The 229,331-nt window shown below is 36.9% G+C and overlaps 12 protein-coding genes and 5 non-coding genes across 31 annotated transcripts; 12 read left to right on the plus strand and 5 right to left on the minus strand.

Moving 5' to 3' along the window:
- Positions 1–790: 790 nt before the first annotated feature.
- On the plus strand, positions 791–2,645 carry snapc5 (small nuclear RNA activating complex, polypeptide 5). The gene is made up of 4 exons (XM_044124464.1): positions 791–967; positions 1,230–1,351; positions 1,427–1,507; positions 2,053–2,645. Exons 2-4 carry the CDS (start codon positions 1,262–1,264, stop codon positions 2,239–2,241), a joined length of 360 nt encoding a protein of 119 aa, XP_043980399.1. The 5' UTR covers positions 791–967; positions 1,230–1,261; the 3' UTR covers positions 2,242–2,645.
- An 808-nt stretch (positions 2,646–3,453) lies between these two features.
- Positions 3,454–9,661, plus strand: lctlb (lactase-like b). 4 transcript variants are annotated; one of them, XR_006371302.1, is made up of 16 exons: positions 3,454–3,507; positions 4,135–4,295; positions 4,374–4,534; positions 4,633–4,720; positions 5,720–5,829; positions 5,912–6,040; positions 6,151–6,246; positions 6,320–6,374; positions 6,450–6,611; positions 6,683–6,960; positions 7,050–7,176; positions 7,250–7,449; positions 8,240–8,303; positions 8,564–8,637; positions 9,303–9,347; positions 9,509–9,574. XR_006371302.1 is itself a non-coding variant. In XM_044124458.1 (15 exons), the coding sequence occupies exons 2-15, from the start codon at positions 4,169–4,171 to the stop codon at positions 9,622–9,624; spliced, it is 1,758 nt and encodes a 585-aa protein (XP_043980393.1). In that variant the 5' UTR covers positions 3,454–3,507; positions 4,135–4,168; the 3' UTR covers positions 9,625–9,661. The 4 variants fall into 4 exon arrangements, 3 of the variants coding, with proteins under 3 accessions (XP_043980393.1, XP_043980394.1, XP_043980392.1); XM_044124458.1 differs by lacking the exon at positions 8,564–8,637 and having other exon boundaries at positions 9,509–9,661; XM_044124459.1 differs by lacking the exon at positions 9,303–9,347 and having other exon boundaries at positions 9,509–9,572.
- Positions 9,653–16,791, minus strand: zwilch (zwilch kinetochore protein). Its single transcript, XM_044124461.1, has 18 exons — positions 16,592–16,791; positions 16,379–16,421; positions 16,191–16,283; positions 15,246–15,385; positions 14,978–15,168; positions 13,842–13,921; positions 13,613–13,768; positions 13,426–13,497; positions 13,034–13,127; positions 12,898–12,950; positions 12,712–12,814; positions 12,522–12,601; positions 12,270–12,426; positions 12,084–12,112; positions 11,833–11,969; positions 11,643–11,738; positions 11,128–11,243; positions 9,653–10,138 (listed from the first exon to the last, which is right to left on the minus strand). Exons 1-18 carry the CDS (start codon positions 16,639–16,641, stop codon positions 10,050–10,052), a joined length of 1,779 nt encoding a protein of 592 aa, XP_043980396.1. The 5' UTR covers positions 16,642–16,791; the 3' UTR covers positions 9,653–10,049.
- A 402-nt stretch (positions 16,792–17,193) lies between these two features.
- On the plus strand, positions 17,194–21,718 carry rpl4 (ribosomal protein L4). Its single transcript, XM_044123716.1, has 10 exons — positions 17,194–17,286; positions 18,053–18,224; positions 18,734–18,840; positions 19,055–19,193; positions 19,454–19,578; positions 19,972–20,101; positions 20,306–20,462; positions 21,137–21,220; positions 21,393–21,513; positions 21,600–21,718. The coding sequence occupies exons 1-10, from the start codon at positions 17,284–17,286 to the stop codon at positions 21,666–21,668; spliced, it is 1,107 nt and encodes a 368-aa protein (XP_043979651.1). The 5' UTR covers positions 17,194–17,283; the 3' UTR covers positions 21,669–21,718.
- On the plus strand, positions 18,899–18,997 carry LOC122836378. Its single transcript, XR_006371523.1, has one exon. It is a non-coding gene; the product is annotated as a small nucleolar RNA SNORD16 (small nucleolar RNA).
- On the plus strand, positions 19,282–19,381 carry LOC122836376. The gene has a single exon (XR_006371521.1). It is a non-coding gene; the product is annotated as a small nucleolar RNA SNORD16 (small nucleolar RNA).
- LOC122836375 lies at positions 20,984–21,054 on the plus strand. Its single transcript, XR_006371520.1, has one exon. It is a non-coding gene; the product is annotated as a small nucleolar RNA SNORD18 (small nucleolar RNA).
- On the plus strand, positions 21,258–21,325 carry LOC122836374. Its single transcript, XR_006371519.1, has one exon. It is a non-coding gene; the product is annotated as a small nucleolar RNA SNORD18 (small nucleolar RNA).
- Positions 21,719–21,726: 8 nt separating the features above from the next.
- On the minus strand, positions 21,727–32,227 carry map2k1 (mitogen-activated protein kinase kinase 1). The gene is made up of 11 exons (XM_044123715.1): positions 31,938–32,227; positions 27,417–27,627; positions 25,695–25,841; positions 25,504–25,581; positions 25,300–25,351; positions 24,264–24,388; positions 23,884–24,088; positions 23,726–23,790; positions 23,584–23,642; positions 23,427–23,472; positions 21,727–23,337 (listed from the first exon to the last, which is right to left on the minus strand). Exons 1-11 carry the CDS (start codon positions 32,018–32,020, stop codon positions 23,224–23,226), a joined length of 1,185 nt encoding a protein of 394 aa, XP_043979650.1. The 5' UTR covers positions 32,021–32,227; the 3' UTR covers positions 21,727–23,223.
- Positions 32,228–50,630: 18,403 nt separating this feature from the next.
- On the plus strand, positions 50,631–160,520 carry megf11 (multiple EGF-like-domains 11). 7 transcript variants are annotated; one of them, XM_044123718.1, is made up of 27 exons: positions 50,631–50,778; positions 72,318–72,463; positions 77,255–77,369; positions 79,670–79,771; positions 80,199–80,299; positions 87,828–87,920; positions 88,076–88,096; positions 119,815–120,061; positions 120,157–120,277; positions 120,834–120,970; positions 122,255–122,467; positions 123,760–123,934; positions 130,472–130,592; positions 136,722–136,885; positions 137,002–137,104; positions 141,248–141,394; positions 143,573–143,707; positions 146,391–146,519; positions 147,777–147,905; positions 148,538–148,666; positions 148,786–148,914; positions 149,009–149,245; positions 150,305–150,474; positions 150,569–150,632; positions 153,597–153,641; positions 154,273–154,479; positions 155,607–160,520. In XM_044123718.1, exons 2-27 carry the CDS (start codon positions 72,403–72,405, stop codon positions 155,780–155,782), a joined length of 3,471 nt encoding a protein of 1,156 aa, XP_043979653.1. In that variant the 5' UTR covers positions 50,631–50,778; positions 72,318–72,402; the 3' UTR covers positions 155,783–160,520. The 7 variants fall into 7 exon arrangements, with proteins under 7 accessions (XP_043979653.1, XP_043979654.1, XP_043979658.1 ...); XM_044123719.1 differs by having other exon boundaries at positions 149,012–149,245; positions 155,607–160,472; XM_044123723.1 differs by lacking the exon at positions 147,777–147,905 and having other exon boundaries at positions 155,607–160,472.
- Positions 160,521–162,736: 2,216 nt separating this feature from the next.
- Positions 162,737–162,808, plus strand: trnaq-cug. Its single transcript has one exon. It is a non-coding gene; the product is annotated as a tRNA-Gln (tRNA).
- Positions 162,809–165,282: 2,474 nt separating this feature from the next.
- dennd4a (DENN/MADD domain containing 4A) lies at positions 165,283–191,646 on the plus strand. Of its 2 annotated transcripts, XM_044123725.1 has the most exons (30): positions 165,283–165,495; positions 170,392–170,723; positions 170,850–171,096; positions 171,760–171,829; positions 171,925–172,094; positions 172,882–173,120; positions 173,229–173,295; positions 173,441–173,499; positions 173,597–173,741; positions 174,471–174,646; positions 174,961–175,061; positions 176,115–176,333; positions 176,896–177,041; positions 177,428–177,448; positions 178,611–178,744; positions 178,947–179,079; positions 179,194–179,400; positions 179,505–179,633; positions 179,745–179,889; positions 181,801–181,923; positions 182,636–182,746; positions 184,433–185,166; positions 185,252–185,471; positions 187,068–187,159; positions 187,252–187,427; positions 187,554–187,941; positions 188,773–188,890; positions 189,131–189,293; positions 189,396–189,460; positions 189,964–191,646. In XM_044123725.1, the coding sequence occupies exons 2-30, from the start codon at positions 170,413–170,415 to the stop codon at positions 190,098–190,100; spliced, it is 5,046 nt and encodes a 1,681-aa protein (XP_043979660.1). In that variant the 5' UTR covers positions 165,283–165,495; positions 170,392–170,412; the 3' UTR covers positions 190,101–191,646. The 2 variants fall into 2 exon arrangements, with proteins under 2 accessions (XP_043979660.1, XP_043979661.1); XM_044123726.1 differs by lacking the exon at positions 177,428–177,448 and having other exon boundaries at positions 189,964–191,640.
- Positions 191,647–193,246: 1,600 nt separating this feature from the next.
- Positions 193,247–199,380, minus strand: LOC122835030 (sodium/potassium/calcium exchanger 1-like). Of its 2 annotated transcripts, XM_044123729.1 has the most exons (10): positions 199,136–199,380; positions 197,631–198,861; positions 196,106–196,165; positions 195,712–195,820; positions 195,129–195,209; positions 194,712–194,800; positions 194,280–194,534; positions 194,098–194,187; positions 193,808–193,974; positions 193,247–193,713 (listed from the first exon to the last, which is right to left on the minus strand). In XM_044123729.1, exons 2-10 carry the CDS (start codon positions 198,702–198,704, stop codon positions 193,464–193,466), a joined length of 2,175 nt encoding a protein of 724 aa, XP_043979664.1. In that variant the 5' UTR covers positions 198,705–198,861; positions 199,136–199,380; the 3' UTR covers positions 193,247–193,463. The 2 variants fall into 2 exon arrangements, with proteins under 2 accessions (XP_043979664.1, XP_043979665.1); XM_044123730.1 differs by lacking the exon at positions 195,129–195,209.
- A 483-nt stretch (positions 199,381–199,863) lies between these two features.
- Positions 199,864–205,568, minus strand: LOC122835031 (sodium/potassium/calcium exchanger 1-like). 3 transcript variants are annotated; one of them, XM_044123733.1, is made up of 6 exons: positions 205,443–205,568; positions 203,489–204,520; positions 201,917–202,153; positions 201,740–201,829; positions 201,446–201,603; positions 199,864–201,342 (listed from the first exon to the last, which is right to left on the minus strand). In XM_044123733.1, exons 2-6 carry the CDS (start codon positions 204,389–204,391, stop codon positions 201,099–201,101), a joined length of 1,632 nt encoding a protein of 543 aa, XP_043979668.1. In that variant the 5' UTR covers positions 204,392–204,520; positions 205,443–205,568; the 3' UTR covers positions 199,864–201,098. The 3 variants fall into 3 exon arrangements, with proteins under 3 accessions (XP_043979668.1, XP_043979666.1, XP_043979667.1); XM_044123731.1 differs by having other exon boundaries at positions 205,233–205,568; XM_044123732.1 differs by having other exon boundaries at positions 205,413–205,562.
- A 339-nt stretch (positions 205,569–205,907) lies between these two features.
- On the plus strand, positions 205,908–211,071 carry ints14 (integrator complex subunit 14). 2 transcript variants are annotated; one of them, XM_044123734.1, is made up of 12 exons: positions 205,908–206,201; positions 206,275–206,520; positions 206,602–206,709; positions 207,356–207,511; positions 207,810–207,928; positions 208,027–208,169; positions 208,259–208,351; positions 208,462–208,606; positions 208,716–208,849; positions 209,108–209,226; positions 209,474–209,539; positions 209,633–211,071. In XM_044123734.1, exons 2-12 carry the CDS (start codon positions 206,299–206,301, stop codon positions 209,864–209,866), a joined length of 1,539 nt encoding a protein of 512 aa, XP_043979669.1. In that variant the 5' UTR covers positions 205,908–206,201; positions 206,275–206,298; the 3' UTR covers positions 209,867–211,071. The 2 variants fall into 2 exon arrangements, with proteins under 2 accessions (XP_043979669.1, XP_043979670.1); XM_044123735.1 differs by lacking the exon at positions 209,633–211,071 and having other exon boundaries at positions 205,910–206,520; positions 209,088–209,226; positions 209,474–209,540.
- hacd3 (3-hydroxyacyl-CoA dehydratase 3) lies at positions 210,028–214,028 on the minus strand. The gene is made up of 11 exons (XM_044123736.1): positions 213,832–214,028; positions 213,083–213,125; positions 212,905–212,978; positions 212,613–212,777; positions 212,371–212,416; positions 212,138–212,248; positions 211,921–212,048; positions 211,718–211,830; positions 211,012–211,118; positions 210,799–210,930; positions 210,028–210,709 (listed from the first exon to the last, which is right to left on the minus strand). The coding sequence occupies exons 1-11, from the start codon at positions 213,907–213,909 to the stop codon at positions 210,633–210,635; spliced, it is 1,074 nt and encodes a 357-aa protein (XP_043979671.1). The 5' UTR covers positions 213,910–214,028; the 3' UTR covers positions 210,028–210,632.
- Positions 214,029–214,095: 67 nt separating this feature from the next.
- ppcdc (phosphopantothenoylcysteine decarboxylase) lies at positions 214,096–219,833 on the plus strand. Its single transcript, XM_044123738.1, has 5 exons — positions 214,096–214,307; positions 214,922–215,017; positions 215,452–215,580; positions 215,692–215,860; positions 219,395–219,833. The coding sequence occupies exons 1-5, from the start codon at positions 214,164–214,166 to the stop codon at positions 219,481–219,483; spliced, it is 627 nt and encodes a 208-aa protein (XP_043979673.1). The 5' UTR covers positions 214,096–214,163; the 3' UTR covers positions 219,484–219,833.
- Positions 219,834–229,331: the final 9,498 nt, after the last annotated feature.

Below are 229,331 nucleotides of genomic sequence, written 5' to 3' on the forward strand. Positions count from 1 at the left end.
TGTCATGAGTATTATTTTGATAACATTATTTAGTAGAGAAAATCTATTTTTGTTATTTACCATTCTTTAGGATTGAAAAATGGATGAATTACATGAAGGCATTGCAATTTAGGGGTCTGCTACGGATTGAATTAAAACAATTACCAAAAACTTGCCACAAGATGTCGCCAAATTGGATTCTTCGCTACTGTTAGAGTCCAATTTGGACTGTTGGTCGTATTCTTTGCGGTAAAGTTGACGAATGGATCTTCTGTTAAACTGACTTCAGTTAATTAAAAATGAACCTAAAAAGTTATATATATATATATATATATATATATATATATATATATATATATATATATATATATATATATATATATATATATATATGTGTGGGTGCGTGTGTGTGTGTGTCGGTGTGTGGTTGTTATATATGTTGATTATTTAGCTATTATTATTATTATTATTATTATTATTATTATTATTATTATTATTATTATTATTATTATTATTATTATATTATTATAGACCCTCAGCTAATGTTTTGATGGCTATAATCATTCCAAATTTATGTTTTTGTCTGCCTCTATCTGAGTGCATGCCATATGAACAATTTAAAAGCCAAATGAAGAAAGAAAAATATTTTTAAAACATTAATATTTAAAATGCCTAATCTATGCGAAAACAAAAATAAATAAATAAATATTTAATTTGTAACCCCAACGAGAGCCTAAATTTTTAAAGCATATAAAAGAAGAGGGGAATTTCTACATTTTCCGTCACCGCTGCAAAGCACCTTTTGTCCCGGAAATGACGACTGTTTGACAACAGGAACCACCAAACTTTAGCCTGTTAGCCTGTAGTAGCATAACAACCCCGATTCGTTAGAAATAAAGAAAATCTCCGACGCATTACAATAATAATAATTACTGAGATAATTATCTTTAGATTCTGGTATGAAGCTTTAGGCAGTTTGTATAAAGAGGTAAGGCTGTTTTAAACTTATCCTGGTTTACGAATGGGGCAGTAAACAGAGCTATATTAATGAACCGCTATAATACAAAATTGACTTCAGTTGCTGCCAATACCGATAAAAACAGAGTATATATATATGGTATTTTTCTTTTGGAAAGCATTATACATAGAAATAAAAAGAAAAAAAAGATCTTAAATATTTTATTTTGACCACGAGGAGCAAATACTTTCTCAGTAAATAATAAATAATGTTCCCCTGTTTGATCTTTCAGTGTTGAGGAATGGTCTGACTGCAGCAGCAAACATGCACAGCCGTTTGCAGGAGCTGAAGAAGGAAGAGGAGACTCTCCTCAAAATCAAAGTCATGCTACAAGACCAGCTGAACCGCCTGAAGGTGATTGTGAGTTCATAAATATACAGATATTTGTGCACATATTCGTGTTTCACATGTGGTTTGCACATATTTTAGTTTGAAGAAGGAGCCTTGAAGTCTATTATCAGCGCTCAAACAGAAGAAGGAGCTTCACATGACCCCACGCCAGAAAATGAGGTAAAATTAACATAAAATTATTCAAATTAGGGCATGAAATGGCTACATGTTCTGACATTTTTAATAATGTGTACTTATTTTAAGTTTATATTACCTCATTAAAAGGAGATATTCAATCACTTTGAATGAATCAAGTGGAAAATAGATTATTTTGCAGTCCATCTAATTAACTTTATAATGTACCTTTCTTCCAGTATTATAGCAATATTTACCACTTTTAGTTAGTTTTGAGTGAATAATTTCAGTCTGTGGATGATTGAACAAAATACTTAGATGTAATTTAAATTAAAAGCTGTTTTTATTAGTAATAAAATAATTGATATAGATTTTATTTAGAGGTGAATGTCTAGGGTTTTTGCTATAAACTTTGAAAACTTAACGTTCTTTCTTTCTACTCTGTGTTGCTTTATCCCATTCTGAAATAAATAAAAAGCTTAGATTTTGGTACAAACATGTGAGGTCTCGAACATACAAACAATTTTGGAAGGAATTTTCTTGCTTTGTTTTTGCCTCTGACTGAAATTAAGCTTATTCTTATTTTTTAGGTCCAGATTAATCTTGACGATGAGACCGAAATCAATCGAACCAAACTCTTGCTGAATAGTGCAGAGGATTATGACATGGAGGAAGAAGACGAAGATGATGAAGACGAGGAAAATGAATATGATGAAGAGGATGATGACAATGAGTTTGAATTTGTGCCTGAAGCAGAAGAGGAGGAGGATGATTACTAAGAATTATGGGTTGTGTGTGTGTTTGGCCACTTAACAAGAACACCTTTAGTTGTATTATTAGTTGGTAGGTTTAATTTATTCAGATGGAGTAACCGTTACATTGTAATAGTCAGTGGTGCTAGCAGTGCCCATTTCTAGCCTAATTTAGAGCTACATTTCTCCCTGTCATTTAACTTAAAGTTTGTGAGAAATGTGTTACTGACATGCTATAAGACAGTATCATTAGGTGCTTACTGAGTAGCTTTTTAGGCATTTTTTGGTGAAGTATTCACTTGAAAATCCAAAATCCTGGTTGTTATGCGTGTCGTGAAGTGTTATGGCTGGGCCATAAAAGAGAATAAAATGTATGTGTTGTTATAAAAGAAATGAGAATTATAAGCACAAAAATAAATGTTTTGCTTTGTTTATTTTGTGTCTGATTTCAATATTGTTCACTTGTAATTATAATGAAACATGTTTTACTTGACGCTGGTATATTGTAGATGCATTTTAGTATATTAGAATATGATTGGAAAATGAATTTTTGTGATTCCAATTTTTAAAATGCATAAGTACAAGCATTAATTTAATCAAAATTAACAAAGAAGTGCCTGAAATATTTAACTCTGTATGTAATAAATCTTTTTCATTTCTTCAGGTGAATTACTAAAGGTAACTTTTTGATTACATTGACATATATATATACAGATTCAGTGATATGCTTTGTATTGTCACAAATGTTCCTTGCACCATCATACTGCTAAGGTGGCATATCACTTGATTCAAATTTTCCACAGAAGTCATTTGTCACCAGCTGGTGGCCGGAGTCATGCCCAGTTATGTCTAATTTAGCTAATTTGCCAAGAATCATAATGTATGTGCTGTATTCAACTTAACAATTTGAAATTAATTTAAAATCTGGTAAAACACAACTGTTGTTCATGTAACCACAAATGAATTTGGGTACAAATTGAGGACTTCGTAAGCTGATGTATATCCCTTGTCCTCATTTGACTCAGACAAATGGGGAATGCAGTGCAAACACTTTCAACTGAATAAACCATTCAGCATTTTCTAAACAGGTAAAACAATACATTGAGTCTCACAATGCTGCGAGCGTTCACACCGCCTGCAGGGAACAGCTCTGGAGAAGAGTGGTGCCACACCAGGCAGGGGGGACATTAGATGGGTCCAGTTTTCTACATCTTCTGCTGCTTTGGGGGAGTTCTCATTCCCAAACAAATTTTTGCAGGCCTCCAGTCAATGCAGTCTTCATAGGACTTACAGGTAAAAAGGCAAAGATGGTTTGGAGTTGTAACATTTGGGAAAGATGTAAAGTTGTAAAAGACCATGCATAAATTGAATAATGGATATCTATTGCTAAAGCAAAAAAATTAAAAGGATATCTGATTCATTATATTAGGCTATATTTATAATTTGATATTTCAAGTGTTATTTTCACTTTAATTTTAAATGTTGGCAGGTTTTTAAAAGTGGCATTTCACTCCATCTAAATACCATGAAACACAATAATGTTCATATTATTTTGCGCGGAAACATCCTTGCATTGTCATGTGATTGTTGATTGTAAATGTATCCACCTCTCAAACATTAGCTTTGCTTACAGAGGTGAAACCACAGTTTGTATAGGATCTGTCTGCCTCAGCACGATGAGCTCACACTCCATTGAGTTTGAAAGGAGGCATTTGGCTTTGCATTAGGGGACCGAGACCCCCCACAGACCATCACACTGGATGCTTCTAGACTGCTTGATGACTCTATGGACTTTCAAATTTGTCCCTGATACAAATATCCTTCATTTTCAAGAAAGTGTGTATTGGTTGTGAGGTGTTTGTCTTTTCATATGATTAAATGTGGTTACTGAATGGGGTCTCATCCCTCCTCATATATCAGGGAAGATCTCATCAGTTCGTGCTGCAGGAGAACCATGCAGCCCCGCTGTGGCGACAGTGTGTGCCATGTGCTTATGTTGGTGCTGTGTCTGTCTGCGGCTGAGGACTTCGACTGGACAAAGAACAACCACGGCTCCTTCTATTATGGCACTTTTCCAACTGGTATTCACTTATTTTCTGCAAAGTCCGTTGTTCATTTTGCCAAACATGACCAAGCTGATCGATTGTTGCGTTTGTTAGGATTTTCATGGGGTGCCGGAGGTTCAGCCTATCAAACAGAAGGAGCCTGGGACAAAGATGGAAAAGGACTGAGCATCTGGGATGTGTTCAGTCACAAAAAGGGCAAAATCCAACAAAATGACACGGGGGATTCCTCCTGTGAAAGCTACTACAAAATCAAGGTGAGGATTCAGAAAGACTTCAGAAATGCAGGAGCTTGTGTTGTGTGAAGGCATAAGTCAATCTAAATATCTCATTGCACTGCATGTATTTTGTTCAGGATGATATTTCTCTGATGAAGGAGATAAGGCTGAACCACTATCGCTTCTCTATCTCATGGCCAAGAATTATTCCCACTGGTGCAAAGTGTAAGTAGCGCCTTACAAAAAAAAATCATGCCTTTGGATTTTTTTTTAATTGACATGTTACAACCACAAAAAAAAAATAGATAAATACATTTTTTAGGGAATTTATTTAATAGACCAAAACAAAGTAACAAATAATCTTGAAGCAAAAGGAAAAGCATATATGATTTTCATGATAATTCACAAATACATTTATTGTAAGTTTGGTGTGCATTTCCAACCAACTCGCTTTGATAACCACTAAATAGTAAATGTGCTATGTATGTGTGACTGAATAGTAATACATCTATTTGGTGAAGGTTGTAAAACTATATTCAAACTTTTGAACATCTCAGAGAGCACAGATCAATTTATTGTTGAAAATTAAAAGTGTAAAACCAATGTAAACCTACAAAATCCAAGCCATTAACATAAAATTATCCTTCTCGCTAAACATACAGCCAGAGAGATACAATATAATGTTGGTATTTAAAACAATTGTGTATTAGAATGTGTTTGACCTAAATCCAATTGAGAATCTGCGATAAGGGCTGAAAATGGATGCTATTTTGCAAAATAAAATGGACAAAACTTTCAGTCTCTTAATGTACAACACTGTTAAAGACAGACCTCAAAAGCTCTAAATTAGGCTAGAAATGGGCACTGCTGGCACCACTGACTATTACAATGTAACGGTTACTCCATCTGAATAAATTAATAAGTCCTGTCAAGTCTCTAACTGTATCAAAAATGTGTTTTGACTCAGGAAAGTTGAATAAAAGTGCCTGTCACAATTTCTTAGATTTTTTTTGTAGAAAAATATATTGAAACATGCAGTACATTTTCCCCCCTTCACAATTATGTACTTTTTTCTGTTAGTCTATTGAATTTAATCCCAATAAAACACATTAAATGATATACAAACATTTGGGAACATTTCAGGTGATCAAAGCTTTCTATCTAGCGTTTTTAACGTTTTGTGTAAAGAGTTATCCTTGCTCTAAACTTCAACACTATTTGCAGCTGACCATGTAAACGGAAAAGGAATACAGTACTATGATGAACTAATTGACCACCTGCTGGAGAACCATATCACTCCCATTGTTACACTATATCACTGGGATCTGCCTCAGGTTGGTGCCTTTAATGCCAACCACCTCGACTTTTAATTTTGATGTGCCTCCAAACTATGAATTGTATCGTTTCCTCTTTTAGGTTTTACAAGAGAAATATGGTGGATGGCAAAACATAAGTATGGTCAATCATTTCAATGACTTCGCCAACCTTTGTTTTGAAAAATTTGGTGACAGAGTGAAGCACTGGATCACTTTCAACAATCCATGGGTGTGTTTGGAATATTGTTTTTTTTTTAAGTTTGCAACAGGATTGCTTTACTCACTCCCGTTGAATAAGGCAATTAAGTAGATGTCTTTCTACTTAACATCCACTTACAGTCTGTGGCTGTTGAAGGTTATGAGACAGGTGAGCACGCTCCTGGGCTGAAGCTGAGAGGAACCGGGGCTTATAGAGCTGCACATCACATCATAAAGGTATTAAGATGCTGCTTCCATCACTCAAACCAAGCTAACAGTTTAAACTTAAATTTGATCTTTTTTCATGCAGGCACATGCCAAAGTTTGGCACACTTATGATACACAGTGGAGGGGGAAACAAAAAGGTAAACAAGGTTGAAAAGTAACATTCAACCTGCAGTGGGTTTTTAAATCCTGAGAACAGTTCTGCATGTCTGCAGGTCTGGTGGGCATCTCTTTGTCGGGGGACTGGGGTGAGCCGGTGGATATCAGCAACCAGAAAGACATTGAAGCAGCAGAGAGATATGTACAGTTCTATCTGGGCTGGTTTGCCACACCCATCTTCCATGGAGACTACCCTCAAGTAATGAAAGACTTTGTCGGTGAGTTACGGAGTAAAAAGTTAATCTTGCCGAAATGACTGAAGAGATGCCTAATCAACACTGGTGTGCAGGAAGGAAGAGTGTGCAGCAGGGACTTGGGACATCTCGACTGCCTGCGTTTTCTTCACAAGAGAAGAGCTACATAAAGGGGACGTGTGACTTCCTTGGCATCGGCCATTTCACCACCCGGTACATCACCCAGAGGAATGATCCAACAGGCCGTAGCAGCAACAGCTACTTCACAGACCGTGACCTGGCTGAGCTGGTGGACCCGCGGTGGCCTGATCCTGGGTCAGAATGGCTCTACTCTGTGCCATGGGGTTTCAGACGTTTGCTGAATTTTGTCAAGGTACAGAGTGGAGATGTTTTTATTTGCGCTGAATCTTATCTGACTGGCTTCGTTCAAAGCCAAGCTGTGCTGTTTTCTTCCTTCCACAGACTCAGTATGGGAACCCAATGATTTACGTGACTGAGAATGGAGTTTCTGAGAAGATGATGTGCACAGAGCTGTGTGATGAATGGAGAATACAATATTATAAAGACTACATCAATGAGATGCTGAAAGGTGAGTGATTCTAAAAATAATTAAAAATTGAAACAGATTAATTGTTATTTAATCATGTTTCTTTGTCACTCAGCTATAAGAGATGGAGTCAATGTAAAGGGCTACACTGCATGGTCTTTGCTGGACAAGTTTGAGTGGGACGAAGGCTACTCTGAGAGATTTGGCTTGTACTATGTGGACTTCAGGAACAAAAACAAACCTCGATATCCAAAAGCTTCTGTGCAGTTTTACAAACGGATCATCAGCTCCAATGGATTTCCAAATCAAAGAGAGGTGAGAGATTTATCATTTTAAATTCTTAGATATAGGGGTTTAGTTCTTTATGTTGAATTGGGGGGTTATGCAGTTTGATATACACACCAAAGGTTGAATTCTTAGCTTTTGACAGGATTTTTTAAAAAGGCCTATTGCTAGACAGGGTCAACTGCATGTTTAGGTACAGCTGTAAGTGGCTCATTAGACAATGGAGAGAAACATAAAAATGTCAGCATATAACCATTAACATTTTCATAAGTACAATAACAGCTGTAATATCAATTTTAAAATTTTGATTTCCATTTTAATCACTGAATAAAATATTTAGGTAGAATCTAAAACAATATATCTTGTGGACAGAAATATAAAAGAATAACTGCAGTCAGGATCATCATCAGTATGTCCACAATTTAAAAAAAAGTATAAAGTCATAGTCTTATGATTATATTTGATTTACATGATCAAGTCTTTTAAAAATCTATTTTAAGATGCTTTATTTTTTAATTTGTTACATTTGGTGCTATGTTTCTGCTCTTAGATAATAAACATAAAAATGTAGTTTCTATTCTGGAACCACTAAGTTTATAGAAAACACGCGGTGAAAGAAGATAATACATCAGCTTCTTGTGAAAGAGAACCACTTCTTAGTGGAATGTGATCCACTATTATTCCATCAAGTACCAATGCAGCGCATGATGGCCAGTTCATGATGAAGTTTAGAACTTCAAGTAACATTTGGAAATTGTGTTCAGCTCAAGTCTGTCTATCTATCTATCTATCTTTTTTTTTTTTTTTTTTATATTCACAGGTTGAAAACTGGAGGAGGAAGGCTGTTGAGATGTGTTCTTCCAGCAACCAGCTCCTAGCAGCAGGTTAGTTAATCTTTGGTTTCTGTGACAACTTTGTCTGTGACAAAAGATTAACAACTAGCTGGGGTAAACAAATAAAGATTTGGAAATAAAATTGGTTATTTGTTAACTATGACAGGCAGAAGTTATTACAATTTGACATGAATTTGAATTCCGAGCACATATCAACGATTACTTTAAAAAAATATATCAAAAATGCTAAAACCCAGTTCTCAGAATTTCTTGCAGAATATTTGAGATATCTTCTTTGTTTGCCCTTCCAGCTAGAAGAAAATCCAAGGAACATGCTGAGATGCCAAAGGTTTGGCCAGTGCATGATGAAGTTTAGAACTTCAGGGTACATACTTTTTAAATTTCACTCATATCTCTGTCGTTGATTTTTGACTGAGTTGTGTAAAAACTAACATTGAGGCCTCTGCTGCTTAACGAGTAGCTTTAAAACAAGCTTCTGTCTTGCATATATAATGCAAACTTGTTCTGTTTTGTTTGTGCATAAAGAGTATTTCAGCAAGCAGTACAACTTCCTTATCCAAATAATATATTTCAAATTATAAGACCTGAATTTAGACACAACTGACTGATGTCTTTACTTTTACTCAAGACATATACATTGATGTGAAAAATGCTTGGTTGGCGATTTATTTTGAGTTTGCTTTGAATCAGAATTCCTTTTATCATCATTGTGCAAAAAAGAAAGCAAAATGATCATCCCTCTTTATCCCCAAACTTTACAAAAATTTTGCATTAGTTTTATACCAGATGCTCCACTTTTGTCTCTCTCTGATATTAAAGCTTGTTTGCTTTAAAACATTTAAGTGGGGCAAAGAAAAGCAAAAACAGAGAAAATCAATTAGGGTTCAAGTACTTGCTAACAGCCTTAGACATACTTTCAGTGGATTAAAGTTGCACCTTTCTGAAATACTCCAACCAGCAGCTGCATGCAGTCCTCAAAGGGTTAAAATGTCGTTAATCACCTTTAAGTACTTTCTCTTCTTTCATTAGAGGAACAGCGGAGTACTGCTGCCAATATTCTAAGACTTATACATGGTAAGAAATCCCTCATGCTCACAGTTAATCAGATACAGTGTAATTCTGTGTAGGCGAGAAATATTAACCCTTTGAGTGCTGTGCTTGAGCGTTTACACTAGTTTTCTAAGCCATGTCTGGCTATGCGACAAGGTGATAATGAGCATAAATGTGTTTTGCAGACCCGCTGACCAGCCACATGGAGATGGTGACTGAGATTGTCGTCCCCACAGTGTGCACACTCTCCATTTTGATCAGCGCCGTTTTGCTCATGTTTCTGCTGCGAAGAAGGAACTAGGAAGAGTTTAAAATTACGAACATGCTCATGCCACTTTACTGCTTTATTTCTTTATTCATTTTTGTGTGGATACGAGTACATTTATGAGCTGACTTTAAATTGAAATGCTAACTTTATTCATTTGATGTGAATTCAGTGTTTGCTGAGAGAAATTAAACACTGCTTGAGCAGTTAATGTAGAACCTAGAAGCAGAGATTCTGGTAAATGCATCTACAACATGCTATATTTTCCTGTTGTATCAGAAGGCTGCTGCAAAATATCCTCCTTTGTGCTTTTATCAATATTAAACTTTGTTCAACAGATGGCCTCTTCTAAACCCTTAAACAGTCCACATTGAAAAACTGACATCTCTAGTCTAAAAAAACCCAAAAATACATAAAAACATATTAGTAGCTAATGATGATATTAAATACAAATAGTACATTTACGCAAAGCTGTTGAAGCTGCAGCACATCGTAGTAGAAAAGAAGGCAGGCTCCTCAATGTCCCCATTTACAGTTTCATTTGGGAAATCTATAAAACACAATTAAAAAGAAGAATAGATTTTACCGGAGTGTTACAGTAGATAAAAGTGTACATACTGTTGCAGTAAGAAGTTTTCAGTTGTTCATCATGACCAGCCATAACCTGCTCTTGCCTGGTTGGTGCCTTAGATGAGGTTATGGTTTGCAGTCCCCAAAGTTACATGCATGTTATTCAGGCTTTAAAATGTAGAAATATGTCAGGTAGAAAACTTGAATAAAGGTTGATGGTTGCATTCTATGTTCCCTATCTAGTCTACATTTACCATCAAATATATTTTTCACAACTTTTAGCATAATAGTAAAAAGTGTGTAAAATGATTTTTTTGGTTGTATAAAATATATTCCTTTTGAGAAGATCAAACAAAGAATAATGTGAAATCCGTGAAGCTACAATACAGTTTTGTTTTTTTTCCCCCCCTTTTTCTCTTCAAAACTGTTCAAAAGGTTTAGCCATTTTATTGGAACAATCAAAATTGACTTTTGGAGCATCCATGTGTGGAAAAATGTGGCAAATGTTTCCTCTGTCCAGGACAGATGTGGATGAAATTTACCTGTAGCTGAGCAGCATAAGCAAAACATACAAATACAGCAGACAGACTAGGTGTGTTCAACACACCAAATTATTTAGTGGAGGTTATGGATATGTAAAAGTGGTTGAACTACATTTATAGTGACACAGCAGCTGCAGTATTTACTCTAACACTTTTAAGCACGTTTGTTTTTTATTGAAGCCAACCTACAAAAATCAGACCACGAAGATAAAACACAAACAGAGCTGCACTCTGTTTTTGTTTGTGCATATTATGCGTAAACTGCACCAAATAAGCACAAATAACCTGACAATAACAGGGATGTTTCAATGAATTCCATCATTTAATCTAAATCATCTCCAAATTAATGGGATTTTTGTCCATGATGAGTGTATATAAATACCTGTCCAGCACTGCAGATATACATTGAGAGGTACATATAAATCACCTGTTTCAAAGATGACATGATCAACCAGTGGCTTGTCACTGAGCTGTAAGGACGTCCGCACCTCACGAACACCTTGACCACTGGATATCTCAACTCCCCAAACTATGGGATGCTCCCTGAGGAAAACATGCACCTAATCAGAAGTAGGACAAAACTGAACAAAATGTGATTCTAAAATTTTGACTCATGGGAATGAATATATAAGTATAAATATATTAAAAATTAATACTATTTGTAAAAGTTCTGCAATAAAGAAGTAATTTTGCTTTAATCCAACCATTTGTGACTGTAACATAAAATTATAGTAAAAATGCATTGATGTTTGAGGTTGTAAGGAAAAAGATTAGAGGAATCAATAGTTTTGATTCCTCTAATCCTTTAACTTTAAAAATTAATCAATCCGAGTATAGGTCAGGTTAGATTGCAAAAATTATATCAAACAAACCCGTTAAAACATGAGAGAATATCGCAAATTATTTTGTCTTAACATTCAGCAAATAGGTTGAAATCCTTACTTTTGGTAGAAATGGCTTATCAAGGCTGGTTTGATCTGGAGCTTGAATTCATGTTCCTCATCGTATGTCGATGTTTTGTAGTGATTCAGACATGATCTGTAAGGGGGAAAAAATATGAGATTGCTTTTCCTATTAACAAAATGTGCGTTTTTCCTGCTCGTAAGCCAAGAGAAAAAGCAAAGGGGTTTACTGTGTGAGGACAAATTGCCGGTCGTAAGGCAAACCCAAGAATGTGCCGCAGGTCACTATTATTTCCAGCAGGTGGTGCAGTTTTCTGAGTCTGATCACTTGCTCTTGCACATCAACCTCAGTGCTCAGGTAGTAGTACTGTCGAGTATAATTTATTACTATTAGGAAACAAATTTGCTTTCTTAAAACTGTATGAACACAATGTAGACACACTGTCCAGATATGGACTGAAAAAATATTTACTGAACTTACCAGGTGGTTTAAAGTTGTCAATTCTTCACCTGATTTAAAAAAAACAACTAAAGATTAGAGCTTTGTTTTGCAATCCTTGTGAAACATGGTTTATTGGGAGGCTTTATTTAAATCACTAATTACTAAAAATAAACCTCACATTATGTTTTACAAAAGAAATTCACAGGAAAGGTCAAAAAAGCTTACCAATCAAGTAGTTAATGTAGTCTTTTCTCATTTTGTCTAGTCCCACCTCCAGTAGCATGATGACTGGCGTGATGCCTGTAAGAGACACGTGGTCAATCTGCTGGTGGTAAGACTGAAGGATCAGTTTGCTGAGGGAGCTGCTGCTGTCTCTGTGAATCTGGAGGCACAAGAAAAGAAACACAATCTTACAACAAAAAAATCTTGGTCGCATTTGAGAGTATATTAGTTGGCCAGAGTAACGTCACTTCATACCCAGGGCTTGATGTCACCGTATCGTAGAGCTTCAATAACCAGCTTCAGACAGTCGCCAATGTCCTGGTATGAAGTCACACCTGTGAAGCAAAAAAAAAAAAAAAAGAAAGAAAGAAATGGTAGCCAAGGTGATGTTATAGATGGATCCCAGTGTTTTTTACGATTTATAAATACAATATGTAAATAGTACTTTTTCTCATCCGGACCCAAAGCTGCTCTGCAAAATCCAAATCTCCTCTTTCCAAGAAGGAGTTGAAAATGGAAGGATCCGCCTCCTGCTTCGGCTTTGGGGTCTTTAACAAAAGATGAAAACATAGTAACTGTTTCACTTCACTTCTTGTATCCAATAAACAGAATTCTGTTTCAATTATTATACCTCAACTGTTTTGGCAGCTTGATCCTGAAGTGTTTTTGCCATGTTCCTAAGCTCTGCAAGCAGAAAAGAAAGAAACATCAACATGACAGCCTTTCCTGTTCACTTAATTTATTAATTTTTTTCTTGGTGAATTTACCTTCGAGATAGACCTTTGTCAGGTTTACAGCCGATGTGCTCTCCAGAGGTTCCGTCCATTCAGTCTCACCTGTTTTCAAACCATTTGCTAGAGTCTGAAACAGCAGGAAACATACCAATTTATTATTTTAACTTTCATTGTCAAGGCAGATTTATTTGGAAAGCCCCAATCATACACAGATAAATCCAGAATACTTTACAGTAAAATATAAAGTCATGGTATCTTGTAATATTCATACAAATTTAGTGGCTAAAGCGTAGAACCTTGAAGAAACCTACATTTGATCGTTGTTCTCTGTTACAGAGTACAGCATGTCTTAAATAAGACCTAAAGTAATTTTTCACAGTCACAGACAGCCAGTATCAGGATCGAAAATAAAATTAAATACAAACCTGAAGAAACTCTAGCTCCCTGTACATCTCAAACATGGGACTTCTCATGTCTCCGCAAACAACTTTGATGTTCTTCAAAGCAAACAGAAACATTAAACAATGTAAAAATCACAAAGCATTCCATTTTTAATATCTGACTAGTTTACAGTTTTTAAAAATATACAAAATGTGGTTGAATGCAGCTTACAAGAGTAGCTGTAGAGGACAGAGGAGGGATCTCAAGAATACTCTCCACATGACTCCACTTGAAGTCCACTGTCACGCTGCTCTGTGACTCGATTGTGGTGTTTTCCACAACGGTGGACCCAAACAAACTGAACCTGGCACTACCTTTAATCCCCATCTATAAATATTGAAAGATTGAGTAAACAACTTATCGCTCATGCAGTAAATTGAAAGGAAACACACCCACTTACAGAGGAGGAATGATGTCTGTTCTTATGCATTTGTTTCAGTTCATCCAAGGTTGCAAGAGATTTTTTTTCCACCGTTGGACCTAAAGACAAACTGTACATCAAAAACAAAGACAAAGCTTGTACAGAACATAGATTGCAGCACCAAAGTATTTGCCCCATTGCACATTTCCCCTTCATTGAACTCAGATCATTATTAAACAAATAACAGCAGATTCAGATAGCCTACAAATACAAAATACAGTTTTCAAGTGATTTTATTATGGTAGATCAGACAAAAAGACTACAAAAAGCTTTCCAAAACAACCATGCCCATTTTCCTTTGAAAATGCAAAATTCACCTCCCTAGATGTTTTACCAACAGGAATGGCCTGGTTAAGGTTATGCTACCAGCATTTATTTCTAAATATTTTCATTAACATATAGGAGATCATCAAGATGATTTTTTTTAGCAAATCACTGATTTTAACAGAAGCAATTGAGGCCTGCACTGCTTCAATGTTAGACTTCTTTTGTGATCTTTGGTTTGTGAATGGCTCTTGAAATAATTTTGATAGATTGGCCACTCCTAGGAATTGTTTATAATGTTTTTTGCTTCTAATGTGGACAATGCCATTCTGTGGAGTGACTTCGTAACAATGCCACACATATAGAAGAAGTCGATGACCTGTTCTCAATTTCTTGTAGAATGTAACATATGTTGCTTTTTGACATGTAGCCTACTTCATGTCTTTTGACAGATTCTATTTAAGAGATACATGATTCTATCCATCCATCCAGCTATCCATCCATTTTCTTACACCCTTGACCCTAGCGGGGTCGGGAGGTGCTGGTGCCTATCTCCAGCTAACATTCCGGGTGAGAGGCGGGGTACACCCTGGACAGGTCGCCAGTCTGTCGCAAGGCAACACAGAGACATACAGGACACACAACCATACACACTCACACTTAGGGTGAATTTAGAGAGACCAATTTACCTAACAGTCATGCTTTTGGACTGTGGGAGGAAGCCAGAATTACTTGATTCTAAAGCTTTGGTTATAATCAGGCCTGAGTGTGGAAAGGAAAATTGAACGCATGGGGAATTTGCAGTTCATTAATGACTTAGCAAGGGAGAAATATATTTTCAGAGGTTTTACCTTTGCAGGTAATACAATACAATTTGACCCCAGCTACTTTATTTGATACACAGACTGGTTCTGCACCAAACCAGGCTGTTCCTGCAGGATCACTCATGTCGCATCGCACCCAGAGAGGGTGTAAGATGGGGTTATTGTCCACAGTGGACACACCAGGGTTTTGAGATAATGTGTACAAAGACAGCAACTGTCTACAGAAAAAGAAAAGAAAATTATTAGAGACACATCTTTGTTTAGATGAAATGGTAAAAGTTTTACTAGTGTTTACCTTCCTTTCATGACTGTAAGGGGCTGTGGTCCTTGCTCTGGTTGGAGAACATCACAACTATCTTCAGCATCACCATTATCAGCTGAACAGTTCGATGTCTCAGGGTTTAGCTCATCACATAGCCCAAGTATTTTTGGTACCTAGCAAAAGTGAAAAGATCCTGCAGTGATCAGCAAAAACTGAGGACAAACTCTCAATCATTTATTAATTTCTATTCAAGCATAGCTCTATGTAAATTTAAAAGTGGCAAAATTATTTCACCGACCGCCAGGCTTCATCTGTCAAATCATATTTATGGCCCAGCAAAAATGTATTCCTAGATTAGTAAATAAACATTCTGATCAACTTAGAAAAGAGTTGAACATAAATTGCAAAAATGCTTTAGTTAGATTTATTTTAAAGGAATTGTTCATCAATGGTCAAAATTGCAAAGCCAAGGATTTGACCAAAAACAATCTTATCTTAACATAAGATAACTAACCTCTCAATAAATATACTCAAACAAAATGGTTATTTCTTCAAACACGTATAGAAAAATTTTGCCACTGCAAAAAAAGATTATTTTATGCAAATATGTTTGCATAAAACTTCTCAAGGCAAGGCAAGACAACTTTATATAGCACCTTTCAGCCAAAGACAATTCAAAGTGCTTGCACAAGAAAATAAAAACAACAAAAAACTTCTCAAGGTCCTTGCTTTCTGTTAGGTTATTCCTTACCTCATGCTTAGTCTTGTTTAGCACATTACTTTTTTTTTTTTTGCCTATTATTGCTTGTTTTTCATTGTGTACTTGAGTAAAATACTTCATGTTACTCTTGCCGTGTATACAAATCACTTGATAAATGAATACAGGTTGATTGATGGAAAACATACATTTGAAACCACAAATATAAGTATTTTTCAAATACGTTTATTAAATTTCTTTTATTGTAAAAGTAAACTTACAGCTTTTTCACAGACAAAGATTGTTTGGTCGGCAAAGTACAAATTCCCCGCAGTAACTTTGTCTCCGTTCATCTTTGTAATGTGAATATCCTCCTTAAAGACAAAGATATAGAGACATTAAAGCCAACAAAAATATAAAAATCACAGTTTGTCCAGGTATAAAACGCAATTACTTTAAATGCAAGTACCTCATATGTGCACGAATTACTACTTTGGTCATCCTGGAGGCATCTTGGACGAGCATAAAACCAAAAGCATAGCACAACGTAAGTTGAACTATACAAATACACTCAGAAAGTGAAGGCTTCTCCTCGCATCGAACGTTTTACAGCTAAATGTAGCTTGGCGTTTCTCGCTAAATGGTAAATGAATATAAATTAAAATGTTTACATAAAACTCACCGAAGAAGTGTGGAGAACTCTTCTGCTCTAGATACCACTTTTGAGCCCATCACAAAAATGTGAATCAGGGTTACAGGGCAAAATATGTGGCTAGAGCAGCAGAAAACAAGCTGATAGAATCAACATTTACTAATAGTAGAATCCTGTTTGCATTTGACAACCGCGCGCTCAGTCGAAAAGTGACGACATGAGTTCACAGGTCATCGGCCACGTCATAGCAATGAAAGTAAGAAAAGAGAAATAGTTGGTCTCTGGACTTTGCAGTTCTCTTTTTCACATACACACACAGTATATAAATATATATATATATTTGTTTGTTTTATATTATTTTTATTTGAGAGAAATTGAAGAGTAAAGTAGTTCGACACTTCCGTTTACGCTGCAAGACATTGCGCCAACATTGTGTAAAGAAATTAGTCCCTACTTCAAGAAAAAAAACAACCTTTCCTTGATGATTGTTGTGTAATTTAACATATATAGTAACTTTAATATGTTTTTATGTAGTATTTATACTTTCATCGGGTATCCTAAAATAGTTAAAACCCAGCAGTAGCCGAAATTGTTTTAGCGGAAGTCTTGTGCTCATAGGCGGAGGCATATATAATCAGGGTTGAGTTACCAACTTCCTTTTTACTGTGGCCGCCATACCGTGAGGAGCGTGGTTCCCGGCGAGCCGAAAAAATCTATCGAAAATGGTGAGAAATCATTAATATGTTACAATATATATGGTGCAGAACATGTGTATTTCTAGCATGTTTTACATATTTTGCTAACTGTTTGGCACTTTGTCTGGTAAAGAAGCTAATATTTACATAAATCTGATCGCAGAATTGAATGCTAGTCACTAGGAAGCTAACACGAGGAGCCATTTTGGACGACTGCTTATTCCGACTTACACGTGTTGTCTGTTGCAGCAGCTATTGTATTAAACTGACGTTGCTGTTGGTGACTATTATTTGAGTTTGTCTTAGTAGTTGCTAACTACATACAATCTTAATAGTCCTTAGTGCATGTTCAAAGTAACTCAGGATTTTACGATGTCACGTGAACAATTTGCTTAAGTATCATCCAATGTCAGTAAGATAACTTAATTCAGTATAATTCACATTAACTAACATTTTCTACAGCTATGTCAAAATAAATAGGTTAATGTGAAGTGGCATAAACCCATTCACTATGACTTAACCACGCTAAAATGTGTGTTTAAGTGTGTGAAAAGCTCAAACCCAAGTTAGCAATCAACAATTAGCCTAAGTAATTAATTCACTTCTAACACTACTATATCCTGCCAGAAGTTCAAGGTCGTTAGTATTCCACTTTGTATTTTCAACGCAACACCACTAATGAAGAACATTGTAGCATGAAACAGAATATTAACTTAATTTGAATATTTTTTTAAAAGCTAAATTTAAAACACTTGTTTAATTTTATGTGTGATCTGATGTGTTTTTACATTCTCAGGCCTGTGCCAGACCCCTCATCTCGGTGTATTCCGACAAAGGAGAATCATCAGGCAAAAATGTAGTCATGCCTGCTGTCTTCAGGGCCCCCATTCGCCCTGATGTTGTGAATTTTGTGCACACCAACATGCGCAAAAACAACCGCCAGCCATATGCGGTCAGCGAGCTGGCAGGTGAGCCATCATACAATTGATGTTCAGTTTTTGCCCAGTGAGTTGCTTCTGTTGGATGACGTTAATTTGTACCCACATTTGATACATATACATATTTTTTGTTTGCATTCACATGTAAATTTTTTACTTTTGCAATTTCATGTCCGTTTTACTATTTCTGAATAATTTTGCTGATGATTATAAAAACTCAAATTTAAGCAACATCTTTTATCACTAATTTGTTGTGACCATTTTGCATTGGTTACTAGACTGCTTTTGATTTGGACCTTTGGAAACATGACAACATTCTCCTGTTAGTGGATTATATTTATTATACCAAACTGAGTAGAAAATAGAAATTACTTTAAAATTGCAAGTTGACAAAGCAGGTACAAAACCTGTGTTCAAATTCAATCAAAACGTCAAAACAATTCTTTTGTTAAACGATAGTTATGAATCTCAGAGTTGGGCTAGTTTTCACCATAAAGTGCTTCCATAATTTGTAACTGTGTTTATATTGAATCTTTCAGGCCACCAGACAAGTGCAGAGTCCTGGGGAACAGGAAGAGCTGTGGCCCGTATCCCTCGTGTGAGAGGTGGTGGTACTCACCGCTCTGGCCAGGGAGCTTTTGGAAACGTATCCTTGTTTTGAGCTCATTTGTTGTTTTCATACCTTTAACAGCTAAATTGGGACTTGCTGTGATGGTGTAATTTGCGTCTGACTCTGTGGCCAGTGACGGTATGCCTGCTGTCATATACTGGCACAGATGACTGGTGAACTTTGAGTCTGAGCAGGTATTAGACAGGTTAATATTTACTTTATTGGTGGATGATTCTTGACTTGGATCTAGATGTGTCGTGGTGGTCGCATGTTTGCCCCCACTAAAACCTGGCGCCGCTGGCACCGCAGGATCAACACACCCCAGAAACGCTATGCCATCTGCTCTGCCCTGGCTGCTTCTGCCATTCCTGCACTTGTGATGTCCAAGGGTAAGTCTCCCAAAAGTAAAAAATGTCCAGAGGAGTAACAGCTTTATTTTTTTAGCTAGGTCAGATTGTCTTTGCTGAACAGTTACCTTGCTATGATGGTGTAATTTGCGTCTGATCTTGTGAATGGTGACAGTGGCCTGCTGTCATTAAGCCATCACAGGGTATTGATGAATGATAAACTCTGAGCAAGTTCAGGTGTTAGTCTGCCCAGCAGTTGTTACTTATATGTCCTTCAATTACATAAAACCTTTGATGATCAGGTCATCGTATTGAGGAAATCCCCGAGGTCCCACTGGTGGTTGAAGACAAAGTTGAGGGCTACAAGAAGACCAAGGAGGCCGTGCTACTGCTGAAGAAGCTTAAAGCCTGGAACGATATCAAGAAGGTACATGTAAAATCTGAAATTCAAAAAATGCATTTTTCTGTCAGTTGGAGGTCTGTAGATTTTTGGATGTCCTTAGAATGTGAAAATACAGTGATAGAGTTATTAAAGAGCTGAGTTAATGCTACAAATGTTTCTCCTTGATTAATTGTTTTGTAGTAGTAAGTACAAATTTCACAAAATATTAGCACTAATACACATTAGAGAATGTGTTACTAGTTCATGTGACATTAAGCCAAAGGTTTATGATTACATGCAGTATTTCAATATTTTAAAATAGATATTTTATACTTGTTTTTATGACTAAGAAGATGTTTTTTTTTTTTTTTTTTTTTTTTTTTTTTACATGTTTTTAGCTTGTGTATTTTTCTTAATTACCATAAATGTTCTTTGTAGGTCTACGCCTCTCAGCGCATGCGTGCTGGTAAGGGCAAGATGAGGAACCGCAGGCGTATCCAGCGCAAAGGTCCGTGTATCGTCTACAACCAAGACGCTGGTTTAACCAAAGCCTTCAGGAATATTCCAGGTGAGTTTTACTGCATTTACCATAGAGACTTACCAGATTCACCTATTCCACAGGTTTAAATAAAAGTAGTTAGCAGTGGTGATGAAATACTCTTTATGAATCTCTGTATTATGACTATAAATTCATTTGGAATATCAATCCTAATCCTGAGAACCATCCACTTTTGAAAATAAATGTTCTTATTCCCCCCTTTGTTATTTCTAGGCATCACTCTGCAGGATGTGAACCAGCTGAACCTTCTGAGGCTCGCTCCTGGTGGTCACGTCGGACGGTTCTGCATCTGGACCGAAAGTGCTTTCCGCAAGCTGGATGAGCTGTACGGCACCTGGCGTAAACCAGCCTCTCTGAAGATTGACTACAAGTGAGTGTTTAAAAAAAACCCATCAATACAGGTGCATATCCGTAATAGAGAATTATTTGAAAAGTTTTTCAGTGATTTCATTCAAAAAGTTAAAAACTCCTACACAATGAGTTCAATTAATTTTGATGACTGACAGCTAAACAAAATCCCAAATTCAGTTTGTAAAGTTTAATTTTACAAGGCTAAAGACTTCCTCATAAGAAATTATGGCCTACACAGTGATGTTGACCTGACTCCTGTCCAGTAAATGGTCTTTATCTTTCTTTAAGCTACAAATGTACAATACATGAGCTTACATCAGTAGGTTGACATTTCTGAATTAAACATTTATTAGTTTAATGCAAAGAATGATTTTCTGAAAAAACAGTTTGGGTTTTCATTACCACTAACCTAGAATAATCAAGAATGGCCAACTGACCACATTTTACAGAATTCGCTTTTTGAATTTAATTTCTGAAATTAACTTTTCTATATTCTAGTTTAGTGGTGTGCACCTGTACAGCAGTATATGTTCTCATGTATCTCAGTGATGAGCTTCCACTTCATGGTCCGTGTTTTTGAACTCTGTGATATTTGCTGAAGTTCTGAGTTGGTTCAAAATGAAATTTGTCCATCAGATGTGGTGTTTTTTTTTTTTTTTGTTGGTTTTAATTATTGGTGCTTCTTGCTTTCAGGCTCCCAATGCACAAGATGACAAACACAGATCTGAGCAGGATTTTGAAGAGTGAGGAGATCCAGAAAGCACTTCGTGCACCTAAGTATGTACTTTGTAGTTTTTTGTTTGTAACCTTGTTTTGGCTATGATGATCTCCCACTTCTGGTCCGTGTTTCTGACCCCTGATTATTTTGGAAGTCCTGAGCATATCAAAAAATTACAAATTCTTTGTTGCATTTATAAGTCAAATTAACCATTTACTACTCCCGTTGCAGTAAGAAGATCAAACGCAGAGTGCTGAAGAAGAATCCTCTGAAGAATTTGAAGATAATGCTCAAACTGAACCCTTACGCCAAGACAGCAAGACGTCATGCCATCCTGAAGCACGACCCTGCTGTAAGTATCTAGTGGTTTAAAATCTTCTGGAGATGGGAGGAATATTACAAACCAAATGAGGTTGACTGATTATCTTGTTTTCACAGATCAAGGCTAAGATGCTGAAACCCAAGAAGAGGCCTGCAAAGAAGGCCCCTGCTAAACCCAAGGCATAAATCTACACAGACTGGAGTTCAGTAAAATAAATCAGTTGTTTCAAATATGAGTCAGAAGTATTATTTAAACTATTTAATTCACAAGATACATATCACAAAAGCCAACAAAGCTGTGTGGAGTGGATGAAGGGCAAGGGATGCACAATAAATCATGACATCAGCATTAAGAGTTTTCAAAATACACAGGTTGGCCAAGATTCTTTCATGACTTTCTCTGAGAAATGATTGTCTATGCATACAGAAGTAGGATGTGACCCTTTAACCCTGGTGCAACTGACAATAGACCTTGAAACATTCCTTCAGATAAAAAGGCTTAATCATACCAATTCAGCACATTACGTGAGCAGAACGGTTGTGTTGTATATGATTGAGGAGGAATGTCAAGCGCTGAGGTTTAGCAGCAGTATTTTTACATGGCTGTATTGTTACAAAAAGATGGCTTTTCAATCAGGTCTCTTAAGATGACCTAAACAGCTGTCTAGTACACAATTTATTTCTGTATGCAAGTTTGTACAGTGGATTTACAGGTACATCTCAAAATGTTACAAATGCTTATTTCAGCAATTAAAGTGAAACTTGATACATTATACATAATATATTTTAAGTTTGTAGAAAATAAATCATTGGACTATAAAGGGACTGAATTTCTGAAGTTACCAGCTATTCAAAGTGCCAGTTCAAAGCACATTCATAAAAAGTGAAAGTCTTGTGGGAGATTGACAAGGTGTGGACTGCAGCTGGAGTCACAAGCCTCCACACAGATGGAATAAAAAGGACTGAATTCAAAAGTCAGGTCTTTAGAGGGAAGTAAAGTTTGCATTTCATTTGGAGATCAGTCAGGAGGAGCAACTTCAATTTCAGCAGTCTAATTGGTACTACCTTAACAACTCTGCCCAAAAAATGTAGATTTTTACTTGCATTGGAAAACCTAGAAGTGGAACAGGAAGCAGCTGCTCTACAGTTCCAAGGTCATCTCAGCCATCAACCAGGAACATTTCTGAACGACTTCATGATTCCGTCTGCTGATGAGCTTAAAAGCAGGACTAATATCTGCTATAATGACCATGGTCTCACTGTGTTTGACTGCTCAGCAAACTAACCAGAACTAAACCATACAGAGAATCTGTAGAGCATTGAGAGACATCAAACCAAACGATGCAAATGATCTGAAAATCGCTATTAAAGTAACCTGGATTCCATAAACACCTCTTCAGAGCCGCATATGAAAAGCTCTTCAAGTGTTGAGTGCATACTGAATGGTGCATAGACATGCTCTTGTCTTATATTCAGTTTTTTGATAAACATAATTTTGGGTTCTTATCAGCTGTAATCCATAAACATCAGACTTAAGTGTTTAAACATGTTCCTCTGTGTAATGAGTCTAAGTTTCACTTCATGACTTAAATAATGGAAATTAACCTTTCATAACTTCTGAATTTATTGAGATGCACCTGTAAGATTAACACATTGCTTACTTTGGAAACACTTAGCAATAATAAAAAGCAACCAAAACGTCTTTTTGATTGGTCTGGTTATGGCTCTGCAGTCGACAGTCTCACATGCTGGTGCCATGGGTGGGTGTCGCAGGCTGACTGAGTCCAATGGTGCTGCAGAGCCAGCCGGCGAAGTCCACCTCTTCTGCCTCGGATTGTTTGATAAAAGGATGCACCTGAAAGTGGAACGTGCAAAAAATAATGGAAATTAACTTTTTCATAATTTCTGAATTCATTGACATGCATAATCTCGGGTTGTACTTACCATCAGCTGCTTTAAGTCTGCTCTCTCTGCAGGATTCTTAATCAGGCTGCAACAAAAGGGAAAGAAAATCATGCTTTTCAGCAGAGCTGTTCAGTGATGTCAAGTGTGTTGCTTTTCATAGCAGAAAGTGTAAAATAAAAAAGGATTTCTTATATACCATTTATTCACAAACTCCTGGAATTCAGCGCTAAATATTGCAGGGAGCTTTGGTGGGGGCTAAAGATGAAAGTAAAACAAATTAAGATTTATGAATGGGTAGGACATAAACATACAACACTAAATACGGCAGACATACTCACCTCATTAACTATGTAATCGAGTAGCTCAAATATAGCCATTGGTGGTCTACTGTTTGGTCCACATGCTAAGCAGGAAAATAAATGAATGGATGAAGATTAACGTCAACAGTGAAGGACATTCCAAGACTCTTTAGGAGCTGCTGCCGTGTTACACTTACAGCTGCCTGTACGTCCAGGGGGGCACGGTTTTGGGGACTCGCTGGAGGCTGCCTCCCCTTCCACTGGAAATCCAAAGATCTGCTCCAGTTCCTTGGAATCAGGTGGAGGGATAGGGAAGCGTCCGATGGCCATTTCCACCAAAGACAGACCCATACTCCAGATGTCTGACTGAACAGAGTAATGTGTTCCCTGCAGACGCTCTGGCTGCACAACGCGCATCAGATTTAATCAGTTATTTGAGATTAGTGAGTACATATTCATTTAGGAATATGTTCTGGTGGAGCAATATACACACACATATATATATATCTATAGATAGATATTTATATCTATCTATCTATCTCTCTCTCTCTCTCTACTATTTGTGTGCAGAACTCACCGACATGTAAGAGCGAGTTCCCACAAAGGAGTTGGCCATTGAGTCTATGAGCTGTCCGCTCACACCAAAGTCACACAGCTTGATCTCACCGCGGGAATTCACCAGGATGTTAGAAGGCTTGACATCTGAGAGAACCATCCATAGTACATATTGATCAATCGCAAAGAATAGGCAGCCCCAGAATAAACTTGTGCAGGATGATTTTTAATTGATAACTAATCTAAAAATCTGCATGGAATGCTGTTTTGTTTTGTAATTTGCGCTTCCTCAGAGTTTAACTTTACTCAGTTCCCTGTGATCGGTCCATAACAATCATGCTGTTTACAAGATCAAAGATAATTATATCATTACTGCATGTTAAATTTGGGACAAAGAGGACTAATTAAAAATACAAATAATACAAGTTAAAACCCTCAGGTTTAGACAAGCCATATATAAACCATAGCATGGTTTCCCTCACCCTTCAGTTGAGATTATGTACTTTATGCATTCTGAGTAAAGAATCATTTTTATCCCCAGGATTTCTACAGAGTCTAAAAGTTAGGAATTTGATCCAATCATTTTCCAGATAGGGAAAAAGAAAATAGCAAATGGAAAAATTGTTTTTCCAATTTTCTGAACTATCTCACTGTCTATCAATCTATCCATTTGTCCTCACATCCTCTTTGTTTGTTTCCATCCATCCATAAATTATAAACCGTTGTATTTACTTTATAACTTAACTTCAGAAATTTGAATATGGCGTCGGATTCCACAAAATAGTGACTTTTTCTCTCTTCAAGATCAGCGCCTTTGATCATTGAATATATACACCACCACGTTTCTCACTTTTTTCCAAAAATAGAATGAGATAGTTTTTTCTTCTAGTTTTTTCTAAGAAGAAAAACTAGAAAGAATAACTGGCACAATTTATTAAAAAAATTTTCTGGTATAAAATTCAAAAGAGATGTTAGGTTTCAAAACGCAATTTAAAAAAAATCTGAATTTTCCAACATACATTGCCTTTGTAAGACTTTGTTCAGGAATCAAAACAAACCTCTATGCATGATCTTGTGCTTCTCACGCAGGTAGGAAAGACCTTTGATGACCTGTGAGATACATTTTGGACTGTCAGCGCACTTACAAATTATTTAGTGTTGCAATATAAATCTTCTTTTTGGTTCAGAGTAATCAGAGGAAAACAGTTTTTCATAGACTTAAAATGGATCAAATTGGTGGGAGAGGTGTTGGAGCTACCCACAGCAATGCTGACTTTGCCAAGAATCTCCTCTGGGATTTTGCCTGCTTTCTTCAGTGACTGGTCTAGAGAGCCACCATCCTGAAGCCACAAAGAAAGAGAAAAAAAAAAGGAGGCTATTCATTTGAGATAGAGAGTTCAACAGTTTTAAAGGTTGAGATAAATGTGCAGAGCAGTCTGTGGAAAAAATGTACCATGTGCTCCATGCAGATGCTGATTTCTCCATCGCTGTAAAACGCACCATAGAAGCCCACTATGTACGGAGAGTTACACTCATGTAGCACCTGCAGCTCCCGGATAATCTGGTTCCTGATGGCTGGCTTAATCTCCAGGTGGATCAGCTGGAACAGAGGGCACAATTTTGGTTAGATGTAAAAAAAAAATGCATTACAGAACTTCTTTTTGATATTTGGGTGCTATATTTGTCTCAATTTCCGTCTTTACCTCACAAAGCCTTGTATTTTTTTTTCCGGACACTTAATGTTGTGCAAAAAGTAGCTTCTAGTACAGTGGCTGGCAAAAGACTCCATCACTCTTGAGTTTTTCTCAAATTTTGTGAAATTGCAACCTCAAATCTAAGTGCATATTATTTAACAGACCAAAATAGAGCATGATGGTTAAGTGAATGACATTCATGGTTTTTTCTTATTTCCAAGGAAACACTTGAAATGTGCATTGAGCATTCATTTTAATTCTCTTTCCTCTGACAACCCAAATAAAATTCAGTATAACTTCATTGGTAACTATCCACACTCAGGTAAATGCAGGTGTTTTGTGAATGTCTCAGAATTTTGATCGGGAACATTAGTGAACAAACTCTATAAAGGGACAAGCCAAAAACTACATCAAATAGGTCTGGCTTTGGTCCTAAAACCACATCAAAATGTTTGAAAGGCAGGCCCAATTTATTCAAAGATTAAAGAGCGTTAATCAGAGAAGCGGCCAAAAAGGCCATTATAATTCTGGAGAAGCTGAAGACCCACTATTCAATTCTGAAAAACTGTTTATGGAACAAATATTAATAAAATGTCTAATAATAAGTGTTTATCTAACAGTGTCAAAAATAAACATGCAGCCAAAGCTATACTATTGATCAAAGTATATTTAAGCATTAGAACAGGGTAAAAGTTGTTGCGTACACAACCTCTCCAGCCAATCTCAGTTTGAGCTATTTAGCAAAAATCACAGTCTTTTCAGAGCTGCTAGATATAGAGACCAAAAAATGGCATCAAAAGGTGGATCTATAAAGTACTGGCTACGTTTTTTTATCTATAAAAACATGTTAAAGCATGTATCATCTCCTTTTAGTTCTCAGTTATGCACTACTTTGTGTTACAATGACAAAACATTAAAAGGTTTGAGAGGTATGGATACTTTAGTGAAGTACTGTGTGCATGAGGAACCCATCCCACAAGAGGAGCTGGAGAAAACAAGCACTGTTCTTATGCAATAGGCCAGAAAAGTGTTTGCTTCCACACAATGCCCAAGGACACGCAGCAGAAGACGACGCTAAGAGAGAAATCATGTGCTCTGCTTTTTTTTTGGAGTGAAAACATCAGCTTCAAGCAATGGAAACTCAATTTTAGAAGATTTAAAAGATTTAATAGTTACGTTGAAATAAATAAATATTATTTTTTACACATACACTGATATCTTACAGGGTATCTAACCAGAATACACATAGAATGAAAGTTTCCCTACCATAATATGATAATAATAACTTTCTTTGTGATAAAAAAGAAAATCACTAGTAGTGTATTCTAATCCATGTTTTTGTTAACTCATTCTGAATGTGCTGAGTTGCTATAAAAGAAGAAACCTGGAGAGTTTTTTTTCTTTTTTTGGCACATTTCTTGGAAATTAAGTTCAGTGTTCAAGCAAGCAGCCTTTTCACTGACACTACACACGCAGCTCACCTTCCTGGCCATAATCAGACCGGATGGTCGATGTGAGACCTTAAAAACGACGCCTCCGTTGCCTGCGCCGAGCTCGCAGATCTTCTCAAAGTCATCATCCTTCAGCTCTCCCACTTTCTGCTTCTGTGTCAGGAAGGCCTCCAAGCGTTTTCGTTGCTGCTCATCCAACTCAAGCTCCTCCAGCTTTTTCTGCAAAGCCTCCAAGTTTGTTCTAAAAAAAAAAAAAAAAAACAGAAGAAAAAACCCCCATAAAATCACATGTTTGCATAATCTGTGATTTCCTCCTCCAATAAAAACACTTAAATGCCTTTAGGGATGGAACAAAGTGTCTTTAATGATCTAATTAAAATGAGGGCATTTTAACTCTAATGACCTTTCTAATATCTTACAAAAGAATTCCTACCCTTTTAACTATTTGTCTTCTGCAGCCACAATGACATTAAGAGGGGTGTTTTCACTTTCTCTAAATGAAGCCTTTTCCTTGTCACATGTAAGATCCAGCAAAAAATTAACGTCCTTTAAGCATCATGCTGCAATCACCATGTTTCACACACAGTGAGAATGGCGTGTCCACGGTGGGTATACAGTGTTAAGTTTTGCTTAAAGGACAAAAAGTTGGTTACAGGTTTAGTGGTCTATTACATAAAACCCCAATAATGCAATGCAAATTTTAAGAGATAAAATTTACAGATCACCCTATTTTGTAGATTTTTTTGTTTTTAAAAATAAAAACAAGCAGAATGATACATTTTCAACCTCAACAAAAGCAGAAATCACCTCTAGCCTGGTCATTTGCACAGACAAAGCTCCCAATCTGCATGAAATAAGACTGAAGTAGAGACGGGACGCTTTTCATTAAGCTCAGTGATGATGAACTCTCTTCTTTCTTTTTTTTTTGCACTAAGTAAATCATGAGTCGCTGGAGAGCAGCTGGCGGAGAGAAGCACAGGCTCCTCTCCACTCAGCCCCATGCAAAACAGAGAGGGTTAAGAGCTTTTATTTTTTGATAGTAGAACTGCATATCCATGGAGACAAGGTGCTGTGTTTCAGCTGGATGTGGGTGGTGTGGGCGTTTGTTCGTTTCACAAGAGCTGGAGGTGGAGGAGGCGGGGAGACACTGAGAACAGTACCAGCCAGAAACACACTCCATTCAAGATGTGCAGTGTACCCCCCACCTTCAGGTTCAGGCGGAAGCTGGCTTTAGTTTGCAATCCACACAATATCCAAGGACATCCAGCAGAACATTAAGCTAAGGAGAAAAATGTTTCTGTAAGTTGTCTCAAAAAATTGTGTAGATAAGATGACATGCCTTTTTATTCCTGCTTAGAGAAGGTACACCTGTTGGACAAAGTTACATACACACTTGGGTACAATGTTTACATTCACATCTGGTTTGCCTAAACTCTTCTTCAGAGAGAAATGATTACACAGCCTAAAAGATTTTTGGTGGTAAACATTTTTAGATTTTTTTTTTTCTGATATCCAGATGGACAGAATTATTCACACAGTCGTTCACACACTTTTGGCAGACATTAGCAAGCTTCTTGCAAATTCTGGGAGAATTTGACCTCTTGATTAGAACTGGTTCATTCTGAGGCACAAAATAGGCTTTAAAGCATAGTTCACGAATGTTCAACCCATTCCAAATCCAGTTCTGATGTTTTGGCATTTTCGTCTTGCTTAAACAACTGTTTTGAACATTTCGGTAATGATTTGAGGACAACTCAAAAATGTATGACTGGCAGAAAAACAGACCCTCAGCATTATTATGCCACCATCATACTTGACAGCTTGCACAATGTTCTTATGTCTAAAAGCATCCATTTGACTCCTCTGGACATTATTCTTGTTCTGCGATTAAATATCTTAATCTCAATTGACCATAAAACATTTTACTTATTTTATCAGGGCAAACCACCACAATGCAGTCGCAGCATTGTCCAGTTTATGATGGACTTGCTATCATCTCTCCTGGTTTAATATTACATTCTTGGCTTAAACATAAAGTGGGTCTCTGAGTGTGCTGCAGCAGGAACCGGCAGCCATTTCACACTGTGAAAGCTTCTGGCCGACTATAATATGGGCAATCCTTTTCTTCACCAGGCTGTAATGGTCTGGTTTCTGGGAAGCAGCTCATCATTAAATTAAGCCTATTTACCACCATTATATTTGCTGTCTGGTGTCAGCAACCGGTTCCCTGTGGAGCTCCAAATAATCCACAGCAATGTGCTTATGTTTTGAAATGCATGTTTTTAAACAATGACACATTCAAAACAGTAGTTATTACAACCTCAATTCCGATGCTACGAATAGATACTATATATTATATACTGCATTTCTATAAAAAGAGATGCAGTAAAGAACTTTTAGACATGGGAAAAGTAATTTTCTGTAGTTTAAATACACAGATTTTAACCATCATAATATTCTAACTATTTTTTTTCTTTACAACTAGGAAGTTAACCTGCAGAGACAAAAACCAGGTGGTAAAGCCAAATTGAATACTACATGAAGTTATTAAATAGTAAATTATTTGCCCCAACAATTTTTTAAAGTCCTGTTAACAGCAGACATCTGATTTTCATTTCCAACACATCTATTGCTATTGGCAAGGTTGCACGTAAAGAGAGACCTAATTTTATGCCGAAAAGTTTCTCAAATTTTGTTTCAAGGAAAATTTAAAGATTCTCTGCAGTGGTGTGGTTTCTATTCACTAAAAAATGACAGACAATAGAGCAGCATAGAATTTAGTTTTTAAAGAACTGAAGGGAAAAACTGATAATTTTTTACATTTGTATTTGGGGATTTGATGTGTCACAAGTTGCACAAGAATCAAATTGATCAGCTGGTATTAGTAAAGACTAAAGCAGCCAAGCGATTATTGATAGATTTCGACAGATATTTTAAAGTTGAAGTTTGTACTGTGTGATAGAGTCCTATTATGAATGAAGAGATTCCACACTTTCAAGGTTCCTCTTCAGGGTTTATTGCCCTTCATCCTGTTGCAGCTTGTCCACAGTAGCAGGAATGTTAGCCTCTCACCAAACACCATATTATTATCAGCAGGTTCTAACAATGACAAGCTAAAGCTCATATGCAGCAATATACGTATACATTTCTGTCTCCAGAAGTTTTATCTAATGATAAAAGTATAACATATTTTGTCCTGGATGACATGTTGCAGAAGCAGCCTCACAGTAGTAAACATGTTACATAATATTCATCTCAGTTCATAGCAGCACTGAAACAAGCTTTTCCTCATGCGATAAAGCTGGGCTTTGTGTCACAACAGTTTTATTTCTTCGTTATTATGACTAGCCAAAAGGTGGTGGGAAACAGGTGCAGAGACTAAAACTATAAACACATTTTATTTAGCATACTGCTTTTGCTGCACAGCCCTGTCAAATGGTTCTGGAGAGCTCTGGTTTACATACAGTGGTGATTATATTGGGAATAAATGGTAAACAACATATTTTTAACTGTTTTTTCCCCCAATTAAAGTATGAACAAAGTAGAACAAAAGTCACATTCAAAGTGTTTTTCTAATCTTCTCTTCATAACAGTGCTGATAAGTCAGGGCTCTAACAGTTCTACCTATAAAATAATTGTTTTTGCTGTCATTGTGCTATGGAAACAGAAGTGGCATAAGTAGTATTGGTAGCATTAGTTTTTACTTCATTGTTTACTTACATTGTCTAATGCATGATGCTAATGATGATATTACTATTTTATTATTATTAATTTATTATTTTTAATTTTATGTAGCATATTTTAACTTTACATGTAAACTATTTATATACTACCAATAAAATTTTCTAAAATGATTGGCAACAAATTTATAAAACACGTAATTTATTGAGATCCTATACAGATGAATAAAATCTTGTTTTTTCTTTTTACAAATACCTGTTAAAGCTTAATTGTGCACTAACTCAAGGCACATATTTTCAACAAATACCCATGTAAATGGAAATAAATTCAGGCAACATTTATATAATTTGGGTCAGATGAAGGTTGGAAATCAATTTCTTTGATTCTCTTGTACCTTTACTTTGTTTTATTTGTTTTGTTACAAATTCAGATAAAAAGAGACAATTTATTGAAAACTCTAACAAAAACTTTTAAAAATATATTAGTTTTATACCTTTTAAATTAATAGTGATTGTGATTCAACTCATTTAATGCTAGGTTTTACAATTAAACAGATAACAAACGTGTAAAATTGATCAATAGGTGCAACTAAAGACAGACACCAGATTTGAAGACTGTATGACCATTTTACAAAAGCGTTCTGAAAATACTTTTGCTAGGCTTTTTAAAATATTAAAACATAACAATTGATAATTACAGGAAGCGCAGCATAGATCAATAAAATCAGATTGAAGCACATTCGCCTGGAGCAGAGTCTCAGGTTGGAGTTTATACGCACACACGCGAAATTCCCTGCTGTCATCAATGTTCCATAATTAGGTCATAGCTAAGAATCTGAATACGAGTAGTAGATTATTGATGGACACTCACTCTGAGGCTCCTGTTCCGTTGATAGTGTTTCCATCAGGAATCGGGTTCAGCTGGATCGGTTCAGGCTTCTTTCTTTTCTGCATGTTAGGGACAAGAATCAAGCGGGTCGGGAACAGATACAGAGAATCAGAGACAGGAGCAACAAAAAGAGATGTGGATGGAATCAAAGTGGATATCCCGGGGTGGAAAAATCACTGCTGTTTTAAGCTGCAGGGGCAAAGCAGCTGATGGTGGTGGATAAACGTCACGACAATATTTACACTGTTCTTCCGGACAGCATGGTAGAGCTAAGTGCAGCGCTCCCTCTGCTGGTTGTGTCTGTAACTGACATCATGTCACTGAATTCAGAGCAGAGATTCTCTCCAATATAAATCATTCCAACTTTTACTTTATTTCTAGTTACATCATTAATCATACAATTGTTCACATAAAAAAGAAATTAAGAATAGTTTTGGATCAGATGCTTTTCCTCTATTCTGTTTTAGAAATATTGATATCTATCTATCTATCTTGTGAGCACAAAGTCATAATCACCTTACCCATGTTTCCTCAGTGTCCCCTCAAATGATTTGCAGAAGTTAATCATAAAATGGCCATTGAAGAAATCGTTAAAAGGTAATTAAAGCTTTAAAAACATGGAGATACATACAGTAGTATTTTTCAGTCACTTCACTTATGTTACATAATAACTTGATTTTGTTTTATTTTGAGGTAAGTAAATTAAAACCATCTTTGAAGTGAAGAATTAAAAGCATTTCTAAAGGTGAAGTTTGAAGATTATTATTACTTTTCTTTTTTTTACATTTCTTACCATCCTCTTCAGACTTGATAATGGCATAATAAAACATGAGTCCTTTTTCAGCCTTGTTTGTCTTAGTTTAGCTTTTAATTATAGTTCTGGCTATGTTTAACTATCTTCTTGTATCTTCTTCTTGTATTTCCCTATTATGGAAGATTCACAGTTCATATATCATACTTGAACTGAATGATCACTTGCCATATGTATGTTGTAGATCATACATGTTAAAGCTAGAATATTCAAGTTGTACTTCCAAAACTATATGATATGTGTAGTGTGTCTGCCTGCTTGTTTGAGCGAGTGCACTGTTAACATTAACTTAGCAAACGCTGTGGAAATAAAACTAAAAATTAGTCAGACATTTTTAATTCAGGGTCTTTGATCTTCATGATAATTTTAATTATCCTAAGATGTGAATAATAATCAGGCACCTGGCCTCTTCAGCGTTCTTCATGCTGACATGTAGCTCATTATTTCAACAACTATGCCTAGGGTAGTTTTCCTTTTTCTAGCTGTTAGCACACAATGCAGAAAATTACCAAAACCTTAGAAGAAATCTAGCTCAATTCAAACAAAAGTTAATCTAACCAGGCATATGAAGATATCTTATTGTATGAAACTTGTGTGCACACATCTGAAATCCACTTACGATGTTGCGTGTCACTGATGTCTGATTAAGACGCAATAGCTCATGAATAAAGAAAAAAGGGGTCAGCGTGGCAAATACCCTGAGAAAAATGTTCAGAAATGACATTCAGACTATATTTCCATTTTTTTATTGCTTCCACATTGCGCTAAAATGTTTCCATTTCTTACATTCAACTGACTGGACTGTGGGTTCACTTAACATTTTAAAGTCATTTTACAATTTTATGTCATCATCACTCTTACAGGCAGCTGGTGAAAAATCCTGGACATCCTCTGCTTCTGTTTTATTTATTGCAGTTCAAAATCTTTATGCATTAAGAATCTGATTTCATCCACTGCAATATTCCCTCCCTTTTAATACTTTCCTTCAGATACATTTTTGATCTCTTTGTTCGGGGAAGCTCAGAGATGAGCAAAACGATCACTAAGCAGCAGATTAAAAACAAGAACGGACTAAAGTGCAAAATACACCCAAAATCAAGGAACTCAAAACCAAATAGACAACAGAATCTAAATCTTCACAACCTGATTGAGGATAGTACTCAGTTGATGCTATCTGAGGTAATAAACTGGCTCAGGTTGGGGCTGCAGATTCAATTCATTCTTGATCTTTCCGCTAAGGGAGTTTGGGAGATTGTGTTTTTTTTAAGAGACATCAAATATAACTTTATGTATCTCTCAGACTGCAGTGTCCTAAACTGCAGAACAGAAAACAGATAAAATGGGCCACGAAAGAAGAGCTGAGTGGGACAGATACAGTGTTATAGATGGCTGTGATAATTAATTGGTAATCAATCAGAATCAACCAGCCAACCACATGGAGACAGACAACAAATGAAGGGTAAGCAAGGAATGATGCACACAGTACTCCAGATTTGGAAATATTTTTAATTGTTATTAAAATAATCCACACACCAAGACAATCTTCAAACCTCTTTTTAATGAAAAAGTGTAATTAGTTGTCAGAAACATAAACATTCAGGGTATTTTACCCCTAAATAAATCTAATTTTGAATCAACTGCCTTCAGAAATCACTCTAAAACAGAACAAGAGACATTCCTCATGTGTCTATTTATTCTTAGTATAAATACATCTTTTCTCTGCAAGTTTTAAAGATTGTTGTCGAGAAATTTTAAATAACATTACAATATAAAACAAAATGCAAAAGTGTAAGACACCTGTAAGCCTAACAAGATAATGGACATCCAACAGAATTGACTATTAAGTAGAGCATTAATCAGAGAAGCACCTTTATTCATGAAATCCACACTAATGGTCTTTAGACAATAATAGTGAGAACAAACATTTGTTGCTATAAGGAGTTGTGCTTGCTGTTTGCCGCAATGTATACGCAAAGACAAAGTAAACATTTGATAAAAATTGTTTTAGGCAGATGACAGAGAATTTTAATAGATTTGCTTCCTCTCAAAATGCAACATTTGAAGGGAAAATTGTTCCTTCGCCTTATTCTACTCACTGCCCACAAGTTATAACATTGTGATGGTAAGAACATATTATGGGGAGGCATTTTTTTTTTAAAGGAACAAATAAGCTGGTCAATTGATTGTAGGATGAAAGGGTGCTTCAGGATAACTCAGCCAGAGTTTATCAAATTGTTTAGATGAAAAGCATATGAATGTTTTAGGAGGATCCAGTCGAAGTCCAGGACCTAAAACCTGGATTTTGACTTATCAACAGATTGTGATAAGACTTGAAAATCAATGTATGCTCACCACTAGGTCTGACTAAGCTTGAGCTACTTTCCAAAGAAGGATTCTAAACATTTCAGTCATTAAATGTACAATGCTGGCAGGCTAATGCCACAAAACACTTACAGTTACAAAGATGGTGAGATTCAAGAGGACAGAATATCTGTAAAACGTAAATTAAACACAGCAATTTTTTTTAAAACCTTAAATGTATCAGTGCATCATTTTTGAAAGGCATAGCACAACCACAACATAATCTTGTCTTATATTCAACTCAGGGTTCAGCAACTTGCTTGGGCCTTTGCTTTTAATCCTCCCTGATTATGTGAAAAGACCCTTGGTTCTTAACATTGGTGATGCAGGTTCAAACTCAAAGATGATGTAGGGAGGAATCAATGCCCTTGAAACACACTTCTAACAAAACTGTTTCATATTTAAGATATAATAGGCACTTGACCAGTGATTAAACGAGCAGAATGCAGATATACAGGATCTTCTGCAAATGTTTAAAGTCTGCCATGTCTGCTCTTAATAATCTAATCCTTTGGGCTGCAGCTGCATTGTGCTAGTCATAATAATTGTATACCCTAATTAATTACCTAAGTTATGGCACAAAGTTAACTGAGCAAAATTAATGTCTATAAAAATTAAAACCTTGTTCATAAATCACCATACAGGGTCTCACCTTAAAAGAAAAAATATAAATATAAATTTATTTTTAATCAAACAGGGTGACTTTTTTTTTTTTTTTTAAAGATCTGAAGCTGTTGGTAGAGACTCATTAAAACAACCTACCAGAAGAAAGAAAGACTACATTAAGATGAAGTGGGCATAATTGCTTCAACCATTTGCCAGCAGTGGAGAAATGAAACACAGACTCCTCTGAAAAGTATCATCCTTAAGGAGTGATGTGTTAGCTGTCAGTCTAAGTCCACCATGCAGATTAGATATCTGGCTGAAATCGAGAACAGCTGTCATTTTTACAATCTGCTCTGCAGTCTCGACAGATTCCTCCTGACAGACACAAGGCCAGAGAACCGTGCCTGGTTTACTGAAAGCATCTTGGCGCCAAAATCATCTTTTTCTTCATGAACTAGGACTGACAGAAGGGAAGATTGGTTGTGTCCTATCACCAGCATGTGGACAAGGACCTTGTAAGTTGCAAAACTTGACTTTTTTGACCTCCCAGCGTGAAAAAGCCATGACTGTGGTCTGTGGATTAACTTTCTGAGCAAGGACTGAGAACATAAGAATAGCTTGCAGACGAGAAACTTGAAGATGAGAAACAAATTCAGTTTAAGAAAATGCAGCTCTCTTTTTTTCTAAGTTTTTCTGTAAACAACTATGTGCAAACTATATTGCCCGACACACTTTAAGTATTTGCTGACAATTACATCGATTCTTGCTGTGATTAGAAAATTATTTGAGATTTTAGGTGGAGTCAGGAACTGGTTCTTGACCAAAAAGTATGGCATGAAATTTTAGGGTTTTAGTGTTTCATTTGAGACCTTTTTTTTCTAGAGGGGAAGGATGAAAAAAAAAAAAAATCCCAGCTCCAATAAATTTTAAAAACAACACTGTGTGCTTAGGTTTGTCTTCAGTGCCAGCTTTCTCTAATTCACACAGGGTCAAAAATATGCATAAAGTTCAAATGTATTGGCCTATTTTGGGTTAATTGACTTCTAATAAGTTTCAGAGGACTACTGCACACTTTTTGTAGCCATCAACAATGTCTTGGCATAACCTTGGCAGGGTATTTGAGCACTCTTTCTATTAGAAAGGATAGAATTAATTTAAAGTGGTTGACTTCCTGGCACACACCTGACTTTTTAACATAGTTTCTAACTTTTAACCGGAACTGAGGTCATGGCTTTGAGGTCACCATTAAAAAAATGCGATTGCACACCTTCATAAACTATAAATGGTCAATGAAGTCGAGGCCATTTTGGGAAACTTATTAGTCAGCTTTTTTTATGCCAAAACTCTTTTTAATTTGTACTTAGGAAACTAAACAGCCAAGACTTTGTATAAAGTGGGTGGAAAAATGAAAATAGACGATTCCCTTCAATGTCTTTGTCTCCATCTAAAATTATAACCTATATGGGTAAAACTTAAGTGTTCCAACATTGATCCCAGACAAGTATTAGAAATGCTTTTGGAGTGATTAAAGGAGGCCTCCATTAACCATGATGAATGGCCCTGACCTCAACCCTATGGGCATGTTGGAGATTATGTTTAAGGCTAGGCCTGTACCAAAAAACTAACTGGTTTAAAATTTCAGATGAGTTATGCCACAACCATGTTGAGGGCTACAAATAGTGCGTGGCTTCTCTGGAACATACTAGTGGACACTTAGCCAGTTATTAGTATTTGTAAACGTGCATATTTTAATGGATAATTTTGATATGGTTACAAGATCAAAACTTATATGAAATTCTACCCCTAACCAGCATTAAATAGGAGAAAACTCATCTTGTGTCGTGCAATCAGAAACAGATCGTAGAAAAGAGAAACAGCATTTCTCAATCTTTATTTATAGGTCCCTTTTTGTTAGTTTCTAATCATAAAAAATAAGACATCTCTGTTTATACTGTGTTTTATGTTTTCAATGGTTTGTGTGGTCTGTAATAAATCAATTTTACATTTGAAAGAAGAGCGTAATTGAAATAAATTGAACAAAGTTTGATTTATATGTGAAATGACCTGAGATGGTACTTGTTGTGAATAAATGTTATATAAACTAAATTGAATTAAGCATTGCATCTGCATGCTTTTCCTGTGCACTGCCAGTTCCTTCAGAATTGACTCTGGAAGCAAAAAAAAAAACAAAACATTGAGAAAAGGCTCACACAGCTTGCTTTCAGGACAATGTTCAATTACCAGCAGCTAACATTTCTCACTTCTACCCTATGTCTTTATCCTTCACTTAGTGGAGTGTTGTTTTCAGTTTCTTTCTCAATTAAGGCACCAAAGACAAATGGAAAAGCTTTTATCAGAAAATATATAATTGTCAAGTCTATAACTTGGCAGCCTAAGACCCATAAATCTCTCTCTTAGAACATAATGCTCCCCAGGACAGAATACTGTAAAAATAAATCTCCAAAGCTTGGTGCATGTCATTGGGGAAAAAACTGCTTCTTCAAGCTCACCTGGGTGTTGCTCTTAACCCTATTCTTCCAATCATAGAAGGGATCATAAAGAGGAGTGAATAGATAAGAGAAGCATAATTATAATTAAACAAATAATAATGGACCACAAGGAATACACATGTACTAAAAAACCTGAGAACAAACTGGTCTAAATTAAAATAGAAGAAGGCTGGTAAAATCCAAACAAAGAATAACTTAAGGGGGGTATTATGTGTTATGTGAAATTTTTGAGCTTTAAATCATGGTATGTTATTCACTCATCATCATATACCTGGAGTGTTTATTTGATTCTTTCATGCATTTTTGAGAAGTCCTTGAATCTTCTGTGGCAGCCATTCAGGGGGGCTTAAGTGCTTGGTCTCACCAAGCATAGCCTATTTCCACAAAGCTCCTCTTTTGTGTAGCAATATCCAGTCAAGCTTCCACTTCACAAAGCATCTCTACCCCAGCCCTCCCCCACTTAGCTCCTCCAGACTAGCAGCAGCAGCAATTAGCAAACACATGGTAGGGCTGTAAGTCTGCTGAGCTTATCAAACTACTTCTTAGTTCAAAGCTCCTAAGAACAGTTGTAAATGGCCTAAAGACCAATCATTGTATATACAATATTTTTATAGCAACTGAAGGTAACATAGTTACTTGACTATGCTATATCATCTGAATAAATACATAATAGCACCCCTTTAAGGCAAGACATAGGGGGAAAATGATCAATAAACCCAGGAAAACCCAAGAAACAACCGTATTAGGTGTTACCTAATGCTTAGGTAACACCTAAACATTAAGACCTGTTTGAAGAGGTCTTAACAGCTCTTTAACAATAAGAGCCCATTTGCTCTTTCTTTCAGCTGCTGTTGCTCCTTGAGAATACCAGCAACAAGACATAAAAGGCTCAGAAACACTCATGAAAGATGTACAGTCGAGCTGGAAAACCAGAATGCACTACTTCTTGTCTGATGTGTTGGATTTGTTGCTTCATCTGCCACTACTTTGTTTGGGGAGCTGGGGATCTGTGGTCAGGGATTACAGCAGGCCACAAAAGCAGCTTCTGAAGTAGCAGATAACAGCAGCCAGCTGCGCCGACAGAGAAGAAGAAAAGCCAGTAGTTGGAGACCCAAACATTTAAATTTGTCAGAGGCACAAATTCAACCATCGTAAGGGACTCCCATACAATGGTATGGGGATTTACTCATTCACTGTCATATAAATCTAAGTTTGTGATTATTATTTTGGAGCTTCTTACAGTTTTAAAGGGCTTCTCCACAGTCAAACAAGTGTGGATTTAATGTTTAAGTGCCTGATGCTGTTTTTCTTTTATTAAATTCACTAACTGGTTTGTGTCCTCTGCACATACGGGCCTAAACTGTTTACTGCTTTAGCGATTATAAAAACAAGTGCATATCTTTATAAAGCTTCCTGTTATGCACAATTGACATAAGGAAATTAAATATAAAAACAACTAACTTATAGTAGTGATTTAGTTCTTTCCATAGTTTTGGAAAATCATATGGCAAACAAAACACAATGTTGTTATGCCAATAGCGGGTGGTGGAAGGTGGAGCTGTGCCCTTCTGTTTCAGTGAGATAACTCAATAAGAAAAGACAGAAATAAAAACAAGTTTTGGGCAGATATAGTTCATCTGGAACAGGGCCAACAGCAGTGCACTAAGGAATGCATGCACTGAATGTGGTTGAAAACACATTCTGATAAGATGTGAAAAAAACAAAAATTGAACACTCATATGTATGTGGCCAGAATAAAGAACCCTGTAAATACCAGACATCCTGTTTTAGTGCTGGTGATAGAAAAAGTTTGGGTTAAACGTTAAGGGCAACAGCCTGAAATTTGTGCAGCATTAACCAAAGGCAATGGTTATGCACGGCTAGAAATTTACAAAGTGAATTTACTCATATTTTAGGCTTTTGGGCACATTTTGCCTGTACGTTTTTATATTTGTTCTCTTACTTACTTAATCTCATGCTGCTCTGACAATGTTCCAAAACAAATTACATCTTGTGACACTATTGAATATATGTTTTGTGTTTTACAACATGTAAAACTATGAATCACTTTAAGTGAAAAATGTTCTGATTTCTATGCATCTATGCAAACTAGGGAGAATTTTTAGGGTGTGTTAGAAAAATTATACAACATGAGTTATGCAACTTAGAGACAGCATATATTCTCCAGATATGCACCCCAACCAAGGAATTTATGCAAATGCCACTCAAACATTGCAGCAATGACTCAATAAAAACATTACTATACTCATTTCACTCTATTGCATATCTGCTTTGCGCTTCAGTGGTATGGGAAAATACAATGCCTTAGGTAAGTAATATTTCATAATCTTCTTCCTACACCTTTGACCCTGTAACTCACACAATTTCATCGTGAGGTTGTCACTCATTCTTTGAACTTTTGGAAAAATTCTACAAAGTGAACATTGCAGCTCTCACACCTTATGCATTATGTACCATTAATAGAAAATCAAAGCAAGCATGATTCAAATATTGCAGCAATAACCCAATAAAAATATTGCTTATTATTAACACTGGTGCTGCTTCATGTGTTTCTTTACTCAAAATGCTTTAAACTGAAACTAATACGGACATCACAAAATTATTTCTGATTAATTCAAATAATAATAATCTGACCACTTTCAAGGAGTCATAAAGAATTGGCTTGTTGGACAGTGAAAGAAAAAAAAAGAAATGAGATGACAATGTCAAGGCAAAAGTAAATTGATGGGTATTTTTCCTATATACCTAAATAAAAGAACTACAGACAACGTATATGAATTTTATGACAAAGCTTTTGCAAAAGGAGAAGTCTCCGAAGCAGCGTCTCCAAGCTGTTTTTCAGAGAGTTCTGATTTCCTTTTACGCGAGCTCCTGTTTTATTGTCAAAGAAAAACAGTCAAAACAGTCAAAGGCAGAGGTCGAAAAGAACAGAGGTTGTAAACGTAGCCTAATCAACATGTAACCTAATCAACTAGAAAACTACTCAACTGCTCACATGAAGATAAACAGACATCCTGACCTCCACGTCCAGAAAATACACACAAGGAAGAGAACACTTTAATTAGACTGAATTTCACCTAAAGTAAAACAAAATGATAATTCAAAATTCTCTAACATTCCCCTTTTTATCATTTTACGACATGCGTAAACCTTATGCAAAAGCCAAGTATAGAAAAGAAAAAAAGGAAAAGAAGGAAAAGAAAACAATAAATGCAAGATTTTTTTTTTCTAACCTAAACAGAAAATACAATGAACAAATGAAATATAAAGTAATAAATGAAAAATAAAAGAAACAGCAAAAATCAAATGCAGTTTTTCTTTCATCCAAAACACCACTTGTTTTCACATTTTCGGTGTAGGAGTCATTCAGCAAATGAAATCATCTGTTTATTGATTACAGAAATTCATCATTTTTCAGAAAATCATCTGAAACTTGGAACAAGTCATCTTCAGTCGACTCATAAGATGCCTTTGTCAGTTGATAATTGATAACAGTTGTGTCAATTGTTTTGGACACCATTTTACGTAGGCAAGGAAAAATGCAACCCGTAAAAAGACAGAACAAAACTAACACAACTAGAACAGGCGTCATGAGTTTTAACAGCAAGGTCCACCATGGTCCAGAAGTAAGCCATGAAAACAAATCGAAAGAGGGTGAACCGCTTGTTCCACTCTCCACATACTGTTTTAAATCTTCCAGCTCGTATAGAGCATCAGAAATAGTTCCTCCAGTTCCTGTTTCGTCAGGCACATAAGTACAGCACGTTGGGCCAATGATTTTACAGACCCCTCCTTGAGGGGCAGTGAGGAAGTCCAAGACAACACGATTTTGCATAACCATGTTTCTCAGTTCAGCCAGTTCTTTCATGGTGCCATTGGCCAGCTGGTATGTGATGTTGATTAGTCGCAGTAATCCGTACCTGTTTATCTCAACGTGGTCCCCATTTTTTGACCTCTGACGTAACTGTTCGTTTGGAGCGGGTGTGTAGATCATTCTGTGCTTTCCTGATGAATGCAATCGGGTTGATCAAAGGAACCACAGCACACAGTCCTCCCCAATTTTTCGGCAAGAACATGTATGCTTCATTTCCACATATGAAGTACCAGTCTGCCAACATTCGGGCGCCATAATCTCCTGGCACTATGGCGCTACACAGTGTTGTCTCCTGTCTCCTCTTTGTTTTATGCGTGATGTTGAAACTCCTCTCCTGAAGCAAGTTGTCACAGTCTGGGTTGTCCTTCCAGACTTTGCAGCGTGGAGTCGTCTCTTGACCCCTGCATGCTGTGCAGGTGATGAAATCCTGTGTCGGTTCGCAGTAGGTGTAAACTCTGTTACACAAATTCCAGGGCACCGTCCCTAGAACAACATGTCCATTATTATAAACACAGTTCCCTAGAGATCCTGGTTTAGCTCCTGCTAACGAAATGATCTCTGGTATTTTCCATACAGTTTGTTGAGATGACGAAAAAGGAAGTACATCATCTGCAAGTGAACAATTTAAAGATTGAAATAGGCTTTGCACAGCCTCTCCCATCCGGAGGTCAACTGAATAGTCCTCCTCACGTGGTCTGTCTCCTCTTAGGGGTGGGATACGCCGTGGTCTGGTGCTTAGAACGTAGAGACACATCTGTTTGTCGTCAGTAATGTTACCTGGTCGTAGACCTGAGTTATGTATGGAAACCGGCATCTGCGCACACACGTAGCAGTTCACAGCATGTCCCTCATAAGCGGTTCTATTCATCAGTTTCCACCACAGTCATGCGGATGAAACTGGAGGGAGGTTGTGTCTGCTCTTCTCCTTATCCTATTGAGAGTGAGACCACTCCCTCTGCAAAACAGTTGACATGCTGCAGTCACAACACATTAGAGGATCCACCTGGCATGTGGAGACCCCATTGCTGCTCAGAATACAGAGATGTCAGGACCCCCAGCCTAGCAGAGTGAGGATCTGTTGAATTCTTCTGCTGACCTTGAGACGAACTGTCCTAAACGACAGAACCCCTTTGTAAATCAGACTTCCCCGTCACTCTGATTTAGGGGTCTAACACTCTCTGTACCTTACAGTGACTGAGATGAATCCATGTGGGTCTTTCAGCAATCGTTACAGCTTGTTGGTGTGGTCATCAGCACCTGGAACGGTCCTTCCCACCGTGGACTCGCCCAGTTCTTTCGTTTGATGACCTTTATGTAGACCCAATCACCTTGCTCGATTGGAGTGGCCTCCTGTACAGGAAGAGAATCAGAAGGCAGTAAACTTGCACTGGACACAAAATCCATATGCATAGTTTGAAATGGATAAGATGGTTTCGGGAACTTGAAATGGATAAGATGGTTTCGGGAACCTGCCTCGTTTTGGCCTTATGTTTCCCTGAGAATTATATTTCACACAAACTGGACATGCAGTACAAAAATTTTTTAAGTAAGAATTTAAACCATATGTTGTGAAATGCTGTTGTATTATGGTTTCCATCCCCCCTGTTGACACATGGCATTGCCCGTGTGTCACAATTGCTGCAGCTTTAAATAAAGATTTAGGAAGGACTGGTTTGTTATCGACTTCAAAAATGTTCTCATCATTAATTTTCGCACCCTTAGTTATCCACATTTGTTTTTCAACCTTTGGTGCGTTATCCTGCATGTCTTTTAGCACTGCTTTGTCTATCATTTGTTGTTCTCCTTCAGTCTGTGCTGAGAAAGCTCCTTTCCCATGCTTCCCTGCTGCAGCTTCTTTATAAATTTGATTATCATCAATCAAACAAACCTAGACTAAAGGTTTTAAACTTTAGTCTAGAAAATATTGCTCTTATTCACAATCATCAGTTTGGAGTAACCAATTACTTAAAATCAAAGTTTCTTTCAACCTTGTATTTTAAAACAGCTGGCAATTTATTATTATTAAATTTACGGAAACTTCAAGAAATGTTCAATATGTGTTAACATTTTTAATGTGTTAATAATTATCTTTAGTTGTCAGGATCCTGTTTTAGGTATCGTACACATTTTAAAAGAGCTATCTCAGACATGTGGTAGAATCCAGCAACTTCCTGTTGCTGGAACACTTCACCTATGCAGATTCATTCATAGAATAAAATTCTAAATTAACTGTTCAAATTTAAATCCAACAAATACTTTATGGTATATTAACACTTCAGTATTAGTTATTTTCAATGCTTAAAGAGATTTAATGTAATTCCAAAAAGCATGTATTACCAGGATATTTCTTTAAAAAGAAAAAAAAAACTTTTGCAAATAATTTTTTGGCTTAGACTCTTTCATGATTTTTAGTTGGTGTAATTTAGTGGCACAAGTTTTTGTTCGTTCCTTGCTGAACTTTTAGTGATTGCAGTTTTCCCTTCAGGTTTCCCAACCTGTGGCTCGTGGACCCTAAGAGGATCCTTAGCAATGGTCCTGCTGCAGGACTCAGAGTTAACAGGGACAAACTGAGAGAATTTGTCTAATATTGAACATAAAAGCCTCCAAGACTTTCTTTTCTGGCTAGATAATATGTGAAAAGGGTTAGTAAGAAAGCAAGTTTTCATTGCAATAGCAGTGTATAACAGCTGTGTGTGTGATACACTTATCTTTTGATGTCTCCTTTCTGTCTCATTTCTCCCTCCTCCTCTTGGTTCTGGCGTCGCTGGGGTGCAATCCTCCCTCCCCCTTTAACTCACTCTGCAGTTTCTGGTGTTGGATCTTGAGTTGTCCAGACTGTCCCTCTGTCAATGTCCAAACATTTCACAAATGAAACAAGCATCGAATAGTTCAGTTTGTTGTCTTCGTCTCTGAAGCACATTATCTTTTCCTTCTCCACGCTGATATCAGGGAGTAGATCAGCGGAGATTGTAAGAGTTCAGTTGCATTTTAGTGTCTGGATGTGATGGAACTCTTCTTTGTCTTCTTGATTGCTGTCAGAAGCTGGTGATGAGGGAGGGACTTCATTTGATCCATTGCAAGACAGCTTCGAGTTGAGGTCAGAGGTCAGACGCACCGCAGCGAGGCTCAGACAAAGGAAAAGGAAAGAAGCAAATAGGAGTCAATGAGGGTTTATCTTTCTTTTGTGTTTTTATTTCTAAATATCTCATGTATATCTTTTCTCTCTTTTGATTTTATAGTTTTAGCCACTTATTACCGAACATTATTTATATTTTAGAATTCTAAATCATTTAGAACACCTATAAACATGAAACATGTTTAACCTGTAATCTCTTTATATTCTTTGCCATGTTAGATTTTAAAATGTAGAATGTAAGTTAATTTAATTAACTTAGTTTGAGTGAACATCTTATCAGAGACCAGTGAATTACTTTAAGTTTGTTGATCCTTAATGCTGAAGCTGTGAAGCCAGCGAGCAGCCCTCCTCTCATTTTGGAATTTAAGCGAGATATGAGGCTGGATAAAGTCCAGGTCGGTACCAAACTCTGATCGCTGACCCTCCAGACATACAGCCAAAGGATCATAGCACCAAGTTGGTGTTTTAACCTTTTGTAGTTATGCTACCCAGTAATCTATGCAGTATAAAACATTGTTCTCTGAGAAGAAATGTTTTTCCCTTTTTTTTATTGTTTCATTTAATTTCTCATCAAGTTGTTTTTGCACCTGTCAAAATTCATTTACACTTAAACTTCCCTCTATAGGAAAGTCATAACTCCTTTTCAAATCGTAGACGAAAGTTGTCCACATCTTCACCACCTTTTTGTTTAATTCCTGACAGATGACTATAATTTGCCCTTTTACGAAATCCTACTGTTTTATATTAGATAAAATACCAAGTGGTATTTATACCTCCAATCACACACAATCCTTCACAGCAACATGAATTGTAACACAAACAGAAACACAAAACAATTAGTCAGATTTGTAGTCAGTCAAAATTTAATCAGTCTCCAATTTTCAGTCTGTCCTCATAATCATTTTCTTTTCTCCAATTATTTATCATATTTTACTGAAGCTTCAGGAATTTTCCAATTTTTTTATTTATTTTTTTATTTTTTATTTGTCATGTTATAATTTAATTAATTTTAAACTCTAGTCTTCAGGAACCTGTTTTAAATAACTTGTGCACATTTAAAAAGAGATATCTCAAATTTATATTAGGATCTAGCAATAACCAATAATTTCCTGTTGTCTGGTACCAGTTTTTAACCTAGCGCTTATTTCAGACCTACACACCATGTGTTTAACTTTCAACACGCCATCTATACCGTACTTCCTCTTCCATTTAGTCAGGTACATTACGTTTCCTGGCTCCATCTGACACATAAACTTTCCATCCCTTTAAGCCTTTTTCTCCTTCATGTGTGCTTTTTTATACTTTCCCATTATTTAAATCACTTGCAATTTTAGCTTGAAAATTTTGGTATTTTGTGCTTTCTCAGAGAAAGTGCTGTAAATCAGCGCTCAGTGCCTTCTGAAAAACAGGCTTCTACTTGGAGCCTAGCTTCCAAGCGGTTTTTCACTTTGGATCCTAATTCCGAAGGCAGAGAGTTTTACTCCCAGAGAGAGAAACACCATTCACTCCTTCATACACACACATCAACAAAGCAGCAGACAAAAACACCAATATCAACACAGCAATAACAAAACAGTATTACAACTTCCTATCTACGCGAGGACTTACTCTTAAAGAGTGTCCTGTAAATAAGGAGGCTCTAAAAGCCGTTCCTTTTGCCTTTAGTTGAAACTCAGTCAACTGGGACTCTAACCCTTTTTATAACTTCTTTAGTCAAGTTGGTATTTGACAAGGACTCAAACCTTCATTTAGTCAAGTTGGTATTTGACAAGGACTCAAACCTTCATTTAGTCAAACTAAAAGTTGACAAGGACTCAAACCTTCATTTAGTCAAATTGATATTTGACAAGGACTCAAACCTATTACGGAATTTAAGCTTCTAGCAGGACTCCGACATCCTTTTGTTACGGAACTTAAGCGACTGTATCTCGCAGGACTCCGCCGTCCTTTTGTTTTAAAATTCACCTACGTTTCTGTAGTTGTCTGGTCGGATCTCGTCACTCCGCCGTTGGCAGACAAAGTCGGACATGCGTCGCTGGCCCAGCAAAGAATTTGCTTCCTGGGTCCTTCTTTCCAGGTCCAGTTGACTTCTGGCCGTGCACGGATTCAGCGCGTCTTCCTCTGCCTGGCAGCGGGGGAGGAGAGATCCCGGGTTTCGGCACCAAAAAATGATGGGTATTTTTTCTATATACCTAAATAAAAGAACTACAGACAACGTATATGAATTTTATGACAAAGCTTTTGCAAAAGGAGAAGTCTCCGAAGCAGCGTCTCCAAGCTGTTTTTCAGAGAGTTCTGATTTCCTTTTACGCGAGCTCCTGTTTTATTGTCAAAGAAAAACAGTCAAAACAGTCAAAGGGGCAGAGGTCGTAAAAAGAACAGAGGTTGTAAACGTGTAGCCTAATCAACATGTAACCTAATCAACTAGAAAACTACTCAACTGCTCACATGAAGATAAACAGACATCCTGACCTCCACGTCAGAAAATACACACAAGGAAGAGAACACTTTAATTAGACTGAATTTCACCTAAAGTCAAAACAAAATGATAATTCCGAAAATTCTCTAACATAAATCACGCTCTTTTAATGCTACACCTTTGATACCAGTAAACATACACTATTAATAGAAGCACATCCAGAATGAGATATAATAAAAAAATGTGAAAGGTCTTGATGTTCCAAGAAATCAGCTTATTTTTTTATGCTTGGAGCTATGTAACATGAGATTTTCATTGACATCATCTGATGATGTGAACACTTGGGGCACGTTGTATGGTTGCAGAAGTCTCCAAGACAACTTAGTCAGGCAGTCATTAGATATCTTGGAAGAGGAGGTCAAAAAACAGATATGAAGCCTAGGTGCAAATTCAAATTGGAAGCCTCTTTAACCCCATCCAATCGGTGCATCGTCGCTGACCTATCAATGCGGAACCAAGCCACGTCACGTCCAATCATCAACTGAGACCCAGTTGATAAGGACCTCCAACCATGGCATCTTCCGCTTTCCAGCTGCGCTCAACCCTCCTCCACCACTTCTCCACCTCGGCTCTCCAAGCTCTACAGGCTCTCATCATCCACCGACCTCCACCACCAGTGTTGGGCCCCGGGCGGATGACCTTCCTAACCAGCATCGGGAATGCTCATCTGAGCTAATTGCAATTCACAGCTCGATGTCCTCAGCTGGGGCCCGAGCGCCAAAGATCTTTTAATTTTTGTGTATGTCAATAAACCTCCTAATCGCTGCTTTTTCTCCATCTGAGTCTCTCCAGATTGAACTGACACTTTACCATTATTTTGAATTAGTGGCGCTTCTATTTTTAGAACTATGAACTAGCCAACTTTGCTTTCAAGGTTGAAACGACAATCTTGGGGTCATTTAATAGTGTTCTGTTTGGGGGTGAATTGAAAAAAAATTGAAATTGGAAGGAAAGAATAAATTATCAAAACTTTTATTTAAAGAGACTGTTCGTTTTTTTAATCAGGTTCATCACCCTGAGGTAGTGAGTTTTAAAAATTTAATGATAAGCCCTTATGGTAAACATTATTGGAATCGTGCTTAGTCTTGATCATTGGTGTATTTTGCATCTATACTAACTAAACCTTTTGTTCTTATTTGATCTTGCGCTGTTCAGTTCCACAGGGGTAGTGTATCAAAACATGTTTAGATGCACATGCAAAGACACATTTTTAACTACTAAGGCAAAAAGACAATTAAGAATGTGTTGTTTTTTTGATATTACAGCTGGCTGCATGATAGTTCAGTGTCTTGGTCTGGGATCTTTCTGTATGAAGTCTGGATGTCCTTCCAATGGATGGATGGATGGATGGATGGATGGAAGGGTGGAAGTTAATGGGTACTGTGCCTCCTGAGGTACAGATTAAAACATATTTGCGCATGTGTTTAGTGTTTACTGTTATTCTTTTATAAGATGTTTTTTAAGTATCTACTGTTATTGTATGATCTGGAACTGCTTGCTGGGTCACTCACCAACCTCAGTTGGCATTAAATATCAATGCAAAAGCATAAATCCTGCTGAGGGTAATCATTCATGAGGAAAATCGATATGGGAATCTTGTCATCCCATCCAGATTACAAGGCATGATGTTGCTCTACTCCATGTACAGAAGGACAGATGGACAGACAGAGACATCTAATAACTTTGTCTTTACACTTTAACATACCTGTCGCATGCAGAGAAGTGTCAGTACATGTGAACGATTTTATGCTGCTTGATCTTTAATTCAGGGTTCACAGAGAACCTGAAGTGTGCATTCTTGTGGAAATATATAGCTTTTAATTATAATCATTTAGTCTTTCCAGGCAATTTGCCTACCTTTACACCATATAATTTTGAATATTTTAGTCATGTATGAAAAGAACATAAATTATCTTTGATGGATACAAAAAAAAGACCAAGTATCTAATAATATACAGGTTGTAGAGTATACACTTTTAGACTTTAAACTTTTTTAAACCATTTTCCAATGTTCACTATAAACTGATATTTTAGGGGATATTAAATATTAGCCATTCAATTATTTCTATCTAATTTTGCAATTTATTTTCTATATGTAATGCTTAGTATATCAATTGTGTAACGAGATAATGTTTTGGGAGGCTTGCTTGCAATCTTAGATTCCGAATCATGTCATTTGCAATGACTGCCACATCTTAATTATGGTTGTTTAACTTTCCAACTTGTTATTGAGGTATATTCTTACATTTTAAACTTAATCACAAACCAATAAGTATTTCCAGTTTCAAACCAAACTGTTAAAATCATCTTTTTAGAGTATTAATTGTTAGTCACTAAAAGTATACATTTTAAGTATGCATATTCATTTCTGACTGTTTTATTCTAAAAGTATTTGCTATTAATTAGAATTCACCTTTAGATATGGTTCACTGTAAAGGCCATCTCGGTTGGTGTCCAGCAGAGATTGGCAAGGCTGATATTTATATGGGGTGTATTATGAATTAACATGTCAACTTAGTAAATATTAAAAGTCGATGTCATGCGACTTGTGAAAGACAGATTTTCAATGTTGGAGCAAGGAAGTTCGCCTTTAACTGGATGAAATGGCTTTCACTTGTGTTCTACTCAGACATATAAAGCCTGTCAAAGTGAAATGTAAGCAGATCCGTACACCAACTAGTTTCAGTTTGTTTTATCAGTCTCGTTGGTGTTACCGGACAGGACAGGACAGTGGGTGTTTGTGGAGGTGTGGGGTTGATGGATGGAGGTGGATGTTGGGGGTAGCATCCGCACCTATGACGTCAGCAGAGTTTAAAGTGGGCCGCGCTTCCCCCCGTGGAGAGGAGAGAGAGCTGGGAGGAGGAGGCGGAGGCGCTCACTCACACCTGACTTCTGCTCAGTTTGAACTCCACAAACTACCTGCGCTCCCACTTTCGGCATATGGAGCTCCGTGTCGGGCAGTGGAGGCACTAATTTCTACTGTTCTGTGGGGCGACAACTACAGTTTCAGGTTTCTCGAACGACGGTGAGTTTAAATGCCTTTTTGTCCCAAAAGCGGGCTTGAATAAGTCAAAAAGAGGAGACTGATGATGTGTGGCAGTCCCATCATTGCCAGCGTGTGACAAACATCGCTCAGATGAATCTGTTTAAATTTTTTTGTCGTTTGGTCGATGTCACGTATAAACTTGCGGTGCAGTCTTTTTTGGCGCTGCTGCTGGTTTAGCTTTCTATTTGATTAGACTGTTGGCGAGTCTATCCCTTGAAATGTGTTTTCTCTGCCAGAGGAAAAGGCTGTATCATCCCAGAGAGTCCTAAAAATCTATTGCAGCGTGCTCGCCGATGTGATGTTTTCATTTGTTTCTCAGTCATCTCTGCCACGAAAAGTATTAGTTTGAAGATATGTTTGTGGTATATAAAAGCTGAATTGGAGCCCCTGGAGACTAACGTGTCTGAAATGTGTTGCAGAGTGAATAATTAATCCAAGCTGCTTTAATGTTATCTTTTTGTGTGCTTTCCGGATTTCTGAGAAGTTTTGTGAATCTGGTTGATTCTTAAATTTGCATTTTCTACCACGTATTGAATGTTTAAATGGACATTTCCCTATGTCAATTTCATTTATAAATCTTGATTAAATAAATGCTTTATTTTCTAAGACTTACAGGATAAGCCGTGATTTTGGATTTTAAAAATTAGACATGCTATGTCATTTCTGAGCCACTAGATGACAATAGAGTTCAAGCTGAAGCAGCTGATTAAACTTGCATTAGTCTCCAACGAGCAGACATGCACCACTGTGTGATAATGAAATCATTACAGCGGCTGAGTCCCTCTGTGGGAAAAAATAAACAGCCCAAGATGGCCCTTTGTAAAATCTATGCTTTTTTTCCCTTCTTTAAACCAAATCCCAGCTAAATGCAAACAACACACATAAACACACACACCCAAGCAATCAGAATCACTGCTGTAGATAGTGTTGTTTGGCACTCTTTGAGCTGCATATATTACAGCACATGCTCTGCATGGACTCTCTGCATTATAGCAATTTGTCATGAAGTCATTCATCGCTAATGCTTCTCGGCATTACAGCCATGCAGGTTTCATTTTGACCCTGAGAGTGACGCTTTGCATGTGCATTGGTGTAATGTTTGTTGTTGTAAAAAACACTGTTTTAAATAATGTGCTTTAAATAAATAGGTAGATTTCTAACTACACTGGATAAACATTCCTAGTCTTTAATGATTTATTGTTTGGTCTCCCTCATCCTCACCCTTCCCACATAAATAGGCAAACAAAAACATCCACAGAAATCCAAATAAATAATTCACATTATCGAAACTAATGTTTAACTTTTAAATATTGTTTGCCTTTGTATTAAGATGTTAGATGAGCAATCCCATTGTCACAACAGTTTCAAATCAATTATTAAAGTAATTTAAATTCTTACATTTTTGTGCTCTCTTGCTTGTTGCATGGTTTTTCAGTTCAGTACTTTCAGAGCCAATTACTGTGGAACATCAATCATCTCCTAATTTTTGTGAAGTTTTTATTTAATAAAGTACTTATTTTCCTGTTTTTTTTTTTTACCCCTCATAAACAATCCTGACATTATGCTTATCAAAATTTGTGTTTCAGTAAACTTATTTTCCACAGTACCTAATTAAAAACTAACAAGGCAATGCATGTTCTTATTCTCTTGAAATTTCATCTGAAAAATTGTCACACCACCAAACTCTTTTTTTACTCTTTCCTTTGAGAGCAGTGTCGGATTAGTGTGATAATGAATAAAATAATTTCCATCGTGCTCAATTAACTTTTTATTTTTACACTTTTTAAAGTTTCACCAGTATTAAAAAAATGAGAACCAAATTAACATGACCAGATTTTCCTTGAATTGTTGGATTATTTATAATGAAGGTCTATTCTGGAACCTCAGACAGCCTTTCATTCAGTCTGCCGGGGCACAGCGTGCATTTGGTCACACTGTAAAGTAACTTGCAGCTTTAAACCCATCCCCTCAGGAAAAGTGACTTTTCATTAAATCTTATGATTTGCAGGTTGTTGCTATAAACCGCCTGGTGGTCCTTTGAGGTTGAAACTGTGATTTCAAACATCTTTTTTTTGTTGTTTTTCCCCTCATCGATGGTGAAAGCAAATTGATACTCAGTTCAGCTTCAGCGGTTTCAGCTCTCTCAGGAGAGAGCCAAGGACAAAATTTGCCATTGAGACATGAATTATGACATTATTTAATGAGAAGTGAGCACACACCTCTGTCTTACTTTTTTAAGCTATTCCAAACGAATGGATCCTACAAGAGTGCAAAGGTTGCTCATGAATTTTATGAAGATTTGCGTGTGAATGCGTGTGTGTGTGCGTGTGTGTGTATGTTTTACTGTCTAGTAAAGCCTTTCAGCTGGAAATCCCTATGTTTGGCTTAATCAATATGTTTAATTAGTGCTGATTAATGAAAGAGCGAGCCTGTAAAAGGCTGACAGCTTTTTTACTTCACCAGAACATCTTCTAATGAAAAACATTGAAAATTGCTTTCCATGGTGTGGGGATTGGATCCTTCACATTCATGTGGTAATTTAGAGATGAAAACTGTGAAAACGGTTCACAATTTTAGATTTCTGTTTGACACAAACAAGACAGTATTTTCCTTCTTTTTTTTAATACATGCAATTCATGTTTGATCAGCACCTAATTCAGGCAGAAGCTCAGTAATCTTTTCATCTCTTACGTATTAAAGGATTTGAAAACACTTGCCAGCACCTCGTATATGTTTAAAAATATTGTCTCCTTTAAGCCTGCTTTGCCCCCAGCAATTTCTCCTACAGAGAGCTCCCAGAATGACTTTGACATTTTATAATTTTTATTATTAGAATGGAGTTAAATTTTTTTTTTTTTGCAAGGGCAAATCTGAACAAGTAATTTCAGCAGTGTAGTAAGACATGTCAATGGATTTGAATATAATTGAAAAGTTGATATATATCAGTAATTTATTTCAAAATGTTATCACATATTGAATTGGTTTTTTATAAACTGATATTTTTCAGATATCTGTAAATTTTGTTATAATTATGCTTTACAATTAATGAAACCCAATAATTTGGTTTCTTGAAAAAAAAAAGAAGTATTATCAAAAAGTACATGCATGTACTATAACATTATATGCACAGTAGAGTATTCATCAGGGTACCTTTTGCATTAATTACTGCATCAATGCAGCGCAGCATGGAGATTAAAAGAACCAGGTTCTTTATTCCAGCTCATCTGCATTGTCTGCTCTGTTGTCTCATCTTTTCTTAACTCCATAAATTCTCTTTGGGATTTAGGTAAATCAGGCTGGTATATCCACCCATCAACTACTATGACTATAAAAGCATTGGTACTGTTATAGGTGTGAAAAGGAGCTAGGTCCCGATGAAGAAGAAGAAAATGCAATCAGCAACTCCATAAGAGTTTGAGCAGATGGAAACATGAACAGCTCTCCTCTCTTCCTTCAGACTCTGGGTTTTTCCTGCCGGTTATGCACCTTTAATACCACATGTTTTTTTTCCACTCAACTTTCTATTAATGAAAGTTGTGTGCATTGATAGAACACTATGTTCACAACCAGCTTCTGACCTTTTATGTTTTTACCCTGTCAAGTCAGCAGTCTCCCATGTGACAGTGTTGGCCATTAGGGCTACAGCACAACAAATCTGTGTTGAAAATCCCCTTTTCTTGCTATTATGCAGTATTCTAATATTCTGAGGAAATGCATTCTGAGTTTTTATCAACTGAAGCCATCACATGATCACAATGAATAGGAATAAAATCTTGAAATATATTACTTTAGATGAAAAATCACTGTAAAATAAGTTTCACTGCTTCAGCCAAAATTACCAAAGTAACCTATCAATGACCTTCTAATGTATTATGACACACCTGAAAATATGAAATTGATTTTCCAGGTTACATGTGAACACCTCAATAGACTGTAATATTTCAGAGTGGTTACTTCTAGTTTGGTGTGTTTTGAACACTGTACCGTTCTCTGTCAGATTTTCTCAAAAGTAACAGCGAGAATGACCTTTATTCTGCAAATGAAGCTGTTTTTGCTCAGCAGTGACTGATAGATCTTATTATTTCAGCAAAAGTACTATGAGCATTCAGCAAATACCCTGGAGCCATAGCAACTACATTAACAAAAGTTAATGAAATATTCGGAGGCAGGAGTCAGACTTTTCTTTAGTTCTGAAAGCCGTGGCATTTACATTTTGAACTGTAGAGAGGGAATGAAAACAATATATAGTACTGCATGCACCTGCATCTCATCTGTCCTGTATATGTAGACAAATTTATGCATCGCCTGAGGGGTGTAGGGTTTTTTTGACCGGAAAACCAGCAAACGTTTGTAACAAACAAATTTTTTGAATTAGCACAAATTTTCCTTTGAGTGTTGATCATCAAAGCAAAGTCATGGTTGTGCATGTTTTGCATCACAACATAGCTGAATGAATGCAAAGTGATGCTAAATTTTAAAAGCCACACGGTTTTGCTCCTTAAAACAGCTTAGCTGGCTGGCATTGAAAACAACACACACAAAAAGAAGAAAAACAAGACGTTTGCAATTTAGATTCTGCTTCAATTGCTGTCCCAGAGGTCTGGCTATGTCTGCATCTGATTATGCTTGCATGCATTTAATTAATAATTTGACAATGCGTGGCATTGATGCTGGTCAGCCAACACTCTGCAGAGGAATAGATTGCCTGAGCTTGATATCCAGCCATGGTCTCTTAGCGAGGCACAGAAATGATGAGCTCAGGCAGATTTCAGATACTGAAGATGCAGCGGGGAGCTACGTTAATCCCCCACCACCCTCCCTCAGGTGCAGCCCAGGACAGGAGCGCCACGGACTGCAGCCCGCCATGAACACCCGGGTGATCCCTGATTAATGCACTGATCAGTTCTTTTCTGGTTTGTTTTAATGACAAGCACGTCCCCTGTGGGAGTTTGATGACTTTTTGCTAATACTGCTGATGCATGTGCTTACCCATGCCACTTTCCTCATCCCTGTCTTCAGAAAAGACCCCTGCCAGAGCACCTGAGTATTCTAACATTTATAGGATGTTGGTAGCAGTGCAAGGAGATGGGAACAACGCATATTCTCCTGGAAACACAGGATGAACTGAGGAAATGAGCTGTGATAAGATCTCAGCATGCTGTGATGTGTTGTGCTTTGTTGATAAGGCTATTATTCAACATTGTGCCTTGGACAGCAAAGTCCCATTTTCCATATCGGTTATATGTTTTTCGCTTATAGTTTACTCCCTGCCTCGGCTTTGGATATGAGCTTTAACTACTAATTAGTGTGGAGTCTAAAAATGATTTGATCAATTATTCAAACATCACAGAGACTATTGCTAATCTTCTTTTCTGAGTACTGAGGTTACTAAGAAGAAGCAGAGAATTGAAATGTGGTCCTGTCAGAAACATGTTGAAATTTAATATTTAATGCTAACTTGACAGCATCAAGAAGGTACTGAGAGGCTCTAAGAGCATTTTGAGACATTGAGAAAATGACTCAAAATGAATCTGATTCACTTTTAAAAGTTTTTTAGAAATGAAAAGGCAATAATTTATTAGTCAGATTATAGAAAGGGCTTTTTTTTCTTTGAGCTAATGTGAAAACCTTCAAGATGTCAAACTTAAAATATGGAAAATTAGTACAGGACACACCAAAGTCTTTTTCAGAAAAAAAAAATACCTCAGTGGCTAGACTGACAATAAATTCACACCAGGTGACAGCCCAAATAATCTACACCCAAACTAAAATAAAAACGCATGTAACAAATGCGTTTGTAAATTAAATTTCATGTACCGGTAACAAGGTGGAATGCCACAGGGAATAAATATTGAACAGGCATGCTTCATATATTTTCAGTATTTCAAAGATAAACCTTTTTTGTTTAATTGCCAGCTGTGTTTAAAACACAGATCTGTTAAAATGTTCTGAGCATCATCTGTTTGTGACATTTATGACAAATAAATCGACGTAGATATTTGAAATGTGTTGTGTGCAAAGACAAAATCCAATGCAGTTTTGAAGATTTTTTATAAAACTAACAATAGAAACATGATTGTTAACAAACTGACTTGATTTTCTTTTGTCTATGACTTGACTTAAGTCTCCAGTTCACAAATTGCTATGAAAGTTGTCAGTGCAGATGTAGACCGCATCTCAGTGGGCTGACAGATATGATAATAATCATTCACATGTCGTATTGAATAGTTATTTTGCAGCCTGATGATCATCATCCTGACACATCTAGATGGGAAAGTATTGTGGTCTTGTCACATTTGGCTCTGAATGTGTGATAGACGATTAAGGTTGACAAATGATTCACTGTGCTCAACTGTCCATTAATATTATGAGGCCCATTAGAAGGTGATACTTGCCTCTGGCAGCTTTCACAGATTGACTTAACTACAGGATTTTATTTTATGCTTCCTGATGTTGTGGATATTTTCTATGAAATTTGTTTTAGACATGGAATGCATGGAAAGCCATGCCCTTTTCTCAGCTGGTTCTTTAATCAATATGTGACATTCACCGTACCGGTGTTTCATCTTAGCCACATGCTGTGTTTCTACAGCTTTCCAAAAGCCCAAGATGCATCTCCTCTCAACTTCCCTGATCAGCTACAGCAGAAAAACTTGGACCATTTCCAGCATCTGCTGATGGATCTTTGTTCTATCAGCGTTGCGATTCAAGCTCTCTACCATAAAGCTCCCGTACCTGTTCAGCATTGGTTACCTTGCTTGTGATCAATGGCCAGCAGTCAGAAAACTGAATAGAGCACAGATTGAACCACAGCTGGGATTTGGATGCTGAAGAACAGCCCTCTCAACAGGAGTGACTCATGAATAATACACCAGCTTAGTGGAGCGTCCCATCTCTTCTTGCGCCTTGCAGGTGATGCTTTCACACTCAAACCTGCACAAAAAGGTTAAGTTTTGGGGCACAAATAAGAGGCATCTTCAGCTCCAGCATCAGGCACTTCTGCTGGCCACAGCTATATGAAAACTGAGAGAAAAGAGGCTTAGAATGTTGAGAAAGGCTTTCAGAATGCAAGAAGGCTGTACAGAATTCTAAGGATATTTTCATCCAAACTGAATTATTCAGAATTAAAATTAGCAACTGAAGTTGATTACAGGTCCCATAGTATATAAGACCAGTTAAATATAATGAAATAAAATTTATATAACAATTTATATGTAATTAATGAGATTATATTTTATAGCCAGAAAAGCAAAAAATAAGTCACACCAACACTTTTCAGTGATGGATAGGAAACTCAATCGCATTTTTCTAAACTTTTTGATCTTTGGGTTTCTACAACTGAAATTTTCCTTAAATGAGATATGATGCCTATTGCTGGAAACGGAAAATTGTTGGCTTTTTAAAAGGTATTTCTGACAAAATAATGTCATTAGTGGTAGAGATCAAGGGCACAGTTTGTTTCCAGAAATATTGTGCTATGTAAGGAGAGTGGGTGAGATTTGTGAAAATGAGGAGAGTAGACCTCTTCTCATTCGATAAAAGTATTTTGTTTGAAATATTGCTTGCACTAGGATAATGAAACAAGGGAGTTAGGAATAGTAGCCAAGTCAAGCCTTAGCTCCAAAAGATAGTGCTGGTCTGGCAAAGGAGATCAGCTCCAGATCATATATACCCATCATGGTGTGGGTACACAGAAATAGATCAGTGAGCTTTACCTCTGTCTAAACCTCACTGATCTTTAGACAGTGAAGTTTAATATTTAATGCTAATTTGACAGCATCAAGAAGGTACTGAGAGACTCTAAGAGCATTTGGAGCATTTTTGTAACCAGAAAAGCAAAAAATAAGTCACACCAACCTTTTTCAGTGATGGATAAGAAACTCTATCACATTTTTCTAAAATGTGATTGAGAAAAATTTATCACATTTACATAGAGAAAAATGGCAATCAATGGTCGGTTGTAGCTGGTTACATTTATTCTTCCCACTCCTGATTGCAATGCTGGTGCAGGCACCCCTTCGTATCATTCTCCTAAAATATGACAGTTTCATTCCACTAAAGAGTAATTGTGTTTTATCTGAAACAGTCAGTAAAGTGAAAATGGACAAAAAACTTCTCAATGTCAGTTAACTCGACTTTACATATTGCACATGTTGCTCAACCTACATTCATCCTAAGATATGTGTCACCTGAAGGACACTCTCAGGAGCTCCTTCTGAAGTTTCTACCAAGTGAAAGTCATGCAATAGAAGTTTTATGTGTATCTCTAGAGCAAAAGGATTTTTTTTTGCTAGTTAGGTTATTCCTTTTAAACGTTTAATTTTAATAAGTAGTTTTACAAGCAAAGACTGAATTTTGGTTTTGATTATCTTATTTCCACTTGCAAATAACTTTTTGTGCATATATGTGTTCAAAAGACTTTTCTGTGTTCTGTACTAGTGTTACACTTTATACTATTGCTTTTTTCTAGTTTTGGAAACTTCAAAATGATGCAAGTTGTCATCATGTTATACACAACATAATCATAATTTTTACTTACATCCCCCAAAATGTTTTTTTTTTGTGAACAGGGCCCATAAATTAGCTGTAGTCCAGGAGCCCACATCCTCCTAAATACGACACTGGTAACATTATCTCTGTTTTGTGACTTCTGGCTGTGTTCTGTGCTTTATTGTCCTCCCTTTCTTTCATGCTTTTTACATATTTCTTGACTTTAGACATTGTAGTAATTATAACCATTGTAAGCTAAAAGCCTGAACACAATTGTAACATGACATAATCTATTAAAGAAAAAAGATTAAGTGCCTTGTAGGAGGCAAGATAATCGTCAACCTCTACAAGATGAGCAGGTAATTGGAAGATGAACTAAGATACCATGTTGTCATTTCAAGGGATGTCAGTTGAAGTGAATTATTCAGGTTTTATTTAAAGAACTAGAAATTCTTATAATATATTTGTTAAAATGTGGTGTTGCACAAAAATGCCTAGGAAAAAAAGAGCTAAGAAATAGTCCAGCAAAAAAGATAGTTATGCTGAACCAACTGGAGAAGGTTACAAACTACCCAAAAGACAACAATCTAACAATCTCTGAGCCTCCATTGTTTTCATTACATTCTTACTTTGTAGGCAATATTAAGTTGTACATCATAAAAATGTATGTAATTTTATCAGCGATTATCTATAACATCTTAATTATAAAATAAATTATTGGATTCACTGAAAATACGGATACTTCTGTATCCATCAGCCTGGGCATTACAACATGCATTTAAATTTTTTTTAATGCATTAAATCTAAGTAGATGTGTTTTGTTCAAGTGGATTCAAGGACATTTGAAAGGTTGAGCTGGCAACAGAAAAGAAAAAAATAAGTGCATTCATCTTTGATGCAAATCCAGTTGATGGAGCTCTCCTTTCACTAAACTGAGATCACCTGGTTGCATCATTAATGCAGCAGGAGCATAATTTCGGATTTAATAATCATGATGGCAGGTCATTCCACTTGCAGTCATTGACTAGTGAACCAGAAGGTTAATGTGCTACACGAGCAGTGGGCGTACACTACTGATCTAAAGAGGGGTGTAGGAGATGTAGCTTTCACACAGACACAAAAAGTTCATTTAAAATGACTATTTTTGGACATGAAATCTCTCCTTCATGAAAACACATCCGACTTGTGAGACGTTCCAAAGGCTCTCCTTTTATACCAAGAATAAGAAATGAAGTTTATTCTGCATTTTTCAGTCTATCCAGCTGTGTCAAGTTGAAGTTTTATTTGTAGTGCCTAAAGTTTTCTCTTTATGCTATCTCCTTTATCAAATAAAAGCTTAAATGCTATATTTTTGTGGCAAAGTATTTAGTATTAAGTATCTGATTTATAGATGTGCCATATTTTCTTCAATGATTGGTCGTTACAAATCTTTAGCATCAGATCTAAATTAATTCCTTTGCAGAATGATGCCTGTTTGTTTATAGTACAACAGCTGTTTAGTTTTTTTTCTGGCTTTGAAGCTTAATCCCACCAGTCCAGTCCATAAAAGAGTATTTGAAATAAAATAGTGTACTAATTTGACCTTTAAAATTTGTATAAATATGTATTATTTTTTTATTTTGGCACTAATTCATTATTCAACATCTCCTGTGTGTCTTGTCACAATGTTTATGGTTTGTTTGTTGACGCTTTACAAGGGCCCAAATGCTATTTTGTTGACAAATATTACTGAAGTTTCCTATAGCCCTGTGTTGCATTACAAATAGGATTGCAAATTGAAACATTACAGTTTTCTCTATTTTTGATAGAAACTATTGAAACATTACCAGATAAGGTTTTCAGTTTGAGCTTCTCTGTGTGAAAATGTTTCTGAGCCAATTTAAGGTACTTTGTTCAAAACATAAAATCCATCCCACAAAAAGAACTGTGATTTGATTTTTTATTAGTTACGAATTTTAATCTGTACCCAGTTCAGCATGCTTGTTGTATGATAATCTTAATTTTTTACTTTCTTGAAAAAACCTTTTAGTAATTGTCTAACAATCATAGGTCCAACAGAAGTTGAGTGTTGTAATTAAACTGACAAATTTTACAATTTCCATTTAAAAAAAAAAAAAAAAATTGAAACAATTGTTGGCAGAAAACTTTCTCCTCTCTGAAAGACAATCATCTGTAGATTTAATTGGGACAGACAAAGAGCATCTAACAAAGAACACTTTCAAGGTATTGAGTAAATGAATGGGAATGCATACAGTCATCCAAAAAAGGGGGCAATACATAATCCTTAGAAATAACTCTACATGGAATAGAAACATCCTTTGATGTACCAGCTGCAAAGTGACAGGCAGAACTGTAGCACACAGATTTACAGAAAGGTAAAAAATAAGAACAAAAGAGTGTACATCAAGTGCAGATTTAAAACATGAGAAAATAAGACTGCACTGTTTTTTAATGTGGCATACTCAGTTTAACAAAATGCACAATTGTGTAAGGTCATTAAAAATAAGTAAATGTACATATTTGTGCATAGAAAAACAATGGGAGTGTTAGTTTTGAGTTTTATTTGGTTTATGTTGGTCTGTTTCTTTGTTCACTCTTGTTTCTATTTCACTTTAGTGCAGTCCTTGCAAGTGTTTCTAGTTATGTTTATTTCTGATATTATTCCTTGTTACTCTAGTTTATCATGTTTTTTAGGTCCAGTTGTTCTTTAGTGTTAGAGTCATTTCCTAATCCCTTGTGTACACTCGCTTGCCCCCTCTGCCACTTTCTCTCTCTCACTCCCTAATGTGAGCGTTAACTGCAATCAGTTAACTAGTCAGCCCAGGGCCATTGTTTCAGCATTCAACTGACCTCTTTCTCAGTCACTCCTTGCTGGTTCCTCCTGTTACTTCCTGTCTATCCCGTATTCTCCTGGATATACTTGTTGTTTTTTTCTTGTTTTTGTTATTTTTTGTTCTGCACTGGGCCCCTGTGATTTTTGTAACTTTGTATTTTCTTGATTTTCATGAAATCCTCAAATATACTTGACACGCCTACCTGTATATGGACCCACTACAACCTCCACATATCATGACAGGCAAACTATTTACAATAAATGAATAAACTATGCAAATAACATATGCACCTTCGCATGTTGAATGGACAAAATATTCACAAAATTACACATATACTTGCTTGAAATGTATACTGATAAACCAAAATAACAATTATTATAAGAATGTGCAGCCAACTATAAAGAATCTTTTTCCACCTCGACTCAGATAGTTCTTTATGCCTCACCAGATTTTCACAAAACCTTGAATAAAAAGATCTCCACTTTTATCCAATTATCTTATTCTAAAAAGGGGGTACAGGAAGAATTTATGTGCTCATTTCCAAATCAACTTAGTAATACTGAGTTCTCCCACCTCAGGTCCACTGGAAAACTGGATGCACTTTCTGATTATTGGGCTCTATGCCAGCAGGCAAGATAGCAGCGCAGCTCTTTAACTCTCTTTTTCTCTCTGAGAAAGAAGTCTCACCCTGTCATCTTCGCAATTGGACTGGGTTGCTCCGAGGAATGAGAGGAGGCAACAGTTGTCTGTCCAACCGACTGTGATGTTTGGATGAATGAGTCTTCTGGATCCTAGTCAGCACAATGCCTCAATAAAATTGCTGATAAATAAAAGTTACTTGCCTGGTTGATAAGAAAACACACATTCCTTAGGCTGAATACATAGCGCTGGTGTGATCCAGTGCTAAGAGGGGCTGAAGAGGGGTGAATCTGCCAAACCACTTGTGGTTTGCATGTCAAGTAAGTGTAGCAAAGAGTCCAGTCACAGGGCATAAGGCTTAAACATCAGACTAGAAGGTAATATAGTATTAAATTGAACTCTTTCTGTAATGCACAAAGACCCCTCTCACAGAGTTTTTCTTACCTTTGTCCATATATGATAGCGTCCTGTGGAGGAGGAGGGCTACGGCATTCTGAATCTGCTTGGCCAGCATACAAACTGTAACAAGTCCGGGTTAGTGGACAGTTTGGATGTGATGATAAATGTTTTGATCCATCTTTCAAAACATTTAATAATCATGGATTTGAGGACTATGAACCTATAAGTCAGTATAATCATTCAAATTGGTAAGGTGGAGTTTTTTCCTCCCGACTCACACCATGAAAGAAAGGGCTGAGTTCATAAGCTAAAAAGGCATCGGCATCTCCTGGGTGATGTGTGTTAAATTCTAACTAAATAGACTGTTGGTTATGGACTTTATTGGTATAAACTAGAATGATTTATAATAGATATTTAAAATACAGAACAGTCAAGTTTTCCCTTTTTCTGAGCAACAATGTGGTGACAGTGGAAAGGCAAAACATTATTTTCATACAATTCAGTGCTAAAGACCAAGGCAGGACATCTTTGGATAGTGACCATGACCGCTTTGGTCCCTACGTCATGACACAAGTCATACCACAGAGCTCTATAAAACAGCAGATTTAGACGCATTGCCACTTACTATGTAAAGTTTCTGCATCTCAGCAATGAATTACCCATGAATCAATTCTGCACAGAAATCCTAGCAGAATGAATTTTATGTGCTCCTCTAAGATGGATAGAAAAGCAGACAGCGTGTGTAAAATAAATTAATGTCTACCCAAGTTTTGGAGAAAATTGTGTTGAGCTAGTGTATGATTCTGGTTATTATTAATGCAAGGTGTAAAAGTCAGTATCTGTGCTGCTACATTTGTGCATCAGAGCATGGACGACTTCCGTAATGGTGAAAGAAATTACTATTTATATAGAGGTGTAAATAAGAATTTTGAAGTGACACGGTCTCATCAAAACATCTTTTACACAGATTCCTTTGTGTTTAGGCACATCAATTTGTCAACACATTCTGCATGACTTACAACATGCTGGCTTTTCAAATGCAGGTAACTACAACTCAACAAACAGTATATTTAACTGCAGAAAATGTAGTAATTATGGTTAGTTGGTACTGACTTAATGTAGTATGATTTTTATCTGTAAAGACAAATATTTTAATCACAATTATAGTTTCATATTGATTAATTGACTGGGACACATCTGAGACATACATGTTAAAATGTACAACAAAATCATACTCATTTAAATGTACACAGCTACTGATATCTATATGAAAAAGGTAATTTATCTCATGAAAATACTTAATTGGTAAGGCTGTTTCAATTAAGTTATGGATCTTTTTGTTATAAAAGCAATGAAACATGACTTTGTATATTGTAATTTAATTATGACAAAGTACCAAAACTGTGAATTTTATTGTTCTTAAATGTAGGAAAAGAGTACTTGTGTTGTCTTTGTTGTTTGTTGTAGTGTTATGAATGATCTTTATTGCTCAATTCTAAAATGTAGTTACTGATAACCTTTGTAAGCATTGCCCATTACTTCCACACAGTAGTTTAAAAATAGCAAAATCAATGCAGAATACAGAATTTGAACTCATTCATGGTTCAGAACATAGTAAGGCTGTTTCAGTACTAAAATATTTGTCACACATTTATTTTTCATGTGCTTTATATGAGGCTTCAAGCTTACTTTATTGCTAATAATAAACACAATACTTTTTATACCTATATACTCAATCAGCCTTGTATTTTTGTCAGATAATTTTTATTCATTTGATTTTTTTATCAATAAGATTTTTCATTGACCAATTTCTAAATGTGGTTTCTTCTCTAACTCTTGTGAGCCACTCGGAACTGAACATTTTAATGTCATCTGTTAACAGGAATGATCTTGGTATTTTCCATGGCTTGAAGACAACATAGTTGAAACTAGACATTTACATACATTGAAAAATTTAATTTTCACTGCCTGACATCCTAAGTTTCTTCTGTTCAGTGTAAGGTGATATTAGCAAAATTATTTATATTTACTAAATGCCAGAATATTTTTGAGAAAGTTTTTAACACGTTATTTAAACATAACACTTCACGTACATTAAGGGAGCATTCACACCAGGAATGCTCCTCTTTGGTCCTCTTTAATGAAACGTTTGCACTTTAAAGGTGTGAATGCACAATCAAACTCTGCTGGAGATCAAAAAGTTAACTCTGGTCCATTGAATGCATATGTGAATACGAAATGGATTGGCCACAGGAGGGTTAAGTATGACCAAAACAAACTATTCTGAGAAATGATTTGTGTTCTTTTACCAACGACAAAAGAGAAATCCTAGAACTCTAAAGATCTAATCCCACTCTATTTTTGTTTATTTCATGAAAAAGGAAGTTGTGCTCATGTCTTTTTCAGAGGTTTCCATGTTGTTTCCTCCAGTTGTTCTTGGTGCAGCACCACCATAGTTGAGGGGAAGTTAAAGGGTTGATGATGATTGATGATGTCCTTACTCTGTAAGCTTCTGATAAGTTAATTCACAACATGTCAGTTAAATGCAGGCACAGCTGTGAATGTATTCTAAGGCACCTCAAACATACCTCTTCCTTCTGTGACAACAAAAAAATCTAAACAAATTAGGCAAAGCATCTCTCAGAGAATTATGGGCCTCCTAAAGTCTTGTTTATTTTTTAGTACAATTTTCAGATTGTGGAGGGTGCCACATTCATTAGCTCAAATAATGTAAATGTAAATACTATGTGCAGACATGATACTGCTCAAAAAGGAAATTAATGTGTTTTGTGTATTTGCACTGAACAAAAGTCCTTGTGAAGTTGCTGGCTGAAATGCATCATTAGCCACAGTTGCTAAAAAAAACCCCACTAAAAAAGGAAGAAACCATGATTTCAAAAACACTGTAAAGTTTGTAATGCACTCAGTGACAAAGACTTAAAATTCTAGAGACATGTATTATGTTCTAATAAAAGTAAAATTCAACTGTCTGGCCATAATTATAATAGTTATATTTAAAGGAATAGAAGGAGGAAATTAGTAAACTTGAGAACACCATTCCAACTGTGAAGTACACAAGTGGGAATATTATGTTCTTAGGGTGTTTTACTACAGGAGGGACTGAGACATATAACAAAATAGACAGACCTATGAGGAAAGGACATTATGCATTAAAGAAATATTTTAGGGAGGTTAGAGCTTAAGTGCCACAGAGTCTTCAAAATAGACAACACCCCAAGCATACCCTCAAGTTAGTTACAAATTTGCTAAAAGGCAATAACATTTTTTTATTGAAGGGTTCATCACCAGGTACTGGCCTCAGTCCCAATTCAAAATTCCAGGAACTACTGTGAAAACAGATTCCCAAAATATATGACCAAAGTCATGCAGTTTAAAAAGCAGTTCAACCAAATTTTAAGGAAATATTGACTTCTGAAGATGAAGTATTAAAAATATCTATATCATTAACTATTCTGGTATTTAGACTGGACCTTAAGAATAAAAAATTTTACAGGTAAGTGTAAACATCTAGTTTCAACTGTACATATGAAAGAAATGGTTTGGACCCAAAATTCACCTCTGAGGAACACCAGAAGCAATCTCAAAGCATAACAAATCATGCTTCTGTAGTTTCACAAGTTTTCCTCGTTTACTTGAACAACTCGCCACTCGTTGATTTCCCCCAACCTTACATTCAAGATCTGTGTATTTCTTGGACTCAGTGCAGACTTATTCAATACATGTTTTTCAAAGTTTGACTTGAAGTCCCTTGAGATCTCAAAGCATGGTCTGTAAAAATGGCAAAGTGCATCCACGTGCAGTGGCTTTTCTCTTCCATTCATCCCTAGACTCCCTTTCGCTTCACACACTGCTTACCCTGCGACATTTGGGACGGGTTTCTCACTGCTTGGCTTCTCACATCTTGGACAGTGACACAAAATAAATGAAGACATGCAGAAGACACAAGGTTCAGAGTTGGAAGGGCTTGGTGGCTGAGGTGTGAAACTACTGGAGTGTAAAATTGCCCTGGCAGCCGTGCTGTTGTTTCAGCATTTCATCTTGAGCTGCTCAGCTTGACTTTCCTTGCACTGTTCAGAGCCCTGTATACGTCTTTTTCATTTGTTTTCCCATCCACACCTTACTTCTATTGAGTTTGACCTCAGGTCTGTAGGAGCTGTGTTACTCTGCAATAACTATGCAGTCTGGTAAATATCCTTGGTTCTCCACTGAAGATCATCGTGGTGGGAGAGAGCAGAAGGTTCAACAGGCTAATATTCACATATTAATGTGTTCAGTGATGTCCAACTGTTCTTCAGCAGTTCTCATTACTCGCAATCAGTCACAGGCTGGATAATTGTTTGAGTGGGGAGAGAAATCCTTGCTGGTCCATGTAAGAGCCCGAGTGGTGCTTCCTCCTGGTGGCAGCAGGAGGCCACAGCCAGGATGCAGAGAGAGGACAGATGTAGCACAGAGGATATTACAACACATTTGACAGTCAAAGTGATGCCTGGGGTTGGTTATTAAAGGCATGAGGCAAACACAGTGAATAATCTGAATAGTAGCCAGAGCAAAGTGACATCAAGCACCCTGTTATTTTGGTTCATTAAATGGTTTTGTATCGCTAATTAGCTTTCTTATGAGAAATGTTGGCCAAAAGCTAGTAATTGGTGACATTGTTGTGACTGTAGATTTTGTGCCTGGTATGTAAGGAATCCAAATATAATTAATTAGAAATCAGTATGCTAGTGCTTGATGGTGTAAAAAAACTAAAGAAGAGCAAAGTTGCAATGTGCTCTGTTCTATTATCTATATTTGATGATTGTGTTTACTCACATTAGTTTCACATTTTCTGTTCTTTCTTTGAACAGCTTCAGAACAGATGGCTGCCTAGCTTCACTGCATTCCTCCCTTGAGTGACTTATTCTCCATTCATAAAGCTAACGTTAGACAAGTGAAGTTTTTCTGAAGTCCAACCACAGACATTTTCTCAACATTGTCTGTGGTTTGAAAGTGGGAGGATTCCTGCCTGGGTGTTTGTACAAGACAGAAAGCCCATGTGTCAAGAGTAAAGGAAACAAAAGAGGCATAAGCACGTCCTTCCAGTAGGCTGTATCTGTTGTTGGCCTGCCCCCGCATTAAGGCAAGGTTATTCTGATGAAAGATGGTGTTGAGATTAGTGAGCCCTGCCCGAACGCGTGGACGTCCGGCGTGCTGTGCCGTGTGATTTATGAGAGTCGTGATATCAGAAGTCGCCACATGAATAAACCATGTAGGCAGAATTAAGCTCCTGTTAAACGACGCACAGCATTTTCTCAGGTGCCTTAACAACCACACAGGAATCAAAGTCATGGAAGGGCTGCAGCTCTGGGCTGATGCCCTGGAGCAGCTGGTTTTGAAACAAGTTCCTGATTTATGTGCACATTCACTCATAATATGGCCCATAAATTTAGCATTCTCAGCTTATTTTTCTTATGTTTATGTATATTTTAAAGTATATGCTTAAATGTGACATCATTTGACATTATATAATTAATATAGTCAGTTATATTCAAGACACATTCTGAAATATGCCAAACATGATAAATCAATTCTACTTAATGATTTGTTTCACCTCAGGACTTCTGTATTAGTAATATACAGAGAGTAAAAACAGGATTTCACTTATGTTTGCCTTCTTATTTATCTGATAAACCCAGCATAGAAATTCTGAGATAATATATAGTGCACATTTGTGTCTCTGCTAAGAATTAACACAAGTGCTATTCAGTTGTTACAGTGGTAACCACTATCATAACTTAACCTCATGTTGTGATATGCAGACTCTATGTATGCACTCATGAAGACTTATCTTGGCATGCTGAATGCATGAATTTCCTCCAGTTTAAGGGAGTCAATTTAATTTCTGATGAATTCAGCTAATAAAAATTACCAGTCACACAGCATTCAACTTTTATGTCTAATGTTTGTTTGTTATAATTACTTCTGTTGGTGCTAGTGTCACTCAAAAATGTTCCTCAATTGATTAAAAATTAACCCATCTATAAATTTCAGGTGGTAGGGTTGTGTAATTAATCAAATTAACCATTTAATTTCCCCCCACTACGGCACCCATAAACCATGTATAGAACAATAAACTTTTATGTTCAGATGCACAAGTACATGGAAAAATAAATAAATAAATAGATCAAAATATAGTTATGTCACAGCAAAAGTAACTCACCATGCTTTCTTTCTAATTTGCATGCACAGCAATATGCCATGATTGCCTTATATATTTTACAGATGTGACAGGACTTGATTTTTCACAAAAAGTGCTTTGTTTGTTCTCATTTAGGTGTTTGCAAAATATGTTTCTTAATGTGCTATCCTTCTTTCATTAGTTCCATATAATAATGTTTTTTTCCTCAAAAAAGAAAAATGTAACAAACAAAAACGTTTTTCTAAGGTCAAGGTGGTGTGAAAAAGAAATAGCAACAAATAATGTTTCATCTACATATTGCAAAGATTATAATGTTTAAGTCGATAGAAACACTCAAGTCTAAGCACCATTCCCCACAAATGCAATTTGGAAAGCAGTGACTGGCATTTATTTTTAGTTCTGTTTCTTTTTGTGTCCTTCTGGCCTTGAAACACATCAGACATTCAGGTATGTGTCTGAAACCAGGGAAACCAGTGTCTCTGACGCACCACACCATGGCCTCTCTAATGAGGCCTGACTCTTAATGACTCAAAGCCACCAGCAAGAGACAATGATGGCCAGCAGTGGGGTTTATCTCATTGGCAGTCTGTGCAGTGTAGTAACATTGCTAACCTTTAGATCACCCCATATTAGGATGCAGGAGAATCCCTCCGTAGTGATTACAAAACGGATTGAGTAGCTTCAAGATGTCTCATAAAAGTTGTATATGAGTGCTCAGCTTGAATGTAAAGGTGGGATAATAGGCTGTTTGTGCACAGACATGTCACACAGTGCAGCCTAACTCTGATCAGAAATTCTCTCATGGTTCTTCAGACAGGATTGCAATGCAAAGTGAGGTTTCTGTTGACTGGTTTTGATTATGTTGAGGGAAATTAACATAAGCAAGACCAAAGTCAGGCATTTTGACAAACAGAGCTATAAGATGGGGCTGGAAAGTAGCTCAAATCCAAAGATGTGACGCGAGCTTTCTCATGCTGTCGTTCCTGCTGTGCATCATTCATGCAACAGTGCTGGAACTGGTCAGCCAGGGGACAAGGTGGTTAATTGCCTTGCACTTCAATAAGTCACAGACTGAAGACATATGGCTTTAATCATTCAGATGTCTCTGCTGATAGGCAGTTCAGGGGTTAAAGGTGATTCTGCCTCATCTGAGTTAATGTTCCTCCAGGTAGGTGTCCGATGTAGAAAGTGAATGCAAGCGTCAAGATTCAGAAATTTTTGTCCTCACACACACCTGCACTACATCGTACATAAACCTCGACTCTGTATTCTGCATCTGGTACATGTTCCTCAATAACCTGAAAGATGTTGCTATTTCAGCTGTTTGTCAGCTGGAACAGATGCATCTGCTCATCGATTGAGAGGGTTTCATAGTCTCAGTAATCAAAGCGGTGACAAACAGGAGAGAAACACATTCAGGGTGAATACAGTCTCTGGGGAACAATTTGTTCGGTGTAAACTGAACATGTTTGAAGTTAAAACATAAAGATGCTGTTTTCAGGGATTTCTTCTCGTGTGGGGGAAGGAGGGAAGCCTCAAGTGATGAGTGTCATATCGATTCAGCTTCTCTGTCTCGCACTATACTTTGTTCCCTGTTTTTGTATGAGAAATCAACAATTTCTAAAAGTTACTTAGACACAATGTCACGTCATAAATAAAAGATGTGATTTGTCTTTTGAAAGAGATGCTTAAATGTTAAAATCCACATTAAGGAAAAAGGCAGGTGGATTCAGGTATAACAGAATATCAAGGAGTTTCTTGTCCTTGACATTCAGGTTGTCACAGACTGTGACCAGCTCTTATAGCGTAACATTTGGCAACAAAAATGACCCAGTATATTTCAGTAAAGGTCCTGAATGCTAATTATAATTTGATATTAAAAGAGAAAGGAAATAAACTGCAGGTTTTATATGCCCAAAAAGTGTTTGTTTGACAGGGAGCACTTTCAATTCATTATGTTAGTTGATTGGTTATAGCTTGCAGGCTAATTGTGTTAAAATTTTACTTTAACATTGACATTTTTGAGCTCAAAGTTGATGAAACTAATGGAAATGTCCCAAAAATTGGAAGTTCAGGTGGGAACAATGGTTGTATTCTTTAACCCTCCAAATCCTTCATGATGACCTTGTATCAAACCAATATGCTGACTGCTGAAGTTAATATTGTAGTGTTTCAGTATTACTTTGAAATAAATTTAAAGATGTACCCCCAACAAATGCACAGATTTATCAGATTACTAAAGTAATATTTATAAATTGCCTAATTTGTCGCTATATGTGAGTGAAATTCAATTAATTAGTAGCTGTCTTAGTAAATCAGCTAATACATCTGATTGACTACATTTGACAATTATTTGTCTGCCCTCATGGCCCCAGAAGTAGTTCATATACAAAATAAATCATTTTGAATAATTTTCACAGCAAGGAACAAAACAATTAATTGTTGTTCTTTTGTATTCATGATGATTCACAGCTAATAAAAGGGAGAACAATGTCAAAGCTGTGCCATCTGAGATAACCACAGCAATGTTCTCTATGTGCCTCCATTTTCATTGTAATAACACTTACCAAAGCTTTGTTACTGAGTGCAGATAATGTGATCTCGTCATATTGTTGACAAGCCACTTGTAGTGTGTGAAGTGTGAAGTTCATTTTATCAGTCGCTCTTGAGCTTATGTAGTTTATTATTTTTTTTATTTCAGGATTAACCTTGTGTGTGCCTGCGTGTGTGTGTGTGTGCGTGTCTGTGTGGATAGCATGTAGGTGGGAGGTATGAAAGCTGCGTGGTTGGATGTGAAGACCCGTGCTATAAACTGGCCTTTCACTTTGTGAACTATTTACCTGTTGATCCCATGAGAAATTCCTAACATTGTGTGAATGCATGTGTTTGAGCGCAGGCAAAGAAGCAAGTGTCTTGAGCGTGTCATCATGAGCTCATTATTTTTTTCTGTTCTGTAGATCAGCAACCTGTCATCACCTCTCCGCTCAAGTCTGTGTGCAGCAGCACTTCTGTACCTTCGTGCTCTCAGAATCACTTGAAAGCATGCTTCGGATGCTTCGGCAGCCGTACAAAAGCATCAAGGGACCACAGGCTGTAAGATTAGGTGAGCTTAAGGCCACACGCCTCTGGCTATTGGATCTGTCTCTGTCTGTTACTTTAGGCACACACTGGTACCTTAATTTGTTGGCACTTATCACAATAGCAACTTCTCAATTTACCCTGGCACATTTTTAAAAAAACCAATCCCATCCTCTCTTGGCTTTACTCACTAGGCTCATAATAGGGAGAGCACCAAGGTTTGAAAAATGTGGCAAGTTATGAAGTAATCTACTTGTCCGGAGTCATTTAGAGGCATGACTCAGGTTGGCTGGTCTAATCAGGGAAATTCTAAAAGCTTTCCAGTCCATCAAGCAGTGGTATTTAATTGAATTCTTTCACAGAAAAGACCTGAATATGAGTGCAGTCATGGTCTGTAATGTGTATATGTTTTTATCAATCATCCTTGTAAGGAAAGGAACGTGAATATAACCTGTGCTCGTTCAGATTAACTGCTACTTAGAGGAAGTGAAGGTCCAATTGATTTTCTTTCACATGTGAGTGAGCTACATGTGGCTTTCAATTCAAGGGTTTTAGCAGAACTTGTGAGAGCCTGTGCAATTAAACAGAGTCTCTCAAAAATCATTGAACACATCTGAAAGACACTGATGCACCTGCAACAGTGTCAGAACGCCATTCAGCCATTAACAAATAAAACATGCTCTGTCTCATGCATTTTCTCTCCTCTGTAATTATATGCAAGGGTGAAATCCATCATTGTCATCTGATTGTATACACACTGCTCTTGCTTTCTTTATGCATCTTAGGAGAAAAATCCTGCTGAGCTCTGCAGGCGTTTCTCAAACACAACACATGCACGATATTGAAGGTCTTAATGAAGGTGATGAACACTGCAGCTAATGCTAAATATGTATAAATCCTTTTAGAAAGTACTATCAGGAAAATTTCCACAAGCGTTATAGCTATCAAGACTGAGAAGAGAAATGGTTTACATGGACATCCCCTTTTCTTCCTTGGATTTTATGAAGAGATACATCAATCAGAGATATGGAACGCTGAAATAAACAAGTTAGAGAGTCTCACCTCAGAGTGCTGGCCAACATGGCTGGTGTGAATTGTTTAAAACAAAACAATGGGTATGCCTTTTTTTGACACAGAATCCTGTAGGTGAACAACAAAACAAATGCAGAATGAAAGTGTTTTTACTTTAGTTTTATCTTTTTTGACTTTTGTATTTATTTTATTTATCCAACCTTTATTTCAACAGGAAAATCCCATTGAAATAAAGAAATTATGTTGCTCAAGAATCCTAGCCAAGACTTGCAGTTACACACAGGTTACAGAACATTCATAACAAAAACAGAAAAAAACTAACCCTTTTAAACACCTCACTTACAAAAAATAGCTAGCCATCTCTTCTAATTGTAACAGCAACCACACTGAAGGGCATCGTTGTTAGCACACTATGGTATGTGTAGATTTATTTCATTTGCTGGTTGTATGTATTTTATATATTTTAGTGTTTGGACTACACTTAGTTTTCAGAAACTTTTTTCTTTTGGATTAATGTGAATTTACTATACAGCAACATAAAGTCTACAATGTTTGTGTTTTTTAACAAGGAGTGTTACATTTGAGTAATTTCAGAACCTGGGAAGGTAAGCTCATTTATCTTGCTTTCCTTTTGCGTAACGAGAGGGTTAGGCTGAAATTTAAAGTATTTTTGTAGCTAATCACAATTACTCTCAACAGAGTAAAACATTTTGTATAGCCATTCAAACTCAGTTTTTATCTTAGAATGTACTTGCATCCTTATCAGAGGTACGCTCGCTGATAGAAAGAACTGCTCATTTTATAAAATCCTGTATGGAGCTGGCCCCAGTTTCTCAGCGGTTAACTGACTGAAACAAAGCCTGATTGCAACACTGCCCTTGCAGACATATTCAATAAGTACTTATCAGAAATTGATTATTCATCTTATGCTGCTCTTCTTACTCTGATGTTCCCACCATTCTTCGACAGTTGTTGTCAGTCAGAAGGCCACATGTTCTGTTGCTTTACAATCCAATCTTTGCAGTCCCACTAGTCTGTTACTTATATGCAGACGTGTTTTCTTGAGGTGACATAGCTGTTTTAATCTCAATATCTCCTGCTGTTTTCTTATTTTCTATGCTCTTACTTTCACTACTGAGACTTAGCAAAAATATTTAAGAGACTTCTGCTTTACAATGTCTTCTCAGTAGATGAAACAGATAAGCCCATCAGGTCATTCAGGTTATATTTAGGTGTGAGTCTCTGTTCTCAAAGTTTTTAGCCTTTACAGGCAAAACAAAACTCTTGGTATAGATGATACATTTTTAGACAAACAAATGGAAGAGAGAGAGGATGCAATTGACAGAGGGCAAATACATCAGCACACCACATAGTGTTGTACTGATGTGTTGAAGTGATGTTGGCTTCAACACTGGCTGTGCCCTTCAGTGTTGCTGGTAAGAATAAGAAGCAAATCACTGTATCATTTTGGGTGACTAACAAAATAAAACAGCATATGTTGCATTACTTTTCCGACAAAAGACTTTGTTTAATGAAGCATATTGATGACTTCATATGAAGTTCAAAATAATTTAAGTCTTTCTACTTTTCTGTTTTCATCTTGTAAGTCTCTGGCTGATGGACCCTGCCGAGAAAACAAAATTTATGGCTTCCACTGGATTGTGGCTTGTCATTTACACTATGGCCCTGTCTGAATTTGTGCTCAGCTTTATTGTCTATATTCAATGTTTAGTCCATATCACCCTCCACCAAAAAATGTCAACTAACCAACTAGGTTTTAACTCCTCTTAGTCTCAAAAACTATTCTCTGGGACACCTGGACTTACTTGGTCCATTTTGCCACCCATGCTAACTATAAATAGCTTTTAGAATTGAAATTATTTTCCCAATAACTTTAAACTTTAAACCAATAACTGTGGAAAATTACCTGCTTGGAAGTCTCTGGAAGAGCAGCCAGACGACTTGCTCTTTTACTGTGAACAAGTAGAAGCAAAGTTAAATTAATTAATTAACCAGCTTTGATTAATTAAATTTTTCAGAAATATCCTTGCACTTATCCAAAAAAATCAAGTAGCTAAGCACATGCTTTGAGACTGCTATACATCACTTCAAGATTGTCAAGTGCCTCAATTTTATTATTATTATTATTTTTTTCTTTTTTTTTAACAACAGACAACAGTGGAAACACAATTTCACAGAAGCACAAAATGATGTGGGTGATGTGGAGAGTTGAAAAAAAAATAATCTTGTTATGACATAAAGTTTACACACCACCACCGGCATTTTAGGAGGCCAATGGCGTATGCCACAGTGTGAATACCGACACAGGTGTGCACCTCTCCTGCTCTCCGGAAACACATTTAAGTATTGTGAAATCTTTTGTTTTAATTGAAAGTTTCTCATTTATAGTTATGGTTCTTCAAAACATATATCAGACTGCGTTTTTGAATGCTTATGGTAATCTGCATTTAAAGTTTGACATGTAATCAAAGGCCTGTGGGAATCATGGAGCAGTTTCAATCAGAATCCCACCTCACCATCTGTGTCTTCAGTCAGAGACTTCTGCATATTTGCCATTATACAGACTGCTATAGGATATCCTTTCCGCCCACAGCCATCACAATTCTTTGAATAACCTTGAATTAATATCAGTTATGACAACATTTATTTTCTCTTTGAGATCAATAAAGTAGTCTTAAATTTGTATTGAATATAAATTTCCCGGAATTTCCAAAACAAAGGATGGTGTGCATGAGTCCGAGTTGTCATGTGGAACCACACATTTTCAAGTTTGTGTTTTATAAATCACAGCCTTTGTGTGGAAAGGTACTTATGTAAGTTTGCTGCACCGTTTTGTGTGTCCATCAGCTTTATAAATGAGACCCCTGGTCCTCTTTATAATCCACTTCCACATACTTCAAGATTTATTAAGCAACCACTGCATTTCCATCATATGGCTTAGGAACCTTTCTGCAGTCAATACAAAGAAATGCTTGTGAAGAACAGATGTGAATTAATAATGGAAATATAATATGCAATATATTTTTTGTATATTAGTTCTATGTAGCAATACTTAATTTTGCAAATGAAAACCCACTACCATATCTCTGTGCCACATACACATAAAGGGGATGTTTGTTTGTTGCAAATGTAAATTGTATCCTGTGAAATTGAGATTCCCCAGAAAATAGCTACATGAATTGAAAAACCTACTGCAACATCTTGTTTTATGCAGGTTGATTTATTACATGAGTTTAAATAATTTTTAGTTTTAATCTTGATATCTTGTTTAAAACAACTTGCAATATCTATTGTTCAGAGCTCTTCTTCATTTTTGTTGGTATTATGCCAATATAATGATTATTTTCATGTATTTATTTATTTTGTTGCAATGGTATCAGTTTTAATCGTTGTTGTTACTGTGTTGACTGTGTAATGTGTGATAGGAAGCCACGGCAAACATTTTACCTCAGCCTCATAAATAGTGTGTACTGGGTCATGTACTTCAAAATTTTGTACAAAGTCTTACCATGACCGAAGCTACTTTTCACTGAATCATGTCCAGATTTTTCCTCAAGTCATTCTGATTTTTCTAGCACTTAAAATATGAGCTTGCATAGGCATATAAAACAAGCGAAGTGAAAACTATTACCAAAATTAAAGGTATTCACATTTTCAAAACTACCATGTTGTAAGTGGGTCTATGTACATTTGCGGTATAGTCTCAGTTTAAGAGTTGATCTCTAAATCAATATTATGTTTTTCTTTTCTTTTTTCCTCTCAGAGAGTAGGATGGGGTCATCGGTTGTCCGTCTGGCTTGGTTCCTCGTTCTAAGCTTCAGCACAAGTGCATTAAGTCTCAACCCTGATGACCCCAATGTCTGCAGCCACTGGGAGAGGTGAGAATAGTTCTCTTGTCACCAACGTACTCTGTTAGTTTGCTGAAATCTAAGAGTTAGAATGGACCTTTCAATTTACTATACATCCTTCAATCTAAGTCCGTACAGCAGTATTGACCTCACACAGCTGAAGACAGGGATGGGAAGAGTTTAAAGCATCAAATGAAATATGCAGACGGATTGATCAGTGTAAATTCATCCCAATCAATCATGACAGCCAAAGTGCCTGAATAATAATGAGCTGTGCTGGGCAGTGTCACTTATGAGAAATAAGCAGCAATAATTTCTGTCCTTAAGGCGCAGGGTGGAACGAAAACCTGGAAGATGTATTATTGGGATGATTGCCCGACCAAGGTGAGGGTACTTAGGCATTGTGGTTCCACCTTGTTGGCATGAGAATGAATTTCCTAAGTGGGCTTTGTCTGTGGCTTTAAGGTCCTCCAATATCCTCAGGCATCTTTTGCAAACATCATAAAAATTGACTTTCTTTGCATATCAAAGTCATTACTCTACTTTCAATTTGGATGTCTCAGGTTCTGTGTTCAAACAAGGATCAAATGCAGCTATTACTTTCACTTTGACTGTAACAAAGTTTGTAAGAATAAATAATTTATTCAGATTAAACATAGAAAGCATCAAAGTAAAAAAGAAATCTTATAAAAAGAAACATAAGACATAAAAATATTAGATTTAAATACTACGTATTTTTCGGACTATAAGCCGCTACTTTTTTCCGCTTTGAACCATGCGGTTTATAGCCCGGTGCGGCTTTTCTGTGGATTTTTCTTCAACCACCAGGAGGCTCTGTAGCGGGAAGTGAATCATTGGAAGTCAAAATTGGAAATCAAAGAAGAAAGTGCTAATTTTAATTTGCTAGCAGCTAGCAGCAGGCAACGGAGAAATGTTTTCAAATTCATACCTTCTCATCATGGAAACCACAAGAAGAAGTTCATATGATGCCGCTTTTAAGTTGAAGGTTAACGATCTGGCAGTACAAATAAATAGCTCGGCGTGAACGAATCCATGGTTCGGCGTTGGAGACGCCAAATCCTTCAGATTTATTTAGGACGCAGTGGAAAACCTAGAGCGGCGGAAATACCAGCGGCTTGTAGCCCGGTGCTGCTTATATATGTCCGTTTCCAGTTTTGTTTTTTTAATTGTAGATGCGACTTAAAGTAAGATTCGCTCTATAGTCCGGACAATATCCGGATTTGAGGTAAATTTTTATTAGTTTACTTTCTCTCCTTATTGGCTTGTATATCTACTTCACTATAAACCTTTCTAGTCTCCACTGTTTTTCTTTGGACAGTCTAAACATCTCAATTTCTTCTCAGCTCTTTTCACTGAGTAGGCCACTTCTTCCACTGGCGTAGGCACCCCTCTATCTGAAGAGTCCTGCTTTAACAATTGAAGACAATAAATAATTATTGAATTTGACAGCTAAATAATTATATGTTGTGTAAAGAAGTGTGCTGTTCAATTTTGAATACATATAGAGAATCTTAATAGTTTACTGCACTAACATCTGAAAAAAATTGTTTTGACAAATGTACTTGTTTTTTTAATTAATTGCAACAAACTACATTTGAGTTCATTTATTTGCTTCACAATTTAGATTTTTACCAAAAAACCTTTGAAGCACATTAAATGGCTAATTTTGTTAACTTTGAATGCAACAGTTGACATTTGAATAAATACTTTCAGTTTTTTACAGCAAGATTCAACAAGGCATTTTGATATTCTAATCATGATTTCAATATTGCCTTTTCAATATTGATTTAATTGTGATATTCTTTTTCCCATAATCAAGCAGCCATATTTTGTATATATTTATGAAGTTTTGCAAACGCCATTCTGAATCTTGTGAAGCAACAATACAAACTGCTACCCCTTTATGTTGGCCTAGGCAGAGAAATTTCAGAAGGCTGTTTACAAAGCCACAGTTGCCATGTTTTTCTCACCCATATTTGGACCCCCAGTCTTCAACATTATTATGTATGTTAGGTTATTTACTGATTACTAACCAACTGCAGAAATAAATGTTCATCTGTTTATCTTATTGATGGACTGCCATACTGCCCAGGGTACATGTCTCTTAAATAGTAACTGTCAGGTTAGGCTGTAGACATACATGACCTTGCTTAAGACAAACTGGCTTGATAATTAAATGGATTTTCCCTTAGTAATAGCTACACATTCAACTGCAGTTTTTCTTTACTAGTGTAAAATTTCTTTAAAAATTTATGCTACTACACAGTAAAATCCTTTGTGTCACAACTGTCTTTACGTTTGTCTTTCAGCTATGCAGTGACTGTCCAGGAGTCCTACGCTCATCCATTTGACCAGATCTATTACACAAGATGCACAGACATCCTAAACTGGTTTAAATGCACCAGGCATAGGTAAGTTTAGACAATAAAAGTTTATTATTTCTGAGTTCCTGTAGCTCTATTATACCAAAAATTAGAACCAAGTCTAAAAAAGCTAAAATGAATGTTTGTGTTCAGGTGTCTGGCTGAGAAAAGGTCAGATACCTTAGGTGGTAATCATCCTGTTTTGAAGATGTTGCTCTGTTTCAAATGCTCCATAGTGGGATTCTAAAAGTGCAAAAGGCAGCCTCTCCTTGTGAACACTGGCTTGTATGTAGAAAACATAATTCCTATAATTCAGACCTGTCCTCAGCTTAATATTTTTCTTTGTTTTTCCCTATTATTTTTGCCATATATGAGAAAATATCAAGTTACGTTTACCTTCTATATGTTTCCTGACCTTCAGGTAGGGGACTTTTTTCAGTATCACGCAGCTGTCTCTGTGTGTCTAATTTTCCAGGATCAGCTATAAGACGGCTTACCGGCGGGGAGTAAGGACCATGTATAGGCGCCGCTCACAGTGTTGCCCTGGTTACTTTGAAAGCGGAGACTTGTGTGTCCGTGAGTGTCTTTATTTTCTGACTCCTTTGTCCTTCTTATGACATTTCATGTTACATTTTATACCTCCTTAGAGAAAGAGTAAATATTAGAACTGATGGTGACTGCTAGTGGTGGGCAGATAAAACCTACCAGACCACTGCTTCCTTCTACTTCTGTTAAGCATGCTATAAGATTTCATTTCCCAATAATGCAAAATAATTTATTTGAAATGATCAAGTTTGATGTGATTTAGCATAGTTCTTAAAGATTGCACATTGTTTCATAACCTCCCACTGCCAAATGCTTTACTGTATGAGCAAGTGCATTTTAATTGAGGTTGTTTAACAATGACAAAAATTAACGACCCAAGACGTAGCTGGTTAGAAGCCGGAGAGGTATAGCTCCCAATATTAAATTGCCGCAAAATTTAATAACTTGAGAAGAGTTAAGAGTATAGCAGCATCCTGATAACAATCCTTCTCTGTCATTTTTATGACTTCATTATTGGTCATTGAGTTCTATTTCTACTCTCTCACATCAAACTGAATCTCTTTGCATGCAAGTCAAATAAAGACAGAAGACGTTGCAGTTGCCTCTGAGAGTTATGTTTTTGATATCCTTGCCTCACCTTATGTTTTATTCTCTTAAGATAAGTTGAGAATTAGAATTACTCTAATACTTTCCTACATCTTTTGCAGCTTGAGGGGCTTTCTGGTACAATGACTGCAGCCATGTGGGTTTGCTCTTTGACCACAGCTGAGCTTGTCCTTGTCAAGGCTTTAACCGCCTCAGGGTAGCAGGTTCTCAGGAAGGCAGCCAGCAGAGAATGCAAGCGGGTGTGATTATATGGTGGTCTTACGGAGTGAGGTGCAGACTGATCAATAATGCATTCATTAGGCATTTAAGTGACAGCACAGGCATTTGTTTATTAATGGGCTTTTCAGGGTGTTAAACACGGGAATCTGCAAACTAAGATTGCGCATCTAGAATTGGCCCCACTCTTTACAGGTTTCACTTACATATTATAGCTGCATGAATACTTACCCCTTTAATCCAATGAGGTGGAATGGGGAAATAGATTTGATAGAGGTCAGGAGAGCAGGTTTGCTTTCTGCTACCTTTGCAAAATAGTCCCTTTTAATCCTTCCTCACTTGCAACCAGGATTAAATTACTTGTTTTCCTTAGGCAGTGATATCACAAGAAATTATTGGGTACCTTTGCCTTGGAATGAAACAAAACTCTTTGTTTATTTTCTCAGTCTGAATCCAATATTCTAGGTATCCCCTGCCCCTATCTGGACTCAGGGTTTTTGTCCAAACTTTGCACTTGCATAGAGGCTCTTTCACCCATTCCCTCCGTCATTAAGCCCTAGCCCTCAGTTATTTCCTTCAAAGGTAGAGTGCATTCATATTATAATGTAGGGTGAGATCCAAAGTGGCTGTGCTATATAGCTCCTTAAATGAAAATTTTTCTGAATGATGAAAAACAATCAAACTTGCCTTAAAACAAACATGAATGTTGTTTTCCACTGCAAATGTCAATGTTTGATGTATTTTGGTAGTCTAACAAGAACATAATAGCTTACAGTGATGATATGTTTGAAAATATTACACGTTATATTCTTTAACAAGTAATAAATACTTATCTGCAAATTAAAGAATAACCCCTAAAAAAACATTAAAACAATTAATTCAGAAATAAATATATGTTTTATTTCTTTTCCATAAAAATATTAGTGTCACAACCATGGAAATATTCTATTCTATTCTATTCTATTCTATTCTATTCTATTCTATTCTATTCTATTCTATTCTATTCTATTCTATTCTATTCTATTCTATTCTGGTGTATTGTCTTTTGTACATTTGTATTGTTGTGTATTAATTTTTTAGTTATTACATAAATTAAACTGGCAGTAACTATGCTAAATATTTAAAATGTTATCCATACCTATTATTAAAAGTTTTGTTTCTTGTTTGTTTTTTTTTTTCACAAATATTAATCTCGTCTTTTAGATTTAGACTTTAACTGGTGAAAGTCCAGTCTCATGCTTTGTCAAAGAGAATGCAATATATCTTATGTGTTTTTCTGGTGAATAGACCTAATATTCTACTCAACACATATTAAAATAGGCTAAGGAAGTGTTCAGTGTTCTGACAATATGGCATCATATTATTCAGGAAGGAGAAGCTGGTGTGTCTCTGAAATGAACAGGTTCTCTCCCAAAATATCTTCATCAATGCCAGAAGAAAAGCAAAAGATCTTGTACAGTTACTGCAAAGCTGTAAGGAGAGTAGCACTATCCACAATGAAACAAGTTCTGTACTGGGATGGACTGAAAATTTAGTCAAAGAGAAAGAAAGCAGAGCTGCTATGTGTGAGCAAGGCCGCCAAAAAACTACCTGACTTACACAAAGTCTTTCAGACAGAATGGGCCAGATTTATCTCAAACTATTTTGAGAAGCTTATGGAAGGACTCCCAAAATGTTTCACCCAAGTCGGAGAATTCAGAGGCAGCTCTACTGTTTACCAAGGAAATTTGTGTAAACTCCCAAGTTTGAAAAAATGCTTTTAAAAACAATCTAAAAATTTTGTTTGATCATTCTGGCATTTTGAAAATTATTTAAAATATAACTGAGTTACAGCTGAGATAAAAGAAGAAAAAAATATTCTGATTTAATGTCAGACAGTGAGAATAAAATAATTGTCTTTTTAAAAATAGTTTATGTAGATCTATTTCCAGCTTTAAACTGGTTTCAATTGAAAAGAATCCCTACCATTTTATTGTTACGTAAAGCACTAGTAACACCATCAGCAACAGTGTCAATGTGTAAAACAGAGTTAGGTGTAAAAAAGGAAAAGGACAAAATCAGGTGCACTGTTTACATATATATTTTTTTGTTTAGCCTTTCTCTCTTTATCAAGTTTGTTTCACTAAAGCTAATAAGCTTAAGTATTGTTTCTATTAATCCTGCCTGTCATTTTTTCCTTTATGGTCATATGATGTAACATCAGTATTCCCATTAGCTTCAACAAGGTGCATCTAAATTAATCTGGGGATGTTGAGACCACCAAAATGACTACACAAACACACAGAATCAACACATTATCATTAAAGATGTTCATCTTCTTTAGTCTGCTGTTTTGCATTATTCCATCATTTTTGGAAGGATTGTTTAATTTTCTTAAGGCTCCTTCAGAGCAAAATGAACCTTGATCTGCATCTCTTTAATTAGAACTCTTAAGTTTCCAGCGAGAGGTCTTTATCATTTCTTTGACCTTTGATCTGTTGCAAGTCATTACCTTAATATGTTACCAGCATATGAAGAGAATGTGAAGAACTAATTTCCCTTCTAATAAGTATGATTATTACAGTTGTGCATGAAGAAGTGAGAAGAGCTTGCTAATGACAAGAGCTTATAATATCTTCAGAGGCTTTGCGGAGTTTCTTGTCCCTATTTTTACAAGGCATTAAGTCCAGATGACTCCTGCATGACTCTTCCCTGTCCATTGCTGAAACATAATTTTTAAATGACTTTGTCTGTGGAGCGAGTTGAGTTTAAAATAGTTAGTTGATGAGTTGAAAGGTCATTAGATTCTCATCAGAAAACTGATTCTGTGCATTAAATTACTTTTTCATTTTGCATTTGTTGCTTTTCATTCACACGGTAGGGCATCTACTTACAGAAAAGAAGGTGACAACCCCCCAAGCCCCAGAAATATATTTTAATGTATTTAATTAAAAAGCAAAGAAAAACAATGTTCTTTCAAAGATCTTAAACACAGAAATCTATTGGGGTTTTTCTCATGGACTGCAGCAAAAACACAAACAGGCAGAGACTGACAGGATCCTATTATATAAGACATTGCAATAAGTTATAGGTAGACTAGGAAAAAGATATTAAATTTAATAACATTGCATTGCAATCACCAATTAGCCCCATTGTTCCTTGTTCTGATAACAACTCTGCATAATGAGTTAGATTAGCCTTTTATCTAGATGAAAGACTCAATTTTCCAACAGATTCCTTAGACATGAGTTAGGCAGGGTGATTCATGAATTTCAATTAAAATGAAAGACCTACCTTCTACTTTATTATGCCTTCCCTTCAGTACACCGGTTCAGATCTCAAGAGAAGGGTGCGCTTTATCCTCTCTCCCCTAGTCAAAAAACTTCATTTCCATATTTCTTTTTTTCTCTGGGATGTGACACATTTGCATGTCCCTGTTCTCGCTGATCAGAATTTGCTGATTGAAACTAAATGAAATCAACTCATCATGGTGACATTGAATTTGTCTCCTCTTCCCTTTGAATACTCTGCAGGCCGTGGACTCATTGATTACAGGTAGTCGATCTCGCCACTTTCGTCAGCAGAAATGTTGTAGCTCTTCCTCCTTTTCTTCTTGCTGGCTAAATCTAATTAGACAGTTTTCTGCTAGACTACTGATGCTCAGAAATCTGCCCTGAATTATCTTCCCATCTCTGGTTTAGCTTTTTTTTCTTCTTTTTTTTTATTGCCACGGTGGCATTTCTGCGATTACTCGTGCTTGGTGGGTGTTTCAGATGTGCTCGTCGTTCCTCTACCCTGCTGTCGGTGGTGGATCTGAATTGAAGCCTGATTGAGTGGTGTTCTATAGCTCCTTCACTGACCTTTCAGTGAAGGAGCTATAGCCTGGGTGTCATAATTTCACACACAAGAAGCTATATTACTTCCAGCAATTTTGACCAAAGCACAGCAGAAAAAACCTGAGAAGAAAACAAGCAGAAGTTCCAGGGAGTGTTAGATGAGGTCTGATCAGTTAAGGGGACAGGCTGTCTGCTCTGCTGCCCTTGGATTGTGTATCATCCCTCCACAGGCCATGTTAGTGGACCGCTGATTCCCATCAGGCAGGGGTTCTCTCTTGTCGTATTTGCCTGCTCGTCTCCTTCCCCAGATAAGAGCCAGCTTCTCTTAACCCTGCTGGCCAGATGACCTTGGCTGCCACAGATTTATTCATGCTAAGTACTTATTTTGTGATATTATTCCTTTTTGGTTTGAAATGCAGTGCCACAAAAACAGAAGAAAAAGGGAAAAGAAAGAACAAAGAAAAACAACTCATATAGGTTCCTTTTTGTATCTACCCTAAAGAAAAGAAAACCATCCAGTTGGTGAAAGCACTTCCAGGAATACTAATGCCTACCTGATCAATCTGGTGTGTAGCTCAATATAAATGATCAAGAAAACTGCAGACTTAGTAAACACTGCGGTCTACTTGCAACATTAAAGCTTTACTATATGACAGAGCATTAGAGGTGATTTACAGCTTGTTCTTTTGTAGCTCAGCCTGCTGATAGCAACATGTTCTGGAAAGTGACACTTTCTGTCACTTGTGAGTCAAATTAATATGCCAACTAAGAAAAACAAGTCACGTATTTGATGAACTTGAATATAAATATGCTGGTATATCACAAGTATACTGACTTTAAGGACATTAAAGGTATTTTATCATGTTGGGTTTTATGTTTTTCTAACATTCAATTGTAAATGGAAATATAAAACATACAGCTTAAATGATTTTTCAAAAAATATTAACTGTCAAGATTTTCTCTTATTTTTCTTGTGTCAAAATTATATACAGATTCAAATACATATCTTGGCTACTATTTACATTTGGAAAAATATCTCCTTAGCAGCTTTAACATCATTATTTTTTGTTTTTTACATCTCTTCTCAAAAATGGTAGAGTTCATTTAAATCTTCTGGTTTGATGCCTTTGACCTGTCTTTTAAATACATATTTTAAAGTTTGTTTGGATTTCTTCCTTCTCTCTCTTTGAGTTTAAATAAGTTGGTGTAAAAAGAATAGATTTCATTTTTCTTGTAGGTCATCTAATGTGTCTAAAATGCACATGTGTTTTTAATTCAGTTTTGTGATATGTCCTTCCCTGGAACCTCCTGCCTCCAGTGAGATCTGTTCTGAGTCAGAGAAAGGACAGAAGCACACAGAACAAAAATCTTATAACCAGCCAATTCGGAGCAAGTTGGACCACCTTGCACCTTGCATTTAGTTGTGATGAAGGCTTTTGTGCATTGCAAGCCTTTTTTTTGCCTTTGCTAATTTTTGTGTGCATCTCTGGCAAGTTTCTCAAGTATTTCTTCTTCAACATTACTCTGTGAAATACCCTTTTCTTCTTATCTAATGTGATGATCCAAAGCGAAACCACCAAAGCTTCCATCAACCTTGAGCAGATAAGCAAACTGCTGCCTCTTTGCCAAAGGATAGCCTCTGGGTCAGTCCAAACAGTTGTGCTGAGATTTCCCATCTCAGTAGAGAAACAGGATAGTGAAAACAGAACATGAACAGACCCAATCAGGCTCACGGAGAATTCAGACTATAATATCTGGACCTCATGTATTCTGCTTCCACCGTCAGCTGAGAAACCGAGGTGTCAAGGTGTCTTTAACTTTAAATTCTTGCTTTGTTTTCTTTATGCCCAAACTTTTTCATTTCAAATTACTGTTAGAATTGATAACATTGTTGTAATATTATCAAGAAAAAACAGCATAGCACTTAACAGATGATGCTTAGATTTAAGTTGGTTGTTTTAGAGTGCCGTCATGTGTTGGTGTAACATATTATCAGGCCTCAGTGACTTAATAGCCTAATAAGCAAATAAGGAAGATTGTCTCTGTTCTTGAGACTGTTCTGGAGCCCCAGGAGCTGATTAGGCAAAAAAGGGACGTTTCATATTATCATGAACACAAGAACGAGACAATCTTGATCATCCGTTTCACAAGATAGAAATCCTACAGCAGTGTCCCCAGTCAGAGGTTTCACATCTGCTGCAGCACAAACTGCTACATAAGATCTTTTTCACCCACAAACATCACCATATATATTACTTTTTCAAAGAAACCTTAATTACAGTTCCCACATAAAAGTTTCCTTTTGGGATTAATAGATACATTTTGTATTGAATTGAATTAAACTGAAATTAAGATATTTCTTTAAAGTCCAGAGAGAGGCAAAGAAAACCTTTAACATCCAAGCTTAGAAAAACAGCTTAGATAATATTACATTCAGTATAAATGTCAGAATTTGTGTGATTTATTGTGGTTATTGTTTTTAAAATCCCTTTTACTTGAAGTATTTGTAAATTGACAGTAGTATGAATATCATGTTTAGTTACAAATTAAACCTAGAATCCCCTTGCTTCTTTTTCATCTATAATAAAACTCCTTCTCAGGAAAAGGTAGTGATTCATCCTTCAACATTAATTGTTGATACATTTTTGACAGATTATGAAAGCACTTAAGAATTTGAACGAGTTGATTGTTGACACATTTATTAAAAATGCGATGTCAAGTACTGGAAATACATGGCAATCATAAGGGCCTAAATTAAGATTTATATCAGAGATGGAGACGTTAAGTCTCTAATTTTACTGGATATTTTGCTTGAGATCCTGAGATGCATTTTAAGTAATGCTGTTTAGATTTACCTACATGTTTGTATGCATTAATTCACTTATAAGTTGTACTGATGGGGAAATATCTTTGTGTCTCAGCTCTGTGTACAGAGGAGTGCATGCACGGTCGCTGCGTCTCTCCTGATACATGCCAGTGTGAGCCTGGATGGGGTGGTCTGGACTGCTCCAGTGGTGAGTTCGCTTTCCCTCTAAACCTACAATTAGGCCCTTAGACACATTTGTTCCTAAATTACTCTCAGAGCCAGTAGGTCCATAAGACTTTGCTGTGAATCTGTTTTGCGTCCGTCTATCTCAAAGCTGCTCAGCTTTGTATCCTCTCTTCTTAGCAAGCACAGCCAATGGAACAGGTAAGTCACAATGAATTCATTCTCATTTGCTGGAAGTGGAAGTGATTTGTCTGATGAATCTAGCGAATGAATGGATGGTTGCACCTCTCTTGTGTCTACCTGACTTTCTGTTTTGGTCTTAATCATGATTAGACCAATGCCTGTGACTTGTTCAGATGATGGATCAGGGCCAAGCGGAAACAAGCCATTATGCTGGCCTCTCTGTTTACTGGGCCTATACCTCGGCTACTGAAGCCTGATGGGAGGGTGGAATTGGGCAATCAGCTAAATGCTAGAGCAAAATCTATATTCTCCTTTCTCAAATTTATGTTTGAATAAAAACAGGAATATCTTATTTTTCACAACCATGACCCAGTAACCACTTTCTGCACCAACATTTTTGATCTTTAATTCAAAACATAAACAGTTTACGCACCCCAGACCCTTACCCTCACTCTGGTGTTGAACAGCCACTGCCTATTGCTTATTTGGAAATGAGTAATAGCAGATAAAATCATATCAGTAGTGCAACTGTATAGATCTATGAGTTTTCATTACCAAGAGAGCCATTCACTGATTAGCAGCTGTGTGTAAATCAGCCACTCTTCGTGTTGCCTCAGCCTGCTGCAGGTAGATTCATGGTCGTCCATGACAACCCTGAGCTGTTTGCTGCTGCTTCCTCTTACAGGCTGGTGAGGGTCCAGCAAGGAGGATTTGAGGGTTTAGGGCCCTCGGGGGACTCTAGTCCCACTCTTGGTTAGTTACGAGTGCAACCATGTGTGTTTTTTTTCCCCCCTCAGTCTTCCAGGTGCTTATCTGATCCACCTTGTTAAAACAGACTTGTTGATTAAGACAGAGGCATTATTCATAACTTCATATTTCCATACCAGGCATGATTCCAGACTTTTTCATTTATGAGCCTTCATCTGCAGAAATTAAGAATGCGTGCCAATTCTTAAATTAAATCTGCCCTCCTTTTTCCTTTATGTAAATGGTTCAGCGTGCTTTCTTGTCTGTCACTGTAACTGTAAATTATATTTTCCACCAAGCACAGATAGGGTGCTATATATATATATATATATATATATATATATATATATATATATATATGTATGTAATAAAGTCAGCGCTAATAAAGATGATTATTTATTTAGTATTTGAACGACCTGAAAAGCAAAGGTCAACAACACAAAATCGATCCTGTGGTTTTTTTGGCTCTTTATTTCATCACTATTCTGTTTGAGTTCTTTTGTTTGTTCTGGCTTAAAGTGAAGCAGAGTGAAGGATGTGCTGGTCACATGACGGAGGTTGTGTGAATGATGTGAGAAAAAAGTGTGTCGCCCAGTGCTTGGAGATGAAGAGCCGCCGTGGGATGCTCTGCGGCCTAAAGCTGAAGTGACAGGCTTTCAGCAAGTGATCTGGAACTGGATCAAAGGCTTGGGCTGAGTTTCTGGTGCAGCACCCACCAGCAAGGAGTTTTCTATGTGGGTCAGGTGGTGAAAAATAAAGAATTGGTGGACAGTAGGAACAGAAGCAGAAGGAGATCAGGTGGGAAAGATTCAGTTAATTGTTTTTGGTAAAGAAGATTTTGCTTCTTGTTTTTGGGTTTTTTCTTTTTCCACCTGCTAGTGTCCACCCACAGTATCCAGAAAACACTTCATCCTTTTCTTCTGCCTTGAGGGATAGGCCTACTGAGACCTGATTTACCCTGTGACCTGCCTGGACCCCGAGGTGTCTCTGCTTCAATTCTGATACATAAAGCAGCTAAACAGGATGTAGACTTCTGTTTGAAGATGCAGTCTTGCTCTACATCTGTTAGTGTGAATTTGGAGCATTCAGATTTGCGTTTTCTCCAAAGACTGATGAATGATTAATTGTTGCTGTTGGGTATTTTGATAACTCTAATTCCTGTGTGTTGTGGTTGTGGAATGAGCTTTTGAACATTTTTTTCTAATGTCTTGAATCTACTTTTATTTTTTGCCTTCATTTAGATGCATAAAAAGAGTGCTATATACTGTATACAATTTTTTTTTTTTTTGCAAAAGCATTCATATGCCTTGAATCTTTTACATTTGTTCATGTTTCAACCACAACGTTTAATGCATTTCACTGGGGTTTTATGTGAAAGACCAGCACAAAGTAGTCTACAGTAGTGAAGTGGAAGAAAATGAAAACATGCTTAGTAAAGGTATTTTTCATAGACATAATTTTTTTCTTATTTGAAAAGTTTAGCATCCTTTTATGTTCAATGCCCTTTATGTTGAATCCTCACGAATAAGCCCCTGTCCAAACAATTGTCCTCAGAAGACACCTATTTATGATCTAATTCACCAATGTCTAATTTAATGATACTATAAATAAATGTTATAAAATTACCATCTATCTTTGAAAATCTCTTGGAGCACTATTCAATTCATCATCCAAAATAGGAAAGAGTATGACTGAAAACGTTCCAAGACATTAGAATCTGTTGACAGATACAAGCCTTGAGATCAAATCTGAACTTTCTGGTTTGCATACAAATCGGCATGCTGTAGAAAACCAATACTGCACATTAACCTGGAAACACCATTCCCTTCAGGAAACACAGTGGGGGGGATCATGCTTTGAGGATGCTTTTCTCCCACAGGGACCGGGAAACTGATCAGAGAAAAGTCAGTCAAGTTCAGACTTAAATCTAAATGAGTATCTGTGCCAAGACTAGAAAACTGATGTTCACAGATGCTGTCCATCTAATCAGACTGAGTTGTTTTACAAAGGATACTGGGCAAATCTACAATCTCTAAACTGGTAGAAACATGCCTAAACTTGCAGCAGAAAGTATACAGCAGAAAGTACAGTGAAAAAGCGGTTTTATTTCAGTTCACAACTATGAACTTTTGTTGTATTAGTGTATTGCATAAAATCCGATAAAATACACTGTAACTTGTGGTTGTGACACCCTGAAATACTAAACATTTCAAAGGATATAAATGCTTTTATGCCTATGATGTCTGTTCATGTGTTTGTCTTCATGTGCTTGATGTTTCTTACCTGTTTGCCTTCTCTTTCTGTATTAAATAGCAATGTTTTTCTCTATCATTGTGTTTACATTGTTTTGGATGTTGCTTTTTTTCCCTTATATTTTGTAATAGGATTTTTACCATGTAAAAAATGGATGAAAAACAATTTAAACCCATTAGACCGGGAATGGCAGCAATTTTAGCGCAAGCTCTTCGGTTAAATGGAGCTCTGCTTATGAAAGTGAGCAGTGTGTCTTTAGTAATTTTAGTCTGCTGACGTGTAGTGGATGGATTTGAGAACCAAGTCATATTATTGGATGTCTGCAGCAAAAGCAGTATGGGCTGGTGTGAAAAGAACTACTCAGAATGAGTGTGAAATCCAATCTTTGTATGATATTATGAGTTTATTGAATGAAAACTATATGAACTTTCTTCACAGACCCTGTGAGTGTCTGTAGTTTAAAAGACATTTTTTTTTTTTTTTTTTGCAGCTGCAGAGAAATAACTTGGTCCCTTTTTGCTTTCATTGCAGGCTTCTTTTCAGCCCTTAGAGATTCAATACTGCCGATGAGTGTGTTTCACAAGGTCACTTTATACCACAGTAATTACAGTTTTCAAATAAAGAGAGTGATAAAGATAGATGTTGCATACACAAGGCATATTTAGCCTTGTGCACACAAGGCTAAATGTGCCTGTCTATATTTCAACCAAGTGCCATCACTTGAAAAAATAAAGATCTAAATATCGTGTCTCCATCACAAAACAACATGTTCCCAAGGCACAGAGATGACAAATGTTCATAAATATGGAGCATGTAGTGCTTCATTCTTTACGCTGATTTCTCTTGCATCTATTGAAGTAGAAATGTTTGGAGAATTTATAATAATCAATAATGTGAAGATAATCACCTGAAAAGCCTCTGGAAGACTTGAGATTTGTAAACCACAAAGCATCCCTGGTGCTCTTAAAATAAATCTATCACACTTAATAGTCAGAGCTATTGTGTTTGGTCGGCCACGGTGCATGTGGTAACATATTCCTGCTCAATGTATTCAGCCACAGCCACTGTTGTGTGTGCTGTACATGTGATTAACTGATAAATGTGGCTCATGAATGCATTTTTATGGGCTATTGCACAAGGTGGGATGCTACATTCTTCTTGCTTTATGTTAATTAAAAAGCTAATTTTTCAATTTTAAGGCTGCAATAAACATTTGTTTTGTTAGATGTGGAGTTGCAATGATATTGGTGGAGGTCAGTCAGTAATGCAAGGCTATATTTGAAGCTACATTTATTCTCTTTGAACTGGTTTATATAGTGCCATCTTACAGCCTTAAACAATGCATATTATTGGGCTGATCTTGTAATACGGCATCACAAAATAGCTCACGCTTAATTGGACAATGACTGTGGGGTTGGGGTTCTGCAAAAGATCAATTGTGAAGTGGAAGAAAAATAATATAAGGTTCACAAATACATTTTTGGGGGGCAAAATAAAAATCTATATAATCCCCATTAATATGTCACCCCTAATAATATTCAGTATATTTTAACCAATTTCTTAAAGAATCAGCTGATTAGTAAATACAATCCACATGCAGGTACAAAGACTTGGATGTAGACAATTAATCAGGGACACAGCCAAGAAGCCCAAGCTAAGTCTGGAGGACCTGCAAATAATCACAACTTAGGTAGCAGAATGTGCTGCCAAGACAACAAATTGACTTCATACAGTGATAAAAAGAAAGCCATTGCTTGAAAATGGAAATAAATCACTAAACAATATCATGAACACCAAGGAACACAGCAGACAGAGTGGTCAGAGTTTAAAGTAAAAGCAAGGTTAGGTCATGAAACAATTTCCCAAGATTCCCTAAATTCAATTATATTAAAGCCCTTAATTACTTACTACAATTACATTCACAGTTAACTCTTAGAAGATCCTAACAAAATACAGTGAAGGAGAAATGTCATTGTTTCAAATACAGTGAAGGAGAAATGCCATTGTTTTTCTTGAGAGATTGCTGTGATTGAGTTGCCGCATGACTTTTTTTTGGCATGTTTTTTTTTTTTTTTTTTTCTTTTACATAGCTTTAATTTGTGTGACTGACTTGGCCAGCTCTCTTTTGTAAAATAAATATCTTATATCAATGGTACTTTATGGTGAAGTGGATTGAAAATGAATATCCTGTCCTGGTATTGGGTAATAGGCTCAATTGTCTCAATTTAAACCCAATTTAACCTGTGGCAAGACTTGACAATGGATGTTCATCAGAACTTGACTGAGTTTTACCTATTTTGCAAAGAAAAAATGGGCAAAAGTTGCAGACACGCAAAGTTTGTAGAGACATATTACAAAGAACCTCTAGCTATAATTTCAGTGAAAAGTGGTTCTGCAAAGAATGGATTCAGGCCGACTAAATACATATGTCTGTTTTACTTAAATAGAAAAGAAAGAAATCTAAAACATTTAATCCTTTCACAATGATGTGGCACTTTGATAGATTTATCACAATAAATTCTACTAAGACTCATTGCAGTTTGTGGCTGCAACATGACAAAATGTGAAAAAATTAAAGTAGTATGAATATTGTTTTCAAGGCACGTTATCTGACATTGTTCAGTTGATGTAGCTTCAGTGAATTAATATGAAAGGGTAATCAACCTGAAATGGCAATGTAAAGCTTGATTTTGGCTTAAAAAACTTCCCTTATGAAGCTTCACCAAAGTTATTCACACATTACTCTCAAGATTCATCTGAGCCAGATGCTTCCTCTCCAATTCCACTGCTGTAGGACATTGACATGCACTGCTGTCAAACTCCCAAAGTCTAAATCAGCATAGGTTGTGACAGAGACGCACACAGATATACTCTTACTTGACACATTAGTCTAAATGTCACTTAACTTTGCTCTCAGAACGTCTCTCTTCATCAATCTAACCGACAGACGAATACAGTGTTTATGTGAGTGTTTTTCTTTTTTTTTTTTTAGACATAGCCTTCTTAGGGAAAAAAGAAAAGTGAGCCTCCATCAGCTGTTGAAAAGGAAGTCTACATCGATTGCATTTCTGGTTATATAAGCACGTAAAGAGACACTTTGGGGAGAACTATGAATACTCTAAGTTTATCATTCTGAATGGGTTCCTTGCTGCTTGTAGCAGTCAATGCCAACTGCCTCGTTCATTTTGGTAGATCAAAGTATCCAGGCAATGGTATTTCTCTCAAGGGGGGAGGGAATGGACAAATCTATAGCTGCTGTTGCCTTTGTGTATGCCTCTGTTTGGGTGTATGGGTGTGTGTACTCCACTGACATGCTTTTGTCTGTCTGAGTATACTGCATCGGGCTTTCGAGGAGTGCAATTTTTTATTTTTTTTAATTGTACACTACAAAGTTAAGGCATATTAAATTATTCCATGTATTAATAAATCACAATACAAACTGTATCAGTGGTCACAAGTCAATGTTTCCTTTAGTCTACATAAATTTAAATGCAGTTGCTCATTGGATAGACCATTTGAAGTGGTGAGTTTTTCTTATAACTTAATCTAGAAGAATCCTCTCCGACTAGCGGTGTTAAAATCCACTTGCGTCTTCAAACTTTTTCACACCAGACATATATCTTATTTTTGCCTTTTGATGTCAGAGAAGTTATTCAATGCTATAATGTCTTTTATTTTGCATGATGCATATTTTTCTTGCCAAGAAAAAATTATTTAAGACTGAATTATAATTTTTTTATGACAGTGGTAAGAATTTGTCTTGTAATTGGTGGGTTGCTGGTTTGAGCCCACGCTTCATCTCTCTGTCGTTGTACCCTTGGACAACACACTTAACTCGCCTTGCCAATTGGTGGTGGTTAGAAGCCCAGTGGCAGCCTCACTTCTGTCACATTGCTGCAGCTGCAGCCCAGTAGCTTGCCACCATCAGTGTGTGAATGAATGAATGTTGTGAGAAGCACTTCGGGATCCTCTGAACTTGATAAAGCGCAATACAGGTACAGGCCATTTACCATTCCTACCATCTTTGAAAAATGAGGGGAATGGCAAAATTATTTTGTCTTATTTAAGATGTAAAACTTGCTATTTCATGCATGTGATTTTACCTACATTTGTTTTGCAAAGGACCATTTGTTTACAAGTGTAAAAGTCTGGTCTGGAATTTGCCAACAGGACACATAATTTAAACTTATTTCAAATTGGGAATTTCACTAGTCTGGAGCCAGTGTAAGTCAAAATCATTTCATCTCACTGTTTGCTTTTCAAAAACAACATCTTCTGTTAAGCAGAGTAGATTGAACAAAGTGGATGTCATGACTGTGCTTCTGTCAGTTTAAAGTTTCATGATCTGCCTCAGCCTGTCAGTCTGATCATTCTTTGCAGCTCTCATAGTGACTGATGAGTGGTGTAAATCACCATGCCGAGACTTCAGCTGACTGATATTGAGTCTATCAGATAAAATAAAACATACACACTGAAGATGACAGCCGTCTTAACCGCTGATGACACACACTCATGCACCCACACCAGTGTCCATAATATATTTAATACTGTTTGATAAAAATGATTTTTCCTGACAATCACAATCCTAATGGGGTTTTTGTCTGAGAATGACATGCATCATATGTCTCTATAATATTTTCTGTGCATATGGGCCTTGTTGGCAAAATATGCAGACTGACTTTGCTTGGCTCTAAAAAATTTTTTGCAGCATCCCATTAAACAGGATTTATTATTCTTCAAGAACTCACTGCTCCATTACCTTTGAGAGACTGCTTAAAAAAAAGCATGTGGCTTTTTGTGTGAGGTCATGTACATATATGTTGTTTTTACATAAAATACCTGCACTGAAAACTGGTGGATCTCACTGCATATTGTGATTATGTTCATAAGACAAAAAATACAGAGCTGCTGGTCATTATCACTGTGTTTCTTATTATTAGCCTGTGTGAGGAAGTTATGGACTCCTGGAACAGGCTTCAGAGAGCCTTCTTAGATGGCTTGATTTAATAAGGACATTAAAAAGCCTTATCTTATGTCCTTAAGAGAAGGTCAGTGTGTCTAAAATAGCTGAAATGCTATGATAACAGTTTAAAGAGATAAGCTATCGCCTGAATACTAATGTAGAACAAAGCTGTTTCCACAGTCTGTAAGTCATGCTTGATTTGTGCTCCACTGCAGTATTTATAAAGTTTATTTCTAGCGATTCTTTTGATTTTCCGAAGTAATTCATATAGATGGCCTTTTCACACTTGAGTGTATTTTAGCCACAGTTAAATACATTAACAGAGCAGCTTGTAAAACTACTTCAAAATGTTTTAGAAACTTTACTTTTAATATTTGTTATTGTGAAATTTCTAAGACCAAAGTGCTAAATCTACTTTTCCAACAAGTCATCCAGCTAGTATTTAATTTTTCTATGTTTTGAGTTAGATTTAGTAAGCCGAAACCATTTGATTATATTTAGGCAATTGCCACATGGAATAGGATTTTTAACCCATTATTGGTCGTCTTCTCTTCCCAACTGATTATGTAACAGCAGCTATTGTATGTGTAAAATACACAAACATGACACATTTACAAAAACCCAACTCATTCGCACACATCTATCATTTCTCAGCCTGAATAAGATCATTTTAAACAATATTTATTAAAAAATTAAACATGGATAGTCAAAAATGAACCAGTTTTAGAATACAAATAATGTTTTAAATATCAAGCAGTAAAAAATGTGAATCCTAAATATTTGTTTGTTCACTGAGCCACAGCTGCATAATACAAGCAAAAGAAAAAAAAAAAAGAAGGCATATTTAATCAGCTGTATTTCATGCACTCTGCTTCCTTTTTAGGAGATTGTCCTGTTTTTTTGTTTTTTTTTTTCTGGTTAATTTGTTATCTTTTCTCTTTTTCTGGTGGAGGTTTCCTTTCCGTCCCAATTTCCCACAAAGGTCTGTATGCAATGTTGAAGCTAAAGATGGGCATTGTTTTTTAATACAGCACTTGTATCAGCTAAGATTACTAATTTGTTAAAATGAGGCATGGAATGAAAAGCTATTTTTTAGATTAATCTTTCAGCTGCATTTCCTATTACTTTATTAATTTAATTTATTTCCACCCATCCAAAATAAAAAAAAATGTTTCTTGCCACAAACATAAAATGCTAGACTTTTAAAACTCCCTAAATTTATTTCCAATGTGGTAAGACTGAACAAGTAACAATCACAAACAGGAGTGATTTAACATAGTAGTTCAACTCCAAAGGCAAACAGATTTGTTTTCTATAACACACTCAAATATCAACTGCATTTATTAGCTGTGTGTGTTCTGAGAATTGATTCAATTAGATTTAAAAATTGGATGTAAAAAATGTAGTACAATGACATCCTGTCTCTGCAAGCGGTACACAGTTAAAAAATGATGTTTTTTATGTTTGTTTTTTATTTATTTTGTGTGTTTGTGTCATCATCAATACCCGAGATTGCTCATGAATTATGAATGGTGGCTGTGTTCCATATCAAAATCTAACCAACTCTTTAAATACTCCAAAACTCTAGACTTTTTGTCTTTTAAAATCTTAAACTTTCTAAGCCTGGCACATAAAACAAATACACATCGAGACATGCTGCACATCTTTATCCAAACCATTAGGCATGGGAAGGTACTCACATTCAACACAAGTAAAGTTAAATTGTTTATATTCTCAGAAATGTCAGGCTTAATTTGATATTAATTTTTTTTGTATGGTATTACTTTTATTTAGAATTTAACTTTTTCCTTTGTGAGTTTTAAAATTTATTTTATTTTTTTGCAACTTTACCAGTGCTCACATTCTGCATTGATATTCTGCTGATTTAGCACCTTTCTTGTCAAGTGTGACATGAGGTTTATTTTATGTTTAAAATATATAATGAAGTTGTATAAAAGAACCATTTGTTCATATCTGGCCTAAGATGCATTCTCAGTTTTCTTTAAATGAAATCAAGCATAGCTAAATCAGAGAATAAGGATCATGTTGGTTTATTGTTATAAATATTATCATTATTATTGGTGTGGTTATTATTATTGATATTAACAATATTTCTGCAATTACTTCCATTGAAATAGCAATGGTTTTCAGCCAACGCTGAAATCTCCTAAGGGTAGTGTTCAAGAACTACACACAAATTTGGACTTTTGGCTGGTTCTGCCCTAAGGAGGTAAAAATAATATAAAGAAAAGGAAAATGTAAAACAAATTGTTGAGCACAAGAATGGTTCAGTATCTTTCCTCAGGACATGTGGAGACACGAAAGAGCTGAAAATTGAAACACAAGACTTCAGATGTTCAAGGATCTGTCCTGAAAGAATGTCATCCAATTAATTGTTTAAAACACTAACTGTTTTTTTTTACTGTAAAGTTTATACATTCTTTCTGGTACACATCTTTGTCCTAGTGTAATTGTTCAACATTTAAACACATTACATTAAAACTCCATGGTTGAGTGTTGTATAGCTAAAATTTGCATAAGAAAATCCTCAGGTTGCAGTGTTTTCCTGTTGTTACCAAAGCATAAACTTTGGAAAATGATTGCCTAGAAAATAAGAGACACACTGCCATTACCCCCACTGGGGTAATTATAATTTAAAAGTATAGCAGAAACAAAAGTGGCAAGCGTATTAGCAGCAGATTTCAGGCTAGACAAGTAGCTAACACAACCTTGTTAGAGAGTTGTGCTACAATAAGCAAGATTGGAAGAAGTGACAATATTCTGCATCATTAACACATTTACTTGAAACTTAGTTGGTGGACGTTTATGCTGTATTTTTGACTTATTGTGTATTTTTGTTTGATTTGCTTAATAATTTGAAACAACCTATTATTTTAGTGGATAGCAACTTTACTAGCTTCGACTGTCAAGGGTTTACTTAACAATTTTTCTAAAAATGAAGTTTGTTGAAAAAAGCTTATTTATAAATTATTGTTTTAAAAGCATGAAACCACTGATTTTAAACAGTGGCTGTGTTTTTTAATTCTCCATGTTGAGATAGGTTGCAACTAATTATATTGACTTGTGTAATGTTTTCATTAACACTTATTCTTTAAAGTATTTATGTAATCATATATTTATTTGGATGAAGAGTGTAAACTAAGGTGCTTTGTCATATCTGGACAGTGAATGTATCCTTTCCATAATGTCACCATCAGGTTTTGTTCTATCAATATTTTCCTGACCATCTTGGGCTGAAAGTCCAAGAAAAGGTACACAATACAACAGCGCTCCAATTGGTCTAATAGTTATTAGAAGAAGATAGGCTGGACTACTTTGTCATTAGAGACACTAAAAGCATTTTGTTATTAGGAAGCGAATCATCACTGAGTGGCACTTTTTAAATTCTGAAGCAGTGGTGTGTGTGTATATGTGCAGTATGCATTGCATCTCTGAGTACAGTGTTCATACAGTGGTCCTTTTAATACTTCCAGCTAAATATGCCATAGCCTGTCATAGAAGGTTTGATAGCATCATCTGCATCCAAAAGTTACTGTCTAAGCTTCATTTGTTTGAAGCACATGTCCTTTTCTGCCTTTGAACAAAAATAAACGATTGTGAGAGAGTCATTATAAATCAAATCAAGAACAGTAAAATATTGTTTTTCTTTGTGAATTTCAAATTAAATACCGTCTCGCTGGAAAGAAATTCTCCACGTAGATATTAAAATCCTTCCCATGTACTATTATGTTTGTTAAAAGTCTTAGGTAATAATACCTTTGAACCTTGAAATTATGATAATTTTTTTAAAAAACAGTCTCCTGAGGGTGCCCTTTAGTTAAGGATCACCACCTCAGTTTGGGGGTTGTGTTGCAGTGTCCTTGGTCTGCTTTGGGAAAGGGAGCATATTAGCAGTCTTTCTTAGATCCTCTTGTGCACCTGCAATCTCCTGATGTTTAACCCTGGACTTCATTGGAGTGTTGCAGTGATTACAAGCCGTCCTCAGGGACATCGATTGTCCTGCTCCTCCCAGGCAAGCCCCACACAATGCTGACGAATGAACTCGTGGCCCTGCCAAGTCCAATTAACTGTCAGTGCCGCATCGACGAGCTCCTCTGTTTGTTGAGAGTGAAGAAAAACAAACTTTTAATCAAATTTGCCTCCAGGCCCTGGGGTATTTGGGGTTGTAGTTTGCATTCTACTTTGTTCTGCCTTGCCTGCAGTCATGCCACCCTCTCAGAAGGTTATATTGCATGATGTTTGAGTAAGATACTCGGGTTTTCTTCACCTTACTTACTTTTACTGCAGCCCTTTGTCATCACAGTTTGTGACTGGTATAACTTATAGAGTGTGCACGTTTGTAAAGTAAAAGCATTAATTCTACGATGATGGAATGGAACAAATCATGTAATTATTTTATAAAGTCACAGACCTCTGCAAATAATTACAATAAGCTGTTGTAGAATGAGATTGCCGCAGTGTATTTTCAGAAACAGTGCACCCCAGCCTTGTTAGTGAATTGATGTAAGCAGACTTGACTAGTTTATTTAGAAAAGCCAAAGTTTCGATTTCTCAGAGTACTTTCGACATTAACATTTACACATATGCCCACAGCTAATTCCACCGGACTTGAGATAAACAACGCTCCTCATCTCTGATTAGAGTAACACAGCCATTGAAAGCCATGAAAGTCAATTAAAATGGTGACTTTTGCCACACAGGAAAAAGAAAAGGACAAAACACAAAGACATGATTGCATATCTGACCAATAGTAAGTGGAAGACAGAGATATAGCTAAAGATCTAAACACTGACAAAAAAAGGCATCTGGATGATAAGGACCAAAGGAAGTTTTAGTGCAAATGTAATCGTTGGAGGACAGAGAGATTAATTTTTAAAGATTCAATCTGTATCCTGAAGAACATGATCACAAATTAATTATAAAGGTGAAATAAAAACAGAAAAAAAGTCTGTGTCTTCACTTAATTTAAAATTAAATGTGAGCAGGATGGCAAACCTGTACAAGTTTATTATGTCCTGTGGCATGCGCTTCATTAATACCTTTCAATTGAATTTTGATGGATGAAAGACAGAAAATGCTGACATACTGATTCAGGCACTTTCGTCCTCAAAGCAATGAGTACCCCCTGAGAAATTGGATTTGCATGAAAACGTGACACAGTGTGATTTTTACAGCCTTACACTTTAAACATGGGCACCTATTATGATTCTAGGTCTCACTCCCATTTTAGTTTGCAGGCATCGGGTAGCATGAATGACAAAATTGCCCTCCACAACAGAACAAAAAGAGGGTTAAGGTCTGTGGATCAATATCAGTAGTCCTTTCACTGACTCTTAAATAAGGTTTTTAAAGGATTCCCTCCACCACCACCATCACCCCCCTTTGTTTGTCCTCTTTAATCAAAAGTGACCGATGTTTAAATCTGTCTAATTTTAGATATTTTAAAAGTTAATGTCGTGTGACTGAAATGACAAATTCATGACCTCTGCTGACCCTGCTTTTCTAAAATTGATTCATGTCTTAGCTGCCTCTTAAATATAAGCCCAGCATCTCTCTCTGCCTTTCTCCCACTTGCTCACCCACAATCCACCCTAAGTTGCTGTTGTATACTTTCTACTCCACTTTGACTTTGAAAATCGGGGAGAATAATTCATGTGCCTCGCGAGTTTCAGAGACTGGGATAATAACTCTGCTCTCGGAGCCAGCACTTCATTTGAGAAGAACTCCTGGATTTCCGCTTTTCTTCTCTGCTTCATGCCCATCTTTTTTTTTTTGGCAGGGGGAGAAATCTCCCAGTGGTCTGTATTGTCCTGGAGAGATGATGAAAAACAAAACCTCTTAATCTACAGTTTTTCCCGTGTTAATCAAAGGCTGCAAGAGATGTTTTCTAGTTTCTGTCCCTTCACATTGCACCAGCGTTTTATCCACCCAGAGCTGCTACTTTTTTTCCCGCCTGAATATAATGCAATATGTGGGTTACTTCAGTTTTTTTTGCAAAATTGGAATATTTCACAGGATCCAGTGCTAAAATGTAGATCATGCTCCCTTCCCCCTCGTTAATATAAGCCTGAATATTTGAAAATAATCAGCACAAAACTTCAAATGAAAAACCAATTGCAGTACTTTGATAGGACTTCCAAAGTTAGTGAAAGTAACAGAAAAACCTGCAAACAAGTGAAGTAACAAATAAGGCCTCAGGCACAAACGTCTTTTAAAGGGGTGGTTTGTATGCAAGTTGGGCTCTCTGAGATTTTCTGAGGGAATGAGGTGGTGGGGTGGTTTAAATCAACTCATCACTGTTATTCCGATGAGTTTTCTTGTCACAGTGGGACTGTAACACCAAAATAATAGTGTTAGGAATGACTAACATTGTGCCCTGAGCTGGGTTACAGATGGCAAGTCGACGAGACAAACCGGCTGTGTGACTGAAGACAAAGACATACTGGGAACACTGAGGGGCTGTGCACCATTGATGCCCATTGATTCTCTTCAATAACCTACACTGGATGGGTCATGCTGAAGGCACAGAAGATCAATGGGCTTTAGCCAAATATCTGCTTCCTCAGAGGTGTTGATTCTTGAAAACAGAAGAAAAGCAGGGTGGCCCATCAAGGAGCTGTGGTCAGCTGACACATCCCCCTAATAAGGGTTGTTGTAATCAAAAATAATAGTTATATTTTCTGCCAGACATCTCAAATTATAGATTTTTTTGTCACACACACATTTTATATACAACACTATTCCACAACCATCAATCTTTGGTTATGCCCATGTAAATGATCAAAGACTTCTTTTTAAAAAATGTGAATAAAACTGATGGTCTAAAAATTTTTTCAAAACTTATTGGCATCCATAAGTATTAACATTTTTTAGGTTTGATTTGTTTCAAGGTGATAAAATTCTGTTTTGGAAGAAGCAATATTTTGCAATAGTAACCCTCCAGTTTTTTAATACTTTTTGCAAATTTAAACTTTTTAAACCAACCATGTATTAGTTAAAATCAGTCAGAGGAACATTCTGAACATGCGCTGAACAACTAATGAATTTTCTTTATTCAGCTCATAGTCTACTATTAAGTAAGAGCAAGTAAATAAAAGATGCATCTTCTATTTTATCATGTTTTGTGTGTATTATCCATCAGTTTTTTGGCATTAGTTGTGGTCAGGCAGGTAGAAACTCTCCCAAAGATTAATGGCTTCATAATGGGCATTTGCATAATGTGAGTTCATTAAAAAGCAATTATCCTCATGTTTCAGTGTGCATACGGGTTTCTATATTGTTGGGATTAATTTAGTGGGCCCACTGATTGGCTTTCTTCAAGCTAAATCATGTTTTAGTGTTTACATAGAGGGACGTATCCATCTGCTATAACATCTTAAATACACAAAATCCCAGGTTTGCTGTAAGAACTGACAAGCACTGTTTTGCATACACAACACACCGAGGGAAATGTCAAGGGTATAAGCAAGAAATAACAACAACGTCCACTGCATTTTACTCATGCAACTGTCGGTCAATAGGTTCTGGTGATTTGGCTCCAGCTTCTGTAGTTTCATTGCATGCACAGCTTAATAGAATAATCAAACTGACATATCAGCAAACAAGTTGCTCAATGCTGCGTTTCAAGCATCGTTTTTTCCACAGCAGAAGTGCTGTGTAGGAATCTGAACAAATGGAGAAAGAAATTAAAAATTAGTAAGTACATTGACAATATGTTATGTTTAAATTCCTGTTGGGGATTATTCTATTTGTAAAATATCACAGAAATCTCTTTTTAGCTTTGTTTTTTTTTTTCTCAAAGAGATTTACAGCATTCTTTTTACAGGAGATGTGTCCCTATTTTATATAGTTTGTTTTACTTTTAATACAAATATATTTCATTTTTTCTGAATTTCACTTTCTTAGAGCATTTTTAAATGGCTAGGTCCTTTTCTTTCTCAACATAGGTCAGTATTATTTTTTGCAAGTCTCACTTTCAATCCTGAATAGCTTGACTATACTGTACTGAGAAACAATAAAAACAGGGCCTTGTCATTATTTTACTTTTTCAGAACTTAGGCGACAAGAAACTGTAGTTTTAAACATATAGAGTACCCCTTAATCCATCTTTGTAATAAAATCTAAATGAAAAAAATAAGGCATGACTGCTAACAAACAAACAAATAGCTACTCATTGAAACTTACATGAGAAACCAATCTTATCTTATATGTCAGCATGTGCATAATTAACAACAATCACCCTGCTGTTGCTATCTTAGCAACACTTTTGCAATATTTAGCACAAATAAATGATATCTTCCAAATTTGGAATCAGCAGGTCAGGCATTTTAAAGATTGCTGATCGGCCAGAAACCCCTATTTTCTTTTAAGAATTGCTGTGGTCAATGTAATGACCACTATTACAAATAAAACATATTTAACAGTTATTGAGAAAGCTCTTCCTTGAATATATAATTATTCAACAGAACAGTCCTAGAAAAAAACAATCTTGAGCTTCTTTTGTATTTTTGCATCTTTACTTGTTTGAATAGGGAAATTGCTCTTGCTGATTGTCGCAGGAGAGTAACGGCTGAGTTTAGTCACATTTTCTTAAACACGCACAAGCTTAGCAAGCGATGTGGGTTTTGCACTTGACCTGCACATTGTTGCAGTATTCTCCGATAATGAGCCCTCATAGAGTGCCTGCTCTGCAAGAGAACCTTCCAAGTTTGTCGTCTGGGTTGAGTGTAAGGTGGTGGGTAAGATCCGCACTGAAATACAAAAAATCTGAGGTGCACGACCAGGCACCCCAGCAGCACACAAAGCCAACACACAGAGGCACGAACAGCATGACTGGCAAGCGCACCTTTGAACACAAGTCAATGTGTTAACTATATACCTAACTTTTACAGAAATGTGAAAGTAGTGATATGCAGGGACAGAAAAAGCTCATGACAATGCTTATTACATTGAGTCCAATAAAATGAATTGAATAGGAACAGTGGCAGTTAGCACGTGCATGATCTTGGGGAGAGCGAACTGGAAGAGGGGCGTGGACAATGGTAGGGGAAACACTATATGTTCCGTCAGTGGACAATGGAAGTATACAAATTCACAAAAAGGTAAAAAAAACAAACCCTAAATAATATGACACCAAAAATAAGAAATAAAGAATATAGAAAAGTTTACAACACAATAACAAATACTATACAGTTAAAAATGGTATTCTCAGATTCAAAGTAATGTGTAACTGAGCAATTGTAATTGCATCTGGTTTCCTCCCATTACGTGTTGTGATTTCTTACACATTCTGCTGCATGTTGGCATGCAAGACGTAACCGACAGCATCCGGTTTAGGATTTTCAAAATAAAAGCTCCTCCAGACTCAATACATAGAACGGACATACTTAATTATTTCTTGCGCGGCCCGGTACCAATTTGTCCACGGACCTTGGGGACCACTGATATAAGGGACACTAGAGCCCACAGAAGACCTCCTGGAGGGGTAAAAACAAACAAACAAAAAAACAACTACCGATACACAGATAGCTGGGTCTAGATTATACAATTTTTAAAAAAAGCCAAAAATCTTTTTGTTTATCTTTTTAAACGAGCAGTATTCCATAACATAGATAAAAATCTAAATTCTATCAAAAAAAGCAATTTACAGCTGTCTCAGAATAGAGTCTGAATCTGAATCAACTTTATCTGTTAGGTTTGTGCACATAATACATAGCAAGCAAGAATTTTGACTTTGATTCTACTTTGTTCCCAATAAAGACAGAATATAGAATATACATAGCTTTTAGAATAGGCTATCTATAATTTTGAATTAGAACAACATCAAAACACCAAAAATATATTTCCTTTCTTTGTATGTATACAGGCAGTGTTTTTACAAAAGAGGAAAATAAGGTTGAGTATTGAAGTGTTCATGTCTTTGTAAGTTTGTTCAAGGTCAGTTGTTGGGCATTTCGTGCTGCTAAAGGAAGCATTTTTTTACATTCCAACCAAACCAAAGAGCTCAAGGACCAAGTGGTTACTCAAGGAAATATCTTGTTCCCTTGTAAACTCTCTTCTAATGGTAATAACATACAAAATATGGTTAATTTACAATAAACTAAATTTTTTTTTCTTCAAGAATAAAGTTTATTTTACATCTTAAGACGAATGTACTTGTATCTATGTCATAATAACTTATGGTTTGTAATGTTTGTTGACCCCAGGGGGAAATTTATCATTTAAGTCAAATACAACTATAGGTAGAGAATATTGTGTTTATTATCTTGATTCCTTGTTGTCATTTCAGGTAAAAGTACCTTAATTCTTTACATCTACATCAACGCTTTCATTGAGAATCATTTTCTAAATAAACATGTTTATTTATTGGCACAATTCTGTAATATTTGTAAGCACCTTAACGGGTCACATGTCTATGCAACATAACAAACTACTTGCTTTTAAATTTGTAACAGATTTTTATCATTGATCAATGGGTTATTTGACTAAATTAATGAATTAAAATGTATTTTAGAAAAAAATATTTGTCATCTATCAGAATTTTGTTAAATGTTCTGATGCCACACAGAGCATCAGTGAACATCTGTGAAGCAGTTTTTTCTTTCCTCTGAAAAATAAATTACTATTTAAATCAGACAGTAATTATTTGAACCTCTGCATTTTCCTTTTTTTTGAACGCCTTACTTCTAATTATGTGGGAGTGACAAAAAAAAATTAAGTGTAAAATTGTTAGGGACCAAATACAACTACTATGTTATTATATAACAATAATCAGTGCATACCTGTGTAAGTGATAAGTGTTTGTAATTTGTGCATAATGGTCAGTTTTGTGAGACTCATTGCATTTAAAGCTTCCCTGTTGTGACACTAAATGTGCAACACAGCAGGGTTTGCCCTTACAGCTGCAGGCTATTATGTTGTTTGTATAGCTCAGCATGCTGTGCTGATGATTTTTGTGGTTTGAGAGTGCACCATCACAACCTGCTTTTGTAGCCTACTATTATCTCTATGGCTCAACACTGGGCATAGCTATCTAAGGTTGGATAAATTTGAAAAAAATAAAATAAAAAAGCTGAAAACCTCTGAAACATTAGCCTAATTTTAGCAGTTACAGACTCAAAATCAATCTATTTTCATATAGAGGTGTTAGTAAATAGAGTCGGATTGTGTCTGTGCTGCAGAATAACCACAGATGTAACCACAGATGTAACCACATGTTGAGCCATAGAGTTATCTCTATGGCTCAACACTGGGCATAGCTATCTAAGGTTGGATAAATTTGAAAAAAATAAAATAAAAAAGCTGAAAACCTCTGAAACATTAGCCTAATTTTAGCAGTTACAGACTCAAAATCAATCTATTTTCATATAGAGGTGTTAGTAAATAGAGTCGGATTGTGTCTGTGCTGCAGAATAACCACAGATGTAACCACATAAGTCATAAAAAGTTGCACTAATTGCTACCATGTATATACATTTAACAGCTGAAACTTTCTCTTTTTTAGGACCGCTTCTGCAAATTAAGTCTAGTAAAAAAAAAAAAAATGTAAAAAATCTCCATTTGATTTTACTGATGATGGAAAACACACCTGAAGCTCTTAGGATTGGGACACACAATCTCATCTTGAGTTCATATTTGTCTTTGTTTCACTCAATGTTATTCTGAATTCCCACCTTTATTTAATCAAAAATTTATGAAAGTGTGTCCTCAGTAGATACTTATAAACCAGAGAAATAAAGCTTTGCTCTCTGCTGAGCACACACAAACATTTTGCGAGTTGGGATTTTCAAAGAAACTACATGCAATCACCGTTGGGTTCCAGTTTCCCCAAAACAGAAAAACATTGCAACAAACAAATCTGTTAGAGTGAAAAATGAACAAAAAATGCATCCTTTAGCTAACGTCCTAAATTGGAGAGCGGTTTTTGTGATGGAGGGACCTTCACGAGCTGCGACGCAGTCCTATAGTAAAGTCTGTGCCAACATATAACACACATGCATACACACACCTGCAATAAAAACATATGCACATAGGCCTGTCACGATAACAAATTTTGCTGAGTGATTAATTGTCTCAAAAAGTTTTTGCGATAAACGATAATATTGTTTGAAGACCTTTTTACACTGATTTAATGGAAATGATGTAATAATGCATGCAATTTCCTGCCAAAGGTAGATACACTTTATTTTCAAAAGAACACTTAACACTGGAACTGATAAAATTAACAAAATAACCAAAAATAAAAATAAAATGGGTTCTCAGTCTCCACTAACAAAAATGTACTTGAATAAAAACACCAAAGTGGAAATAAATACTGCATTCAACCAAAAGAGTGCAGATTATGAAGTTCGTATATTGCCCTTCAGTAATCATTAGATTTAAACAGAGTAGATGGGCACATCGACTACCTGATGCAATAGTTCACACTACGATCATCCTGTAGTGTGTGGTGCGTTGCAATAGATCGTTGTTGCCACTCCGATCTAAATCAGGGGTTTTCCTCGACTGGGAGTGTTAACGCAGCCTGTTGAATGTGACAGGTAGCCAATAAGAAAGCGCGGGTTACAGAGGGGAATCCCAAACAGCTGACAGGCGCAACCCGAAGTCCAGCGGACATTGGAGATGATATGTGGCAACAAAATTAATGTTTATAAAACATTTCGTGCAAAGAATATTAAAATAACGAGGGGAGAATTTGGAGCAAAATTGCTAAGCAGTTGATGAACCCTGTAACTTTTCAGCTGTTCTTCGTTAGACATAAATAGTTTATAATGATTTTCATTCAGTCAGGACGTTACGCTGTCACTAGAACCACATGTGTTGCAGGTAGATTGTAGTAAAGCATTAATTAATACCTGGTTTTAAAATGAGTTAACTGGACTTGTAGCCATTATTTTGTGCCCATTGTTGGACACCACAAGGCACGATCAAACCCGATCGAACCGTTAATACCTAGGATTTCTGTCGGCTAATGTGTGGTTTCACGTTTTGAAAATGGGCCAACAATCGGCCGACAACTCTAAGATCATGTAGTGTGCGCTGGACATTACACTAAGTATATGAGGAAGGGAGGGTCAGTAGAGAGCACCGGAGTTAAGCCTTTTTTCATTCAGTGTCATCAACAGAAAGAGAAAAAGGCCGGAAGAGATGAAAAAGCCGATAATTAAAATGACGTCGATAGCTTAAATTTATCTTGGGATTAATTGATTTATCATTTATCGCGACAGGCCTATACGCACATTCGACGTAATTTACTTTTTGGTCTCTGCACAAACTGGCGCAGTTCATCATGGGTGCACAGTCGGTGTTCCTGCCTCAGTTGTCATAGGCATCCTAGCTCCTAATTTTCAGTGTCAAACATTTTCCTGGTTCAGATATTCAAGCAAAGATATTTTCACATCAAAGCATGCCAGGAGGAAGTCACATGATGGCGTAATGACGTCATCACAACGTTGTATAAATTGAGTGTTTCCTGTCCACATTTTATATATTTATATACCATAGCACCCTAAACGTGCCCACCAGATATCAAAGAAAATTTTAGCTACAACGACAATATTGGTTGAATAATTGCTAAAACAAAAAGGCCAATTGTGGTTTAATTTTGATGTCTCCAAAATAAAATACCAATTTTGTGATATTACAGCTAAGTGTGAATACGTAGTACTAAGAAACTATCTTCTCAAAAAAATCCTCACACAAACCTTATTTTTAGGAAATTAATTAAGAACAAGTTCACAATGCCAAGCAGAAAAAAAAAAAATATATATATATAATTTTTCAAAAATATTGAGAAAACAGCAATGGGCTACTACATTAGGCTTGTTTCTTAACCATAGTTTTGTAATTAATTATCTGATACATTTTGGAACTGTATGCACTTTGTATAAAACTTTTTTGATTTTATACAATGTTGGACCGGGTCGCTCTTGAAAATAAGAATTAGGTTTTTCAATGACATTTACCATGTATATATGAAAGGTCAAGTAAAAAGGAAACTAACCACCTTTGACACTTATTGATTGTTATTTGTAGCCAAAACAAACCTTTTGTTACACAACTGAAATTAGCTAACAGAGTTTTCTTTAACATTATCCACAATAAAAAGTGTACACTCTATACAGTAAGCTGATCAGATTTCTCAGTGCACTTCCAATCACAATGACTGTTTTTACTTAAGTTTGAGATGCATATTGTTATGCTTGTTCTTGGATCACCTATGCATGTTTGGGTATATGAGCTCCCACCACAGCTCTGATTCCTTTTTATTGCTTTTGTCTTGTGGCACACAGAGCAAGGGTTTTGTTTTCCGCAGGACAGGGTGAAGGGTAAATAATTAATTGGAAGGAGCAGTGGGCTGTGTAACAATTTGCTGATCCAGAGAATTTCATGAGCCGTGTGAGGTTCTCTTGAACAACTGACTGGTTTATACCGCTCTGAGGCAAAGAATCTTTTTTCCAGCCTGCCGGCATTCCTGCTCAGCGCGACTAACTTTATTAAAAAAGCGAGGGACGCCCTTTTAAGTATGTTCAATTTTAAGTGCTTGTTTGGAATGCTGCACAAGATGACCCAGGCTCTGTATGTCTTGATCAACCACTGGAGCTGTTAACCCTGTTAGGGCTGTCCTGTAGAGGGATCTAGCTGGCACCTGCTGCACTTTTATTGATTCAAGCTAACATCCTTAGTAGAACACAGACAAATTATCAGATCCTTGTCTGGATAAACCACTGAGCAGGAGCTTTTAATCAGTAATGCATAGTTCTAAAAGGATTACATTGGTCTCTCATTAGTTTTGAGTCTCCAAATAAGCAGCCGTCAAATGCTGTTAGTTTTCAGCCATCTGCATGGTGGTGTAAAGAGTGAGCACATGGAAAAGAAGCTAAGTGAACATAGTGTTGCTGTGTTGTTTTGTTAGCTTGATGCTCTGCTCTTCTCCCCCCGGGGAAATATGAACACACAGAGCCTTGGTCGGCTAAGATGAATTAGGGCAGGACAGAAGACACGCCCAACAACAGACGCTGTAGCAGGTTGTTATTCCATTTCACCAGAATGACCCACATGACTATTGGCAGCGGGGCTTTTTTTTCCACAGCATGTTTAGAATCCTGTTTGTCAAACTATTGTGAATGCATCTTTAAGTTTTAACTTGCTGTTCTGAGGACTAATAAATAACTGTTTTTCAGACGTCAGCAGAACAAAAAGGGGACGGTGGCTTTTCTCCTCACTTATTGGCAGCTTTTACAGCCTCAGAATTTAACAATACTGGGAGACATCTATCACTAAGTGCAAACTCCTCACTTTACACAACAATCATCTCCTTCTCTCTAGACCCTGAATAAGACCTGTCTGCTTTTCACTCTCTTTCTCTGCATCATTGAGTCAGGAAGGTGGTATGAATAGCTTAATGTGAGTCAGTCTTTTATTGAATAACTCCAGTGTTAGAAAAACAGAGCAGTGGGTAGTTTTGTGTCAGTTAAATTGCAGGAAAATTGTTTCAGTTCTGTTTAAGAAAAAGCTTTTAATAAAAAAAAAAGAACAGTGTCAAAAGGAAACATGTGTCTTTATAATGCTCTCTTAGGTAGTGATTTGTTGGTACCGTGTCTAGCCATAAAAATTTATGTGTAGTAGGAAAAAATCACCAGAAAATTTGTGTTTTCAATTGCCAATCGCAAAAGTTAAATGTTGTTTGGTGAGACTCCATGCAGTTGCTACAAGATGTATTAGTTCATGTGGGGTCCACAATTCCAGCTGATCAAAAAGCATAATCAGTGCTGAATTGTTTTACTACATTAGACTAATGAGACACACCTGATTTCATTAGATTTTCATTGATTGTTCATTTTTATAATGATATTTTATGTAGATGTATGGCTTTTTCTTCTATTGATTCCAAGTCATGTGACCAAAAAACGTCAAATTCTAAATTGTGTTGCAAGTTGAAACTCAAACACAAGCCAGGGAACTAGAGTGCAGAATGTAATATTTTGTTTTGGATGTTTAAAGAGACCATACCAAAAAAATTTACTTGGGTAATTTTTTTTACAAATTCAAAAAATACAAAACTCCTTATTAATATAAAATTCTTAGCCATTTTATTTTACAAGATTGCAAATGTATCATCATCCTTCTGGAAGGTGAATCTCTCCCCAAGTTTCAAGGCTTTTACAGCCTCTAAAGGCTTTTTGTTATTTTTTTTTCTTTCTGAGATTCCACTCTATTTAGTCATTAATCTTCCCCTCTCCTCTGACCAGCTGCCATATTAAAAATAGGTGCCCAAATGAAGTGTTTCTGTGTACTATACAATTTCATCTTGAAATTTGTTGGCACGATGTCCCGTCATGACGCTTGATTTCAAAATGACTGTATATAACAGGAAAAGGAGAAAAAAATAGAAATTAGAGGTGCAAAGTGCAAATCAGTTTGTACTTACAGAACTGGAACTTACGGTTGGATTCTTCTCATAGGGAAATGAAGGAATTTAATCAAGACAGCGAGACATTCTACTTTTCTGTGCTATGAGCTCTACTAAAGTAAGTGTGGAGGAATGGGTTCTCAGGCATTCTGTCTTCTCTTTCGTTAAGTCATCTCTCAAATGTCTGCAGACTGCGTTATGTGACAGTGACTCAGGCCACAGGGAGTGATGTTGGGCTGTATGCCAAATTTTTCTGCTCCAGTAATGTCGATTTTCTTTTCCCTGTTAGAGATGTGAAAGTAGCAAGCAGCTGTCACTACCAGCAACCTCAAGTGACCAGCATTTATACTAAATGTGATTGGGTTGTAATTGAAGTTTTCTTTTGTCTTGAATTCAGCTGTATAAATTGGAGCACAAAACTCAGCATGGGGAGAAAAGTTCTCTGTTTAAAGAGATTGACTTGCATACAAATTTTCAGTTTAGCCTTGCAAAGATTATGGCAGCTCTCTGCAGTGGAGACTTATGGAGAACTGCGGTGAACATAGAAGCCAAGTTCAGGAAGTCAGCTGCTGAAAGCTCTGTGGTTTTAATCCTGTTGCAGCCAGCCACTGATTATGCAGACACTTGAGTACACTTCAAAGCTCAGCTACCACCATGATGGCTCTCTCAGCCGGTTCTTTGGAAGTTTCAACCTGCCTGTAGCCCTCATCATGATCTGTTTTGTTACACCCGAGGGGATTTTGGCCCTCCTTCTTGGGATTGGACCTTTTTCTCTGTGTGCGAGGTTATCTACGTTTTGACTGTTATCAACACCAATAGTCCAGGTTGTAAGGTGTGTGTTTTCTCTAGTGAGGTACACTGACCCAGGTCAGACCACTTAATGGGATGGATTGCAACTTCTCGGGATTCAGACATGAGTGGGATTTCCTGCCCACACACCTCAAACCCACAGGGGTCCCCATCACTGTACACAATTTAGGTGTACCCTCTAGAAAGCGAAGCCTTTATGCTAGATGTTTCCTCCCTTTGCTTTCTCTCTCTGCGTTTCTGCCTGCAGCTCATCATGAACTCTGACTCCTTAATCACAGTTAAATGCTGTCAGAGCTGGGAAGAGAGAGACTGCCAGCTAAAGTTGGAGAACCTTTGCTTAGTTGAGCGGCAGTGAGATAATGGGTTTTGCTGGGAGTGTGCTTAGGCCGTTAGCTGTAAACTAAAGAAGGTTTAAGGCTCAAACTGGTAATGTTGTTTAGGCTTCAAAGGATTAAAAATCAAGACTTTTGTTCTATGCAGTTCCCTATGAAAGCATGCATCCCTCATGAATCTTTTCACAAACTTTATTGTCTTTTTTGTTTTGTCTGTTTTGGTGGTGGTAGGGTTGTGTAATAGACCACCACAAAGTTGTGCATTTCTGTGAAGTTGAAGACTCTTTTTTTGAATTTGAACTTACCAATCTTAAGTAGTAAGCCACATTTAGCTGATTATAGCTTCAAGTCTTTGGGTGTCTCTACCAGTTTTGCACTTACGGGCACTGATATGCCCATTTTCCTTTGTAAAATAGCTTTAGCTCAGTAAATATGTCCTTTTCTGAAAAGAATAGGAGGACAAATAGGTCTGAAACTACACTAGGTCTGAAAAATATTAGGAGCTAAAACATTGACGTTGTTGTCCTTAAGCCACTTTACTCATATTTTCATTCATATATTTCTGGCCATTCTCATTTCATCCAACTCCAATCCTTTAGATCTCACTCTACACCGGCTGATTCTGTCATGAAATGTTGTGGTGGAAGCGGTGAGGGAAACGCAGCAGACCCAGATGAGATGTATGATGGAAGTTTAATGACGAGAATAGGCTCAAAATAAATTTCAAAAGTCCAAAAATCTGGCAGCACAGTTGAGCGGAAATCAAGGGCTCCGTACTGGCTACACAAATGGACAAGAACACATAGAGAGCTTCCACAGGACGACAACAAACGACTGCTTAGACAAGGACCCGAAAAAGACGCAGAGACACAGGTGACATTCAATACACAGGAGGTAATCAGGGAACAAGAAACACCTGGGAATAATCAACGGGAGGACAGGACAACACAGAGACTCTGAAACACAGAAAACTCAAAATAAATACACAGAGAACTCAAATCAACACAGAGAAAAACTCAAATCCTCACAGATTCAGGTGTTCATGATCTCTCTGTTCTTCCTCTTCTATCTACCGCCCTGTTCCCTCTGTCCATCTCAGCACCATGAGAGAGCAGAACCTTTTCTCACTCTGCTCCCCAACTAAGGAACTCTCTACCTCCCAGATATCTGTGATATTGAGTCTATTCTTTCAAAATGCAACTCAAGACCTGTTAAAGTTAGTGTTTTTATTCTAATCTCATTTGTAAATGTCATTGTTTTTTCTTTTTCTACATCTGTGTTTATTTTTTATCAAATTCTTGATTTGTGTTTTTTTTTTCTTGTAGTGTCCTTTGGTGTCTAAAGACACTAATGAATAAAATGCATAATTAAAAAATGCATTATTTATAACCACTTTGGCTGTTTGCTCAGGGTTATTGACCATTTGGATAACCAATCTGCATCCAATTTCTTGGCTGATGTCTATAGACGTTGCTTTGGCAAGGCACAGCATATTTCTTGCACTTTTATACAGCACTCTATATTTCATTTGTACAGCGTCATATATTTCTTGTGCTTATTTTGTAGCTACTGTATATTTCACTTTTTCAGACTGTATATTTCACAGAAGCATAATTCTTTTCTCACTATACCATCTATTTTCTGAAGAGTACCAATTCCAAATGCAACAAAACAACCCCACAACATGATACTGCCACCCCAATACTTCAACATTTAGAATGGCACAAGCATCCACATTTTGGACCAGAATACATTCATTTCTTAAAAACAAAATTTGTCTCCAGAGCTGTTCCCAACATTTCTTTATTTGAATTTCAGTTTATTCTATAAGGGACAATGCATATTAATCATCATGAGTACATTAAGACAACCATGTAAATTTGCCGGTTTCAAGGGCCACGATGGTTAGTTTTTATCTGTCCACCAGCAGGTTAATGATAAATTAAAAGACAATTGATACACATGTAACATATCAATTATAAGAAATGGTTTATAGTAGAACAAGTTGGCATTTATAAGTAGCATTTCACACCCATCAAAACAAACATAAGGCATTTGTTAATTCAGATATATTAATTTAACACCTAAACTGTCACCCGAAATGTTAGTCAGCGTATTATCCACGGGTGTCCTCATGACAGCGAAGGGCTTTTAAAACATGAATGACCAAAAAAGATTTTCAGATATTTTGCAATCCCCTCTACTAGCTGGTCTTGTGGTTATATTTGACTGTAATTGAGAATAGTTTAAAGGTGGTGGGCCCACTCAATGAAGCACTTTGTATGTAAGTGTAATATCTGAATAGGTGATAATATTATCTCAACTCAGAAATTTCTACTTACTTAATATTTTACAATGATAATATGAGTTAGATTTTTATTATCCAGTTTTGAAAGCCTACTTATAAAATCTTTCTATTGGCTGTAATGTGATCCTGCTCACCTGGGACCTGCTCATCAAGCAATAGGTTATATGGAAATAAATTGTGGCATTAAAGTATTTTTTTGAAGCTTCTACTGTGAAATTACTACTTGCATATATTTTTGGAGCAGTTTAATACAACACGTGATCTAGAAATTGTTCTCATAGATGATGCAGCTTCACAAATCTTTTCTTGATATCTTGGCTGATTTCTTTTGACTTTCCAATCACGTCAAACCAAAAAGCAGTCTCTTTCAGCTGCGACATTAAAATACATCTATATGTCAGTTAACCTATCAGAGGTCTCCATAGCTCTGCCCAACAATGGGATTTTCCTCATTGTTCAAAGAGTCAGTAATCATTTTGCATGTAAACATCTGTGTTAGGACCTCCATTACTGTTTAAAGTTGTTTGCTATCAGGTTTCTTGCAGGATTGCCCCATAGATAGAGCTCCACTGTTCTTCCCACCAACTTTGACCTGTTTCCTTCTCTCTACTAAAGAAAATCAGCCCCACAGCATGGTGCTGGTGTTTTATGAGCAATGTTAGTTTTCTGCTACAAGTATAATTTTGTAAACAGGCCAATTAGCTCAGTTTTAATTTTTACATTTGGTTTGTCCCCCACATGGCTAGTGTCAAACTGCAAACACTACACAGTAAATAATTTTCTTTAAAAAACAAACAAACAAACAAAAAAAAAAAACATTGTTCTTGTTACTCTTGCTTTTTACTTTTGACACTACAGGCCAAATTCGTAAAGCCACCACTAACAGCTGCCCCGTCCACAGATTGTCTCTTTTGAAATAAAGAGACAAAATATAGAGAATCTACTTTTGCAAGGCACTGTATATGCAGGAGTACAAAATGCCCCTCACTGTTATTGTGATTCAGATTTGGGTTGAAAACATTAGTTATGATGCCTCTAGTTATGTGGCCTGCCTATTTTTCTGATGTGCTTAGGGAACACTAATGAGTGCTTATAGACCGCTAAACAGAGTTGCAGCTGAGTTGCTCATCCATTACCACAACTGCCCGAACACACCTCAGATTTAATGTGCCAGGATCGTTTGCGTGGCAGCAGCTCAGCCTTCAGGGAGGTCATTCATGGCAAAATGCAGGCCAGGAGCAGATTAGATCAAAATCAGTGTGAGCCTTGTAATGCGGCCTCTAGTCTGCCCAGCAGGCTGAAGTAATACTGCACTTGTCCAGTGTTTAGAGACCCCCATCGGAGCGGACCTGTCCGCATCAGGGAAGAGTTGATCATCATCCTGCTGTGTACCTGGAAAAAACAAGCTTCAGTGCCTTCCATGAAAGAGGCTTCATTAGGCTCCTACTCTGACTGATCACAGCTTTGGCAAAGCGAGCATACGAGGAGAGGGGAGAAGTGTCTTTACATTTACAACTGAGGCTGCAATGATGTGGGAATCGATGATTGAGTATTTGCCTCTCTCTGTTGTGCTGGTTAGGATCTCAAGCTGGGCTTCTACGTATGTGAAGCAATACAGCTCTGGTAATGCGGCTACTGATGGAGAGACATAAAGCCAGAACAATCACGTAAATTATAGAGCTTCTCAAAAGAGCAATTACCCTGGTGGGAGCGAGAACTGTCCTCAAACCCATCTCAGATGGTTCATCACTAAGGAGGCCGTTGCTCATTTAACCTTGAAAATTAGCAGTTTACTTGCAGTTATAGATTTTATTGAGTTTTGTAAACAGACCAATTCCCGGTGGAATGAGTTTGTTTTACATCATTCCCTCATGTACTATTAGGCAATGTCAGTGAGCTCTAGATAACGCCTTATTATAGCTTAATCGTTTTACAGGCAGATGGACAATTTTTGCTGTTTACTGGTGCTTACACTTCCAAACACTTTGCATAGTTGTCATGGACCATATACTCGACTGTGGCCTCATCTAGGTGTCAATTCTGGCTAAACCTTTCCGCGCTGTCGGTCAGTAAGCAGGGATGCACTGGTCACAATATTGCTGATTTCTGTTTTTTGAAACGCTTTGAGTGGAATGGGTCTTCCATCAATTGTCTTGTCCTTGCATGGTTACTGGGGGATAGTGCCAATCTCCAACAGTCATTGGGTAAGAGGCAGGACACACCCTGGACAGATAGACAGTAGGAATTGGACACATTTTGTCCAATTTCAGTCACTTTGCGAGAACTATAATTCTGTAGGAAGCTTGTTGTAATAAGATAAAAACATAGCATTGAACATATGCTAGTTATTATTTATTTATATTGGGAGCAGATGTGAAGGTATGCAGTGTCTGAAAACTGTCTCTGTAAAATAGGGTTTTCTGACTATTTTAAACTGAGACAAATGATTAGGAAACTTACATTTTAAATTGTCCAGCATCTTATATTAGCTGTTAGCATGGAACATTTAAAAAATATGGAACATTTCACAACTTCTAAGATTTCTAAGAGGACCACCGTTTCTACTAGACACATGTAATAGGTTCTACAGTGCATTTTTTCTGCCAAACCTTTTGCTCTCTTTCACTCCCTTGCAGTCAGGATGAATTGCAAGGGTTGTCCATGACAACAAATATCACAGTTGTCATGGACGCAATGGTTTTTAATAAAGTTTTTTCATAGCTCTGCTTATTTGGATTTTATTAGTAAATATTTAACTAACTTATCCTTGCACATTACATCCAGACCAAAGAGTATCTTTGTTACAGTGATCTAGTGTTTCTATATGATGAGTTGACGATTCACAAACCGGTTCGGTTTCAATCAACAGTCCAATTCTGTGTGTGTTTCTATCAATATTTACTGCGTTTAAAATTTCTTGGTTTGTTTCATACCTTACCTTGAAGTCATTTTTCTTTTCATAATACAGTCAGCACACATAGGATTTGGCAAGTTGTCTCTGGACATTTTTGTGATAATTTAGCAGATATGACAATAAATTAAATCCAGATTGCTTGTATGTAATTTTGATTATAAGAGAGTTAAGAGAGACTATTTCCTCCTCAGTAGAACTTGATTTTTTTAAGCATACTAGCTGACAGTTTCTTAATTAATGTCAATTAATAATTGTTCTTTTGGCAACTTACTGACTGAATGGTCGGAGAGAAGCTTTTCAAACTGTTGCTTCTCTGGTTGTCTTTGCTCTTTCTGCCACTCTTACATAAAAGTACAGAAAACAATGGACTGCAATAGAAACTTCAGTGTAGTGTTATAGTTTTAAAGATTGAAGTTTGAGACTTCAATTAATTGCATACAAAGCAAAGCAAAAGGCAGTCTAGTCAAGTTTAAATGAGGTGAAACACAGAGGCCTAAAATACAAATTAAAGTCCTCACTAAGCTGAACTGTGTGTCTGCTGACTTCATGCCCACAGATGCTCAGTTACTCATTGTGTGCCTTGAGGGAAGCTGGTGTGGCTCCAAAAATCCAAATTTGCCTCTTAAAAAATACACAGATAAAATTTTTACTTCAATTCATGCAAAATAATTCCTTGACCAATATCTCAGATCTTATGCTTTTATATAAAAACCAGGCTTTTCACACTTGTTTTTATTAGAATATAATTACAGAAGTTGAACTTGAAATAAAAACTCTGGTTGAGTAGATTAATTTTTTGACATTTATTATTTATAATGAGCTATTTAATGTTTTAAGGAGAATATTAATGAATAATTTAACTACTTTTCTTTTTTTTAAATGACCATTGTGATTTCAAGAACAAATAGAGTAACTTTTTTATTATTATTATTTTGATGTTCTGACCTTTTTAATCCCTTTTATTTATGTGCCCGCAGGCTGTGAGAGTGACTTCTGGGGACCTCACTGCAGTAATCGGTGCCAATGCCGAAATGGGGCTAAGTGTAACCCTATAACAGGGGCTTGTGTGTGCACGGATGGGTACCAGGGGTGGCGTTGCGAGGACTTGTGTGAGAATGGTTACTATGGCAAGGGGTGTCTGCTGCCCTGCCAGTGTCTCAATGGTGCTACGTGTGACCATGAAACAGGAGAGTGCATTTGTGCTTCAGGATACACAGGAGCTTTGTGAGTACCAAAAACACACCTGCTACTTTGCTGCTTTCTGAGGCAAAATATTGCCGTACATTACGGGACTTGATGCCTGACATGTGTGGTGGCAGCTGCGGGGAGCGGTGCCCCTCCGGCAGCCATGGACCGCAGTGTGAGCAGCGCTGCCCCTGTCAAAATGGAGGAACATGTCACCACATTACCGGAGACTGTTCCTGCCCTGCTGGTTGGACGGTAGGTCACAAAAAGAGCAAACTGTAATAAAAGAGAAAATGCCTCAGTGAAGAAAATGATTGAATGTCATTGGGCTTATGTTTATGACTACCTTTGTGTTTCTTCATAAAAGAAAGAAAAAAAAACATTTTTCTTTGCCTTTTTTCAGTTATGTTGGATGATAATCTTTTACACAACCCTTCATAATTATCTTTCTTCTTTTATTGTAGGAAATTAAATTTTTCCAGTGTAGAAAAAAATCCCATAATAAAAAATAACTGCTTTTAAAACATCCTTGTGCTACAATTACTACAGTCTTAGTAAAGCCTAAAATAAATGTTGCAAATGTTGTTGTAAACACAAAAATGTGTGTTTTTATTATTGTTTTATGGTCATGTAATACCTCTTTGCCAGATCATGCTATATTTAAATTTGATATGTACCATGGGTGCCAAACCGTCAGTGAGATTGTATTTGTATTTGACAGTAGTTGCATACATATCTACAGACTTTGACCATTTAGGCTCAGACATTAACATTTGTGTTCAGAGTATTTATATAGTCTTGTCCTTTAAAGGGTTCGGTGTGCGCTCAGCCCTGCCCTCTGGGCAAATACGGCATCAACTGCAGCAAAGACTGTTCCTGTCGCAATGGTGGCCTGTGCGACTATGTCACTGGAAAGTGCCAATGTACAGCTGGATTCAGTGGACGCAGGTAAACAGCTGATGCCTAAACACATCATTCATTTGTCATTCTGGGAATTACTCAGCGCAAACTTTCTCACTTATGCTTTAAACCATAGATCAGACAATGGCATGTTTTATTAATATTTTGATCTGATACAAAACGATGAGTTTAAACAGACACTCATTGACCTATTCCCATTGCTAATTTTCAAATGAGGCATAAATCCGGCTTCTGTTTTAAAAGATAAAGGTAATGCTATAAAATCTCTCTCTCAGGAGAAATGAGCATTTATTAACATCCATTACTCCATCTGAAGGTGCACTGGAAGCTTTTAATAGGGGTGTTTATGCCTAATTAATCTTGTACTGCATCCTGGCCAGAAAGGTTTCATGTCTGGAGGCCTCATCCACATTCACTCCTCCCAGCCAGTCCATTGATCTCACCATGAGCTTTATGCTGTTTGGGTTCTGCTCATTAATTATAAGTAATGGACTTATATTAAGGCCTCATCAACATACACAAATTTAGTTTCCCATGCCTGCTGGAGAGGCCCAGGGCAGCCAGCGTTTATTAGTTTGAGTAAAGCAATTGTCTCTTTGATGGAAACACCTCCTTTACAAGACCTTTCTTTTACTTTATTATTTTACAAAATTGCCCTCATTCATTTTGTCAGTGGCAGGTGAATGAACCTGCCAGGAATAATCTGAGATTGTGTTAAACCCCCCAGCCTCTTCTGTCGAGTGTAATATTTCAGTTGTCCCCTGATATTACTAAAACTGAGGAAATTCAAACATGAAGCATGGCTTGAACATTTTCTTATGTAATTGAACTATTTGCAACAGCTTTGTTCAACTCCTGAGACCGATAACCTACTAATACTGTAAAGAGATGTGAAAAGAGGACAAAAATCTATTTTCTGTTCTGGTTCAGTACTTCATATTGGCAAAATTCTTAAATAATTTTAATTTTCCTGCATGATGATAACTGCCAAGTCTCATCGAGCCCCTGCAGAGACACAGAGGTGTTCGCAGCAGGCTCTACTTTTAGGGATTTTGTGAAAAGTACTTGAAGAAAATTGACCATGCTAGTCTAGGTCTTTTAAAGCACATAGCCATATTTTGCAGTTAATAATATATGTGGTTATTAAAGCTAGAGTTTTACTTAAACATGAAATAGCCACTGAAGTGCTTAATTTTACATTTTTTTGCTTGGAACTGGGTTAAATTATTTATTTTGCAGGTTACTATTGATAATTTTTTATCCTCTCCCTGTGCAGCATTTTAGTGTCATTTCTGTGTAACTTTCCTTCAGATGTCAAGAAGACTGTCCTGTGGGCACCTATGGTCCACAGTGCAACCAAAGGTGTGAGTGTCAGAACGGTGCGAAGTGTCACCACATCAATGGAGCTTGTCTGTGTGAAACAGGCTTTAAAGGCCCTAATTGTCAAGAGAGATTCTGTCCTTCGGGCCTTTACGGCCTCATCTGTGACAAGTACTGCCCTTGTAATACCACCAACACTGTGAGGTAAGTGATGACCTCGGTGCATGGCAACTCTTGGCACTGGCTGATAACCGGTGTCAATGTATGTCCAGGTTATTATACACAGGGGTCCTTTCTGGGGCCACTCAGAACTACAGTCAGAAAGAACAATACATAAAAACATATTGGTGACACCCAGTAATCCTCTGCTCAAGATCTACAGATTGAGTTCAACCACTTCTTTGCTTGAATCACATAACATCATAAATGGAAAGTAACGTCCTTTAACTGAATGGTGAAAAAAAAAATCAGATAATTTCTTTAGTTCACATCATTGCCTTATGCTCATTTCACCCTGCATGTTAGGCCTCATGCTTTGGAAGTTATTTTAGATTCAGTTCATTAAAAGAAAGAGATCAGAACAGACTTTAAAACATTTCTCACTAACTAAAAATCATCACAAACTAAAATTCTTCGGGGTTTCATTACCTCACAGTTAGATTACATCAATTCTTTATACCTGGTGCTTCCTCTGTCTCAGTTATCACGCCTGCAGCTTGTTCACAAAGCTCCTCCATGACTTGCCTACTGGTAGAGAAGAACAGGACCACATCACCCTGGCCTCTTTGTTTTCATTTTAGGATGCATCTTATTGTATTTAAGATCTTAAATAAGCAATTCCCATTTTTTTCTGAACTTGCTAATTACCATATGCACCCCAGAGCTCCCAGATTAACAAATGAATGAATTTAAAAAAGTTCCCTTGATCCCATCACAAGCGGGAGACAGAGCCAGTTTCTGCTCTATGTCCGTAGAACTGTATCTTACCCAACATATGCTCATTACGTCCTGGCATTTCCATTTTTTTTAATCTTGCTTAATTTTCTTGATGCAGATTTGGCTACTTTTACTGAAGACTTTTAATGAAGGTGGCACATATTGTCTTTCGAATAATTTCAAGTGAATAAAACCTCGGTGACTTAACTTCATCTTGACTTTCCTTAAAGCCAGTGGTCATTCCGAAGTCTGTAGACATCGCAGCCATGTCATCCAGTTAGCTTTTAATCGCGACCTTTGCTTCATTCATAATTCCTCAGCAACATTCATACTTAATGTAGTGCTAATGCTCTGATTCCAGCAGGAGCTGGGCATCAGCCATAGAAGTCATTACTGAATGAAGGAGAAAAGGGACACTTCATTTATCTGAAACAAGCACACAGTCTACTGTTGCTGCAGGCATCATACTTTGATCCTGCTTAAATATGAAGAGCTGATCGCTTTGGTGCTTACTCTTCTTACCTTTATCTCCTTTTCCTTTCATTTGGCTTTATTTGTAGCTGCCACCCACTATCTGGTGAATGCACATGCTCACCAGGGTGGACAGGGCTTTACTGCAATGAGACCTGCCCTCCTGGATTCTACGGAGAAGGATGCTTTCTGCCTTGCAGCTGTACCAATGGAGCTGACTGTCATCCTGTCACAGGGATCTGTACCTGCGCTCCTGGCTTCATGGTGAGCTTTGTGTTCCCGAAGCACTGCTTATTATCAACAGATTACTGTTTATTTTCTACTCATTTGACATTTCCTCTTATGTTACTTTCACTTTGACCCTCATCTGGCTTCTTCAAGACAGTCGTCATTTTGAGTCAACATGGCAATATGAGTCAAACAAGAAACTTAGGTAAAATTTTCCAAATATAAAATAGATGCTTAATAATATAAGGAAGGAAAAAAAACAATGTAATACCTTTAGTTTGATTAATTTCATATTTACACTTAAAGTTATCAAAAGCTCTTCTGGTTTTCTGGAGCTTATTCAGATTATTTTGGTAGTTTGACTGTTTTCAGTTTAATTTTCATACAACAATCATGCCACTGTCAAAACCATTTTTTATTTTAAGTGAAGATAACTGAGTGTAATTTTTGTTCTGACAATGTGTTTAGATTCGGATGTATATATATTTAGTACTCATTAAATGCTTTTTATTTATGGGCGTCACAGTTAAAGAGATGGATATAATTCTGTTTAATACACTTTCTGTACTTAAATAACTATAATCTGACTCAAAAACAGGTGCCAATTGTCCCTTTTTAAAAAAAAAAAAAAAAGTACCTGAGGTAACACAAATTGACTCACAAAAAATATTTAACAACCAAATTGGTTATTGCTAACAAAGTACTTGCTTAAAACTTAAAATAATATAAAAATAGCAGCTAATCAACTTCACCATAACTTTTTTTTATTTAAAACATCCAGAAGAATGCTTGATCACAACCTCTTTAAAGCATTTTATAAATGGTTGCTAGGCAGGAAACAGGGTCTCCCGTTGCATCCCTTAAAGTGTTATCCTTGTACTTTGTAAGTTTTAGTTCTGAAAGTTGTACATTTAATTTATGTTGCATGTTATTTGTGGCTACTGTGGAAAAAAGTAATTGAGGCAGAAATATTTTGGAAATGGTCCCAGTTTTTTCTTTAGGAGCTTTTTATATACAGAGTGTTAAAATCAAGGTGAAAGTATTTTTTGTGTTATTATAGATACGCCTTGTTGCACCGCTGGACATGGGTCCACTATAATTCAGTCTCAATTGTGACCCTGTGTGAGTAGTTGTGGAATTTTACAAATAGGACTGAATTTATGAAGGGTCAAAGAAACAAGAACAGAGCAAGCTTGGATCTATTTTTTTGTACCTTGAAAGGACAAGTTGATCTTTGGTCAGTTCTGTTTTTAGTCCTTTTTTCCTGCAGACATATTGTCCCCTTTTTACAACTGTCAAATTAGTTGAGTAACTCCAATCAGTTTCGCCATTGTATTTTGTGTTTTGCAATCTGAAGTTACGGAGCAACAGAGACCTGGAGAGTACACGTCTGCCAATGTTACATTTCAGTGGAAATTGCCTGTGTCTTACAGCGAGCCTCTGTGGTGAATTGAGCTACCGAGCGGGGCTCCAGACTGTGTCTTAATTTGCTCCACCTGTTCACTGTGGCGGCTGCTGGGAAGGGCTGCCAGATCCATTAAACAGACCTAGAGGGCAGAAGCTGGATAGAAAAGGAGGCAGTCAGATGGGAACAGACGCAGCTCATATGGAGAATTTGTGTGTTTATGTGCGGGGAGAGGGGAGGTGAATGTTCATTGTGTTTTTTTGGTACTTTTAACAAAGCTGCTGCTCTGCAAACCATTGAAACATATTGTTGTGCATTTAGAGATCTGTAGCTGCTTCCCGTTTGCGTCACATTCATGGTACATGCGTATTATGAGGTGGACCTGTTAAAACGTGTCTCATGATGGTGTTGAGGCTATAATTGCCAGACAAGTCACTTCCACTGGGGATCGCTTATAAGATTAAGCCTCCCCGCTGCATTTTTTTTGTTCTGGAGTCCCATCGGGGGGCAAACCAAGCAAAGTGTTGGAACAGACTGAGCACCGGCACGCTTGATTTAGTCCTGGTAATTGGACATGCTCTTTTTGGCTCAGACAAAGTGATTACATGTTACCTATTCAAGCATTGTCCCTTACAATCTACAGTGCGGGCACAGTGTAGCATGCAGTTTCTACATACCCTGTCCTCACTTGAAACAGGAAAGCTTTAGGAATCTATTCAAGTTTTCCTTTGCAAATGGAGAAATTAAATCCGATTCCCGACTCTCATCACGGCTCCCTCTCTTTTGTGCTGCAATAAATTTACTCTGAATTCACACGTCCAGCAGGTAGATGCTCCGCTAAGGAGTGAAACTGATTGGTAATTAGTGATGCCATTTGCATCAGGTCTCGGTGGATAAAAGTCTAATCAATGTTGTGTCAGGTAAAGGCTTTCTGAAAAAGAAGTACTCCAATTACATTAAAATACTAATAGGTACAAATTTACTGCTGTGGCTAAGGGCAATCTAGGTTTGTTTCTACTGCAGGAACTTGTTCCAGAGGTCAGGATAGTTATCTGGTGACATTCTTTTACTCTTTTCATTTCCACTGCAGGAACCATGGCCAAATCGGATTATCAGTGTAGAAATCAACCTCAAAACATGGCTCTGGTAGGGAGGTAGTCCTTTTTGAACGTACCCTGAACCAAACCTGGAGTTTTGTCATGATGTGGACTAAACATCTCTCTGAGTTTCAGTATTCCCATAATTTTGTTTCAGTCATCTCTACAGTTGACATTTTCTGTCAAGTTTAAATTATAAAACAAGAGTAAGTAATATTTTTGTTTGCATAAACAAAATTTAAACCAGCAATTCAAATTAAATGTGATAGTTTTTTTTAGAGAGTACATTTCAAATCATATATAAAATCAATACATATTAGTGGAAATATTGATTTAACTAACTACAGTAAATCAATAAAGTCTAGGCTTTTGCTTCCAGCCTCTGTGGAGGCGTAAACACTCTAATCAGAGACATTTTTAGGTACTTAAACTGATAATGCAAGAAAGCTTTGCCGCATTTATTTTCTAAAGTACAAGTTAAAGCAGTTACTACTCTACAGAATTGTTTATCATCAACCGATTTTAAGTTTAAGAAGCGGTCTTCTGTAAGTCTGCTGTTATCCTTCCCCTGTGTTTTATTTGAAAAGTTCTACTCATTAAAATGTGTTGATGTCATAAAATTCCTTTAAGTTAGATGTGATTTTAATTTTGTTTTAAGTTGTACCTGCTGTGAACTATACTACATCTAAAACTAAGCTGTAAGCCTCCACAGAGCTTTTGCTTCTCCTCTCATTTCACATAAAGACAAATCTCTGCATTGGGAAAAAAAACACAAAAACTTTTAATAGCTACAAGCTTTACTGTAAAGCTGACGTCATGTTGTCTCCTAATAAAATCTATCAAGTCCTGTCACATCTTTGATGTGTATGTGTTGCTTTTGATGCATTCCCAGATTAAATTGTGTGTATTAAAGGGTTGGTTCAAAAGTTGAAATTCTAGATATTTTACTGCATCAGGACGGATACATTATATTTGCTATAATTTTTGTCTTTCTGTGGATATTTCAAACTTAAAGATCAGCTGACCACCTAGACCTGACCATTTTGAGTGCACCTCATTTGGTGCACTCAAAATGTCAAACAAAGTCACAATGTTGGTCATGCTGTCAGTATAGCTTTTACTTTGAAGCACCCAAAATCCCAAAGAGAGGTCAGTGCATTTGCATGGTTCAGTGTTAGAATAAGCTATATTATCAATGGATCTTTACTAGGATATTTGATGTATGTATTTACATGACATACATGCGACGTAATCTCTGCAAAAGAAATGTTCAAAAAGTCATTGGCAGCCTTGCTAGGCTTTAGACCAAATTATGTGTGCTAGTGTTAAAAACTGCTCCAATTTCTACAACAGAACAAAAATCAAGGTTGACCAGTAATATTGTGACAAGTGTATAAGGTGTGGAGTGACTATATAAGTTATAAAGTGTCATTGCTTGGGTCTTTGAAGATTGGTTATAGTGTTATCACTGATGATCATTGCTTTTCCTGGCAACCTGACCTTTTTCTCTTTCTCTTGCACAGAGTCATGAGTCAAAATCTCTCTTGTGTAAACTTTGGAGTGACAGCACTTGACTTGAAAACCATAGAAGAGCTTAATGCCTCCGTTATTAATGCTGTTCTGGAATATTTTTGTTTTTCCATCACATTCTGAACTCTTCAGTTGCAGTGGGAGACCTGTCTACCCAGATCAGTTGATCTATAGTAGCAACACTACTGCAGTAGGACATAATTAGCATTAACAGCACAATTTTGAACTCCACAGTGTAAACAGACTCAACTTTGATCCAGGATCTCATAAAAAGGTTTCTAGAGGAAAAAAGCCTTTTCTGGTCACATAGTTGACATTCACCTAATAGTTTTTTTCTAAAGGCTCTGGATACTAACTTTAAGCTGTTATATAAGCTCTCGTGCCAAAGACCGACAGCCTGTGTGTTAATTGAAATTCAGACCCCTATCCCTCCCCTCTTTGAACAAATGTGAATCAGACGACTAATCAGAGTAGTGTCTTTACACTCTGGAGAACAGGCCAAGTGGTCTGGTTACTGCACCATAAGGGGGAAACCACATGGAATCCATGTGGCCATTTGTGTCTGGGTATCATTTTATCCATGAGTCCAGTCACCAATAAATTGCCTTTTCTCTGAGGAAGGGCTGAAGCCTAAAACCTCCGACCCATCCCCCCACACCCGCTATCTAACCTCCCCCCCCGCCAGCTGCTCAAACTTCTTCACGCTTAACAACTGCAACGGAACTGCTATTGTTAGCAGTCTCGAAGCTGTCACTTTCAGCAGAACAAAGGTTATTGCAACCGATTGATAAAAATTTCATTCACAGACAGACGCTTTTATGTGGTGTACGGAGGGAGCGACTTTATAAGATGTGTGTTCTGCCCCTGGCGTCCACTGGCACATCTCCTCCTGCCTCCTGTTTAAGCTGAGTTCAAAATGATAATGAGAGCAGTGAGCAGCCAGCAGTCCCCCAGCACTCTGGTGAGCAAAGCAAGATCCACTCAGGACTCCTCTGGGCCTCTAATTGGAACTCTAAATCATTGTGTCACCTGTCACTCAATGCTTGGTTTTGAAAGGGAGACTGTAGGAGCCCGTACAGTGGCTGTGATCTCCAGCTGAGGGAGGAACGAGACTAGTTGAGGTGGGCTGCTCTCAGCCTGAAAAACAGAAAAAAACTCTAATGGAGCTTGCAGAGGACATAGAATGAGTACTTTATGTCCTTTACCAAATAATTTCTCTAATGCAAGAACAAGAAACTTAAGGATATTAGTGCTGATCTTTTATTGGTTTTCTCATTAATAGAAGAGTGAGTCCTGCCAGCAGTGTGTCACAGATAAGTGTAAGATTATGTTCTCCCCCTAGTGGAATCTGGCTGTTTGGCTTTAGCCCATTGTTTCCTATTTTCACTGTGGGCCAAAATCTCTTGCATTGACTTTCTCACCACTCGTAACCCCCACGGTGTCCCTAATGAAGATGTAGACAGTTTTGCTTTCTCCTTTCCACTTCAGGTCATCACTGCAAGTTTTACAATGTACACTTTGGACACGGGTGATACTAGGCAAATAAAAAACAAACGAAAAAAGAAAATCTGATAACAAGTTTTTCATAATTACTTGGGGAAATTTTTTTTCCTTTGACTTTTCATGAACAATTACAAATTACCATAGTCACTCATATTTGCTTGGTGCTTATTTAATCACTTTTTTTTTTCCAAGTCAAGCATTTCAAGTTCAATACCTCAAAATAAAATTCCACACATAGAGGCAGAGGTATGGAATGTCTTGTTTAGAGCATGTCAAAATGCCCTTAAGCACACTTGTAAAACTAGTGCAATCCTTTTCCAGAAGAGATTAAGCTGTTATAGCTGCATGGGATTCCACTTTCTGTTCATATCTTACTGTATTTCAATATCCAGAAAAAGTTTTAAGTACTTATTTTTGCTTTATTGCAACATACAAAAGCTGTTTACATCCTCTTGATTTGGTTTGGGTCAATCACAGCATGTGGAGTAGTAAACATTTCTTCGCAGAGTGGATGTCAGGAGATACACTATATCCTCCACTGGTCATGGCACAAGACAAAGACAGCAACTTATGTAACAGGAAGTGTACTGAGAACAGAACTAGTTGTACTAAAGTAGTGAAGAGGGGAAGATTGAAGATTTAATCATTGCTTGCCTGCTGAGGGATGAATGAGAAGTGTGGATTCCCAGGCCTTTGGAGTCTTGCCAGGCTCACAGTTGAAAAGCGATGAGACTTGTATAAAGAGAGATGTAGGAAAAAATTGAGAGATGGGGTGAAGTAGGAAAGCAAAAAGCATGGCTGGAGGAAAGTGCTGTCAGCATATATAGAGTGGATAATTGGAAGCTTAAAAATGATTGCTTGGAAGTGATCAAGTGTGGTCTTTCCCTTTTACCTTTACTTTAAATTTACAATATGATCAGCCTGGGTTAAACAGTTAACCCAGGTAACCCTCTTTGTCCTGCTATCTCTAACTGTTTGTAATAGTTTATTTATTTATTTATTTATTTTTTGCCTGAATTAGCATTATTTCTTTCACAGGGTGAGGACTGCGCTACAGTGTGTCCACCTGGTCTATTTGGGCCAAGCTGTATGTCCACCTGCTCCTGCCACAACCAAGCATCTTGCTCTCCAGTCGACGGCTCCTGCGTCTGCAGAGAAGGTAGAGAACAATAAACTTTTGATTGATGATGTTAACAGGCCTTATTTTGATGTAAAAGATGCTTCACTGACTTTGAAACTTCATCTCAGGTTTACTAGTCAAATTAATAAACATTCGCACACACAAAGCCTTTTATGTGCAAAGAGTGAATCCCAGTGCAATTAGTTGTTTTCTTGAAAGAAAATCTCATACATTTGCCTTTCCCACACTCATATTTTAATAAATAAGTTTTAACTCCTGTTTTTGAATGATGCAATACTTAAGACTGAGGTGTCTAATACTAATTTTCAGCTCCCCCAACTGTATGTTATGTATTTTTCCTACTCCCGCACACATTATTCAGTAAAATGGGTCAGCACATCAGCTCTTCATCAAGCTGTAGCCCATTCATGTCAGCCAGGTGTGTTTAAGTGTGGAAATGTAAGACATGAAGAACTGGAGGGGAAGGTACTGCTGTAAGTTGCATTTTCCTAGAGACAAAATCATAAATTGTAAAAAAGGCCTGACTTATTTAGCAGAAGGGTCGTGAAGACATAAAATATTTTACAATTGTCAACAGCCTAATAATATAACTTCTAGGATTTTGAGGTTGGGATTCCATTAATGGCATCGCTTCATAATTTAATGTATATATAGTGGCAATGGAAAGGGATTGCACCACTTCCACTTTTTCACATTTAGTTTCATTACAAATAAATCTAACCACACATTGTACTCTCTGCATCACAGATAGATTATAAAGTAGCTACTTAATAAGTGAGTGGAGATAGACGATAAATGGCTGTGTCAACAAAGGTGTTCTGAGTGTTATAATTGATAATTGAATACTCAATCAATCTGTCGACCATACTTAAGACTAATGAGGATTTAATAATTAAGTTAAGAAAAACATATCAGGACAAATACTCCACTGACATTTCAAAAATATTGTTGCACTGCTATTTTTATTTATTTATTTTGTTTTACTGGTCAAAATACCATCTTCTTTGTCAGCACGGCTTATAAAAGGGCACATTTCATCATCTTTTGGTGCTAGAAAACTTACAAATATTGACAGTACTCACATCAATAATTGACAAAAAGCCTCTTCACTGTTTTATTGAAGCAGATTGATAAATTTATAACACACTTTTTTGACACAACAATGGACTTTATAGATATTCCTTTCTAAAACAGAATCTCCACTAGCATATTGTGGATTGACGATGTATCAAATGGAACGGTAGAGCATGACAGCCTATTGTTGTTGTAGCCGATGACAACAATCAAGCTGTTTTGTCAACAAGAATATGCCAAATCAATGAGTCACACTAACAGCTAGCATGAAGGGCCATGTCAGAAACAAGGTCTTATTTCTATAAATCATCCTGCTGTCTGTCATTTAAATAGTCTTTAATTTATATTCTATTTTAGTAAATTTATTAACTAATGTTTTATCTGCTATATTCATGAAATTTTAGTTACATTTAAATGGTATTTTACAAATGTACCTATGTTCAATGCATTTATCCATTTTAGACAATGTTATGTATTTATTTAGACTTTATTTAACCAGAAAGTTGCCACTGAGCTAAAAATCTATTTTTGAAGGCAGACTTGAAATTAAAGTTAAAACTTAATCATTGGAGTGTGACTGCACTGCACAATCATAGCACACAACAGGGAGACCTCATTTCTGCAATCTGTTACTTTTATTTTCTCCATTTTAAAATATTGTTCATTTATATTAATAATTGAAAACAAAAACAAAACAAAAATGCACATTAAAAAAGCAGAGCATTATAACAAACCACACATAAGAAATGGTATTGAATACATATTGGAGCCAAGCACCAAAACATCAGACCGATACTCAGGGAAGAGCTGCTTTAACAGATGTCATATTTTGTTAGAGAAAACACTTGCTGGAGGATACCTTTTTTAAAGTTAAAAATAACTACAGTAGAATGTGGCTGGAAACATAGTTCAATTATCAATATTAATGACACAATGAGTCTTGTAACGACTTTTCCCAGTGAACACTAACACAGGACAGAAAACAGCAAAGCAAAAATGAGATTATAAAGTGTAAAAAAGTCTGTCAAACACAAAAAGGAATTTACAACCGCTGACACTGTATTGTAATGCAGATACAAGCAGATCACTGACATATTAAAACAGCAGTCTGTTAACACACTCTGTTTTGTTACAGAAAGTGTGATAATTCTTTTTGCAAAGTATTACTTCTTGGGTTGAAAAACAATATCAAAGGAAACTTTGCTAAATAAGCTTTATTATTATAAACCGTACGTCATATAATGAGTGTTTCAAATGAACTGAAACATCGGTTAAAAAATAGCAGTGCAGGTCAGAATAAGAGGTTTCACCAAGCTGAGAAAATTACTTGGCACGAAATTACTCACCCTTCAACAAATCCAGCAATAATAAAGTTAATCATCTATTTGTCATATTACCAGCCATACTTTGGCTTTCATAACACCCAACCAATTCAGATGGCGACGAGCTGAAATGTCTCTTATCCAGAAGGACTTCATGCAGAGAAGTTACTTACCACCTGTCTTATTGCCAGACCTTCATCCAGAGCTTGTTTCTTTACAAACTATTAAGTCTTCTTTTAATTCAGCATCTCTGACTAAAAACTCAGTAGCTCTTGCGGTTCCATTTATATTTGTAACAATGTCATCAGACTTCCAAGCGCACCTGGTACCAAATCTCCCTTCTCTGGAATTTTAATCATGGAAACTGAGCATTTAAGAGAAACTGAGTTCCCAGTTAATTAAATGCTAGAACTTGGTTGCTATGGAACATTATATCCTGTGGTCACAACACCTGTGGTATATACGCAACACTATTGAAAAAGAAAATGTGAGAAAATTACATGTCCCTCAAATAGAATTGAAATTTTGTCAAAAGACAGTTTCATAAAGCGTTTTTCTCATGACCTTATCATATACGCAGTATTTTTTTTACACCATCATTTGTACACATACAATAATGCTAATTTTTCTAAAATCTTCCAGTCACCTTTAAATATGTTTGATAGCATTTAAGTTGTAATATGGTTGTGACATTCTATGTATTTTATTCCAGTACTTTTTTTTAGAAGCGTTAATTTAATATAGATGGAAATGCATAGATATGTGCAGTCTTGCAACTGTATTGTGTAAAGTGCAAGCATCTATAATGCAGATATAATTTAAGAAACCCAGCAAATACTGTGGCATACCTGTTGTTCAGTGACAGTTTAGAAATGCAGCACAAAACCCAGATGCAACTTTAACGATGTTACGTGGCAAGACCCTGTTTGGTTGTAAGACTAGATTACGATTAGCAAGATCCTCTTTTATTGTGAGGTTTTTTTGGTGCTGTGATGATCTTCTGTAAATTGTTACCACTTTATTCTGAGTTTTAATCTTTATTCTTTAATAAACAATTTTCAGAAAGATGATGGTCATTGAACAAAAATTGGTTGTTTGATGAGAATAGAAATAATGATGTGAAGTCACTAAATCTAAGCTCAGTTTAACATTTTGAGAGATAGCTGATCACTACCATCAATCACTTAATGAACTAATACTTTTGTAAGACTGATATTTGTCTCACCAGTAGCCTTAGAGATTTTAAAATTAGTGCCAGAGCACATTGAAACAGTTCTGACAGCCCATAGTGGCCCAACGTAGGTTGGTATCCTTCTCTGATAAACATAAGACTGTGATGAGAGTTTCTGCATCACATGTCACTGTAATTTTGATATATCTTCAGATTTCAAACCCATTCATCCATCTATCTATTTTCTTTACCCATTTAATTCTTGCAAAGGAGCTGGTGCCTCTCCTTAGCAGTCAACAAGTGAGACCTGGGGTAAACTTTGGACAGTTCACCAAAATATCAAATGGAATTATTAATAAACACTCTCAAATATATGGGCGCTATCAAAGAACAAAAACCTAAAATGCATACTGCTGATGGTGGAAACAAGAAGCTAATAAGATTTTTTTTTTTCCTGAGGCTCTTTATCTGTAACCAAACCCTATTTAAGCTTAAAAATACCATAGAAATAAAAAAAATAAATCTTAGAGATTTAAAAAAATTAATTTATTGAAATTCAAATGTTTACATAACGGCTACTGTGTCTTTAATTAATTTGCTTAAGGGTTTTGGCCTCAGTTGCCATACGATATACAGTACGTATGGCAACTGAGGCCTACGATCTTTTGGCCAAATGACTAAAAGCCAAACATAGTATCCATCAAAAAAAAATCTGATTATAAGACCATGCACATGCACACTAGAAAGGATTTACCACTTTATAAATAACTGCTATACTTCAACATTTCCGTACAAGGTTCTGCCTCATGTTCTGTTCACATTCAACCATAAATGGTCAATGCAAAGTGCATCATGAATATAAAGGTGTATCTAAATGCCCTCGCTGAGCCATGTTTTTTCATGGTCACCAATGGCAACCACTGAGAAAAGAGTAAAGAAGAGCAATTTCACCCAGACAGAAATCAATGTGTCGATGTATAAGGTGTGGTTTTGGTTGCCATGACGTGACAAATAAAAGAAACACACTGCCACCAGCTTTTTAGGAGGCCGATGGCATGCTCAATAGTTGAGTGCGTGCGGGAATGACCGGTATTAATGCGCATTTCCTCTGCATTCTGGGATTCTGGAAAGGGGGTTGAGATCCAACGCCTGAGGGGCTAGCACTGTCCCCTATAACGTATAGTAGAAGAGAGCATCAGTACACCAGGCCAGAATCTTTTTACTTTGCTTCCTAATTGTCCCATCTGCAAAGTCTTCCATGATGCACTCTGCCAACTCATCCATCGCACAGATTTACACAAGTTTGACCACTGTATTTATATATTTACAACAATCAGTCTGATCCTTTCACATGTTTCACACCTTGTCTGTATTAATCTGTCATACTCATCACCCTGACGATCATCCAGGAAAGGAATATGAAAAAAAAAACATTGATGAAATATTGTATGGGCTTTGATTTACGATTTAAGTTGGCTTATAGGTCTTTTTTAATTTGAAAGGCACATTATTTTGTTTTAGCTATGCCTCACCAGCAGAACCATAAATAACACTGCTGTTTTGAATGCTTATGATAAAGTTGATCTATGATTAATATTTGATATGGAGGGAAATTAAATGTCTGCAAGGAATCATGATGCAGTGTGGCTTCCATTCCCCACCTCACCATCTGCATCGCCAGTTTCCCCTGTCTTTGAAATGAGTGCATGTGCGGATTAGACTGTGTGAGGGACCGCACATTCTCCTGTCAAGTTTTTTTTTTTTTTTTTTTTTTTTTTACACAGATCTTAAACTTTGCATGTTAAGTGATATATGGCAGATTCAGATCCCATTTTGTGCTTATGCAATATTTAAAATTGAGACCCTTGATTATTTTGTTATGGCAAGCTTCTGATAATTTCCAACATTTAAGATAAATAGATGCATGTATTTTAAAGCCAAACCTGAAGTCTTTGGCCATAGTGACCACTGACCAGGGCAGTTGGAGTATAAAAGGAGGAGGCTCATGAGCCTGCGAACATAATCTCAAGTGTGTTATTTAGGGATGGCAATATTATGTTGTTTGGATGTTTGCTAGAGGAGAAATGATACAGCTGCCATATGTAGCAACATATTAAGACAGTCTTTGAAATTGACTATGGCAATAAACATGCAGCCAAATTAATTGCTAAGTAGCATAGAGGCAACAAAGTATTTTTTTTCCAATTTCAAAGTCCTGATTTCAGTGGCATAGAAAATTTGTATGCAGAGCTAAAAAAATGTGTGAGCAGTATGGCCAACAAGACTGTTAGGAGGACTGGGCCACAATTCAAGCTATTCTCAAGGCTGTCAGAAGATTAATGACTGACTTCCAAAATGTTCAACCATCAAAAAAACTTTTAAAAAATTAGCTCAGTATTCTGCCATTTAGCCAATATTGTTATTATTTATAATTCCACATTTGTATTCTTATGTTTGAGATAATTTACAATAATAAGATTTTGGTTTCTTATTCAAAATCTCTCCATGTTTTTTAAATACATCTTTAATAAACATTAATTTTTTTCTTTTTTTTCTCCTTGGATGTCTCTTCTGTTCAAGGCTGGCAGGGTGTGGACTGCTCCATTCCTTGCTCCAGCGGTATGTGGGGTCTGGGCTGTAACCAAACATGCTTATGCAGCAACGGTGCTGCATGTGACCCTGTGGACGGCACCTGTGCTTGTTCTCCTGGCTGGAGAGGGGAGCACTGTCATGAGTCCTGCCCTGTAAGTGCAGTTTCTATGAGAAAGCGATACAAATCTTTCCAACTTCTCGTCAACATGTACCAGCTGCAAAGTGTTCTGCTTGAGAGCTGTAACGCTGAAGCTACTGTCGTTGTCAGGACGGCACCTATGGGCTGGACTGCCGTGAGCGGTGCGATTGTAGTCACGCTGATGGCTGCGACCCTATGAGTGGCTTCTGTCGCTGCTACCCGGGATGGACCGGTCAGTGCTGCTTCCTCACAAATCAAAAGAAGCTCAAAGTTTATCTGTCAATTAGCCTCATTAGCACAATATCAAAGACATCAGATGCTCCTCAAAGACACAGATCTACACCAACAACAAATATACAGGAGCATTCATGGTTTGTGTTGTTCTCTGTATATACAGGGTATCTAAGCAGAGTTTTATTAATGAATTGGCTAGTTTGCTTTATTTAGCCAGTGCTGCAGAAGGATCAAGAATGTTAAGACTTGAGCTCTAAATTAATTATTTGGTGCTGGCATGCAGACAAGCTTTTATTACAACTAATATTATTTTTTTATGGCCCAGCAGAACAAACTTAGCCAACTTAAGCAAATATTTAGGCCAGGAGTCCTTTAAAACCTCTGGCATTGATGGTGAAATTTGTTTGGGGTCCAGACCTAGATAAGCCAAGAAACAACTCAAGAAACAGTATTTGTGTACATCTAGCACTCCCTGAAAACCTATTACAACAGATAAGCAAGGCTCAGCACATGTACTTTAAAATAAAAAGACACATTTTTTACATCACAACAAAAGCAACATTTTATGATAGTCTCAGCCTAGTGTTTAATTCTTAGTGGCATTGAAATAATTATATTAGATATATCTAATTAGATGAAACCAATCAGAGTAAAGAGGAAATGTCAAAAAATTAGTCATTTGTGAAGAAAGTTTCATTGCAAGCAGAAAATGAGTTGAACAAGGTTTTGTATTTCTATTTTCTGTCATACAATTATGTTCAAAACACTTGCTCATCATATCACCTTAACACTGTACAGATTTTTATAAGCTAAAGCAAATTACTTTTACTTTAATCAGTATAATTTCTTTGCCATTTTCTAACTTCGAAGTTTTAAAATAATTTACTAGATAAGGTCATTTAGGATTACATGCCTTTACATAGATTGTGCTGAGTTGCAGAAGCTAAATGCAGTATACACACTGTCTACGTTGGTTGAGTTATTCTTTTTTTGTCAACAACCCCTAAATGAAAACTTTAGTTTTTGTGTGTGTGTGTGTGTGTGGGGGGGGGGGGGGGTTCAGCTTAGTCATCACCTAAATGTGATAATGGAATAGTAAAGCATTTATTTCTGTTGCAAACACATTTTTATTGATGTATGCAGTCTATGGCTCTCATCATTAAAATAATTTGCACTCTTGGAAAAAGCTGTTAAAGGAGATTGTGAATGACAGAGCAAGGATGAAGAACATTCTGCTCTGAAATTATGTGTTGTTTCTGAATGTCAAATACTAATTAAGGTCCCAGTTCTCGAGTCCAGGTAGACAGAGGAAATCAGAGAAGGGGAAAAATTCAGGAGAAAAGGTCAAGCCTGTGAGCCCCCTGCAGCCCACTCCATTCAGCCTCCTGAGCTTCGGGCATTTATTCCAGGAAACAATGTGGGTTTATTAGCTGTGAGAATGAAGACGACAAAATGGGCCTCTCATGCTCTGAATCCTGCACAGGTCGAGACCATCTGTCAGCCTTAATTGAGTCACCAGGGTGCAGGGCTGTGGGCAGTGTGCAGCTCAGTGGGTCACACAAACATGTGCAAGTACACACTTGAACCGCGAAGGAGAGGACTTTGTGGGATTCGATACAGTACAGTCATTTGACTCAGGGATAGAATAAAATGCCTATTTATGGAAGGTCTAATGCTTTTTTTATATATAAACCAACTTTGTCTTATTTGTGGTTCTGCACAATTCTGAGTTGGTGTAAGTTCCTACAGTTAAGTTGCTGTTAGTTTTAATGTCTGGGAATGGGATGAAGCTTGACAGCTGTTTATGCATAAATGCATCAGTTGGTAGATCTACCTGGTTGTTGCTAACATTAACTAACATACATTTGAAATCTGTTTTAACTAATGCCCCTAAACAGAAGTCTATGCAACAAACTGCCTTCAAAAATCATCCAAATAGATTAAATAGTGAAACATTTATGTGACGTTGTCTCAGTGTAAATACGGTTTTTCTGTGAAGGCGTCATTAGTGAACAAAAACCATCATGAGGACCGAGAAAAACAAACCGTTTTCAACATTTCAAATAATACTGTACAGTTGACAATCTGAAGGTTGAAACTTATGGAACAGCTGCAAGTCTAAACAGAAACGGCTGAAAGGCCCAAGCTCTGGTGGGGGTGCGGAGATCCACAGTTCATTTGGGAAAATCTGTGTCCAGTACAACTATATGTAGTGCACTATAAATGTGACTTTTACAGGAAAGTGAAAAGAATAAAAAACAGTTGAAAGAAAGTAGTAAGAAGTCTTTAACGTAGCTTTAAACAAACTGGGATACACAAATATGTATAAGATATAGAGTTGTAAAATTTTTGGCCAATATGTTTGTTAGAACGCTAACTGATAACATCACCCTAACCACACTCTCTTCATGATTGAATGTTAGTAGTAGCATCATTCTGTTGGAAATGTTTTCATCCATGGATCAAGAAAATCTGCAGGCTGCCAAAGATGACACAGAGCAGAGGTTAACTTTCAGAGAAAACCAACCTGAACTTCCAGTACAGATATGATGTAATGGTTTATATCGATGTATTTGTGTTAGAGTGACACAGAGTGCAGATGGCAAAATTTCAGATTGTTTACTTGAGATATTTTGAAAGAGCAGCGGGAAAAACTTTTCACCTTTAGGTGTGGAAAATGGTGAAATATACTCTGAAAGCTTTCAATTGCAATTTAAACAAAATGGTTCAAAAACGTATTGACTCATGGGGATTGTTGTGTAATTTTCCTTCCACTTCGCAATTTTGTGCTACCTTTTTTTGGCCATAACATAAAATTCCACTAATGTACACTGTAATTTGTTGTTGCAACATAGCAAAATGTTTAACTTTTCAAAGGATATGAATAATTTTACAAGGCACTGTTTACCAGAGCAGGAAAAAAGAGTGAGTCTGTGTGTGTGAGCAAGAGCTAAAAGAAAAAAAAGAGCAGTCGCACCTCTGACAATTTTTTAGCAAAAGACCTCAGTTCAACTTTCCTTCACTCTTTCTTTCAGGCATGCAAAGCCCCTCTGTTTGTCACCATTACTCTGAGAAAAACGATGCTCTGTCTGCATTCATTTTCCCACAGTGAAGGCAGTCACAGTTTTTTATTCTGGCTGGCCCAGAATAACACATGCCTTGCTTTCCTTTTGATGTCCACAGCTCTGCTCATGTCTAAATCACCCCCCTCATCCCATCAGCACTAACATTTCCTCTCCTTTTACTCCTCCATGCCTGCCCTAAAGTGCCGTGGTTACAGTATAACATGGCTCCCAAGAGTTTAGTCCAGGTTTAATTCAAAGGTTGTGCGCCGAGGCCGCTTTAATGGCGACACCTTCTTCTGATATTCTTATTCAAAGGAAATTTCAAATGAGATTCGAACATGACTGTATGAGAGTTTGGGTATGTCTGTGTGAGCGCGTGCATGCAACTTACATAAAGTGTATCACTCTGTAAGAAGCTACATGTCTGTATGTAGCACAGTATGTGCAACTTTCTCCTTTCATCTCACTTTTCTAAGAGGCTGAGAGAAAAGACGCTGCTGTTCTGATGGATGTGCTAATGCATTCATGTGCACACCGAGAACCCTGCGTGGAAGCCGTGTTTTCTTATTTTTTTATTTTGCAATTGTTGGTTGGAGCTGCACCAAACACACTGTGACACTTCCAGTCTGTGCTCTTGTAGCCTGAGTACCTCCCTTTAGCTCTGTACACAACCCCAGCTTTGCTGAAAGAGAATGAGAGACAAGCTGGAGCTCTCTGGAGGCCCAACCCTGTTAATCAACACAGTGCACTGGCAAGGAGCCCCAGTCAGATCAAATATAAAATACATTTGGAAAGGAGAAATGGAGTGTGAGAGATGGGCTGGGTTTGAAAACACACACACCCACACGCACACACACACTTCAAACTGGATGCTTTATTCAGGACTAAAATCATTTGAGGATCCATGGTGATTGAATAACCTCACAGATCTGTTAATATCAGGCATTGTGAATGCTGTCCCTGTTAATGATGTGTTTTTACAGATGGCTATTTAGAATGTTGCAGCAAACCAGGTTTTTTTTTTTCCCCTCGTATTTTGCATCCGCTGAATATTCGTTTTGTTAATGTGCCTGCAGGAATCCACTGTGATAACGTGTGCCCACAAGGCTTCTGGGGACCCAACTGTTCAGTCAGCTGTTCCTGTCAGAACGGAGGGTCCTGCTCTCCCGAGGACGGCACATGTGTGTGCGCACCTGGATACAGAGGGACTTCGTGCAAAAGAAGTGAGCCTCCTCCTCTATAAAAAAGGCAACCTCTCTTGATCCAAGGCTTTGAGCGATAACTGGCTGGCGCTGAGAGCTGCAACGGTAACAAACTCCATCACAGTGCTGACCTTGTTTTGATCTTTGAAGAATTGTTAAAGGTTGAGCCAACTGAGGAGAGGCACTCAGCTGTCGGTCAGAGCGGCTTGAGTGTAAATCCTTCATCACAGCTATCACTTAATCACAGTGTCTTTTTCCCTATGGCATCCCTCAAACACACACGCACACGCACCCAAATACGTGCACGCCCCTTGTCCTCCTACACAGTCCTTAACAACCAGCTCACAGTGGGAGTCTCGGTCCTTGCCTGAGGCTCATCAGTGGGCATGCTTACTGGGAGCACCCGCTCTGCTGTCTGGTAAAAAAAAAAAGAGGGGATGGGGGTCCTGTCTGAAGCCGCTCTCAAGTGAGGAGCTTACTGATTGGGAGAGAAATTCACAACCACAAACCTGTAAACATCAATTTGAGTGGAAAATAAGAGAGAAGCTTAAACAAACTGCATGCATTGTGCGTGAGCGTGTGTTTGCCCCTCGAGCAAAATAATCACTCAGACAAATTCAATATTTACCCAAGTAATTTACTCATCAGGTAAAACGATTACAACTCGCAATCTGCATGTGTAGGCGTGTGCAGGCGTGCGTGTGTGTGTGCTTTTTTTAATTTCATTTGAGACATCACATGGTTCTCCAGAGCTTAGTAATATGCTATACACCTGTTCCCTGAAATACGTTACAATTAACACCTAATGGCTTGTCATATTACAACTGTGACTTCGTTATCAGATTTTAACAAGTCTCTATTTAGCTAAAAGCTGATTTTCTCCTGAGAATATCTACGCTGGAGGAAAGATTTTCCCCAATTCACTATAAAAACAGTGTTTGTTGAAAACTGTCACATTAATTTTACAAACTTAATTATTTCAAAGCAGAAGCGATGACACTTTTTGGAAAAAAGCCTCAGCTATTTTAACTAGTCCTTAATACAATCCAGTGAAATATTCTGCTTTTGGAAGTCGCCTAATTAGCAAACAGAGTGTTTAATCTCAGTATAAGGACAGTGTTTCTACATAGTCCTTAGAGAACAAACATCATCATGAAGACCTCAGCGGGTACAGTAGGTCATGGACAAAGTGGTGGAGAAGTTTAAAGAAGAATTTTGTTAAAATACGACATCAAAAAATTTACAAGATCCAATTTTTTTCCATCTAAAAATCTGAAGCTCAGGTGGGAAAAACTGTTAACAATTCAATTATCAACAATTTGCAAATCTGGTCTGCAAATCTGGTCTTGATGTGAGATTGTCAAGAAGAAAATCATTACAGAAAGAAAGTTTTAATAAATCCTAATTATACTTGGCCACATTCCATGTAAAGAATACAGAAACCATGCAGAAGAAGATGCTCTGGTAAGATATTTTCAAAATTATCTCTTTGTCCTTCATGCAAAATGATGTTTGTGCAGGAAATATAACATCCTTAAAACTTTATCCAATTGTGGCAGGATCATACTTTAGCAACCTTCAACCTTAAACATGTGACCAACATTACATTTTCAATGTTCACATATATAGACTACTTTGAGTTGGTGTATAACATTTATACTAGAAGGTTTGTGGTGTTACAATTTGGCAAAATAATTTTAAAAAGTTTCAAGGGTGTAAATACATTGGCAAGCCACTGTTGCATCTAGCAGAGTTATCAGCTACAGTCTCCTATTTCCAAAGATTAGGACCTTTGTGTATGATATAATCAAAATAACATTTTATTCTACTTTTGACTCATATTCTTTCAGCACATTACCAAGACAGGGTTGTTTATTATTCCTGACATTTTTAGATCATAAAGCAGCTTTCAACTCTTGACACAGAAAAATATTTTTACACTTCTCTTAACTCCTACTATTCTGTCTGAGGCAGGAGATAAAATGTCGGTGATTACAATAATGACAGCCTTTACTGCTCTCACCCTCCCCTTCACACGCTCTCCTTGTCTCCTCTGCTTTTAATTCCTCCGGCGTTGATTTTTCTCTACTCCCTTGATCGCTCTTGTCATGCTGTGTCCAATAATTATATACCTCTTGTTCCATCAACATTGGTGACTGATTCCCTCTCCTCTCCCCTGCCACGCTCCGTTGGCTGCAGTCTGCTCTCCGGGGTTCTATGGGCACCGCTGCAGCCAGACGTGTCCGCAGTGCGTGCACAGCATCGGCCCGTGCCATCATGTCACCGGCCACTGTGAGTGCCTCTCTGGCTTCACAGGCACCCTGTGCAACCAAGGCAAGTAGCTTCCTGAGTCCTATTCCTTTTCCTGCAGCTTTCTTTTAAGTTTTTGTTTTTTTTTCATTAGAAATTGATGCACACTTCTACATTCAGAGGTACAACTAAGCCGGGAAATATTTCGAGTAAAAAGTGCAAATTTAAAAATGTAACTTTTTTTTGCATCAGATAAGCATCTCCACAATCCATATAAAAATCTCTCGGGCTGAGTTTTTCAGTCAAAGGAGGAATGAATACAGCGCAGAATCTCTGTCTGATTCTGGGGCTGCATGTAAAATCTTTTCACTAATGCACAAAGGCGAATCATGTGCACATCACGTCTTACTGTAAAATTAGTTTTAACCTCTTTGTTCTGTATTGTTTTGATGATGATTCAGTTTTGCAGAAAAATGTGCTGGTGATGGAATCATTGGGGAAAAAAGCATCTACAATAATTTTGCAGCTTCTTCTCTTACCTACATTTGTGTCTAAAGTGTGACATTGTTTCCTTCTTGCATTCTCAGGATTAATGCTTAATAAGTAAATAATATGCCCTCTCTTGATTTGCCGCACTACATGGCAAATATAATCTTTTATCATCAATATTTGGATTTTTTGCATTTTGACTTTTTCCATTCATTCAATAGTAAAAAAAATAATTTAGGTTGAAATTGGCATCTTTCTTAAACTGGATCTAAAAGGAAAAAACACTAAAACTATTGTTATTTTATAAAAATTTTAGAAAGTTGCTCTAAAGAATTCAAGCTTAGTTAAGGAAAGTTTATTCTTCATTTGATAATAGTTAGCAAGCTGATACAAGTTTGCACAAATTAAAAAAAAAGCAGTAAATAATCCTGATTTGTGAAACATACAAATAATATGACTCCATTGCTATTCAAGTTGGTTCATGGTCAATAACTTGAATATGAATATTCAGAAAACTAATAAGGAAATTCAGAAATACAATATACAAATTTGGGTCTAGAAAAATGTGGAATTTTTTAAAGAAAAAATGTGTACAAACCCAGAAAAGGACAATCCTGGAAAACTTGTTGAAGGTTGCAGAAGATTTGAGAGGGGGCCAGAAGTTCACCTTTGAAGATGAGAACAACCTTGAACATACACCAGGAGATACTATAGAACTTTAGATCAAAGCAGCAATTTGTAAGAATGGCCTAGTCAAAGCTCACCCCTAAATAGAGTTAAAAATCTGTAATATAACTTGATGCTCTCCATCCAAATGAGATTCATATATTTTGCAAAGAACTGGCTAAAACACCACACTTTTTAGTCTATTCCTGGGAACAGATTATCAAAACCCGACATTAAATCTTCAAAATTCCCAATTATGCACTACTTTGGAATGTTTTACTTAAAACCCCAATTAAATTTGATGAAGTTTGTGGAAAAGCTTAGCTTTAACACTTTTGCAAGAACACTGTATTAAATATTGAAAACAGAAAGAAGCTACACCTTTATTTTTGTCTGGACTCTGTCCTGTTTTAAAGCTAAGTTTCACCTTTTTAAGATTAACTTGTGTTTGTGTACTCAAAATTTCAATTAAAACGAGTATTTAAAAAGAATCCGTGCAATTGTGCTACAGACTTTTACTTCTAATAATTCACTTTTTTTTAAATAAATCACAGAAAGCCATGGAGGATTGTCTTGAATTCTCTTTCATGGCTTTAAGCAGTATCTTATAAATAAAAGTTTAAAAGCTTAGCTGAAGGAAGAGAAGTGAGTAAAGATGAGAGCTGGCCCTAATTTGTCATGGCTATAATTACTATTGAGCAGCCGTTGGGCGATGAGGGACGGAGGTGGCAGACAACATGGATGTTCTTCTCCTTATGTTGATCCCCACTGGCATCCTCACTTGTCCTTTGTCCAGCACGCGGAGTCCCAGCCTAATGAAGCTCTCCTAGTGAGCTGAGGTTTGAAATTCCCCCAAAGCAGCATGGGGGAGTCAACCTCATGGCTTAATGACAACCTGCTTGAAGGAGCTTGAAAGAGCTCTCAAGAAGAGGGGAATGCCAGTTGAAATGCAATCATTAAAATCCCCCCACATGAAAATGAGTCCGACCACGCTCTTCCTCAGCCAGCCACCTTATCAGATATTTCTAACACTGGGCTATTCTCTTTATATGAGACCTTTGATCTGTCTTCTGGTGCTGCAGCTCCCAGATCCTGACGCTCCGATACACCTTGGCAAAATTTGTCTCTTCTCATCCCCCCACCCCTATTAAAAAAGACAATAGACGTTTCAGTGAATATGATATATTTTGTAGGATACTGCCAGAGTGCATTGAAATATTAATTTCATTAAATATTTATACAGGGGTCTGTGTACACAGTCTATTTTAATTCTGTGGCGCATCACTCATTCCTCTCTAGTGGGTAGAAATAGGGCAGTTCTGCCACAGGAGGCAGTGATTAACTCCTCCTTTTGTCTAAACAGATCAGTTCACTTCATGTCCACTCCAATAGAACAATATAATGCATTAGAGGGAATGTTCACCTAAACTGCTGTGGAAGTCTTTGTGGTAGTACACCTGCTCCCAGTAAAGTGCTCAGATTTGAAATAATTGTGCTCATACCTTTGACCAATCTTTGACCTGTGTAATTACATTAACTTTAGAGGGGCTGATTATTGTTGTGTTTTTTTTTTATTATTATTATTATTCTGCTTTTTGTTTTTATTTTACAGTCTGTCCGAGCGGCAGGTACGGCAGGGCTTGCGCAGAGATCTGCCTCTGCACCAACAACGGCACCTGCAACCCCATCGACGGCTCCTGCCAGTGTTTCCCTGGCTGGACTGGAGATGATTGCTCACAGGGTACTACTTCACCGTATCTGCCTCAATTTTTAATTTTTTTTTCTGCTTTACACATTTCCCTTGTTCTCATCGTTTGTCTTCCACTCTTATTTTCCCTCATACGTTTAAATTCATACACATTAGTCATCTTCATGACCCTACTCATCCACCAGTAATGCCCTCGGCTCCAGATGATGTAAAACACATTGCTAGCTTAAATGGTTGTAGTAATGCATTATGCTCTTTGATTTACTGCACCTCAGGCCAAAGATCATTAAGACAACTTTGAGCCAGCTCACCATGGGAAACAGATTTGCATTGTGTGTGTGCATGTGTACTGTGGCTCTCAAAAATCTAGACACCCCTGTCATACTGCCAAGATTTAGTGATGTAAAATAAAGACCATAATAAATCATTTTAAAACTTTTTCCATGTATATTTTAACATTAATCCTGTACAATCCAAGTTATACAGTAGACAAAAATAAAAAGAGCTGCAATACGCTGGTTTCATACATGTGGAAAAGGTTAAACAAACACTTTGTTTAAGCACCTTTCTGTGTACATACCTGTTATTTCCTGACATTTGGTTATTTGCATCCTTTAGAGAAAGCCACAGTTTTCAGGCAAGTTACAAAATGTAAGAACAATCTCACTGTACAAAGGTATCAGTCAGAACAAAAAAAGTAAGCAATACTTACTTAATGTGGCGAGTGAAGGCAGTAAGCCAGAGAATCTATGGGACAAGAATAACTTTACAAAACCGGACATTTCTCCAGAAATTTTTGAGAGATGATAGTGTAATTGTTCAGAGTCTGCAAACGATTGCAGAAGTTTGCAATAAGTACTATCTGTGTTCCTCTTGTGTGACCAATCCCAATTTCTTTTCTCCATTTGTCTGGACTATTTTCTTCCCAAATCTTGTCAGTGGAAAAAAGTGGGAGCACTTTTCAGTCAGCTGAGTGGTGGTGTGCAGCAGCAGCAGGTGTGGCAGGGTCAGCACTTTTACATTACACTCCATAATGGAAGCAAAAAATCTGGTTACTTTCTCCTGAATCTCATCATTAACACTTTTAACTGTGGCTAAATATTTTCAGCCAGCCGGCCGCTACCTGCTTAACATCTGTCTGTTAATACAGGGTTTTCAGAATATACAGTAAGTTATATTTCACAAATGCTTCGAGGATGTCCCCACTTCATTTGTTTGGTGCTTCATGCATGTTTTAGGGTTCAACACATAGTGTGATCATGAGCCTGACTGTGTCTCTGGCATCTGCAGCGTGTCCCTCTGGGCACTGGGGTCCTGATTGTCTCAACTCGTGTAACTGTCACAACGGAGCCCAGTGCAGTGCCTATGATGGGGAGTGCAGGTGCAGCCCTGGCTGGACTGGTCTCTACTGCACACAGCGTGAGTTCCCCCCCCCCACACCCAGAAACAAGATGCACAGTGTCATCTACTGGCTGAGCTGCAGAACTGCAGTGGATGTTATAGAGGCATGTTTTCCAGTCTCGAGGCTAATGTATGATGTGAAGTTTCCATTTTCAATTTTTTTAGGAAGAGCAACATCAAAAAAAGATAATGGTCACTTCATCATTTTGCTCATAATATATTCCAGTCATTTTCTCACTGATAGTGCAGCTCATCAGCTTCAGTCCTGTAATTTAAACGCCATTATGCAGAACCCTAAGGGTTTATCCAGAGTTGTTTGTAGAGTCAGGCTCATGCTATTGTGCATGATAAGGAACATTGTTTTTATTGTTTTCCTTCTTGTCACACAGTCCTAACATTCAATTACGCGTTGTTCATGTTGTAGAACAAAAAGTTATGTTCACAGCATAACTGGATTTTCTGCTGAAGCAGGAAATCTTTCATTTCCATTTATTCACAGAGTCCCTTATTGAGTATGCTGTGGTGACACTGAATTGTATTGATTTCTCTATTCCCTGGTGATATGACCTTGACTCTTTACATTGTCTTCCACTCTCTTTTACCTTTTCCCTCCCACCCCATCCATCCATTATATACATCTCTATCACCAGGTTGTCCTTCAGGTTTCTACGGAAAAGACTGCTCTGAAGTCTGCCGCTGCCAGAATGGAGCGGACTGTGACCACATCACGGGCCAGTGTGTTTGCAGAACTGGCTTCATTGGGACGGGCTGTGAGCAGAGTTGAGTGTGCCCGCCACATTTTTATTTCTATGCAAAATTACCTTGTGGATGCGTTTGGCTCCTGTTCACTAAGTGCTTTAATTTGATAAATGTAGTAATGTACTCCCCTGACATGCAGAGTGTCCTGCTGGTACATTTGGATATGGCTGCCAGCTGCTATGTGAGTGCCTGAACAATGCAACGTGCGACTATGTGACTGGAACATGCTACTGTAGCCCCGGATATAAAGGCATCCGCTGCGATCAAGGTGACTGAGCTGTTGGAGAAGTTGCACTGGATTATTGATGAAACATCTGTGTACGTGTAGTTTAGGGCACTCACTGGTTTTGTTTTCTGTGTAGCAGCTCTGATGATGGAAGAGCTGAACCCATACACCAAGATAAGCCCGGCACGTGGTTCAGAGCGGCAGTCTGCCGGGGCTGTCATGGGCATCATCTTTCTGCTTCTCATCCTCATGGCCATGCTTAGTGTGTTTGTGTGGTACAGGCAGAGACAGAGGGACAAGGGCCAGGAGATCCAGCCCAGTGTGTCCTACTCACAGGCAATGCACATTAACAACACTGACTACTCTCTTTCTGGTAAGATATTTCAAATATTTTCAATTTATTGCTAAATTTATTAATTATTTACAATGCGGAGTATAGTGCACATATGCCTACACTCTGCCTACACAGAATATTCATAACCTTTAAACTTTTTTAGATTTTGCCGAGCAACAGCTTCAACTTTGTTGCATTTTATTGGTGTTCTATGAGGTAAAACATCAAATAGTAACGAATAATTGTGTTAAAGTGGAAGGTAGAGAATACAGGGTTTAATATATGAAAAGCGAGGCATGAATTTTTATTCTTGCATCTTTTTACTGTGATCCCCATAACTGAAGGCCAGTGCCACCAATGACCTTCAGAAGTCACCTAACACACCAATGTTTGTAGAGTTAGGTTATAGCATCCCATGTGTCTCACAGAGGACCGTTCAAGCCATTGTCTGAATATGGAATGAATACGGCACAACTGCAAACCCTCTAAGACATAGCTGTCCACGTAAACAGACAGGTGAATGAGGTCAAGATTAATCAGAGAATTGATCAGAGCCAAGTGGTTAAGAAGAAGGAGCTAGAGTTTCACCTTGTAATAGGACAAACACCTAAAACAGTCATCAGGAGCTGTAACAGGATGAAAAGTTGTTTGTTAGAAAAGCCCAGTCAAAGTTCAGACCTATATCTAATTAAATATTTTCTGCAAGTGTTTAAAATTGATATTCAAAGCTGCTCTTCATCCAATTTGATGGAGCTTGACATTTCGCAAAGAATTGTCAAATATTTTAGTCCTTAGATGCTTAGAGCTGGTCGAGATGTACCTCAAAACATATGTGCCTATAATTTTAGAGAAAGCAGGTTCTACCCTTTTCAGATTATAATTTGTAAAAAAAAAAATAATAATAATAAAAAAAGAAAATCTGAAAATCAAGTTAGTTTCCTTCCACTTCACTCTATAATTCTTTAAAATAAATAATGTGGTTTTAATATGACAAAATGTGAAATACATCAAGATGTAAGAATATTGCTATAAATAATTGTCTATAAGTGCCATGGACCTACAATAATCTTTTAAGCATCTCATCCTGTAAACTTTTAGAGTGTGGCAGTACTGTTGCTATGAGGACCAACGCCTCAGAGATCAGTCAGAACCAGAACAGCACCAGCAGCACTGCCCAATGCTTCTCCAACCCCAGTTACCCCACCGTAGCCCAGTGTAACGTGGTTTCCACCATTTCCAGCAACCTTGATGGGACCCTGACTCTCAAAGTACGGGCGTTCAACATTGGCATTGTCATTGCCTTTTTTTTTTTTTACCCAACAATACCATGCGATTGTCATGTTATATTCTTCTCTTTTGTAGTCAAGTACCCTGAAGAGCCGAAATGCCTCAGAATGGAGAGCCTTCTGCAATCTTAACGACATAGGTCAGTCCTACCCTCACTTATTATGTCACACCACATATAGGCCGAATTTGGATTTCAGAGGAATAAATGAGCAAAACTGTCAAATCAGGGGCGAAGACGTGCGTGTCATTAAAGCAAACCTCTCAGTGCTGGAAGCCTGCTGTGAATGAAGATGAAGCAGGGGTCTCTTGTTAAACATAACCTTTGCTCTGATTTTGATAAGATATGCGGGTAGGACAGGGGGAGAACTGGAGTGGAGATGAATAGGGGTCACTATGAGCTCATTAGTCCTCCTTCACTTCCCCAAGTGACCATGATGACTTACAATGGGTCAAACGCTGCACACTTAGGATATTAATTATAGAAAATCCTACAACAAAGTGTGAGCATTTTTATTCAGGAGAGCAGCCTTTTATAAATGCCTCAGAAGAGCTGTGGTTGTGAAGACAAACAAGTGTTTATCTGTTGATATGTAAAATGCAACTGGATGAAATCAGTTTGCACGTAGAAAAGTGCAGCTGCTGTTCAGTAACAAGCATCTTAGATTAGTAAACATGCTAAAATCATTCTGCTGTGCTTATTTGAAGAAACATTACATTTATTTAAAATGTTTTTGACTCTTTGTATCATTATTTCTTTAGTGGCTTGATGCTCACTCATGCCACAAGAAGAGATTTTAAAAGGATGATGTCTGTGACATTTTTTGTCTTATTATCTGGTATAACTTTAGTTGTTCTGTAATTATATATAAACCCAAACAATGTGATAACACAGTAACTGTTGATCAATGCTGAAAAGAATTGGTTCGAATGAATACGGTCCTCTCATTTTATAGTCTACTATTGAGAATGTCGCAATAAAATATGTCAAACAAGAAATTGATACCAAGAAAAATATTTGATGCCAAAAACATGACCAGTTACCCATATTCTCATTATCTTAATTTGGGAAAAGCTATTAAGTAAATGTAGGGAAAATAAAAATTTTTTTAAAAAAGATTAAAATTGTGGCTTTCCTGTACACAACAGACAAGATGAGGAGAGGGGTTCACCGCTTGAGCATTTGATACCTGCTTGGAAGTGGTTGTGCACTGGGGAAACATATCTCCATATAAAATCAGAATGGGACTATTAAATTGCTAATATTTAAGGAGATAATCCCAGCTTATCTGGGAGCTCACTGTTTTGTTTCTAAGCCCTGATTGTTTGGGTGAGCCTGTTCGGCTGGGGAAAAGGCTGATTAAGTGTGTGTGTCTGCAGAACTGTGGGTGAAACCAACTTAAGAAAATGAAAATGTCTATTTATATTTGTGGTGTTGTTGTTTTTTAACATATTTAATTTAGATTATGGTCTTGTCTGCCTGTTATTGTTATCAAAATATGCTAAGGTTTTTAAAAAGTTACAGTTTCTGGAATGCTAGAATTTTCCAGCTTAGCTTTACTTTGGTTTAACTCCCTGTAGACTTCAGTCTCAAAAAGTAGAAGTTTCCGAAGTGCCCACAAAATACTTTGTATTTTTAATAAATATGTAAGATCCTAGTATCTGAACAAGGTGTACTTGCTTAAAAACTGTGGTGTCCATCATTGTTGCCAGCGTTATGGACATCTGTAACTTTTTTCCTGGCGTCCTTGAGAAGTCTCCTTTGCCGGTGCGATAATAAAACCCCTCAAACACATGTTTGAAGATCAAACTGTGATAGATCGCTCTTCCTTAATTAAAACACCCTGCCTGCTCAAACCTGATTGTTATTCCACACTTTTCTCTGATATCACCTTTAAATAAACTGCTGATGATAAATGTTCACATATTTTCTCATAGCTAGGAATTTATGTTGGAACGTTTTTATGTTATATTTAGGCAGACCTTTAGATTATTTATAATGGTTAACAGGCTTGTCATGAACACACTGCACATTAAATTGTGTATTAAAAAAAATCAACTTTCCCTTTTTCAGTCTTGCTTAGGCTTGTAACTGTTGATGACTACGTTCAAATTGAGAAATATTCAGAAAGTATAAAAGACAGAATGTGCGCACAAGGCAGCAAAGAGCACAACCTAAAGTTATATAGGAGAAATCAATGCATAACACAATGGCTCAACAAAGAGAGACAGTATGAGTAGGGAAATATGCAGCTACAGAGTTAGTTTCTTAAGGCAAAGATTTATATTGTCACCTTCCTTAAATAATGACCTACGTCATTTTTTATTTTTTATTTTTTTTTGCCAAAAGCAATTTAAGATGCCTTAGGCCATTATTTTAGGAAGGTGATAGTATGATAATTTGTCCAGTGAGGAGGATAAAGTCAGTAGAAATGCTGTTTGAGTAGCTTGGATATCTAACAATCATCACCCTACCATGGATTTAAAAAGTGCTCTATGGAAGTTGTTCTGTGTCTGTAATTCCTCACAAAAATAACTAATTCAAAGAACTCAAAATAGTATTTGATACCTGGGAGAAACTGGATGTTGTAAAAAAAATATATATAATATATGTTCATTGGTTCCATTGGCTCAGACATTAGGGCATTTGAAAACTAAATTTTCATATTATGAAAGCAACTCTAATGTGCATTTTGGAAAATAAAATCCCTTTTTACGTTCATAAAAATAAATTTGACTTTTAGTATCTTGGAATGTTTGAATCAAAACCCACTAGTATCTGAAAATGTTACAAATTTCACTCTTCTTGACAGAACAGTCACCATTCACTCATTGGGCAGTCTTTATTTTTATAAATACAGCTGTAAAACTTTTCGTACTCTTCTCCTGACTGATACTTTTTTATGAGCTCATTTTGATCCTCTGTAATATCATTGTTAATTGTATCTGTAGCAATAGGTTGCAAATAAAAGAAAACATGAAAAATGATAGCATGACAGCTGAACCTTATTTCAGGTAGAGCTGATCCATCATAAGTATACTGAAAGCTGAAACTGAATCTGCATTTCTGGATAAAATATTTGCCTTTCTTCTTTCACATTTTCAGAAGTTCAACAGAATGAGGCACAGCCACAAAAAGCATCGCGAAAAGGTAAGGAGATACCTTTAGGATGCAGTGTTCAGGTGTTTTTAAAGTTTAACTCCAGGTGGAATGGCTAAAAGAATCTTCTCACTTCACAGCTGATACACCAGTTTTCCTATTTGGATTGTTTTTTTTTCTTCTTTTTATATTAATTTCACAGCCGCATTGTGTCACATCTGTAGTTTTTCTGACTTATACACGAAGTCTCTGCAGTCTGGACAGGATCATGGTGGGCTGAGCTTTTATTCGAATAGTAATTGCTTTCCATGGCTCGCTGCCTGATACGTCATTTTGTCTTCAGCACTGGGCAGTCGATGGTGAATGTGAGAGACCCAGGGGTGTGAAGAGGGCTCTGCTGCGGTCTCTAATGAGGCCTCTTATCAGATTGATGAGACCGTTATAGATGAGATGAGCCTTCCACTCTCTTGCCTTTGTACTCTTATTACTATATACCACCATTAGTCACCTGTCGCAGACAAAAGAAATTCAGCTTCAGAATGGCAACAAGCTTCATTGCCATTCTCTTCGCCATTCTCCAATATGGGCTTAAATTCATGTATTAATACCACCATTATGAGTCTGTGACAATCGCTTCATCTTTTATGATGCTGCATAAATCCTTGTCTTGTGGCAACTGCAGATTACATAAAGAGCTCCATGTGCAACAACAGCTCCTGCTCGCTGAATAGTGATAATCCATACGCCACTATCAGAGACCCACCCGGGCTGGCGTGCAAACACACAGAAAGCAGCTATGTGGAGATGAAGTCCCCCTCCCACCGCGAAGTCCCCTTCGGAGGCACCGCCACTCTCCTGGGCACTGTGAGCAGGAACCTCTATGATGTTGGTGAGTTTGCTGCTGATTTTGGGGAAGCTTTAAGCTTTCATCTGCAGTGAGCCGGACACCTCAGATATATATATTTTAATTTACTTTAACTGCTGTGTTCTGGTCATTTTAAAATGTCATTGATGAACATTGAGGATTAAGCACAGGAATTGGTTGTCTACTTCATATTAGCAAGTTTGTCTGTTGTATAAATATATAAAAACTGTTTTTACCAGCAAGAAAAATCCGCTTTACCGATGTTCCCATAATATCCCTGTTAAAATAATTTACTCATAATGCTTGTATGCTCAACCAAAACTTGCCGTCAAAAGCCTCCACTGTTCTAAATTCAGTTTCAATGTTCCTTTTTAATTTTCTTTCTCCCCTAGTCTTACAGTAGAATTGGTGATTTACTTTTGTTCCCTTTACCAATAATTAGCAGAAATTAGTGAGAAGAATTCAGTTTGTTTTGAAATTTGTACATTCAATTATTAGCTTTATCACTAGCTTTTCTAGCATATTCAAAACTCATAACAGTTCATAATAGTTATTGATTGTCTGTAATTAATATTAATCTGGGAAATAAAGAAAATTGTTTCCTAGACTGGTGAAGAATTCATGGAAAGTTGATACGTTAATCAATTTCACTTCAGTTTATTTCAGTAGCACTGATTCTCAACAAATGTTAACTCAAGGCACTAAACAAAACAAACAGATCTAATTTATATACAGAGATAGATAGTTAATTCATTAAAATATTAGGCTGTTTAATCCACATATTTCAATTTCAATTAGATATCAGTGCAGTTAACGTCAGGTTATATGCCAGTCTGTAAAACGTTTTCTCTCTATGGAAACCGAGCTGATTGAATCATGTTATCAAGTATGGTGAAAGAAAAGGAAAACTGCCTGTTCTTTTAATAGGAAGAAACCTCCAGCAGAGGCAGCTGCCTCTGTGTGAGCAGCCATCTGCTGGAACTGACTGTGGTTTTGATCGGAAATTAGATTGCATAACTTAACAGATTGTGAGATTAGCTGGTTAATTAGCTTTAGCACAATTTCTTTCATCAGTGTTTCACCTTTCTCCTTGGCCCTACTAACCTATGTCTCTTTTGTTTTTTCCTACCTTTTCTCTCAAACTGTTGCAGAGCCCACTGTGAGCATCCTGCAGGGACCCAATGGAATGGCCACAGGTTTTTCCCAGGGTCCTTATGACCTTTCCTGTGGCAGCCACATCCCTAGCCACTACGACATTCTGCCCATGCGCCACAGCCCCACACACACACCCCCGGCACCCCCAGAAAGCCCCAGTTCCTTGCTTTAGGGTGAACACCCTCCACCTGGCCTGGCATCCACAGGAAACCAACTTTCAGCCAATGGCTCTCCCTTTGTCTCTATATGTGTTCGATTTGGTGCTGAGATCCTGAGATGGAGAGACAGCCACGACTCCTCTGGCTCACTTTGGCTCTCTTCCTGTGACCTTGAGGGAAAATGAGGGGAGGAAAAAGTGTCCCACTCACCAGCGACTGTTCGCCAGTTTTATTTTGTCATGGAGTTGACTACTCTGCTGCCTGGCCTTTATATGGACCTCCTGACGTGGAACAGGGTTGTTCCGAGCACTGCAGAGAACAGGACACATAAACTGAGTGGACAGAGTATTTACAGGGAGAGATGTCCTCATGCTAATTTTTAGCCCATGATACATGTTTATTATAAAAGAGCAGCAGAGTGTTTATAATGTCCCCCCCAAACCAAAATTATTGTCCTGGAGAGAGAGAAGGTAGCATAAAGAGAAGCTCTGCTCATCAAACTCAGATGCGAAGGAATGTTTCCGGTGGCCTAAATGTTTGACATGGGACTGTGAAAAAGAGTTTGAGCAAGCATGGGTAAAATAGAAAATTGTCGTAATGGTTCTGTATTCGCTGTTATCCAGTAATGATCACACACATTAATACTAATGTAAGCTAAATTTTGTTGTTAACGAGGCCGTGTGGATCTGGACATGTTTTCAGCCCGCTAGTGTTCATGCATTTATTCCATTTATTGAGACTTACAGACACAGAATCGGTCTAACATTTGACCCTTTTCTTCATATTAATGAAGTGCTCCAATCTTGTGTTGTTTTCCATGTGAAGGCGGTTTTTTTTCTTGCAAATGTCTTGGTTTCTGTTTTAAGGTCATTGGATGCTTCGGTCTTTTATGTTTTGTATTTATGAAGCTCTTTGCTTTACGTATTAATTTATATTATTGAAGACTTTTTATTAATGTGGTTATAATAATAAAAAGATGAGCATGATCAGATAATGATACCCACCGATGTAGATAACACACAATTTATCTTCTTGTGAGATTAGCCGTGTCATTTTGTGAGCTGTTTTTGAAGTCACTTAAAATATTCTCTCTGTCAAATTGTAGATTAAAAATAACTTTTCATCTGACCAATGTAAGACCCAAAAGCATTTACAAAGGGGATTCATGTGTGATCTGTTTCTAAAACCTCTTTTTATTTTCCTATCAGGCTAATTAATTCTTTTATCTAGTAGATTGAATTTGCTTAAATCCATTCCACCCTCTGTTGAAGCAATAACATGTTGACAATCGATGCACAGACAGCGTTTCACTGGACATCACCACATCTATGAGCAGCATAGTGACAGTTGATTTCACCTCACATGACTGTTTGTCCTTTTAAGACACTTTTTTTCTAGTTGCTGTCAGATAAATCTGGTTGTTGTTTTGGACTTAAGTTTGTTTCCCATTAAATACCTCTCTGTCACCAAAGACCTGTCTCATTCACATTAATACGCTGAACAAGAACAAATAAATGTCCTTGATAAATTTAGCTAATGTGCTAATTTAGGTTTGGGAGCAAAGCCATGCCTCTAATCACTTGGCAAGTCTACTTGTAGCTGGCGCTCACACACCACACCTTATCTTCTGCTCTCAACACCACATCCCTGCCTCTCTTCATCATTTCATCCTGACCTTATCTCTACTCTTTTTCTTTACTCCAGCCTTGTCATTGCTGTACAAATCTTTTTCCTTCAATCCAATCATCCACATTCTTCTTTTTAACAAATCTTCCTTATTGCTCAGCAAATCTTGTTTCTCTCCACTCTTGCAACAAATCCTCATTGGTTCTCCTTTTTGAACTGGTTGTGTAAAATGTCATTTAGCCTCGCTATTGTTTTTTGTGTGTTTGGAATAAAAGAAAAAATAATCCCTTTCAATTTCATCCATCCTCCACATCCCTACATTTGACCCATTTTCATTTTGCTCCTTCTCAATTCTTTTTATAATTTTGTCCTATCCTATTCATCTTCCTAATGCTTCTTTGTGACCCATACTCATCTTCCTCATCTCCCTATTTGACCCTTTTTGGCCCTATTTCATCTCACTCCTAACAATCTTCTGCCATTTAATCCAGCCTCCTCATCCATCTTTAAAACTCCATCTTCTTCCCTTTCATCCTTTTTTCTCTCATTTAGACCCCTTTTATTCCACCTACCCATTTTTATAGCCGTACTTATCCCTCTTTACAAACACTCTTCATCTCTTTTTCCTCCACCTCCTTCTCTATGACTCACTTCTATTCCATTCATTATTCACATCGATACTTAGGAGCCTTTTGCATCCCTGTCACCTTCCTCTTACCTTTTTACAACCCCTCATCATCCCAATCATCACACTCTCCCTTTATCCTCTCTTCCTCTTCATCCTTCCTTGTTATGCTCTTTACCATCTATTTTATTCTAGTCATCCTCTTAATCTCTATAACCATTTTCGTCTCACCCACGCTCCATATTTGCTTTTTGCGCGTCGTTTTCACTCCTATTATCTAAATCATCTATTTTTCATGCATTTTAAGCCCACCCATTGTGGATTTGTGATGCCATTTTAACCCTGCAGACAGAAGCCTCACTCTTTTTCACCTTCCTCCTAACTAATAAAAACGAGACTCCTCATATGTAGTGCAGCCCTGTGATCCAGCTACTGTATTTCTTCGTTCTCTCCTGTCTTTTATTGAGTCTGTGAACTCCCGTTGTCATTGTATGGTCCCTGCTGCTGTGAGATTTTCTGTCTAATAAGAAATCAAACTGTAAGAGAAGATGCTCACAGTCAAGACCTTGATTCGAGTTTTGAGGAGAAGAAATTCACTCCGGTAGGAGCTTCAGATCTGCCATTTTCACACAGGAATATTCTGTTTTGAATCGTCTTTGTGAAAAGATTTGAAAATAATACATAGAATTTATGTTCTTGTGATTACATCCACTGCTTTACAAAGATATTTATTGCCTTTTTTTGACCACCAATATAACATTTCCTATAGATTTTTTTCCCCCCCAACCTTTTACATCAACTGCATCCCATTCACCGTTGTGTTGTGCTGACCGTCCCTGAGAATAAAAGTTGGCAATTTGACCATAAAATGACAACAGAGTAAAGAGCTGTCTCTGCTTCAATAGTTTCAAATATTTGACCATTTAAACCTGATTTTTGAAATATTTTACCAGTCGCGTGTTATTGTTCATCTGAGGCTTTCTGTATTTCAAGATTTTAGAATCAATGAACGGCCTAATGTCTTAATTTTTACACGTGTAAAAGTTTTACATTAGAATAGGTTATTCAATTTGTTTTCCATCATTGCTGAAACTTCATAGAGATTGTTGACTGCTGTTCTGGGGTTCCTCACGTATAAGAAGATTTCCTGAGTGACACAAATAGAGATGCCATCGTCAACAACCTATGAATGTGACCAGAAAAACCTGTGAAGGGAGCCAACAAGAAAAAAAAGATTATAAATGAAAGTTTTGTTCTTATCCACTGTATAAAATTCAGGGAAAATATTTGTTTTCTAGTTTGTAGAATGTTATTACAATATGGAAATAGACACCATACCTTTAGGTTGTTTTGAAAAGTCAGAGGCATCAACAATCCCCCCTAAAACTCACTTCAGGCTGAAAGCTGTGGAAAAATTGTTTAAAAAAGTTAATGGTCTGAGAATTAAATGTATCACATCCATTTCATAACTAATGAAACTGAACTGGCACTGTCTTTCAGCTGAGTCACCATGACAAAAAAAGGGAAAAAAAGGATTTTGTTTGGATTTTCTGAGCCATTCTAAAACTCTTATTTGTCACCAGATGTGTTGCTACATAATATCCATTTTATTTCTCCTCTATAAGGATTTAATGTTTGTTTGACATCTGCACTGACCATCTATTATTCTGTCTGTTTTTTTGCGTTTGTTTTAAACACATTTGCATTATCATTTAAGCAGAAAAAAAATGTTTATGTAGTACAGCGCAGTTGCACTAAATAGTTGCAGATTGCATTAGGAGTTTATTGGACATTTTTCAAGTTATTTCTTTGATGTGCTTTACATATTCTTTCTTTTCAATCACATATTTGACTAAAATGTCATTTCTTAAATAACTTTAGGGATGTTTCTCTTTGCTGCCACTTCTATAGTAGGGCTTGTATTGAATAAGCTGAGCTTCAAGTCAAACACTTTCAATTACCAGACATCCATTCTTCTTTATTTAGGGCCTGAAGATTTTTCTCTGATGCCTGCCTGATGTAAGAGATGGGACTCAAACATCAGTGTTTTTTTTAAATAGAAAAATGTATCCCTAGGTGTCGCTGATATTGAACCCAGAGTGTAATATTGAAATTGAGAAAAAACTCACCAAATTATCTTATTGGTCTGCTATAATCCATCTGTCGCAACTTACTGTCAAGACAAACAAAAATTTGTAATAATAATAATATATATATATATATAAAATCTGTTTGAAAGATGTTTGTTGATTGTATATGACAAGCTGTGGAACGTCAGTTTTTAATTATTCCTAAGTAGACATGAAGTAAAAATGAAAATATTGACACTGTCTGGCAAAAGCATTCATACATCTTGAACTTTTTTTATGTGTTAATTTCATTTTGCTGCATTTTAATGTATTTTCTTGGGACTTTATGAGACAGACCAATGCAAATAGTTCATAATTGTTTATTGGAAGAAAGAACATATGGTTTTCAAAGTTATTAAAGAACTAAAAATCTCAAAAGTGTGACATGCGTTTGTTTTGAGCATACATGTGAAAATATCCTAGAACCATCTTTAGCTGATGCTCTTCTGAAATGTCTGCACCAAATTTACACATATACAGATTGACCATTTTCCTTGATGGCAGCAATTTTATGTGACAGAGGTACACAAAGTAGTGCATCATTTTCAATTGGAAAGAAAAGAAAATATGATTTTCAAATTGTTTTTAAATTATTATTACTCCAACTTTCCTAAATACAATGTAGTACAACCACTAAAACTAACACAGCAAGTCATCCCGATCACTCTGGCTCCAAAGTAAAACACGTGGTGACAGCATCATTATGAGGGGATGGTCCTCCTCAGATTGGTGGAGTTAAATACAGAGTATTTAACTGTATCCCTTCACTACATCCTGAACCAAAAATGACATTTTTGGATTTTTGGTTCAGGATGACATTCATTTTCTTCCTTTCTACATTCTGGTAAACTGAAAATGAAACTTCTCATCTTTCTTCTTCCCAGTTTGAGTAGTGCACAAATAAAAGTTGTCAATTCAACAGACTGTCACATCTAAGCTGTGGGTCTATGTAGCTTCTGCATGTGCCTCTTGACTGCCTCTCTGATTCATTCTATGAGTTTAGGTGAACAACTGTCCAACTTTGTGAACAAACTGGCTTAAAAAAGTTTTGAGGTCTTTACAGAGCAGTGGTATTTATACTAAGCTTAAATTCCAAACGCTGACTCATTATTTCCTATTTTGGTATGCACTTTATTGCATTGATCCTGTAATATTAATTATAAATAAGTAAAATCTGTTCAAGTTTGTGGTTGTAACAAAACTTTATCTGAAAAATTTCAAGGAGTGTAAATAGTTTTGCACAACCTATTTAGCTGTGATAAAAGTGTGACAAGGTTAAAGGCTCTGGAAAAGTTACCCCACACAGTACAATATAAACAACTTGTTTGGCAGATTATGAAGTTTGGTAAAACAACCTTAAATTAGTAGCTTATGGTGCAGCATGTCATTATTCAGAATACATAAGGTAAGCAAACATATGTGGGAAAGCTCCTCCATTTGGTGAAGGGGTGTAAGTAGCAGCCATAAAATGCAAAATAAAATGACTTTACCTTATGAGCATTTCTTTAAAAGCAAAAGTGTTAACATTAGGTCAACATTAGGCTAATTAAGAAAAATGATCACAAAGCTAGATTGAATGATATTTTATATTCTTCTGAAATAAAAAGATCAGTCACTGTTACAAAATGTTTGACTTTCACCATGCATATTTTAGTAACAAATGTCTGTCTGTATAGATACCCCCAAAGAAAATCCTGCCAGCAGGGTCAGTTTCATCTAAATATGCATCCTTTGGCTGCACTTTGCAGTGACTAAATCCATAGCAGAGCTCAGCTGCAGATCTTTATTGTTGTCACGTCCCGCGACAGGAACTGTGAGCATCCAACAGACCAGAGCTGAATCTATGCTTCGCTACTCTAAGTGTATAATCAGTATTCATCTCAGTCAGGCTTATGATTTTCACCAACTCTGTATCCAGCTGAACCCAATTTCGGATGAAAATGTACCTTGACAGACATAACTCAGCATAGAAATAAGTCCTTCAGCAAATTAAGCAGAGAACAGTAGTTAAAAGGCTTATCTAATTAAATTTAACTCAAGAGATTAGTGATCAAAGAACTAAATTATTTGAAAGAAAACGTATGCTACACTACACTATAACACGTACAGTGTTTTTTATTTACAGACAAGGAATATATTTTCCTTCCTTGTATAACTTCAGAAGAATTACACAACAATGACCTCAAACATGGAAATCCTTCCCACTATCCAAGATTCTGCAATTCCAACGTTTGGCCACCAGGTGGCAGTAGGTGATCTTAGAAGGATTAAGTAGGACGTAAAAGTAATAACAACATATCGTCTTTTTCTGTCACACTCTCATTCACCAAATTCATTCACATCTAACCACTCGTAAAATACGCTCAAGATAAAATCACATCTGTTTGCAATCGACGATGGAGTTTCGCCGCTCAAGAAGGCAGCATGCTGGAGGAGCACTGTTACTTATTTTCGGAGGCTTTTTATTATTTAAAAACTTTATCCCTATGTTTCTGGTAGAAAAATTACGTTATTTTCCCTGATTTAATACCTCCTACCGAATATGTGAATTGGATTAAATACTGTGAAGTGATTTCTGTTAGTCACGTGGTTCCATGGTGTAATGGTTAGCACTCTGGACTCTGAATCCAGCGATCCGAGTTCAAATCTCGGTGGAACCTAACGTTTTCTTTTAATCTTTTATTAAAAATGAAAAGCAAAAAACAAGATACATTCATAAATACTTCCTCTTTTCAAAGTTGTGTGCATGTCTCTATGTGCTACACAGAATTTAAGAATACTGTGTTGTGTGGCAGAAACAAGCCTTATTTGACAAACCAATGTGACAGCTATCAGGTATTCTGAGGATACCTGTTCTGCATTGTACTCTTTAACGCAATACAAAACAGTTTTACAATGCATTTCATCAGCATCAAGGTTTTTATAACTCAAAAAATGTCGATGTGTTGCTTATGTAACACCGCTTTACTTCAGGATTACTTTGCTTATCCAGATTTTTAACAATTCATTTACAGACTGTTTTCCTTGGACCGATTTGCAGCTGCATCAGTTACTGTCATCTTCTCAAGCTGTCCATTCTTGCATGGAAAGTAGCACACACAGAACAGTTGCTGTTTTGTTTTTGATCTGCAGCTCATGCTGAGTTACCCTGAGATCAGAGTGTCCCATGCAATGCCATTGCTTTGAATACATCTTCTGGTGAAGGAAGAAAATCGACTTGTATCAAGTTTCGAGTCTTCTTAATAATTAAAAGTCTTATTTCAGTGACATTGAATGTGGGCTTTTGCTGCAAATTATTTATGTTACATCATGAAGATATTAATGCAGTCATCATAATTGATGAGAAGAAAGCTAAAATAGTCCCTGACCACTGTAAGTTAAGGCAGAAAGAAGCACATAAAATATTCTCACTACAGTTTAAAGTCAAATTTGATTAACATGAGAAAATAGTTTATGATTCTATGTTGCAATAGATGTAATAATAAGATCTATAACTACTGTATGCTGATATAATAGAGAACAGCCTGTTGTCTATTTAATGCTGCAATACACTTGACTTTTCAAAAATATTATTCAAATAAATTTTGAACACAGCAATAGTGTGAGAAAGACAAACAACATACAGCATCGTAAAACGCCACATAGATGCAACATCAGAGATGACACAATAAGATGGAGTCCATCCGAACTCTATGTACTTTCTACCAAATTGTATGTCTTCATACTCACCACACGGGGGCAGTATTAGGCTGCACACCAGGAAAGGTTGCTTTGAGCTCTTCAGTTCTGCATCAAATGAGAATTTTAAGACCAACTGGGTACACTTCTTGTTTATTTGGAAACTGAAGCTTGTGCTACGTTAAAGTGAAAATTTGTCTGACAGCTTGTTGATTAACATAAATTAATTCAAAGTTCAGGTTTCCTTCAAACTATTTTCTTGATGTCTGTTCTATTTTCCTTTTTTTTAAAGCCAAGGTTGAATATTTACATGAACTAAAGTTGATGTTTATAGTTAAGATGTTTCTTGTCTGAAAGATTCAAGGACTTCCAATACCAGGATCAAACTCAAACTTAGAACTGCCTTAAACTCAGAATTGGTTTTTGTCTTTTTTTTTTTTTTTTTTTTTTTTTTTTTTTTTTTTTTTAATCTAAGCATGCTGACTGCACAACAACAACAGTGGTAGACAAAAACTTCTGCATAAGTTGTAATTAACTCACTCATTTACGGGCCCTTGCAGCCCAAAAGCTTTTGAAAAATTACAGGACAGGTTAAATTATATGCTAGTTGTGAAGGCAGAAAGCAAACATTTCAATGGGTTCAATTTTTAAAATTGTAGTTGTTTCAAAATGGCAGTCCACCTACATCAAGATCTCATTGACTTTTGGTCCACATCCTGAAAAATCTTACATATTAAAAATAATTCAAAATTATCTACGGCAAGTCAGATAACTGCTCCCAACTTTTGACAGCACTCCACTAACTTTAAATTAAGCAGCTGTAAGCATATAATGCAAAAATGATCCAGGACCAGAAAGAGGGGCTGTAAGGTTTGGTGGAGGACATCTTGAGCTGGTGTTCTGATAATCTCTGCTCTGTTCTATTGTATCAAAAATATATGTGATGACCTTTGTGTTGAATCATAACACTCCGCTGCACTTTATCACTAGTTGAACCAGTTAGGTTTTTGTCTTGGAGGAAAATCAAAGCATTGGAAAGAAGTCAGTGAAAATATTAAATAGCAATGAATTATGAATTTTTGTAGTGTAAAATTTCATGATTTAAAATTTCAAACGGTTTCGTGTCACTAATTTATCTTTTGCCATTTTTGCCTATCTGTGGTGGTTGATAGTTAAGTATGTGTTGGCATTTTTCATAATTCTGGGACCTTTTATATTTTTAATTTGCTGACTCGCAGATTCTAATTCGGAAATATGATCGAAGAAAAAAACAGGTGCACTTTTCTGTTTTTAATTAACAGCTTCGTGTATGAGCTTGTCTAGTTTTCTCAGAATTAAGTGTGGAGAAACACCAACTGTTTCTCCACCGCCTCAAACGTTGACGTTTCTCTCTCAGCAGCCAGCGGTGTCATCAGTGACGTCAGTGAGGTTTGTAATCAGTCACGTGGGCAACGCAGGTCAGGATATAAACGCTCCTCGGCACTACATCGTTTATTTATTTGGATCCTTATGCTCTACAGGATTTTTCTAACACACTAATATAACAAGATTGTAAGCATACAAATTTTAAACAAATAGTCAAAGTGAGCAAAGAGGAAAGCGTTTTAATTTTTCTAAGAAATCCGGAGGCGCTATCATATACCGCAGATCACCCTTCTGTCTTCGTGATGTGAGTAAATATTTCTGTTACCGAGTAAAAACGCAAACCTATCTACTGTTTCAATCTGTACTATTAAGACGTTTATTTATTTCTAGCGTGGGAAATAAAAAACACATTCCCTCACAATACGTTAGGCGAGATTCCGTTAATAGCAATTTAATATTGGATTAATAAGTCGAATGTACCAACGAGGTGAAATTTTTAGAATGTTGTGCAGATATGCAGGAATAACGTGATGTTTTCGCTGAGATTTGTTGTGAGTCCATCGGTTCAACTGAACCGAATGAAGGCGTACTCCGTTGCATCCTGTGTTGATGCTGTGTAAAATGTTTTTTTTTTATGTGGACAATGAGTAAAAAGCTCAGGCCTGTCATATATTTTTAACATGATTATTTATTCAATGCAGATATTCTTCCTGTGTACTATGCGTGGTTTGCAAGCTAATCCAGCGCGGCTCTTTTTGCGTTTTTTTCTATTCCGAGCTCCACCTTGGAGAGTGCTCTCCCTCATCTTTCTGCTCTGTTTATCTTGGGCGTGTGTGGTCTCTTCGTCTTGGAGCTGGGTCTCCCTCTCGATCAGACAGGAACCATGCAAATGGCCGATCAGGGTGAAGGTTGTCTTTATGGCTAAGAAGGAACAGATGCTGAGTGAAACAGCCCGCATGTTGTGGTGGTTCCCTCTGCCCATCGTCCCTGCCCCCTCCGTTGTTAGTTCAGCTCTTTAATCCCTGCCCAGCCTGGCTGTCCAGCAGGCGCTTCGTCTGTCTCACGGGTGACATTAATTACAACAATTTAACTCAAAGCAGGTTTAGGTTCAAAGCTTGCTTAAAAATCGTATAACATCCAAAGAGAATCTGTTTCTAGAGGTCTGGAGTTATGAAGGCATTTTTGCAAAAATACCCCCAGAAGGCTATAAAGTTACTACTTTGGTGGAAAAATGTTCTTGAAATCACATGCAAATGATCTGTATTTAGAAGCATTTTACTCGAACTCGAAGAAAAATATTTGTAGTTTTGTCCAGATAAATTTTAGTTAAAGAATGCTAAATTGTTACAAATATTATGAAGTTTGTGACTGCTTGTTTGTTCATTTAGTTCATTTATTTATTTATTTATTTGGTAAATTCCAAGAAAATGTATTTAAAAGTAGAAATGACAGAAAACATCCATAGTTACAGTGCTTTGCATGTACGTTAGTGCCAAAATTACCTAAGTGATGTAAGACCATGTTAAATTATTTCTGAAAAAGAAATAATTTCTCTTGACGCTGTTGAATAACCCTTGGAGTTAAGTATCTTTGAGGGGGAAATAACTGTGATGAAAGATTGGAACTAATTGACAGAAGTGCTCTGCAAGTTACTTCTTGGCTAACAGTTGCGGATGACTCATGTACACAGTGGATGTGAATGGGGAAGTTGGTTTGTTAGCTGGCAAGAAGAGGACATCCGCCATGTCCTTATTTGTAGTGAAAATCTGAAGAAAAATGTGGTGAATAAAAAACTTGCAGCTCCTGTGGAGCCCATGAGTCACGCACTGCCAATCCTGAGCCAACACAGGATTGCCCTTATTAAGATATAGATGAACACAAGTTGTCTATCTATCTATCTATCTATCTATCTATCTATCTATCTATCTATCTATCTATCTATCTATCTATCTATCTATCTATCTATCTATCTATCTATCTATCTATCTATCTATCTATCTATCTATCTATCTATCTATCTATCTATCTATCTATCTATCTATCTATCTATCTATCTATCTATCTATCTATCTATCTATCTATCTATCTATCTATCCCTCCCTTCATTTTGTGCTCAGAATATCATTTCTGAAATATGAAATTATAATTAGAAATTATAGGTTGATCTAATATCTATTTATCTACGTTGGAAAAAAAAAAAAGTCAAGATTCATCTGGGAGCAATTTGCCAATTGAGGATAGATTTAGATACATAATGAAAAAAATCTAATGAAAATATGTAGAAATAATCTTGACATCATGACAACTTGTTCAAGCCTTTTGCATATGCAATGAACTTATGAGAAAATCTTGCGGAGGTTGAGACTATTCAACAAAGACCCATATAATTAATTTTGGACATCATGACATACGTATAAAAATGTAGGAAAAAGCAGAAAAGTGTTCATAGTCACGTGCAGGGATCCACCAAAGCATTTGCAACATGTTCAGAAAAACGAGAAATGGCTTTTTTGATGTGCACAAGGTTTTGAAGACTGAACAAGCCTTTTTGAGAATTTCAATTCTGTTCTAAGAAAAACTGTAATATTAAAATAAAACTCATAAAATCATACCATAAAACAAAGTATGTGGAATAATAATATTCTACTCTAATCACTGAGCAATCAGAATTGTGTTTGTAATTGAGCAGCACAGGCAGAAATGTTCTACATGCACTTCAGTTGCTTAGTTTTAATATTGTTGCCATGGTGAGGATTAGTTATAAATTTAGTCTTCTGCTTCCTGATGAGGGGGAGGAATAGATGAAGTCAGTGTCATGGTAGCTGAGAGAGCAGAGATTACATCTTTATTTAATCCAGAACCTTTCAAGTATTATGTGACACATCTGTTGTGCTACCAGATGTGTATCTGTGTCTGAGCACTTAAGCAGTAATCAGTGAGAGCAGGTATTTACAGAGTGGATTTTGTGTTATGTCACACTAAAGACAAGGTGAATGGGCTGAAGAGTCATTTTTAATATGAAGTAGATTCTCAGCACTGATCAGCCAATGGATTCATCATTTGAAAAGGAATTTCAGCAACCTACTAGAGCAAAACAGGACACCTAACCTAAGGGAAGAATCAGCAATTGTCAGTCAATGTCAGAAAAATCAGTTTTCAAAGCCTTCTTGTTAATTTACCTGTTTTTTTCTTCACTTGCATCAAAGTATTTTCCTGGATTCTCTAAATCTGCTGACCAATGTTGAAAATGGACACATCAATTTCTTCATAACATTGTTCACTAGCATATTCTGAAATTCTTAAGGTTTTAATAAACCTTTTATTTAAAAAACAATATATTTTCTATGTTACAATCCATTTTTATTTAAATAAATCTGTGATTGACTGGCTTGTGTTTTGGGAGTTTGGTGTAGATAAAGGATCAGAAATGACTGCTTCGGTAACATTTTCTGAGCTGGAATTGACTGCAGGAATGGTTTGTTAAGTGCATTAAACAGCAAAGATCATACTTCCTGTGTTAGGCAAATCAGGGCATAGAACTACATGTTTTCATTAGTGGGTTTATTCAAATGATTTGATGCTTCTCATAGTGCTTAAAAATAGAACTAGCGGTGCAACATGAAAACAAGGCCATTTTAAAGGAGACATAATTTGTTTTTGTCTGATGTTGCCGGCAGCGTGAGAGAATATTTGTCGTGTTACTAAAGAATAATTTAATACAAACAAAAACATAAGCATATACAAATTTAGGTCTCAAAGCTATAGATTTCTGAATTAAAAACTCATCAGCAAACAAAGGGCATACTGGACAGGAACAAATGTGAGATGAGCCTATGGGGCTATGAATGCTCTAGCGTTGATGAGTCATGATTTATAAAACCGCTGCTTCTAGTCTGCAGTAAACAAGCCTATTATGAAATACCGGATATATCGAGTTGGACAATGCTTGCAAATTATTGGGAAGGTTCTATAATGATTTCAGTCAAATTCTTCAATTTCATCCCGATATGCTCCCTGGCTAAATTTTCTTTATTGAGTGATTGAAACCTGCAGATTTGTCAAGTCCTCTAAGGTGAAGTGAGGCCATGGCTTCCTGAGGTCCAGGGTGCTTGAAAGTGACACAGCCAGCACAGAGGGAGGGGGAAACACTTTACGTCAACTCACACATATCGCAGCTATGGAAAAACAATAAATAAGCAGTGAGTGTGGGGGGACTGCTGAAAGAGATAAAGCAGGCTGTTCAGATGAAGTAGAATAAGCTGACCCAGTGAGAGGACTTGCAGGATTCTCTCTGTTCTTTGTGATAAACACACAACAAGCTGTTTCACAGGCGCTTCTGATATGAAATTCATTTATCATGATATTGTTGAGGCCTAGAACAAATGTTGCCTAACCATTGACTTGGTTCAAGCTTTGGAAGTGAAAGAATCATCAGAATGCAGTTTAAATCTTGTAAACACTGTTCTTTCTATTCTGTTTTTCTTAAGAGATGTGTTTTATTTCACCAAATCAGTCATGGGCCCTACAGGTCATGAAATGCTTAACGCATATCAATGTGAAATATTGTGTTTTTTCCAGACAGGAATGTATGTTAAATGCTTCCAGATGCTACATATTCCTGTTTTGTTTCTGTAATATGAAGTACATTTGTAATGCCCTAAGGGCGGATTATTTTCTTGCCTTATAGTAAGCATGTAAAAAAAAGTTGAAGGAAAATAGCAAGGTCAAAACATGAGAGAGAGAAGCTGAGAAACCAAACTCCAGACTTAAAAATCAATGCACAATGCAATGTCTGCAGTTAATAAAACAAACATTTACAATTCTATTCAAATAATTAACATGTTTCAGACTTCAGGTCAGATGTTGCAGTTTCATTTCTGATTACTGTCAACTCAAAGGTTTACTTTTCAAATACTTAAATAAGCTTTAAAATTATTTAAACAAAATAATGTAAAGACTGATTGTGATTTCTTTTTATTAAGGATTTTTAGATTTCTGCCTTTAAATCTTTTCAACATTAACACAATGCACTCATGCAGGGAGGTGGAGGTGACACATATATTAAGCCATCTTTCACTACTCAGCTTAGTTAAGTTGTCATGATAAAAAGCTGTTGCTCTTCTAAAGCTGCAACAAATTTTTGTAGTATGAGAAAGATGTATAATAAGCCCCCCACCCTCCTCTGTTCTCTGTTCTCCAGCTCATAGTGTGGGAATGGGACATGATGGAGGATAAAGGGCCCCGTGTAGCCGACTACTTTGTGGTTGCTGGCCTCACTGATTCATTTAAACCCCTGGAGGAGGACCTGCACTTTGATGATGCCAGCACCAAGTCTGTTAAACCCAAAGCCCCTATTACCGACGTTACTGTAGTGATACGGTCCCTCGGCGAAGAGGTGCCCTCGGGTTTCACCTGTGTGGAGAGTACCCCCTCAGGCCTCTCAGCAGAGCTTAATGGCGCCAGCCTTCGGGGCCCGCAGATCTTCTTGTGCTACAAGAGAGGCAGAGATAAGCCTCCACTGACAGATCTTGGGTAAGGACTGATCCTCGCTCACTGACTCTTTACTCACACAGCACCTCTAATCGCTTCTCTTCCTTGGACTATATTAATCTGCCTTAAAACACTGTTTAAATATTCACTCACTCCATTTTGTTTCAGTGTTCTGTATGAGTGGAAAGAGAAGCTGAAGCCTGGATGCCACATCGTTCAGACCACGCCCTCAGGCCGCCCCGCCAACATCAGCAGCTCGTCCTCCCAACGCATCTATGTCACGTACCGGCGCGCGCCGAAGAGCCAGCCTCACACCTCCCTGGCTGTCACCGATATCTGTGTCATTGTACCTGGCAAGGGAGAGACGCCTCCTCACACCTTCTGCAAGGTGGACAAGAACCTCAACAGCAGCATGGTGAGGCGGAACTGCAAATTTTACGGGATTTACAGTGCCTTGCAAAAGTATTTCTCTCCAACTTGCTCACATTTTGTCATGTTACAACCATAAACTTCATTGTGGTTTATCTGGATTATATGGCAACAATCTCCTGTCAAAATAAAATACAATCTGAAAATGTGCCCTGCATCTCAATTCACCCCCTTTGAGTCAATAATCTGTGGATCCAAGTTTTGTTGCAGTTGCTGCTTTAGATATTTTGACCTCTGTCCCTTTGCATATTTTCTTTTCAAAGCTGGTAAATATTAGGTCAGGATGTCGAATGTCTTTTAACATCAACTGTCAAGTTATTTTACAGATTCTCAGTTTCAATATTAGTTGGACTACTAGACCATTCTAATACACCTGTAACATGACTTCTGTAGCCAAATCCTTACATTAGAGTTTATTAGGAGTCTGAAATGCACAGCAAAAATGATCTCCTTTTTTTTATAAGCGTTTTTTGTAAACTGTATAACTTTCCTTATTGTTAATAGTTGTGTGCTGTGGTCAAACATTGCAGTTTGTAGTGACAAAATGTGTAAAAAGCTTGCATGGCACTGCACGTCATATGTCTCTTCCAAGAGTATCAAACTATTGCATCTTTTCATTTATCTGTGATGTTTTGTTTTTATTCATCAGTGGGGATCTTCGGTCTACCTTTGCTATAAGAAGTCTCTTGCTAAAGCTAACACAATCGCATACAAAGCAGGTAAAGAAAGACATTTTTATGCTCCTGTGTGTCAGTAATGAATTTTAAAAACACAGCAGTCTTAACCCCACTTTGTCTCTCTGCGTTGTGCTCAGGTTTGTTGTGCAGGTATCCTGAAGAGGACTATGAGTCTTTCCCACTGCCTGAGTCCGTCCCAATGTTCTGCCTGCCAATGGGGGCGATGATTGAGTGTTGGCCAGCTCACACCAAACACTCTCTGCCCGTTTTCTCCACATTCGTACTGACAGGTGCTTCTGGAGAGAAGGTATAACCATCAACCTGCCAAGGTTTTATATAAATAAAAAAAACCACATTTCTGCTGTAATTGTGTGGGCTCTCAGACAATCACAGACTTTCATATAAATATTGTTAAGGAAACCACTTCTCTCTTCAGCTTAAGATTCATTTACATCAACACTAGAGAGGAAGTTCCCATGCAGTTTGCATCCGTTTTTTCACGCACTCAGCCTTAATCGCCTCATTAAAGTTAGTTTCTCCATATCTATTCCCCTGTCTGCCTTTTTCACTGTTTCAGGTTCTCTAATGCATTTGCTTCTTCAAGAGCCACAGCAGTATTTCCATGAATAACAGACAATATTAATCAATTTTCTAAGTCTGACTGGAATCAAAAGTGTTCCAAGAGCTGTTTTAGGAATACTAAAAGGCTGTTAGCTTTTGTAAGCAATGCAGCATAAAAGATTTTTGTGTAGCCCATCTTTTGAATAATGAATGTCTTCTGCAGCAGTGTGGTTGGTGCGCAAGTCTGAATGCCTGAGTGCTCATTTATTTTTGCTTGCAACGTCTTGTCTGCAGGCTAGTGTCACGACGCCTTGTGCACACACTGATTTGTTCATTTATTTAGGGTAGAAATCTTTAACGTAGCGAGGATGATAATATATCATGCTGAATATTTCTATAATGAAACTGTAAAGAGTACTGGGAATTATTGGATCTTTTTCAATGGTCCACTGGCTAGTTCATTAGTCGTTTTTATGAGTGTGCCTACTTCCTGCAGGTCGTTTTGCTCACATTGTGATCGCATGTGTCTGCAGGTGTACGGAGCAGCTATCCAGTTCTATGAGCCTTACCCAGAGGAGAACCTTTCAGAGCGTCAGCGCTCACAACTCGGCCTGCCGAGCTGTCATCTTGGATCTGACAGCAGCAGAAATATTTACAATAACAAGAGCATATGCTTACTCTCACACTGGCCCTTCTTCCAGTCCTTCAAGAGCTTTCTCACCTTCCTCTACAGATATTCCATCTCTGGGCCACATGCACTGCCAATTGAAAAGTTAGCAGATATGATTTACTTTTTTGTACTTGTGTTTTAGTTTTTTTTGTAACCAAGATAATTTACTCATTTCAGCAACTTTATTATGTTTTACTCTGTCTCTCACAGGCACATATCTCACTTCATGAAAAATGTTCCATTTCCCTCCATCCAGAGGCCAAGAATCCTTGTCCAGGTGCAGTAAGAACATTAATTTCACTCTTTATTATGTTATTTATCAAGCCTGTATGTTCTTTATTAATTCAAAATCTTAAATTCTGAACAAAAACTTGCTAACTTGTGCAAACTCATTATTTATTTAACTTGTTTGTCCTCCATAGTTGTCACCACATGACAGCCTGATTCTGAGCCAACCAGTGTCATCTCCACTGCCTCTTAGGTAGAGAATCAAAAATTAATTACAATATAATGTAATGACAACAAAGGTACTTCTTTTGTCTCAGTAAATAAAGCTCTTTTTATGGTTTTTCCTGCAGCGGCGGGAGTCTCTCCACACTTTTGCTAAATTTGGGGCCTAAAAATGCGGTCACTCTGCTCGTGCTGGCCGTCACCGAGCACAAGATCCTGGTTCATTCCTTACGTCCAGCTGTTCTCACCAGTGTCACAGAGGCTCTTGTGTCTGTAAGCATTTGGTTCTTTGTATCCTAATTTTGTAATGATAAAGGCACAAAAGAGAATGATCTTTAATGTGAATGAGTGTATTAAAAATGTTGAGATGGAGCGGTTAGTCACATAGAAATAAAAATTGGTCACAGTCAAATCTATTGATGTCAGAGAACTCTTACACTTTTTCCTCTAAAATCCATGCATATTTATGAGATGAAAATAAATGCATAAGAATAAATTATTGTGTAAGTCAACTCTTGTTTTATGTATTATGTGTTTTTACAACTCTGTGAAGACATTTACATCCACTTATTATGTTGAGATTGTATTAATGCATTTGAACTGGGTTTTCTTTCTATGGAGGGAAAATACTACTATATACAGCTGTAATTATTAAAAAACTAGTTTTGTGTGCACAAGTTTAAATTTATTGTGGATGTTTTGGACATTGGTCAGCAACTTTTACCATAAATCTGGCTGGATATTTAATTGCCCTTCTCATCAGTATTGGTAGAGTTAATTGAAATGGGCCATTTTGAACCTCTGTGGACTAGAGAAAATCCTCATTAAATTCAAACTTGTGCAATACATTCTTTTATCATCATTCCATCTATAAAAATGTGGTTCAAATAAATTATTAAAAGATTCCCATTAATGTGACATTTATACCAATTTTCAGTGTTTGCGAACTTTTGACTGGAACTGCATGTATGATTTTTACAGATTTGTTTGCTCTCTTGTCAGATGATCTTTCCGTTCCACTGGCCTTGCCCCTACATCCCTCTGTGTCCGCTGGCCCTGGCAGATGTTCTTAGCGCACCCTGCCCTTTTATCGTGGGTTTGGATTCCCGATACTTTGACCTTTATGTGCCTCCCGCTGATATCAGCTGTGTTGATTTGGACACCAACACCATCTCCCAGTAAGTGGCCTCTGACTGCAGACAACATGCCATAGATCAACTTTAATATGCCCTGCCAAAACCCATTTCTCCTTGTTTAATGCAATTCTGAAAGTTATCCCCAAGGTTATCAGAGTCTGTCTGTAGGAGCCTCTCTTACATAATGAGTGTAGCTGGAATGTGAAGCATTTTACTCGACAGAGCACACATGCCTCCCACATCAGCTCACACACTTTAAAATGTCAGTTCTAATGTCGGTGAACCTGTTCTATCTTTTTCCAATATTTCTCCACTGTCCTCCCCCCTGCAATGAAAACCATCTGGTGTGCTTTCAGAAAAGACGAAAAGAAGGCTCTAACATGGAAAATCTTGCCCAGGAGAGCCTGTAAACATCTTCTGAACAGCCTGAATAAGCTCTATCAGCAGCTTACAGAGGGTGAGTCCAGTCCAATGTTGTGTCATTTTCCAAAGTGGTTTCATGCATAATTTAGATCTCTACATGAGTCTGTTGAGTCATCTTGTATGGTTGACTTTACAGAAAGCTGAGCTCACTATGACATAAAAACAACTTGTGATCTTCATCCTAGAACATCTTGCTAATGATGTGATATTAGTTGCCTTTTTGCCACACTGAGTGGCTACTTATGCCGTTTTTCATTTATACTGTAAGTCAAATTTAGGATCTCTGCATGTCATCAACCTGTAACTGTGTTCCACTTTAATGCTCAGAAACCAGTGAGATTTCTGAGCGATTTGACCAGGCTAACTGTCATTAGCAACACAAGCTAATAGTAATGTTTTTCTGTACTCTTTTGCACTTTCAAACATTGCACCTTCATCCTAGGTTAGAGTGTGCTAAAAATGTAATTGACATGTGCAAATAGAAGGTTTTTACTGCATCTATCACTACATTATATAGGCATGAAAGGCATAATTTTAAAACCTTGCTTTGTGAAAATTATTAAAATAAATAACATGATTTACTGAGGCTGTGTAAAAAGCTCGTGAGTTTGAATCAAGTGATAATAAGATATGATATTTTAGCCTCATGCACAATTTTGGGTTGAGATTCATCAGAAAAACTACTCTGTTCACTAGCTGTGCCTCTGTTTTGTTGATAATAGTGCAATTTGGGCATATGCATCTCTGTATCACTTTGATTCACACTGATCTCTTCCAAACTATTGATTGGATGTCTGCAAAAACTCTGCAGAAATTGAAGGTTCTGAACTCTTTAGTGGCTAAAATGTGTAATCTGTGGTGCCTTTCATCCACATGCATCACAATATGTCAAAAGTACTAACCCTGAAATTACACTGAAATGTATTTTTGTTATTGTGATGTTTTGGCATGTTACTTTTCTACTAAAGGTTTTGTAGTTTGCTGGTGTAATGCCATCTAATCTTTAAAGACTTACACAGTATTCAGAAAGTCATGTTTAAGCACTGACTAGATTTTAAATCATTTTCTGTTTGGCTTTTTCTTTAAGGTTGCCAGTTAAACCGTGATGATGTGCAGATGGACCACACCATGACTGACAGTGAGCTTTACGGAGGAAAGAGCCTCCACACTCTTGAGCTGGAGATCCAAGAAGCTTTCCTCCGCTTCATGGCAGCCATCCTTCGAGGCTATCGCTCCTACCTGCAGCCCATCACCCAAGCTCCCTCTGAGAAAACCACGGATGTCACCTCCCTGTTTGACCTCCAAGGTAAATTTCAGTCTCACTAGTCTCACATTAATAGCACAATGTCCACGCACCTTTTAATAAAGTAGTGAAAAAAATTATCCAACATGGTTCAACAAAAGATTACAAAAGATAGGAATGTTTTAGCAATTTTATTAGTGGCTGTGTCTGAGCAGAAATCTCATTTGCAACTATTCTAATTAAGTAATAATCAGTCTTGTCGTAGCATCTATGGCTTTCTTGCCCCCAAGATTTATTGCTGTACAAGTTGGGTTCTAATAACTGCAGTTCTTGCATAAAAAGTTCCCTTAAATTAATGCAGACTATCTAACTTGAGCTTCTGTGGAAATTAGGCCTGGATGATAAGTCCGAGAAGCAGCATGATTAATAGCACAATGTCCACGCACATCTTTCTGCTCTTATGCAATCAGAGCCAAAGAACAGCGTGTTTCAAACCAGTCTGTTAATTTCCTAAGATATTGGTTTAGAACATCTTGGCCGCTTTGTTTCAGATTTAAAGGTCTGATATTTGCAATGACGATGCTGCTTTTAAGTTTATCTTGAAATAATGTGTTTACTTGCATAGGCTTCCTGAAGAGCAGAGACCGCTCCCATCAGAGGTTTTATTCCCTCATGACGAAGACTCAGATGTTCAGTCGCTTCATTGAAGAGTGCTCCTTTGTCAGTGATAAAGATGCCAGCCTGGCTTTCTTTGATGAGTGTGTTGATAAGGTGAGGGTCTCAACTAATCCTTGCTATCTTTTTCCTCAAAACTGAGATTTTTTTCTGTTTTTGCAGCCCTAATTTTGATATTATTTGGACACATGGTGAAATAAATTAAAGGTTGTTAACATCTGAATGGCAGAGGTCCGTTTGAGCGTGCACTTACACCCCCTGTCAATGCTTGAAACCATATCAAATAAGCCATTTATGTGGGTTTTTCATATTTCTATTCTCTTTCCTGGTTCTGTTTTCTTTAGAGCTTGGAAAATTTAACACTTTCCTTCACAATGTGTTTTTCTGCTTTTTACTCCTACTTTACTCTTTGTGTTTTCTCTGCTGCTCATTTCTTAGCTTTTTTGTCCTCTTTTTTTGTCATTGTGCTTCCTGTCTGGTAGTTGTTCACCTCTGGTTACAAGGTAAGCTAATTGAACTTGTGCTGTGTTGTATGAGTAAATGTTTTGTCACTCTTTAGGCTCTTTCTAAGAGATCCTGTGTCATGCTTAAATCTTCATTTTTTGTTTTTTCTTTCCCTTTTTAACAAAAAAATCCTGTGGGACGATTGTGAATTGTTGTCATTATTTGCTGATTTGACAGTTTAATAAAGCCTGTCAAAAGGCTTTGTTGCACATACAAAAAAAATGACAAAACATCCTGCCCCCTATTATAAGAAAAAATATCTTCTCTATGCATGCAAAATTGTGCAATCAGGATGTGACATTTAAATCCAGCATGAACATTTTAGCGGGCTGATGTTGATGGTCATTTCTTCCAGTTATTATTGAGAAGTGGAAGCATTGATTCATTCATTGTTGCTGCTGACATTGACAACAAATGCATGATTGAGTAAGAGCTTTTGGGTGTGAGAGGAAGGACACCAGTTCCAGAAGCGAAGCAAAGACAAATAGGTCAGTCAGTCGGTTGACTGAATCATCCTCTCAGCTGAGCGGAATAAACCCTCTAATTTGTTTCTACTGGGGAGACTGTTTAGCTCCTGTTATAATATTAATGTTCTGTGTGCAGAATAGTTGTGAGAAACATACAAGGCAAATAGTTTTTGATCATCATAGCAAGCATTTTCAGTGTATTTCAATGCCTTTTTTACTCTTTTGAGTGTGAAAATGAGCATGTTTACTGCTTCAGGCTGGAGCTTTTTGTTGACACGCCGGCCGTGGAGCTTTGTGTAGCTCTCTCCAAAACAGCAGATCAGTCAAGTTTGATGTGAAACTAATGTGGCTACTTAGTATCCAGTAGTGTTGCCAAAGTATCTCAGTCAAAGGTTTAATGTCTCTGGGGTAACATGGCATCAATTTTGTTCAGGTCACTGCAGCCTACTTTCATTTAGTCTTGGAGGATTTATGGGATCAAGCCCCTGCCTTTGGCAGTGCCTCATAATTCGAATGCAGATGGAGTCATTACTGACATCTGCTCGTTCTTATATGTGGCCGGATCTGAGTGCTCATACTATATCACATATTGTTGAGGCAGCATGCATAAATGCAATGGGTTGAATATGAATTTATGGTAACTAAAGATAAAGAATGACAATAATGACAAGTATATACTTCTCTTGTAAACCAGATGGATAGCGAGCGGCCAGAGGACACCAGGCTGATCGAGCTGGATGAATCCCACCGCAGTGAGCACACTGTTTATATCAACCCTCCAGAACTGCCTCCTCTGCCTCAAGGAGAAGAACATCCTCTGTGCTATAGGTATAATTCACTTCTTTATTCAAAAAAAGAAAGATGAAGCTTAGAATTTGGTGACTTAGCCACTTCTACTGAGTCCTGTGGTCATTTTGAACTACAACACATTGGCATTGGAGTCCATATCATATTGCACCAGACTTTACTGCCAGCATTCCTTTTATTGCTGTCTGCCGCAGATGATTTCATTATTTCTGTGTCTCTGCAGCTACTCCGGGTTCCCGGTGCTGAGATCTGATCTTTTGGAGACCATGGAAGGACCAAATTCTAACTCAGCAGGCATTGCTCCACGCCACAGCACCCCAGCCAGTCCCACGGCCATCTTTAGACGTTCAAAACAGGTCATACATCGAAACAGAGAACTCTGTTTTCTATTTTTTAACCCATATATGTTAAAGATGAGTGACTGCCATGGCATTTGGGTGATAAAGAACCACAAATTTCTCATTTTGCAGGAGATCAAATCCGCTCAGAAGATGGCCAAAACACATTCATCTATGCCTCAGATGTGGTCTAAGTGTTTGCTTCGGCACTGCTACGGCTTGTGGTTTATTTGCCTGCCAGGGTTTGTGGGAAACTGTCACTCCAAGGTGCGAGCATTGCGGACCGCTTATGATGTCTTAAGAAAGATGCAAGACAAGAAGCTGCAGGCTCCTGATGAGGTATGAAAATACTTGATACAGAAATAAAAAGGCTGAAGCATTGGGCTGCTTTGATATGGAATTATATGTTTTTAGCAAAACTCTCTTTTTTGTGTGTGTTTCAGGTGTGTTACCGTGTGCTGCTGCAGTTGTGCGGTCAGTACAGCCAGCCAGTGTTGGCCGTCAGGGTGCTGTTTGAGATGAAGAAGGCAGGAGTTCAGCCCAATGCTATAACTTATGGATACTATAACAAGGTGTGTACTGTTGCTGTGAACACCATCTGAGCAACAAACTAGTCATTTGACAATAAATTTGGCTGTTAGGCAATGATTCTAGACTTTTATGGCATTGTATTGTGTTCCAAGGCGGTGTTGGAGAGCACCTGGCCCTCCACCACCAGAGGAGGATATTTCTTGTGGGGGAAACTGAGGAATGTGATACTCGGTGTGCTTCAGTTCAAGCAAGCAGGAAAAAAGCAACAGACTCCGTACAAAGATCCCCAGCTTTCAGGTGAGAACTTTGAACAAAATGATTTAGCAAACTATTTCTAACATGACTTTCAGCAAGTCAGAAAAATGAACATCTCTAATCCCCTAAATAATGTCACACAGTAGCCTTATGACCATTTTTAATATAAACATAATATGATGAATCCACACATATACATATTAGAAGGTAAAACAGTTTCTTGACAGTTCCAAATATTTTGTCTCAGCTAGAGTTTTAGCAGGACAGTTTTTTGCTTTTGTTTTGATTCATGTTTGACCAATTGGACTTTGCAAATAAAGGTACAACCGAATGCTACGCTCCTGCAAATGAGGTTTTTGTGCTTTCTGGTATGTTGAATTACCAGACAGTTAACCATATACAGACAAAAGTTACGGGTTATTCTCCTGCTTCTTACCTTTTTGTTTTACATATCGTAACACTTAATGACTTGAGTTTGAACACAGCGAGCGAAGCAGGTTTTATGACAGATGAGAAATCAGCACCAGTCTAAATATTTTCTCTTTCACTGTGAATTTTAGTATAAAGAATTTAAAAAATAATAATTGTTTGGGGGGAAAACAGATTAACTAGTTATGCAAACAGATATATATATAAATACAGTTTTGCAAGTTATGCACAAAATATAGGAAGTGATTAAAAAAAAAGGAATTTCGGTCGTAGGACTTGTCGGGGCTGCATCTGACAAAATAATGACTGCAAATCTACAAGTATTGGGAATTAAGTATAATCAAAAAGTCAGCTATTATTTTTGTACTATTCAGTCTCCCAATTGCACATCGACGACGAGGCCAAACAGCCCTTGTATCTGCTTATGGTCAAGAAGCACACCATTATTTGACCCCCCACATCCTGGACAGAATAATTATAGATTTCTAGCTCTTGCTTGGTGTCACAGCAGCTGCTGGTTGGTGCCACCCGTGTGTCCTTCTGATAAACATGATGAACACCTCACAGCCAGAGCCAATCTCTTCTGAAGTTTATGTATTTAATTGTAATGCTTGTACACCGTGAGGCACCTGAAATCAAAGTCAACTTCGTTGTCTGTCCTCCCAAAGTTAGCCAACAAAGCAGAATCTGATTCTGATAATGGTATTATGATGGGAGTCCATGTCGAAATTTGGGACCGTATTTGAAAATCCCAAGATAGTTATATGACTCTCTGTCATGTGTATCCCAAATTCATTTCAAATATCAATTAGTTTATATCAACAATAATATAAACTATTGCATCTATATTATTGTTGCAAACAATAATATAGATGCATTAAGATCGTATGTATTTTTTTGGCCTGAGTTGCTCCGCTTGTTGTTCTGCTCTCTTAACATTTATCCCAGCCACAGCCTCCACCGGCACATATTGTTCCCCATTTGCCTTTCCTTAATGACATTATAATGTACTTATAATTAAGTAGCGTAAAAGGTTTTTCTTACGAGCTCTGTGAGTACATAGGTTTCTCATGCTGACATGTTCTCTAATTCCCCAAACCATAGACCATCTCATTACTGTAATGAATGTTGTGTGGAGGCACTAATGAAAACACCATGCGTTACTCTGTAAATGGTGTCGTTGCTGCTGTGGATGTCATGTTGATGTTGGTTTGACTCTATTAACATAATGGACTCATTTTTATGCTAATCTACAATATTCAAATATTCCTCATCAAATTTATAGTCAGAGAAATGCAAGATATTGATTCACGTTTCAATACATCATTCTTTTGAGCTAAATCCAGACAATACAGTTATCTGGTCTCATTCAGGCATGAGGAGATTTGTGTGGCTTTCGGTTGATAATAGTTTTTCCTCGGTTCAGTGATTGTTCATTCATGGCTCTGATGTGAGCAGGGCTATTGGTTATCTGTCATGTTTTTAAGCGTCTCGCTCCCCTTCCTCCCTGTCGTCTCCCTGTAGATGGCAGTGATCTCGACACGGTCAGCCATGGCAGCTTAGACAGCACTAATGACTCTGCGGAACGCACGTCCATCGATACTGACTTCACTAAAATGGACTCCAGTGATGATGGATTGAGTACAGGTAAGGGGATGCAGCACTGTTCCATCCTACTGTTTCCCACTAAATCTGAAACGCTTCTCTCTCAAACCCTCTGTGATCTGGATGTGATTCAGTTGTCTTCTTAAAAGTGGATCAGTCATTTGACCTGGAAACCCTTGACCTGCTCAGATCACAGTATGCATAGATAATGCATCGTTATGTCTGTAGTAAATTGCACCATTATATTCCAAGCAAGGTGCTTTCTGTTGATCATTTAATTTTTAGAAAAAAATACGAGGCTACAAACATTGTTTTATTATTATTTATATGGTGAAATTATCCTATTTAAATTCCTATAGCTTCTACAGTAATGTATAAAAATGTAAATTTACTACAAGAGCTATCCATCTTAGCAGTTTTCTATATTTTTACATTTTACTCTGGTATAACAAAAATCTGTTAAATGTCTTTTTAATGCTACATACTGACCTTGTAAGCATGATTCAAGTTTTAGAAAGATTTTATTCCTTTTCTGCCTTTTTTGATTTTCTATTCTGGGAATGCTTGCTGTAAGCTCGGGGCAATGTCAGAACTCTCTTTTGAAGAAAACTTCTGTGATCAGATGACTCTTGAAAAACTGGCTTGATAATTTAAATGTACTGAGCTCTTCCTGAAGGAGGAGAAGTAAAGTGAAAGGAAAAATGTAGGCCATAATAATAACACTGACGGGATTAAAGCATATTCTTCTCTCCAGGTGGGCAGTCTGATCAAGGCTACGATTCCTTGTCAAAGGAGGAGGAGAGGCTGTGCAACAGAGAAAGTGATAACTCTGCACCAGTGGAGGAAAAAGGGTTGAGGCAGCCCAGTGAGTATTTCCCTCTTTGTGAGCAGTTCTGTAGAAATGAGTCACAGTAAACAGGAAAATAAGCTGGGGAATAAAATCACAGTGTAGGTGTAATGTTCTCTCGTTCACCCAATTGCTGTTATATTTGGGTGTTTGTTTTTAAAAAAAATCTTTTAAAGGATATGCTTACTGTTACATAAGCTGGTGCTTTGTGTAAGAGTTAGTCTCTGTCGCAGTATTGGTTGTCCTCATTTATAGGCCAGAGTTTTTATCAGAGATACTTTTAATTTGCCATAGAAAACAAGGTGGCTTTATTCTAAGACAAAACAAAAGTACAAAGCTGGGATTTTTGCTTCCCTACTCACTAAAGTAACCATAATTAGAAAAGAGAAAATAGATGAAAGCAATTTTAAAAACATTATTAAATTTCTTAGAGAACAAAATGTATGAATTAAAATTTGAGCTAGAGTACATGGCTGCAAGAGGGTTCTCATCTATTGCATGCTTATGGTAGACAGAAGGGACATACTTAAATATTGGAAATCAAACGTTTTATGCTTATTAGTTCACATTAAGGGATAATTATGTTTGCAAGATGTCAGGTAACCTTTTATGGGGTTATTTTGACTGTGCAAAGTTATGGCAATAAAGTGCCTAAATGTATTTAAAAACTGACTAATGAAAAACATATTAAAATTACTATTCTAATTACTTTACAAGACAGAGGATGGATTCTGTTTGTATTGATGTGCATTAAAAAGGCTGTATAAATAAAGACTAGTGGGAATTGAAAGAAAAACTAATAGGAAATATTTTTTTGTTCTGCAAGGAATATTTTGAGCACTTCTCAGAAAAATGACTGTTATATTTAGAACAATGTCGTTATATCAGTCTGGACTGTTAAATACCACAGGATTATGACAACCAGCATATACAGAGATTTAACCAGTGCCATACAAGCCAGCTCTTGTGTTTGATTGCACACAGGAGGTGATGGTTTTCTGAGTCAACAGAACTTGCTGCAGACTGATGAGCAGTTATTATAGATATTTTGCCTTTTAAGCCATGGCATGATTAAATGTTCCCAAAACTTTAGGAACTACATTAAAGGAACGAAAACATGGCACGTACTTACATAAGTAAGTACATAAAATTGATCTGTAAATCTAAAATCACAAAGAGCTGTAGAATGTTAAATTGTACAAAGAATAAAATGGACATAAGAAACACAATATGCACAAGTCATAACATAAACGTTAAAGAAGTTAGAGCATTTTCAAATGTTTTTTTTAAAATGGGAACAGTTATATATATTCTTCTGCATATGCCAGAGAAAATGTTTTTAGCCTGTGCACTTCTGCACAATTTCGCCCTGGATACATTGATTAGATTTTATGCTCTGCAGCATAACAAACTGATGTGGGTGTGAGAAAAACACAACCTCATCTAGCACTTCTAAAGTGTGATTATTAAACAGTCAAACATTCAGTAGTTGATGAACAAGAGATATTTTGGTATGTTTTTTAATGAATATCTTCACGGACTGAGTTTGAATCTCAAATATGCTCCTCTTTCTTTAAAAAGTTACAAATGAACAAAAGATGTTGAAATGTGTCTTAAAAGATGTCTAAATAACATTTCAAACATATTTGAAATATCTGACTTCTGATTGACCTAAATGTTTTGGCTCATGTGTTTTTATCCCAGACTGTGGCACCCGGGTTGCTTCCAGCCCTAATGAGACTCTACTTTGCCCAGCGCTGCCAAAGACAGAGAGGCCCAAATCTTTGGACTTGTCTGGTGGACAGGGATTAGTGATGCTCACTGTCCCCCTAGTTGGTTCGACCAAGCAGCATCATCTTAATGCTGACAAATTGCATGGTGTGGAAGAAGAGGATACAGAGACTGACAAGCAAAACTCAGTTGGGGAGAGACAGAGAGACAGAGAAACGGGCTATGACCCCTTGTCACAGATGGGGGCAGCAGGAACAGAACAGCAGTGTGACCTGGGTAAGGGCAGCTCACCTCCTGGCGAAGAGACTGAAATGTTCATAAATAACAGCAACAGCCCTTTGAACAGCCGCTCACCCAGTATGGAACTGCAGAGCTCCTCTAGTCCACTGTTTCGCTCCAGCTCGTCAGCTCACACATCCCCACAGTCCTCCACGCTCACACACCTCTCACTCCCCTTGAAATCCAAGGAGAGGTTGAAGCCTTCGCCATCTCTTCCTATGGGTATGTGTAACAAAGACAGGGAGAGACCTTCTTCCTTGGCTTTGCCTTCCTCGCCCAGTCCCTCCACCTCGTCATTCTCCATGGACTCACTGCTGACTCCGACTTTGGATATCTTCAAGAGCAGCGTCATATCCGCAGGAAGGGGTGTGGCGGAGAAGGCCAGTCGCCTCTACTCCCGTTTGTCATCACAGACATCATTGACACAGGTAAGATAGGAGTTTTAATCAGACATGTCTGAGATGAAATCAGTTGACCCAAGTTGATAGGGTTGTGTTATATATTTTCTGGCAGGATGGGAACAGTGATCGTATGAGCGTTTCTTCTCTGACCTCAGCCGAGGTAGAATGCTCCTCACTACTGGATAGCGACGCCTGCCTGGATCTTCATGGCTTCACTTCACCTCAGCATGGGAGCATGTCCCGGGTCAGAAGGAGCCCTGCCGCAGCTCACCAAAGCAACCTGAGCAGCCCCAGCAGCCCCACAAGAGTGTTCAGACACAACTCCTTCTCTGGTTGGTTGAACAGCTTCTCATCATTCTGTACAGGCAGTAGTATTGCAGTGAATATCTTAGGCTACGTTCACACACATCAATTCTTATTTTTTTCTAAAATAAAATTATTCATGTTTGTTCATACAACAAATTAAATCCAACCACAATTAGATTTCAGTGTAAGTGATTTGCGACCCCAAAGCAGTCTGCATGCGCACAAGAAGAACGTTGACATTACACAGCAATGCATCGTTTACAGAAGTATTAATGGATGCCACTGATTATGGATTGCTTTGTTGTCTATTCAACAAAGGGAGCCAACAGTATTGTCATATTAAAGAAGCTAATAAAAAGAAAGCATAACTAATAGCAACAACTTTTTGTGAAGCATTTATTGCAACTTCTGTAGAGAAATCTGTTTGGATGTGTAGTCAGAGCCAGAAGTGGTGGGATTGTGATTTGGTTTGGTGACAGACTGCTTTCATAAGTTCATAATTATAATTTTTAGGCACTTTTTACATTTGTGTTTTCCACGTCTGACTTTTTCTGGCAGAATTATGACACATGTCTCACATCAATGACATAAAAGTCACATAAATTATGACATGACTGCTCTCACTGCAAGAAATGACATGAAAAAGTCAGATATAGGTTGCATGCGGACAAAAAAAACCAGATTCAGGTCACATTTGCCTACTATGTAAACATAGACTTAGATATGATGAAAATGTATTCTGCAGCCTTGTTCTTTTGTTTGAAAAAAAAAAATAAACACTTAATCTGAATCTAAGCTGGGAGAAGGACTCAAAGTTGGAAAGATTTGGGTGCTGTTCTGTGAAAAACTAGGCCAGCAGGCATGAGGGTGGATTCGGTGTGGAGGCTTTTGTGCAGCTAGCTGCAGGCGCCTAAGCTAGACACGTGCATATACATTCACATGCACACACCCAAGAGACAGCGATTTACTAAACCTGACCCCAAAAAACAAAACATTGACCGATTCTAGACTTTAATGGAAAAGCTGATGCCTCAGTGAAAGTAGCACATTTGTCTGCCTCAAATGTGAACTATCTCATTTGTGTTATTTTGACTTTTTGTTGTTATTCAAATTTGTGATAAAGAACCTGAAGTATGAAAACTGTTGTAAAATAACGCCTATCCATTGGATAGCCTTAGAACTAAGTCTGAGTGACTAAGTGTGAACTAAGTCATTGGCACTATTCCCTGAAATCACAAATATTACTGCGTCGGTTTATCATCTTGCCATTCTAATTTCATTCCTTGGAACAGATTCAGTAAAGTATGATCAGGTTCTACTTTTCAATTAAATTAGTGGTAACAACATTTAATTCCCCTTTGGGAACAATTAAGTATTTGTTAAGTTACATTTATCAATGCATAGTTCAAAATGGAAGTCCCTCTAGTCTTTTCTCAGATTCAGCAACCTAGATCTCTGGTAGCTGAAAGCTTGTTGGTTCAAGCTGCTCAAATACTGGGAGAAATAACTTCTCCGAGTATTTAGATTAAAGGAATAACCGAGCAGATTTAGGAGTGTATGGTGGAATCTTAAATCAAGGTTTGACTTCTACTACTAATTGTTTTATTCTTCTCTGTGTCCAGGTGGTTTAGCTCTTCATTCTAAAGGCCCACGCACTCCAGATTCTTCTCCTGATGTCAGCCGCTTCCAGCCCAGTCCTAATTACACCATAGAGGTAAGATATTTACAGGCCATAAACGTTTTTATGAGGTTGCTCAGGCTGTTTTATTGGCAATTTATGCATTCTCCTTATGCTATCTCTCCTAGGTGATGATGTCTAGCTGCTCACTTTGTAAAACATGTGACTGTCTGGTGTATGACGAAGAGATCATGGCCGGTTGGACAGCAGACGACTCAAACCTCAACAGCACCTGTCCTTTCTGTGGCACTGCCTTCCTGCCTTTCCTTAATGTGGAAATCAAAAACCTGAGACCACACAATAGGTAATATATTGCTATTGTGGTATTATTTTTGTGAAAAGGTCACTATTTTTCACAGACACATGTGATCTAAATAGCTATTTAACCCCATGACCTCTTTAAATAGATCCATTCTGTCTCCCCCTCCAGGCCATCTAAGTGGAGTAATCCTGTTAAAGAGGAGGACACATCTGCATTGCTCAGCCCCGAAGCCAAATTGTCTGAGGCAGCTCAGCCATCTGCGTCTCCTGCTCTGGAGCAGGAGAGCAGCTGGAGTGTTCGCAATGACGCCCCCGCCTTGGCACAACCATCATCTCCTGATCCGGTGACAGTGCCGTACCTGAGCCCCCTGGTTCTCTGGAAGGAGCTGGAGAGCCTATTGGTGAATGAGGGAGACCAGGCCATCTCTTCCCCGAGCGTTGTTGACCAACATCCCATCGTCTTCTGGAACCTTGTGTGGTACTTCAGAAGACTGGAGCTGCCCAGTAACCTGCCTGCGCTTATCCTGGCTTCCCAGCATTGTAGCCATGGTGACCAGGTAGATATTAGTACAAATTGTACATTCGTAGGCAACGCTTATATGTTTATTTTAATATAACTATTTTAATATCACTATTACATTTATGGGGTGAGATTATGAAAAGACCACTCTCTTTTTCAAATACAACTGTGGTGTTTGGCGCCTCCTAGTGTCAGATGGAGGGCAAATAACAAACAATCCAAAATGGTTCCCAACCACCGGGCAATTGGTACCAGGCCACGCAAAAAATAATTAAATATTTCCGATTTTAGATTGGGCATATTCAACATACCACCACGTAACACACCATACACTGCAGGACATTGTAAGATTGTCGTAAAGAGAATTGAGTTTTTGCTGCAGCCCGCAGCAAAATTGCCAAGTCTTGACCGGTTCCCGCAGTAATAAAAAGATTGGGTGCCACTGCTATATACTATGAAGCAACAGCTCTGGAAGAACCATTTCATATCCATTTTAAGATAATTGGCATTGCTTTATTTTTCTATACATTTTAGCATTTGTGATGAATTGGGTAGCTCTCACACATAATTTAAGTTATTTATTATTTACATGCTCTGTTAAAAAGTTTGTTGATGGTAAACTACAGAAAATTCCTGTGAATTGGCTTCCAAACATGGCTTCCCCTTTAAAAAACTGCCCCATGGTTAATTTAAAATCTCCTGTGACATAAAATCTGGGTTGGAAAGGACTAAAACAGCAAATGTACAAAATGATGAAGTGTGAAATAACCAGTGCTCTCAAGCAGCATACAGACTTTGCAATATTAAAATTACCCCCAAAAGACCCGACACCAAAATGGAGTAAGCTCCCATATTTTATTCCCTCTAGATTTCCCAGACTGCTTCATCTGAGGACAGCAAGCAGGTGCTGGTGAGGATTATGTGGGACAACCTGAAGTTGCACAAAGATAAAATTCAACCCTGCTATGTCCTGTGGAACACACACTGTAAGTTGAATCTGCATTTTCTTTAATACACTGTGGTAAAATATAGAGCACTATATTTTCACCGAAGTTCTGCTGTTAAGAGGACATATTTACTTTAAAAGTTAGACTGTGGTAAACCTGGAGCATCATGCATAATTTATCTCAGGATTCCTCATAGCTCTGCTGTCTTAGTTGACTTTGAGCGTTGGAGATGAATGATCCTTTGATCAGGCTGACGTTTAGTTTGTTCTGTTTTTACAGGTGCCAACTCTTTGATCCGCTCTGGGTTGTGCGAAGAAGGGCAGCTCTTTACTGTGGAGCTGCTGCAGGGCTTTGTGAGGAGCATCAAGAAGAGCGACGTCTATCAGCCCATGAGCCAGACCATCCAGCTTCTGGGGCCCGAGTTGGGTTTCAAGAGACAGAGGTGGGAATGAAAGATGTTTGTGCTGTTCTAAACTGCCTGGGGAGGATGATATGGATGGAAAGTCTAAAGTGTTTTTTTTCTCTATCTCTTCTACCCTAAAAGGAGCCTCTACAGAGATTTACTGTTTCTAACTCTTGTGGCTTTGGGGAAGAACAACATTAATATCAGTAAGTTCACTCCTTTTATTCTTGCTAGCAGCAGAAAAATGTTAAAATTTTTACTTGATTAACAGCGACGGGCTGAGATCTACAGTTCCCCAGAAAACTATTCACAGCATTCTAAGTTTTCACATTTTTACATTTATCCCTTTAAAACTACTAACTTCAATGAATTTTACTGGATTTTCTTTTGTGAGACACCCCAAAAAGTAATGCATACTCAAAAAGTGTATCACAGATTGATATATAACTTTACTTTTGTGTGGTACACATTTGTTCTCATCCTCTTTTTGAGTCAGCACTTTGTGCAACTTTCTATTGCTTAAATGACAGTAGCACATATTTTGGTATTTCTTCATCTCTATCTGGAGACTGTATTTTACCAGGCTAATATGTCAGTCAGTTAATATCCCAATAAAATACATTGAAATATATGATTTTAACAATATTAAAGGAAATTGCAAGGTACTGTGTATAACTTCAGATTCAATTATTGTGTTCTCTCTGTGCAGATGCCTTTGATCGGGAGTACAGGTTGGCCTATGATCGCCTCTCCCCCAACCAAGTTAAACTGACACACAACTGTGACAGGCCTCCGGGCGCTGGGGTCATGGAGTGCAGGAGGACGTTTGGAGAGCCCAGTTTGTGAACGTCATAATTATTTAAAATGTGTATATACATTATGTATATATATAACTTCAACCACAGTTACTGCTGCTGTCATGTTGGACTGCTCTTCACACTCAGGACCAGCTCACCTGACTTGGGCATGGAGCTTTTAGTAAGCACAATGGAAAAATCCCCCCTTAATGCAAAGCAACTGCCATGAGTTTCTTGTACTGTTAGAGCTGAGAGGTATGAAGGCCTTGTGTTTATATATATAGGAGAAAAATTACCATATTTTGAATATCCCTGTAGTAACATGTTTGTATAGTTGTAATACAGTCTATTTTATGACTTTGTGTTGAAGCTGTGAATAAGTGGGCAAATGTGAATATAAGATCACATTATAAAAAGGTTCTCACTGGTCCTGGTGACCTTGTTTAGACTGTTGTTGCTATTAGATGTTTGTGATTTTACAAAGCACTTTGACAGGATGAGCTGTGTGTTCTCTGTTAGATAACTCAGTGGTCCTGCAACCAAAGCTACAAAGTCACGCTTCATTTAGCATTTGGAGGAGCTGCTGTACTGACATTTGAGTTGGATTCATTCAATAAAGTGTAAATGTGTCTACTTTTGCTAACATGAACTCTGTAAAACTATAGCATGTTCATTTACCTGGATACATTAAACCATATGGTAATAACAACAAGGTTTGGAACCAATGAGGTAAAAACGAATTAACACATATCTCCTGCATTGAATCATTCATCCTTTTTAACAATGAGCTAAAAGAGACCCAGTAGGGAATATTATTTATATTATTTACAGATTTCCAAGCTTTTGTAAAGAGGTAATTAAAAATTTATGTATAATATTCAGCTATGAAAGGATATCCAAAACAGTGTAATCGAACTAAAAGCAGTGAATTTGATTTAATTTTTTGCTTATTTTTTTTTTTTTTGCAAATAATTGTCATCGGTCCTGTAAATGTACAGAATGTTTGTATTTTGTAAGTTTTGTTTTTTGGTGTAGATTTTGAATTCTTGTTCAACTGTACACTGTTAATTGTGAATAACAGGTCAAAAAAGATTTGAACACTCTACTACTTTGAATAGTTGCCAGAGTTTATTTGCACTGTAATCATCACCCAAAAGGTACACGATTAAGCTCTGACCTGCCCAAATTCATTCTTGCGTTAAATTTGAGTGTGAAACTTCAAGATCTTAATACATCTTAACAAAACAAAAGACAACTGAGTTTCCATTTATATTGAGCTTCACAATCATTTCTGATGATATAATGCTGGAGAAGTCAAGGTTGTGTGCTTGGCTCAAACACCAACCTCAAAACATGTTAATCTGCATTATCACCACCTTATAAGTGTCTGGAAACCACTGATGACCAAAATGTAATGTTATGTCTTATGTGATGTTTACACTGTCAACTTTAACAATGTTTCTGAAGTGTTATTTATTGTTTGTAACACAGATACTAATTTGTATGATTTTTACATAAAAGAAAAAAACAAATTTCTTCCCTGAGCGGATCGATACTTTGCCTTCATTTATGAATAAACACGTTTACCAAGTGAATTTCAGGTTTTGTTATTTCTCAAACTAAGCTGATCAAAAACTCACCTAAAAAAGCTTGAATTTACTCCAATACACTTATGAAAATAATGTTGCAAGATTTACATTTAAGACAAATTCACACTATCAAAGCTGCCTTGTCCAAACTATGCACAAATCTTAGACCCATACTTTCACCTTCCAAAAGTATTAAAATGTGTTTGGGGTCACAGTTACAACATGTTTCACACTGTCAACCTTGGTGAGTAAAAATGTATTAAAAGCCTAATAATATAAATATTCTGTTATTTTTATATAATCTCACAATAATACACTACTTAAGTATATTTACTGTTAAACAATAACAGCTTTTTCTTTACAAAATTACCAGCCTTTTGAATGTTTGTTGCAAATAAATCACTCGTCTCATCCGATCAGATTTCCCGTTACTTTAGTACCAGTATTTTGATTACATTCATGTAATCTTGGATAGATGAGGACAGATAACATTTATTTACTTGTTGATTTATGCAATTAACTGAAGAAATCTTCATGTTTCATGAGTTTTATATTTTATTGCAAAGCCCTTCGAAATAAAAGTTGCATAAATCTGTTAAAAATACGTAATAAAGTTATTTTACCTAGTGTTTTTTCTTAGCTTCAGTACACAAAATTTTCTCATCCACTATGATACAACTAGTTATGCTTACTTGAAATAACATACAAATACTGGTTTAGTTTGAAATATTTTTATGAAATAAATTACTTTAACTGGCTGCACAGTGGAGCAGTTGGTAGCATTGTTGCGTTGCACCAAGAAGGTCCTGGGTTCAATTCCCGGCCCGGGGTCTTTCTGCACGGAGTTTGCATGTTCTCCCTGTGCATGCTTGGGTTCTCTCCGGGTTCTCCGGCTTCCTCCCACAGTCCAAACACATTACTGTTAGGTTAATTGGTTACTAAATTCTCCCTAGGTCTGAGTGTGTGTGTGCATAGTTGTTTGTCCTGTCTGTCCTGTGACAGACTGGTGACCTGTCTAGGGTGTACCCCGCCTCTCGCACAGAACATTAGCTAGAGATAGGCACCTCCTAACCCCACTAGGGACAAGGTTGTTAGAAAATGGGTGGATGGATGGATTTCAAGTTGTGACAAAACTGGGACTTGCCCCAGATTTGAACAGCAACCGAGGGGGATGCAAACAGCAAAATAACAACTTTATTAAAAAGCATATCATTAACTTGCAATGTAAATACATGTGTTTATTACACCACATGATCCATACATGTTAAAACATGTGCCATTTATAAACCCTGGATGCTTCTTTGCTATCAAGGTCTGTGCCTTCACAATATCAACATCTAGAGCTCTCTATGCAATTTGGAAAAACAAGGGTAAAGATGGCTAACATCTAATTTATTTTTAAAGTTGTCAAAGAAAATACAAATTAATTTTGAGTAAAATAATTTAAAGATCTGACTTAACTCAAAATTTCACCAAAGGAAAGTTCTGTTTGAACCTTGATAACCTTGAGATGAAAACACAGGTTTTGTACTTTTAAATGTACTCCAAGCCCAAGTCACAAACTATGGATATGGAAGAAATTATAAAAACGTCAGTAAACAGATATATTTTACTCTGAACACAGTTGCATAGATACTTTTACAACAAAAAATGGTGCGGTGCTACTATTGGTGTTAAAAGTATATCAAATTTACTTGCAATTACTGTTTCAAATGGTCCAAAACAAAAGGTTTCCATGAGAATTACTTATTCTTTAAAGCGATATTAAGTTCCCCCACCATGGGAACGTGTGTACTGTGGAAGAAAGGCTTGTGTTTGCAGTCTCAGATGGAAACAGGGCAGACAATGATGCGATCCTCCAGCATGACGCTAAGAACCAGGAAGACAAAGTAGAGGAGAAACATAGTGAAGCCCAGCACCTTGTTCATTTTCCATTTACAGGCTGCGATGGAGATGATGACGAAAAGGAGCATGAGGAAGAGCAGCACGATGGCACAGAAAAGGCCGTTGCTGCTGACAGCAATTGGAGCCAAACCGTGGAAGAAAGAGTACAAGAGCCATGGGATGGGCAAGCTGGTAGAAAAAAAATAAAAGATGCAGGATTCACTTGAGGGGCCAATCAGTTGATTATTTTCTAATACTGGCAGATCAAACTGTAAAAGCTCACCCCATTGTGATGTCAAAGATGTTGCTGCCCACAGAACTGGACACCGCCATGTCTCCCAGACCCTTACGAGCCACAATCACACTGGTGATAAGGTCAGGGATGGAGGTGCCTGCCGCCAGGATAGTCAGGCCCATAATTTCCTCTGAGATGCCGATGGTCTCTCCCACCTCATAACAAAAAATCAGAGAACAAAATAACACATGGAGGATTTAATTAGAGATTCAAAATAAATTGGATGTTGATTTCTCTCTTCTTGTATTGATGATAAGCAAAGAACTGCGTAAACTGACCTGATGAGCCCACCATACCATGAGGTAGGAGAAGATAGCAATCCACATAATCGAGCCCAGGAAGGTGAACACAAAAAATTTCCTGGATTTCTGTTGAGTAAAGTCAAAATATAAAGATAGACCTATAGAGGAATTCAGAATATCACAGCGGCACCTTTAAATGTCTCCTAAATGTCTCTAACCTGGTTCCGAACATCAGGAACTGTGAGCCACAGAGGGAAGACTATGGGCAGCAGGAAGAGGTAGGTGACTTGTTTGCGTGGTGTGTCAGGCCACTGTAAAGACAGTGGGTCATCTTCATTTTCCTCCTCTTCATCTTCATCTTCATCCTCATCCTCATCTTCACTGGACTCCTCACTCTCTTCATCGCTGTCATCATCGTCACTGTCGGAATTGTCTGAATCTTCCGATCCACCTTGTTCTGCTGCAACATCGTCCTTCAGAATGGAGAAAAGCGATGGAGTCGAAATATAATACAAGTAAAGAATATTTTTTAGTTAAAATAAAACCCGATATAAGTAGTGAAATCCCTGTACTTTGATTCTTACATAGACAGGTATCAAAGACTGACTTCTGGGCTTTTTGAAAATCAGCAGGTCATGGGTAGGGAGTACCTTCTTTGCTCCTGGCTCATCCTTCTTTTCTGCATCTTTGGCCGGGGCAGCCTCTGGCTCTTTGGTCTCCTCAGTTTTTCCACTTTTGCCTGTGGAGAAAATCATAAAAATTTTAGTCAGAAATGTGTCTGTGGTGGTTTTAGATCAAAGAAGGTACTATGGAGAAAGGTAACAAATTAAAGTAAACAAGTACACTTTTTAAACAAATTTTTTCATCAATGTGAGCTACAAAAGGCATAATTTTACAGTACTTTAGGTAACTTTACTCTGAGAGCCAATGAGGGCTTCTTTTGACAATAAATATTGGGAACATTTAGTAGTTTGGAAATATCTCTACTATACTTCTACACTTCATTACTACAACCTCTGATCTACTATTTTGTTCAAATATCTGTGGTTCCTGGTCCTTCCTGTTACCTTCACTTTTCTCTTGGGACTTGGGCTCTGACTTCCGTCTAACCACACTGTTCAAAGTCTCAACCTTGTCCTTAAACTTTCCTTCAAAACAAACACAAATAATCATTTTGAATGCATTAAGTCATGAAGAGTAAAACATTAAACATGTACTATTTATGAAAACACAGATTCAGTACTGTGTGAGTCCACAAAAGAGCCAAAGCAGGCAGCAACAATGATATAAACACTGCAGCTAAGTTACCTTAATAAACATGTAAAATTGAAAACCAGCAATAGTTTTGTAAAATACAGAATAACCAAAATTTTAAGCATAGAAAGATAAATTATTTCACTACCAGTTTCAGCACTAGAATAATGTTTTTCTTTTTTATGACAACCTAGATCAACAACTGGATCCTTCTGCATACTGAGGGAGTATTTATCTGCTTAGTATCAATCTGGACTTAGAGATGACTGCATACGGGACACCTAGCTAATCCATTTTACACTGGACAGAACATAGAACACAGGAAGTCTGTGTAAAAGTTATTATCATGCAGTTATCCATCACAAAAGCCATCAGAGGCATAAATGTGGTACTTACCATCTCCCAGAGGGTCTAATGTGTGAATCATGAGCTGAAAGATAGTGTTTCTCATGGTGCTGTTGTGTAAAGAAGCAGAACTCCCTCCTCGCTGAAGGGACGGCTTCAACTAGGGAAAAAGATGGCTGAGGTCACGACAGCTTCTCGCAATACAGACATGACATGTCACTGGAAGTCATTTTCAAGTGGAGGTCAGGGTGTTTTTGCTCAACACTTTCATTGTGATGAATCAGTACCTGCAGTGAGGCTTGTTATTGAGCAGGAACACAAACAGAAAAACTCAAAATATGTATAAAAACAGTAACAATCAGCACTGTGGTATCAGGGGGTTAGAAGTTTATCACTTGCTGGAGTTGGTTGATTAATTTTCTTATTTATTTATTTATTTTTTTACCTTTAACCGATTCTTGTCCTCTGGAGCAGGAGGGGCATTATCTTCTCCTTCCCCATTTGTCTGTGTGCAACAATGTGTTTTTCAGTGATAATCATTCAAATGTATTTCATTTTGGTTTAATTTATGTAAGTTTCAACATAATCTTATACATTACATGGTTTTTCATATTGTACACTCTTGAGGTCTTACCATTAATAATGTTCTGCATTATTAACATGTATCTTCATGCCTTGGACTAGCTTAGCATTGTAAATGAACCTGTCCTCACTTCAGAATGTACACTCACTGTACGCTCTAGTGTTATGTAAGACTTCAAATATAATTCAAAAATTGCATCATTATTAAGCCTAGCTAAAGCAGCACATGTAGAAGAAGAAAAGATCTATGTTATAAGTAAGCAAAACAAATTTAAGTTTATTATGACCTCAATCTCTCACACCAAGGACAAGGAAATTAATGTTGATGCTACCATTTGTGCAGCTCTGCAGCACCGAAAAGGATTAGTTTGATATAGCTGATCAGCTTTGGTTTGCACAGGTCAATCTAACTCTAGTTTCATTTAACATTTTCTTCAACCTTAATGAATCAATGAAATGTCACACATGACAACAGATGCTGCTTCCTTGAAATAAATACTACTTTATGGAACAATGCCATAAGAATATAATACAGACATACTGTATGTATCAAAGGCCAAAAGAGCTAGTATTAAAAAATAAAATAATAATTCGTCAAATGTAATTTTATATATGTGATCATTTAAATAAACTGTCACAAGCACATTAAATAAATAAGAATAAAAGTGTTTATATTTATGGGATGTGTCAATGTTTTAAACACACAAAGCATAAAACTTGAATGCTTTAAATATTAAAAAATGGATATCAATATCAATATCAATATCAATCAAATTTTACTAATTTATTTCTAATTTCTTATACAAGAGTCCCTAATGAAATAATTCAAACTGTCACTATTGTTCAGTATGTATGGTCTGACATCTGACTGGTTAACCTGCAGACCAATAACCTTGCTTATATCAGTGTTAGCCATGTCTAACTTTGACAAGTAAAGCGAAAACAAAAAGATAAATTCTAGAGACACTGTAAAACAGCTCTAAAAATAATTAAATGACAAGTAATATATTTACATATGTTTTAATATATGATAAATGAGTTGGTGGAGCTGGACATGAAACATTTTCTAATGGTAATTTCCACATTTAATCAATTTATTTATATATTATTGATTCTTGAAACAGTTCTTTATTAATAATGTATATTTTTATTTTACAAAATTATTTCAACTGTTAAGCATATAAATGTTTATTCATTTAATAAATTGAATACACAGACAAAAAATTTAAAGAGTACACATTTTCACTCCTTATTCTCCTGGAGTATTGTTTTAGTTGACCAGCACCAAATGAGAATAATTTTAACTAAAAAAGCCTTAATGGAGATTTATCAAGCTAAATAGGTAATCCAGTACACTAAGCATAATGTTTTATTACATAACTGCTTACCTTTTCAGGTTCTTCCACAGCAATAACCTTCACAATGCTCTTGTGTTTGTGGAGCTGGGTCTTGAATTCCCGTTCCAGTTGTACATTGAACTTCATAAAGACAACATAGAGACTGTAACAGGCCACCAGCATCATGCTCTCCCACCACATAATGACATTGTCCAAGAAGAAGATGATCAGTAAGATGAGGTCAAGTATGTAGAATGAAACATCTCTGAAAAGTGGCCACCAGGTCAGACGAAGAATCTCCCGAGAAAATAAAGCACACATCCCAATCACGAACAAAATGTTAAAAACTGCTGAGCCGACTATTGTGCCAATGCCCACGTTGCTGTGAGCGATGAAGACTCCTATAAGAGAGGTGAAGAGCTCAGGTGCAGAGCCTCCGGCCGCCATAAAGGTGGCGCCTGCTACATCATCAGAGATGGCCAGTTTGTCTGTGATAACTCCCAGTGCGGGCACGAAGAACTCGTCACAGACAATCGCAAGAGAGACAAACATGTACATCATTCCCAAAATGTGAAGAAGCACCCATCCTCGTCTGCGATCTTCGATAGAAAAAATGTCTTCAGGGTATTCACCTTTGACATGAGGAGCTTCGCCAGGTGGCGCTGGGGAGACAGTTGTAACTGGTGGAGCTGGAACTGGGGTGGGTGTCACCAGAGGAGGCTCTGGGGCCACATAGATGCAATGCACCAAAGTCCGGTTTGTGGTTGGCAACACTGTGGATTCAGTGGAAGAGGCTTCTTTGAAATCACTAGTTAAATCCGTATGTGTGTTTGTATTTAAATCCTTATCGGTATGAGGAATCACATCCGTTGGTGTTGTTTGATCTGTGGGCTCTAATTCGGGTGCAGTAGTGAAACGTTCCTCTAGCTGGCCAGGTTCTGCTGTGGCATCCTCAACGCCCTCTGTTGACCCTTCTCTGAAGTCCTCTCCAATCTGAGCCACTGGCATTGGTGCCTGCAGCCTGGCACTAATGGTGAGCTGGTAGAGGGTACAGAGAAAAACTCCGGAGAGAAGAAACAGAACCCGGCTCAGCTGGAGCCGTTTCCTTCTATGGCAATGCATCATCCTCCAAAGCAGCGCTCCTGGTGGCTAGGTTGAATTAAGTAGCATAAATAAGCTTTGGTAGAGTCCAGCTCTGTCCCCAGCAGACCATGGGGTAGAAGAATACAAAACTTCAGTAGAGTGATTCATGTCACATCATTGAGTTTGTGGAAAATTCAACCTATTGTAGATTGAAGAATACACCAAAATTAGTCACAAGTTCAGCTCAATTTAAACATTCAGAAAAGCACTCTTATGAAACATTGCCAGTCATTTAGACAAAATGACATTTATGTAGACTGGACAAGATTTTTGTCAAGTCTTTGTCCAGTTTTTATGATGGTAAAATACAACTAACCTATAAGGTGGTGCTAACTGAAGAGTAAATTCATGTTAGTTAGAAAAGATCATGAAATAAAAAGGTAAATAAAAACCAAGTAACGACACAGACTTACCTTAAAATTAACGTGCAGTCAATGGCACAAAATCCCAGTGCAGCTTTCCCAGGTTAAATGTACTTGCACGAACAAAAACTATTGCCCAACGACTAAAGGCTTATGTAGGGCACAGAACGAGTCTTCACAATGGATCAACATAATACCTAACACCTGAAGTCTTCTAAGAGGATTAGCTGCATTGTCTCACTCTCACTTTGCAAATGTAACTTCAGCAGTGATCTGTACGATGTAAAGTAAAAGTAAGCAAGGTGTCATAGTGCATAGATGTAGGACTGAAAATGAAGAGATTTGTATTTTGAAACTCTTCCTCTGTCATTTCTGAAATATTTTCACCTGGGTGACTTTTCTTGAGAAGCAAAGTGTTCAGATACAACACTCCAATAGGTTCTTTTGGACGACCTGACATAAGTCAACCTCTGTGCCATGAGTGTATGTCTGAGGACAAACACTCATACACAAGCCTCTTTTACAGGAGGCTTGTGCAGGTTGCTAACTAATTTACAATGACATACTTGACAAAAAGATGAGTGAATTAAAATGTAAGTTTTTGTCACAACTTCTCCAGAAACATCCGTAAAAATCTAAGTTATGTTGCTTAGACTTGTTTGTGTAAGTATTTGTGCTTTGAATCTTGTAAAGAAAAATAAGAAAAATGAAATGCAGATGTACACAAAACTTTAAATCACTAAAGAGGAAACAGGTCACACAAGGCATGTTTATGGATATATGTTTTATGTAATTTAATAAAAAGACAATGAGTATGATAACACACAAGTACAAATTTTTTATGATAACTTTATATATCAAGATATATATTAAAAACACAGAAAGACAGTAATTTCAATGAAGTACATTATTTCTCTTAGCTGAAGTACTTAGCTGATCTGCTCTTTCAAATCTAAAATATTTTTAATCTGACTATATGAACAAAACCACCTGATTTCAGCACATTGTTTTTTATTAAACAAAAAAAAAAAATAGTGAAAAGGTTACACACCAAAAGCTATTTTATATTCTTATTAAGTATTTGCTTCAACATAGATTTCCCTTGCTTTTTAATTTTTAGTCACAGTATAACATTTCAGATCATGATATAAATTAGAAGATCTGACTAAGATAACTAGAGTGCAAGCAAAAAGCAGTTTTCAAATGATTTACTAAGGGTAAAAACTAACAAAGCTCAGCCTATGTAAAACAAGTAATCATTACCTTTTGTTGAGTCATCAATTAGCTGTTATTGATCTTGTTTTTCGGTTGTTTAATCTTAAAATTTCACACAGAGGCACGTAACCTGTAGAATCAACAAAGCACTTTAACAAAAACCTGTCTGACAAGAAAAAGTAAAGTAAGTTCTCCAAAACCAACACATCATGTTTTGATCTAAAGAAAGAAAAGACGTCTTTGGACTGACGAGGCACTGAGGCTGTAAGCATAAGGCACAATGGTACACTAGCGAGTCCACCTGTGAATGGCATGGAATGTTTTGAATGTTTTGGAGTAGTCTAGTAAAAATTTGGACCTAAGTCAGATTGAGATGCAGTAGCATGACCATAACAGGGCTAATAATGATCAATACTTCTGTAATACTGCTGAATTAAAACAACCCTTTAAAGAAGAGTGGACCAAAATTCCTCATCAACAGTGAAAGACTCTCTGCCAGTTCATGCTAACAATTGATGGCAGTTGCCTTCAATTAGAAAAAGTGACAATTACTTTTTCACTAAGGGACAAGTTTGTGGTTAAAACCGCAGCTATATAGACTTGAGTTATTTAACAGCTAAAATATATATTTATATTTATGAAGTGTACTCGGCAGGTATATTGACAATAAACTGATTATCATGCTAACTCTTTTAAACTTCTTTATTTAAACCCTGGTAGATGTCAGGATGGATCAGTTTTATAGAGAAGAATTCAAGAAAATACATAAACATTTTTCTAGTTTTTTTTTCTTCTTTTTTTACAAAGCGCATATAATGATTTGAAACACCATCGATATGCTAATGACCACAAAAATAAGGTAGAGAAGGACGAAGGTGAGGCCAAGCAGTTTCCTCATCCTCCACTTAAAATATATAATGGAGATGACAGCAGCGAGGAGCATGACGAAGAGGAGGATACTGGCACAGAAGAGGCCTTCAGTCGAGATAGCCACAGGGGAGAAACCATGGATGACTGAGTGGAGGAACCATTCCACTGGTAGACTGTTGGATGAAATAACACAGAAATTACAGTGAGACCAACAAATCTTTGAACACCTGTTCTCTCATCTTATCTCAGCAATGACAATTCAATCTATTTACTCACAATAGAGTCATAGTAAAGATGTTACACCCCAAATTACTGGACACAACCATGTCTCCCAGGCCTTTACGAGCCACTATTAGACTAGTTATAAAATCAGAGCTGGACATCAGTGCTCCCACGTATTTCATAGGGCCCATCACACCAAATGTCTCATCAACCTTTAAAATATAAAAATATTGTTTAGTAGGAATAAGTCCAAAATCCAGGATGAAAACACACATACAGCCTAAATAGTTGAATGCGAAATTAGACTCTTATTTAAGAACAACAGAGTTGTTTTTAGAAACACTGCACCCGATGAGCCCACCACCTCTCAAGGTAGGAGAAGATGCCAATCCACACAATGGAAGTTAGGTAGGTCAGCACAAAGAATTTTCTGGCTTTCTGTGAATCAAACAACAAAGTAAAATCATAGATCAAGTATTAAGAGACAATTACTCTAAAAGATCCAAAACATTAATCTGTCATTACCTGACTAGAAACATTGGGAAGTGTAAGCCACAGAGGAAAGATGATTGGCAACAGGATGATGTAGGTGACTTGTTCCTGCCATTTGTCAGGCCATCGTAAAGACAGAGATTTAGCTCCTTGTAATAATTTGCTCTCAACAAACTTCTTTTTATTGCATCCACCATTGTTTTCATTGCCACATTCTTCATCACAGTCTCCAAGGCCTTGTGCATCATTCTCACCTTCAGGTATACACACCTGGGGGGGATTGTTTTAAATGTAACAAACAGATAAAAGGAGGACTTTAAACATCAAATAAAGCAAAAGGATCAAAAAGTAACTTCCACAAGAAATTGTAGTCAGATAAAAGAGAGCCACAATGTATTTAAGGATGTTTGCATCAGGATATTTGTCCCTGAAGGCAATCCAAATAATTTATTAATAGGCATTTGTCGATGCCACGCCGTAGTGAGATGCGTCATGAAAGTAGAGGCTTTATACTATATGTTTCATCAATATTACACCTTCAAAATTAGCTTTGTGATTATGTCCCACTTAACTCACACACCAATGACTTGCCTGATGTACAATCTCTCCTATGTTTTTCACAAAAGTGGCATGCATTTGTCTCAACAATTCACTCTAAAATGGCTTTAAAAAGGTTACAACAATCTACAAAAATGACATATAAGGCCTTAGGAATTTGTAATAAGCACCACAATACAAGAATGGAACTGCTGTTCTGTTCTGTTCAATATATGTTAATATTTATCTGTCACTATACAATAAACCTAATCGTGAGAGATTATAAAACATTTGCATTTCAAATAGCATGATAAAAACATGACTTTTCTTTCAATAATACACAATTATACACTATTGTATAATACACAATTATTATATAAACTTAATTATAAAGTCAAAATATTGACTTTTGCAGTCAATGACTTTTGCAGTCAATATTAGAATTTTATTCTTACTGTACAGTTTATGACTCTTAATTTAGTTGTGTACATATACATGTATACTTTTATCTCTCTAACATGCCTCGGTTACTTGTCACTTTGCAGCTGTTGTTGCACCTGAATTTCCCACTGGGGGACAATAAAAGGAGATGTCTATTCTGTTCTATTCTAATCAATGTCTGAAATGTTTTCAAATCTATATAGAAAATCTGATTTCTTTGTACTGTCAGTTATTAAATATATACAAACTGACTACAACTTGTCTTTCAAAAGTGAATTATAAATATTTATACATAAACTCATCTTAAACTTATCTTAATTATGTGTAATGTAGTCCTCCTTTCAGCAAACAAATTTTGGGTTAACACAAATTAATTTTTTTCTTCAGAGATCATTAACCTTTAGTTCCACAGGGAAAAAAATTATCTTTTTTAAATACTTTGCAAGGATTCAGATTCAGCATTGGGGCAGTAAACTTAAAGTTGAGGTTTACATAAAATTCTGCAGTCAAACTTCAACTCAAAAACCTAAAAAATGTGCACAGCAAAACAAAATTCTAAAAACACATTTTACTGTAATTCTGCAGCAAAATATTAAAATATAGTTATATATACAATAACTGCTTTACCTCTACCGGGATCACCTTTTCACATTTCTTCACAAATGAAGCTTTCATCACTCCTTTGATTTTCTGGAGTTGGGTCTTCATTATTTGTTCCACATTCTCATCATATATCAATAAGGGGATGTAGAGTACAAAAATGGTTACCAGAATCACATTTTCACACCATGCAACAACACTATCCAACAAGAAAATGATCAGTAGGATGAAGCCAAGCATGTAGAATGATAAGTCTCTGAAAAATGGCCAGCAGCGTAGAGGGAGAACCTTTGCAGAAAACATAGCACATGTTCCAATCACAAACAACATTCTGAAAGCTGTAGAGCCAATCACTGGGTTAATGTTCGTAGTTAAATTGTCGTGATAGAAGAGGACTTGGATTAGCTTGGTAATGAACCATGGGACAGTTGTTCCTGCAGCCATGAAGGAGGCTCCAACAACATCATCTGAGATGGCCAGCTTTTCCATGATGACCCCCAGAGAAGGAACAAAGAACTGATCACACACAATTAAAAGTGCCACAAAAGCATAGATCATCCCAAAAACATGCAGGGCCACCCATCCATGTCTTCGATCCTCAATAGAAAAAAGATCACTAGGGTATATCATTTTTATCTGTTGAACACAGGAGACTGGATCAGATATGGATGAATTCGGTGAAGGATGGCGATCATCTATTGCATCCAAAAATGAAGATTTATGTTCAGGTCCTTCTTTATATGGGGTTGAATATGTAGAATGTTGAACAGGAAATTCCTCCGTTGAGTGATTTGCAATCTTTTCAAAATCGTCTACAATGTCAGGTAAAGTAAAAGTGAGTTCAGCACCAACGATCAAATTGTGAAGGGTACCAAGGAAGAGAACAGCAAAAACAATCAGCTGCTGAGACCTACATCTTGTAGACTCCATCTTGTCCTAATAGCAGATTCCCTTGCTTAGCTTAAGAAAAAACAAAAGTCCTTAATAAAACCCTGGAGTTAAAAGATCCACAGCTCCTGTTGTCTGATTTGGGTATGGGTCTTTATGCTTTAGGCAAATCTGTTTGTAAAGAAGGAAAAGTCTCAATTCAATTAAGAGTTTCGTAGCAAGTCAACATGAAACTTAGTTTTTCTGCAACAATTAAACTCAATAAAACAGTTTAAGTCCCTTAAGCTTTTTCCTTTTAAAGAAAAATAGAGTACTCTGAAAAGTGTGCCATTTATGTGCATTCATTGAAATCATAATGGTGGTTAAAGTCATTCCAGCTTCCGTATGCATGAAATAACATATTATACTCCTAAACAAGTTACAGAGCAACGGTTCCCAATGAACAGTTAACAGCAGATGACAGAAATTAAGCGCAGCTTAAATGCACAGCATTAATTACGTTAACAGTTAAGAACATAGACAAAACATGGTAAAATTACACATAAAACTAAAAACCTGTGTATCAAATGTATCTAAAATATGTTAAAATAATCAATGTAAAGAAAACAGAGCTGATCCTAATTCATGCTACAGGTAGGCAACAGAAAAAGAGGACGAGCTGTTCTGGTGCTATGGTGACAAGAGCTGTCAGGAGCAGCATAAAATATCAGGTGAAAATATCTATTTGGCTAAATAAAAAGAGTTTGAAGAATAAGCAAACCAATTTGGACCTACTCCATATCTATAGAAATGTTACATATAAATATATAGGGATAATAATAATAATAATAATTAATGAGACTTAAAATCCCAATATTCGTAAAAAAAATGTGCACAGACTTACGTTTTTCCTCTATTCTTCAGATTACAAAATCAAGGACGACATTCAAACAAGTTTTAGATTATACAAAAAGAAAAAATACTTTAGGAAATTTCGCAGTTAAAATTGTCTTTTACTCAATCGGCGCCATCTGCAGTACAAACAATGAGACGTTTTTGAACAGTTCTAAATGTGGGTTCTTACCAACTTCACCAAAAAGTCACTGTCTATTACCGTGTTGCCGAGTGGGTGCTGGTAGTTACGTTCCTTCGTACTTTTGCTAAATGTGTCTTTACCGAGTCACATTAAAAGAGAATGTTTTCCGGGGTATACTCTGGCGTGACGTTTTCTTGTATTTCGTAAGAGTGGTTCCAAAAGGGACAAACTTGGATTAGAACCAAATACAATACAAGCAAGTTTTAATAAGAAATAAAGATAGCAAATATTACACAAATATAACATATAAAATTAAAGGTCACATGTCAGCATTTTTGTGATAATTTATCTCCATGGTGCATCAAACACACCTAAGTGACAAAAATAGATATAAAATATTGGTTAGAAAAGACAAAATTTGATTTTTTTCCCCCCATTTTATATTTCATATGTCTGTAGATATTATTAGTTCGGCTCTAAAAAGGTGTTTCCTATTCAGTCGTTGTCATTTCACACATTTTGGATTACATAGGAACTATACATTTACAAGTTGTTTGACGGACGGAATTGTTGGTGCACTTATAATGCAACACTAGCTAAACAACAAAAACGACTAGAGAGTTTTAGTTGTTTTTATTTTTCATATGATTTTTCCGCCGCTTTTTTACTCATGGATATTTATCCTTTTATATTTGATGAATAATATCGGGAAAGTTTCTATCTTTTAGCTGCTACATTGCAGAAGGCTAACAAACTAGCTTTCGTTAGCCTTTACTAACCTGTATAATTAAGTTTCAAACGCCATTATTGACGGGGTTTTTTTCTAATCAAAGCTTGGTAATTCTCAGTGAGATTTGCTACCGTAAATCGGACGGTTGGAAGCAGTTTTAAATCTACTGTTTTATTGTAGATATCGGATCGGCGGTGAACAGCAATGCCTACAGTGGTTTTAATGGACGCGTCACTGTCCATGACACGACCAGTGTCACTGGATGGCATCGAAGAGTTCCAGAGGAAGAACCTGGCTGTCCACGGACTCAACATGCTGTTTGAACACATGGCTTCCAACTATCGCTTGGAGTTCACCGCACTGATGGCCTTCTCCTCCCTCTGGGAGCTGCTGGTGCCTTTCACTAGGGATTACAATGCGTTACAGGTAACAACAGTTTCTGCCTGTAAAGTCAAAACACAATATATCTTCAGTATTAAAATAGTTTGTTTATGTTTTTGTTTGCAGGAGGCACTTAGTAACTTGGAAGACTATGACAAAACATGTCTTGAGCTGGCTCTGCAAGGAGTTAGTAGCGTTGTTCAGCAGGAGTGGGGCAATGGCTGTCCCTGTCAGGTATTCAGCAATTCTCTTAGTTTATTAGGTTAATTCATAAAAGTAGTTGTGTTCAGTCGGGAGGTTTTCTATGTCATTCATTTGTACATATTCGGTTCAACGTAAAATTTTGTTCAGTAAATTTGATCTGTCCAATAGAAAACATTTTCAGATTTTTTTAAATTGAAAAATGATTTTATTGGGGAAAATAATGTACCCATGTGATTGAACAAAGACTTCATTAGTTTTATTTAGTTGATTCCTACCTGTGAAACTTTGATTCCAAGTTGCATCGTTGCAGTTGTATGTCCGCACATCGAAGAGCCACTAAAACAAACAAACAAACAAAAAAAGAAACCGAAACAGCCCTTAAAGCTTAATTTGTCATAATTAAAGTGACTGCTATTTCTTCCCCTTTCAAATATCTTAGATCCATCTAGGGTACCTTTTCATGAAATTGCATTTTAAGTTTTTCGAACTAATCTTACTTCCAGTAACTATCACACTTGCACACTATGTAATCACATTATGTTCAGTATAATCATTTTTCTGATTGTGAGTGTGAAGCAGCCGTTTTATTTTTACTCTGTCACTTTGTTTTCCTGCTTTCAATAATACCTCATCCTTTGTTGCTCATTGTTATGCATTTCCCTCTTTTGTCCTGTAGGTGGTGTTGGTTACAGACGGATCTCTTGGGATTGGAAAGGGTTCCCTCCGCCACTCTCTTCAAACCCTGAAACATCGTGGTGATGACAAAAAGTTTCCACTCCCTTACCCCTTCCCCACCAAAATGTTCATCCTGTGTATAGCCAATGCAGAGGAGGTACAACAGTCCACATTTCTGTTGGCATTCTACCTTGATTTCAAATCAGTTACTCAGTCTAGTTCTGTGGAGATACGTGGCCAAATGTAATAGAGCTGCAAGAATCATGTTGTAATTTAAGTCTAATTTCCCATATTCTATTACTAATTTTTCCCCTTACAAATAATTTGATTTATTTTAGAATTCTATACATAATTGTAACAACCTGTTTGTTATGCAACTCAAGGTCATCTTGTGTTATATTTCCGTATTCTATTTGATAGTTCCAATAATGAGCACTTGTTTTGTGCTACTTAAGTTGCAAATGACTGACGCCATGGAAAACCTGGAGGAGCTCCTTCGTCTCAGTGGAGGGGATGGACAGATCTTCACTGTAGATGGTCCACTTTGCATGAAGAGTGTACAAGCAATGTTTGGGTAAGGTAGAGTTGATTATCAGAGTTGTTCATTCATTCAGTTGTTTATTCCTATGCTGAATGACGCACATTGTTTTACCGTCATTTCCATTTCTCCAGGATGCTGATTGACCGGGCGTACTCCCCCTTCCACGCGGTTCTGCACTGCGGTAATCTGTCTTCAGACGTTCAGGTGTTCCCCCGTCCCGAGTCAGTGGTGGTGGACGAGGAGGTGGAGCCTATTCCGAGAGCTGTCAGCACAGGTACTTGTCAGGGGTTGAAAATAATTTCAACTTTTTTTCATCATGAAATAAATCTTCACATGGGTTATATATTTTTGTTTTTGTTTCAGATTTGGAAATTGTGGGCTTCATTGAAATTGCTGACATCTCCAGCCCTCCTGTAATATCCAGACACTTGGTTCTTCCCATTGCTGTTAACAAAGGTTTGTTTTTGTTTTTTTGAGAATGATTTGTGGAGCAGCATAGCGTCAACTATAAAAAGTTGAATTCTTGATTTGTATGTGTTGTAACAAATATTTGCACCTAATTTCAGAAGTGGATGAAGTTGGCACAGGAACCACTGATGAACTTGAAGAGGAACCTTCAGCGAGTCAAATGGCTGGGAAAAGCCCAAATTTTTGTGTTCTTTTACATGGAAGTCTAAAGGTTGAGGGGATGGTGGCTCTGGTCCAACTAGGGTGAGCTTTCACAGAGCTGATATACATGGCATGTCCTTCATTCATCTGGACAGCAAGTTAGTTTTGTGAATGCTCTCTAAATTCAGTAACTGTCCTGCTTTGATCCCAGGCCAGAATGGTTTGGCATGTTATACTCCCAAGCAGACAGCAAGAAGAAGTCAAACCTGATGATGTCTTTGTTTGAGCCTGGTTCTGATCCTCTACCTTGGCTAGGCAAGATTTCACATCTGGGACCAGTTTCAGGTAACATCTTACTTCAAAGACATCAGTTTGCTGCATAATATTTAGGGTTCTTGGGACCTAGAGATGTTTTTGAATTCTTGTACAAATTTGAATAAGCATACAACTCCCCAATGCTAGTATGGGTCACTGTTGTTGTGCAGATCAAAGGTCTTCTATTTGTCTACATCAGTTAATGATTACTCGGTGTTCTATTTCGATCATAATGACACGGATTAACCGACTTTTCTCTGATGCACAGCCATCTTTCTTGTCTTACAGAGGCTGCTGAAAATCCGTACGGAGAGGATGACAGTAAAAGTCCGTTCCCTGTGCAGCCACAGGTCAAGCGAAGCTATGCTCAGAATGTCACTGTGTGGATAAAAGCCAGCGGATTGCAGGTACAGTAAAAACACGGCTAAAACAATCTGTTGAATCTGACAAATAGTGCATTATGGATTATAACCCAAAAGTCCAACAAAGTGGAAGAACCTAAACTAAAACTACAGAAGTTCATTGTTAAAAATGATCCACATGGGTAGGGAGGTGTAAAGTTCAAGATTTATTTAAGGATTTTTAAAAACTCATGTTTCGTATATGTTAACTAGTTGTCAATTTTTTAACAAGTTTTTCTTTGTCATCGTATAGACTGATGTTCAGAAGATCTTGAGGAACGCAAGGAAATTACCTGATAAAACTCAGACCTTCTATAAGGTAGGTTTAGCACGATTTAGAAAAAAAGATGTAGAATCTTTTTTTTTTCCAAAAGCAAGTAAAACATCCGATTTCTGTTTTTAATTCCATCAGGAGCTAAATCGTCTGCGGAAAGCTGCTTTGGCTTTTGGTTTTTGGGAGCTCCTGAAGGGCGTGGCCGAACTGCTGGAGAGGGAGTGCACCATGCTGCCCGACTCGGCCCATCCAGATGCTGCTTTCCAGCTCTCTCATGCCGCACACCAACTCAAACTAGCCAGTTCTGGTGACTCCCAGTATGCAGCTTTTGATCACAACATTGTCCCCATGCACACAGACTTCTCAAGCTGAGTCACAATGTGTAAGCTGATACTGAACCAGAGTGAACTGAAACCATACAAACAGGGCTTGTACAAAATGTCTGTTGGGAAACTGAAAGTGTTGCACATATTTTGTTTTTTACATGTTTCTTTATAGAATATATTTCCCAAATTGACCACTAATTAAATTACTCATCTTTCTAAAATGTTTATTCAGTGTCATAAGTTATCAAAATGACAGTTCAGGGACATTTAGAATAATAAATGGAAAGAATAATAAAAATATTTATAGTGGATCATTCAATTGAACTGAAAGGTCAAAATGAATTGTTTTAAAAGTCACTACTTTTTCACAGATTTTTGAGAAAGAAAATAAAATAAACAAAAGCATTTAGAAGATACCATTCCTTTTTCATTTAAAAAGCAATGATTGTATATGAAGTGAAGACAGTGAGCTCATATTTTCAGAACGTGATGTTGAGAAATAAGGTAATAGAGCAATCATAAACATCAGGGAGAAAAAAACCCACAATCAACATGATCTTGGTGGTTTGACAGCAGTTCAACAATCTAGAACGTTGGTTTATGAGAACTTAATTACTGGTGAATATTACTGCAATTTCATTATTGTTCAATATGTAGAATGGTAAAAACTAGAGCAAGTCTTTTAAGAGAGCAAAAGGGGTGAAAGAAAAAAATTTACTTTAAAAAAAAAATGTTCTGAACTAAAGCAGGGTCAGCTTTGAAAATGTGTGCAGGCAGTAGAGGCTTTGGAGGATTACTGGTAGTGCTGAGAATTAATGTGTCTTCCTCTTTTTGGTTCGGAAGCGCCTTTTCCTCTGCTTGTAAAGGTGTCGAAAGTTGATAAAAAGCCCTGTGGAGCAGAAAAAAAAAACAGTCAGAACTACAAGAAACACATTTCATACAGAACAGACTGCTTTTCTTCCTGTTTGTTGACTTTACCCAGAAACATGAGAATCAGATAGACATGCAAGACGTAAGAGAAGTTGATGGACGTTCCGATGGCTTTTGGCAGAGGAATGCTGTAGAGCTTGGTTTGGTCAAAGATTGGGATGGACTGTACCACTGCAACAGCTATATGAGATAAAAATGTCAGATACATATCAATTATGTTGATGTAAAACAAATAGTTTACTCACACATGAACTAACTCACCTTCAGCTAAAACACCTAATGGATACAACGGTATCCAGACACTGTAGCGCAACCAAGTGAGAGTTTTCCACTCTGTGTTAAAACAGCCAAGCATGTAAAATGGATACCTGAAAGTAGAATGTAATGTTTGCTTTACATAGAAAAAACTGCTCGTAGGCTAACATTTGCATTTATTACAATACATCTTTATAACTGCAGCTTAAATAGCCTGCGGACGATGATTAGGAAAAATGAAAATATTCTGCATGCTTAGTAACAAAATCAAAATATTACCTTTGCATCGGTATATTTGGTTCAATGTGGCATTGATAAGTATTAGTGCAGGTGTATCTTAATAAATTAGAATATAATCAAATTACATTCTGTTAAATATGTCTGCACTATGTGGCCAAAAGTATTTACTTGTCAGCTTCACAAACAAATGAATGTGAGTGACAGCCCATTCTTAATCCCTATAGTTTAACTTCCCAACAATAGCAGTTGCAGATATTCTTGGAAGGCTTTTGACAAAATAAGTGTTTATGGCAATTCTTGACTGATGTTGGACATAAATGTTCATGAGCTGCAAGCCCTAATTATAAAAATTTTAAAATTCTTAAAATATCTGTGTATAAATAAGAACAAATATGTGAGTTTTAATTTTTACAGTAAAAATAAATAAACTTTTTAATGCATTTTCAACTTAATGAGACACACCTCTACTTACCTAAAAATCTCAATGGCGCTCCACAGATAGAAAACAAAGAACACAACAGGTCGGTGGTGCATTTCTTCCAGACTACCAAAAATGATGAAGAGGACAAAATTCCTACCAACTACCTACCAAACACAAAAACAAAATGGTTCTTACACATTTCTAGTCCATTTGTAATAACTGGTTTATAAAACTCACAAAGGATTGTGCTGTACCTGTATGAGAGTGGGGACAACGCCAGTTCGAACCACACCGAAAGCAGCATTTAACACCTCAACTAATGCCAAGGTCTGGCAGAAGAACATCGCATCCGATATGGTGTGAAACGTGTCATAGAGTGAATCTGAAATTAGTTACAGAGGTTAAAGTTACTGATTAAAAATGGCAAAAGAACACGCAGAATGAAAACTACGCTCCACTACTATTTCTGACCTTGCCCAAAGATGAAGAGGCGTACAGTCATGTTCACAAAGATCCACGAAAATCCAAGAAACTGGACCAGGTTGTAAACAAGCAAAAAGCTTGTTTTCAGGCTAATAAACCCTGAAACATTAAATTATTAGACATTTTACCCATGTCACCAAAAAGTAGGAAAAGGTAAAATTTCAAGAAACAAGCTGAAAATCTCCAGATACAATAGTCATTGAACCAGAATTCATAATTACCTTCTTCTGTATGCCTCACAGTCTTCTGTCTGTTCTTTTTCTCCTCCTTAGCAAAATAGGAGAAATGAGAAGAATTATTGAAAAGGAATACATTTTTGAAAAAGAAATTCCAACACACAATGTTAGCAAAAGAAACATTTTGTCATGTTGAAAACACCTATAGAAATTAACATAGATTGTGCAAACAAAAACAGACTGGGTGATAGTAAAAAAATAAATAAATAAATAAAATTTTATCTCACCTTTTCCTGGAGCTCCATCTCAGCGTCTGACTCGTCCAGCCAGCGGTCAAAGTCTGGCGCCAGGAAAACCGGTTTACGCTCCAGCACAGTCAGCCTTTCCCACCAGCCTCGGTGCTGTTTCCGCACTGTGATGTTTACCTGCCGCTGTGTGGACTTGTGTCTCACCTGGAACCACAAATTACTGACAAATTATGTCACGTCAAGAAAAAAAAGAAAAGAGGAGAAAAAGCGAAATAGAAAAACTGAAACCTCTTAGTACAAAAGGAAAGAGAGTTTGAAAAAAATTGCATACCTCTGATTTTACTGGTAAAAGAAACTCTAAGCTGAATTCATAATTGTGCTGTCCTTTAGCACCACACCCCAGAGCTGCAGAAAGCATCCCAAAGAAAGTTACAAATTGGGTGCTTTTATAAAAAATACTTTTACTGGAAAATGTAAATATATTAAGGGTATAAAGAAACAATTCTCACCTTGAAATTTAAGGACATTCTCATGCACTTGGACATCAATATTCTGCAGAAAAAGACACAGTGAGTACTTCCTCTTACTGATTAAGATTGTAAGAAGCATCCTCTTCCTGTTTGTAAAGTAATGTTAAGTTAAAAAATAAAAATGATAAAAAAAGTTTAAAGTTTGACCTCAACGCAAAATGAACCTACCTTTTAAAGTCCAAAAACAATACTGAGATTTAATTATGTTGTTATTCATAATGTTAGCAACTACTGAAGGACCACGGTTGTTTAACACCTTATTCTCCGCCCCGGATCCGCTCTATTTCAAGTCTATATCATTCATAAATGGCGCTAAAAGACAAAGTCATTAGACATTATTTTAGTAAATCCTAAAGGGAAAATGTACCGGAGACTATGGTAAACTGCTGCGAAGTTTAGGATGGTCATTGTGGATAACAACCTGATAAAGAAAAATCCTCCCCCGCGTTTCATGATGGCCAGAGGCTTTTTTCAGGGTTTATTACTCCGAGAACCACCCACACATTTTCTTAAAGCCCTGGCAGTCATCTAATTTTACACAGTTATTAACGTGTTTTGTGGGGAAGTAACAGAGAGTCTTGTATGTCCTATCACACAAGCTAATCTGTATTTATATACCAGCATGCAAACCAACAGCCACCATCATTTGCATTCACCCCTTAAATTCGAAGGCATTAAATAAAACTCAAAGAGCGCTGCCAACAGGACAGCAGGTGGGTTGAACTCACCTGGGCGTCTGTCAGCTCTACACGCAGGTAAATTTCCTCGTGACGTTGAGCCCAGTAAACAAGAGGTGTCAGCGTCATGTCAAAGTTCAGAAAATGCTTGTTTTAAACTGAATAACACTGGAGGAAATGAATGAAGTCCCCTTACTGCATGCTAGCTTCCTGTGAGGTCTTCGCCAGAATATTCTGCTAATGCGCGCTCACGATTTGTCGCGTCAAAGACGTACTCGTGCACGTTCGCTTGGTATCCTATGATTGGATGGAGAAGTGTATTTACGGAAGTGGTACAGGTCCTCAGCAGCTAACCAATATCATTTTGGTGATTCTCGGCTAATATGCAGTCAGATGATCTCGTCTCGTCTCTGAAGACTGATTTGTCGAAATCTTGCGGAACGGTTCGTGTTCTTGTGGGTGTAACAGGAAGCGTCGCAGCTTTGAAACTTCCAGTTTTGGTCTCCGCTCTTCTTCAGCTCCCCGGGGTGAGCCGATTTGTTCGTATTAAAGCCTGGTTTTTATTTAACACATCAAGTCCACGTTTTTGTTAATCCAACTGCAAGACCTTACCTTTGCCGCGAGGTGGAGACATTACACAACAACAATTCAAGTACACTACTATTACATGTAATGAGATAAAGGTGTAATACAAACTGTAAAATCATCTAAACCGTAATATATTTGCATTATGTAGATTACATAAACTCTGTAATATAGTTCAAGCGTTAATTTTGATGATAATTATCACTTGCAGCTAGTAGAACCTCAAAATTTGATTTCTAAGGAAGTTGAACTATTAGTCCAATTCAAAAATAAAATCCATAAATGTCAGCCTACTGAAAATCATGTCCATGAACTCTACAGTCCATGCTCTCAATATGTGGCTGCAGTGGTTCTGCATCAAAGGAAATAATAATCATCACAATTAATACAAGTATGCTTAAAGTTTATCACTTCATAGTGTATAATGTATGATTTTCAATTTTAACTTTGTGGATGATATACCAAATTACTGAGTTTGAAATAATATATATTGGTGAGAGTTTACAACCATTTTTCCCAACTAGATATATCTGTCTTTCTTTTATTTTTTCCTCAGGTGGATGTAAGAGTGATCACCACAGAGCATGCCAAACACTTCTACAATCCTTCAGATGTTTCAGTAAAGATCTATACTGACAAGGATGAGTGGGAGGTAATGATAAGTTGGAAGCAATAGAAAGTACATATATGGATGAGTTCAATTCTAGCCTAATGTTTTTCATAAATACATGGAATGAGATTCTTATGTGAGTGTGAGTAAAAATACCATGCCACTGTGTCATGATATGTAAATTTAATTGTTACAACAAAGTCATATAACCTTATCTGTATAATCGTATCTGTTTTAAGTAGAGCAGCAGCTATATTGCTACTGCTTCTATTTCTTTTACAAAAGTTTAACACACTTAACTTTTGAAGTAAAGTAAAAGGATAATAAAAATGTTTGCTGCATAAGCTGCCAGCCAGAGTCAAAGCATTTCTGGATATTCAGACACAAAGATCTGGTTAGAGACCAGGAAGTAGTTTTGGCCTTCTGGAGAAGAGGTTAAAAAATAAGAATAGCCAGACATTCTGTCTCTTGTTCAGCTTTGGACAGACAGATCTGACCCTGTGCTGCACATTGAGCTGAGGCGCTGGGCAGACCTGCTGATCATTGCCCCTCTCGATGCCAACACTCTTGGAAAGATTGCTAGTGGCATCTGTGACAACTTATTGGTAAGAATGTAAAATTATATTCTCTGTGTTTGGAAAATCTAATTGCCAACAGAATTCTGTTATAAAGTTTCTCTAAAACAATTCTGTTTGACTGGAGTCTCTTTGTTTCAGACATGTGTGGTAAGAGCCTGGGATACTAGTCGACCTCTCCTCTTCTGTCCTGCTATGAACACAGCTATGTGGATGCATCCTATTACAGCCCAGCAGGTATCCAGGCTAAAAGAGTTTGGATATGTGGAAATCCCTTGCATATCTAAGAAGCTAGTTTGTGGGGATGAAGGTAGGTTTTTATACTTTTTTGTCTTTGCTGTTCTTAAGCTATATAATAAATGAGATAACATACTTCTAAAAAAACACTAACTGAATCCTGCAGGTAAAAAATTGTCTGCGACTTACTAGATGAGAAAAAAAATTAAAAAATCAAAGTTGTTGTTGAGCTAAAAGCCAAAAGTAGTTGTGAAAGCTAAAATTACAAAGACATGCATTGTGTAGAAAATAAAGGACAAATGTTTGAGCCAAGGTAAAACCACAAAATACACATTGCATAAAACCACTTAGTTGTGCAATGTTACTTATTTTTAAAAAAAGCCCACTTGCCTTTTTCTCCAAAATAAATTTAAGAGAAGTGCCTGAGAACATTTTTCAGAATTTTTTTTTTTTTTTTACAGAAAACATAACAATTTTATTGGTTACAAGACAATCTACAGACATGGATTCAAGAAGTTACAAAACAAAAAAAGAGAAAATATAAATTTCATCCTCATGCTGTGAGTGCAACAACATACATTTTAGCAAATAAATTAGGAAACAGGAAAGTGATATGAACCAGTTGAGTAGTTCTAATGGATTTATAATAAAGTGAAGCTTTTTAGTCTTCCTGCTGAAATTCCATTGAATCCTTGCTAAAAAATTTGAGCAGGCTTCAGTGGGACAGTAAAAGATAAAGAACAAAAAGCCACTGCAAACCTGCAACAAGTTGCAGAAAAAGAATTAATCCTTAAACGGGTCTTGGTCAGTAAAAGTGATCAGTCTTCTCTCGATGTAAAATCTGTCACATATATATGTAGATCTTGGATTTATTCTTGAATGCGTTTTGAAATATCTTGTTGAACTTTTTCTATCGCTTTGATTAATTCCCAGTTAAATGTGGGATCAGCTACTTTCTGACTCAAGTTGAGTTTTCTTGACTTCAGTTAAATGGACCTTAACTTTTGTGGTTATGCAAAACGGCTGTAGCTTAAGGGACATAAAATTATCTTGAGAGATACCTGTTTATTTCTTTCAACAATCCCAGTTATATCCACACAAAATAGCATTCACAGCCTACTCATCGCTTTTCTTTGTTGAGTGAACAGTATTGCGTTGAATTTCATAATATTTCACCAGAGTTTTATCACGTTAATCATCCCTTTTTACCACGTTTCCTGAGAACACACGATTATATCTGTTCTGATACCTTCACTTACGTCTAGTCTTCATTACATAAACAGCAGGGATGATTCATCTTCTTTTAGTATTCTTAACCCAGCAGTGGCTTGCACATTCTTGTCAGTGAAAGTATTTGTGCAAAGGATCATGGTAGTTTAGAAGAGTGAAATTAGGATGACTCAGATCTGAAGTATATTCAGTTGTGACAAATTTAGTTGTGATTTTGGACGATGTTAAACGTTCCCCAATATGCCTATAGATTTTGCCACTTGATCAGGTAAGAAAAAGATGGGGGTCATAGTGAGAGATGGCCTAAAAAAACAAAACGAAAATGTGGGAGGGTTTTTCTGCTTCATATCAAGGATATTGGTATTCAGGTAAAAAAGAAAAAAAAGGTTTTGAAAAAAACTGCTAATTGTTTTTTACTGCTGTCCGAACCTTTATTACAGATAAGACCCAGAAAATGATCAGAACACAGTGAAATGGTACACAACAGGAACTTTGTGTTCTTCAAAACAAAGTTGCAAAAATAACTGCATTTGTGCATTTCGGGTACCGTGTGACTGTCGCTCCTTTTAAAACACATACTTGTTAGAGGAACATGGTTTTAAATTCTATATGTTATTTTCCATGTTTTGATAAAAATAAAAACACAAACTTCCGGAGTAGGTGGCCCCACTGCCGGAAAAAAATGTCACCGCAGAATGAAAGACTGCTTGAACAAAAGGAAATGGTAAATGCCACCAGTGTGGGAGGTCATATCAACCTGCTGAGTGCATTCAAGAGGTTTATGTCCTCAGATAGTTCCTGATGCAATGTGTTAGGTTGCCTAATAGAGGCACCTTTAATTTGAGAAAGACCTGACATGACCCAGCGCGGTTCCAAAGTGCTCTTCTGATTTAACTGTGACTAAAGTATCTTTGCCGCTAAATATACCTTTTTATCAAAACAGCTAAAATGTCAGATTCATGCATCGTTTAGTTTAACTCAACTATTTTTCTGATGCCTTAATTTTTCAAGCCTTTCTACACAGTAATTTGTTTGGTGCGCAAACTGTCTGGTATCTGTCATTGATCGCTTGTAAACTAGGCCTTGAAGCGGTCAGGGCAATGATACTTTTGTTTAAAGAATGCCTGGATGACACAGCAAAAGCAGTTGTTAGTGAACAACTGCTAATCATTAAGATACTGAAAAGGCAAAAGTAAATAAAAAAAGACTTACTATGCAGCGGTCATTAGAAACTGCTGGAAAAAAGTAGACTTTTATTATCACTAATCATTGGACCATAGTCCTGTTCACTTTATTGCATATTCTATATGGTGTGTCCAGATTACAAAGTACAATGTGTTACACTTTCTGTGCTTTCTTCATTCCATTCATTCATTTCTAATGTTGCTAAAGATTGCTTTGATTAATTAAAGTTTGTACAGCTTTGGTAAATTTGTATCACAATGTTGCTTAATGCCATTTTTCTGCACTCCAAAAAATAGAAAAAGTATATAATTGATCTAACTAATAGAGGCATCGCGTCTTTGGGTACCGGTCATTTTGCTTCTTGGTCATTTCATATTTCTTTGGTTTTGATAGTTTGTTACAAACTCTGCTTCAGGACAGTTTGCTTCAAGATCACGTTTTGTGTTATTTTGGGTTGATTGTGGGTTATAATCTATTATGTTTCATAAGTATCAACTGACTCAAAACAAGATCAGAACCAAAAATAATCCTCCACAATGTAATGTCAGAAGATTATCCTGAACAGTGTCTCTTGATTATCTAACATTGCTTGCACAACAAAGACGACATTTTTGGCGAAACATGGGAAGCCATTTTGACATCGAACTGAACATTTTCGCAATCCTTGAAGAGCTTTGTACTATAATATTATCAATGTATATAATCTTGAGCTGTTCAGGACTGACACTAAGTTTTATATTCTGTTGCTAATATCTGACGGGAACTCCTGAGCCTGTAAAGTTTTTTTCTTTGCTTTGTTTTGTTTTGTTTTTTCTTAATTATTTTTTTGTGTTCTATATAACTATTGAAAAGTTAAATAAGTATATCTCAAAATAAGTAAATACAACAATTAAAGTAAAAGGGGTCAGAAACACATGGCTAACCCCTAAAAATAGATTTAGTAACTTGAGTGACTCAGTTTTCAGATGTTCTTTATATAATCATAATTAAATGCTAGTTTGAGCACAATTTTTCATAGTATGCATCCTGAATATGGTCCAGGATTCGCAAGAATGTGTGTGCATCTTCATCATGGAGCTTTTGCATAAAGACTTGTTCTACAGTTGAATATGTACTATACAAACTCAGATCAATGATTTTTTTTTTCCTCGTTGATGCAATAAATTATTTTTTTCTTCTTCTTTTGGTGTAGGTAAAGGCGCCATGGCTGAGGTATCGACTATTGTCAGTGCTGTCAGGCAGTATCTTCCAAAACCAGATGAGTCGTCACAGAAAACATGAAGGTTTCTTGGACCAATCAACTGGTTGATACAAACGAATACTAATACTTTCACTCTTCGCTGGTGAAGAGAATGTTCTTGAGTCGTGTATCTAATTGGAGCTGTTTTTCTGGATAGAGCAGTGATATAACCAGAAAAATCCTTCTATGCTTACTTGCAACCAGTGTCAGCCACAATAAAAACTCAAAAGTTGAATATCTGTATTTTAACTGCTCACTGTCACCTAGACCTAATGGAACCATATTCCAGAGAGATAATTTCCATGCAGGGATCTTCTGAAATCTCTACTCATCTTTTTAAAATTTTGGTTTCAGAAGTAAAATAATTTCATTAAAAAGCCATTCAATCAAACTTTTAAACTTGTTCATTTGTTATGTTATTGTTGCTTCACTGCAGAATGTCTAACTAAATGCCTTGATTTTTATAGGCATTTCAATTTCTACATTTTCTTATGCATATAAAGTTTTTTTTTAAAAACCACAGGGCAAGCACCACTTCATCAAACATGGTTTTAAATCTGTAAAATTGGCTTCACATAGAGTTAAACTGAAAACTGTTATGTGGATGTGACAGAACACAGCCATTTCTCATTGGGAAAGATTAAATATTACACAGTTTGTCTAAAGACTGTTTGTTTAAATGGAGTTCACCTTTGTATAATTTAGTTTTAGTATAAATCCAGCTGTTCTATAAAGGATGCTGAAGTTTGTTAAAGAACATGAGTGAACAAACCGCATCATGAAGACCAAGGACATGAAGAAAGCTGCGGAGAAGTTTAAAGCAGAGTTTGATTCTAAAATCCAGAGCTTTGCACATCTCACAGAGCTCTGCTCAGTCTGTCATGGAAAAGTAGAAAGAGCATGGCACAACTGCAAATCTAACAAGACAATGCTGAACAAGGAGCACATTACTCAGAGAAGCGGCCAAGAGTCTTATGATAACTTTGAAGGCACTGCAGAAATTCACAGCAAAGGTAGGAAAATCCACTGCCAGAACTTCCATTACTCTTGTACTTCATAAATCTAGCCTTTATGGAGTGATATTTAAAGAAAGCCACCAAATGTATTGTTTACATTTTCAGTTAAGCCCTGTTTGAGTCACCAGGAACATGTGGTGACCCAGACATGGTCAAATAAGGTCAAAATATGTAATGAAAATCACATTATCAGCATGGTGAAACAGAGCTGAGGTGCCCTCAGCACAGGGAAGATAGATAGAGCAAAATACAATCCTGGAAGAAAACCTGAGAGTGGCAGAGGTTTGCTTTACAGTGGGACAACAACCCTTAAGATGCAACCAAAGCTACAGTGGAATGGATCACAGATATATATGTTATAATAGTTCAGTCCAATTCCAGACCAAAACCAAATTTAAATGTCAGTGGCAAGACTTTGAATTGATATCAGTGGTTTCAGTCTTTAAATGTCCATGTCATGCTTTTCAAATTTTAATTTTCATAAATTATTAGAATATCTAACAGGTTTCTAAAAGTGCAAAGTACAGATTTTAATTACTCTTTGTTTCTAAGATCAACAGTGGGAGAAAATCTCAAAGATCATTTCAGTGTTGGACTTGTTCACTGCTATGAAAATCCTCAGTCTCCCAACAGACTGAGATGTACCAATCTGGAGTTTGTCCAGATGATTTAGTGGATAGTGGTGAACAGAATCAGACAATGGCTTGCTTACATCTGTGTGGAGGAACAATAACAATAACTGTCATTCTAGTAATAAACCAGAAAGACCCTCACGCTGGAATGGGTAATAACAAAGTGTACTGTATGTGTCTAATTTCACCAACATTTCTATATGCCATACAATAGTGCCTTGTAAGATCAGATTTAAATTATTTTAGCCACCAACTCCATACTGCTTGACCTCTTTTCTGAAACAAATGTCTTCTTAATCTCACATGAGACAATTCTGCTTTTGCTTAGTGTTATTTTTCTCCAGACAGTTTTGTTTTATCTTGGTTTATTGATCTCGCCAAGTTGAGTGGGACCGGAGGGAATTTGCAAGGCAAATAACCAGGGGGCATTGTTACTGTTGAGCTGTCAAGGTTGTTGCACATGGACCCATGTGAGTGGCTCCCTAAATGAGAAGCATCCTTCCCTGAGCCGTAACCTGTCCCGCTGTGATTGGCTGCTGCGCGGCTTTGTAATGAGGCCAGAAGAAAACATGACGTCCACAACATACTAACGAGGGGAGGGTTTGAATTTACAGCCAGCAGGTGCACCATGTGAAAGAAATGAGTGTTATCACAAGCGCAAACTTCAAACGGGTTCCTTTCAGAGCAGAATATTTTATCTGCAGCAACTGATGTGCAAAGTTATTACAGGATGTCTCCCACACTAACCTCTGCTATTTGTATAAAAATAAAATAATTTATCTTAGAAAAATACATAATTTATTCGTTTACAACTTAAAGCTGTAATACATACAGCAATACACTCTGAACTTCCAGGAGTATTATACACTTAAACAAAGTTAAGTTTTATCTATCATGTTTAGCTAAAACATGATAGATAACTAAACGTTATTGTAGTTTTAGAGATTTAGTTTTGGCAGTTTAGAGATTTGAAAGAAACAATTGTTTTTTTATAAATAAAATTGCCATACAGTAATATGAGCAAGTATTTTGCTGTTTACAGTTTTGTTGTTGTTAAATTTAAATGTTTCGATTATAAAACAAAATTAAAATTCAGGCAACAATAACCCGAATAAATATAAAAAGTACTTCCAATGATGATTTTATTTAGTGTGATGAGATCAATACCCAAACCAACCTGGTCCCATGTGAAAAGTAATAGCATTTTACACCTCATAACTTGTTTCCAGTGCAATAGGAAATAAACAATTTTGAGTTTCAAGTTCACACAATTGAATTCCAAAACTTTTTTAACTTACTATGAACAAAATGGATCTGACTTGTTTTGTGCTCTTGAGTCATTAATGGTGAGTATAATCATTCAGGGATGCAACTGAATGATGGAAACTGAAACTTCTGTGGCTGCTGCAGGTCTTTTGCAGCAACTTGAGGTGTTTTCGCCCACTTGGCTCTTCAGGAATTTGGGGTCAGTCTTTGATGGCTTCCTCCCTTTTCTGTCCAGTCTAGTTGGCCACTACAAATTTATTTTTCAGCCTGAGATTAATGCTTCCAACTGTAATTCTAGAAACCTTTGGTGACTTTGCTATCTTTTTATATTATTGACTTTGATTCTGTAAGGTAGGGATCTCTTTTCTGAAATGTTTTGGACAGTTCTCTGCTCACACTATGCAACCAATAAAGCTCTTAATAGATAGCATTAGGTGTGCCTAAAACCAAATATCTGCTCTATAATGATTTCAACTTGAAGGATTTAACACTTTTTAAGATGGATTAGACAGGCAAATTCAACAGTTTAATAAATTTGGATACAATACTTAAATAACACAATTTAAACAGTTTTTGTTTCAGTTGTTTATTGAATAATTAAGTATTTACCGAATAGACATGATTCTGTTGTTGCTTCTAAAATGAATAACTAAAGATGCAATCATAGGATTTTACTTCTGATAAGTGAAGTGAGGGCAACAATGATAAATGACAACTACAGCCATTTATCCCTGCTAAATAAAACCGTTAGCTAAGGCAGAGTCCTAAATTTTTATTTTGTTTTTTAAGGCGAGTTCGTGTCCAATTTCAGACATGCTGGGGTTTTATAGTTTCTCCATGTGCTTTACTGAATGTCTTCCATTTTTACAGCAGGTTGTTCTAACCAACTTTTTTTTTTTTTACAACTGACACAAGCACCAAAGGTCAACACTGAAGAAACCCAGGGACTGCAGTTGGTTTAGACATGTTTACGACTGTGAAAACTCTCATCCTCATCTCCTAACAAAGTGCATGAACAAGTCTGGAATTTGTCTAGAGATGACAGACACGATAACCAAAAATGAAACAAAACTGCACCATTGAAAGCTTAGACTCTGTATTTTGCCACCAGATCTGAAATGGAGCAAAACTTCACTGTTTAAATAAATACATTTTCTTAATTTACTCAAGAGCTTGGAGGTTATTTGTGCTCTGTACAACTGAACCTTGTAGCATTAGCTAGTGCAGCTAACAAAGCTGTCTCTCAATACACTTTGATGGCAGCAACCATTCCTCTGTTTTATCTCTTTAATCTTAACACACATTTGCTTAATGGCACAATGTTTATTTTAGCTGTCTTAAAAATGACATTTGCTTTTTTTCCTTCAAGAGTGAAGGCTTGAAGGAATTTTCTTAGGTGTGTATTAATATGGGACAATTTTTCTAGATTTATAAATGATACGGTGAAAACTTGGGTTTCTTCTTTTAAACTGTAGAAGTAAAAAATGAATGCAAGATGAGTGGCAATAATAAGAACTTAGTTTAAATACAACCATTGCAGTCCAGTCAGAGTCAGTTAAGTCCAATTCATCTTGTCCAGGCTTAGTTATAACCCAAGATTCAGCTGATCGATTAATGCCAGTTAATAAAAACTGAACCAGCAGTACTTTCTATAGAAAACACCATCAGAGACACAAAGTGCACAAAGTCAAATTAAGAGAGCTTTAAAAGATAAAGTCCAAAAAGGATTAACCACACTAATTAACTGCATTTAAAACATAAAAACAAGCATTTAATTTAAAAAAGACAACAAAGTCAAAATGTTTTTTTTCACGTAGACAAAGTACTTTAAACATTATTATTTTATTACAGGAGCTGCCTTGGTACATGAGTTTTTTTTAAAACTTCTTGCTCCTGAACCAGGCATACTCAGCTGATTAAAGTTTGACTTCTTAATCTGACAAGGAGGGACCTGCCCAAGCAGGTTGCAATGCAAATTTTGAGTAGGTCTCAAATCTTTTCAGCCAAGCCTCGAGGGATCCTTAAAGTTAAAATCTTGTACTTTTGATTCTTAGATAAGTAATTTGACCAAACATGAAGTCTGTGCAATTAAATCTTTGAGATTTAGATTACGGTACTTTAACAGGTGTTTTGGTTTAGCTTCAAAATTATCTGAAAACCTGTGCTGATGTTGCTTTTTGCAGTAAATATGAACCAAAACAAACAAAACAGCCATTAAATTTAGAATGTTCTTTATAGCAAACTTATTCACAATATAAAAAAAAATATGTATGGCCTTCTATAAAAATAAACATATTTTCTCATGTTAACCAAATGCAACAGTACAAATCTTCTACAATATTGTTTTAGTGACATTAAGTAATGAAGTAGCAGCTCATATTATTTATACTACCATAAAAATTTTTTAAAATTTTAAGACATGATTATGATGTTGCTATTTGCCATCATGGATGCAGAAAAAGCACACAGACTGGTCATACAAACCTTCCAAACTCATTAATAAATTAACGAGCAAAAAATAAAATACATAGTTAAGATGGCATAAAGCATGAGACATCATTTTTTGTCAGTTTGAATGTCAAAAAGAAACCTCTCCACCTTAGTTCTCACCCAACAATTTTTTCTAACTGAAATATATTTATGGTTTAATGTGTACCAGCAAATTAATACATATTATTTTAATTCTGGCGATTATGAGTATCTACGAGCCAAAGGTGGGGTAAACCCTGGACAAGTCATGTGAATACTTTAATAAATAAATAAAGTGTATTTTACCAGAATAGCCTCATTAACCTAACCTGACTGCGTTTCTTTTGTGACATACTTCCTGTTTGATGTAGGATATTAAATCTTCTCAAATCAAAGGCTTCAAATCCAAGTCAAATCATAAGTCATTGGAGTGAAAGTCAAGTTCCTTAATGAAATCATCAAGTTGAGTCTAAAGTCACGACATTTGTGATAAGTATGATTCAATTCTAAGTTCTATGATTTTAGTCCACACCTCTGTTATCTATTCCTGTTCTCCTAGACGGACCTATCTCTTGATGAGACTAGATTTGCTTGTGTCTCTACACTGGCTCTGCTGTGTTTTACAGGTGAGGCGGAGAGGTTTAGTTTACAAACCCTCTTTCTTTTAATTTACATACAGTTCATCTCTCTTTATCCTGTTAACAGACTGATGTTGGTTTCATCTGTCTAAGGACTCAAGTTTCAGTGCTGTTTTCTCACGCCACACTTTGCATCTTGAGGTGAACACTGATACATATAGAGGCCTTTCCTAATTGTACAGAAAGGCATTTTTACATAAGTGGGATTGCTTTTCTGCTAAAACAATTTTATTCTCTGAACCAGTTTTTTTTCCAGTAAAACTGCTTTTCTCTTTATATAGGATTGTATTGGAAATTTTCTATCCTAATCATGGCCTCTTCATTTGCTTTGACAGCTACTAAATGCAAAAAATAAATAGTTTGAATCAATTCCTCAGTAAACAAAGCCTCAACTGAGACTGAGACTTTTTTCCAATTCATAATTATGTTGGCCTGTTACATTAAATTTCAATAATATATATTTAACTTAATGGTTGCTATGTGACAAAACATGAAAAAGTGAGAAGTAAACTTTTGCAGGGCTCTCAGAATGTACAGTCATGTCACAAAACATTTTTAATCCTTTACACTTTTTATCCTTTACAGAGATACAGTTTTCCCTGTAAAGGGTAACTGCATCCTTACAGTTATATTCCCTGCGTGAATTAATTTCTTTTAAATAAACACTAATAACGACATTCTTGTGATCTCACGCAGCATGACTCATCATTTACATGTACTTGCAAAACAAGTTCTTAATTCCCCTGAAGTGAATCTTTCACTTCAGTTGCACAATTTTTGTTTCGTTGTGTTTGTTCCACTGCTGCTCAAATAGTCATATTTTATCTCAGATTATCTTACTTCTCAACAAATCCAGGGGCACAGGAAAAAATTTGCTTTGCAAATAAGCTGTGGTGGATGGGTGGGGGGGGTTCATTGTTACTGTTGAGCTGTTGAGGTTGTGGCACATGGAGCTGTGTGAGTGGCTCTCTAAATGAAAAGCATTCCTCCCTGAGCCATAACCTGTCCTGCAGCTATTGGCTGCTGTAAGATTCAGTTAATGAGGCCAGAAAAACATGACATCAACCGGATTTACAGAGGAGGGGAGTGTCAGAACGGCCTTGGCAGAGTGGCGGGAGTTGGAAGCCAGCAGGTGTGTTGAATAGCAATGAACAAAATGTTCCTACAACTTGGGGTGAATCACAAAAATTTCACAGGGAGTGCATTCAGAGGTGATGTGAAAGAACTCAAGGTCAACGTTTGAAAGACAAAGCAGTTTTTCACTGCAGCTATCATGTCTTATCAGTGGGTGTCTTGACAATGCATTTCAAAAATCTATAAGATTTATCCTACGGCACACCAGCTTATCGCATCACTTGACAAATACAGACCTGCTCTAATGATTTTTTCCTCACTATCAGTATTTTGCAACACACAAAGTGACAGGATTACATTAGTTTTAGAAAACGCTTAGAAAACGCTCCTTAGCATTGTAACATGTACAGAAATAAACTCAGAAACAGGGGAGATATTGCTTTGTAAGGATTTAAAATCTGCAAAGTAGACAGAGGTTAAATCCAATGAAAAATAGGCACTGTTTCTGAAACTCGTTCTCACTTCAATACTTGGAAATTGGACATATTGTACTCTCTAAGCTAAATTAGTTGGCTCATCCTTGGAATGAGCTTGTTTTGTTGAAAGAGTAAGTAAACAGCTCAAATATGCCTTTGACAAGGTTTAAAGTGGAGGCAGAATGGCAGCCATTTTTTTCTTTATTATGAATAAAGAGTGTGTGCAAAAATAGTAAAGAGATAACATTAAAAAAAAAACAACTCGGTGCACCACATCTGAAACTTATTTTGGAAAAGTGAATATCTGAAATTCAGACATGCTGTACTCTTGAAGCTAAATTAGGGATTTTAGAGAAAGAAGACATTTGGGCCTGAAAGGGCTCATTAAAAAAGAGATAGGCTATTTAAATGTGGCATTCTAGAAAGAACTCAAACAAAGAATGGATAATAAACCTTTAAACTCACTAAAGTATGTATACTTCTTAAATTTACAATAACAGAATCTATTATTTATGGTCAGCAAATTTCCACATTTCAATATTTTAAAATAAAACACAAAGCTATTTTTTTTTTCCTGTTATCACAAAATCATATTTTCACTGCTAGTAAATGTTCAAATCATCTACAAGCAGCAGAAATTTTGGATTTTTATCACTTAAGGCCATTTCCTACTGAGAAACTATGATAAAAGCTCCATTATCAGTAGAGCCGATTGACTATATCAGTACGTCAAGAGTCCGTGTGCATGCACATTCAGGAATACATGCAGCCTGCAAGACTGATGCAACTCAAACAGTCTCCAGGCTCATCATGCTGTTTGTGGCCTCTGGGAATCTAAAGGAGGATTTCATCAGAAAGTGCATCCTGAGAGATCACCTGCTCTGTTCCCTGTGTCAACACAACTCTCTTTAAAGGCTTCAGAGAGATTGAAAAAGGTAAACACATCCTGAATTCAGTCAGGAGAAAGTAGAAATTGCTGTGGTTTATCAGCACTTTTCTGTTTTCAATAGGAAATGTGACAATAAAATATTGATAATGCAAAGTTACTGTTTTTGGTTCAAATATATAAAAATGTAAATATGCAGACCCTGTAGCTTCACTGTAAGGAATATGAGCAGCAATATGGAGCTTCTGGATTTGGTTTGCTTTTCTCCACCAGGATATGACTAATGTTCACAAGAAGAAGAAACAAAACCAAAAAACTGGGACAGGAACACTTTTTAACCTATTACAAACAACTCAAATATTGGTTTTGTAAAAGAGACATAGGTCAAAAATTGACCGACAAACAAACAAACAAAATCCAAACTTCTGCTGTTTCACATATTCACTTTTTCAGAACAAGTTTCAGATATGGTGCCTCCTTAAATCCAAAAATCTGATCTCTTGATAAAGTTGTACCGTATGCCTGACAAGTGTATGCGCTTTTTTTTTTTTTTTTTTTTTTTTTTTTTTACATCGTATGTTTGAAGATTTATCCCTAGATACCTTGTGTTGGTAAGCCTTAGGCTCTAATGCCATGGTAACTGGAAATAGGGGAGATGGGAAAAAGCTCAGCAGGGGCAACAAAACCCCTGGCACATCAGACAACCCCCCATCTTCTACCTGCAGAGCCACTGGGACTGATGCAAGCCACCCACTTGTCTAGACTAAACTGTGACAGCCCCTGTGGGACACATAAATTAGACTCCGGCTCACAGGTGAAAAAGGAAAAGACATGATGCAAGCGCAACAGTAAATTGACTCATTTAAAGGTTAAATCAAGTGAACAGTGGAATAATTCAGCCTCTTTTTAAAACATCTCATCAGTCATTTTATATAGAATCAAACAAGACAAGAAAACTAATTTTAGCTTCTTTGACCTGAATGAGGAGACAACGTTGCTTGTTTAGATTTTTGGACACAGATGAGAAATGAAAAGCTGGTGATGACATGTGACAGCAGGTAAAACACTGTTTGTTTGCAGTAATGACAGACGTGATTTTAACTTTGGTCAGCTAAAGTCAACCATTAACTACACTGAGATGAGCTCAACAAATGGGAAAACACAACTTTCCTTCAAAAGGGTTTAGACTTTCACAGAATGTTTTTATTTTAGATGTTAGCATAGGTGAACAGACGTTTGTTAATGTTGGTTCTGCTGCGAAATAAACTCAAACTTTCAGGTTTGGCGCATGGATGTTATTTTAGCAGGTGTTTTGAAACTGAGAGTAAATCTAATGTTAAACATAGCTACACTTTTAGGTTATAAATGTCATCAGGTTTTTAGATGCCATGAAGTAATTTTTTCAGCAACACACCCATACATTTAGTTACTG

Source organism: Gambusia affinis, linkage group LG08 (assembly GCF_019740435.1).
Source record: "Gambusia affinis linkage group LG08, SWU_Gaff_1.0, whole genome shotgun sequence".
Lineage (NCBI taxonomy): Eukaryota > Metazoa > Chordata > Actinopteri > Cyprinodontiformes > Poeciliidae > Gambusia > Gambusia affinis.

What these genes read in the sequence shown, in the direction of transcription:
- ppcdc (XM_044123738.1), top strand. Translation starts at nt 214,164, where the DNA reads ATGCAGTCAGATGATCTCGTCTCGTCTCTGAAGACTGATTTGTCGAAA. An exon ending in CTCTTCTTCAGCTCCCCGGG is followed by an intron (nt 214,308 to 214,921) that starts GTGAGCCGATTT and finishes TTTTTTCCTCAG; the next exon opens with GTGGATGTAAGAGTGATCAC. An exon ending in GCTAGTTTGTGGGGATGAAG is followed by an intron (nt 215,861 to 219,394) that starts GTAGGTTTTTAT and finishes CTTTTGGTGTAG; the next exon opens with GTAAAGGCGCCATGGCTGAG.
- megf11 (XM_044123718.1), top strand. Translation starts at nt 72,403, where the DNA reads ATGCTTCGGATGCTTCGGCAGCCGTACAAAAGCATCAAGGGACCACAG. An exon ending in AAGCGGAGACTTGTGTGTCC is followed by an intron (nt 80,300 to 87,827) that starts GTGAGTGTCTTT and finishes TTTGTGTCTCAG; the next exon opens with CTCTGTGTACAGAGGAGTGC. An exon ending in ACAAAAAGCATCGCGAAAAG is followed by an intron (nt 153,642 to 154,272) that starts GTAAGGAGATAC and finishes TGGCAACTGCAG; the next exon opens with ATTACATAAAGAGCTCCATG.
- hacd3 (XM_044123736.1), bottom strand. Translation starts at nt 213,909, where the DNA reads ATGACGCTGACACCTCTTGTTTACTGGGCTCAACGTCACGAGGAAATT. An exon ending in TAGAGCTGACAGACGCCCAG is followed by an intron (nt 213,126 to 213,831) that starts GTGAGTTCAACC and finishes CTTTTTCTGCAG; the next exon opens with AATATTGATGTCCAAGTGCA. An exon ending in CCTCTTCATCTTTGGGCAAG is followed by an intron (nt 212,049 to 212,137) that starts GTCAGAAATAGT and finishes AACTAATTTCAG; the next exon opens with ATTCACTCTATGACACGTTT.
- rpl4 (XM_044123716.1), top strand. An exon ending in TGCGGTCAGCGAGCTGGCAG is followed by an intron (nt 18,225 to 18,733) that starts GTGAGCCATCAT and finishes TGAATCTTTCAG; the next exon opens with GCCACCAGACAAGTGCAGAG. An exon ending in GCCAGGGAGCTTTTGGAAAC is followed by an intron (nt 18,841 to 19,054) that starts GTATCCTTGTTT and finishes ACTTGGATCTAG; the next exon opens with ATGTGTCGTGGTGGTCGCAT.
- map2k1 (XM_044123715.1), bottom strand. Translation starts at nt 32,020, where the DNA reads ATGCAGAAAAGAAAGAAGCCTGAACCGATCCAGCTGAACCCGATTCCT. An exon ending in AACGGAACAGGAGCCTCAGA is followed by an intron (nt 27,628 to 31,937) that starts GTGAGTGTCCAT and finishes TTTTTTTTTTAG; the next exon opens with AACAAACTTGGAGGCTTTGC. An exon ending in GTCTGATTATGGCCAGGAAG is followed by an intron (nt 25,842 to 27,416) that starts GTGAGCTGCGTG and finishes CCTCTGTTCCAG; the next exon opens with CTGATCCACCTGGAGATTAA.
- ints14 (XM_044123734.1), top strand. Translation starts at nt 206,299, where the DNA reads ATGCCTACAGTGGTTTTAATGGACGCGTCACTGTCCATGACACGACCA. An exon ending in TCCGAGAGCTGTCAGCACAG is followed by an intron (nt 208,170 to 208,258) that starts GTACTTGTCAGG and finishes TTTTTGTTTCAG; the next exon opens with ATTTGGAAATTGTGGGCTTC. An exon ending in TCCCATTGCTGTTAACAAAG is followed by an intron (nt 208,352 to 208,461) that starts GTTTGTTTTTGT and finishes ACCTAATTTCAG; the next exon opens with AAGTGGATGAAGTTGGCACA.
- zwilch (XM_044124461.1), bottom strand. Translation starts at nt 16,641, where the DNA reads ATGGGCTCAAAAGTGGTATCTAGAGCAGAAGAGTTCTCCACACTTCTT. An exon ending in GACAAAGGTCTATCTCGAAG is followed by an intron (nt 12,951 to 13,033) that starts GTAAATTCACCA and finishes TTCTGCTTGCAG; the next exon opens with AGCTTAGGAACATGGCAAAA. An exon ending in CTACATTAACTACTTGATTG is followed by an intron (nt 12,113 to 12,269) that starts GTAAGCTTTTTT and finishes TTTTTAAATCAG; the next exon opens with GTGAAGAATTGACAACTTTA.
- dennd4a (XM_044123725.1), top strand. Translation starts at nt 170,413, where the DNA reads ATGATGGAGGATAAAGGGCCCCGTGTAGCCGACTACTTTGTGGTTGCT. An exon ending in GGCCAAGAATCCTTGTCCAG is followed by an intron (nt 173,296 to 173,440) that starts GTGCAGTAAGAA and finishes TGTCCTCCATAG; the next exon opens with TTGTCACCACATGACAGCCT. An exon ending in CTTATGGATACTATAACAAG is followed by an intron (nt 179,634 to 179,744) that starts GTGTGTACTGTT and finishes TTGTGTTCCAAG; the next exon opens with GCGGTGTTGGAGAGCACCTG.
- lctlb (XM_044124457.1), top strand. Translation starts at nt 4,106, where the DNA reads ATGGGGTCTCATCCCTCCTCATATATCAGGGAAGATCTCATCAGTTCG. An exon ending in CTGCACATCACATCATAAAG is followed by an intron (nt 6,247 to 6,319) that starts GTATTAAGATGC and finishes TTTTTCATGCAG; the next exon opens with GCACATGCCAAAGTTTGGCA. An exon ending in CATCAATGAGATGCTGAAAG is followed by an intron (nt 7,177 to 7,249) that starts GTGAGTGATTCT and finishes TTTGTCACTCAG; the next exon opens with CTATAAGAGATGGAGTCAAT.
- LOC122835030 (XM_044123729.1), bottom strand. Translation starts at nt 198,704, where the DNA reads ATGATGCATTGCCATAGAAGGAAACGGCTCCAGCTGAGCCGGGTTCTG. An exon ending in TTCCTGATGTTCGGAACCAG is followed by an intron (nt 194,188 to 194,279) that starts GTTAGAGACATT and finishes TTTACTCAACAG; the next exon opens with AAATCCAGGAAATTTTTTGT. An exon ending in TGGTATGGTGGGCTCATCAG is followed by an intron (nt 193,975 to 194,097) that starts GTCAGTTTACGC and finishes TTTTGTTATGAG; the next exon opens with GTGGGAGAGACCATCGGCAT.
- snapc5 (XM_044124464.1), top strand. Translation starts at nt 1,262, where the DNA reads ATGCACAGCCGTTTGCAGGAGCTGAAGAAGGAAGAGGAGACTCTCCTC. An exon ending in ACCAGCTGAACCGCCTGAAG is followed by an intron (nt 1,352 to 1,426) that starts GTGATTGTGAGT and finishes CACATATTTTAG; the next exon opens with TTTGAAGAAGGAGCCTTGAA. An exon ending in ACCCCACGCCAGAAAATGAG is followed by an intron (nt 1,508 to 2,052) that starts GTAAAATTAACA and finishes CTTATTTTTTAG; the next exon opens with GTCCAGATTAATCTTGACGA.
- LOC122835031 (XM_044123733.1), bottom strand. Translation starts at nt 204,391, where the DNA reads ATGGAGTCTACAAGATGTAGGTCTCAGCAGCTGATTGTTTTTGCTGTT. An exon ending in AAAAGGTGATCCCGGTAGAG is followed by an intron (nt 202,154 to 203,488) that starts GTAAAGCAGTTA and finishes AATCCCCCCCAG; the next exon opens with GTGTGTATACCTGAAGGTGA. An exon ending in TTCCCAATGTTTCTAGTCAG is followed by an intron (nt 201,830 to 201,916) that starts GTAATGACAGAT and finishes TTTGATTCACAG; the next exon opens with AAAGCCAGAAAATTCTTTGT.